General features: G+C 42.8%; 4 protein-coding genes across 6 annotated transcripts; 2 read left to right on the top strand and 2 right to left on the bottom strand.

Annotated features, from left to right (window-relative positions):
- Positions 1 to 13395: 13395 nt before the first annotated feature.
- ITM2C (integral membrane protein 2C) lies at positions 13396 to 48112 on the bottom strand. The gene is made up of 6 exons (XM_060242160.1): positions 47943 to 48112; positions 29770 to 29916; positions 28385 to 28573; positions 25137 to 25247; positions 19047 to 19197; positions 13396 to 16527 (listed from the first exon to the last, which is right to left on the bottom strand). The coding sequence occupies exons 1-6, from the start codon at positions 48045 to 48047 to the stop codon at positions 16436 to 16438; spliced, it is 795 nt and encodes a 264-aa protein (XP_060098143.1). The 5' UTR covers positions 48048 to 48112; the 3' UTR covers positions 13396 to 16435.
- Positions 48113 to 60280: 12168 nt separating this feature from the next.
- On the bottom strand, positions 60281 to 159553 carry CAB39 (calcium binding protein 39). 2 transcript variants are annotated; one of them, XM_060242158.1, is made up of 9 exons: positions 159320 to 159553; positions 108921 to 109073; positions 83576 to 83740; positions 74252 to 74370; positions 67820 to 67988; positions 65575 to 65634; positions 64924 to 64989; positions 63587 to 63730; positions 60281 to 62610 (listed from the first exon to the last, which is right to left on the bottom strand). In XM_060242158.1, the coding sequence occupies exons 2-9, from the start codon at positions 109032 to 109034 to the stop codon at positions 62422 to 62424; spliced, it is 1026 nt and encodes a 341-aa protein (XP_060098141.1). In that variant the 5' UTR covers positions 109035 to 109073; positions 159320 to 159553; the 3' UTR covers positions 60281 to 62421. The 2 variants fall into 2 exon arrangements, with proteins under 2 accessions (XP_060098141.1, XP_060098142.1); XM_060242159.1 differs by lacking the exon at positions 159320 to 159553 and adding an exon at positions 158885 to 159057.
- A 50209-nt stretch (positions 159554 to 209762) lies between these two features.
- Positions 209763 to 214942, top strand: HES6 (hes family bHLH transcription factor 6). Of its 2 annotated transcripts, none has more exons than XM_060240877.1 (4): positions 209763 to 209943; positions 211207 to 211302; positions 211445 to 211523; positions 214246 to 214942. In XM_060240877.1, the coding sequence occupies exons 1-4, from the start codon at positions 209866 to 209868 to the stop codon at positions 214638 to 214640; spliced, it is 648 nt and encodes a 215-aa protein (XP_060096860.1). In that variant the 5' UTR covers positions 209763 to 209865; the 3' UTR covers positions 214641 to 214942. The 2 variants fall into 2 exon arrangements, with proteins under 2 accessions (XP_060096860.1, XP_060096859.1); XM_060240876.1 differs by having other exon boundaries at positions 209764 to 209943; positions 214243 to 214942.
- Positions 214943 to 257735: 42793 nt separating this feature from the next.
- Positions 257736 to 261606, top strand: LOC132574053 (transcription cofactor HES-6-like). Its single transcript, XM_060242161.1, has 4 exons — positions 257736 to 258064; positions 258197 to 258283; positions 258409 to 258490; positions 259652 to 261606. The coding sequence occupies exons 1-4, from the start codon at positions 257984 to 257986 to the stop codon at positions 260095 to 260097; spliced, it is 696 nt and encodes a 231-aa protein (XP_060098144.1). The 5' UTR covers positions 257736 to 257983; the 3' UTR covers positions 260098 to 261606.
- Positions 261607 to 282790: the final 21184 nt, after the last annotated feature.

The raw sequence follows: 282790 nt of genomic DNA on the forward strand, positions 1-282790 counted from the left end.
AATCTCCAGTCAAGATTGCAGAAGATTGGGGGGGAAGGGGTTGCTGCAGATTAGTGCACTGCCCTCAGTGCCCTGCTGGCTATAGCCCTGAACAAGCATGTAGACAAAGGTGACCATGTAGACATTCTACACTTGGGTTTTCCAAAGGCTGCTGACAAGGTACCTTACCTGACTACTAGCCATGGTGACTGAGGGGAACCTCCACATTCAGAGGCAATCAACTTCTGAATTTCAGCATCAGTAGGCAACATCGGGAAGGTCTTGGCCTCTAAGCTCTGCTGTTGGCCTTAGAGGAACTGGTTGGCCACTGTGAGACAGGACACTGGACTACTGATCTGATCCAGCTGGGCTCTTATGTTCATTAGAATGCCAGACTAACCACATGGAGATGAAATATATGTACCACTAGTAAAAGGGATATTTTATATCGCTGGAAGAGGGTATTATGTAAGTAATGAGACCTATTGCCAATCTGAACCATACATTGCAACAAGGTTGGATTAATGTGCATATAAATTATTTTTTCAACACTTGTTTATTCAACAAATAATGACTCTGAGATGAATGTTTGAACTAACTGTACTAACATCCAAAATATAAATAATGCCAATTATGGTTGAATTGTCATGGCTCATTCACACATTTACCATCAAGTGGTAAAAATGCTTTTAAGTTAAAGTCACTAAAACAGCAAATTTTTAAAAAGAAAATGTTAAAATTAATGAAAAGATGCTGTGTATGTCAAACAGGATATTGAGAACACCTTGTAACATTGGTTTCATGTGCATAAGCATTTCCCCCTTTTTTTGTTGTTGCTATGCCACTAATGTTAATACTGGAAGGCTAAGTAGCACAGTATTTGGTATCAATAATTAAAACGACAATGGTGAGTAGAAAATCATTTCCACTGATTGGATAGGCTAGCTGTTTGCGTAGCCAAGTTAAGTTGTGTTACTGCATTGCTGTCTTTATGTTTATTAGTAAGCTGAGTAATATTTTAATCTTTGTAGATAAACAATGAATATCCCTTAGTGCTATTTCGTTACTACCTGTATCTTTTTGATCATGAGTATGAATCCTTAGGGCAGGCATCATTCATAAAGTAAAATTCACTGCACTGTGTATTTCCAAGTATTTTGGGGCCTCATGCTGCCTTTATTAACATTAATATTCCCTGCACATATTTATGTACTGGTTGATTGCATCATAGTCTGGCCTCCTGTGCTGTTCTGGGGAAAAACAGCAGATGACTCATGTTCCAGTTTCCTGAAACAGAAGTACGTTTTTCTTAAATGACTTTGAAAATATCTTATGGTAAATAAGCAACTTGATTTTCCCATTCAGATGTGGAGTTCAGAGCTACCTGTTGGCAGTATCTTTAACGGAACCTTCATAGAAAGGTGATCAACACAGTCTGTTATTTGTAAAATTGTCTTTTGGATCTTTAAATATATTCTGACAGCATATTCTACAAACCTCTATGTTTGGAAAGATGATGTTTCAATCATCTTTATATGACTGACATAGTTTGGGGGTGGGACTATGGCTCAGCTTGGAGAGTGCATCTAAAGTTGCTTTCTTTCCCCATCTATTTTCCTTCCTTCCTCTGACATTCATGCCTTGTGGCTCTCAAACATCTGATATTTATTCTATGTGGCTCTTAACATTAGGCAAGTTTGGCCACCCCTGATGTAGACTATACTGAATCTTGGTTCTGACTCACTATAAACTTTGTCATTCTACAACTTAAAAGCATTTCGAAAGAGGAAGAGAACATCTTTATCTTCCTTCTCTGACCTACAGCATCGGTCATCAAAGGGAGAAAGGAAGAATTTAAGTCAGAGTGGACAGGCTATAACATATTAGAGAGGCTATATTTCATAAGCTGCCTGAACTCTCCTGGCCTGAACAAGAAATTTAGCTTAAAAAGAACGTTTGCTGGCCTAGAATCCATTAAAAATTTAGTAACTTAAACTAGGGGAATCTCATTTTGCTGGCATAAAAGCAGCTTGATCTATTTCTCTCTACCCTTCCTATACTGGGGACATTCAAACAATGTGTTTCACAGTTTCTATAATTCCTAAACGAGAACACATTTAAGAGCATAAATAGAAGCCCAGTTTTAAAATAAGTCTACAACTCTGCTTAATTGGTAGTTTCCCTGTCCATGCCACAGATTAATTTAAAACAAAGCACGTACTGATGTGGAATGTCAGATGTGAATAAAATTTATCTCCTCCAGTAACAAATATTCTGCAAGAGTGTAATCGCATTCTACTCATTGTATGCCTGCTTCCTTTTCAATAGTTCATCAGCTATTTTTAAAAAATAAATCTTAATTAAAAACAAAGATCTTTGACTTACAAATGCATATGAAGAGCATAAAATTATATTCAATAGCATTGCAAAAATAGTCCAAAGAAATGCTGCATAAGATAGCTAATTTTTTATGATATAAGCAGTGGGATTGTTTCAGGCAAGTGCACTGTAAAAATGTGAATTACTTAGGTTACACAATAAAATATGCTTGATGGCTCTGCTTGGAATAGTTTCAAATAAGTGTGTTTTCCACTAATCAAGCTCCAACAGAACAGCTTTGTCTTTCATGTTATAAACAGAGTAAGTCTCCAACATTTTTTTTTTTTTTTGCCCATAGGGTTTTCAAGGCAACAGATGCCATTGCCTGCCTCCGAATGGTCACCCTGATATTCCTAGATGTTCTCTCATCCAAATACCATTCAGGGCTGCCTCTGCTTAGCTTCTGAGATCTGATGAGATTTGGCTAGCCTGGGCTATCCAGATCATCTGGATAAAACCTCCTAATACACATTACAAAGTGCCTGTATTTGTCGGGGCATTTAACAAGGACTTCGAATTACACGTGCAATTGTAATTTTGTACCTCCCAAAAGTGCATCAGTTTTTCTCCAGTGGAAGAAGGTATCCTTACAGTGGATAGTTCCTCTTTGTGGGCAGGACACATGCCATTTTTTGTAAAGTCTTCCATTACTGTTCAGTCCATGTCCTACCTGCTCTTTGGCTGAATGAGCTTCCATAATTCTCCCTTTCCATTCCAAGATATAAACTGGCAAAGAAATACTTTGTGGGAGTATTACATCTGGCTCCTGATCTTTATAGTCACACCAAAGGGAATGTGAGATGATATAATCATACTGAATACAACAGTTCCTTCACCCACAGTGAGCGTGTGTGCTGCAACGGAAAAAAACAATAGCATAGGTGTATGTGATTTTATGTTTCAGACCAGTTTCTGAGTTTTGCAGTTAGCTTTACATCAGGGTCAGAATCATGGAAGAGAAGACTACTTGGCATCTTGAGTCAATCCTGCACTAATACTCCTAGGGTGCGGTCACACTCACCATTAAATCCATCTGCAACGCGCCTCTATTATAATCCGCACAACCAATTTTCCGATCAGACAACAGCCAGGCTCTCGTTCTATCCCATGTGGGTCCCGTCGCTGGTCAATCAGAGTGCTCTACTGGACCTCATTTCATGAGATGTCAATCTGCATTAGCGCAGGCGCAGTGATGCCCGCTATCTGCAGCACGTCACTTTTAAATGGGTCGGATCACTAACAGTTTTGCTAGTCCGTTGGCACTACTTTTCAAGCACAAGCACTACGCGTGCAGAAAAAACCCCAGGAATTCAAGTCAGTTCACATCTAGTTCACATCTAGTTTCAAAAGTGAGTTTTGTTTCCGGACATAGGGGCAGGTAAACGATTTATCGAGCCAACATTTGCTCGCTCATTCACTGGCGCAGTGATATCACTTGCAGGGGGCTTTGGGAGGGAAGCAGTGATGCGCTTCCAACGAGTCGCCAACGATGGAGCGTTCAAACAGAGAAATTCTGCTCAGGAACCGTCAGAAGAATTTTGTTCCGGATTTAAAGCAGTATCAAATTAGTCCGCGCCCCAGTCGTGTCAACGCGGGACTCAAACGAGCTAACCACCATTCGCAGATGCTGACGTTTGGACAACCGCTTAAAATCCGACATGTTATTGGACTCCACTCATGCCCGTAGCGGGATTTTCTGAACGTCTGACCTCACCCCTGGATTCCAGTACTCCTGGGGAGGGGAAGATATGACGGTGGGAACAGACAGATATGTAATGAAAGGTGGCGGAGACATGTGGGTGCTCAGCCCCCTTCTAGTCTGTGTCCCATCCCAAGGGTGACGGGGTGGGGACAGGTTGAACTATCCATCTCCGTCACTGGTGTTATGCAATCCCAGGTCCGTGATCCTTCTGGACTTTCTGTGTGAACGGGATATGGACCTGGCATGCGTGACTGAGACCTGGGTATGCGAAGGGGAAGCAGTAGCCCTCTCCCAGGTAGCCCCCCCAGGATACTCAGTCTTTCACCAGTCACGGACTAGTGGGCTGGGAGAGGAGTGGCATTATTCATACGGGAGGCTTACTCCTTCAGGCCGCTACCGGCGCCAGAGATCGACGGCATTGAATGTGCAGGTCTGAAGTGGGATGTGGGAGAGGGGTTGGTGATCTGGCTGGTGTACCGGTCGCCTAGCACACCAGCCAGCGCCTTACTGTCCCTGATGGAGGCCGCGACAGGCTGGGCGTTGGAACACCCAAGGCTTTTAATCCTGGGTGATTTCAACGTCCATGCCGATGATGTGGACTCCAATCGGGCGACGGACCTAGTGTCATCCATGGCTATGCTAGGACTCTCTCAATTTGTAGCCACACCCACTCACCAGGCCAGGCACATGCTGGATTTGATCTTTGCGTTGGGGGTTACAGTGACCCGAATTACTGCTGATGCGATGCCATGGTCGGACCACTATGCCCTGAAGGCCACATGGATGTGCCACCCCAAACCTGTCTAGGCGATGAGCATATTTTAGCTCGCCCAAGGAACCTAATAGACCCACTACGGTTCCAGAGGGAACTGAGGGATCCCTGGTAGGGATGTGCAAAAAAAAAAAATTCGGAATTACACGGATTCGGAAGTGCACAGGGAAAAAAATTTCGGATTCCCCATGCACTACTGAATACCGTATTCGGAATAGCCGCATATACGGTAGATGCACGGCTATTACCGAATATACGGCCCTATTATACCCTATGGGCCATTGAAATCAATGGCAAATAGGGTATATTTGAAGCCGCCTGGAGGGGGGGGTTGAGGGAGAGCCCCCAAATTTGCAGGGGACCTGAAGGGGACTCTCCCCTCCAACCCCCCCAAGTCCCAAAAAGATTGGGCCAGGGGATCCCATTCCAGGGGCACCCAAAGAGGGTGCCCCTATTCCATCATTATACCCTATGGGCCATTAAAATCAATGGCAAATAGGATATAATTGAAGCCGCCTGGAGGGGAGGGGGTTTGAGGGAGAGCCCCCAAATTTGCAGGAGACCTGAAGGGGACTCTCCCCTCCAACCCCCCCAAGTCCCAAAAAAATTGGACCATGGGGTCCAATTCCTGGGGCACCCAAAGCCAAACCTAACTTCACACCAGAGAATCTCTATAGGCCCCAAATGCACTACATCCCTCTATCTAATCTATGAACCCTGGGCCTGCAGGCCTGGCACCAACATAAACCCAGTTGCCAACCTCACTGCCACACAAAACACAATCTGCTCAAGGTCTGCTCTGCAGACCTGCTTGCAGCAAACCCAGATGCCAGCTCTCCAGCCCTGCCCCAAACAACACGGGGAGAGCTTGTCAACCACAAAAAGCCTGCTGGTTCTGGGTCTCTCACCCAGGTGCCAGCTTCCCTGCCACAGAACACACAATCTACAGATGCCAGCTCTCCAGCCCTGCCCCAAATAACATGGGGAGAGCTTGTCAACCACAAAAAGCCTGCTGGTTCTGGGTCTCTCACCCAGGTGCCAGCTTCCCTGCCACAGAACACACAATCTACAGATGCCAGCTCTCCAGCCCTGCCCCAAATAACAAGGGGAGAGCTGGCAAACCACAAAAAGCCCGCTGGTTCTGGGTCTCTCACCCAGGTGCCAGCTTCCCTGCCACAGAACACACAACCTACTCTATAAAAACAAGAAAGTGACCCAGCCCACACACACCCTCACCAACCCCCACACCAACCAGAGGCAATTTAAAAAACCAAAACAAAACCAGCAGAATCACAAAAGGCCAAGTGTTAAAAAAAAAGTGGCCTTTTCACCAACAAGAAAAGGGGGACAAAAGTGGCCTTTTAAACAATGGAAATTAGGCCAAACAGCACCCGCCCCAAGAACCCAAAGAAAAGAGTAATAGCAGCAGCACAACACAGCACAGCAGCAACAAATCAAACACTGAATACTTTTAAAACAGTAAAAAATTAACTTTTAACAATACAGGAACTTTGCCACCCCCTCCCCCCCAAAAAACCCTTCACCCTAACCCCAAGAAATTAAAGCCACCCAAATCAGGAGAAGTAAAAGGACACTGCACTTTTAAAAGTCCTCTCACTAAATTAAGATATGGGCAGATTGGCAAACCCCCCCACCCCAGGCCCCCTCCCCAAGCAGAAACCCCAAATAAGCTACCCCACCACCACCCAAATCTGGATAAGTAAAGGGACTCTAAGTCTTTTAAAAAAGTCCTTTTACCAACAATAAATAAAAACAAGAACCCAAAAAGTGTTTTACCTTGTCTTCCAGGGAAGTCTGAGTGAGAGAGCTGCAGCAGCTTAAGCAATCTCTTACACACAGCATGGAGGAGTCAGCCAGGAAGTGAAGACTCCTTAGAAAGCCCTTCAAAGCATGCATTTCCAATGTATTTTACAAATGCATGCTTTGGATTGGCTGTTGGGGGCTCCTCTTCCCCCTCCCCCCTCCCTGATCCCAGGGATGTTAAGGCAGAGGCGGGAAGGTGCCAAAGGAGCTCCTTTGAAGCTCCAGAAGCTAATTGCCGCCTTTTGTTTTGAATTGACAGCTGTTTGCTTATGAATAGCTATTCGTAACTACACAACGAGCCTATTCGGCTGCCGTGTAATGGGCGCTTATGGAAGTCGGCTGCAGGCTATTCCGTATGCGGCCGAATCAACACTGGTTCGGCTGTAAATATGGCTCGGCCGAGCCGAATGCACATCCCTAATCCCTGGCCCCCTGGCGACTCACTCGATGACATGGTTGAGCTATGGCAAAATCGGCTCACCATGGCCATTGATGAGATCGCTCCTTGGCGTCATCTGCTCCCCCATGAAAAGATGGCACCGTGGTATAATATGGATTTGCGATCGATGAAACGGGGGCTCAGACGACTAGAAACGAAGAAACCAGAGCATCTTATAGAGAGTATATGAGATCCTATGAGATGGCGGTCAAGGCCACAAAGAAAACTTACTTTGTGGCCAAAACTGCATCCGTGAATTCATGCCCAGCACAATTATTTAGTTTCATTCGGACTCTTACAACTCTGCCACAAGGCAGACCAAACTATAGGGAATTGGAAATAGGCTGTGAGGCTTTTGCAACATTTTTCATGGATAAAGTCTCGTTGCTCCGCCGTGGCCTCCCTGCTACAATTGAAACAGTAAGTGAACTTGAGGCTCCGTGCCTGTTTTCAGGGTCGGTTTTAGACAGTTTTGCAACACTCAGCTTGGAGGAAGTTGACAGAATCCTCGCAACTGTACGCCCAACAACATGCAATTTGGACCCTTGCCCATCCTGGCTGATTAAAGCTTGCTGGATGGAGCTTCAATATCCTGTATGGGATATCGTAAATAGGTCCCTCTTGGATGGGCTTTTTCCAACACCTCTTAAAGAGGCGATAGTCCATCCCCTCTTGAAAAAATCAACATTAGACCCGGCCGAATTGGCACATTATCAGCTGGTCTCAAATTTATCCTTTTGGGGTAAAATTATCGAGAGGGCAGTAGTGTTACAGTTGCAGAGCTTCCTGGAGGATGCTTCCATCCTAGACCCACACCAGTCCAGCTTTCGCCCAGCTTATGGGATGGAGACTGTGCTGGTCGCCTTAGTAGATGCTCTCCAGCGACAACTGAATCAAGGTGGGTCAGCAGTGCTGCTGTTGTTGGACCTGTCGGCAGCGTTCGACATGGTCAACCATCAGTTGCTGGTTCACCGCCTCGCCGATGTGGGGATTTAGGGGTTAGCCTTACAATGGCTTTCCCCCTTTCTCTGTGATTGGGGACAAAGGGTGGCGATCGGGGGGCAATCGTCCCAGAGGCATCCGCTTAATTGTGGGGTGCTTCAGGGGGCGGTGCTTTCCCTGATGTTGTTTAATATCTACATGAGCCCCCTTGCCCAGATTGTCAGGAGATTCGGGCTGTGTTGCCATCAGTATGCAGATGACATTCAGCTTTATCTGCTGATGGCTGGCTGGCCTGCCTCCGCCCCAGAAAAACTGGCTCCGTCGCTACAAGCTGTGGCGGGGTGGCTCAGGCTGAGTCATCTGAAGCTGAACCCAACGAAAACAGAAGTCCTTTGTCTGAGTTGTGGTTGCGTGGGAAGGGAAATCTCTTTACCAGCCTTTGATGGGGCGCCACTGATATTGGCGCCTAAAGTCAAGAGCTCGTGGGTGCTACTGGAGCCCACATTGGCTATGGAGGCCCAGACAGCAGCCAGTGCGAGAGTCGCCTTTTTCCATCTTAGACGGGCATGATAGCTGACACCCTTCCTAGAGCACAGCGACTTAGCAACAGTGATTCATGCTACGGTCACCTCGAGACTAGACTACTGTAATGCCCTCTACATGGGGCTGCCCATGTCTCGAATCCAGAAGCTGCAGCTGGTGCAGAATGCTGCAGCCAGGCTGTTACTGGGTCTATTCGGGATCATGTGCAGCCGGGGCTGCGGAGACTGCACTGGCTGCCAATAGTATTCTGGATTCGCTACAAGGTGCTGGTTATTACCTTTAAAGCCCTATATGGCCGAAGTCCTGTCTACCTTAGGGACCGTCCCTTCCCACATATTCCCCAGCGGGTACTGAGATCTGGATCACAAAATCTATTAGAAATCCCCGGGCCGAGGGAGGCGAGATTGAAGGCTACCAGAGAACGAGCCTTCTCTGTTGCTGCCCCCCCCCCCTGGTGGAACCAACTCCCTGATGATGTTAGAACCTTGCAGGACCTTGCCCAATTCCGCAAGTCTTATAAAACAACACTTTTTCGAATGGCCTTCAACTAAAGTACAGAGCTGCTTAACATCATGGTATGGAACTTAGCACCAAAACTGTTTCTAAAATCTGTTCAATATTTAAAGTGTAATTGTTAATTTTAATTGATCTTACTGTAATTGTTTTTATTGCTTTATGGTTTTATTGCGGATATTTAATGATGTTGTTAGCCGCCCTGAGCCTGCTTCAGTAGGGAGGGTGGGATATAAATGCGAAAAATAAATAAATAATAACAAGTGGTGATTCACAAGAAACTCATGGGGCTTCCCCCCCCCCTTTGTTTCCTCCCCTCTTCTACTTTCTGTCTCTCACTCTCCATTCTGTCACCCTCATCTCTTACTCTCTCCCCAATGCCTGCCACACTCTCTGCACCTACACCATAATTCTTTCTGCCACTTACTTCATCACTTTCTGCCCCCTACTTTCTCTGGCCGCCCCCCCCCCGGCTCTTTTTCACAAAGCCACTCTCAGGGGCTTGCCCAAGTGACCGAGCAGAATCTCCCCTCCTCCAGATGCTCTGCACCTTGCCTGGAGCAACTCCAGGCTCCCCTCTCTCTGCAGCTCACCCAAAGCAGCTCTAGGTGAGCCAGCACTCTTCCCTTCTCCCCACACTGTTCTCTGCGGCTTGCCTGGAGCAGCTCCAGATAAGCCAGCAAACTCTCCCCACCCCCCGCAGCCAGCAGTCTCCCTTCTCCTTTTGGTAGTTCACCTGGTGCAGCTACAGACAGGGGTCACTAGGACTGTTAAAGGTAAGTGCCTTCTGTGTGTGCACAGACACTTTTTTATTAAAGGGAGAGTTTAAACCCCTCCCCAATGTGTTTTTTTTCTTTTTGGTCAGGTTTTTGTGCAAACCTAGGGGTTCCCCCAAATTTGCTGAAACATCTGTTTAGGGCAACTGTGTTCCTATCTGTGGATTTAGATATTTGCAGATGGAGGGTCACGTGGAAATTAGAAGACTGCAGATTTATACCCCTCCCTTCTCTCTGAATCAGAGACTCAGAGCGGCTCACAATCTCCTGTATCTTCTCTCTTCACAACAGACACCCTGTGAGGTGGGTGGGGCTGAGAGGGCTCTCACAGCAGCTGCTCTTTCAAGGACAACCTCTCCCAGAGCTATGGCTGACCCAAGGCCATTCCAGCAGCTGCAAGTGGAGAAGCGGGGAATCAAACCCAGTTCTCCCAGATAGGAGTCCGTGCACAACCACTACACCAAACTGGCTCCCATATAGATATGAAGACTTTGTGCAGTCCTTTCATCTTTATCCCCTAAGGAAACTAGGCCTGTCTGATGAAACGAATACACATTTTCCCTCTTTAGGCTCATGTCCATCTTCTTTTCCTGGCTGTAGTGCTTTCCCCTTTTCAAATATTAGATTGAAAGATCCTCAGGACAGGAACCTGCCTTTTTGTTCTATAAAGGGCTCTGTGCATTGTGCCAACAAATGTCATGTTACACTTTCTATATGCTATTACATAATAACTGATGTTATATAGAAAGCAGTCTATTGCAGCCATTGACTGTCCAGTTCCACTTCAGGGCATGTATTGCTGTAATGTTGAACATGGCTAAGCACCCTGTAGCAGCTAACAAATGGGCCAACCTTGTATGCTTGATGAAGAGTCCATAGTCCAGACCAGCTTCAAGAATAATTCTGTGCACAGCAGCTTACAGTGATTGAGCTGTGATGTTACATGTGGAGTAAACAGCCTAAAGGTGGGGCCTAGAATTTTCCTGGAATTGTAACTGATATCTAGACAACCGCTTTTTAGGACAGAACTTTCCGAGCCTGCAGGCACTGCTGGAATTCTGATACAAGGTACTAAGTGCTACTATAAAATGGCTGCCACAGGAGGCAGAGCTAATGACCAAATGTCAGGGAGTGATATTATGTACAAACCTAGCAACAACTCCTCAACGTTTAATGCAGAAGCACTGTTTAACATGATTCCTTTTAAAATGCATACACACAGCTTACCTTCAGTCTTGCAGTGAAGATCCCCGTGTACTATGGTGGATGCTGAAGCAATGTTTTTAAAAATCTGCACAGGCAAGTAGATCTCCAATGACCAATCAGAAGCCCTGATGGGCAAAGGCCCTACCCACTTCCTAAAAACATTTGGTAGACACCAGGAAAGATGTCATAGGCTCTATAGTACCCAAGGCATGATGCTTGGGACTCTCGCTCTAGTCTGTGGCATCATATTCCCCCAGAATTTCCTCCCCAAACTCCATCCTCCCCAGGCACTACCCCCAAATCTCCAAGAACCTCCCAAGCCAGAGTTGCCAGTACTTGTTTCAAAGACATGCTCTCAACAGCCAAATCCATTTTTCCAATAAAGACGGCAGATGACGGGTCAGACAACTGGTTCTCTACATGAATTCAGATGCTATATACTAAGATTATGAATGACCAGCATGTAATTTTGGCTTGTCTGAAACAACTCTGTTTAATTTCAATAACTTTGTCCCTTTGGAGCAGTATATTGGATTAGGCAGCAAGACTGGTTCAATACGACTCCATTGCACTGTGGTGAATTACCACTACTAAGAAATCTACTTTTAATTGGGCAGCTTTACATTAAGATATTCACTGACGATACTGTGTTCTGAATACTAAGTCGGTGTCTGGCAGTGATGAAATTATATAAAAATAAGCACCTGTGCTTTCCTTCATTTCCTCCTTGCATAAACATCCATTGTCAACAACCCCAGAAGAGGTTGCCTGGCAACTGAATCAAATGAGAGCCCAGAGCTTCTTGTTTTCTTACTTTTACCAACAGTTTTTTCTAGCACACAATCAAACTCAACTATACAAAAATAGAAACCAGTCTCAAAGATGCCCACAAAGTAAAACATGATAAAACATAAAACAGCATTCTATTGCTAAACCACCATTTCTGACTACTACTGAACAATGATGACAGTTTTGGGGGGGCAATCATCAATTACCCTCTAGTCACATTTATTTTCTAGTGTCCAGTGCCATATACTAGGATACTGATGAGAACTGGAGGGGGAAAATTAAAAATGTTGTCTTACATCATCTGACATTGTTCCCCTCATGCTTCTCTTTGGTCACTGACCTCCACCACAGGTGTTTACTTCCTCTGCTCCTAGTACTTCCCACATATGCCAGGGCTTATTTTGTAGCAGGAACTCCTTTGCATGTTAGGCCACACAATCCTGATGTAGCCAATCCTCCAAGAGCTTACAGGACTCTTCTCACAGGGCCTACTGTAAGCTCCAGAAGGATTGGCTACATCAGGGGTGTGTGGCCTAATATACAAAGGAGTTTCTGCTACAAAAAAAGCCCTAACAAAGATAAAACTCTCCGTGTTAAAATACAATTCTGACTGTGTAATTAGTAATAGTATCAAAATACAAAAAGAGTATCATCAATACAAAACATATCAGTCCTTATATGGCACAAAGCCACTATATTATATTCCAGTGCTATATTGGAGAAAAGGTCCAATGGAGAACCGGTCCGCTTAACAAGCCGTTTCGGATCTCAAATCCTTCTGGAGGCCAATCTTGTATATTATGTGCAATTTTCTAGGTCCAGTAGTGCCAAAAATTATACAATCATCATCATCCATGTCAATCTAGAATTCCTAGCTTTCTCTAATTTTCATGCATAATAGTGGGAACACCATAGTGGGAATAGTGTGAACTTCTTCACCCAAAGGGTGATTAACATGTGGAATTCACTGCCACAGGAGGTGGTGGCGGCCACAAGTATAGCCACCTTCAAGAGGGGTTTAGATAAAAATATGGAGCACAGGTCCATCAGTGGCTATTAGCCACAGTGTGTGTGTATATATAAATTTTTTTGCCACTGTGTGACACAGAGTGTTGGACTGGATGGGCCATTGGCCTGATCCAACTTGGCTTCTCTTATGTTCTTATGTTCATAGTTAACACATTCCTTGTCAGCAAAACAGGCATCCTACTTCCAGAAGGATTGGCTACATTAGGGGTGTGTGGCCTAATATGCAAAGGGGTGTGTGGCCTAATATGCAAAAAAGCCTTGGCAAGACCCATCTTTTCAAGGATACCTTGATATAGAAGTGCTAGAAGCAGAGGAAGTGAGCACCTGCTGCCCAGTAAAGTATCCAAGTCATCAGAATTAACATTCACTTATAACTACTATAACTCAGAGAAAAAATGATAGCTATTTAAAAGACTGTTGCCCCAGCTACTGAATTAGAATTTCTTAGAAACAATATCTTTACAGATTATCTATAGGAAAACACAAATGAAGAGACAGACACTTTAAACCAGAAGTAAAATATTTAATTTTCATTTTTTCCCTAAAGTAATTTTTTTTAAAAACCGACAAAATGTATAAAGCAGTTAAGGGTCTTCCTCCTACCCTCCAGAGTACTGATGTTCTGACTCACTGAATCAACTTTAGTTGTATTTGTGTTTCAGGTTTTGCAGAAACTTAAGATTCATGACCAATTTCAAAACATGCAGAACCAATGCAAAAAAGGTTGGATTCCATGCTGAAGGCATGAATTGGTGCAGAAGAAAATGCAAAAAGCAAACCTATCAGTTTGAAGCAATTATTGCTAAGCATATGGTGTGCTATTTCTTTCACTACTGTAATCTGTCTCTGCCATTCAGACTATTCTCTGAAGAAGGCTCCATACCAAGATGTGAACTAGGAGCACCCGAGAGCCTAACCCAACAACAACAGAACAATGAGACTCTGCCCAAGGAGGGTGTTTAGGACAAGTTCTTTTCCACTCCCATATTACAGTTCCAAGGCAATCTGCCACTCAGTGCAGGGATTCATTTGAATTAAAGTACCTCTGAGTTGCTATATCTTTACTTCACATAGCAAACCAGTATATATACTTTCTCATCTATCCCACCCCCAAAAAATACTCAGTTATGTTCAAAGTTTAGTTCTGTTGCATTAATGATTATACATGCACGCATTTCTTTTTTCCTTTTCCTTTCTAAAGTGCTACTCTTTTCTGAATGAGTAGGGATCAACTAGATATGCTGTCAATAAAAAAAAATTTCACCTCACTTTTTACCCCACCTTTCTCTCCAAGTGCTGGCAGCTTTCTCCTTTCCTTCATTTTATCCCCATAACAACCCTGTGCTGTAGGCTAAGCTCAGAGTTTGTGACTTGGCCAAGGTCACCCAATGGAGATCTCTCACAACTCAGTGGGACCAACCTGGACTTCATATCCTCAACTGCTAAGACAAAAGGAAAAGACACATCACCTGTTTTTGAAGGACCCATTTATCTGCAAGTGCCCTTAAGGAATGCCTATTTGATGCATCTCATGTCCCCTGCACTCAACTCAGCCGGAGGCCTTCATGTTACATGCATCTCAGCTGCCATTCCTTGCCTTCTGCCAAAATTAATCTGGAACCAAAACCATCTAGGTTCTGTTATGGCAATTGTTGCTGATTTCTTGTTAAAAGCACAGGGTTCTAGGTATCTTGATCATGGTCTGTTGTTCAAATTCTCATGTTTAAAGATTTAACTGGAGTAAAGGGAGAAGAAAAACAGAGAACTATTCTTTCTTCTTGTCTGCACAGCTTATTTTTTTAAAAAAACTCTCGGATATGCCCTTCAGGCCTGCGCAGAGGAATTTTTTAGGTGAAGCGCAGTGTGCGCGGTACTGGCTCCACCCTTTCACCTGGGGGTCATCTGCCATGGCCCAGTAAGCCGGGACGCCGGCAGCGAGTCCTCCAGGTGGTTTATTTTTATGCGTAGGGAAAACAATCTAGGCCAAACATGGAAGTCTGATGATGCAGCATGAAGACTCTAGCCAAGTAGTGATGGCCATCACTCATGTTTATCAGATTTCACAGGGGGGCCTCCTCATCACTTCCCCTGACTATCCCAAGCTGCCCTTGGGCAGGGAAAATGTGAGAGACACGTGTTAAGCTGACTATTGTCATGGCAGCCTCCCATAATATCCAGCCACTAAACAGCTAAATGCTAAAAAGCTTTCTGAAATCCTGCCCCCAAACAAGTCAAACAGTTGGTCCAAGCTTTTGGCTGATAAAACAACTGCTTAGTACTTCTCTCTCCAAAAGTAAAATGAGAAAGAATCCATGTTTCACCTGCAAATAAAGGGAAACAGAATTGAGTATGTTTCCACAGCAGTGAGAAAGGCTGTGCTTGATCCACTTAAAAACTACTAAAAAAGAGAATACCAGATAGTGCAAAAGAAAGCTCCTCATATTATGATGTGTGCTACAAACAGAGGCACAGTGGCTAGGTAAGAAACCTAGAAGAGTCAGAATATCAACAACTAGTCCATTTTGGCCCATTAATCTGAACTGGAAGTGCGGTAAAAGAGCAAAAAAGGTGCCTCATTCAGCACAGTGACATCATAAACCATTGGCTAGTTAAGTGTCCTCCGCTGGTTTGCCACCTTTCCTTAATTTGTATTAGGCGCCAGGTCTTTTTCTCTAATAGACTCTTACTTAACCCATTACACACCCCAGGGCATTTAATTCATAGAACCAACAGGAATGATATTGAGATTCAAGACTCACACACTCAAGATCAGGACTGTCTTCACAGACTGCTAGGAGCGAGGGAGCCAGCTTTAAGATCTCTTTGCCAGCAATAGCTTCCAGAACAAACCTGGATTATCACTTAAGCATGCACACCTTGTATCTTGGGGCTGTGGCTAGTGCAGAGAAATGACACCCTTACATGCAAGCTAGTACAACAAAAGCCACATATTCTGCTTTGCAGAGCAGTACACCTAGAATAAACCAGGCTCACAGGTCTATGAACTTCAATACTGGGCTGTAAAAAGTCTTTCTAAATGTATCTTTCTAACCCTTTCAGGGCAGCAATCTTATGGTGAATTTTATTGTTAACAACACGCTGGGACTGAGGAAAGGGATTTCTACACTGAGGAACTCTGTAACAAAATAATGGCCCTGGAAAGCTAAATGCATCCACAAGTTTCCACTGTTGCTTCACTTCTTCCTCCCCAAGTTAACAAATGGCCAGCCATTTGCATTAAGAGTCTTCTGTGGTTTCTTAGAGTACACTGCACACTCCCAGAAGAGACTATTAGACCAATTTTCACAACAAACTTTCCCCTCCCCTCCCCAGTCACATTTTGGGGTAACAGTGAAAGTTAAGCAAAATCTAAGAAGCAGTACAGAGACACCAAAGGTCAGTGTTCAATCACATATGACCTGAGAAGTTAGTAATGCACAAGCAATGGGAGCAAGAAGAAAAATAAGCCAAATTCTCTCTCCAGAAGCCTGCATGGATGAGCACAAGCAAAGCCCAGTAAGGTTACATCTGGTGAGTGATTCTCACAATTTTTGACAAATTGCAGTGTCAACCACAAAGGTGTTTTCAAAATGGCGAATGTGATGACAGCTCTCTGCTGCACGTCGATGGATATCTGGAAAATGGGACAAGAAAGAAAAGCGCAGTTAACTTTGTTGTCACATGAAATGTTTTGAAAGAAGAAATATGGCCAATTCAGACATCTGGAAACAAAAGTATGAAAATGTCCCAGATGCATCAAACAATACAATACAAACAGCTTATTGTCTATTGCATTTTATAAAAACACAAATCTCAAAACCTGTTCTCCAACCAAAACAATCTACATTAGCAAAAGGAGGTTACAGCACATGGAAGTACTGTCCTAATCAGGGATGAGCACAAACCTCATCATGAACCTAAATTCATCATGAAACCCCCCCAGTTAATGAGCCGAGTGTTATGCGATTGTGTCTACAATGAACTTCCCATGAACTTCCATGTTTTTCAAGGAGGTGTGTGTTGGCAATCTCTGCAGCAGACACAGTGGTGCCAATCCATTACTTGTCAGATGGGGGTGGTGGTGGTATGGGTTTCTGCAGCCCTGGAAAGACCAGCAATGGCTTCTGAAGCTTAACAGGCAATGCTGGCTCCCAACAACAGTGCTCCTGTTCTGCTCCATGGGAACAGAATGGATATATGCCCCCAGTTCACATGCAGCTGCTTTTACTTTGCAGTTAGGCAGAAAGGAAAGAGGTTGGGGTGTTTAGTGCTTATTCAGAGCCCCAAGGCACCTGTTCGTCTGCTCAAGCTGAGCAGAAGGGCTCAGCCATTGGTTTCCTTGGCTGAGGATCCACACTCCCCCTCAGTGGTATTTTTGAATCATCAACTTCCTCTCCCCCTTTGCCCTTTGGACCCCTGGATCCTTGACTCCCGTGTCTCTAGGCTCCCCCTCTGGCTTAGCATCATCAGCTGTCCTTGCTGTGCCTGCCCCTCATCTTGGTTTTGGCAGTTTGAAACAGTCCCTCATGTTTTGCTCCATTGTTTGTTATATTCACAGCTTTGTAACTCACTTCTGCGTCCTGTTTTGGAGAAATTAGGAGGCTGTTCGGATGCCTTGAAAGTCTGTAGGCTCCTGAGCACTTTCTCCCCGAAAGACACTGAAATAGTAGCTAAGTTCATTTTTCTGGCCACCATGGTATGCCAAAGTTTTTTGTAGCCATAGTTTTAATTGGTAACCATGTTTCTAAATTTTAACTGTACCTTTTGTATTTTATGGCTAATTTTTATTCTGTATAATTTGGTAATCCTTTTACTCTGTATAATTGATTTCTTTTATGGCAATAAAGGCGGCTGCTGCTGCTGATGGTTTTGGCAGGTAGAGGAGAGTCACCTGTGACTCACTGCAAGTTTGGCATCTCTAGCCTGTTCAACTGCATCATGAACCTCACAAAATGAATTGGTTTGGGAAATGGGAAGGTTTGTGGTTCATGAGACCCCACGAACTGGGATGAACCTCCATTTTCCCAGTTCTGCCCATCCCAGTCCTAATAACAATAAATGATGTTAATCATGCAATCTAAAAAAGCCTTTAAAACATTAAGCAATTTAATAATAAAAAGTTAAATGAATTTTAACACTGATTGTGGAAGTTGATGATGATGTGTCAGACCTGCATTGGTACTGATTTGCAATGGGCAATTATTCTTGTCTCCTACTGTGGAAGGTTCTCATCCCTCACCCACCATTTCCTATCACTGGCTCAGAAGATTTTTTATTCATCTAAAAGTGCAGATGAAAATGTCTGGCAAATTATTGCCTTCAGTTAGCACTGATGGCTGTTTGCCAACTATTTCTGTCCTTAATTTTCAGTGAACAAGGATCCTTTTGAGCCATCCAGTGGGAAATAATGGGCATCGGATGGGAGCTGCAGGGGGGGGGGGAATTGCTCTCTAAAAATCTGCATGAGTCAAAAACTGCAGTGCACTAAAGCTTAAAAGTGATGATAGAGACTACATCAAACTGCAGTCAGCTTTTTATTCTTCCTTACTTGATCTTCTCAAACTTTTTTGCTGATTCAGCATTAATTGTTTTGCTGTCTGTGTAATAAACAGCTGCAGAGTTTTGACAATACATACCAATTCTTTCATTTGCTAGCAAAATCTTTATATAATGCCAGGGTTCCAAGCGCAGTACAGAGGTTAACAGCAGATGAAATATTCAACCTGGTCAGAACCGAGTAAGCAAATTTTCTGAACTTTTTTTAAAAATCTCAGCATTAGTTAAAAGGACTTGATGACAACTCACTATCTTACAAAAAAACCCCAGTAAAAAAACAGAACAAAACTTTGCAGTGGTGACTCAAGAATGAAATTTCTACAAGCCTACTGTCAAGTCCAGAAAGCATATTTACTGCAACATCTGCCATTGATCATCCATGTCAGAAACATGCAGGGCAACTATTACAGCAGTAAAGTGCAATTCACTGGGAGTTCCTCATATACAAAGCCTACCACATTGAATGGGAACTATGCAAAAGCAAAGAATTCCCATTCAATTTAAAGAGTTAAAAAAAAAAACTTCCTGATGGACTATGCTCAGTTGGCAGGGTTCTACTCTGTGACAAACATCATGCTTGGCAAAATGTGTCCTTACGTCGCCTTGAAGTTCGACGCTTCAGTCTATATGTCTCTTTGCCACGGCACAGATGATAAATAAAGGAGCCAAGCTGGTCGATGTCAGTGACGTGCTCCGTGACTATCATCTCCTCTTGGATTATGTAGGTTTGCGGCAAATACACCCCTTTCTGAAATCACAGAATTAAACACACAGAATCCTGAAAATTTCCAGTTCAGCAAAATAAATTGATGCCACTGCAACGTCAGAAAAACAAAACATTTCCCCTTCCTTAGAGTGCCATATGGCCAGGGATTTCACTCTTCTGAAATAATTTACTAGAGTCCCAAAATGTGAACCAAAGAACAGCCAGTTACCCAATTACTTTGCAAAACCAGGATACCTGAATTTAGAGGTAATGATTGTTGGGCAATTTTTTCAATGCAAGCTAACAGGGGGAAACTCCTCTCAAATGGGCATACCTGATCTTTTTAAATGAAAAGGACAAAAATGGTTAGACCCAGTGTGGCCCTCCCTTCTACTGTTCTTTCCTGACCCATCACAGCCAGTGCGGCTGCCATTCTGTCTACTCAGCCCAAATTTAGCTTGTAAGTTTTTTGAGGCAAGGGCCCATCTTCTATTTTTGTTACTCTATGCAGGCTGCATGGCTTATGAGATACCAGCTGAGATCAAGGGGGCTTTGAGAAACTCCCAGATACAATCCCATATTGAAGACAGTTGAAGACAGATATAGTAGGGGTGGGAATCAATGCCTCTGAGTTAGCAGTGAATGGATACCTCCTCTCCTAAGAGCTTCAGAGCCTTGGTTTAGGTTTGCTCTCTTACTGTAGGAGTAACAGCTTTTCTCATCTCAAGTGCTTCTTACTAACATCATTTGGGTTGCACAGGTAGCTTGCTTCAAGCCTCTTAAACTCAAGGGATTTAATGACAGCTTTTATGCAGAGCTGTATTTTACATTCAGCTCACAATACACAATAACCTTATGCACATTATCCTCTGTCATGATGAAAAATTAGAGTGAATAGGCTGGAAAGGTTCACTGATAGTGCTATGTCAGATCTTCACTCCACAGACTCAAGCTAACAGGCCACATAAGCAACCACCAGCTCTGCCACATGGTCACTTGATTACTAGACATTCTCCTCCCTCTCCCTGTACCAACTTGACCTATCTAATGAAGGCCATAAGCAGCAAGATCCAACTGGGATCCCAGCAGAACAATACAAACTGAACACATCCTCCTCACCTGGCTCAACAGTTACCTTCTGAGATATTAGAAAACTCAAAGGGAACAAGGTATTAACACATTTGCTATGCTGTTGGGTCAGCAAGGCAGGCTGAATCAATATACTCTTGCAGAATATTGCTGTCTCAGTCTATTAGCTGGCTTTGCATATATTAACACGGCAGTTCTATAAAAGTTAAGCTATTGATCCATTTGTGCTGAAGAAGCAGAGAAAGAGAATGACTGTACAATCACAAGCAACATGCATTATGTTAACAGACAGTGGCTGAGGATCTGCATGTATTTTGTCTCTGGTGTACAGGAAAGAGACCAGCACCTTCTTGTTTATTAGTAATTTAAGTACAATTATCTACAGAAGCAACAGAGATTAAAAATCCTTGACTCAGGAGTTTTCGGGAAGGCAGGAATGCTGTATCAGAAGGGAAGGGTATAAATGGTGCCCCCTCCATCCCCTCCCCTGCATTTTAGATCATACATGATTATTCTTCAGGAGCATCTACATTAAAAAATATAAGCGGAAATAAGCACACCAAAAGTTTTTAAAATGCGAGGCTTTTTTTTTGGCAACAAGCACAGATCTCATTCAAGATTTAACTGTAATCACATTTTTGAGCCTTGATGGGAACTTTGCCCCATGCTGTGCTGAAATATCCTCTCCACTCCAAGTAAGACTTAATATGACATCCCCAGAAGGCAAATTACCACTGTTCTCCAGAAAGGTTATTTGTAAGAAATCAAACACTACAGCATTAAAGGCTCTGCAACAAGAAAGGGCAAACATCTCAAGATAGTTAGCATTGAATGATATTCACTGAAAAGCCTTAACAACTAACTGGACACATCCATTACCAGCAACTGAATACTTCAAGAAGGAATTTGCCAGTGGAATGTAACTGATAAGGTTTGTCATGTTAGGGCAACATACAGCTGAGAGTCAGAATACCAGCATAAATATTATCAGTACATGGGATCCTTTTATGCATCAAGGTTGTTTTGTAGCACATAAATACATTAATGGGAAGGAAGAGGAGCAAAATTGGGCACAATTATCAACTAAAAATAGTTTAGTTATTACAGAGACATTTATTCTGTTGCGCATCAATTCACTCAACATGTGATAGCCCGTGTTGCATCAAGTTCAGGCACTATTATAAAAAGACTTGTGACTAGGACTAATCCTAAAGGGTGACAGGCTGGATCAATTCACAAAATGGTGATTCAGCAGAGATGAACCCTGTTGAGGGAGGCGGAGCCAGTTGCAATTATCTGCAGCACATGAGGATACTGGATATATCTGTCTATATAAATCCCTATCTAAATTTCTACAGATCAGGAATGCCAGGATCAAAAACTACAGAAAGAATTGGTTACAATAATTTTTACCAGTGTTGTCCCATTCATCCCACCTTCCGCAGTACCACAACAAGCTAAATCAGTGTGATGAGCTTAGGTCAGAGTGACCCAACTTCAAATCCTCAGTCAGACATTAAATTCACTGCATGGCCTTGAGCAGATCACCGTCCCCCTCAATATAACCTACCCCTGCTATGTGGGTTATTACAAAAATGAAACAGGGAACACAAGAATAACCTCACTAGATCATACCAGTGGTCCATGTAGTCCAGCATACTGTTTCACACAGTGGCCAATCAGTTGCCCTGCAGGGCCACCAAGCAGGGTACAGAGGATAAAACCTTCTCCTCAGGCTTCCTCCTAGTTTATTGCCTTTGAATGCAGAGGTTTTCTTTAGCCACTATGGCTAGTAGCTGCTGACAGACGTATCCTCCATGAATATGTATAACCCCCCTTTAAAGCCTTCTATGTCTGTGGTCCTCATGATATCCACTAGCAGCCAATTCAACAATTTAATTAATCACTGAGTAAAGAAATATTTCCTTTTGTCTGTCATGTCCCAAATCCTGGGGTCTTTCTCCACAGGAAAGGTAATCCAGCCCCTTGATCAGCTTGCTTGCTGCCTTTTTCTGCACTTTTTCCAATTCTGCAATATGAAATATGGCAACCACAACTGCACACAGTATTCCAAATGAAGCTGCACCATACAGGAGTATTATAATATTGGCAGTTTTATTTTCAGTTCCTTTTCTACTTCCCTTTTTTATGGTTGATTCAAAGTCAACATTTTCATCAAGTTTCCGCTGTGATGATAAGTTTTGGTCTCACCCACTTTAGCCCCTATTAGCATTTATTTACAGGGTTTTCCTTTTGTTCCAATGTGTATCCACATACCTAACAGACTGAACTTCATTTGCCACATCGTTGCCCATCCGGTTCAGAGGGATCCTCCTGCAGCTCTTTACAATCTGCCTTCATTTTCACCATCCTGAATAATTTGGTACTGTCTGCAAATTTGGCCACCACACTGCTCACTCCCAGTTCCGGACCATTTATGAATAAATTAAATAGCACTGCCCCCAATATCAATCCTTATGGGACCCTTTCATTTAGCCAACTTTCAACTCTTAAAAGAACCCATCCTCTTACTTCATGACAGCTAAGCTAACTCAGGAGTCTTCAGTGAGGTACCTTGCCAAAAGCCTTTTGGAAGTCCAAGTATATGTCTACCAGATTACCCGCATCCACGTATAAGACACCAACTTCAAAATTTTGGTAAGGCAGGACTTCTCTTGGCAGGAACTATGCTGATTTTTCCTCAGCAGGCCAGGCAGGGAAAGGGGCAAAGTCGTGTTTGCTTTTTCTGGGCTCCATGGATGAAAGTAGAACAAATATGTAACATATCCATAACATTTTTTTTTTAAAAAAAACCCTTAATGAAGGAAAAGAAAAACGGCTGGAAAGACAAAAAAGGATTTTCTACAAAAAGCGTTAAGCAGAAAAAGATGTAAACAAACAGGGAGGCGGAATAAAGAAAAAAAACCCTCTATGAAACAGAAATAAAAGCAGTAAGTAAAACAATAAAGACCTCTTCACATCTACAGTATGTTGTGGTTTTTTGGCCTCTAAGGTAGAGGGTTAAAAAAAATCCCAGAAGGACAATGTCCTTAGAAAATTGGAAACTAGCTTATTCACACAGCAGAATTTCACAGTGATTAAAACATCACTGTGATAAAATTAACTACAACAGTAGCATGGCGCAGCAATCAATAACTTTCTATCAAAACTGAAAGAGATGTTGTATTAACAGGAATCACAGTAATGGCATAGGGCAAACACAGTGTTAGTTTGATAAAAGATTACACAGGAATTAAAAATGACCCCAGTGCTCAGCTTCAATACTGGCACATCTTTATGGAATTGAGGCCAATTATCTTCTGCAAAACATTCCACCAGCATTCAACACCAACAGCTTCGAATTGTGTTAATCATCAGCACTGTCTGTTTCACAGAGCAAATAGCATGTTTCACTTTATCTGCACTTCTGGTTCACTTATTTAGACAAAAGAAATCAACATGAAATCAGATGAAAACACAATCAAAGAATGAAATGTAATGTGCAGCATATCGAAATAGCTTGGTATTGCTGGATTCCAGCTAGAAGAGAGTGGCTAGCATCAAACAAAAAGCAGCAAAAGAAATTAATGAACTTTACCATAATGGGATATTGCAATGTCTAAGGGTTGTCAGAAAGATGGGGCAGTTTTAGGGTGGTTAGGAAATAAGCAGTGGGCACCTGTACAAAGCTGATGAAGAGAGACAGCCATGTACTTGCTACATAACTCCAGAAGCACAGAATAAACTAAACAGGAACTGGGCAACAGATCTGCAGCAGATTCCCACTCCCCATCTTTCTTTGCCATGCATGTACATTTGCGCCCCTCACCCTTTGGGGAAAGGGATCCTTCCTCTGATGGTTAGTCCATACAGAGCCAGTATGACTATTGTACACTGGTTTTTGCCTGATGCATTTTGAAAGCAGAATTTGGGTTCCAAAGCTGGGATCTTAGGTACAAAACTGACAGGCTCCTAGTCTATTGGATGATGTCAAAAGAAGCCTGGTGTATTCCACATTCAGGCCTGCATAGTTTCAGTAAGGTTTCTACATTGTGCACCTTTCAACCATTGGGTTGGACCCAACTATCTTTTCTACAGGTGAAAAGGGAAGGAGTCCTCCTCTTTGGTCAACAAAAAGGGCTAAGCTAAGAATTTGGGGAATGCATGCAAATAAGCTATGTGAGACAAAGGCTATATAGCAGGGGTGGCCAAGCTGTGGCTTGGAAGCCACATGTGGCTCTTCCACACATTTTGTGTGGTTCTCGAAGTCCCCACCACTCTGTCAGCTGGCTTGAAGAAGGCATTTCTCTCTTTAAATCACTTCTCCAAGCCAAGCTAGTTGGTGGTTTGGAAATGCATTTAAAGTTGCTTTCTTTCCACTTCCCTCCCCCATCTATTTGCCTTCCTTCCTTCCATCCATCCCAAGGCTCTCAAACATCTCATGTTTATTCTATGTGGCTCTTACATTAAGCAGGTTTGGCCATCCAGAGCTATATTGTGGAGGGAAACTGGCTGTGACTGAGTAAAAAGGCTGGCTAGATCTAACCCATATATTGGGACCCATGACTTTTTGTTAAGAGAATGAGCCAGGGAAGTCTTTGGACTTGCACTTCCCAACCTTTGTGCATGGCTTGGATGTTACTAAGGACAACTAACCACAATTTAAATGATGCGCAGTTTGGCCACTATAACCATCTATTGTTTGCTACCTTGACTATGAAACAGGATTCCAAAGTTTGTGAGTAATAAAACAAGACCACAGTTTGTCCATCGGGATGTCAACGCAAACTGTGGGTTGTTAGGAATGCCATTTCTGCTCCAGGAAAGGGCACAAGAGCTGACATGCTGTTTAAAAATATTTGAACAGATATAAGAAGCATTTGACCATCTACCTTCACATTAATGAGAAGCTCCCAGAAGCTCTGTGGTGGCATGACGATAGTGGTGTTCAACTCAATGACATAGCATTTATCAAGGGCTATGTCATGATACGCTGTCAGCCCCTGAAACCAAAGCACATAGATTGGACTCAAAACAGACTCATGGACTCAAAGCAGAAAAATGCAGCAAGGGTATATTCAATTTTAGAAAGAAAAAAAAAGGAGAATTTGATTTTGTCATGCCTGGACACTTCAGACATATATTGAGGAGTTACCACTAAGTTACACATTACATTTAAAAAAACATTTTATCTAAAACTGGGTATTAGCGTTTGATTTGTCTGGAAGGCATCTTTCCACTACAATCATCCATGGCACAGAACCAGGAATAGACTGCATGGGAGATTCATTCTCCTGAATCTCTAATACAGGGGTGTCAAACATGTGGTCCGAGGGCTGGATCAGGCCCCCGGAGGGCTCCTATCAGGCCCACAAGGAACTCATTGTTTGCTTCCTTCTCTCTGTCTTGCTTCCTTCTGCATCACAGTTTGCTTTGCCAAGCTTACTCAGTCACACAGGAGCTACAGACCAAAGCCTCTATTTTCTCCATGGCTGACTAGCACATGAAGCAGCTTATGTACAAAAGTTCACAATGTCCAGCCATTTCATGTTTTCTCCTGGGTCTTAGGCTCAAAGCATTGTCCATGAGAGTTCCGCAATGAATGTCAATAAATCAAAAGTAGGTTGGCAACTTACAGGCACACACCTGAACAGCATACTCAAGATTGCTACAGCACAGATATTGTCTCCATATTTTGATGCAATAATTCAAAGCAAGAGGTGTCAGGTATCAGAAACTGTTAAACAAACAAAATATTGCAAGAGCACTAATGTTTTAAGCATATCTAAGCAATGCCTGAAAGAGGCATTGGTCCGCCCTCTCTTGAAAAAACCGTCATCAGACCCGGCCGAATTGGCACACTACCAGCCGGTCTCAAATTTGCCCTTTTTGGGCAAAATTATCGAGAGGGCTGTGGCGGTGCAGTTACAGGAATTTCTGGAGGACGCTTCCATCTTAGACCCATGCCAGTCCGGCTTCCGCCCGGGCCATGGGACGGAAACAGTCCTGGTCGCCCTCATGGATGACCTCCGACGACAACTGGATCGAGGCGGCTCGGCGGTACTGCTGTTGCTAGACCTATCGGCTGCGTTCGATATGGTCGACCATCGGCTGCTGACCCGCCGCCTCACCGACGCAGGAATTTGGGGGCTAGCCTTACAGTGGCTCTCCTCCTTTCTTGACGGTCGGGGACAAAGGGTGGCAATTGGGGGGGAGCTGTCTAAGAGGCACCCACTTCATTGTGGTGTGCCCCAGGGAGCAGTTCTCTCCCCGATGTTGTTTAACATCTTTATGCGCCCCCTTGCCCAGATTGCACGGAGGTATGGGCTGGGTTGTCATCAATACGCAGATGACACCCAGCTCTATCTATTGATGGACGGCCGGGCTGGTGATGTCCCTATAAATTTGGACCGGGCATTACAAGCCGTGGCTGACTGGCTCAGGCTGAGCGGGCTGAAGTTGAATCCGGCGAAGACTGAGGTCCTTTGCGTGGGCCGCGGCGGACCGGGAGGGGAGATTACCCTACCGGCTTTTGACGGTGCGCCACTGGTACCAGTGCACAAAGTCAAGAGCCTGAGAGTGCTACTGGAATCCTCTCTATCAATGGAGGCCCAGATAGCCGCCACTGCTAGATCCGCCTTCTTCCATCTTAAGAGGGCGAGACAGCTGGCTCCCTTCTTGGAGCGCAGCGACCTAGCAACTGTGATCCACGCAACGGTCACTTCGAGACTAGACTACTGCAATGCCCTCTACATGGGGCTGCCCTTATACCGAACACGGAGACTTCAGGTAGTCCAGAACGCGGCGGCCAGGCTGCTGGAGGGACTACCACGGTGGGAACCTGCGCGGCCTGGGCTGCGGGATCTGCATTGGCTGCCGGTTGTGTACCGTGTTCGCTATAAAGTGCTGGTTATTACCTTTAAAGCCCTATATGGCCGAGGACCTGCCTACCTAAGGGACCGCCTCTCCCCATATGTGCCCCAGAGAGCACTGAGATCTAGCTCTCAGAACTTACTAACAATCCCTGGGCCAAGAGATGCTAGGTTGAAGGCTACTAGGGAGCAGGCCTTCTCAGTGATGGCCCCTCGTTGGTGGAACCACCTTCCAGAGATGGTGCGAGCCCTGCGGGACCTGAACCAATTCCGCAGGGCTTGCAAAACATTTCTTTTCCAGCTTGCTTTCGAGATAGAACCCGATTAATCTGACGTGTGGACATCTAGCCATCTTGTGGATATTATGATTACAGTTTTTAGCACCCATTTTATACATTTTATCTATTCTAAATAATTTATTATGCAATTTATATATTTAAAATTGTTTACATTGTTTTACATGAATCATGGGATCTCCATGTCTGTTAGCCGCCCTGAGCCCGCCTCGGCGGGGGAGGGCGGGATATAAAAATAAAGTTATTATTATTATTACTATTATTATTATTATTTCAAGTTTTAAAACAGTCTTTAATTGTGTTTGCCTGTGTCCTTTATAAAGTTTATATTTTTGCTACCTGGCATTACATTTTATGACACACCTGGCCTGGCTCAACAAGGTCTAATTTATGTCAGATCCGACTCTCATAACAAATGAGTTTGACACCCCTGCTCTAACAGAATCCTCAGGAGGGGCACAGCTGCTGGAGAAGCAAGTTAGTCCTGCTGCAAAAATGCTTTCTTCCATCTTCACTTAGGCTGGAGGATATCTTTTAACTTTGACCTGTATATAGTTGGCCCTCAGAAATTGTAAAACCCAATGTATTTGATCTTGGTTCTCTAATTCTGAAATCCAATTTATGCATGCAAACACGTCAACAACTGGAGTTTAACTGCTGCTCACGAGGACACCTGAACCAAGATTCCAAAGATGGCTTTGGATGTTTTTAGGAAGGAGACAAAGCACTATAAACTATCCCACTCCACCCCTATCTTGAGTGTAACATTAAAAAAGAAACTTCCACAAGCCCAGCATGCATGTTTTTTTTAGAACACTGCTTGGCAGCAGGGAAAGAGGAAGTACATTTGTGGCCCCCACCACCACCACCCCAGTCCCTTCTCCAAGCCTGTCTGCTTCTGTTACCCTCTTCACATTCCAACCCTTCGCCTGCAGCAACCACAAAATCTGTGCCCCATTTCTAATTTCTTACCCGCTGGAAATCATGAATAATATCTGCAGGATTGCTTTCACCAAAGTGGGGCATTGGAATGTTGATCTGTTCATAGTCCTCTTCCAGGTAAATCCTCACATCCTCATGCAGTTCCAGCTGTTCCCTTAGTTCCGAGTAGTAAGAGTCTTGATAGATAACTCCACAGTGGAAGAGGTTTTCTGAATTGGTCTGCAAAAAATAATACGTCATCCAAAACGTGCATCACTTCAGCCTTTCTTTTAAGGGTTTGAGAAAAAGCTCTCTAGCAGCCTAAGAGCACATCAAGATGGCAGCAATTGCAGCCTACTAAAATGCAGGAGATGGAATCTACAAGGAACACTTCTTGGGAGAAGTTTCTTTCTCCTGCTCTCTGTACTGAAAAGTCACCCTCATTACCAGCTATGGCACTGACTGGTGGAACCAGCACAAGGTGATGTTGCAAGAGCACTACAGGCCCATTCTCTTCTTAACTGCAGTGCATTCATGCAGGTGGACAATGAAGGCTGCTCAAAACATTGCAAACAATGCTATAGTTTGTCCTATTGAGAACCACTATCTACTGGCCTTCTAGACTTGCTCTTGACTCAGATGCAGGCAGTCAGTGGTGGGCAGTTCCCATTGGAGCTGGTGGGACAAAGGAAAGGGGGGGCAATTCAGTCTTGTTTTGTCCCCATTGTCCTCTCTTGCAGCACTGCAGGAGACGGCAACTGCATTTAAAAGTCATTCCCAATGCAGGTGCTCCAGCCTCTTCCCTTATTCTGATCAGCGATGGATTATCACCCTCCTTCTACTATTTCTCAAGAGAAAGGGAAAAGGGTGAACAACAATTTCCCCCTTCACTCTATGAGAGAAAAACTTCTCTACATTTTGCAGCAGTGAGATTACTGTGAAATACATGTCTGTGAGAATTGTCTTCACCTGCCTTGCCCTTCTGCTTCCTTCTGGTTCAAAGGGACATGGTTAAATGTCATCAGTGAAATGGGCATGCACCCACCCCACCCCCAATAGTCTGGACTTATTTTAAATGGGTGGAAATGGAGGCTTGAATTATAGTAGTTTATGTGGACTTTGATAACTATTAGTAGGGATGGGCATGAATCACATTTTTGCACTTTGGTTAATGGCTGAACTATGAACTGAACCATGAACCCATATGAATTGGAAGATTGGTTCATGAACCAAACCAGTTCAGGATCCCTGTTTTCTGCAGCTTTACATGGGGAGCAGAAAGCAGTGGTTTCAATGGCTCCCAGCTCTACCGTTCAGCTGTTTGGTTTAAAGGACTCAGAGTCATTTAATGTAGTTGATGGGCAGTGGCTGAAATTGCAAGGTGATATGTGAAGCTAGATAATACAAGAAAAATGTTTGTGCTGTTCTATACATACCGGAGATGAGCCAGCAATGGAGAAATATCTGTAAACATACATGGACGTCAAAATCAAGCCAAGGAGCAACAGCATCATGCTCATTGTCAAGTAGCACATGCGGCTGAGAGAAGACCTTCTGCTTTGCACTGGCAAAGGCTGTTCCTCCTGTTTACAGTAGACAAGATGAGCAGTCAAAACTGTTTAATGACCAATACAAATGATGAATTGTGAAACCTTTTCAAAACATTGCCTGCCATGAGGAACAGGCCACAGTTTCAGGGTTGGTTTTTGTGCTAAGCAAACATTGGAAAGCTTGCAAACGCGATCATCTGAACCAACCACAGACCAAGCCACACCACTGGTCTAATTAGCTCAGTATTGTGTACTCCAATTGGCAGTAGCTCTAGAAACTCTGGTCTTTCCCATGCCTTCTACGGGAGATCCTTTAACACAAGGTGTAAACCTGGGACATGCAAACCAAACTGTCTACCACTGAACCATGGCATCTTCAGAAGCCATGCTGAAAGCAAATATCACCTCGCAGGCATAAGGAGTATGCAACTTTTTGAACCCAGCAAATTAAGCTGTGTCTCATAAAATTCGACAACAGTGGCACTGTCCTCTGCACTACTCACTCTAAGGAAGATCTGTTATTTTCCATCTTTTTATATGTTTTATATGTTTACTGATTATGTCTCGTCATAAATGTACTTGACAGAAAAATACATAAGGAAACACAAACATACAGACATGCTCCATGGAACTTACGATATAGATTTTTTAAAAACTGTAAAACCAAAAGCAGTGACACATATCACACTATAACAAAGAGAATGAAAGGTTTGTTCATATCAACACTTAGTGTGGTTAATAAATAATTGCAAGTCTTTCCAAAGGCTTCTATACGGATCATTTTGTCTTTAAGATATTATTAACACTTAGCATATGGGTAATGATTTCAAGCATTCAACTTACTTCATATGCACTATCTTTCTGTAAAAGTTACATCAATAATAAATCGGATTTATAATCCTCATTTTGCAGATGAAAGATTGTGGCTGTGAAAGATTGCCCAGGGACACCTAAGGAATTTATGGCAGAGGTGAAATTTAAAGGAAGGAGTTGCTGAGTGGAAGCTCAGTCTCTTAGCTACTATACACTGCATGCACACAGGCAATCAAATCAGGCTGCTTTGAAAATCTTGCAGCTTTACATTCTTAATTTCACCTTAGTCTGTCAATGTTGCAAGATTAGGGTAATGCAACCTATTATAGCTGTCAAGATTTCATAAAGAATTACAAGATTTCAAACACTGACAAAATGGATTTTGTCAGGGAGGAAACTCATCAACAACTGTTCCTGACCCATGGCTGATCCAAACATTATTGATATCCCAGTTTTATTTTATTTTTATTTTTTTTAAAAAACTTCCTTGTAGAAGATAGCAAGAACACTATGAGAAGTAAAGACCCAAGTGGACTTCTCAGCACACATACATCACATATCATGCTTTATTCTACTCTGAAGAATGTTTGGAAATTCCATAATGTTGAAAACACCCAACACATTAAAAAGCTGCATTATGCATCCTTTAGAGAAGTATCTTGAGTTCTTTTTCTTGAATTCTGCACTTTCTTAGAATGTAGACCATGAAAACTGGCCATTAAGTTCTCTAAATACATCACAGTTGATTCATGGTAACAATGGTTCCCAGGCTTTGGCAACATGCAAAATGTTTTATCAGCAACATAGAAACAGCTTTCTACTTAATTACTTTTGCAAAATGACCACAACAATAGTTAAAATCATTTTCAGTTTGAAAATAACATAAAGAGAACGTTAGTCAAAGCTATGGCAGCAATTTTTTCATTACATAATGAATATAAAAATTTATGCAATTTAAATGAAGATGTTAAAAAATACACAAAAATGTTTTGATTAAACATAAAGAGTATAAGCCAGGAGTCTCAAGGACTTGTTGGGGGCATCTCATTTCCCCCCACCCACTATTTCTTCTTTTGTATTCTCTGAAAGTCCCAATAGCTTCTCCCCGTTTCCTGCATCCTTCTTTCATTCCCACCGTCCACCGGTCTCCTGCTTTCAGCTTTCCCTCCTCCCTCACCCCTAGCAGCAGCTATTCTGGAAACTATAACCCCTGACAGCCTGGATTCAGTTGTATGGCAAGGGATCCTCAGGGACTTGCAGGAGGCACCGCATTCCCCACACTACTGCCTATTTTGCTTCCACAGGGCCTGCTTCAACTATTTTGGAATGTTTTCCCTCCCTATGTTTGTTTGTTTTCTAGATTTACAATTTTCCGTGCACCTGGGGCTTTTCTCAGGTTTGTAGAACAATCTATTTGGTCTGTTTGTGGCTCCAGTGTATGGATATAGATATCCATAGATTTGTCTCTGTTGAGAATTAGATATATTGATTTGCTACTTGTAATTCACACAACCACAATTTATTTACACTGCAGCATAAATGCAAGAATTGCATAACTATTCATTAATTTTAGTACCTTACTTTGTTTCCAGTATTTAGCATATACTATTTAATATGCTACGAGGGGTGTGTATTCGGGTCTACTTGAACTGAAAATATATCCTAAAACTATTGGTATTTTGGGGGGTATATTATGGCATCCCAAACATATCCAAGATTTTTGGGAGACCAAAAATATATCTGGGGGAAAAAACCAAACCCAGAAATATTCAGAAACTGCCAACAAACCTAGAACACCTGAGGGGCTCAAGCAGCTTGATCCTGCCACTCAGCTGTTTTTGGGCTTTCTTCTGCAGTCCCTTTAAACAGGGGGTATTTAAAGGGACTGTAGAAGACAGCCCACAAAACAGCTAGGGGACACACTCCCCTCAGGCTCAGCTGGGGCTCTTTTGAGCTATTCAACTGAACTGCTGAAGAGAGCCCTCCCCACAGGATCCACAGTTTTGCAGGCTCTATTGGGCAGTCTGGTTTAAATCAGCCAGCCCAGAAAATAATAATTATCATACGGCATTATGTGTAGTACAACCTGGAGATCCCAAGACTGTCCGGCAGCCTGAAGTTATAGCTCTTTAGGTGGAAAGCTAGAATTATTAAGTGGAGACTTATTTTGGGGGCTGAGAGAGCTCTGAAAGAGCTGTTATTGACCTGAAGGTCAACCAGCTGGCATCATGCACAGAACTGAACCCAGTTCTCCAGATTAGAGTCCATCGCTCGTAACCACTTCACTACTCTGGTTCTCTCCCCGCAGGATCTGCTGCTTTGTGGGCTCTCTTGGGCAGTCCAGTGGAGGTTTTACCAACAATATAGAATTCTTGAAGATTAGATCCAGATAGAATATGTTGATTGGTGCCTGTCTGCTTCAGTTTTGAATATTTTGATCAAATTCCTTCAATACTAAAGGCTCTTTCAGTGTTGGAAAAAACTGCTCAATGTTTGCCTTTTGGAAACTGTGGAATTTACCATAAGGGATACAATTCTCAGTGCCTATCTGAAGATGATCTCAATCTTGAAACAAGCAACCTATCTGGAAACCTTGTCTCATTCTTCAAAACCTGTTCTCATTCGTCAAAAGATATGGACTATTCTAATTATATGAATGTTTTAATGCACTTTTATAAATAAGATTTGTACTATAGCATATGGCTTTGAGAAAACTGAAGTGATGTTTATCTTGTGGCAATTGTATATAAATTTATATTAGTTTACATCAATTTGATATACATTTGTATATAAAAACATTTATAAAATGCACACAAAATTGAATTTATTTTGTTACATACTTTATTTAAAAATTCATTATATTTGGCATTCTTGTTCGCAGTGGTTTCTTTTTTCAGATAGATACTTTTAAAATTGTGATTCCTCTTGCTGTGATACCAAGTTCCAACAGCAGTCATTTTCCCCATCCCAATCATCTGAGCGTTTAATATTGTTATAACATTATAATGTTGAACAGTCTATCTGATTCTCTAAATTTCCAACTTCATTTTTTAAAAAGTCTTTATTTCCTTTCATTGTGGGGATGTACCCTTCCCCCTTAGATCTCTGCAATGAAAGAAGCTAGAGGCTTATTTTTTAATGAAAGCTGGGAATTCAGATAACCTGATAAAACATAATGTTACAGCAATATTCAAATGATGGTTTAAAAAGAAAACTGAAGCTGTCACTGAGCAGGGAGTTGGAAGGGCTGTTGCTGGGAGACTGGGGCACAGAACATGTGAGGAGACTCACAATGTGGAAGTTCCCACTGCAGTATTGCCAACAATTGGAAATGAGATAGGCCTATGTGAAAAAGACCTAGGCTTTATATCCTAATGGTTCTACTACATGGAAGAGGGCTCCTTAGACTTTTCTGTCCTGCCATGGCCTCCTGTACTCCACCAAAGCCACTCTTGGAGATTGGAAATCTTCTACAATGGGGTTTGATGCTGCACTGGAGGGTGGGCTGCAGCTTGGGGGGTGGAGTAAGAGAAATCAGAGACCACCCCCTTGAAAAAGTTGATCTGCTTTCTGTTCATGTGAGGCACTCTTTGGATTCAAGCCACTGTATTTTCAATTGTTCAAAACAATGCAACCTGCATTCCTCAGTACTTCTCCACTTTGGCTTGTCATGTACTGGGGGAAATGATGACTTGCTTGGACTTTCAGGCTGTAAGAACCCCACAGCCTCAAGGTTCTGGGAGACAAGGAGCTGCCCTTTACTTCATTTGGATAGTCGCCTTTCCATATTCCCAACATGGAACTCAGTGCACTACTCTCTTGTCCCAAAAAAGCACATTCGGGCCTAAGGCCACAATGAAGCATATTCTAAGCAGTGGGCATGGCAATATAAATTCAAATTAGATACATCCAGGCCTCCTTTTTTCCTGTCATCATTTAAAACAGTATGTTTAGACTTCTTCTTGTTCCCTTTGCTAAAGTCAGTCTAGAACCAAGGCAATTTAGAAGTAACAGTAATGAGTAGTTCATATGACTTGGAGATGCTGGGAGATGCTAGATGACCTCTCCTTAAAGAATGAAAGTTGCTGTTCCTGAACACTGCTTTCCTCTAAGTGGACAGACTGCAGTGGTTGCAGAAGCGCCTTTCCAGCAGCTTCGTATGACGCACTGCCCTATGAATAGAAAAGCCTGGCCTATGTTTCTGGGGGGAAAGGGTACTAGAGCAGGACCTTTTCAGTAGTGGTACCACTGCTACAGACTACCTTCCCAGTGGAGCTCAGTATGCTGACATTGTTTGCTCTCTGCTGCAAATGAAAACATTCCTGTTGTTCAAAGGTATATCACTACAAGACTGCTATCTTATAGTAAGCCTACCACTCATTGGTCCATCAAGGTCATCAATGTCTGCTCTGACTGGCAATGGCTCCCCAGAGTCTCAGGTTGTTCTTCATATTACCTACTGCCTCAACCTCTTAACAGGAGATACTGGGGATTGAACCTGGAACCTCCAGCATGCAAGCCAGATGCTCTACCAATGAGCCATGGCCTCTCATTTTTTGTTTTGCTTCTGAAGCACAAAGCATATCACTGTTTATTCTCAGATTGTTCAGTAATTTTTTAAAGATCACTAAATTATGAATTATTGTGGTTTTAATTAGTTTCAGTTTGTACATGGCCTTGGATTTCCTTGTAGAGGAAAAAGGCCACATTTCAAAAAGCAACTGATATTTAGTGTGCAAACTGAATTGTTCTTCCAGTGCCTGCAAGCATTGCCAATATAATGCTAAACTGACATCATAACACAGGGCATATATTCTGATAATAGGATAGAAAGTCAGTGCTGATGGCTCACCTCTGAATTACCCTCCTGTCTTCATAAGGTCTTGCTCAGTTTGGAGAGCCAGTTTGGTGTAGTGGTTAAGTGCGCGGACTCTGGGAGAACCAGGTTTGATTCCCCACTCCTCCAACTGCATCTGCTGGAATGGTCTTGGGTCAGCCATAGCTCTGGCAGAGGTCGTCCTTGAAAGGGCAGCTGCTGTGAGAGCCCTCTCCAGCCCCACCCACCTCACAGGGTGTCTGTTGTGGGGGAGGAAGGTAAAGGAGATTGTGAGCCGCTCTGAGACTCTTCGGAGTGGAGGGCAGGATATAAATCCAATATCTTCTTCTTCAGGATACACTTGATCAAAAAACAATAAAGCTAATGTATGCACTGCATGCATTTATTTACCTTAAACATTAATACCCTGCCTCTCAACATACTGAAAAAATGTAGGACTGAAGAATGGCATAAGATGCTTTAGGCCCCTGTTGGGGACAAAAGTGAGGTTTAAATGATGTATATAATAAATGCTAAAAAAAAAAATACAAATTGCAATGAAATCAAACACAGATGATCGACTAAAAGACAACCAAAAACCACTAGGAAAAAATGCCTCACTAGATCAGAAATAATATAAAAGAAGAATAATCAGGCATCCACCAAGAAGGGAAAAGAAATAACAATTCACCAAAGAAGCAGACTTGGCTTCTGGCCAAGTGTTTTACAACTAATACTTCATACTCTTGTCCCTGTTTTCACTCAACTAATACTTCATAGATGAGTGAAAACAGGGACAAGAGTCTAAGCCAAAGTGCCTGGGGACAGGAAAGGAGAAAAGGCTCACTGATCCCTAGATTAGCATGGGCAGAGGCCACTTCAGTTCCGCCCCAGCTGGCAGACAGGATACTGGAATACACAACAGTCCATAAAAGAGGGGCTGCGCTAACCAGTCTGTGCCAGAAGATGGAGGAGAGGAAAGAATGGCTATGTAGCAGGAAAGCCACTCAAGAAGCAAGGCCTTTCTGAGCTAGTTTCAAAAGAAGAGGACAGAGGGGAACATCTGGCCCATATTAGCGGAAGTTTAAACCAACCAACCAGGCAGCATTTTTGTAGGGTTTCCTCCACCCCTAGGAATGATGCCCGACTTTAAAGTTTGGAAGAAAATACAGACTGAATTGGCTTCCCTGGTCCTAAGAAATTTTTCTACAGTGTTCCTGCCTCCTGCCCTTGCTCCCTTTATGCCTAGCCTTCTCACAGTGGTTTGGACAGTGGTTAAGTGTGCGGACTCTTATCTGGGAGAACAGGGCTTGATTCCCCACTCCTCCACTTGCACCTGCTGGAATGGCCTTGAGTCAGCCATAGCTCTGGCAGAGGTTGTCCTTGAAAGGGTCTGTTGTGGGGGAGGAAGATAAAGGAGATTGTGAATCACTCTGAGATTCTGAAATTCGAAGTGGAGGGTGGGATATAAATCCAATATTTTCTTCTTTACAGTACCAGTAGTTGATTGTGATGCAAGGGGCACAGGAGAGAACCAGGGAAAAAGCGTTAAAAGGGTGCTCAAGATTGTTGTGGCCAAACAACAATCTACAGATGAGTACGGGTATGGTCATATGCCTGTAGGAAATTATTCCCAGCAACACAGGGATTTGAACTCAGTTCCAACATACTAACCATTACCCCAAATTAGATTTCCAAAAGGGAGGCCTGTATGTGGAAACAAACAACAGTTCTCACTTTTAAGAATAGTCCAACAGGAAAGAAACTTAACCTCAATTTTATTTGCTTCTTTGATTTGGACAGAATCAACAACAGGAAGAAAATTCAAACTATTTTATCACACCAAAATTCTTGCACTCCAGTCAGAGAAAATCTCTCTCCCTCCCCTTCTGCTTAGCTTTCCAGCAGCTGCCACCCAAAGATCAATCCCTCCCACAAAGGACATTCAGCCTTTCAAAGTCTATCACATTTTTGTCCTCTTTCAGCAAAATGACATTCTATTACAGAGAGAAGCATCATAATTTATGACATTCCCCCGAAGCCTCCCCAATTGCTATTCTGCTGGGACCTCAAAACCCTTATTTGTTTCTTTCTTCTACAACAGTAGGTGATTCCCAAAGCATACATGTATTGTACTGAGACTGCAATATTAAAAATTGCCTAAAGGAAATTGTACTTACTTGCAGTTGTTGGAAGGACTTGGATTATTTCTATGTTTCCCCATTGGGAACTGAAATTTGCATATGTGGTATTTATTACAGGAAGGGCATAGGACACAAAAACTTTAGAGTGGGTGCAGAGGGAAGCAAGGATTAGGGGCCCAAAGACTATGCCTTATGAATTTTCTACAAGACTTGACCAATTAACTGAGTGCTTTCAATTTTTTTTAAAAAAGAATACACATTAGGTTGATTTCTAAATGTGAACACATCTCATACAGTCAGACCTCTTTGTCTTGCAAGGTTAGTATTGTCTACTCAGCTCTCCAGGAGTTCAGGCAGATGTCTTTCACATCACTTCAACTACCTGAAGCTTTTAAAGTGGAGACATCAGAGATTGATCCTGGGGCCATCTGTATGCAAATAAGATGCTCTACTAAAGCTCCAAATGGGGAGAGGCATAAAAAATAGAATGTGCTAATGTCCATCTTTCTCCCACCTGTACACATTTCTTGAAGGTCCTCTGCACCCCTCTCTGACACCCAAGAATTCTTGCTGACATGTGGGAACTGGACTGTGAGTTGGACCCCTTGAACACAGGATCCTCCCCATGCTTACCACAGGCACTCAGAGACAAGTGAAAACAGGTCTCTGCTACATTTTCCACTAATCATTTCCTCTTTCTCCTGCAGACTTCCAATTTGCCTTTCATGCTCTATCCTGAGGGTCCTGTCACCAGCAGCAACATTTCAGGGAAAGCAGGGTGCATATGGACAGAGAGATAGGACCATTCTGTTCCAATGAACAAAGTGCCCTGTGTGAGATCCAACACACTGATTTATAGCATCAACAGAAAATGGGCGTCTTTCAATGGTTGCAGTTTTAAAACCTTTGATACAGAATGGAAAAAAATACCACATGTAATCATCATGGCAACCGATCTTTCAGTGCCATGGGATAAACGGGCACTGATGCAATGCCGCGTGAGCAGCATTCCAGGGAAAACACAAAGGCAATGACTTTCTCTGTTTTGTTTTGCTTGCAGTTAGACATCTGGGACCAGGCACACAGCTCTAATTAAGAGAACAGTCACATGATGCATTTGATTGCCTCTGAAAATGACACAGAAGGCACACGCTTTCAAAATAAAGCTCAACCACCTGTTGAAGCAGCACATGGCAGCACAGCCTGCAAAAACATATCGTAGAGCTCTTTTTAAAATTCAGGTGCAGCTTTGCTGCTGCACCACAGAGGTGGCAGGATGCTCAGAGTGCTGCTGATTCCATTGTGGATGTGCAATTAGAACAAGAGGATTCAATATACGACTACTTAATTCTCTCCCTCTGGCTTGAGATTTGCATAATTGTCCACATTACTTCAAGGGAGAAGATGAAGGAAACATAGCTAAGGAGAAAGATGGCACAGACTAAACCCTAGCAACAGATATTTCCCAGTCCATCCCATGGTAAGCCCAGAAAGCAAGTCATTTTCAGCAAGGCAAAATGGGAGAGCAGAGGGAAGAAATGCTGTTGGCAGGTACAAATTTCTCAGCATTATTTTCACCTCTTGATGAAGTTACTACATCTTAATACACTAATAATAAACCCCAGTCAAGTGTGATTTTCAACAACTGTGGGACAGTGTGTTAAAGTCCAGGAATGGGAGACCTAGGTTCAAATTCCTGTTCAGCCATGATGCTCACTGGGGAGAACTTAAACTGGTCAGACTTGCTCAGCCTAACCTAGCTCACAAGATTGTTACTGGGAATGGAGGAGAAGACAAAGAGTGGGGTAAAAATAGTTATAGACAAGGGACAAATTAGCTACAGGCATGCGGAAGACAGCTCATGATCTGCATATGGTAGCAGTACTGCTAGTTGTAAACGTCTGCGCAGCCAGGGCTGGCTCACCCACTAGGCAAACTAGGCGGCTGCCTAAGACGCTGGCAGGGTGGGAGCACCAAATTTGGCCTTCCCCCCTCCCCCCATGGCAAACACCTAGTTTCCACACACACACACACCCGCGCCTCCTCCTCCCTCCCTTCCCCACCCCAGGTCTATTTCAATGCCCAGAGGGGCGATTGAGAGCCTCCCAGGCTGTCTAAAGGTGGCTCCCCACCCCCTGTGATCAGCTGATTGGCAGGTAAAACGGCACTGTGCGCTCACTCAGCACCTGGGCAGGTGAGTGGCAGCACCGCTACTGCTCCCTCCTCCCCACTTCCTGGATGGGATGTGGGGGGGAGCCACCTTTAGACAGCCCGGGGGAGGTGCTCAATCGCCCTTCTGGGCATTGAAACAGACCTGGGGTGGGAAGGAAGGGAGGAGGAAGTACAGTGTGTGGGGGGGGGGTGCGGCGCTGTGCAGGAGAGGCATGGCGGGCACTGTGAAGGGGGTTGGCAGGCCATCAGTCTGCCTGAGGCACCAAGCACCCTTGAGCCAGTGCTTTGTGCAGCAAGACATTGTAGCCCAATTAAGGGATGGTCTGGTGGGAGACACAGTAGCAGAAGTAGTCAAAGGGCCCATGAAGCTGCCTTACACTAAGTCAAGCCACTGGTTCATCTAATTTGAGTGGCAGTGAACAGTGGCAGAGGGAGGAAAAGGTCAGAAGGCAGAATGGGTGTTTTAAATTGTTATTTTATTATGTTGTTATCCACTCTGAGCCCATTCCTGAGAAAGGGCAGAATATAAATTTAGATTGATAGACAATAGATAGATTGATGATGGATTGATGGATGATAGATGATTGAGGATGGATGGATGCCATATTATATGATATTATATGCCATATGATAGATGAATATTAGCTGTCTGCTAATATTAAATGCAAACACGAACCCAGGCAAATGACTCCTCTAAGGGATTGCTCCACCACACTTTTTTCATTTGGTCTCATTTTAAGCACAGACTGTTCTTCTGGCAAACCACACCCTCTCCAGGCTCCGCCTCAAATCTGTTTGCATTTCCCCTTTCTCTTTGCTTGTCAGCCCACTTCCTCCCCCTCCCGCAGGAGGAGGCAATGGCAGAGGGGGAGGAAGTGTAGGGCGCACAACAGGAGAGTGCAGGTGGTACAAACTCCAGGTACTTCCCAATCCAGAGCTGGCAATCTTAACTATACACCTAAAGCTTCAGCAGAACTGTTGCAGAAAGACTTCAGGTGAGGAGTTGGAATCCATAAGCAAAGGTGACATAATCAGACCTGGACTCAACAAGAGCTTGAAATGGTTTGTTCACTACAGATATTAACTGTCCCTCTTTGCATGTTCGTTTTACTGTGCTGATTCCTCAACAGCTCGGAAAAAGCCACACACATTCTGATGGCATCATTTAGACTTTTGCCTGGATTTTCCATCTGTGCTCTAATCTAACTATGGGACACACTTATGTGATAGATACTGGGCCTTCTGGCCTCTTTGTAATGACTCCCTCTTCCTCTTCTGTTTCCATTTTCAAATACATATCTGCAACTAAACATAACATGTATCTAATGAATTGGGTTCTGGCTCACAAAAGTTTGTCACAATAAATTCATTCCCCTTTAAGATTCTCTTGTATTAGTTGGCTTCTTTCAGAATCTGTTTGCAATGTTACTTTAAATCATAGAGTTGAAAGAGATCGCCATGCTCATCTAGTCCAAATCCCTGCACAATGCAGGAACTTCACAAATAGCTCCCCTCCACCTACATACATACATCCCCATTGACCCTTACTTCATGCCCATAAGATAGCATAAACCTCCAGGATCCCTTGCCAAACTAGCATGAAGACAAACTGCTTCCTGACTCCAAAGTGGCAATCAGCATTTCCCTGGGAGTTTAAGAAAGGGCCACAAGAACTAAACACTGATGCAATCCTTCCTGCCTTCCTTCTCATGATCTGCCTAATTCACAGGATCAGCATTGCTGTCAGATGGTCATCAATAACAATGTAGCCTCTGCTTGAAAACCTCCCAAGAAAGGAGGGCCTACCACCTCCTGAGGAAGCCTGTTCCACTTTGTCAGGAAGTTCTTCTTAATGTTTAGCCAGAAACTCTTGATTTAATTTCAATCTACTGGTTCTGGTCCAAACTTCTGGGGCAACAGAAAACAACTCTGCACCATCCTCTATATGACAGCCCTTCAAGAACTTGAAGATGGTGATCATATCATCTCTCAGTCATCTCCTTTCCAGTTAAACATACCCAGCTCTTTCAGCCTTTCCTTGTAGGACTTGGTCTCCAAACCCCTCACCATCTTTGTTGCCATACTCTGGACACGTTCCAGCTTGCCTATATCCTTCTTAAACTGGGGTGCCCAAAACTAAACACAATACTCTAGGTGAGGTCTAATCAGAGCAGAGTAAAGTGATAACATCACTTCATGTGACACTTTCTGTATGGCAAAGTTTTTTGCAATCCTATATTGCAGGGGTGGCCAACGGCAGCTCTCCAGATGTTTTTTGCCTACAACTCCCATCAGCCCCAGCCATTGGCCATGCTGGCTGGGGCTGATGGGAGCTGTAGGCAAAAAACATCTGGAGAGCTACTGTTGGCCACCCCTGCTATATTGAGTGTATCTTTGTTCTGTTGTAGTCAATGTGGCTTTTAACAGTATAATTAAAGATTCTCTTGTTATTGTGGGTGCAGCAGACTAACACAATTGCCCTTCTGGAATTTTCTACAATGTTTCTGCCCTGGACTTAACTATTGACTGTTGATCTACTGCTCTGTGTTGCTGATAAAACATAAACCACTTAGAAGTCAATCCTACCGTCACAACCACTAGCTGACCATTCCTTTGTAAAATTGACTGCTGATGAATAGCTAATGCTTCACAAACAGAAACTAGGCAGGAGGTGGTCTCTAGTCCAGCTAGCTTGGAATCTCTTTCCAGCTCTCAAGATGTAATGTCCACAGATTCTGGAGAGAGTGACAGCCTTTCAGAGGTCGGCAAGGGGAAACAAGACATCAAAAAATCAGTTTGAACCAATCCAGCCAAAAAATGTCTAGTTGGAGGTAGTCAAGATGAAGGTGAAGGCCTCTGCGATGTTTTGCTTGTATGCATGTAAACAAAGCAAATGTTATAAAGACAGAAACAAGTGCTCTCTTACCTAAAAGATATTAATTTTATCACTGCTTAGAAACAGAACACCAAGTTCAATGGGTCACATTCAAATTCCATAATACACAGTAGACAGGAGACATTAAGGACTGCCCAGGAGCCTTAATCGGTTTATTGACATCTTGTTTTCATTGTCTTTCCATTTATTGTTTGATTGCTGATTGTTTTAACTTTATTTATGGTATTGTTGCTTGCTTATCCACCTGTTGTAAGCCACCCTGAGCCCCCTCTCAGGACACAGTGGGATATAAACCCAATAAAATAAAAAAATAATAATGTCCTTGCAACATCCTTGTAAGGTAGGTCAGTCTTTCCTTTATACTTTATTCCCTTTATACTTCCCTTTGCCACTATACCTGATCCCCTCGTGTGATGAAGTGTGCTTAGAGAGCACACGAAAGCTTACGTTCTGAATAAAACTTGGTTGGTCTTAAAGATGCACTTGACTCCTGCTTTGTTTCCCTTTATACTGCAGATGATCCAGTCAGAGTAGCTAACCTAATGCCACCTAGTGAATTCATGGTAGAAGTTAGACATAGCCTGCATCTAAGCTGCATTTCTTAGCCCTTTACCACATTTGCACTATTTCCCCCTGCTGAAAAGACAACAAAATAAAGCTATAATGCACCTAAACAGACCAGCCAGCCAGGTGGTGCCTATACCAATAGACTTCAAACTTCTGAGATCCTGGACTCATACTTAACTCCAGATAACAGCATAGAACCCCCACTTAGCTGCAAGCACATCCTGGAAGTCATGCCATTTTAGGGTCACATGACACTGTCACCCTTAAAACACTGTTGAGACTACAAAATGGAGAGGCAGGGACCATATATGATGGTGTAATCTTTATGGAAGAAAGGTGGGCTAACAACCAAATAATTAATTCCATGGAGGCTAACATAGCGATTTGTAATGATATACACACTTAATTGGTAGCAAGATCACTGAATTCAGCAGGGCTTACTTCTAAGTAAGTATCCATTTGATCAAGTTACAGAAGCGTTAGCTGCAAAATCCCTAGTTTAACTCTTAGTCTAGTCTAGCTAATACTCTCTAATGGCACAGTCCTAAAACCAGTAGATAAACTGCGCCTTGAAGTATCAACAACCTTCTGACAAATCTGTAGACCACACAGGTGCACACCAATGCTGCACCAATTCTTCTGGAGGAGCTCCAACAGCCACTGCAGAGTTCCAACGCAAGTCCCTCTAAGGGATGGGTTCAATGACTACACTCTCACCCCCAACAAGAGAATCCCACACAATCCCACAGAGGGAGGGGGGAACCATGAAAAAGCATCACATGCCAGGTGCTCACTTCCACTGGCTTGCGGATGATGACCATTGCTCATCACTACTCTTGTATCTCTTTGGACTCTTTGCAGGTAGCCCTCCAACAAAGGGAGAGACCAGGATGGACCTCATTCATGTTACAGTGTCAGCCCCCTGCTGAGGGCACAACATAACCAACAGCTGCAGGGATCAGAGAGCCTCTAACTGGTCTGCTGTGAAGTTGCCAACTCTCTTGTTTTAGCCTGGTTCTTGTCCAGGGGTGGAATTCTAGCAATTAGCAATCTAGCAATTCTAGCAATCTTGCATATTAGGCCAACACCCCTGATACAGCTAATCCTCCAAGAGCTTGCAAAAAAGAACCTTGTAAACTCTTGGAAGATTGGCTACATCAGGGTGTGTGGCCTAATATGCAAAGGAGCTCCTGCTGGAATTCCACCCCTGCCTGTACCACTGAAACTTCTTAACAGACAGGCATTTGAACAGTATAGTTATCTCTCTCCTGAGCATGCAGTGATGTGATCAACTGCCCCTATGCTTCTGTGGTCCCTGTCTATGCAGCTTGGAAAGGTCTAGGGGCCTTGCTACACAAAGAGAGCTGGCAACCCCATGAATATTCTGGAAAAGCACTGAGTACAGACTAGCAGCCCTGCTGATGCACAGACATCTGGGGCTTAGGATTGTGCTGCCCATGACTTTAGGCAAGCTGTGGGATCTCAGTCACAGCATACACCCTTGCAGACTGGGACACAGGGAAAATAATGAAAGAGCACTGTAAAATAGGTCTGTAACAGTGCAATCTTTAGCAGAATTACTCCCCTTTTAACTCCACTGAAGTCAATGGACTTAAAAGTGTGTAACTCTGCTTAAGATTCTACTAAGTGTCACTGACAGGCATGCTTTTAACACTCTAAAGTTCCTCCACAGGGGGAAGATCTTACTTGCTCTGATTCGATGTTTGTGTGATAAATTCATTCTTACATTAATTTAATTTTGTAAGGATGCCTATATACAAAAACATTGCTCACCATGGGTAGGGGTGGAGGGAGATAGCAGATGAAAGGAATTTCTGATGCCAGGGTAGTTTTATCTATTCCCTCATTAACACTGGAAATATGTCAGCAATCCTTCCCAGTACCTCCCCAGTACAGTCAGCAATGTTATAATCATATGCCTCAGTCATCACACTCTGTTGCCATGGCAAACGAGTTCAGCACCATGAATTCATAAAAGATAGCTCAGTGCTCTGAAGTTTATGTCTGCCCTGATTTTTGTACTAGTGCAGCAGGGAGCGGGGAAACACCATGAAAGATCTCTGGCTGCATGTTTGTTTTTTAAAAAAGTTTCTACCCCTTATGGATATTACTCAGTAAAGGCTCTATACAGCTCCTTCCCATGGGCACTGAAACTCTGCAAGTAAAGCAGCAAACGTAGCTGCTTACCAAACATCTACACTACTCTTATACAATGCCTGCTGGGTGAGCACAGCTGAAGAAGCCCATACAGCCTATGTGAAGCTAAGGACAGGTAGAAGTGCACTCCACAGCTTATATCCTGCAAGTATTCCAGTTCACTTATCCATTAGGAATAAGCAAAGCAATAATTAAGTGACAAATTTGCATACCGTAGATAGTGTGTACAGGCCACAACTTTGGCCTTTTTACTGGTCCCTAAAAAGCACATTGGTAGCCCCGTGGCACAGAGTGGTAAAGCTGCAGCACTGCAGTCCAAACTCTCTGCTCACAACCTGCGTTCAATCCCGGCAGACTCTGGGTTCAGGTAGCCAGCTCAAGGTTAACTCAGCCTCCCATCCTTCCAAGGTCGGTAAAATAAGTACCAAGCTTGCTGGGAGGGAAGTGTAGATGACTGAGGAAGGCAGTCCCCTGTGCAAGCACCCAGTAAACCACCCAGTAAACCACCAAGTAAAAAGTCTGCCATGAAAACATCGTGATGCAATGTCACTCCATAGTCAGAAACGACTGGTGCTTGCACAGGGGACTACCTTTACCTTTTTAAAGCCTTTAGAGTACTTGCTATAATGAGAGGGTCTTGCTTGTGTGGACTATCCACTTTGCTCCTTCCAGGAGCAGTTGCATGCTGAACTGACACAATGGGGCACCTTGCAGCACAATGGGAAATCTTAAGAGAAAAATGACATCTGATGTCTCCCCAACTCCTCAACCAGGACTTGAGGATCAATGCATGCTTGAGTACAAGCTTCAATTCAAAAGTCAATGCAGTAGAATCCTGGTAGTTCCAATTTCCACTATACAAGATCTCCTTGTCATTTCAATCTGCCAGGTTTTTCCAAGTGCCTAAGCAAATCAGACAAACTTGGCTGACTTTAATTATTATCTTTTTGGATTCCAGGGAATGGGGAGGAAAAATAAGACACTACACAAAGAAGAGGAGTAATGCAATTTACAGGAGTCAAGTGGGGACTCCTGCAAAGATGAAAACAGAATGTTACATTTATTGTGGTTACAAAGAATTACGGTAATTCAAATTCCCATTATTTTAGAAGAAATGGTGGAGGCAGAATGACACCTCCTTGATATGAGCTGATTCATAAAGAAACATTAGAAAAATCCCTGTGGAAAGTAAGGGAGCTGCTTGCCCAGAAATCTTTGGCTTATTTCCCTCAGTTTTGTAACTAGAGATACTGAAATCTCTATGAAGAATGCCAGCCATTGATTCTGTTTAGGCGTGGGGAAACGGCAGGGAACACGAAGCACAGTGGAGCTACAGCTCCCATAGTAAAGGCCAGGCTGAGGAAAATTCAGACAAAGGTGCATGGCACTGCCCAATGTAATGACACTGGCTTGACCAGTGAGACCCTGTGCATAAAAAGTGCAAAGAGACAGTGCCACAAAAATAAAACTGCAACTGAGCCTAACAAATCTCATCAGCACTTAGCTTGGAAAATGAAAAGTAATGTAAGGTTAACATTGCTGACATTATATCCCTCATCTTAATATTGTGGAAATTGTATAGATTACTTGGAAAGAATAACACTCTGCACATGTTCAGAAGTAGTCTCTTACATTTATCGCCAAGTCTTAAATGCACACTTGTTGTGTTAAAGCAACCCAAACACTCCTTGATTTGAGCCTTGGTCCCAAAAATAATTGGAGGGGGGGGGGTAATGGAAACAGCATCGTCAAACTACCTGCCTTGCCAGGCAACCTCCGGCATTGGGCCGGAGGCTGCAGGGCAAGGGAAGAGCTGCCCTTAAACTGTGGAGCCCCAACTTCGGCCAACTGTAGTCCACGTTCCTGGGATCGGATCGGTGGGTTGTCTTGCAGTTTAGTCTATGCAGTTTTACAGAATAAGCTCCGTTTTAGGCCGCCCCCCCCCCACACACACACCGAATGCAGGCACCCAAGTTCCAGTTCGTGCAATGCACGGCCCCCACTAAAACATCCGAGGAGATCCAGTAAGGGGGGGGGGGGGGGGGATGCTTGCAAGGAGGCGTGCACGCGAATGCCTGAGGGGAAAGGAAATCGGCTCGGTGCGTCGAGGTAAAACAACCCCTACTTTTAGAAAAGGCACGTCCTTTATTCCAGAAAGACCACCCCGCCCCCTCCAGAATCGGGGCTTGGCATGGTTGACAGGAAAGCACTTTCCCTTCATTTCCACTACTTATGAGGCTCGATCCATGCGCATTTAACACAAGTCAGTCCTGCCAGCGGCATGCTGTAGCTTCAACGGGCTGAAGCTCGCCCAACTCTGCACAGACATAAAATGTCAATTCGGTGGGACTTGCAGCCAAGCATAGGGCGCGGCCAGGGCGCCGACCCTCCCCCCAACCCTTCACAGGTCTGTATTGTGGAGAGAGAAGCCGGCTCCTGCCCCCAGATCTTCCCTCCAAGAACCCTTACTCACCACATCCTGAGGCAGGAAGATTTCTGCCTTGGCCCCACAGGCTGCGGCGCCATCCTTCTCCGACTTAAGCCCCGCCGCCGGTTGCTGGAAGCTGATTTTCACCATGGCTCAGCAGCAGCTTCCAACCCGAGCCCGATGTCGCTGCCGCCTCCTCTCTCTGCGGTCGATGCCTCTGGCGTCTCTCCCAACCTTGCACCGGCGCGGAGGAAGTGCCGGAAGTTCAGCTTTTTTTGCTTTCTCTTTTTTTCTCCACTCCCTCGAAGTGAATGCAAAACAGGGGCGCGCTCTGCTCTTGAGTAAGCCCTCTTGACGCTTCGGCAGTTCTATTTCCGGGTTCTAAATTAACCAGACTCCAGGCTTCGGTTCCAACATGAAAAAGCTGCTTGGGGCGCTTTGCATCCCTTTCTGTACAATTTTTCCAACAACATTGACTGGCTGTGGGCGTTTGCCTTACCACCAGTCAGGAGGGATGGGAGAGCATTTTGCACGTGCTGAGAGAGAATGTCCCCAAATCCTGCATGGTATAATCAGGACCATCCAATTTCTTGATTGACAGTTACTCTGGATTCTAAAGGTGTTTTACACCAATGTTTGAGATGCTAAGGGTCCTCAGTGCTTAGGACTTGACAAAGTGCCCGAATGCATTCCTAAATAGATAAATGTGCATTTATAAATATTGATTTATCTTTTTCCCTTCTGTAAAATGAATACTGAAATGACTTCTTGCTTGAAAAATACGTGCAGTATAGTTTTCTTTCAATAAATGGAACTTTGGAAACCATTTCTCTCTCTCTCTCTCTCAAATTATGGGGTTCTTCTTGCCAGTCATCCCCCACCCCTTTACAGAACCCGGTGGGAATGAGAGTCCTAGGAAAGGTTTCTGTGCTTCAGAATTCCCTAACACTCAGAATTGGAGCCTTGAAAGCAGAATATTTTGTGCAAAGCAAGTCATTACATGCAGATGTGTATTTGCATAACATAAATGTAAGCTGTATTGAACCACAAGGAATGGTGGAATATAAACATTAACATTGCTAATCTGTATGCCTATCAGAATTGGTGGTCCTGTGATGTGTGTACAATGTCTCGTAAAAACTAAGAAATCAGCCTGGTATATATTGCACAAGATTCTGGACTTTCCTTCACTGACAGAAGCTTTAAGGCCCTGAGAAATCAGGGACCAACGTATTTGTGGGACTGCCTCTTCCAGTATGTTCTGAAGAGAGCATTCTGCTCTCTGGACAACAAACTGTTGGTGATCCCCAGCCCCAAACATATCTGGCTGTCCTCGACCTGGCCAGGGCCTTTTCAGTCCTGGCCCCAACCTGGTGGAACTCTCTGCCAAACACCCCTGTGGGACCTTATGAAATTTGCATGGCCTGCAAGGCATTTGGTTAAGGTAAGCGATGGTTTCCATTCTGGCTGGTTCCCTCCCATATTCTCCATTCCCCTTAGACTTGTTTCCCCCTCTCTACACCCATGAGGCGGTCAAAGTCTGAAATTAGGGGATAATTTGTAGTGGTTGCCTTTGCAACTTGATTGTTTAGATTGCTGTAGTAATATTTTAAGTACTTGTTTTGAAAAAAAATTGATTTTTTATTATGTTGTATATCGCAATTCATAAGCCTAATATAATTAATACATAACACTTTCACTTATCCTCTTCCATTGGCTACTACCCTGCACAGAGCATCCAATGTCCCTACACTGTCTGGGGACTTTGCAGCTTCATCCTACACATGTTTATGCAATATGTGAGTCCCTAAAATTTAACTAAACTATTGAGAAAAAGGTTTTGGATTGCACCCTTGGGTATGGTATGCTCCAAGTATCCCTGTTACTCAGTGGGAAGGAATCCCTTTTCCTTAGGTAATTCTCTGCTCCTGTTTTGCCTCTTATTTTTTTCCAAGTGGGAGGGATTTTTTTTTAAAGAATGTGTTCAGTAAGATACAAGTATAGGGTGTCTGGAAGTTAGACCTTTTGAATGGAGTGCGGGTAGATGCATCTTGTCTCTAGCATGCATGCATTTGTGTCAATGGGTGAACATGAAGGCACAACAGAATGCCATTTGAGTACACTGTCACTGAAGAGCAAGATAGGCCCCAGAGTATGATGGCAGATGTCACTCCTAAGCAGGACTACACAGAACTTCCTCAAATCTATTCAGTGGCAAAGGGAACTGGTAGTTATGTTGCTGAAACTAGGCAGATAAGGATAGGACCAACCAAGTTTTAGTCAGAATGTAAGCTTTTGTGTGCTCTCTAAGCACACTTCATCACACGAGGGGATCAGGTTATGTATCAATACCTGATCCCCTTGTCTGATGAAGTGTGCTTAGAGAGCACACAAAAGCTTACGTTCTGAATAAAACTTGGTTGGTCTTAAAGGTGCACTTGACTCCTGTTTAGTTCAACTGCTTCAGACCAACACGGCTGCCCACTTAGATCTAGGTAAGGATAGGGTTAATGTCTGGAGGAAAGACAGCCTGCAGCAAGGTGAAGCATTTGAAATATAGTAGGACAAAAATGTTATTTTAGCATCACTTTATCCAAAAGAACAATAATCCCCTTGATTTTTGAACCAATGGAAGAGCATTCATTCAGCAGCCTAGATCCTTCAGCAATAGCAGGGACATATGGACTCTGGGAGTGAAAGATGGGCTGTTAGCAGGTCCTTATTTTCATCTATCCAGTGTTGGGAGAATTCAGAATATGTTATGCAGAGCAAGCCAAAAATGGGCAGATATTTATGCCCATAACAGGTAAAGGTTTCCTTGGAATAGATTTTAGCTTTTAATCTAAACACAGACTTGACTGTACACATTATGTTTCTTACACCAAAAGGCCTAAATAGGATGTGTATATGAGTGTGCTTTAGTGCATTCCTCATGAATGTCTGAGGTGTGACATAAAAATGTAACAAGTTCCTCAATATTGGCTCTGATAGAAAAAAATAAAGAGATTCTTGCTAAGGAAAACATTTGATTCCTTAAGCTAATGTAACACAGAGACAGAAAAAAACAAACTTTTATCAGATGACCTGCTTTTGATGAATTTAGCTTATCTGCCTCAAGCAGGTTTACTGAAATGTTCTAAATAATTAATCTTTAATTCAGTCACTGAAAAAAAAAGATGTTAATTAGGAAAATCAATGGCTCCCACAAGTTCCAAATTCCTGCTCTGTAGCCTTCTTTTCCCACTTCATAGCTATATATATTTATAATTAGCAAAGACTTTCAGTCCTTTAGCTCAGGCTTCAGGGCCAATAGCATTCTGTGCCACTGTGCAGCTATTACCAGTTGATGTGTTTCATTTATTTAGAGACGTATACCCTAATTTATCACCCAAGGTAGACCCCAAGCAGCTTTCAGTATTATTCGTCCATCTTCATTTTGTCCCCACAATAACCTTGTTAGGCTGAGAGTGTGTGATTGGCCAAAATCACCCAGGAGGTATCCATAGCAGAGTGGTGGTTTTAACCTGGGTCTGAGAGCCTTGTTCAGCACTCTAACCACTACGTCTTGCTGGCTCTGGTAGCAAAAAAAATAGCTGAACAAGGGTACTCCTGTTTCCCCTTTGTGCTGAGTATTGTTGTTACAAGCATAAAGGGATCTTGCACAGGGACACTTGACTGTCTGTTAATATTGCTGCTATGCTTCAACCCAGATACCTGCCCAGTTCTTTGAAATGGCTACCTTTGATTATAAGCCAAAGTTTCTTTTTATTCTGTTCATGAAGTGATTACATTGTTGAGGACTTTCTGGCCATGGCTTTTCATCTCAGCAGTTTTTATCTATTAAACTTCTGGTGAGTAATTTATAAATTCAACAAAATGTTAAGCTTTTAATTCAAAGAGATTTTCACATAGAGATCCCATAATATTTCAACCATTCTGAAATCAGAGTAAATCAGGGTGGAGTGGGCAGTCAATGGATTGTAGAATACAAATGTTCATTTTTATGATTTCTCACTGCTCTCCTTAGGAGTGTTTCAGCAGTGCAGAAGATGGTGGTTTTGTAGTCCCCTTAAAAGACTTTGAATACCTTCTGGGAAACTGCAGCTGTCTGTTTGCTAAAAATCCAGGTGCTGAATAATGCAACCTTCAGGTTACTATGGCAGCAAGTGCCATTGCTTAGGCAATGGAGCCATTGTGTCACTAACCCGCCAGACTACAAATACAATATCGTCACACTGCATTTTTTGTTGTTTTTGAAAAAGAGGGTTTTTCAGGATTTCATAGACAGAATATTAGCACTTATGCAGTGCATTCTATGCATGCTTACTTGGAAGGAAGGAGGAGGCTTACTCCCAGCTGCATAGTGTTGCAGTCTGAAACCAGCAGGCAGAACACGTGCAGTATAACCTGGTTCTGAGTTCATTAAAGTCAATGCTCAGGACTATTCTTAGGACTGTGGAAAAGTTAACTGTTTGGGGTTTACGAAATGTGAATCTTGTATGTCACAAATTTTCTTCTTTGTGCAAAAGCAATACCCTTGTTGAAATATTATGGGATCTCTATGTGAAAATCTATTTGAATCGAAAGCTTAATATTTTATTGAGAGCCAGTTTGGTGTAGTGGTTAAGTGTGTGGACTTTTATCTGGGAGAACTGGGTTTGATTCCCCACTCCTCTACTTGTAGCTGCTGGAATGGCCTTTGGTTAGTCATGGCTCTTGCAAGAGTTGTCCTTGAAAGGGCAGCTGCTGTGAGAGCTCTCTCAGCCCCACCCACCTCACAGGGTGTCTGTTGTGGGGGAAGAAGATATAGGAGATTGTAAGCCTCTCTGAGTCTCTGATTCAGAGAGAAGGGCGAGGTATAAATCTGCAGTCTTCTTTTTGCATTTTGTTCATTGTGCTGTCAGGGAGAACAGAAGAGATGTGGGACAAAGTTGCTTTAAAACCCACGCTTCATGACACAGCAAAACAATGAATGTCAAATAAATGCCACATCGTTTGCTTTTTGGACTTGCAACTTTGAGACACTTAAGCTGGAGCCTTGCAGTGGATGAGACAGTGACTGCATCACATTTCGCTTACTATTACCTCTCCTTAGGTTACCTAAAGGCTGACTGTAGACAGCCAGAGTGATACAAAGCTATCATCTGAGCGATAGCATCAACTGCAGGAGCTTAGCATATCACAGATGGCTGAGCCCATTGCCAGTGCTCCCAAAACTCACTAATAGGCTGAGCTGATTGGCACACTGGTGGTGCTTTATCCATATATCTTGCAGGCTTATTGCTTGCATAAACACATATGGATGCAAGCCCCAAAGAATTTATACTTTTCTGCACAAAAAGGTCTCTAGAAAAACGGCTGATGTCATTTGAATCTATATTTGATATTTTAATTATTTTGCTTGCTCTGAAAATCCAACAGATCAGTGGACTGGGAGGACGACCGAAATGTCCCACGGTCCTTGGAACAACAAAATGTGTACCGTGGGGGCGTAACAATGGCAGTAGTTCCGTGATATGAAGCAGTACTCCAGCACCTAGCCCAGAGGTAAAATTCCCACAGCACTCAAGGATTTGTGGGTGGTCGTGCTTTGTGAGGCTGATAATGGAACACATACCTCCTCCTCCCCTGCCAAGGTTTTGAGAAATAGGCAACTAGGGCTGACATGTTATCTGGCGTCTCTTAAGAAAGGCATCTTCATTCCACTGTAAAATAATTCACAATATTTCCCTTGGTCTCCACAGGTGCTTATCTGCTTTCACTTATAATTGTAATGGATGTTATTTCCTACCAACCAAAATGGAGGTTTGTAGGTAGAATATTTGGTTCTTTTCAGGCCTCCTACATTCTCCAAAAACTGTTTCTGTGAACTGATGCACCTTTGGCACAGATGTGGCATAGAGGACTGCACTGACATGGGGGAATTGGCAGGAATTCTTCTTTACCCAAGAAAAATTTTACTCATGGTGTGTGTGTGTTGGGTGGGGCATTCTGCCAGTTGCCCTTTCTATATGAGTCTTCAATGCCCCATCCTGTGTCATTCTCAAAGGTCCTCTGGCCCTTAGGAATGGCTGTGGGCTGAGGCAGCCAGCTGCAGGGGAAGGGACAAAGACCTCTTCTGAAAACTCACTCCATTCACCCACAAAGCTAATTCTCTACTTTCTTACGTGCAACAATAGGCTGGTGTGACATAGTTGAGAGATTGTCTTGAAGAATATGGGTCAAATCCCTCCACTGCCGTGGAAGCATGCTGGGTGACCTTCAACCAGTCACTGACTCTCAGCCTAGCCAACTTCACAGGCTGAAAAGGAACCCTGAGCTCTTTGAAAGAACCATAGGATAAAAATGTAGTAAATTAATATAAACAAATGTTTTGGTAAACATAATAATTTGCATTGAAAATCAGGCCTTGGTTTTATCATCACCGCCAAAGTCACTTAAAAAATAGCCAGCCATCATTTGAATTTATCAGATGACCTAAATTCAGGCACATGTGCCAGTGACAAGCAAACCAGGTGCCCGCAGCTCTTACTGCCACAGCGTCATTCTGATTCATAATTTCATCAAGATTCTTAAACAGCAGGGTTTTCATATCCAAGGTCACCGCGTTCTCCTCCGCTTGTCTGGCTTTAATGAATATAACTGAATTTTAAATAGCAAAATGCAATTAAAATGTGTCACTTTGGTAGGTAAAATGTTCAATAATGGAGGCAACCGAGAACCTCTCACTTGGTGAAAGGACATAACAGAATTGTGTTCTTTTGTGGAACGAGCAGACACATTAATGCTTTGGCCTCTGGTTACCCTTAGCAGATATCTGAAGTCAAATCAGGAACACTCATGCTATTTTCATTTCACGGTCATAATTTAAAATATTTATTCAGAAGTCAATTGCAAGCTGACCTTGAAAGAAATGTGTGCCTGGTTTCATAGCAGTTGTTCTCAAAAACAGAACCAATTTGGTCCAGTCGATCTGAATTTTTTTTTTATGGACTACAGTAAGAATTATTCAACTGGACACAGTTTATTCACATGAAACGTGTCCATACTAGTCTTCCATTTACTATGATCATAGTAACATTAGACTGATCAATGCTCAAGTATCTAGGCCTTGCAGTATGCGTGTTGCATGTACAGGTGGGGGGAGGGAGTTGCTGTTCACAATCTCCCTGTTTAAAGGGGCTGCAGTGCTAAGGAAGAAAGATGCATTATCTATCTGTGAAATAAAAATGTTTCAAGAAATGGGTAAGACCTCCAGGAGATGAGGTAGCCTTACTGGTGTTGACCAGTCCCTTGACAAAGGCACTTAAGAGTGGAAAAAGTGCAGGTGAATTGCCTCCTTTGGCAGTGCTGACAGAACTATGCTAAATCCTTCCACTCTTCTTCTGTCTATCCACGTGCAATGTCCCGGGAAGAAAGCATTGTGCAATTTGTGTGTAAGCTATTATAGACTGGTCATCTGGCCTTGCATGCAAGTGAGTAGCCAGATCTGGTCTGTGAACCTGGGGATTATGTGTTTCACATATTGAAAGTGCTGCAAAATTCAAGTAACACTTGACAGAGAATGCAAAAACAGGATGTGTTCCAATATTCTTTAGCTAAAGTTTGAGTCCAGAGCCATCTTTAAGATCAACAAAGTTTTATTCACGGTATAAGCTGTGGTGTGTGAGCACACTTTGTCAGCTGCTCCACCTGAATCTATTCTTTAGCTAAGTTACCCTTAGAATGACAGCAAAAGAGCACAGTATGGAAAACCGTTGATGTTAGTAAGAGAAAATGATACCGTTTTAAAATATCATACTTTGGGATGGCACACTGCTGAAAGCAGCCATTAATGGAATGGGTGTATTTATCAGGGCTTGTTCCTTATGAAATATTCATAAGAGAAGCCATGTTGGATCAGGCCAATGGCCCATCTGGTCCAACAGTCTGTGTCACACAGTGGCCAAAACCCCCCAGACCTCTTCTCCATATGTTTATCCAATCCCCTCAGAAGCAGCCAGCAGGAATACACATTTATTTGGAGGTTGTTTTTTAAGTGTTAAAAAAAAAATCATACCTGCATTTTCCACCTCTGTTACAACATGTAGCACAGAATACAAAAAATTCTGGTGGGGAGAAAGCCCAACCCAAAGCTATCCCATAGCATGTTCAGGATACACTGTATAATTGCACATCCCTCCCCTCTCCAGTGCGTACATTCATTTTGATCAAATACAAATGAATTTGCTCCCATCTACCACATTTGTTGTGGAAAAAAAATATAACACTACTGTCTCAAGGGCAATTTGAAATGTGATATTCAGTATTCAAGGCCAGCTAATTGTAGACTCAACAGCTTCTGGGGACTTGTACATCCCCTTCCCCCATCAGTGCCATTTTGATAACTTTTTAATAAGAATGTTAATGTCTTATTTCCAACTGCTTAAGAGGCTCAGCCGTTCCATTAAAAAGGGCACTGCTTTGAGCAGTGTACCAACCCAAAGTGTGATATTTTATAACAGTATCATATTTGCTCTTACTAACATCAGGACAGTTTCCCATACGCTGATTCAGCCTTAAAGGAGGGGAGGGTATGAACCACTATAGGCTCTGGACACTATCCCAGTACATGGTAAGACACATTTAGCGAACTCCCATTTGGAATATGACTTTCCTACATACAAACATGCACAACATGCCGGGCCAGCACCACTTCAGAGGATTGGGAGGGGGGGGGAGGGGAGAATGTGTGTACCTTGCACTCATTTTTGATACCACAGAGAGCTGTGAGCTTGTCTGAAAATCCAAATCCAAAAGGTAATTGAAATGTCCAAAATGTGTGAAAGGAAAAGGAAGATAATTCTCAGCAATGGCACTGAGAAAATCCATCTTTGCCCTCCTCTTAGAAGTGATAACAGACTCTTAAGTCTAGGAGGTGTTCCAATAACTCCCCACCAAGCTCCAATGAACATGAGGCAGGTGCTGCTGCATTATTTCACATACTAACACACTTTTTCCTATACAAACCCTATTCTACTAAATTGCATGCTCATATCTGTGCTATTACAAACCTTCCATTCATGTTAATGGGGCTTGTGGATTGCTAGAGCACTGTATTCTACATTTAATCACTACTTAACAAAGAAGATACATAAGCAGCAGCACCACTAAAAGTTACCTTAATTTGCCTTTAGAATAGAACAGACATCTAAACAGGCAGGGCAATGTCATAAGTCATATTTCAAACTCACTCCTCACTTTATCACTACACAAGGTAATGCAGTCATCATTTTAAAGGGATGCCAGCCTGGCCTGGGGAACCCATTACAGAGGAGCCTCCTTCCAGCAAAAAGAAGTTATTTTGCTATAGCAGAAATGATTCCTTCACACCATCCCATGGTGACGGGAACACCATATGTACTAAGCCAGTCGGCTACACAGGAATATTGTTTTGGTTTTAGGAAATGAAAAAGAAGTCCAAGAGATTTTTCTGCCACAGCATATATGGGGTGGTAAAAAGCATCGTTCTAGAAATCCTCCTCCACCTTAAAGCTTTTCCCAGGTTTTTTGGTTTCTTAAAAAATGTTAAGGTTATATATAATGGAAGATTAAGAATTCCTACCATTAAAAAAAAAACTATAGAGAAAATTAATTGAAGAAATGAATTAAAGGTCACAGTTCTTTTAACCTCTACACTGTATAAAACGATCTCATTTTCAAGCTGTTTTCTTATCTTAAAGGTGCAAAAGGAGAAACAATTGAAGACTGGGAATGCGCACTTTGGAGCAAACACATTCAGTTTTTCAGCAGTATTCAGCCATCAGCCATTAAGATGCACACCAACCTGCTTGTTCATGGGTATACCTCAGTCCTTCTGCCTTATCTTCTCCCTTGGAGAATACCAGTTAGAAACCCATCATATCAGCTTGGTTATGTATATTATATGCTTCCTGTGTGCAATTCTACTATGCGATAAACAATAGCACAATTTTAAGCTTGGATTAAAATGTGGTTTACAATCCTGGGAGGTAACCTGCCTCATGTTCATTGGAGCTTGGTGGGGAGTTATTGGAACACCTCCTAGACTTAAGAGTCTGTTATCACATTTTTTTTAATGTCACATGTCACAGGTATCTGGATTTAGTTTTTTCAAGGACCTTTCACATAGAGGAGTGCAGTATGTGACTGCAGCAAGCCATTTGTGCACACTGCAGTTGAAATGTCAACTAAGAGACACAACTGAATGCAGCGTTCATGCAAGATGCCAAGTAGCGGACCTGCACAGCACAAATCCACAATTACAGAAACCTCTTTCCTTTCAAAATTGTTCATAGCAGGATCTTAAGACTTCTGCTAGAAGGACTGGGAAGGCTAACACAATTCACATACCTTTCCATTGCATCAGCTACCTAGACAGAGGATAGTTTTTTTTAAATGTTAACATAATATGAGGAAGTTTTATAGAATTTCTACTCTGATCAAGCACGGCCTCTGCCAGCCAGTGAGGTCTGATTTCTTATGGACAGTTAGCCCAAAAAATCAGGCATAAGCCACATAAGCCCAGCTGATGAGGGCTGGGAGACTACAGCTGGTTTAACACTGTGAAATTAACATGATTTTATCCTGTTCAGAACAAATCTGCTGAAGTTTGAACTGTTTCTGGGCAATTAGACAGCTGCTGCTGAAGCGGCAGGATCCCGGCAATGGTCAATGGTTGCCCATTCACACTGCTAGCCCGGTGAGCTCAACTGGAGAAGCGGAGAAATGCACCTCGGAGAGGAGTGAGGGGGAAAAAAGCCTTGACCTTGTTGGAAATGGCTTGGTGCGATCACACAGCTTTTCCGCTTATGAGTCACCCCACATCATTCAGACAGCAGCTGATTATGCAACCTACATACGATTCAAGGGGGTGCTACCGGGAAAATCCAGGTAGCTTTTTGATGCAGTAGGAGGCATCTGGAGATGGGGTGAGAATGGGTGCAACTTGGAAGGCAGATGTACTTGTGTGATCATGCACTTTTAATCCAAATGGGAGGCAGGGCTAGGTTGGGGCAAATCTGTGAAACCACCCTAGTACACTCAGTTTGTAGATGACAGTTATGTGCAGATGACAATTTGAGAGAATTAGACTCAAGCTTCTTTGCCAAGCACCTCTTTAACGTAACAATAGACATGGTAATGTGTACGTACATTGGGAATGAAAGCTTCTCCAGTCCATTTGGCTGATGAGCTAGGATGTGTTCCATGTAATCTGGCCATGATTTCAGGTTTCCTTTTGACCAAATGAGCAACCTTGTCACTAGAGGCATCACCCATCCTCCAGATTCCACATTTGCATTATGACTTTGATAGTATGGATTTTTAGGCTCTTCAGGGTACTTTACAGATATATAGCCAACTCTTCAGCATTTAGTGGGTGTTAGATACACTAATCTTAGACATCCTCCCTCATAATATTGGCGTAGTTTTATAGCTAATGGAATTTAAGTGTAAATTGCAAGTCGGCAAGGAACTCAACTTCTTCAGTGGATCTGTCTAGATTTGTAGTGGCCATCAAAGGACACTCAATAGTTTTGACAGCTTGAAGTCACCATGCAATTTTCTTCAAGTTTGTTAGAAGAATTACCAGTGGCAAAAGATTTTCACAGCTCTGATGACTGTGATGAATAGGGAACTACCTAAGAGGAATTCTGTTTATGCAAATATGGAAATTTGACAGACTAATACCAGTTTGGATACAGCAAAACATCTAGATACTTCATGGACAGCTTTACACTACAGACTGAAACTGATTTAACAGTCATTCGTTTTCAACACAGAAGCCTGGAAACTTTTTTAGGTGGTGGGGGGGGGGATTTTTGGAAGAGGTCCTGGGATGAATAAGATTCTCAAGACTCTCATCAAAGTGCAGTTCACTGGAGGAAGTAATTACAATCAAATTGGTATAAAACTGATGGAAATCTAGTCAGATACTTTTTACCTTTTCCGCTTCCAAACATATCTGACAGTTTCTATTAGAATCAATATTCAAGCTTAAGATTGTGGTAAAAACAAAGAGCATTTCAGAGAAATTTGCTTCTTAGGAGAAATTATGAGTTAGTTCTCACCTTTTTAGTTCCAAGCTTTTAAAATGCAGGGCTAATGTTTTATGGTTCACAAGAAATGCAAGACGTATACCTCTCACGAGAGAAATACTCAAGGTGAACCTTATTTTCAATATATAGTATAGAATACACAATCGTGTTACTTCAAAATTTTATTTCAATTATGGGGCCAGCCAGATCTTCTAATAAGAAATGAAATGCTTTCATGGAAGTAGAATTACAATTCTTTACATCTTTTTTAAAAAACGGTCACACTTTTAGTTATTATTTTAAGCCTTCACGCAGATAAGAAACCACTTCCAGTACAATAGTTTTTAATATGAATAGCACATCAAATGGTCTTAAATACAACTCTTTTGAATACCAACACTCCAAGGTTTAATGTTTTAAAAAAGTTAGTCACTGTTTCCCATGCCAAATAGTAGAGAAGCAAAACCAATATCCAATCATCTTTTAACTTTATATATACACATACATACTTTTAACATTTCTACATTTCACCCCTAATGTGGAAGCCTTATGCATAATGGAGAATAACTTGCCAAGTTATATTTTCTTCCTCTTAAACTACAATAACCAAAATATAAAAAGGACAGTTAGTACAGAACTATAATACCATCTCACGGTCAGTTTTGCTTGCCTATATAAATGATTTAATAGAGGCGTATTAATTTTCTTTCTCTTTCAGTGGACATTATGATTCACCTTGCAAAGGACAGGTTATGACCTCTAAAGGAAGTCTGACCATGGTGAGACATTCAGAATCACCAGAATCCTATCTTCTGGAGCTATTTTCCTATTTCCTTCGTGAAGGCTTTAAAATGAGTTAAAATGTCAATCAGGAGATCAATCAACTGGGAAATAATTTAATTAGAAAGAGGCTAGAAAGCAATAAATAATTTTATAGCACTCTCAGTCAGATTCAATCATGCAGAATTTGAACTTTCACACTCCTAATCCATAAAGTTGGCTGGTTGTGATCTTAGCACTAATATTAAGATGAATAGATAACATTTTGATAACATAGTTTAGATATATTTAGCAGGTTTTTTATGATCACAGTAACAAAAACATGGTGCAAAATCAGTCTTTTAAAAAAATAAATACTGATAGTTTGCAGCATTAAGGAACAAGACATTGACACTAGGACAGTTATGAAGTTATGGTTGTTTGAAGGGGAGTTATAAGTTATTTACTCACAACTATCATATCGAGTATTTAACTACATGAAAAGGAATATTTTCTGTAGATACCCACAAGAAAAACAAATTAGCATCAATTTAGTATAATCTGCATAATTTGCAATTGGCTGAACATAGCACTAAAGATAAGTGAGTAAGGCCAATATTGAAGAACACAGTTTAGTGGGTTCCAGGACTATGTTTTAATCTACCCTAACAGATGGCACCCATTAGATCTATGAATACAGAAAAAATGGGGTTTCTTCCTTTTAATGCTGCAGTTTAAGAAATGTGAAATCAGCATTTCCATGTGATCCAAAGTATTCATTACATATGAGCTTTCAAAACTTTGTATCAGGTAAAAGTTACAGACTAATACATTAACATTCCTCTGCTGTACAAATTAAATCATTTTTAAAAGAAATGAGCAGCCTAAGGAGTTATATACAAAAGAATCCAGCAAGCATTGTTGAAATGAAATGCAAAGTGTCACTGCTAAGTTCTACTGTCTGAAACGGCTTCAAAGTAAAATTGACAAAAAAAGAGACCCTTTAGAACATATTTCCAAGTCTACAACTCAATCAGAAAAAAATCCAAATGTCAAAACAACAACAAAAATCTATAAAGCAGTGAAAGGCATATATACATTTTCCTTATGAACTCTGAGATTTCACTCTTTAGAAGTTGCTATGTTTCACTATCAGTTTTATTTGCAAGACAACTCTTCATCCCAGTAAGCTCACATCTTAGATACATTTCCCCTTTGATTACAAATAAAGCACTGCACATTTTTGTTTTTTGTTTTAAATCAAGGCATACAATCTTATACTATGGTGCCAAATATGCACAGATCACATTGTGCTCGCATCTCATACAAAGTTAAGTGCAAACATACGGATTGAACCAGATTTGCAAGCATGCATCCCGTCGCTTACATCTAATCTAATACCTTCTTCTATCCCAAACTATCTTCTATATGTTTGTTTTCATGAACCAATAATCTTTCCCTCCCAAGATTCTTAAAAACAAGCAGTGTGCTTGAATTCAGACACAAATACCAAAAAGTCCACATTGTGCAAGAAAGCAGCAGCTAGGTTTGTCAACTTGGACTAAAAAAAAAGGAAAAGAAAAACAAACACTGTTCACTGAACAGCAGATTAGCAGTAATGTTCCTCATGAATTGATAAGAGTGCCTGATGCTGAATATCTAACAGCAAATGCTGAATTTGGATTTAATATTTTAGGGGTTATTGGGTATTAAGCTTCTTGCTGTGCTGGTCTTTTCAAATCCCTGATCTGTTTAACTAAATAGGTCTTCTCATCATTAAATTGTTCATCCTCGGTCCTGTCATTCTGAAACTTGCTGAGGAACTCAATAAGTTTGGTCTGGTTCTTTAAGAGAATATCTAATATAGGCTGTGTCTTGTTAGGATTGGCTACAAACACCTGCAATGAAAAAAAAGGTTCAGTTAATATAAACACAAAACATGAATGATAATATAGATTTTTCACTTAATGTAGAATTCCAAGGAGCCAACTTTCATGGAGGCTAAAAGCACATAAGGAATATATATACATTATTTGTCTAAACTAATGAATGGGGAAAAACTCAGATAACATCAGTGTGATTTAGTTCATCAGAATATGTTCACAGCAAAAAGCAAGCTTATTTGTGCATCTAAACAGTGGTTTACTGCACTCAATCTGCACAAAAAATCAGGACTATTACAAGATGGTGAACAAATTCAGAACCTGCAAGGACTCATGGGGGAGTGAAAATCTACTGCGCCCCCACAATCTCCCTAATGATGTTTGTTCATCTTCTTGCTATTTTTGCCTCTGCTCCCCTACTCCCCTTTCTCTTCTGCTGCCATATAATATTTCTCTGATCCTATGATGTTTCTGCCTCTTTTCCTCCTCCGCACTTTACCTGCAGCTCCTCCTTATATTTTGTATTTTGGGCTCATGAAGCCATCCAAATTGACAACATAATGCAAGAAGGAACTCTGTTCCTTACTGAAACATCTGTGCATGCAGAAATTGTTTTGCTTGTACATTTTGGTCCCTCCCCTTTGAAGGGTTTTTTTTAAAAAAAAAAAAAATACTTTGGCTATTAGATGTCCGACTGGTCCCTTTTCAGTAAAATTTCGTGGCTCAGATTATTTTAAGGGAAGATAAATAAAAGGGTTTAACTTGCTTGTTTTAATGATTTGGGGCAAAAATGAAAGTGCAGACTCATTAAAGATCGGTTATTAAAAAGCTATTTGGATTTTAAAATGGAAACTGCTTTGTGCAATGAAACTGGCAATACTTCCTATATATCAAAACTTCTCATCCAGCTTTATTACACCATTCCATGTAAAATTTACTATAAATATAAGATTCTTTACCATCTGTCCATTTTTTAAAAAGTTGTTTTTACCTTAAAGACATGAAAGGCTTCAAACTGAATGTTGCGACTCTTGTCTCGTAGAAGGTTCATCATTAGTTTGAGATTTTCAGGTTTACTGATGTACTTTGTCATAATTGTGAAGTTGTGCCTATCCAATAGCAACTCACCAAGCAGCTGAAGAATGATAAAAAAAGTGAATTGGATATGTTTTTCACAATGAATACATAATTAGTACCAATGGAAAGGTAAGGGTACCATATCAGAGGTTCTTAATTCATAATAACTGAAAGCTTCAGATTACTTTTGAAGCTGTGGCCTCTCTGAGTATTCATTCAAACCCTATTCTATCGAAACCTCCATTTGTACAATGATTGGAAAGAATCTGAGCATGGGTTCCAGGAGAGCCAGCACAAGTGCACGGTCTACACATCATCTCTCTTCTCTCACACACACAATCAGCTTGTTGTGCTATGACGGAAGATTCAGTTTGACTCACATGCTTGGGCTGTTCTGGGGCCAACTACTACAGGATTTGGAAACCATTGTTCTTGCCTGGCGTGGGATAATGTGCAGAGCATGGACTTGGGGATGGGGGGAAAGACTGGGAGAATATTGCCTGTCAAGTCAGTTGCATGCACTCCCATGTGTGCAAATAGTGTTGAATCTTGCCTTTTGTTATTATAATTACACAACTACACCAAACTGAATTTATAGTCAATTCTGATATTTTGGCAGGTTTTGACTGATGTATGTGCATACAATTTTTTTTTCTTGAAGACCCCAATATTAATAAAGCATTTAATAAACATTTCACAGGTATGTTTACAATATTCAGTGAGCTGGATCAACTGCAAATGAGATGAGTTTATGCAAAGTATCTCTCCTATCTCTCTTTTCCTCCTTCCTCCTTTGAAAAGCTGTACCTGAGGATGGAGTGGACTCTTGAGAACATAATGGGATGTAGTCTGTGAATGGTGGGAGAAAGCAGAAATCAGCCCTCACCCACTACAAAACAGCAAGAATTTGCATTGGTGAGATTTCTGCAGATTCAACTTTCTCACACATCCCAGTCTGTTCCTGAGGACCGCTAGACCTCAAGAGCAGCTTTGGAGGAGGAGGGAGTAGGTAGGAAGAGATTTATTCCATGAATTAATTCTGTTCACGGTTCACTGTCTCAAACTATTTATTGGTAGAAAAACCCATAGAAGACTGCTGTTATGGAGTTTGCGTTATCCTTGCCAGTAGTCTTCACATTTTTTAGGAGTCTAGAAAGACTCAAAAGTAAATAGCTTAATCCTACCATTAGCCAATGGTATCCAACTACACCAAAATAGTGGTGTTATACACAAGTGCATAATAACTCTTACCTTAAGAGACTGTCGTTTAGTCACATAGTTTTCTGAATGGAGTAACTTCTCATATTCACTAAAGAACTAAATAGAGAAAGGAACAAAAATCAGGACGTTACTTATCACAAGAATTCTGACCCAAGGGACTACACTGAACTGTAAACACACGTATAAAAATACAGAAACGAACAAGTTACAACTCAAAACATTTCTGATGTGTTACTCTCTAAAGTGCTTTAACTAGTCCTGTTAACATGAACGAAATGTTCAGGTAATTATTCATGTAAATAAAGTTCAGCAAGTAAGATTTTACTTTCTTATCATAAGTGGCCAGTAGATGGAGTGTAACTATCACGTATGCCCTTATAGATAAGTCCCAGATGCATCAAGAAGGGTAAAACAACTGAGGTAGTGCGCCCTCTAGATGAAAAAACTTCTACTCTACAATTAAGAAACTGTTGTCAAACACTAAAACACTGCACAGCCAACCTAGAATTTAACAAAATAATTTTTAAAAATTCACAATAATAAAAATAAATTATATACACACACATGTATTTATTTGAAAAAATAAGCCATTGGAGAAGAAAATATTTTCATTAGTCATCTCACTAGAGAAGCAAATCTTAGCAAATAGTGCAGTCATCATGAGGAACTGAAACTACATACCCTGTCGTAATGCTGTTCCAAGAACTCTGCGCTCAGCAACTTGTGCCTTGTAAGCAAATCCTGAAAAGACATCAATTTGATAAATTAAAAGGTATTTCCCTTCTAAGTGTCTAGTTTAAGACAAAATTATTTCTTTTCTCTTGGTTGCCACAGTGAGTCCCTCTACCAGAAATACAGCATAGGTCAGATGCCTGTAGCCAAGCAACACAGTCTTATGGCATTTTAAGAACTAAAACATTTATTATGGCATAAGCAGTCTGAAGTTTATACCACTGTGCACTTTTACTTATTTCTTCAGTTCTCCTAGCCTATACTTTTAAACTCATGCCATTCCAAAGTTAACCCATTATTGTCTTCTAGCCCAAAGCACCAACCCTTTTCTGATGGCTATGTACTGGATGATCAAATAGTATTAATTTTTAAAATAAGCACTTATTCTGGATGTGTTTCAAAGAACTTTGTTTTTAACAATTCAATGTTTATTAAAGTTATGCATATTATAATACAGTTATAACCTCACAAAATAAATCAAGGTAAGGCTTACAAGTCTTTCCAAAGGGAGGGAGGGAGAGACAAAGAAAGACTCTTTTTGGTATAGTTTTTTTTAACTATCTTCAAGGCAAATGGAGGATTACAGGATGTGCAGACATATTCTGTGACATTTTATCAGCTTTGGTTGTTCCTCAAAAAGCATGATCTGGCCATGGTGATCCAAGCTCTGATCACATATAGGCTAGATTAGTGTAAAGTGCTCTATGTGAGGATGGTCTATGAAAATTGTCCAGAAGGTCCATTTGGTCCAAAATGCAGCAGCCAGGCTGTAGTTGGGGGCAGGGGGTACAGGGATCATATTGCCTCTGTGCTGAAATATCTACACTAGCTGCCTGTTTCTAAGAGCTGGTTCTTAACTTTAAGGCCCTAAACGTTTTGGGGTTGGGATACCTGAAAGACTGTTTCCTCTCCAGTATTGACCAAGCCAGTCAGTGAAGTGCTGCTTCTCAAGCCTTGCTCTCTGTGCTCTCACCTGGAGAGATGAGGTAGATGCCGACTAGAGAAAGGCCATTTTCTGTCAAGGCACCTCACCTTTGGAATGGAAACACCTTGCCTGCTGCCTGTCATCTTGTCTTTTAGGCACTCTACCAAATCACTTCTTTTTTACCCAGGCTTCTAACTATGGGTTTTTGTCTTTTTAGCTGATTGGTGGTCTGTGCCCTGTTTTATGGATTCTTATACTGCTCAACTTTTTTATATACTCATGGCTTATTTTAATAGCGATACCTTTATGGCTGTTTCTGTGGTTTTATGTATTTTTTTAACCTTAAGTCATTTATAGAGAGGTTGGATCAACAAAAGCAACACGGAGTATTTAGTAATAATACATATTAGTTGCCATGCCAGTTATAATGCTATGACATAGCTTAGGCAGATTTCAAGGCTACTGAGGAACATCACAACTGAACCTGGCCCTTCCACTTTTAAACTAGGGTTTTCAAATGAGGAGAATACTAAACAAATGTTATTGGCAGCAATGAAATGTGTGCTCTTTTGGTGTTGGATGACTTTTTGGATGTTTCAAAAGGCATCAAAAGTGTTTGCCAAATAGCTTCATTTTCCCTTAAGTGATATAAAGTCCAACCTGATTGACTCTGAAGGGTTACCATATTTATTACACAATGCCCAACTGGCTAGAAGTGCATATAAGAAAAATATGTGACAGCTGTGCGGGGTGGGGGGGAGAGCACTGACAAGGTAAATGCATACAGAAAATAGTTAGAGGAAATGGGCTTTTAAGAACACTTACAATTTAGTGTGTTTCAGAAGTGAAACACTTCCACCCAAACTTGAAAGTCAGACTTTTGGCATGAAACTTAAAATGAGACATTTGGCGCAACCATAAATCAAACCAGACACACTCCAAATTACACCTTTCTGAACAAAGTAGCTTGAAACTCCTCCAGTCAGTGAAAATCTAAACACTGCTCAGTGGGAGACAGAGGCTTCTCTGCAGATATTCCTGAAGCCAAGTGAAATTTGTGTTTGTCTTCTGCAAAAGTGAAGTTACAAAAGGCTCACCTGCTTCAGCATTCTTTTTTGGAACTTAAAAATACTGGTAGATTTGCTGCAATGCTGCTACATTTGCTAATACTAGTGGTTTATTTGTACACGTTTTTCAATAATTTTTAATTGTCCTAAACTTGACGGAGAAGGCATTTTTAAAAGAGTTATCAAATACAGAAAATGTTACCTTAAAAGTGGCAAATGCATCTGAAGCTATATCAAATGTTGACATTTCCACATATCTGAAAAAGTCATAAAATTGCTCTGACCACAAGATTATTTTTGCCAGTGGTTCGTGTCTGATGCACTCTCTTAACATAATTCCACAATTCAATGCGATTTCTGGAGATTCATACCTGCAGAGTGAGAAATCAACACCTCAGATGTAGAAATACAGTCATTACAAGAGGAAAGGAAAGGAAAGGTCCCCTGTGTAAGCACCAGTCATTTCCGACTCTGAGGTGACATCACTCTCACAACATTTTCACGGCAGATTGTTTATGGGGTGGTTTGCCATTGCCTTCCCCAATCTTTTACACTTTCCCTCCAGCAAGCTGGGTACTCATTTTACCGACCTCGGAAGGATGGAAGGCTGAGTCAACCTTGGGCTGGCTACCTGAATCCAGCTTCCACCGGAATCGAACTCAGGTCGTGAGCAGAGAGTTCAGACCACAGTACTGCAGTACTGCTGCTTTACCTCTCTGTGCCACAAGGTCACAAGAAGGCATACATAAACTGGTATATTCCCCTAAAAATGGTTCTGGCAATTAAGGAATATTTATTAGTACAATGAACTCTGCTTTGTCAGTGAAATTGCTTATCTGGAGGACTATTAATTATTAAATCTTCAATCCAGATATATTTACTGACCCCTGTTCAACATTTAAATTCCTGTTTTTCATGTATGAACAAAGCATTGGAAAAACTGCAGAAAAGGGAAACTAGAATGATTAAAGGGTGGAACACTTTCCCTATGAAGAAAGGTTAAAACGCTTGGGGCTCTTTAGCTTAGAGAAATGTTGACTGAGGGGTGACATGACATTACAAGATTTTGCACGGGATAGAGAAGGTAAAGAAATAAGTACTTTCCCCCTTTCTCACAATACAAGAACTCATGGACACTCAATGAAATTGCTGAGCAGTCAGGTTAGAATGGATAAAAGGAAGTACTTCTTCACCCAAAGGGTGATTAACATGTGGAATTCACTGCTACAAGAGGTGGTGGCGGCTACAGGCATAGCCAGCTTCAATAAAGGATTGGATAAACATATGGAGCAGAGGTCCATCAGTAGCTATTAGCCACAGCATATTGTTGGAACACTCTGTGTGGGGCAAGTGATGCTCTGTATTCTTGGTGCTTGGGAGGAGCAACAGTGTGAGGACTTCCAGTGTCCTCGCCACACTGATGGACCTCCTGATGGCACCTGGGATTTTTGGCCATTGTGTGACACAGAGTGTTGAACTGGAGGGGCCATTGGCCTGATCCAACATGGCTTTATGTTCTTATGAATGCATTTCATAGAAAATGATAGAATAAATGGATTCCAGTCTGAAAAGGTTATTTAGGAACTATTATGCATTGCAAGCAGTTACAGTTTTTGTATCCACAATTCCAACTTGCTGACAGTTGCAAAATAGTGTGTTTTCTAGCTCCCACTTCCCCTGCAGCACCCAAAAAGCTGCTTCTGAAGATGGAATGACCCTTTGGAGAATCCTCACAACATGTGTGCATGGAAGTACTTTCTGCTTGTACATGGAAGGGGAAAAGGGAAGTGGATCAAGTCCTAGGAAACTGTGCAAATTCCACAAAGAAACAATGTGCTCTCACCAATGACTTACAGATTCATTCTAACAGCTTTGGAGTGGATGACCTTACAAACTCAAGGCCCATTTATTTTGGTTTGTTTTTCATATTTAATTTGTGTGCCTGAGCACCAATATGTAAACTGGAAAAGTCTTTATCTTCTCTATATTCAGTCATAGATGACAGTGATGAACATTTTAAAGATACTATGTTATGGCAGCCATGACACTTTTCTTCCATCCTTTCACTGCATCTGCAAGTGTCACCTATCTGGGATGGCAAATAAGCCTGGAGAATTGAGGCTCTCCTCACCCAAAAGTTGCAGATTCACTATACCTTGGCAGACAAAATTTATTTATTTTATTGGCTTTATATCCCACCCTCCCTGCCGAAGCAGGCTCATTCATTCAGTTTGGGGCTGTTACTTTAAGTCACTGTTTAAAACTTAAACTAGAAGTTATTCTCCTCTGTTTATGTGTCTTGAGACAAAAGAGATGGGGACACCCAGAACAGACCCATTTGTTTATGTAAAATAGTTCTATATTGCTGATCTGTCTACACATCTGGATTTAATAACCCGATTTAAAGTGCAATCTAAACTTAATGCAAAACTGCTTGGAATTTAACTTAAAAGCTTGCCAAAGCCAGTTAATAAATGTGCTTTTCTTTGTTAAAAAATGGAAAGCAAACAACATTACCATTTAGCATGCAGCACAACAGTTCAGGGAGCTTATTATGGCTTGATACTGGGGATCAGGGACAGTCATCACAGGTGTCCTTCATTGATCCATTAGGGCGATCATTTTGTCCTATTCTATGTCTAACTACTACCTGATCTCTGCACTCTAATTATATGTCCAAACAACATGGATGTTTATCTTCCACAGAAAATATTTACCAGCCCACTAAGCACTACCAGCTAACACTGGTGGAGATTATGTACTGTTGTGGGTAGAACATAATAAAGGGGTAAGGCAGAGCAGTTATATTATATTACTTATAAAGGCAGAGGAACACTGGAAACTTTTAGTATTACAACTGACACGAGACTTTAAGAAACCTGTCATGGCTGCAGGTTGACTCTATCTGGAATCAACATCATCAAGTTATCTAAAAATAAACTATTTATTGGACATTATTTTCTATAACAGTAACAAAAATAGGGTATATTGGAAGGACCTGCAGGACAGGGGAAACCCCATTCCCTTCCCCAGTGGTTCCCACTACTCTTGCTGTGCTCTCTGCCTCCACTGTGGCATCAATCCAAAATGCCATCCAAATTTCCCTCGTTCATGTCTTGTAGCTACTTTGTGTGGATTTTTTGAGCTGTACAGGCTAGGAAGGCACACATGGCTATCAAATACATAACTATGAACTTATACATGTAAGAAACCTAGAGTACTCCCTGAAGTTGTATGAAAGCTCTGTTCAGTTTTAGGTAAACATGTATTTAAGGTTATAGCAACCAATTGGTACACACTTTTTATTTAGGAAGTCTGTGGTCATCTTCTGAGGTCCAACTTTGGCTGCCCCTGCCTTTGGGATTAGGTGGAGGGCAACTTGGGAGAGGACCCTCTTACCATGGCACCAAAACCCTGGAACTCTCTCCCCAGAGAGACTTGCCATCTTCTGTCAGTTTTGTCATCTCTCAGTCAGAGAGACTCTTCTGTTGCCATCTTCTGTCAGTTTTGTTTTGACTGGTGTTCCCTCAGTGATCCCTCCTTCCTGTCATATGTTTTAGTTGCAGTTTTTATGTTTTTGTTTGTGTATTTAGCTTGGTTTTAATGATGTGCTTTTGTTTCATTTTAATGGTTTTCAATACATGCTTTTATTATATAAGTTCTTAATCTGTTATCTAGCTAAGTGGCACTTGGTGGACTGCATAAATACATTTTTATTTAAATAAATCATTTCAATTTGGTTCTTTTTTACTTCATGACTTAATTCCCTTGATTTTAATTATTCCTCCCTGAAGTCTGCCAACAATGGTTGCATGCTGGTAGGTCAGTATGGAAAAAGGCAGTCCCTTCATTTATCCAGGACAAAGACAGTGATTTCCCTCCCTATGTCAACACGGCTCATAATTCCATTAATATGTCTAAGACTCTGGCTGCACGAGTGGCCATACTTTCCAAAAATGTAATCTGATCAGATGTTTAGGTTCATTCTGTCATTCATATCAAGTGACTTTTATTTATGCTTTTAGAATAAACAAGTGGGCACCCACATCAAAATGTCATGTATTGTGTTTTAGTTTAAGTTGTAATAAGAGACCCCCTTCTCCAGTTTGAGCAGTTCTACGAGAGACCACTAGCACTCTTTCTTCCTTTGAGATGTGCTAATGAACTTTATCACTTCATTAGCTCAAGAATCAAGATTTTGTGGGGATGGTATCTAAGGGAGCTGGTATCTAAGGAGAGGAGCCATGACTTCCCAAAGTTTATTCCCTGAAAACTGCTTTGTCCTCTAAGGTCCTACTGAATCTGCTTATAGAATAAAGTTCAGGCGTGGAGGTGTTTAACTTGATTTCCCCATCAGGGATGGATCTTGTTGACTGTGATGCCCCCCGCCCTCCCCCCCAGGTTAAGAGGGCATCCCAGGAAACTTGTTTCTGAAGCCCCACTGACCCCCCCCCTCCAATTCTGGGCTCCCCTTGCACAAATGAGCCCCAACCAGTCAGCCACTTGGTCTGGCTCTCCAGCTAAGGGGCTTTGTTCTTGGTGCCTGGGCCAGTGGCCACAGGCCAGCAGAGATGGAGGGCTTGCAGACACCAAGGCTGTGGGGCACAAAGGGTTGCCTGCTGCAGAGTCTGTGCAGGGCTGGAGCCACCTTCGTTCACCCAGTGGTGTTAGCAAGCAGCTGACCCCCTCCCCGGTACTGAGGTTGAGTGCAACGGAACCTCTTTCCCTGGAAGGAACGCCCCCATGCCCTTGGAAGTTGCTGCATGAGAGTCACCCGAACCCAAACCTTCCCTCCCCTTCCTCACCCAGAACAGCTCCATGCAAGCCATCTTACTTCCCTCCCCCCCTTGCTGCTTTTAGTGGTTCATCCTAGAACTGTGCCAGCTGCCCTGCTAAGGCTTCCCCCTGCCCTGTTCTCAACAGCTCAGCAGGAGGTGCTCCAGGTGAGCCATCTGACTTCCCTCCCTGCCCTTGCTGGCTTGCCTGGAGTTGCTTCAGGCAAGCCTGCCAAGGCTTTCAGCAGCTTGGACACTACGTGAGAGACAGAGAGGAAAAGAAGGCTCCTTGTCCTCTGGTTTGGTAAGAAGTTTTACTTTTGGGAGATTTAAGTATCCCCCTGTATATTTTAAAAAGGTTTTTAGATTTTCCTACACACCATGGGAGTGCCGCAAGTGTGCAGAAAAATCTCTGACCCCTCAATGTGCCCCCAATGTGCAAAAATAAGTATCCACAAAGAGGGGCCACACTGGAAATTAGATATATCTATTCTAAACAGAAACTCCAACTGAACTTTAATAAACGAAAAAAATGTTCTTACTAGGATGTAATGCTGGATTGTTTTACAGTAGTAACTCAGTAGCTGCAAAGGCTTCCTGCCATCTTGGGAGCACAGTCCACACTACTGGTTTTGACTGATGCTTTAAATAACTTGAACCTTAAGCACCACACATCTTCATAGATCTGGCAATCCTAGTATAGTAACATCCCACTAAATTGTTACGGAGTGTGTGTCAAATAATAAGTTTGAATAAACAACCATAAATGCTGGAGTTCAGTATGCTTCGCTCACATTGTTCTCATTACCAAATTCTAGCATATAAAGACCAGACTAGTTAAGAAACGAGGCATCAGCTATGTCCTGCCTAATAATTTGTCAGTCTCTCCCTTTCACTTTAAGAAACACTGACATTCTCAGACATGAGATGCAATTTAGATAAAGAAGAAAGAAGAGAAGTACTTTTCACTATTTTTCTTGAGAACAGGGGGAAGAAAATGTTTGTACTTTCAAAGATTCTGTTACATAAGTGAAAAATGTTCCAAATCCAACTGGAAACATACCTCAGAATTATACTACAAATTAGCTAAGGAGAATAACCTTTTTATTATGTAAAAAGCTCTCAAAAGTGTTATAAGCATGGTCCCAGCTCTTGAGTTTTGTGACTATTCATGACATTTAAATCCCTTTGCAGATTTTTTTTTAACAAAAGGAAGGGAATCTCATTTCCTCTTAACTATTGAGCAAAACAGACTCAAATATCCTTTTGTTCCAAACAGCACCAACACACCACTACTTGTTAATCTGATGTAAGGCTTCACATTTGTTTCACAGGAACTGGGTGTCGAAAGAATTTGAGTATGGTGTCTGATGTAACAATGTGGACAATGTAAGACGAGAAAGCAGCAATCTGGCAGTGAGTGCACCCAATGAATTAATTCTTTGTTTCAGGAAGCCTCAGCCAATGGTGTACCATGGCTACAAGGATCGCATATCAAAAGTCGTCAAATGGGGGAGAAGGACTTCAGTATGACCAAGGAGGCTTTTGGAACAAACAGCAATTAGACTAATACTTGGTAAATGACAAAAGGACCAGCTCACACCAGTTCATCCTCAATATGCAACACAAGATAGCATCATGATTCTGTCTGCAAACTGGATATATAGCCCCAATCACATCAGCCATAATCAGCCACCAGTCATTCTCACAACTATGGCTGGATGTTTTCAGGCTGACACAAACATTTCCAATTAAATGCAATATGTAGGGACTGAAGGGCAACAGCTCTTACTAAGTGAAACAGACTTAAAATGTGTGTGTGTCAGTTTAAGTTTACTTATCCAACGTATTAAACATACCCTTTTAGCAGCATGAATAGTATATTTTGCTGAGTGCAGATATATTCAACTGTGGGAGTTCTTGTACCAATCTGTCTTCTCAGAATGTTGTTGAATATCTGAGCCACATCCTTTTTACCCTGCCAAAAAAATAAGCCATAGAACACATTAGCAGTATAAATAACAAGGCATAACATTAAAGCAGCAAACTGAGTCGCCCAATTTAGAATTACTTGGACATTATTATTATTCAAGAACTCCTCAGGTATTTGTAGCCATGATTCATGTTTGAAGATAATAATACATCCAATGATAAATTTAAAAATACATATATAATAATAATAATAATAATAATAATAATAAATTTTATTTGTATCCCGCCCTCCCCGCCTCGGCAGGCTCAGGGCGGCTAACAACATTTCTCAATAACATACAGTATAATAAAACCTTTAAATTTAACAATATAAAACATTATTTAGCAACATTAAAAAACCAGTCTATACAATTAAATAGTTTAATCTGACAGTGCTGATGATGTTTGACACTAGTTCTGCCAGTTTATATACAGTGGTCTAGATCTTTAAGCCGCATTGGCGGATCCTTATTAACAGCCTTCTTCAGCAGTCTGGGTAAGCAAGTTTAAAAAGGGTGGTCTTGCAGGCCCTGCGGAACTGGTCAAGGTTCCGCAGGGCCCGCACCTCCTCAGGGAGTTGGTTCCATAGGGCAGGGGCCGCGGTTGAAAAGGACGTGCTCTGATATTTTGATGTTTAATCTCTTTCGGCCCGGGGATAGCCATTAGGTTTTTCCCGGCTAACCTCAGTGCTCTCTGGGGTTCGTATGGGGAAAGACGGTCCCTCAGGTAGGCAGGTCCTCGGCCATATAAGGCTTTAAAGGTAATGACCAACACTTTGTACTGGACCCGTATATAATCGGCAGCCAGTGCAGTCCACGTAGCCCTGGCCGTATATGTTCCCCTTTCGGGAGTCCCAATAACAGCCTGGCCGCCGCGTTCTGCACTAGCTGCAGCTTCCGGATCTGGCACAAAGGTAGCCCCAAGTAGAGGGCATTACAGTAGTCCAATCTTGAGGTGACCGTTGCATGGATCACTGTTGCGAGGTCCCGGCGCTCAAGGAAAGGGGCCAACTGCCTTGCCCGCTTCAGATGGAAGAATGCTGACTTGGCAGTGGCTGCTATCTGGGCCTCCATGGATAATGAAGGCTCCAGTAGAACACCCAGGCTCTTTACCTGGTGCGCTGCTTTCAATGGCGCACCGTCAAAGGCCGGGAGAGCTATTCCCCCTCCCAGTGCGCCGCGACCCACACAAAGGACCTCTGTCTTCGCTGGGTTCAACTTCAGCCCACTCAGTCTAAGCCACGTTGCAACAGCCTGTAAAGCCCGGTCGAGGTTCCCTGGGGCGGAGTCGGGACGGCCGTCCATTAACAGATAGAGCTGGGTGTCATCTGCATATTGATGGCAACCCAGCCCAAACCGCCGGGCAATCTGGGCAAGGGGGCGCATATAGATGTTGAACAACATCGGGGAGAGAACTGCTCCCTGAGGCACCCCACAGTCCAGTGTGCGTCTCCGGGACCGTTCACCCCCGATGGCCACCCTCTGTCCCCGACCCAGGAGAAAGGAGGAAAGCCATTGTAAGGCCGACCCCCCAACCCCAATGTCGGCGAGGCGGCGCGTCAGTAGCTGATGGTCGACTGTGTCAAATGCCGCCAACAGGTCTAACAGCATCAGCACCGCGACGCCGCCTCGATCCAGTTGCCGCTGGAGGTCATCCATCAAGGCGACCAACACCGTCTCCGTCCCATGGCCCGGCCGGAAGCCAGACTGGCAAGGGTCTAGGACAGAAGCGTCATCCAGAAATCTCTGTAGCTGCAACGCCACAGCCCTCTCAATAATTTTACCTAAAAACGGTAAATTAGACACCGGACGATAGTTCGCCAATTCGGCCGGGTCTGCTGTAGCTTTTTTCAAGAGAGGGTGGACCAAGGCCTCTTTCAGAGGTGTTGGAAAATGCCCCTCTAAGAGGGATCTATTTATGATGTCCCGTAAAGGACATCTAAGCTCCCTCTGGCAAGATTTAATCAGCCAAGAGGGGCAAGCGTCCAGATCACATGTTGTCGGGTGAGCAGCGGAGAGAATTCTGTCGACTTCCTCCAGGCTGAGTGGGTCGAAGTGATCCAGCACTGAACCCGAAGACAGGCACGGAGCCTCAATTTCACTCACTGTATCCAATGTGGTAGGCAGGTCTTGGCGGAGTAACGAGATTTTATCTGCAAAGTATTTCGCAAATGCCTCACAGCCAATTTCTAATTCTCTAACGTTTGGTTTGCCTTGTGGCAATGTTATAAGATCCCCAATTATTCTAAATAATTGTGCTGGGCGCGAATTTGCAGATGCAATCTTGGTTGCAAAGTAATCTTTCTTTGCAGCCTTGACTGCCATCTCATAAGACTTCATAAACGTTCTATAGGATGTTCTCGTCGCTTTGTCCCGAGTATGCCTCCACTGCCTCTCTAGTCGTCTGAGCCCTTGTTTCAGCTGGTGCAGCTCCAAGGTATACCATGGAGCCAGCTTCATACGAGGGCGCAGAGGACGCCGGGGTGCAATTTCGTCGATAGCCCTGGATAGCTGGCCCTGCCAGATTTCCACCAGGTCATCGAGGGAATTGCCAGTGGGCCAGGGATCCCTCAGGGCCGTTTGGAACCGTTCCGGGTCCATCTGGCCCCGAGGGCGAGCCAAAATAGGCTCTCCGCCCATACAGGGTTGGGGCGGCGCCCCCATACGGGCCTTAAGGGCTAGGTGATCCGACCATGGAACCGCTTCTACGGCGATATCGTTCACCACAATCCCGGACGCAAAGATCAGGTCTAATGTGTGCCCGGCCTGATGCGTGGGAGTCGTGACAAATTGAGAGAGTCCCAGTGTCGCCATGGACGACACTAGATCCATCGCCTGAGTGGAGGCCGTGTCGTCAGCATGGACGTTGAAGTCACCCAGGACCATTAGCCTCGGGTACTCCAACGCCCAGCCCGCCACTTTCTCATCCTCCCATCAACTTCTGTTTGAGATGCCACCCCCAGAAGATGTAATCCTCCTTGGCCCAGACCCTCTTGATTATGGCTCCAAATATATGGAATAGCCTGTTCACTGAGTTCCAAAGAGCATAGTCTCCATTAGTCTTCAGGAACAATAAAGCAACTCTGCCCTGGAACACATTTCACTGATGTTTCCTGGCATGTGTAATACTGGGGAGAGTTTTCTGTGCTGAGTTTTGTGACATGGTCATGCAGAGAATTGGTTTAGGGGCTACTTTTCATGCTGGCAACTTTAATTATTATGGACTAGGAATAAGGCCTGTTGTGAAGAAAAATACAACACACTCTATTGAGTGGTTCAGGTTGAGTGCCCCTCCCCACCCTTGCTGTCTTCCCACCCACCCAAGTGAAGGCATTCACTCCCCCCCACCACCTCAAGTGGAGCTGATCTCTGCCATCTGGAGAGCAGCTATAAGTCAGAGTGATCTCCAGCCTTCACCTGGAGATTGGCAATGAAGGAAACAACTGGTTTTGAGGGTGGAGTCTATGGCACTGTACCTGTCTAAGGTCCCACCCCTCCTCAAATCCACCCTTTCCAGGCTCCACCCCTCAAATCTTCAGGTATTTTAAGAACATAAGAGAAGCCATGTTGGATCAGGCCAATAGCCCATCCAGTCCAACACTCTGTATCACACAGTGGCCAAAAAAACCCCAAGTGCCATCAGGAGGTTCACAAGTGGGGCTAGAAGTCCTTCCACTTTGCCCCCCCCCCCCAAGCACCAAGGATACAGAGCATTCACTGCCCCAGACCTGGAGTTGGCAACAGCTAAGTCCCACTGGCTGTCATAGGGGGAATGCTGTTGACTAGGAGGCAAGCAGCCAGACCTAGTTAAGTCATGCCAGTCAGGAAGCATCAAGTCACCCAGAGTGTATTGTCAGGCCTAGTGTAGCCAACCTCCAGGTGGAGCCTGAGGATCTCCTGGGATCACAACTGAGCTCTAGACAACAGATCTCTCTCTCCCTGGAGAAAATAACTGCTTGGAGGGTAGACTCTATGGCAAAGGAGGGTAACACTGGTTGCTTAACAACAGCCTCTGGCTAACGGCTTTCCCAATGGGGAAGAGGAAGGGAGGGATCACCATAAACCAGCTGTGACTAAATGGCACCAAGTACTGTCATAATACAGTTATGCATAAATCTGAACTGGTTTTCACTTTATTTTCCAGTATAAAATATTTCATCACAGGCACAGAGGCACTCTGCATCCACAGAGAACAGCAGCTGATGGAAGTTTTTAAATAAATGCTGTACATTCGTCCTTTTTTATTTCTCCAAGCAGCTTTAAAGTCTTACAAGGCCTCTTTTCACCTCTGGCTAGAAGTTAATGAATAAGGAAGTTTCTTTGCTGCCTCCAACACAATGTCCCTTCCAATCAAAAGGCAAGACTGATAGGATTTGGGTCAGAGTCTTTTCTGGTCCTATAGAATCAGTATCCTCTGAGAGCTGACCTTGCAGACCTATCAACTGACACACCAGCAATGAACTCCACTAGATTTTTTCACAGCTCTTTATTGAACCAACTAAAGAAATTCTTCCAGTAAAAATTCTGATATTCAGGGACTGAAAAGCTTTTGTGCAAGAAGACAGCCTTCTTTATATATAATTACATTTATTTGCTTGAAATCTGTCATCAAAACATAATGGACTAATTTAAGCTGAACAAAATGCATAAAGGAACAACAATGTAAGAATGTAATACGAACAGTTGTTAAGACCTCTTTGATAATCCATAGGCCTTTTAAACTTGGCCAAATAGTTCCCATTTTTCTGTTAATGGCCCCCGTGTGGCTTTGATCACATTCTAGTGACCCAGCTACATAAAAAAGGACTGATTATGTGTGCTCCAACCACAAAATCAGCACCTCCCCAGAAGAGAGAGAGAGAGAATGTGTGTGTGTGTGTGTGTGCAAAGTGCCATCACATCACAGATAATTTATGTGACTCCCATAAGGTTTTCAAGGCAATAAACATTCAGAGATGGTTTGCCATTGCCTGCCTCTGCATAGAAGACTTTCTTGCTGGTCTCCCATCCAAGTACTAAGGAGGGCCAACACTGTTCAGCTTCTGAGTTCTGACAAGGTAAGGTAGCCTGGGTTAGCCAGGTCAAGCTATCCAGGAAAGGGGGTGCCAATTCTATGACCATTGCCACCGGTCCCCTACCAGCCCACCAAAGTTGTATTGTTTAAGTGTTATTACAGCTTCATGTGAACCAGTCACAGAAAACTGGGCCTTCTGGCTCATACAACTAATGTTGAGCTGTGATCAGAACACAAACCTCTTGTAAATAGTGGGTTTTCAGATTTTAACTATTGTAGGAAGAAGAAGATGAAGATATTGGATTTGTATCCCGCCTTCCACTCCGAAGAGTCTCAGAGCGGCTCACAATCTCCTTTACCTTCCTCCCCCACAACAGACACCCTGTGAGGTGGGTGGGGCTGGAGAGGGCTCTCACAGCAGCTGCCCTTTCAAGGACAACCTCTGCCAGAGCTATGGCTGACCCAAGGCCATGCTAGCAGGTGCAAGTGGAGGAGCGGGGAATCGAACCCAGTTCTCCCAGATAAGAGTCCGCATACTTAACCACTATACCAAACTGGCTCTCCCAAAGCTCTTTATAAGCTATCCCAAAGCTCTTTGTTCTGACAATGAGTACTGCAGTGTTTATGTAAACTGCCTCGCCCAAATCCCATGTGGCACAACAGTCAAGTGTCATTCACCAGCTCAGCCAACTTTGCCCAGGGTCCCATGATTCTTTCTGTATTTGCTGTTAGTAACAGCATTTCCTTGTTAGCCACATAATGAACTTGGTAATGGTACACAGCAATACACAATTAAGTTATTGTTTGAAGCATTTACCCCTTCCAAGTGATGTAACTTTGTCACTGATGATGATAAAGACACAATAACTTGGTGCAAGCAGAGAACAAAATCACCAGGACTGACCTATGTAGAAAATACACTGGGGAAGGGGGGAGCACTTTTGATAGAAATAAAAACATTTTGTGTTCCATGTACTACATCCCAAGGCAACAGTGTCATTGTATTAATGAGAAGGGGCAGGGAATCTTTGTGTATATACCAGTAGACATCCCTTGTTTGGAGGTTCTAGCAAGGGAGCACAGCTATTGTATAACCTTGATAAAAGAATGGAACCACTCCTATCTAAGATGGTTGTCCTCTTCCACCAAGTATGCAGCTTCAGAAGAAATGCACATGGAGCAATGGGGGAGGGGGGGTCAAAGACATCTGCCTAGCCAGCCAGATCAGCCAAATCAACTCTGGAGACCAGTAAGGTGGCAGATGTCACAGCCAGATTATCCTCACATGTCTATACCAGCAGACATTCCCTGAGGAATGGATATCTCTCTCAAGAATAAAGCAGCCCACAGCTTTACACAACGAGAAAACCAGGATATAAAATCTATCACTGGGGGAAAGGGGAGAATCACATTTAACATCAGAGCCCTACAGGACCTCCCACAGTTCCTCAGGGATTGCAAGATGGAACTTTTTTGCCTTGCATTGAACGAATAGGAGACAGCTGCCACACTACAGAACTGACAGTCTTGGCTGATACCACTGCACTAGCATCATGAGCACCATAACCATTAAAATCTTGGATAGTTGCTGGTTATTGATTTCGTAATTTTACTTACTAATTTATTGTATAGTATTGTTCTGATATTTTGACATTGTTTTATTGGTTGTTAGCAGCCCAGAGCCCATTAAGGGGAGGGCAGTATATAAATCTAATAAAAAATAAAAAACAAACATTGGTTATTTTTTTTTCTCAAAAGAAAGAGATTATGAACCAAGAGTAGCTCTAGACTAGAGCATGGGAACTATCCTTGCAGTCATATAGGGAACAAGCCCTCCCCTTTCTTTGTAAACTGAAACCAAACACCATCACCAAAGCTAAGAGCCGAGCACCACTGCATCTACTTGGAAGCATCTCCTTCTGTCATGGAACAACACTTGCTTTGGATCTTACCAGTATTTTATGATTGGCACAGTCCATTGCACCCATTTTGTGCCCTGGACAGTCCATTAAACTTTGTGTGGGTGGTTCTATATGAAAAAGTGCACAATGATAAAGAAGCCATGTTAACATTTTTAGAATGTTATAGGTTCAGGTGGGAGGGAAACTATGCCAGACTTCATTTAGCCAGTAACCTCTTTGTGCATTATGTGCTTAGAAAATTTATATTTCACTTGTCGAATTGAACTACCTAACAAACCACTGATACATTACAGTAAAATACTAAATTGTACAGTGATCTGCAAGCAAAGTAAGTAGCAACAGCTATCATCAATGACACTTCTGGATTTTTTTAAAAAACACTGTTCCATCAGCAATTTGTTCAAGAAAATTCAACTAAAACAGGACTCAAACAACCATCTCCCATGCACGCTTTTGAAATGCAGTAGTGTTTTTTCTTTTATTTTTTAAAAAAAACCCAGTATTGCAACATTTAGCAAGGACAACCTTCCATTTCTGATAAAAGTCACACCTAGGACACTAGAGGTAGAAGCAGGAGACTTAATCATACCCTTCCCCCCAACTCCAGTTATGTACCCACTGAGGACCCTGGCAAATGCCCAGCCATGCAAACCACTGTTGTCAGGTCTGAATGTATTTTAGGATACACAATCAGTTTATGTATGATCACAATAAAGTCCAGTATGCCTGGCCAGTGCACCATGTTAAGTTGTGTGTAGACATTGAGATTTTCTTGACAGACTGCCATGCAAAAGAAGCCCTTGGATAATGAGATTTCTGAATACATGTGCTGGGGAAAACAAAGGGCTTTAAGCAGGTTAAATTTTCTAAAACTTTATATAATAAAAGTTTGTATGTCTCCCAATATATAACTAATCTAGCTTTAGAAGTAATGCTCATCACAGCTATGGTTTTGTTGACTTCCTGGTTAATCTTATTCTGGAATGTTTCTGCAAGGGAAATACATATTTCGTAACAACCCATTTCAAAAATGAATCCAAGAGAGATTTGACATTCCTATTAAACCTTCCATACCAAGATTTTTTTAAGGACAAACTGCCCTCTGGTTCAGATTTTAAGGTTAAAGGGAGAGATGTGATTTCCTGGAATTTCAAATCAAATTTATATCACATTACAGCGAGTCAAAACCATGGCAGCATTGCTAGCTAATCACATCAATCTCCTAGTCAACACAGTAAGAATAGCTAGTGTATCAATTCAGCGATACCATGAAGGTGACAACACACACGTGAAACTGCTCCACCTGCAAAGAGTTACCAGTGGCTTTCAGCAGAAGGAACCAGAAATGTGCATGCTCATCCCAGCTCTCCTCAAAATCAAGTTTGGACAACCAAAACTATTTGCAGTTAAATCTGCAGATATTTTTGCTTGGAAATCAGCTCAACCTGCACACAACACACTTGGAACACTAAACCAGGTATGCCATAACATTCTAGATCTCCTTCCATACACACATGCACAAATTCCTCATTTCTTCTTGCACTCCATGCTACCTTTTCCCTATGGATAAGGAGCAAGAGTAGACAATAGGATGCAACTAAGGAAACATTCTTGCTGACGTCCTCTCCATTCTTCTTCTGTCTCCTCTTCTCTGCCCTCCCTTGGATGTATACTATCCTTTGTGCCTGATACGTACTGGGTACATAATGGGACTACAGTTTACACAATGCCTTATATCTCTCGATGCCTTATATCTCTCGATGAGGATCTTCATCTTTGCAGGGAGCTTATATTCATTCCTGGCTACTTTTCTTAGTATCTTTCCTTGTCCCTAACCAGGGTAATGGAGACCAATAGCAAGGGTGCAGAAACCTCATTACATGATAGGCAGGATACTTGGGACAAATTGTTGGAAAGGCTTTGACAGATGCAACTCAATATCTGCTTTTCTATCCCTGTGTACACTGTTAATATGTTGCTAGGTTCTGCCTCCCATAAGTCTCCCTGAAACTGTACTTTATTCCTTGTGCACAAGATGCAAACCTACAAGAGGACTCTACACTGTTTAACATACACTGTAGTATGTTAAACCAATATATAGCACACAAAGCATATTTATATACATAAAAGATGTCTACATTTTGCTAATATTCTCAAATGTTATGCCTCAACTCAACCCCCACCCCAAGACTGAGAAGGATCTTTAAACTGATGATAGAGAATATCTCACACACTTACTTTCAATGTAGTCTTTTCCATGAGCTATAATATTCTTACCTCAAAATCAATTAGCTGCAAGTCAGCTACTAGGGTGCTAAGAAGACCACTGTTGTACAGTTCTTGAGCTAGCTGGGCCACAGCTTCTGTCTGGGGCTCCTTTTCATTTGTGCCATATAAGATTTCTTTCATGGCAACTAGATTTTTTGAAACTTCTTCGGTAGCCTGAATGGGGAAAGACAAAGTATTCATAATTATTTCCAAGAAATAAAATCACTATAATGACCATTATATTTTATTCCTAACCAAAACACTCCATAAATATCAGCCTAAGCAATTTCTGAATTAACACAATAAAAGGTAACAGTAGGGAGATAGCAGGAAGATAAAAATGGCAGACCTGGTCTCACTGCCTATCTTCAGCTGGCTTTGGTTTGTGCAAGTAAAACATAAATATTTTAAATGCATACATTATTTTCATTGGTATGTATGAGCCAGCCTTTAGAATTCTGGACAGGATTTCAGTGTACCAAATTATAACAAATAACTCACAAAACAGCTGGTGTTCCTGTTATAAACCTATGGGAAAACACAAGGTTTAAAAAAACCATGGCTAATTATTAGATCAGCAAAGGGAAGAATAGAATCAAAGCCCAATGCCTCCCCCAACCGATCATAATTCAGAGGCAGCCTGCCTCATTAGAAAATAGAGCCTCACCCACCTCAAACCTGTCCAACCCTGATTTCAATCTCTGCTTATCCATGAAGTTTACTGGATGACCTTGGGTCAGTGAGTCATCCCTCAGCCTAATTTATTTTACTGGATTGTGCAGATAAAAATGGGGGGAGTTAATCTAGAATCTCTGTACCCCACTCTTCTTCTTCTGAGATTAGGTGGTATACATGGGTCTCTTACTTTATCCTAAACAATGCTATGGATGGGATACAAAGTTAATTTTTCTGCTAATAGAAGGGGAAGCATAATTTTGGTCAATTCTCCATTTCTTCTGCAGACCATCAATTTCCCCTTATGCCATTCTTGAGCGTCCCCTGTCCCCCAGAGCAGCGCTTAGGGAACATCTATTGGCTGCTGTAGAAGGGGAGAGATAAGAATGTTTTGCTGTGCTGGCAGAAGTGCCTTTGGTTGGCAGAAACCTTATCCTGGATACAACCCTATGAGATACAGTACAGCAAGACTGTGCAACCAATCAACAAGATTAATGGATGAAGATAGATTTGAACTTGGACTACCTGGTTCAACACTTTAAATCCAGGGGTTCCCAACGTCATTCTTGTAGATGCCACGGCGCCTGCAGACACCTTTCCTGGTGCCTCCAAGTATTTTTAGAATGTGGACAGGGACAATCTGATTGGCTCTGCAGATTTTTAAAAACGTTGCCTCAGTAGCAGATGCCAACACAGTACAAGGACTGTCACTGAAGGTAAGCTATAGCAGCCATTGTATAGCTGGCTCTGCCTCCTGTGGCAGCACCCATCACGCTGTGTCAGAATTCCAAAGGTATCTGCAGGCTCAAAACAGATGGGACCTCTGCTCTGTTCACTGTACCGTTTCTCTGCACTCTATGTATGTGCAGTTGTAAGAAGAAGAGGGAGATACAAGTGCAACGGGTGATACCGTTTTGTCCACCTGAAGCCAAGACATCATTTCGGAGTGGGAGGAGTAAAGTGCATTATTTCCCCCTGGAACTGCTACTGATCGCAAGTCAGTCTGAAAGAGCAAATGTACCCCCTTGCAAGGCTCTTGCAGTAGTCCAATAGTGGTACTTTAATTAGGCATTCGATACTTATAACTTCAAACTATTTATATCTTTTGGGTAATTCAGATGGAGTGGATTACTTCCTAGGGGGACAGTGAATTGAAAAGGCACCGAAGAGTTGGGGTTTCACAGAATCGTAGAGTTGGAAGGGACCTCCAGGGTCATCTAGTCCAACCCCCTGCACAACGCAGGAAACTCACAAACACCTCCTCCTAAATTCACAGGATCTTCATTGCTGTCAGATGGCCATGTAGCCTCTGTTTAAAAATCTCCAAGGAAGGAGAGCCCACCACCTCCTCAGGAAGCCTGTTCCACTGAGGAATAGCTCTAACGGTCAGGAAGTTCTTCCTAATGTTGAGCCGGAAACTCTTTTGATTTAATTTCAACCCATTGGTTCTGGCCCTACCTTCCGGGGCCACAGAAAACAATTCCACACCATCCTCTATGTGTTAGTCCTTCAAGTACTTGAAGATGGTGATCATATCACCTCTCAGCCGCCTCCTCTCCAGGCTAAACATCCCCAGCTCCTTCAACCATTCCTCATAGGACTTGGTCTCCAGACCCCTCACCATCTTCGTTGCCCTCCTCTGGACCTGTTCCAGTTTGTTATATCCTTCTTAAAACGTGGTGCCCAAAACTGAACACAATATTCCAGGTGAGGTCTTACCAGAGCAGAGTAAAGCAATACCATCACATCACGTGATCTGGACACTATACTTCTGTTGATAAAGCCCAAAATTGCCCTGATACAGGGTTTGCCCTGGGCAAGTGAGCCAACCAAGTGTTTATTATCAAGGTTCAGATGAATGAATTCCAGTGCTGTCCACTTGAAATTTCAGTTCAACAGCAACTAAGGTGAGATAGGTGAGGAAGCAGAGGCAGGCATGAGAAAGGAGGACAGGAAGGGTTGCATCAGTGCTTAGTTTTCATGGCCCTTTCTTACACGGCCAGGAAAATACTGTTTACCACTCTGGGGTCAGGCAAAAATTTTTTTCCAGGTCAGTTTCCAGGGATCCTGGAGGGTGTTTTTGTTTTGTTTTCCATCTTCTGGTCATGGAGCAGGTGTCACAAGAGAACCAGTTTGGTGTAGTGGTTAAGTGCACAGACTCTTATCTGGGAGAACCGGGTTTGATTCCCACTCCTCCACTTGCAGCTGCTGGAATGGTCTTGGGTCAGCCATAGCTATCACAGAGCTGTCCTTGAAAGGGCAGCTTTTGGGAGAGATCTCTCAGTCTCACATACCTCACAGGGTGTCTGTTGTGGGGGGGGGGGAGGAGATTGTAAGCCACTCTGAGACTCTGAGATTCAGAGTTCAGGGCAGGGGATAAATCCAATATCATCATCTTCTTGTGTGTGGGGAGAGGTATTTGTAAATTTCCTGCATTGTGCAGGGGGTTGGATTACATGGCCCTGGAAGTACCTTCTAATTCTATGATTCTAACAATGGAATGTGCCCAACACATACAGTAATAAACCCTAGCTTTTAAATTATTCAGTTTTGTTGTCTCTTCTGGACAAGAAACTCATTATCTGGAACTGGCAGAACTGACAATAATTCCAACGTCATGGCCAGATCACTATTTGATTCAGCCAATGACCAATCACCCAATTAGTGACTACCTAATTTGTTACACAATATCAACTTATTCAACATAATTATGAGCCCCAGAGAGCACTGAGGTCAGTAGGTAAAAACAGATTGACCACCCCTGGGCCAAAAGAAGTTAAACTTCGGACTACCTATGCACGGGCCTTCTCTACCGCGGCCCCTTCCTTGTGGAATCAACTCCCAGAGGAAGTGCGGGCCCTGCGGAACCTTGATCAGTTCCGCAGGGCCTGCAAGACCACCCTTTTCAAACAGGCATTCATGAACGGCTGACCAAGTCCACAAAGAAACATCAAAATGGTCCAGTCTGGAGATCCGCCATCATTCACAAACTGACAGGCATAGCGTCGATTAATAACGGTACTGTCAGATCTAACTTAATGTTTTTAGATTTAGTAACTGTTTTAACTAATGTATTAATCGGTTTGGGGTTAATTTAATGTTTTGTTAAATGTATTGTTGTTTTGCTGTTGTTAGCCGCCCTGAGCCTGCTTGGCGGGGGAGGGCGGGATATAAATAAAATTTTACTTACTTACTTACATAATTATATAGTCAAAGGAATCTGAAGATGCGATACTGTCCTGACATGGACCTGGAGGGACTCGCAACCCTGAAAGTCCTGCTGCCATCCGCACCAAAGGTCTTGTACTGACCCATCAGCAGTGGGTTCCCTACTGTTCACAGTAAACCCCACAACCAAGACAGGCGACCTGGAATGGGACAACCTAGACCCCATGGGCCCAGGAGGAGCCTGTAGGACACCACTTGGCTAAGCGAAGCCTCAGATCCATGGCAAACAAGGCAGCCTTGGACCAGAGCACTTCAGCAAGGCTAGCAAGTGCAGGGAAAGATGCAGTAAAGCCCGAAGAACAGGACGATGCTCACCTGTGCCTTCCCTTCAGTGAAAGGCATTAGTGGAGGGGAATGTTCTCAGGAAGAAACCAGGAGGCACCCTGAGTTTTGGCTAAATAGGGGGGCAGGGCTGAACACAAGGAAGGTGGTGGGGTAACAAAGGGTGGAGTTTCAAGAATAAAACACAAGGACAAATATCAGGGAGGAAGCAGAGCTGGAGGAGAACAGAAAGAAGGTAATCCAAGAGAAGGCAGCAGCCAGCAGAGGATGGGGCAAAGTAACCCCACCTGGTAGCTAATTCTGAGACCCTGCATTCTTCTAGGAATAGGAAGAAGCCCAGACATCAGGAGAGTGGGGTTTCAGTGGAGTGAAACCCACAGAGCGACAAGTCCAAGATGGCCACAGGAGACGGATTGACCGATACCAATAAATAACATGTGTCACCTTTGATAATCCTAGCTTTTACATTATTTTTAAAGTATTTCTTTGAGTGTGTGCACACATGCTTGCTTGCCTAGAAGTTAAGGTGACTTCCGGAAAGCCCTAGTGGGGCCTGGAAGCTTTTCAAAGAGATGGCTTGTATTGCTTGCCTCTGCATTCTGGCCCTGATATTCCTTGGAAGTCCCCCTTCCAAGTACTCGTCAGGATTAGTCCTGCTTAACTTCTCAGATCTGATGATTAGGCTTGCCTGGGCTATCCAGGTCAGGGCAGATCATCCTTGTTTGAGAGCAGCTTAAAGGAAAGGGAGAATGTGCTGAAGCAGAAGATTACCCATCAAGAGAGGAATCAGTTTTCATGGTGCCAAAGGAAACCACAGAGCGATCTTTATGGAAAAAAATCACCCCCAGATGTCCCCACTTTAAACAAATTTACGTCACTGAGTCTTCAACATACCACTGCAGGGCAGAGTGAATCAGCAGCAACAACAACAACAACAACAACTTTTATTTGTATCCCACCCTCCCCGCCGAAGCAGGCTCAGGGCGGCTGCAGGCAGTAACTTTTAAATTCCAGGTTTTCTTAGATTATGTGGTTTAACTGGAATCCTTAGTTGACTATCTGTGCCAGGAGATGGAGAAGGACAGCACATTTCTGTTAATTCTCCTGGACCACTCAACAGTTTTCAATACCATGATAATCTGATGGGCTCTTTGTGGGATCAGGAGGTACTGTTTTCTGATCCTCCTTGTGAGTCATAGTCTACAATATGGTAGCAGAGTATGGCCGGTTTTCTACCTTGTCTTTGGCTTATGATGAAACTACTGAGGGATTTAAGATGTAGCATAATCAACACACAGTGACACCCATTTCTACCTTCAATTTGCTCTAAGTTTAAGGATGCTGGGGGCCCTTTAAACCAATGAATAAGACAGTGGTGGGTTGGATGAGGACAACAAAACTGATGCTTAATCCAGGCAAGACCTTTACAGTCCTAAATGGTGTAGGACTGGGATTCTTGAAGACTAACTGTTCTTATCTGTATTTTAGGTCATTTAAAGAGGCCCTGATCAGTATGTCCTGGCTAGCTATATACAACGGCAACTTCTAGATGACAGCATTTACAGATCTCCCCTCAATCCATCCTTTAAGAAAGGCTGGTAGTTGGATTGCTTGGCAATGACAGGCTGGGGGGGGGGGGGGGGGGTTGGTTCTAGGATGTCTGAGTTTTGCCAAAGGTTTTTAGTTTATTTTAAGTTCTATTTTGCAACAGGACTGTGGGTTTTCATTGTATACAGATTGTATTCTGAAGCTGCCAGTGGAATAAATTATGTTTTATTAGATACCCAATAAAGCTAGTTGCCATCTAAGTATATTCTAGTAGAACGACCAGGACCAGAATTCCAGACCTCAGCTGAAATGTCAAAAGGACATTTCACATTGCTACAAGGTCAGTGGAGGAAGGAATAGAATGTTAGCAAAGCCTGTTCTGTGACTAAGTAAATATTTACAGCACCAAGGGCTATTAGATGTGCCACAAACCAAAAACATTGGTTGAATAAAAATAAATGCTGAGGTAAACCAAAAGATGGGAATAGATCAACGCAATGACAATCAAGCCCAGACCTAATCTAACCTTAACATAAATGGTCACTTTAAGAAGAAATACAGTCTATAACTTCTAAAGCACTTGAAGTAGAATTTTACTTCACTGCTTTGACCGTACAGGCCACTAAACAAAAACTGAGGTGGAGGGCATGTAGTTGGAACCTGGAAAACTGAAATCCTTCTGCCATCCTAAGAAGAAGAAGAAGATGATGATGATATTGGATTTATAGTCTGCCCTCCACTCCGAAGAGTCTCAGAGCGGCTCACAATCTCCTTTACCTTCCTCCCCCACAACAGACACCCTGTGAGGTGGGTGGGGCTGGAGAGGGCTCTCCCAGCAGCTGCCCTTTCAAGGACAACCTCAGCCAGAGCTATGGCTGACCCACGGTCATGCTAGCAGGTGCAAGTGGAGGAGTGGGGAATCAAACCCGGTTCTCCCAGATAAGAGTCTGCACACTTAACCACTACAGCAAACTGGCTCTCCTACACACACACAATACCAGCACACAAGTCTGTGAGTTATTTTCTAAATTCCAGTAAAGAGTGAGCAACTGTTCTCTACATCTTCAGAAAGTTGTCACCTTCATTCTTTCTATATGACCAATTTCAGGTAGATTTACTCTGAACCTTTTCACTGATGGAAGCCTCTTCACTTGGCATTTAGACCATGACTGTGCTTTTGCAAACATATTGCTTCCCTGCTCAGATGCAGCTGACAGAGCCAACAGAAATTCTGTGATCACAGCAGAGGAAAGACTCTAAGCAGCTGCGTTTTACACAGGTTTAGTGCTCAATTAATCTAGTTAATGATGACAGCATATTTAAAAGGATGAAGAATTAGTGACCTGATATTTCCTATTGTTTCAACACATTCTTTGACATAACATGAAGAATTGTTGCATAAGGTTAAACTATGGTTAGTAAAAGTTTAAATCAGGAAAAAACAGAAATGTACACTCAGCAGAAGTTCAAAAGTTAGACCATTCTAAGATGGGCACACACAAACTACTGCAACTTCAGAACACTCTTATACCAGTCAACTACTTTTATCTTCCAATGAAAATCAGTACCACAGACTGCATGCCCCGGTACCACTGCATGTCCCTGTACCACTCCATGTCCAAGGGACTTCCAAAGCTGTGTGTTTGGTGGAAGAAGATGACCACTCTAGACAGAAGGAGCTTACAGAGCACTGTGGTGTAGAGTGGTAAGCTGCAGTACTGCAGTCCTAAGCTCTGTTCATGACCTGTGTTTGATCCCGGAGGAAGCTGGGTTCAGGTAGCCGGCTCAAGGTTGACTCAGCCTTCCATCCTTCTGAGGTTGGTAAAAGCTTGCTAGGGGTAAAATGCAGATGACTGGGGAAGGCAATGGCAAATCACCCTGTAACAAGTTTCAATGTCACCCCAGAGTCGGAAACGACTGGTGCTTGCACAGGGGACTACCTTTACCTTTTTTACCATTACAGTTCTTCAATTGAGAGCAGGCCTCAGATTCAGTGGGAGCTCGCAGGAGCACAGCTCCTGAACCTTTCTGAGAGTTCCACCTCCTCCTTCTGAGGTTCTACCTCTTTGTCCACTGAATAGTATGTGCAGCTGCATAACAAGCCCTGGATGAGCTCCACCACCTATTTTTCTACAAAATTACCCCTGATCAAGAGTATATGAAAGCAGTAGCCCTTCACTAGAACCTCTAAACAAGCTTGGCAAATAAGTCACATCAAGTACCTTAGTGATATCTAATAAGATGAATACAACAAATGTAGCATCGATTAGCCAAATGATGTACCCTCTATTCTGATATTTCTGTATAACACTAAACAAAGGTTTGTAGCTTTCTGGCAAATGCCAGACAGGGCTTAGAATCTATAAGGAAGAATGTGTCTTTCTCATCCACCCCCTTCTCCAAGCAGCGCCCTGAAACATCTAATACACTGGAAAGCTACAAGGAGTAAGCGCCACACAAATTGCCCTCCCCTTCATCTTTCCATAGCTGTAGGTGGTGCTGTTTGGTTCCCATCATCAGTGCAGTTCTTATATGGCATTTTGTCCATGTCAGTCCTGCAACCTCCAACAATATTTTGTATTTATTGAGGGGTGGGGACGGGAGAAGACATGCAACTATGGCACATACATTCTTACATGCCGCTCTATACAATTCAACCAGTATCTCTGTGCTCAGGTTAAACAGGGCTGTAGCTTGCATGGGTCATAAGATCCTTCCCAATGTTAATGTAAATGACATACCATATGTGAGAGAGATGTGCACTAATCAAGCAAAGAAGACAGTGGACCTTTTTTGAACCAGGATATGTATAATGGGATTATATTATGCTCAAAACTTACTAAAAAAAAGGTTAGTCTGACAGGACTTGTTCTTGAGACATCCATGCTGGCTCTTAGTAATCACAGTCAACTTTTTGGACTGACTGATGATTTGCTCTAAAACTTTTCCAGGTATAGATGTCAAGCTGATGGAGTCCTCCTTTTCCCCCTTCTTGAAGATGGGGACAACATTTGCTCACCTCCAATCTTCTGGCACCCCACCTATTCTCCTAATATTCTCAAAAATAATGGACAGAGGGTCAGAAATTATGTCTGCAAGTTCTTTTAGTACCCTTGGATGCAGTTCATCTGGCCCTGTGCTTCATTTGAAGAAACTAGCTGTTTTTGTAATATGCCTGTCAATGTGCCAATCCTAGGCTGCAACTACCTTCCCCTGTAATGTGTTCTGGTTTTGACATGTTAAGCACCCTTTCCCTCACAGGAGAAGACTGAGGAAACATAGGAACTGAGCGGTTCTGCCCTCTCTTCATCACCTGTTAAAATTTCACTTCCTTGTCCCTGCAAGGGGCTTACCATGTTCTTGCTCTTTTTCTTACTCTGAACTTAAGAAAATAACCCTTTTTTGTTTTAACACCTCACACCAGCCTCAGTTCATTCTGATATTTAGCTTTCCTAACCTTCTCTCTACAAGCACTGATTATTTGTTTATATTCATCCTTGGTTATAAGATCCTCCTTCCATTTCTTAAACGAGTCTTTTTTTATTTCTCAAGTCCTTAGAAAGCTCTTTATGGAGCCACCTTGGCTTCTTTAGGTTCCCCTCATTTTTACTTCTCATAGAAATCATTTGTGATTTGTGCCTTCAATATTTCACTTTTAATAAACTACCATCCCTCTTCAACTCCCTTTGCCTTAAGTATTTCTGGCCATGGAATTCTACCCAGCATAACTTTATTTTTGTCAAAATTTTCTTTCCTCAAGTCCAACCCATATGTCTGACTATGTATAGCTTTTCCCTTCCCCAAGACTCTAAATTCCAAAATTATATGGTCACTACTAACCAGGGTGCCCACTACTTTCACCTTGTCAACCAGTCTGTTCCCTGTTGGGGGTAAAGCGTAGATGACTGGGGAAGGCAGTCCAAGATAATAGATCCTCTGGTTTCCCTCTACACTTTATGAAAAATTAAGCTGTCAGGACAAGTCAGGAATTTACTTCACCTTTTGCTTCAGCAGAGCTGGACTTCCAACAGATATCTGGGTAACAGAAATCTTCCATGACCACTGTGCCCTGGCTCTTTGAGAACTTTGTAATCTTTTCTAGGAGTGTCTCATCCAAGTCCTCTGCCTGGCTTAGTGGTCTATAGCAGACCCCCTCCCCATAATATAACTATTATTTCTTGCTCCTTTTATTTTTACCCAGAGACTCTCAACTGAACTTCCATGCTCAGATTCACATATTTCCTCACACGTATATTCCTCCTTGCTGGGTAACCTTGGGCCAATCGGACTAATCTATCTTGCAAGGTTATTCTGAGGACTAAAATGGAGAGGGGAACTATGAAAACCACTATTGGACCCCATTGGGAAGAACGGCCAATTGGACTTACCGTGAGGGGTCCTTCTCCTCAGAGGTTCGGAGGACATCTCTGTGGGTTATTCCTACTGTTCCTTCAGGGAGGCAGGAAACACTTTTTTCACCTTCCTATTGGCGCTTTTGGAATAACCCCGCCCTCAGTTGTGGGACTTCGAAAACAGTGTTGTCTTCCCTCTAACTAGAAGGACTATAAACACAAACTTAACAACTTACAAACTACAACATAAACTGTAATAGTGAACTCCAATAGTACTGAAAGTAGAACAGTACAAGGGAGAAAAGCTGTAGTAGATAGATAGAGCATAATAAGATATAAGCGATGAAGATAAATCTGGGAGTGGCGAGATGTCTTCCGAACCTCTGAGGGGAAGGACCCCTCACGGTAAGTCCAATGGGCCGTTCTCCCTCAGAGGTTGTCAGACATCTCTGTGGGACCTACCAGAGCAGTCCCCCCTAGTTGCGTGGGTCTTCATCGCTGGCCTCCCCCAGAACATGCTGTAATACCTTTCTCCCAAATGCTGCGTCTGCTGAGGCCATGGAATGAATCTTATAGTGCTTTACAAATGTAGATGGAGAGGACCAGGTAGCAGCTCTACACACCTCTTCCACTGAAGCGCGATTCAGCAGTGCCGCATTTGGGGAGGCACTCCTAAGGGAATGGGCCATAATTCCTCTAGGAATTTGCAACCCTGAAGCCCTATATGCTTCACTGATACAGGCCTTCAGAACTGCACTAATTGACGAAGTGGACATCTTATCTCCAACTCTGGGAGGAGAGATGTTAATGAACATATAGTCTGTTTTCCTAATCGATTCAGATCTCAGGATGAAAATTTTTAAGGCTCTGCACATGTCTAAGGTATGCCAAACGACTTCCTTTGGATGTTTGGGTTGCGGACAAAATGTGGGTAGGTAGATTTCTTGTGTACGATAGAACTTAGAAACAGCCTTGGGCAGGAAGGAAGGATCTGTGCACAGAACCACCTTTTCTTTATGGAACACGCAAAACCCAGCTTTCACTGATAGAGCCCCCAGTTCCGAAACTCAACGTGCAGACGTTATGGCTACCAAGAAGAGAGTTTTCATTCGAACCCATTTTAAGTCCACCTCTCGAAGAGGTTCAAATGGCTTCTTTGTAAGAGCTGACAAAATGGTATGGAGTCGCCAAGATGGAAAACGATGGACTGTCGGAGGTGACTTTAAATTAGCCCCCTGCAAAAATAACTGGATGTGTGGATGTTGAGATAGCCTGTACCCTCCAATGACAGGTAAGACCGTGGACAGGGCAGCTATCTGCCTTCGTAAGGTAGCTGGTTTTAACCTGGACTCTAGGCCCTCCTGTAAAAACGCTAGTACCTCCGCAATGGAAGGGGCAAGCGAGGAGACCTTTTTTCTACAACACCAGCGGACAAAGGCCTTCCAAGTTGTATTGTATATACGAACAGTGGAAGGTCTTCTTGACGCTAGCATAGTGTCCGTCACCTCAGGTGAGTAGCCTAAACTTTTGAAGGTTTCCCGCTCAATCTCCACGCGGTCAAGTGAAGCCACTCTGGGTCGGGGTGCCACACCGGACCCTGATGGAGCATGTCGGGAAACACTGGCAGCGACAGCGGAAGGTCTACTGATAGCTCTGTCAACATTGAGAACCATGGTCACCGTGGCCAATAGGGCGCTACCATGATGATTTCCGCCTGTAGAGCTCTCACCCTCCGCAGAACTCGAGAAACCAGAGGGACTGGAGGAAATGCGTATAGGAGACCTGAAGGCCATGGAGCTTTCAAAGCGTCTGTCTGTTCGGCTTTCAGATGGAAGAACCTTGTGAAACACCTTGGTAGCTTTGTGTTTGCGTCAGAAGCTAATAGATCCACGTTTGGTTGACCCCAACATTGACAGATGAAATCGAATAGACTTGGGCTGAGAGCCCACTCGCCTTCGCAGATTGCCTGTCTGCTTAACCAGTCTGCTTGTATGTTGTCCCAGCCTCTGATGTGTTCCGCCCTTAGAGAGGCCAGATTCTTTTCTGCCCATGCTAGAATCTTTGATGCTTCCCTGTGTACTGAGAGGATCTAGAACCCCCTTGGTTGTTCAGGTATGCCTTGGCTGTTATGTTGTCCGTTCTGACAAGAATGTGTTTCTGACGCAATTGTGTCCTGAAGGCAACCAGAGCCAGACGTATGGCTCTGACTTCCAGGAGATTGATGGGAAGCAGACCTTCGGGTTGTGACCACCTGCCCTGGACTGGTTTGTCCTGAAGAGTGGCCCCCCACCCCCCTAGGCTGGCATCTGTGAACAGCTCTAGGGATGAGGGAGGATGGAACAATTTCCCCTGGCAAATATGTGTCAAGTCTGTCCACCATTGTAAGCTCCTCTTGACTGATAACGGAATTATCAAATGTATGTCCTTTCTCTCCATGATCTGAATCTGAAATGGCTGTAGGAACATTTGAAGAGGTCTGGAGTGGAATCTGGCCCATTGGATCATGTCTGTGGTCGAAATCAATAATCCCATTAGTTTGGCAAGCAACATCAGTCGTGATGATTGGCTCTGGATGACCCAGATAGCCAGGTCCCTGATGGTCCTGGCCTTGGACAGAGGCAGAAATAGCAAGTTGCACGTGGAGTCGATCATTGCTCCTAGATGCTCCAACCTCTGGCTCGGCTGCAGCAAACTCTTTGCTATGTTCACAATGAACCCGTGCGACTGAAGGCACTGAATGGCCAGAACTGTGTCCCGAAGAGATTTCTCTTTGCTGTTGGATCCGACTAAGAGGTCGTCCAGGTAGGGATGAACGTGGACCCCCTGCTTTCTCAGCTATACTACTGGATTTATTAAGATCTTGAAGAAAACTCTGGGAGCTGTTGATAGACCAAAGGGTAATGCCCTGTACTGGTAATGTTGATTCAGTACCACAAACCTTAGAAAACGACGATGAGAAGAATGGATAGGTATGTGAAGATAAGCTTCGGTCAGGTCTATAGAGGTGAGATACTCCCCTGTCAAAAGTGAGTCTATAATGAATCTCAAGGTTTCCATTTTGAAATGACGTACCTTGATGTAGCGGTTCAGAAACTTGAGATCCAAGATGGCCCTCCAGTCGCCATTCTTGTTGGGGATGGTGAAAAGAATGGAGTACACACCTTTTCCCCTCTCTGACCCCGGGACCGGTTCGACTGCTCGAATGTCGAGAAGATGCTGGATTGCTCTTGCGGTAATGAGACATTTGTGACCCTGCTTGGGGGTAGGTGATCTGACAAATCTGTCTGGTGGAATACAGTGGAACTTTATTGAATACCCATCTTGTACAATTTCTAAAGACCATTGATCTGCCTGAGAGGCTTCCCAGGTTGCTGCAAAATGGAGTAGTCGAACTCCCACCAGTATGTGGTTGTAGTCGTGCCTGCTTGGACTTGGCCTCTCAGTCGGACTTGTCCATTTTGGAGAAGTTATTTTGATTGAATTTGGAGCCGAATGAACCTCTCTTAAAAGGAGTTCTTTGGTGTTTCCCAATTGAACTTTTTTGAATCGGTGCGATATCTGGCCAAGGAATGCTAAGTCCGAAAGGACTGAGGGCCCCTTTTATCATTTCTCCGAATGGATTTGGGCATGGCCTTCTTTTTATCCCTAGTCTCTACTAGGATCTTATCCAAAGCGTCCCCGAAGAGACGATCCCCCTGAAAAGGGTATGCTGCCACTGTAGACTTAGAGAGAAAGTCAGCTTGCCAAGCCCGAAGCCATAGAAGGCGTCTAGCCACCGTAGTGGACGCCATTGCCTTAGAAGCAAATGTCAAGATGGCTAAGGTCGCGTCAGCAATAAATGACACTGCCTTAAGAATGTGTGAGGCGCCCTCTGTTGTCCTCTGGTAACATCTGGAGTAACTTACGTACCCAAACAATGGACGCCCTGGAAACCAGGGAGGCCGCAGAGGATGCCTTCACCATCATGGCCACAGATTCGTATAATCTTTTCAATGTCACCTCAGCTTTTTTGTCCAGAGGATCTCTAAGAGAACCCTGGCCATCCTCCAAAACCAGGCCCGAGGACTGAAGAGCTGCTACTGGACCATCCACTGTTGGAGCCTGTAATAACTCATTAGTGTAAGCAGGAAGTGCGTACAACTTTTTGACTAAGTGAAGGAACTGCTTAAGAGAAGCTGGCTTTTCCCATTCCACTCTAACCTGCTTTTCAAAGTATTCTGTAAATGGGAATACTTGTTCAGAAGTTTCCCCCGGGGCAAGAACTCAGTATTTCCACTGGTTCTGGACTTAAACTTCTTTGATTTAGCTACCTTGGCTTCCTCATCAATGGGCCCCTCCTCAATTTCTAAAGCTGAAAGAGTTTTGGCTAGCAAAAACTGGTAATCTTCCTGTCAGAAGAAACGACTAGCCTGCTCAGGTATTTTAACCTCCTCCTGTTCCTCCTCTGAGAAACATTCCCCCTCTCCCCTATCCTCCTGATCAGAGCCAGACACTATAGTTTCAGGCTCAACAGGTAGAGACTGGGAAGACTGTAACGGTGCCTTTCGAGATGCCTTGGTAGGGCAGTAGAAAGAGCGGGGAGGATCTAAGGGAAAGGTCGGTCCCTGTGGGAGAAGCCCCATTCGGGCGCAAAAGGATTCCATTTCCTCCTGCATCGCTCGCCTAATAAAGAGCATAGCCTCTGGGTTCAGAGGGTTGCTCATTGGTACATTACCCCCATCCTGGAAGCCTTCCACTTGCGGCTGCAGGTAGTTCCGAGCCTCCGGAGTGCCTGCTCTTAGGGGTTGGAAGGTCAGAGAGCTGAGCCCTGCACTTCCAAAATGGCCATCGCTGTTCACTGCCGCCTTGAGGCACATAGCAGGGGCTTCCATTACGCGCCGTTTCTTGGCGCCGGCAGTCGATTCATCTGCGGCCGCATTGGGAAGGGCGTGAACAAGCCGTGAAGGCAAGTCAGCACCTTCGACGAAATTCACCGCCGCGAGAGGCGCGGCGTGCGACTCTCCCTCCTCATCAGAAGGAAACCGCCTTTGCTGCAAGCCATTTAGAACGGCCCAAGCTAATCCTCTCTGCTGCCTTTGCCCAGTGAAGGGGAAAAGAAAAGGAGGAAGAGAACTAGGAATAGCTATAGAAGGGAAAATAAAGAAGAGAAAAAGAGAAAAAAGGCTTAGCCTAGCCTTGTGCTTCTGCTCCCTGTAGAGGCAGGAACAAAACTGAGGGCGGGGTTATTCCAAAGGCGCCAATAGGAAGGTGAAAAAAGTGTTTCCTGCCTCCCTGAAGGAACAGTAGGAATAACCCACAGAGATGTCCAACAACCTCTGAGGGAGAAAAGCAGAGTATAAATAATGTAAGTAAATAAATAATACAATAAACAAGGATTGCTATAAGTTGTGCATTTGCAACCTTAACCCTAAGGACAGGAAAGAGATATTGCCATTAGAAGTTGATTCTATTGTAATTTAAAACTCTAAATAGTATTGAACCATCATACCAAAGGACTGCCTCTCCCATCATGACCCTCCAAGTTGTCATTATTCAGCTTTTGGCAATGCCTGGCCTTCAATTTGCCCATTTTAATGTGATAAGGGTGAAAGTCTTTTCCATTTTGGCTCTGACCTGGTGGAATGCTTTGTCTTAGGAGACTTGTGCCCCATGGATTGTCTGTGTTCCCCAAGGCATGTAAAACAAGAGTGATTCCACCTTGATTTTTAATGCCAAGAACTGTGTATTAAGTTATAATTGGGTTTTACTGAAAGAATGGTTTTATTATTACTGTACTGTTATGTTGTTAGTAATCCTGAGCCCATTTTGAGGAAGCGGAAGGACAAAAATCTAAAAACTAGTCAGTAATTTCTCCCTTATGGCACATCTCAGGGCTTCCTATGGACCTCATTACACCTGAATTAGAAAACATTCCCCACTGGATCATATAATAAAGTTTCTGAGTGCATTTATGTTTCACTGTCACAAGTAGCTATAGGGGGTCATGCAGGATTTTGTTATGGATAGGAAATCCTTTTTAAAAGAGACCTCCTGCCCACTTTCCAGTTCCCTTCTACCTGGAGCAGGCAAGTGAAGAGGGCTCAACTGCTCAACTGAAGAGGGCCCAGATCACCCTCCCTGTCTCACCCCTCTATCACCTTATTCAGTTTCCTCCCTGTGATGTGGTCAAATATGAGACATGAAAGACCCAGACAGAATGAACAAAACTACTAGTTTATCAAACAAATAATTTAACAACAGATGAAGTAAGAAAAAAGTTATGAAAACAGGGCAGAATAACACAGGCTGCACTTAGGATTGCCAAGTCCAATTCAAGAAATATCTGGGGACTTTGGGGGTGGAGCCAGGAGACATTAGGGGTGGAGCCAAGATCAAGGCTGTGACAAGCACCATTGAACTCCAAAGGGAGTTCTGGCCATCACATTTCAAGGGACTGCACACCTTTTCAACGCCTTCCTTCCACAGGAAATAATGAAGGATAGGGGCACCTTCTTTTGGGGCTCATAAAATTGGACCCCCTGGTCCAATCCTTTTGAAACTTGGGGGGTACTTTGGGGAGAGGCACTAGATACTATACTGAAAATTTGGTGCCTCTACCCCAAAAAACAGCCACCCCAGAGCCCCAGATACCGGCAGATCAATTCTCCATGATTTTCGATGGGAATAAATCTCCATAGGAAATAATACAATTTCCAGCAGACATATACCTCCCCTCCCCCCGCTCTCTGACAACCCCGAAGCGGGGGGGAGGGCCTCCAAACCGGGGATCCCCTGCCCCCACCTGGGGGTTGGCAACCCTAGCTGCATTACAAAAACATAAGAGGGCAAAAGGCACACAGAGAAAGCCAACAAAAAACCATGACATTCCCTAACATGATTAACTTACTGGACTTCTACCACTAATTCAATACTTGAACGCTTCAAGTAGATTCACTCCCGCTTTGGAATGAGGAAATCAGCTCCCTCCAAAAGCAGCCTTACTGATGCCCTACATCAGGGAATGAACACTCTCCCTATGCAGACACATATATGCTTAGATGCTTCCCCCTCCCCTTGGCTCTGCCTCACCAGCAACAAGCTCTCGCTTTTCCTTCCATCCTTCCTGAGAGTTGGAGGGTTTCAGGGAAATGTAGGCCTGTATGAAAATTTGCAACAAGGTCTGAGAGTGAGGGAAAGGCAATCCAGAGGCTCAAAGGTCACTCCATTCCTCAGTCTCTGATCATGACACTTCACATATACAAAGTATGAAATAGAATGCTCTTTATAAATAATATAAAAGCTTAAGACTAAAAGAAGCATTCAGGTGGCACAACAGCAGGTGCTATTTATAAGGTTGGATGTTCCTCTTGTTGACAACATAGCCAACTAAGGATTACGATGTCAGCTTGTGCTACCCAGAATTGTTTTCTGCCTGAAAAGGGGGTGTGCAGCTGGACTGTGCTACCTGATCACTTCTTGAAAAAGGAAGCTCAGGTTTCATCAGCTGAGCATAGAATTTTAAAAAATCATGTTCGTTTTCCAGCTGTAAGCTTTCCTAGATCTGATCATTTTTTGATCACATTCAGATAGGATTGTTACAATATGTTTTTCAAACATTTCCTTTGCAGAATGATCTGCTTCTGTTGGATAATACTGGCAACACTACTAAAACCTGGGGATGAGGTGCAGATCTATTCTAAAACAATTTTATGTACTTTATCAGCATAATTTTTTTCAATTGGATGACAACACCTCCAATAACCTTCTAATATCTTAAAAATCATCCTATGGTTAAACAGAAGTCCTTATGAGCTATTTACATTTTTCAACTCTTAGACCATTTTATTAATTTATTAAACACTGCACTGAAATCATTTCCTGCTAACAACTTTCCTTTAGCAATTTAAATAATATCTGGCTTCCAATTCTGGGTACAACTCAAAAATGGACACAACTTAAAGCTATAAAGATAACCTGGGAATTTGTTCCTTTATGAATCTGCCCAACTGAAGACTTTCGGTAAAGGCCCTATTTTTTTGTTCCTCCACTGTTAAAGTAGTAGATCAGCCAAAGAATTTTCTTCTGTTATGATACCATGTCAGTGAAATTGCTCCCTTGTGTTTGTTTTGGCACTGACAGCTTCTAGTGCTAACCCCTAGTGCAGACATCATCACCTCCTCAGGGCACTGGCAACAAAAGGTGATGCTTTTTTCACTTCATTCCTTTGACCGTTTTAGTGTTATTTTTGAATGTTATGGTATTTGAATGTTTTCAAATATTTTATTGATTTTCAGTATTTTATTGATTTTCATTATTGCCTTTGTGGGTTTGGTATTACAAACTGCCTCAGAACCTTAATTGATTTGTAATAAGGAAATGTCAGAACAAAAGTAACAGCATAACATTATGTAGTCCCCCTCAACACACTAGATGCACTTACTTACCCTTGCTTAAAAATCGTTAAACATAAACACAGAACTGGTCATCAATAGTAATGAACATTATAGTAACTGGAAAAGTACACAGGATAAAGAGTCAACTGTACCAACAACAGCACTATCCTCGAAGGAAAAAAAATGTGACTGTACATTTTGCAACTGTTTCCAGCTGGGATTCCTATCAGGTAAGTAAAACCAGTTAGATAGTCTTAAGAATCCAAAGACTAGCATCTAGCAAGGAAAAACAAAAGGTCCAGCACTTCCTCCTCTATGATTAGTTAAAAGTCCAGGTGCAATGGTAACATTATCCTATTGTGAATGGTATAAACAATCAAAACACGAATCCCTTGACTAAATACAAGTTCATTATTCCCTAAGCAATTCTAATTCTGGTTCCAGAAGCAGGTGACTTCAGCTTCAAGGTAAATTAATTTAATTTGTCCCCCCTCCTTTCCAAGAACTAAATAATTACAAATCACTAGGGTGATACGCTCAGCCCAGTGCTTCACAACAATTCTCCCTCTCTTCTTTCACAAGAAGTAGTTTTCAAAGTTTGGCACTACGAGAAATCAGAACACCAGATAGTGCCACGTTGTCGGCAAGACCATTCACATTTATTCTTGTTTGGAAACAAAAAGTCAGGCTTTAATTACTTGAAATAATTCCTGGTTACCATCAATTTACTTTTGCTAAGAATTTAAGGTTCAGCAGGAATTACTTCTGTAGGCCATCACAATTTCTTTTAGAGGCACAATCAGTAGAGTACACAGGCAATGTAGTTTCAATCATTCTGCATTGAACACCCAAGCCACATTTCCTTGTACTTTTGATAGTGCACAGAAAACCCCAAGGAGGTGCAAAAGTTTTGTTTTCTTTTTCAGCTGTGCTCATTGGCAGATTGAAAGCTTAGCTGCATGTAGTGTAAATATTTTTCTGCAACGTTCTAAAAAACAACTATTTAACTTACCAAGCCATATTTAAAACCCTTCACAAGCAAACAATTTAAATTAAAGCTAACAACTGAGCCTATAATTAAGGGAAAAGACTGGACTGTGAATGCTGAAAAATCTGGCTTCTGGTGTGCCACTTTCAATTTGGCTTTTTAAAAGATATTTTTGGTCAATCTTCCATGTTCAACTATAAGCTCTATTAAATTTGCTTTAAATTAAGAATATGTAAATTGGAGAGTGACTTTCTATTTTCAGCTCTGAAGAGCGTACATGCCAAAAGTCAAAGAATTTTGAAAATGTGATGGTATAACCAATAAAGGTCTAGAAATAAGAAAAACCTTTGTTATTACTTTCAAGTCACTTCTTGGCTTATATATGCAAGTTTATCAGGTTTAACATCAGTGGGTAAGTATTTCAGAATAAGGTATAACTTTTCATGATCTTGTATTGGAAGCCTGTCACAGTCTCTAAAAGTATGCACAGACTAAGCATCAGACTTTGAAAAACAAGGAGACCACAAAAGAAACAAGAAACACCAAATGGCCTACAGTCATACTTACCACACAACTGAAAAAGGAATTTTAACAAAAAATTGTTGTATATTTTTTGTATATCAAAGTGACTCTCAAAAACACTACTCAAAATATAATAATAAACATCTTGACCTAAAAACCGCTATGTAGAAGGGATGAACATCTCACAAAGACCACTAAGACAACCAAACGTTCAGGAAAAAAGTCTCTTCACAGGTGTCCAAAAACACAAATTCATGATGTGTCTCATGTGATCCAGCCACATCACTCTGGCTACAGTGCCACTAGCTTGATCAGCTGTTTCTAGCTTCCTCAGGCTCCAGAACATGGACCACACATGTAGTTTCACAGTCTTTCTGAACAACCACATACAGATCAATGCTGGCTTCTTGTGAAAGCTACATTGCCAGAGTGGTGTGACCGAGCACGTGGGACATGTCATGAATTTGCATTTTTGGACACTTGTGAAGAGAATTTGAATGTTCGACTGGTTCCTATTTGAATGTCTAAGTGGTCTTTGTGAGATGTTCATCCCCTCTACATCACGGCTTGTTTTGGATAAAGATGTTTATTCTTATGTCATATTGTAGGTAGTGTGTTTATAAGAGCAACTTTGATATTATACAAAAAATACACAACAATTTTTTGCTAAAATTCCTTTTTCCAGTTGTGTAGTAATTGTGGGCCATTTGGCATTTCTTGTTGGTTTACACTTTGAGCAACTTCTACCTTTTTTCTTCCTCCAGTTCCTGCACAGTCACAGTACTCTCTTATTGGTTCCAATTTGCGCCTTCTATACACAGTACTTTTACAATATTTATCACCAACTACCACCATACAAGCCCCCTGAAGTAACTATCAATTTTATCAAAATAATAAAAACAAAGTATCAATAATCAGGAAATCCAGCAATATAATAAAAAAACTCAAATCTTTAAAATCAATTTATAAGAATGCAAACTTTAAAAACAACAACAACAAACCAGTGCTAAGTAGACAATAACTGGACTTCACCCCCCCAAATATCAACCAAAAGCATGGCGGGGGGGAAGCTTTCACTTGGCAACTACAGTTTTGGTCAACCTACACTGGCTCCCAATTTGTTTCTATAACCAATTGAAGGTCTTGGTTTGGGATAAGCATATTTTAAGGATCACCTACTTCCACATCCTTAACAGCGAGTGCCTCCCACCTTGTAAGGCAGGGGTGGCCAAACTTGCTTAACATAACAGCCACAAAGAATAAATGTCAGATGTCTGAAAGTTGGAGGGAGGGAGGGAAGGAAAGAAAGGAAGGAAACTTTAAATGCATTTTCCAAGCTGCTGGCAGGCTTGGCTAGGAGAAGTGATTTAAAGAGAGAAACGCCTTCTCCACGTCGGCCAACGGAGTGATGGGAGCTTCGAGAGCCACACAATATGTGAGAGAAAGCCACATGTGGCAACCAAGCCACAGTGTGGCCACCCCTGTTTTAAGACTACAGGTGGCAACCCAAGAGAATACATCAAAACTGTGGAACCTGCTGACCAATGATATTCAATTGTCCCCTTCTGCCAGTGGATAACAACTCTTGTTTCATGTGGTGTTTTTCCTATTCTATGTCTTAATTCAAGCTCTGTGTGTTTTATGCACATATTTTCCTCTTGGCTTTCTATTGGTTTTATAAGTTCTGTTTTTAATTGTTAACCACTTAGGTAGCCCTGATTGGGCAGAAATGTGGGACATAAATTCTGTAAATCCATCAATAAATCAGTAGCCCAGCTGGAATGATCAGAACATGGCTACCTGTGGCCAAATCATGCCTCTCAAAAAAAAGTCATCAGCCAGTGCATCACCCAGAGTTACTGCAGTTGAGATCCGAAGTTTCAAATGAAAGTGAGGGACATAAATCTGTTCTTTCAGTAGCAGCACAAACACACTGAGAACAGATTGACTCCTAAGTCAAAGAACGGAAAACTTATTAAATTAAAGCACAAAATTCTTAACAGTTCAGTCTAATGGGACTTAGATCAGACTAATACTACCTCCATATATTTGTCAACAGTGTCCACTACTGCTGACTCAGCTGAAAAGGAGAAAAGTTATTAGAACACTGTTGGCACTTCATTCCAAGTATCTGGATCACATTTCACAGCAGTTTCACACAGATATGAAACAGTATGGAGGACTAAGTGGAACTCAAGGGACTCCGTAGCATAAACACCAAGAGCTGTTTCTCATCATCATCTCTTGATAGCAACAAATCAAATAAGGCAAGAACCAGACTGTGACACCCCCCCCCCAAAAAAAAACAACCCCACTTCATCCAGCTGATTCATGAAGGTACCATGGTTGATGGCACTGAGAACTGCCAAACAGTCCAAGAAAACCAACAAGGTCACTCCCCAACATACATACCAGTGAAGACTGTCAAGACAGAGAAGCCAAATCCATTTCAATTTTAAATTCAGGCAACATGGCAGGAGCTTACCACATGGGTTACTTGTTATGGGCAGTTGAGTATCATTATAATGTTAACTGCATTTCTGGATCTGTGGATTCTGTTAACTGCATTTCTGGATCTATCTGTTAACTGCATTTCTGGATCTATACTGTTTCATATCTGTTAGGAGGAAGGTATGTGTTCCACTTCTCCATAGCTTTGTGGTACAGTCATTCACTTCCCAGGGTTTCCTCAGCTTTTCTCAAACTTGCTTTGTTGCAAAGTTTTAGGAAAGATCACAGCAAATCCTGGGTGGCTGCCATGTAGGAAGGGAAGTTTGGATTTTTCCAACCACCTCCACAGCAGCTATTTGCTCTGACTCTGTCTCTGCTGTGGCCACACACACACCTGTTTTCTTATTTTTTTTAATTGGCAACTGAATATTGTTACAACATTATAACAATTTGTATCAGTCTCTCTGAATTACCAGTTTTCATTTTTTAAAAAGCGCCTATCCCCTTTCACTGCAGAGATACAAGAGGAAGCATATGTCCTCAACAGGAAAAGTTAGAGACATACATTTTTAAAAATAAAGCTGGGAATCCACAGATCCAGAAATGCAGTTAACATTATAATGATACTCAACTGCCCATTACAAAAAAAAAAAAACCCTGCAAAAATCCCAGTGGTGTGCGCGTGGCTGCAGCCAGGGGACTGGGACAGGGAACTGAGGGGAAGGAAAAGCCCGCTGCATAGACACACATAAGTGTGGAAAACACAGTTACACAGCTCAAGATCTTGCCCAAGAAGGGGACATTTGCTATTGTCCAATTCTAGCTCTAATTATTTGGGTCCAAGGAAGACTTCCTCAGGGGTGCTCTCACAATCATCTTCAAGGCAGTTAGCAACAACCTTGGCTTTCACATAAACATTCATTAGCTACTGTACCAAAATATGCAGTCCTCTTCAGTTATACATAAAGACCTAAGATGGACAAGAATGAAGCACCAATATAGTAATCTATGCCTCTCTAAGGCAAAATCATGCACAGCCAGTCTCTTCCTTTCTTCTACCATAACTGGACCAAAGCAATCTAGGAAGAAAGCTTAATTCCATCATTTCAAAGAGCCTTAGCTTTACACAGGATTAATAATAGGACATACAACTCTGTGGGCACCCCACCACGCCTCTTGCTGGTATCCTACACTCCCACAGTTCGAGAACAAACTGGTGTATTTTGGGTTTTGCAACTTAACTTCAAAGCAATTCAGCTTCCCAACATGGAGCATTTCAGGAATGTACACCTGCTTCAAAACTATTTGCAATCTCCCTTTGGGGCACACAATGGCAGGGCCGCGGTGGGGAGAGAGGACAAGAATTAAGATGCTATCTGCATTTGATGTTGACCAACAATTTAGGGATCTTCTTGAAGTACAAAAAAAAAATCTACAGATGTGAAGATTCTGGTCATTTCTAGTCTGCTTAAAAATAGCTTTCTTAAAAGAAAGTGCTGGAGTTATAATAACCATGATCTTGCATTCTTAAGCCACTATGGTAACTAAAAGTATTTCAGAGTACTAAGGGTGCAGGAACCAGGGAATAAATTTCAGAAGACCAAAGGCAGTGATTTATTCCCAGAATAATTTTTCTTTTTTTACAAAGTGAATTCCCCTTTAAACACACACACACTATAAATGCTGTTTGGAATTCACATTAATATCACTGGGAGAATGCTTTGCTTCCTGGGAAGCAGCAATCTAGAGTTTGGGGGGGGGGGGCTGAGAGGAAGCCTAACCAAAAGCTAGATAAGATTTCTCTTCCTCCCCTTCCTTCATATGAACTTCAATTGCTAAAGAGAGAGAGCAAGTTCTCACCCTCAACTATGCTTTAGCTAGTTTCTACTCTACATCAGAAAGATTGTGGGGACTCTTCAGCAGCAGAATTTACACAGAGCAAACTACTGCTTTAAAGTTATTTGCATAGTCTGAGTAGTCAATGACTTTTTAATATTCAAATAGGTTATAAAATATGCCATTTGAATTCAAAGGGGTAACTTCATATCATGACAATAGCATTAAATGACCACTGAAAGAATTAACTGCAGAAAATTCTGAGAGAAGCTGCAATCAGGTGGCTATATTCCATCTGATTAGTGCACTTAATTAAATGCTCAAAAGCAGCTGTCATTCTACACCCATGTAAATAGATATCTAAACTCAGGTACAAATAATAAGGGAGTTACCAGAACCCTGTAAAGTATACAATTGTTTACAACAGGATTTCTGCTGTGCACTGCTATTATTGTACTATCAAAAAGCACGAAGCTTACAATTTACATCAGATTAACCAGCAAGAGCTGGTGAAAGACTCAGAAACAAGTAGCTTGTCCAGAGTAAAGAAGAATCAGGTGGCAACAGAGGTGCGAACAGGAAACACCTGGGTGCATCTAAGTAGAAGCTAAGCAGAGAAAGTAGGTTTTGGTGGAGGACTTGAAGGTAAGGTAGGTACACATCATTTCTACCATGGTTTAAAGCTGCCAGGATGGTGGTGGTATTTGCCAATCAGGAAAATGGTGTGGTGGGAAATCAGCCCCCCCTTCTCTAGTTGCACTGCCTCAATCTATATCTGGGGGATGTGATTATTTTTTACAGTCAGACACAAAGTCTCAGTCATTTCAGGATTATGACTTGGCCCTAAGTTACTGTGGTTGGAAGCGACAAGGTATAAGTCCATGTCTAAATAGACCTTTGGGGGGGGGGGGAATTAATGAATCTGTTGTCAAAATATAGATGGTTAGACGTTTAACTTCTGGGAGGGAACATGTGTTTCCAGTAATCTATGCACAACAATTCAAGAATTTCTGCACACTGCTCTTCCTGCTCACGTCTACAGTGTCTAGCTTTCAACAAAATATTCATATACATTCTTCAAAAACAAATGTGATATATACCTTTTCTACCTTCTTGTCAGAAATATCTTGTTTTTCTAGAACTGCCATACTCTCTTTCAGATTCTTCACTATGTCTGCAGGAGACTTGTGCGATTTGCCGAAGGGGAATGGCATGATGGCAAATGTGTCCTTCTTCTAAAATTCCTTCTTTACCTGCAAGTCAAAATACAACAGATGCAGTAAAACAATGCTTATAGCAGTGAACAAAAACATGAGAACACCAAAACAACTGTTTTTCAGAGCTGAATCTGAAGATTTCTGAACTACAAAAAAAGTGCCTACCAACGTATACCAAGAAACTCTATTTTTTCAACAAATAAGTATTGCTACTTCTACCTAGAATCAAACCTTTTATAAAACCTTTATTGAATAAACATTGCTATTTGGCAAGATAAATGAAGCATTATGCTTCCGAATAAGTTGATTACATAAAATTCAGCATTTTGCTTTGGGATAACAGATAGAAATAAACAAGTTACTTAATGAACAAAACTGAAAAGCGGCTGCATTTTAGAAGATCTTATGTAGAAAAAAATATTCACTTTATGTTGGTCTTAAACTTTAAGTGAACAATGCAGTTTCTGCTCAGTTGGAACTTTTAGCACATACTATAGCAGCACAGAAATTTGGATCACATTCTTTTATACAGCAGATACCCTAGCAATGTTATGCTTCAGAGTTTTCCAAAGGGAATCCAACTTTAATTATTTTGGAGAGAAAAACTCAGTATGGGTAACAAAATCCACCTGCATATTAAGTAAAGAAGATCAGAAGGTATTCCAAGCATGAGAAGTATTCTGTATCCTAGCAAACCTTTCTCAGCAATATTTACAGTTATCCTGAGTCAAGTATATAATGAAGAATGATGAATGCTTCAGCAGCCCAAATATGAAAAGTGTGTGCACTAATTAATATTTCCTTATATTACCTCATGGCTGAATTTCTAGAGCTCTCGATCATAAGAGAACACAAAACCCTGTATTTCAAAAATGCTGATGGACTACTACTTCTCCAGCAAACAAAAGATACGGTAGCTGAAGCTGACAGAGCAGAAGTCACAATGCCATTAAAACGAAGAGCAGTCCCCACCTGACACAAATGTAAACATCCCACAGTCTGGCTTTGGAAGCAGTCAGGTACTACCCAGTTTATAATACATGTAAACAAAAAAGCCTCATTTAAAACCATATAAAGGATGGAAGTGAAATCTGGCCCAATTATGGCATGTTGTGGGTTCACGATTCTAAGTACAAACATTTATCAATACAGTTCAGATCTCAACATTTCTAAAGCCACTGCTTGCAAATCAGAAGCCACAAAACAATATTTCCCTCTAACAGACTGAAAGTGACAACACTTCTATGTAAAATAAAGATATGGTTTTCTACCAAATCTTTCCAAATGTTGGTCAAAGGGCATGTTACATTTTCTAATGAATCTGAACCCAGACCAAATCCCACATCTATGAAAATAACAGCATTGTAAAAGCTTTCATAGGGGCCTGATTTAGCTTGGGCTTACAGTTTGGGAGGGAGGAGGGACTCCCCCTGCAAGGTTTTCTGAACCAAGATGGCCTGGTGGTGGCCAGGGTGGTGAGAACCAGAGAGGATTGTGAGGCACTCCAAAGGGATCCCAGCTACAAATACAAGTTGATGGGGTGTGAACTGGCAGAGACTGACCAAGAGAGAGATCTTGGGGTCGTGGTAGATAACTCACTGAAAATGTCAAGACAGTATGCAATTGCAATAAAAAAGGCCAACGTCAAGCTGGGAATTATTAGGAAGGGAATTGAAAACAAATCAGCCAGTATCATAATGCCCCTGTATAAATCGATGGTGCGGACTCATTTGGAATACTGCGTGTAATTCTGGTCACCGCAACTCATTGGAAAAAGTCCAGAAAAGGGCAACTAGAATGATTAAAGGGTTGGAACACTTTCCCTATGAAGAAAGGTTAAAACGTTTGAGGCTCTTTAGCTTGGAGAAACGTCAACTGCGGGATGACATGATAGAGGTTTACAAGATAATGCATGGGATGGAAAAAATAGAGACAGTAGTACTTTTCTCCCTTTCTCACAATACAAGAACTCGTGGGCATTTGATGAAATTGCTGAGCAGTCAGGTTAAAATGGATAAAAGGAAGTACTTCTTCACCCAAAGGGTGATTAACATGCGGAATTCACTGCCACAGGAGGTGGTGGTGGCTACAAGCATAGCCAGCTTCAAGAGGGGGTTAGATAAAAATATGGAGCAGAGGTCCATCAGTGGCTATTAGCCACAGTGTGTATGTGTGTGTGTGTGCGCGTGTATATATATATATATATAAAAATTTTGGCCACTGTGTGACAGAGTGTTGGAATGGATGGGCCACTGGCCTGATCCAACATGGCTTCTCTTATGTTCTTATGGTGAAATGGCACAAAAAATGCCAGGCTTCTCTTATGTTCTTATGGTGAAATGGCACAATACAGAAGGCTGAAGGCATAAGCCAAATTGGGCTCCCATATACCTTCAAAACACTATTCATTGGTATGGCTGTATGGCTGCAGGGAAACTGAGTTGTATTTCAATTTTCAGCATCACAACTAATTGTAAAGGTAGATGTCACTTGTTCCTTCAATTCAAGTTTACACATACAGCACATTCTCAGTGAGAAGCTAAAGATGTTCCACACCCTTTAAAACTTGCATGTCCTGCTGCAGAGGAGATCAGAGGGAACAACTTTCAGCTTTACTCTACAAAACAGTGGCTTGAAGAAGGATTACAATGATCACATTGTAAAACAAAATGCAAAAAACTCTGAAAATTGTATTTATTCAATAAATAAAAGCTAGCATTCAAAGAGCTACACAATCAAAATGCAAGAGGCTTATGCTACCTCTGCAGAGTCTTTAAAATTTTAATGGCAGACCTCTAAAGCATTGTCATGAACCAATTCTAAATTTCAAAAGCAGTCTGCCATAGTAAAAAAGGGTTTTGCTATTCAAACAAAACAAGTCTAAAAAATTCTTAGCTGCAAGGAATTATCTTTATGATTCTCTGGATTCTAGCCAGAACTCACAGTAAACGTATTTTTAGGTGTGTATCCTGAATTAATATCCTTACTAGACAGGCTTCAAAGAGTCCCTGAAGGCTATTTTATGCTTGGATGCCAAACCTTGTTCCATCTGCAGCCCTCTTCATTCACAGTACAGGTAACCTTAAACTGTTTCAGTGTTTTCTTCTGGTGGCATGATCTTTTTGGCTCTTTGAAAGACACTGATCTTGAGTGGAAGTTCCTAGCCCTGGAGGAACAAACTCCACAGAAGAGAAGCCCCCCCCCACTCCCCCCCCCCCCAACAGCAAAGGCTGCAGTACAAGAGGAAGCAAGACTCAGGATTCAAGTTCAAGTAGACATTTGCAGAGCAAAATCTACAACTATTTCATCATTATATATAAAGGTAAAAAGATAAAGGTAGTCCCCTGTGCAAACATCAAGTCATTATCGACCCATGGGGTGATGTCACATCATGACTTTTTTGGGGTGGTTTGCCACTGCCTTCCCCAGTCATCTACACTTTACACCCAGCAGGGTGAGTACTTATTTTACTGACCTCGGAAGGGTGGAAGGCTGAGTCAACCTTGAGCTGCCTACCTGAACCCAGCTTCCTCTGGAATTGAACTCAGGTTGTGAGCAGAACTCGGACTGCAGTACTGCAGCTTACCACTCTGCACCACGAAGCTCTCTATTTAGTAACAGTCAACCGTACCCAGATCTAGAAATATGCAAATCAGGGCCAGATGGAGGGGGCGGAGGTTTTTTTGCAAACCTGGGGGAATGCTCGTAAACAATCTGTAGCATGCACCCGGTAGAGAGAGTCGAGACGTTTGGAAATAGCCGGGATGGAGACAGGCTTTTCCCAAGATTCACGGAGGGCCTCCAGATGGACAGGGAGCATAGGTAGCATTGAGCTGTCAGGGAAGTCGGTTTGAACAAGGTCATGCACCACATCGGAGACCCTAGGAGAGTCAGATGGCATAGGTATGTTAAAGGCTGAGGCCATTGTAGTAATGAGGTTGAGATATGCCTTAGAACTGTCCGATGGGGAGAGCCGAGTGGGCACGTCAGATGCAGGCAAGGCGGGAGGTCCCTCGGAGTCAGAATGGTCTGATGTATCCATCTCTGAATGTGAGTCCGGTCGTTGAGGTGACATGGACTTGGGCGGTGATCGGTCCCGAGACAGCTTCGCGCGAGGAGACCCTGATGGAGGTGATTTAGACACCGTCGCGGAAGGTGGCCTGGGAAGATCTCGGGTCCGAGGATGGGTAGGAGACTCGATGACCTCACGTGACCGATGGGCACGGTAATGCTGCTCTCTGGTGGAGTCGACAGCCTCTCGGGTCCGATGAGCATCTCGGGTCCGATGAGCCAAGTACAATTGGTCTCTAGTGTAGTAGGGAGTCTGGTGTCCATAGTGGTGAGATTCCCGATCCCCAGAACGGTATCGAGAATAGGCATCCCGAATTTGAGGAGTTGAAACGTCACGGACGTACGGTTCGGGTTCGAAGTCCGAGTATTGCCTGTAATAGCTTTGTTCAGATGGAGATCGAAAGTCTCTTCGGTACGCTGTACGGGGTCTAGGAGATGGAGACCTAGACGGGGAGCGGTCGTAGCGGTGACCCCGATAGTAATCCCGGTATGGAGACGGTGAGCGAACTCGCTGGTCACGAACGGGAGACCGTGAGCGGAAGCGCTGAGTAGAGACCTGAGTAGAAGTGTCCTTGAGTTGCGAGGAAACTGGAATGTCCCGGAAGTATTCGGGATGGACACTAGGCGGGTCCGGTTCAAGAATGTCCGATGGTACCTCGCTGTGGATCGAAGGTGACCTGGAGCCAATCGGTATAACCTCAATCCTTGGGGAGTGAGGAGTTAGCTGTGGCATGTCTGAAATAACATCAGACGGTGCCGAGAGTTCCGGTGGTAAAATCGGATTCGAGTGCCCCGTCCCTGCCGAAGCGGACTGCGCAGCCGCCATAGCGGGAGCGGAAGTCGAAGCGGGAGGGTCGCGAGGTCTTTTCGGAGCCGAGGTCTTCGGGCTGGAGGCCATCGGGCTGGAGTGGTGAGACTTCGACACCGAGGACGATCCCGAATGATGCAGTTTTTTCGGGGTCTTGCCTTCGGACACGGAGGACGATTCCGAATGACGCAGTTTTTTCGGGGCCTTGCCCTCGGAGTGCTTAACTGTTTTCTTGTCAGACTTATGCTTCTTAGGGATATTCAGAAGGGCCGACACAGCCGAATCTCCCGCTCCTTGTGGGGGAGGCGGCGAATCCGAAGTGGGCATCGCCCGAAGGGACTTCTCAATAAGGAAACTGCGAAGGCGGGCTGCTCTGTTCTTTCGCGCCTGTTTGCCAAAACTGGCACAGTGAGGGCAGGAGTCAACTCTGTGGGATTCCCCCAAGCAGAATAGGCAGTGGGAATGGCCGTCAGAAGTAGGGAACTTGGCCCCGCACTTCCGACACCTTTTAAACGTAATTTTCCCTTCCATACGCTCCAGACGGGGAGGGGAAGATGGAAGGGAAGGGATGGGGGGGGGAGAAGAAACAGCGCAGAAGAGGTTCATTTTTTATATATATATATATAGATAGATATTTTGTAGGACAAAGAAAGTAGAAAAGGAATGGAAATAAGAAAGAGTAGTACGATACCAAAGTAGAGGCGAAGCAGAAGGAGGAACGCAGCAAGGTAGGTGTTGTCCGGGCGGCGGAAGGGAAGAAACTGAGTGGGATGGCCGCTCCCCCCCCCCCCCGCTCCAGGCATGTGCGGTCGGTGCCTGCTCCCCAGAGCGGGAGGGAAGCGCGCCAAAAAGCGCTATAGGCGAGCTATTGGAGCTCCGAGGTATGGATCCGTTGCCTGTGGCAAGACCCATGTGTGGGACTGCACAGAGACCACGAAGAAGATCTTAGTCCTACACTCCCTTCTATACACTTTCCCCTTCTTCAATTCTTTTTATGAGAATGAGTTTTTTATTTAATACTGTGGAGAGGAAATATGAATAATTATTACTTCTGGATTTTTAAAAATTGTTTTGTGAAGGTTTTTTGTCTGTTCCACATAAACTAGTAAACAGTTCTGGAGATTGTTGCTCCACTTGTTACAATTACAAATAAATATTTAAAAAGTAAATTCTGTTTGTAATAATTGTTTGGATACACTATTTTTTTAATATACTATTTGTGATAATTTCATGCCAAGTAAAATTGTCTATAGTCATATTTATGTTCCTAAAGTAACAGAATGACTTTCAATCTGGAAAAGAAAAAAGAAGTTCTAATGTAGCAATTTTTTTTTCAATTTTTCTGAAAATTTCCATTTTTTTTCCTGGGGGGAAAAACTGTTTTTTTTTCTGAGCTTCAAAATTTCAGGAAATTTTACATCTCTACTCCAGATTAGAGTCTGCCACTCTTCACCACCACACCAAGCTGGCTCTCCCTGGGAGTTGAGTAGATGGGATTGTTGCACAGGGTCTGGAAGCAACCTGGTCAGAAAGCTGGGACTGGGGTGGTGAGTCAGCAGGCTGGGGAATGCACCCCCACCCCTGCAGCTGTAGACAGGCCATGTGAACCAGGGGCAGTCCAGCAATGGAAGGGAGGGAGGGGGGAGGGAAGAGAAAGAAAGTAATAGCGGGTTTGGGGGGAGGGGGCAACAGAGAAACACAGAGGGAATTACAAAGTAAGAGAAAGTGTGGGAAGGGAGAAACTGAGACAGAGAAGGGGCTTTGAAAGAAAGAAATAGGCAAAGTTGGGAGAATGGGATGGCCACAAATTCCTTGCAAGTCCTCACTTGTATATTCTAATAGCCAAGCCAGCCGTATCTGAGCATACTTAAATCTGGTGACTGGAGATATATACAGTTAAGATAGATCTCTCTATAAATCATATACAGTTAAGACAGATCTCTCTATAAATCTATAAATGTCCCAAGTTTGCGGAAAAATCTGAAATCTAACTAAAAGCATGCAGATGACTAGACAATGAAAGTTTTTTTACACCATCAAAGTTTAAAAATCAGCCTAAAATGCAATCATATTGAAGACAATAAAATACTCTGGAGGCTTTTTAGCTCTCCTGTTACAAAAGGTGGTGGTGGTAGTGGAGGAAAGTGCTGTCAAGTTGCAGCCGACTTATGGTGACTCTATGTTTTCATTTTTGCCATTGTCTGCCTCTGCATAGTGACCCTGGACTACCTTGCCTGTCTCCCATTGAAGGTCTAACAAAGTTTGACCCTATTTAACTTCTGTCTAGCCTGGGCCATTCAGTTCAGGGCAAAGAGATGGAAGAAAGTTATAAATTCTAATCACAGTGGGAAGTGAAGAGAAGAGACAATACACATAACCCTTCATGCTGCAGTTCTTAAGCACATTTATTCAAAGAGAGGTGCAGTAAAGTACCTTCTGAATCTTCCTAAGTGACGCATGACCATGCTTTCACTGAAGCAAAGTTCCTTCAGCAAAGCGATGGCCCTTTAAACCCCAATAGGATTCATTCTCCAATTGCAAAATTTGGAACCTAGAACAAAAAAGGTATACTGTTACTTGTAAGTATCAATGTCCTTTCCAAACTTTGGCTCAATATCCATCCATTTGTCATCTCCTATGAGCAAAGACAGAGTCCATGCAGAGGAGCAATACCAGATGGGTAGATTTAGCTATTACCTTTGGCTTCCCCTGGGTCACACTAGGTTTTCACATGGAATTGCCACTGGTATGAACCAACACTTTTGTATGGAAGATGTCCACAATTTGAGACTGTATGACCCTTTTCTGGAGCACCATAGTTACAATTACATGCTCAAATTCAATTCAGAAGTTCTCCAAGTTATTTACTTTTTAAACAGCAAAGCAATTAAACATGGTAAAAACCAGAGAGAGGGGTCCTCAGCTGGAGCTGGGTTAAGCAAAATAACAGAGTGGCTGCACAGTAATAGACCAAAACAAAAGCAACTGTGCCAAAACAATTACAAACAGTCTCTATTTCATTAGAAAAATATCTATACTGGGTTAAAGCACGATATCTATACTGGAGCTGGGTTAAAGCATGATGGAAGAGTGCCAAGACCTTGCCTCTACTCTTGACAAAAGTTTCAATGGCAAGGGGGGGATTGAGCTAGTGCTATTCAAACGCATGCCAAGTAACAACAGCAGCAATGTAACAAACATTACTTGTCTCTTAAAATCTTCTATGATGAATCTTCCAATTTTATAAAATCATATAAAGACAAGAATTCCTAAACCTTACAGCAAAGGAATATAGCACACCCTGGAACAAAACTTTGTTTATCCTCTTAATCCCTGGTTTAGAAAACTACACTTCCTACCACTTCCTGTCTCTCTTTCTTATGCCACCATTCCTTGAAACATCTTACCTCTGCCTCAGGGCTTGCTGACATAAAACCAAGGCTCCTGCACTGGAGAACAACATACTTTCAAAATAATTTAGCATAAACTGACAGAGGTCACAAACCCACTAAAGAAAAGAGATTCAAAACTTCATATGATCATCAAATTGCTATCCCATGGATTAAATTTCCCTGTATAAAGCCATGATGGGAAATAGGCCTGCTCCTCAGACACATTCCACTGCTGAACTGGCATCTTGTTTATACAAAACTATGTTTTGGGCTTCAGTTAATAAAGAAAAAGACGCAGGAGTGACTGACCATTCTCTATCTCAGAAAGAATATACTGATTTTTCAAACTTACAATTCCTTTCCCATGCTCTAAAGCAGATTTACAGTCCTGCAAGAGTTTACATTGATCTCTGTGCACTGGTGTACAGCACACTAATGATACCTTCAATACTGAATACTCTTATTTTGCCATTCTTAAATTCTGACTTTACAATGAATTAGAACACTAGTTTAAAATTGCCAACAACTCCCGCCGCATTCAACATACATTAATTCTGGCAAAGGGTTTAACAATATTTCTAATAGACCAAAGATACACACACATGTGTATCTCATGTATTATCTATCTATCTGAAAAACAACCAAATTGATTCTAGAAGACGAAACTGAAGGAAACTGATACAAAATATATTTTACCTCTTACAAAAACAAACATCAGACAATATTGTTAAAAAACACTTCAACTACAAATACTATCAGAAAATGGTTGGACTATACTGACTGATAGATATTAATTTCTTTCTACAAACAGTTCATCTCATCTGTGCAAAACTTCCCTTACGTGATCAAATCTTTGTACTCTGTATCCAGTACAACACCTATCAAACTCAGACTGTCCCAACCCAAATTTACTTCACTTTTCCTTTTTCAGCACTAAGTCCTGCCCCCATAGCTTGCCTGAGTTTAATGGCACAGCTGGGTGAAATTACAGCACACTTCATTAATATCAGATTGATGTCTCTGGGAAAAATAACTATATAAATGGAGTTAGCACAAAAACATTGCAGAAGAAATTCCTCAAACCCTATTTGGGCACAGTGCACACACAATGTTCATCAAATGGAAAATTTTCATACTCTTTCTGACTGCTGAAATGGTTTTTCAAGGGCTGTGGCAAGTTTCCAATTCAAATACAGTAAGAGATTAAAGAAGGTAGCACATTCCAAGTTATCAGTGTACTCTGTACACTTTTAAAAATAGTGCAATAAGCCAAATGCAAACAACCAACACTCTTTTTGTTAGTGTAGGGTGTATTAACATAAAGAACAAATCTGGGGTAAAGAACTTCAGGTGAATTCACCACAGACCTTTTGCAGAACTCTGGATTGCTACAGAATAGTTACTTTAAGGCAGTGGCCCCAAATTGCACAACTCAAAAGAGATTTAAAATACCAATACATTCCCAGCCGCCTTAATAGGTTCACAACAAACTTCTGGGTTATTACATTCTTAGGTAAGGCCATCAATTTTAGAGCTAGAAAAAGGCTCAGTTAAGACATAAACAAAAACATGACTTACTTTAATTATGGCTAGCTGATCATCCAAACACATGACACTCCACTAGCAATGTTTAGTTGGGGTATGCCAATCCAGGATCTCAGATCTAGATGCAGCTAAGACTTCGATTTTGTGTAACATATGAATGCGGAATCCTGGCTTAAACCTAGATTACTTTCCTATTGCCACTCTGTGCCATTCCCAACTGCAGAGATGCCTGGCAAGAGCAGCCTAAAAACAAATATTCTCTTGCTTTTCACCACCTCTAGTTAGTACTTTCCCAACTATTTTGTCAGCTCTTAGTCTGCCAGGCAAAAGTTGTGCCAAACATGGCTGAAGATTCCCAAGTAGATACTAGACAGATGTACTAGATGGAATTCCCTTTCCTTGCAGAGCTGCAAGACAGTGGTAAAAGAGTTGGGAATGCTGCAAGGCCTTTTCCCTTATTTGCATGATACAATGCAGTCTCCGTAAGAAAAATGGTGGGGAGGATGTGAATGAGCGGAGGTAAATCTTGTTTCTCTTCCAGAAAAACTACACTGATACAACTGCAGCCTTTTAAGGAATAAATAGAAGGTACTTTTCAATATGCAGATGCAAATATCCAACCTACCAGAGACAATGAAAATCACAGAGACTTTGAATTTGCTAACTCAATATGATTAAACAATGTTAATTTTTCTAAGAGTTGACAATATTTTGGCTCTTGTACATAATTAACGTAAGCCAATATATACTTATTTTACATCACTAATACTGCAAAGCATTCTGAACAAAACATTTGTCAATGTGAAAGCTCATGTCTATTAATTATTTCTGCATCCACAAATAATCAAAGAATATATTTAGACTCCCTTTGTTTATGCACTTAATGTTTACCCTTAAACAGTGAAGCCAGTTTTGTTTTGTTTTTAAAAACTACTACTTTTCATCTGAACAATTACCAAGTTAACGCAGAAGGAAAGAAAGAAACAAAATGACACAGATTTTTAAATAATATGACCCTGACTGCACAACCTTTCAGATTTACTCTGTCACTGATAGGGCTCTCTCTTATTCGCTCTTCCCTTTGACTTGATCCCCTTTTCAGAAAGCAAGTTTTACACATGTCAGCAAACAAAAATGCAAAGGTAAACAAGTGCTGAGACACTGAAAACTCAAAGTGTTCAACAGCTAACTTTAATGTTTAGCACAGATTAGCCAGGGCTTGCGTGGCTGTTTCTCTTGTTCTGCTGGAATTTTACACACTGGTGTATTTTTATCTATTGACCCATTTTCAGCGTCCTGTAACTGTCAGACAATATTTTCCTATTACTTATATAGCTTACTTATTATATACCTGACAGGCACTCTTGACTTCACAAAAACTGCAAACTCTACAAAACCATCTAATGTGTAGTAATAACATTCAAAACACACCTTGTGACTGTCACTTTACAGATCACTTGGGAAATGATTAAGAACTACCAAGGAAAAAGCCCAGCTAAATAAACTTAATTTTCCAAAATTAAAAGGCTTATATTTGCCCAGGTCAGAGTATCTACACATTAGCAGCAGGCAGCAACTGGTTTCACCTAACAGAAGAAAATATGCGCCTTCTAATACACTCAGATGTCAGAGATTAGGAATGAGGAGCAGCAGCACATTATCCTCAGCAGCCACAACATGGTAACAGTGATAGTTCTGAAATAGAGACCTGTGAATGCCAATGAAGGATGTACATTAAATCTTGCACTTATAGTCCCAAAGAGCTTCTGCAAATCAAAAAGAGAGAGAGAAATGGGAATGCATAAAAATATACAGGATGTATAGTCCTTACAGAGGATGTGTGTGTGGGGGGGGGGAGTGGGGAAATGCATAAAAATACAAAGGGAGTGGGGAAATGCATAAAAATACAAAAATGCATGTTCTTACAGACATATATCTGACTTCAGGAATCATAAGACTGAGAAGCCAGTAGGAGAACACTTTAACCTCCCAGAACATACACAGTGGGTGACCTCAAAGTAGCTGCTTTATTGCAAAGGAACTTCAAGAAAAGAATAGAAAGGGAAATTGCTGAATTACAAGTTATTACAAAACTTGGAACAAACAGTCATCCAGGACTTAACAAAGATATTGGTTCCTTATCTCATTACATATTCTGAACTCATTCTCAACAGGAAGGACTATACATCCTCTGTAAGAACATGCATCCTATGTATTTTTATGCATTCCCATGTCTCGAGAATGGAATACTGTTTGTAGCTGAATGCAGTATATAGGAATAGATGTTTTTCAGACACAATACCTCTAAGAATAACATATTAGTATGGTATTTAGAAATATAGTGATTGTCACCTTCATGCTTAAGGGGAGGCAGATGGGCATCATAAAGTTAACTTTCCCACAATTAGAAAAGATTCTTTTACACACTAATATCCTATGTTGACATATTTATTGGGTCAACTGTTGTTTCCCCTTAATTGAATCCATACAGCTGGTGACCTTGTGCACTTCGCTTGTTGTCCCTGCTTTGTCTCAAAATGTTTACATCATCGTATATGCTAATTCATTTTTTCAACTCTGTCAATAAATATTTGTCCACATTATAAATATCTGTCTATATTATATTTTGAACGCAATGAAATGCTGAGAGATGGAGAAAGAACAGTAGCGTTTTAATAATGAAATAAACTAGAGAAAGACTGGAAAACAGTGAATAGCAAAAAAATAAGGCACCATCAGACTACTGCATTCAAAACCAATAAGACAGTCCCAGAGAAGGGATCATAAGGATCCGAAACGAGAACAGATCGGTTTTGCATCATCGTCGAACTGTATTGCATTGAAAGAATTTGATATCATCTTATGGCAGCAGTGGAGTTGTGTGCTTTGGATGGTATTTGTCACTGGAATTTATACTGTAACAATGTTGTAATGAGAAGTATTGCAACTATATTTAGATATTGTTTAGTAACATGGAGAGTATTTTTTCCTATCATTTCCTGATTGTTGAACCTCCATGGTCCCGGCATTGTTCTTACTTTCAACAGCAGGCCCAAAATACATATTATAAACTGCTTTCCAAACTCACCATTAGTTTCAAAGGCATTTTGTCATGTGACCTCAGAGAGGTCACTTTTTTTCTCATGCACTTTTCTCAATGCATGAGAAAAGAGGCCCAGAATTCCGTTCAGTGCACTCTGGATCCTGGCTGCATTTTTGAGGCAATGTTACTGAGAGGTCTTAAGTCATCTTTTGCTTTAAAACAACAAAAAAATTACATCACTGCAATATACTCAGGTTTTCCAGCCATTCTAGTAGGCACAGTGGGGATTCAAATCCCTCCTCCCCCCCCCCCCCCGCCCACAAATGACTCATCCAGGAACTGAAGCCAGAAAAGCTAGTGTGATTACAGCTGAGCATGTGATTAAGCCTTTACACTAAAGGATCATGGCTTTGCTGTAGTACATGATAAACTGACTCTTTTTTTAGTAAAAGTTCATCTGACAGATATTTTTAAATTCCCAAGGGAGAAAAAACCCAAGCAGCCCTTAGTGAAAATCTATGAAGGCTAAAAAAAACAACAAAAGGCTACATAGATTTTGGGAATTGGGGCTGATAGGCTTGTGGTTCCTACTGCATGCACAAATATGCTGTATGAGCTAACCAACTGTGCAATTGGTATGATTTAGCACCTTTTAACATTTCAACGGGTGCCATGGCACAAAGTGGTAAAGCTGAAGTACTGAAGGGAATTCTGGGCCTCTTTTCTCATGAGCTCCCTGCTCACGATTCCAGTGGAAGTTGGGTTCAGGTAGCCGGCTCCAGGTTGACTCAGCCTTCCATCCTTCCAAGGTTGTTGTTATTGTTATTATTATTATTATTATTATTATTATTATTTATTAATTTATATCCCGCCCTTCCCAACAATTGGCTCAGGGCGGCTCACAGCATAAAATTCCACTCTTGCCACTATTTAAATATGTAACAGCGCCCGGAACACCTCTGCTGCTGTTAAACTATAGAATAGATATATTATAGATGATAGATGCTGGATTAGTGTTGTTTTAAAAATTTTATGCTGTTTTATAATTTTAATGTGTCTATATGTTTAATGCACTTAATGTATTTTAATTACTGTATTTATAACATGTTTTATTGAATGTTTGTTAGCCGCCCTGAGCCTGCCTAGGCGGGGAGGGCGGGATATAAATAAAATTAATAATAAAAATTAATAATAATAATAATAATAATAATAATAATAATAATAATAATAATAATAATAATAATAACATTTAAACATAAAACAGTTAAAATTAATTAATACATTTAAATTATAAAATATTTAAAATTATAAGACATTTAAACCATTTAAAACATTAGGGACAGCAACCTCTAATATAACTACACCTGGATTTCTTGTACCAGCTAGTCATAGGCCAGCCGGAAGAGGGTTGTCTTACAGGCCCTGCGGAACTGGGCAAGGACCCGCAGGGCCCTCACCTCCTGGTGAGGTTGGTAAAAAGAGTACCCAGCTTGCTGGGGGGGAAAGTGTAAAAGACTGGGGAAGGAAGTGACAAACCACCCCGTAAAAAGTCTGCCGTGAAAATGTTGTGAAAGCAGCGTCACCCCAGAGTCGGAAACGACTGGTGCTCGCACAGGGTACTACCTTTACCTTTAACATTTCTTATTTTTAAAACACCTTTATTTCTGAACAGTAAACAAAAACAATAGAAAATTCCTACTGATAAACAGGTCATACAACACAATTTATCTAATTAGGACTAAGATAGCTACTTTAATTTCTTGGCAAAATGTAACACTGCTTTAGGTTACCTTGCTTTATTTAAGAGAATGACATTTACATTGTATTTAATCCAAAAGCATAACCTTAAATATTTTAAACCTGAATGTGGGATGTTTCTTTTAATACAGTGGAACAGAATAAGTGAAAAACAAAGTTTGAATCTTAAAGGTGCCACAAAACTCAAACTTTGTTCTACTTCAGACCAATATTAATATCCAACAAATTAAGAGAAGGTACAAATAACTGCTATAAAAATGAAACTTGACAGGATGAGTAAAGAACAACCATTGGTACTTACCGTGAGGGGTCATTCTCCTCTGAGTACAGGAGGACATCTTTGGTGCTTTCCACCATCTTGTCAGGGAGGCAGGAAATAGAATAATTCTTCCTCTCCTTTGACCCTGGAGCACCCAGATCTCCTCAGCTGGGATACTCCGAGAAGCAGTTTCTAAACCTTACTCAAAAGAATTAAACAGTAATGACAGTAATAACAGTCAGATAATATGCAACAAGCATAACAGAGAGAACTGTGAAGCAGCAAGAAAAAATGAAATAGATATAGATAAGGCAGAACAGACCCTAGTATGAGCGATACAGTGTGGTGGGCAAGATGTCCTCCTGTACTCAGAGGAGAATGACCCCTCATGGTAAGTACCAATGGTCGTTCTCCCTCTGAGTTGGAGGCCATCTTGGGTTCTCCTATAGCAGTAGATTAATGATTGGGTGGGGTATCGCTCTCCTCTAGGAACACATGTTGTAGTACTTTTCTGCCAAATGCTGCTTCTGCTGAACTGTAAGCATTTAATTTGTAGTGATGAACAAAAGTTGAAATAGAAGACCATGTTGCAGCCCTGCACACCTCGTCTACCGAAGCGTATTTGTTAAAGGCCGCATTAGTTGCCGCGCTTCTGGCTGAATGTGCTGTAATCCCTCTGGGTACTTCTAATTTCACTGCCCTATATGCTTCAGTGATGCATTGCTTAATAGCATAGCTGATGGCTGATGTTGACATCTTCTGTCCCAACCTAGGTTGTGTAACGTTGATAAACATGGCATCTGTCTTCCTAATTGGCTCAGTTCTGACTAGATACGCCTTCAGACAACGTCTAACATCTAAGTTGTGCCACATTCGCTCCCTTGGATGTTTAGGATCTGGGCAGAATGATGGTAAATGCAGTTCCTGCGAATTGTGAAACTTAAGATACAACCTTGGGCTGAAAAGTAGGATCTGTACGGAGAACCACCTTGTCCTTGTGAAAAATACAGAGTTCTTTCTTGACGGATAAGGCATTAATTTCCGAGACCCTTCTTGCCGATGTGATCGCTATCAGAAATATGGTCTTTAGAGAAATGTCCTGTAATGGTTCAAAAGGTGATTTTGTGAGTGCACACAGGACAGTAACCGCCACGCTGGAAATCTGTGAGTCTGTGGGGGGCATTTGAGTGTGGCCCCCTTCAAGAACCTCTGTACATGTGCGTGTCTGGAAACATCTTTTCCCTGTATCAGTCCCAATACCGATGACAAAGCTGCTACTTGTCTACGTAAAGTGGCTGGTTTCAATCCAGAATGAAGTCCATCTTGTAAGAATTCCAAAATGTATTGAATTGATGGATTTAGTGGATCCCTTGTCTTTCTGCGGCACCCCTATGAAAGGCCTTCCGGTAGTATTGTAAATTCTGGTGGTGGACTCCTTCCTCGAGGCCAGTAGTAACCTCTGATGAGTATCCTAATTTTTGGAATGTAGACCGTTCAATTTCCACACAGTCAATTGCAGCCATTCTGGGTGTGGATGCCAAATTGGACCCTGTGTCAGCATGTCTGGAGATATCTCCAACCGTAGTGGCTGGAGATAGTTTTTGAATAGACGAGAACCATGGGCGTCGTGGCCACCACAGAGCTACTAGGATAACCCGTGCCTTCTGGTGTTGCACCTGACGAAGAAATCTTGATAACACCGGAATCGGAGGGAAGGCATATAATAGACCCTGGGGCCAAGTCACTGTCAGAGCATCCACAGCTGCTGCGGTGGGGTGAAAGAACCTGGTGTAAAATCTTGGTACTTGATAATTGTTGTGAGAAGCAAACAAGTCCACCGCAGTTGGACTGTTGGAACTGTTGGAACTATCTGCTGGAATACCAACGACTTCAGTCTCCATTCTCCTGGTTGTATGGTCGTTCGGCTGAGCCAATCTGCTTGGATGTTGACAATGCCCTTGATGTGTTCTGCTCTGATGGACAGGAGATGATATGGCTTTGTTCGTTATTGATCTCCTTGTAGAATCCTTTCAAATTGGGGATATCAGAAAGCGCTCCGGCAGGGTGCTTTTGAATTCTATTGCATAACCACACAATGCAATTTCTAATGTCCAACAGTCCGTCTGGGAAGCCTCCCAGGCATCTCGAAAATGATGTAGTCTTCCCCCTACTGGAATTGAAGTCCAGTCACGCCTTGTTGAACTTCGGTTCCCGATCCTGCTTGTCTCTGCGGTCTGCATTCTGTTTGGAGAATCTAGGATTATTGAATCCTTTTCTGAAGGTCTGTCTTGGCTGATTCCAGGATGATCTTTTATTATCTGCGTAGGGTCTAGATCTGGCCAATGAGTGTGAAGAACGAAAGGGTTGGGTATAAAAACCTCTTCTATCAGTTCTCCTAATGTTCTTTGGCATTGCCTTCTTTTTGTCATTAGTTTCCACTAAAATTTTGTCTAAAGCACTGCCGAAGAGCTTTTCTCCTTGAAACGGGTAAGAGATCACAATTTGTTTGGAGTGACTGTCAGCCGGCCATGCTCTCAGCCATATACCTCTTCTGGCTACTGCCCCTGAAGCTAAACCTCTGGAGCAAAAGGTGAGCACGTCTAAAGATGCATCAGCTGTGAACTCTGCTGCTTTAAGAAGCCTAGTGGTTCCCTCAATTAATTTCTTGTTGTTTTCCGGCAGTAGTTGTGCGAGACTCCTAGCCCAGACTATAGCTGCTTTAGAAACAATAGAGGATGCTGTACTTGCCTTTATTGCCATTGTCACCGCTTCGTGTGACCTCTTTAATGCCAGATCTATTTTCTTGTCCCAGTTGTTCCTGATAGCACCATGACTGTCGTCTGAAACTAACCCTGAGTTTTGAAGTGTAGTCACTGGGGCATCCACTACTGGAACCTGTAACATTTCATTTGCATTTACAGGGAAATCATAAAACTTTTTCACCAACCCAGGAAATTGGCAATTGGAATTAGGTTTTTCCCATTCAGCTTTGAGCTGCCTCTCAAAGAATTGTGGAAATGGGAAAACCTTAGCAGTTGTGTGAGAGCCTGGAAAAAACTCCCTATTCCCAGTAGTTTTGTTCCTAGGATTAGTGTCAGTGCTGGTATTCTCCTCCTCAGAGGATGGATCCTGGAGTGCCAGGGCTGCCATAACTCTGGTTAACAAATACTGATAATCATCCGCTTTAAAACAACGAACCGACTGAGGTGGAACACAGATATCCTCCACCTCCTCATCTGAAATAAAATTTTCTTGATCTTTGGATTGTGACTCCGCCTCTGACTGTGTCTCCTCTGAATTGTCCTCTAGTAATCTAGAGTCAGACATCTGCTTTCTGGCTGCCTTAGTTGGCCAACTGTCCTGTCTGGGCAAACTCTGACCTGTGTGATGTGAACGAGGAGGAGGAGTGGAGGGAGATCTGGATCCCACTGACCCCATGCTAATAGCCCCCGATTGACAGGCATTGAATAATTTGGCCCTAATGGTCTGCTGAATCATGGTCATAAAATCATTAGAAAAAAGCCCCTTGGGGTTGGGTACATTACCACTCTGGCACATCAGGTCTGGATCCATCACAGAGGCTTGATCTGATAGGGGCTGGCCTCCTGGGTAGTCTCCTGGCTGGAGATTGGCAACCATGCCCTGTAGCGCAGTAGATGGCTCATGGTGCCAATCGAGTGAAATGCGCGCTAAAACCGCGTCTTCAAAATGGCTGCCGTCAGTCGCTCGCTTCTGAGAAGCAGGAGCCTCAAGTGCGCCCGATGATGAGCCTGCGGGCTTCTGCCCGCGGTGACCAGAGTCACTAGAGCGGGACACGTTGCCAGGAACCGCAGCAAACTGCAAAGACATGCCTGTCCCGGAGTCCCTTCCCGAGGCATCAGAATGAGGGCTGAGGGAAGGTGCGTCCTCCAAGAATTCGTCCCTGAAGCTTTCCATTGCTGCGGCTTCCGCCGCTCCTCGGAGAAGAAGAAAAATCAACCACTTTGAAAATTAACTGTGGTATTGCTGCCTCCTCACAGATTGTGAGTAAAAGAGTTGGAATATAGGTGAGAAGGAGGACAGGGCTAGAGGACTAAAGTTCAGGAAATAGTTAAAAGAAGTAAGGTTAAAGGAAGAAGAGTTAGGTAATAGAAAAAAAAGGTAAGTTGCTTCCTATCTTTTTGGAGCTAAACTAGCAGTTGCTCTCTCTTTAGAGGCAGGAAAGAAACTGAGGAGATCTGGGTGCTCCAGGGTCAAAGGAGAGGAAGAAGAATTATTCTATTTCCTGCCTCCCTGACAAGATGGTGGAAAGCATTCAAGATGGCCTCCAACTCAGAGGGAGAACCAACATTATACTAAAAAGCCTTATAGGGAGCTGTAGACCCTCAATCAGTATGGGTGTTGTGCCTTTCATTTGATAGCCTATATGTTTTACAGTATTCTTGCAATGTATCTCAATAGTTACAATGGCTTTTTTTATTTTGCCTGTTTGAGTACACTGCAAGGCATGTGAATTATGTTCATGCAGACTGCCAAATATGAGAAATAAATTTCTTCTCATATATCCCATTGTGGGCCACCATGTTTGTTGGGCAATCAATTTCTAAAGTATTAGAAGAGTAAATTTGAGTTTAATAAACAGTTTAAAGCCGTGCAGCAAGTTAAGCTTTTAAATGATAGGTTGTAACATCAACTGGAAGGTGTCAGCAGCAGCCTCATTTTTTATACTGAATATAGAAAGTAATGCATGCCAAGAATGATATAGCTGCTGCTGGGGCTCCATATATATCTGCACATGCAAATACGAAAGCAAAAGTGCAACGGTGTGAAGGAAATGTTTGACTAAGAATTAATCCTTGCAGCCCCAAATGCATATTATGGACTGAGGACAGCGACAACATAGTCTGCCACTCTCCCTTTCCCATCTCCTTCAGCCTCCCTCTCCTAGGAGGTGGTGGCATCTCCTGCAAACTTTTTGCCAGGACTGCAATGGGTTGGACTGCATTAAATGTTTTAGATATATTTTATATTTTAATTTTTGAATTTTAACTGTAATTTATAAATTGTATTGGATTTTATTATGCTGTATGCCACCCTGAGCCCTGTTTTTCAGGGGAGGGTGGCCTGAAAGTCTAAACAAACAAACAAACAGTTTGGTGAAGACAAAGCTACATGCTGACAACTTAAAGAAAATTACACAAAGCTCTAACTGTGCAGATGAGAAATTCAATAAAGACCAATGTTAGGTTATGTGGGCTATGAAATGTGGGTTATTAGCATTTTTGAAGTGTAACAGGAGAAGCAAAACATCATTGGGCTGCACAGTTAAAACAGTCTTGAGCTCAACTCTACTCCTCACTGGCCAGTTGGAAGATCCTGACAGATAAGATGCTACTGCCCAGCTGTGTGGCTTCATCAAACAGTGACAATGTTTTGCTGTTTTCTGCTATCCAACTTAGCTGATGAAATAAACCAATTTCTCATAGGTCAACATTCCACCTGAATGTCATTTTGGTTGAGATAAACTTCACAAGCACCATCAGGGTGGATAAAAATCAATTTAAAAAAAAAAAAAAACCAAACAAATCGGATTTCTTAAAAATTTAAATTGGATTTTTTAAAATAAAATGTTTTTTGAGGAAAATATATTATCATCCAAAGGTTATTCCATCATGAAATTAGGATTATTTTTTTCCTGAAGCATAAGGCTGTAATCATGCAATATTTAAATTTCTTGGTAATAAATTCTATTAATCCATTCACAATGTCATGCTCTTCCAAAGGTTTCCGTAAGATTACTGGTCAGTTTCTCTGTCTAGAAGATATTATCACAGAACACAGATGCTTGGTTTTGCAGTTTTCAAAACTGTAATTTGTGTCTGCAGAGATCACATGCCTCTTCTTCACAGCAAAAATGTTATAAAATGAACAGAGAAAAAGACATTAATCTCATTGTTCTATAAGATATAAGAATAAATTTATTATTATTATTATTATAATTAAACCTATGTACACAGAATCAACCCCTTAAATGCTAAGTTTCAAAAAGTTCCATGAATAGAAAAAAGATGGCTTGGAGTGGAATAGATCTGCACAAGAAAAAACTTAAGTGTGAGGAGGGAGGGGCAAGCAGTAAAAATGAAAGTGAAACTTTTTGAGCAGAATACTCCACAAGACTTTGGATCTTTTGTGTGTATAACCTGAGGTTTATCACTTTATTCTTTCCCTGGAAAAGAAAACCTATAATGGCAGCAGGTCGTAAAAGAGACCCAGTTTGGTAATATTTTAATGAAGTTCTTCTACACTGCAACAAAGAAATGCAAGGTCTGGTGGCCTGAATGAGGCAACATCATGAGAAGTGCTATGATGAAGATGACAACAGAAACATGTTGAACAGGCAGGATCTTCAGGTTGATAAACATTTTTATTTAATCATATTTCTTAAAGAGTGCCTTGAATTGTCATGTTTGAGCAAAATTATATTTCTTATTATTACTGCATATTACTATCATTTTGATACAGTTATGAAAAAATCAAATATTCCTTTTTGGGCAGTGTTGCATGGCAATGAATACAATAAGCAGACATTGTATAAATAATAAAATAACAGCATTGATTTTTTTTGTTTTTGTTTAGGGGAATTCATCCTCAACACTAAGGATTCTGGAAACTATCCATCTTCAAGATCACCATCCTCCTGTTCTACAGTTTCAGAGTTATCTATCCGGGATAGTGTTTCAGTTGCACCATATACATCATCATCAGACACCCGCACTATATCACCTAAAAGAAAGAAAAAAGCCTTCCCTCCTGGAACTACCATAGATAAGTTTTTGATCAAGATTAGAAAAAAGAGTTAATTGATAAAAAAAATTGCCCAGTTTGTTTATGCAACAAACTTCTTTCCGTCTGACTGAGAACCTACACTTCATTAATATGGTTCAATCACTGAGACCAGGATACAGTCCACCAAGCAGAACAGATCTTACCGGGAAATTGCTGGATAAAGTGTATGATAGAGAAACGGAGCAATGTGCAACATTTCTGGAGCATAACATTGTTAACCTAAGTCTTGATGGGTGGAGTAATGTCCACAATGATCCAGTTGAATGTCAATCAATCACCTTTTATTTATATCCCGCCCTCCCTGCCGAAGCGGGCTCAGGGCGGCTAACAACAAAATTCAATAAACATTGTACAACAACATTTTAAACTACAATTAATTAAAATCTATTAAAATTTTAAAACAGTAAAATTAATATTTTGTGCTATTACCTAGATGGCGAATTTACATTAGCAGTTCTAATCAGTGAAGGCCATTTGGAACAAGATGGTCTTGGAGGCCCTGCGGAATTGTTCAAAGTCCCGCAGGGCCTGCATTTCTTCTGGAAGTTGGTTCCATAACTTTGGGGCCATAACATAGAAAGCCCGGGTACGGGTACTTTGAAGCTTTACCTCTTTTGGCCCGGGGATAGTCAGCAGGTTCTTCCCTGCTGACCTCAGTGCTCTCTGGGGTTTATGTGGGGAGAGACGGTCCCTAAGGTAGGCAGGTCCTCGGCCATATAGGGCTTTAAAAGTGATGACCAGCACTTTGTAACAAATCCGGTAAGTAACTGGTAGCCAGTGCAGTTCACGCAGCCCCGGCTGGATGTGCTCCCACTTTGGGAGCCCCAGCAGTAATCTAGCAGCCGCATTCTGCACTAGCTGCAGCTTCCGGGTTCGGCACAGAGGCAGCCCCATGTAGAGGGCATTACAGTAATCTAATCTCGAGGTGACCGTTGCATGGATCACTGTTGCCAGGTCCCGACGCTCTAGGAAGGGGGCCAGCTGCCTCGCCCGCCTCAGGTGAAAAAAGGCTGACTTGGCAGTGGCTGCTATGTGCTTGTATAACAACAGAAGAAGGGAAAGTTTTCCTTGCACAAACAATTGATATGTAAGAAATGCACACACAGCAGAATACTGAAGTGGCAGCAAAAGCTATAACAACATGTGAACAAAAATTCAAATGTCTAGTACGCAGTTTGGTCACAGATAATGCTGCGAATGTATCCAAGATGAGAAGAAATTTAGAAGAACAGGAAGGGAATCCAAAGCTAATAACATATGGTTGCAGTGCTCATTTGCTGCACCTCCTAGCCAAAGACTTCAGTGTTCCAGAAATAAAGACTAATGTTGTTGATATTGCTAAATACTTCTGTAACAATCATTTTGCTGCAGCAGCTCTGAAAAGAATGGGTGGAACCAAGCTAACGCTCCCACAAGATGTTAGACGGAACTCTGTGGTGGACTGTTTTGAGCAGTATATCAAGAACTGGCCTATTCTGATGACAATTTGTGAACAAAATTGAGAAAAAATAGATGGCACTGTCACGGCCAAAATCCTCAACATTGGGCTTAAGAGAAATGTTGAACATAGGCTGAGCATCCTGAAACCCATTTCTGAAGCTTTATACAAAATACAGAAAAATAGCTGTTTTATTTGTGATGCTGTTGAAATTTGGAAGGAACTGAGTATTTAAAAACAGAACTACACATTGACGGAATTAAATTACAAGCATTAAAAAAACGAATGGGACAAGCACTGTCTCCAGCTCATTTTCTGGCAAATATTGTCAATATCCGGTACCAGGGTCAAAACTTAAGTGTTGAGGAAGAGGAGTTAGCTATGACATGGGTATCCAGGATTCATTCATCTGTAATGCCAACTTCAATAATCTTCAGAGCTAAGGGGAAACCATTCAAGAAATATATGTTTGCTGAAGATGTTTTAAAGAAAGTCACACCAGTGAACTAGTGGAGGTCACTTAAGCACTTGGATTTAGAGACTATTCAAATAATGATTTCACTTTTAACAGCAGTAGCTTCTTCTGCAGGCGTAGAAAGAATATTCTCTTCCTTTGGACTCATTCATTCTAAACTGAGAAATCGTTTGGGACCCAACAAAGCAGGAAAGCTTGTTTTTCTTTTCCAGATTATGAACAGAGAAGAAGATGAAATAGAGACTATTCAAATAATGATTTCACTTTTAACAGCAGTAGCTTCTTCTGCAGGCGTAGAAAGAATATTCTCTTCCTTTGGACTCATTCATTCTAAACTGAGAAATCGTTTGGGACCCAACAAAGTAGGAAAGCTTGTTTTTCTTTTCCAGATTATGAACAGAGAAGAAGATGAAAATGACGAGTAAATTAAAGAGGACAGTATTTAAGTTTTTCATGTGTAGGCTGGGCTAACAGTTTAAGTTTTTAAATATTTATATATATTGTTTAACCACATCAGTTAACAAACATAGATGTTTAAGCAAGCATATGCTATAATGTTATTGTTTTAGTTGAATAAAATTATTTAATTTATTATTATTAAAGTAATGATTATTTTTCTCCTTCCAATAAAGTACAGCAGAAAAGTTGTCCAAATATGAATGATTAATCTATTAAACTGGAGATAATTCACCTCACAATTTCATAATTACCTATCTATAATATGTTTCTAATAGTATTAAAAATCAATATTTTTATATAACTGTAAAACTAATCTGAACAGTTGTTATTCTAAAAATGAAATCTTCATCTAATTGTAAATATTAAGGCTATACCAGCAAAAGTGAGTCTTTATGTAGAGAACTGATTTAAATCGAGTCTTACTGACTAGTGATTTAGATCAATTTGATTTAAATCAAATCCACCCTGAGCACCATGATTCTCACCATGATATCACGATTCTCCCAACCTTACCGAACAAGAGAAGTATTCAGTCATTTCATAATTAAATAGTAAAATCCTTACAAATAAATACAGAGACAAAAAGCAACCACTGAAGGATTATAACGTAATTAGATTACAAAAGCTATCATCCTTAGAGATATTCCGTCAGCAGTATGTTTTTCTCTTAAATGTCATACAAAAAAATGTGAATTGGTGGCAATGACACAGTCCTGACACACTAGGTAGGTTAGCTGAAGGAGTGGTAGTAAACAGTAGTGGCCACAGAGTCCACAGCAACATCAGCAACTCATCCAGCCTTTATGTTAGGCAGGCAGATGGTGATATGAATACAATGTTAGCATTCAGTGCTCTGGAGAGATTGCTGGTCATGGTCATCATGTGACCATTGTTGGCAAGGACACAGACTTCCTTGCATTGTTAGAAATACATCAGATCCAAAACAAACATCATGACAGGCTGCATCTACTGCTCACGAACACTGCAAAACAGAATAGGTTCAATGTGCTCCTACATTCTTTCTGTTTATAGCACTATTATGTATGATACAACATTTAGACAACACTCAACCACAGCAAGAAGAAAGCATTAAAGCTTTTTCAGATAACCAACAGCTACAGTCAACAAAATACCATGTTAACTGCTGGGGAATCCCTTATGGTTACTATGTTTTATGCAGCTATACACTGAGATTCGAATGTCTGTAAGAAGGCAATTAGGCATCACACTAAAAGCTACATTTGACATAAGAATCCTACTAACACTGGCTGTTACATAAAACCTGTTCAAGATTTATCTTCAAATTCAGTTGCGGTGTGGGTTGCATCTGCAACTCACCAAGTGGGAATGATCACCGATAGAGAATCCACACCAATGGAAACAGCCAGCAAACAAGAAGTTCCTAACCTAATTAGTTGTGGCTGTACCTGTCCATGAGGGACTGAAGTAGTTAGAAATGGGTGTTAGCTGCAGCACTGTCATGTAGGAACGCAAGTAATGCAGAAACTGATGAGTAACAACATGACTGTGTTGAGTCAATTAATGACTTTACTCTCCAGTCTTGACTATGACAACATTGATTTTACATTACTGGAAGCTACACAGTCTGACATTTTACATCAAATGATAATTAAATTCACAAGTGCTGGCAAGAATTCAGTGTCTGCAGATCTGAAGCCAAATGATTTGTCTTTAATAGAGGAGGAATCTGGGAATACACCTTTCTCATCTACCCAAGTTGTGTTGGTTTTTTTCCTGCATTTTTTTCCAGAGGAAAAATCTGAAGTTACTGATATTTCAAAACATGATTCCAAATGATGAGAATAATAAACATGAGAATAATATTTTCAAGGATATTTCATTAGGTTTCTTCAACTTAATAGTTGCCAGACACTGTGTGCAATGACAGACTCCTAAAGAATTTCACACTATCGAATTTAAATAACTACCGTATTTTTCGGTCCATAAGGCGCTCCGGACCATAGGACACACCTTCCTCCTGGGGGGCGATCCGTTGCCTCTGCCTCCGATCCCGGCGCTTCTCCCGCGCCTGCCTGCCTGGCTCCAGCTTCTTCCAGCAAGCACTGGGATCGCTCCACGCTGCCCCCACCGCAAACCCAGTGCTTCGTGAGCGCCAGCTGCGGAGGGGGCAGCGTGCTTCCTCCGTGCCTGCCTGGCTCCAGCTCTGACGTTTACAGCAAGCGCCAGGATCGCTCCCTCTGCCCTCCGATCCCGGCGCTTGCTTTAAGCATCAGCACTGAAGCCAGGCAGGCAAGCAGGGAGAAAGCACGGCGCCCCCTCCACAGCCACCGCTTGCGAAGCGCTGGGTTTGCGGAGGGGGCGGGTGCTTCCTCTGTCCCTGTCTGCCTGGCTTCAGCTTTTGCTGATAGCAGCCAAGCCTCCGATCCCAGCCCTTGCTATCAGCAGAAGCTGAAGCCAGGCACAGAGGAATCACCCCCCCCCTCTGCAAACGCAGCGCTTCACCAAGCGCTGTCCATCAGTTTTTTCCATAATTTAACTGGTTTTTCTTCCACTTGACATCAGAACATATTTTAGCTCATCAATTTAATAGGAAATTCTGGAACAGAAACACATTTAATACATATGAATAATAATAATAATGCATTAATGAATAATAATCTCAGTAGCTGAAGCTTCCTTGAGAGTCTGTAGGAATTTTGGTGTAAGATACTTTGAGATGCATGTATTCTTTCAGCTTTGTAATAACTTACTAGTACCTTTTGCCCCAAAACATGAAGTTGCCTTAACTTTTAAAGTTAAGGCTGAAAAATCATTTTTATTCTATTAATATTTACTCCTCCAAAATTCACCCCAACTTTCATAGAATGACACACACATTATAAGGATCTGTCAAATTCCTCACACAACTAGTGGAAAGAAAGCTCCCAACCAAAGTTACTCATCTAATTTACAACTGTAAACATAGAAATTTAAAGTATTTTAAAAATCTGAACTAAAGCACTCAATCTATTGCAAACGGTGATTGAGGTGTTCTGGGGTAGGGAATTTGCACTTGATTGCCTTCCTGCATCTCAGCATCTTCCAGCACTGTTCCATCTCAGACTAAAGTGGTACAAGGGGTAGGAAGGTATAGAGGTGGGAAGAGTGTTGGTGACTGAAGACATGCAGGGTACTCACCGCATGTCTAATCTTCATCCCACAGATTTCAACAACTGGTTGACCTGGCTTACTTGACTGAAACCTGGCCAGATGAGTCTGATGTGGTCACTCTGTCACAGCCCACACCAGCTGGGTGTAAAAAGCTAGTATACATGAGAGCCAGTGTGGTGCAGTAGTTAAGAGTGATGGACTAGTATTTGGGAGATCCAGGTTCAAATCTCCACTCATGCCATGGGAACACACTGGGTAATTCTGGGACAGTCACCCTGTGAGGAACCGGTCAGGGTCAGCTTCGGAGGGTGACCACTAAGAACTTTTCCTGTCACCTTCCCACCAGTACCTCAGGCACATTCATAGAAATCCTGTCAGAAATATATAAAGACTAGGCACCAGATATTTTAAAGTTCAAAACCACAAAAGAATATTTATTGGTTTACAAAAAGTAAGGAAGAGGGATAAAATAATATTAATTAGTTGTAGTGAAAACAAATCAGTTGGTAGGTAGGTGGTTGGTAAAATAATCAATCTCTAAACTCCAGAGATTTGTCAAATTGAACAAATATAACCAGGCAGAAGATTCTTAAAATTACCAAACAGGCAGGCTTTAGAATTATTCAAAACTTTGGAGAGGCAGGCAGTGCCTACTGGGCACTAGGAACACTTTGCAGTCACTATGGTATAGCTTCTCAAATCATAAAAATAATAAACTGTCATTCACTCTTTGCCACTCAAACTGAGGACTCCTGACTTGTGCCAGATCAATTCTCCCTCACACACTAGCATACAGGATCCACACCTTCTGAGTGCTATTTCCAGTCCCTCACTCCTGTGTGACCCACCCAGCTAGATTTCTAGTCTGAATCTTGGGATTCTGTTCCAGCACCAAAATCCAGCCCTTCTCTCAGAGTATTTGAGTGTTCTCAGTTTACTAGGAGTCTGCCCTATTGTGCTGACAGATCCTCTGAGAGAGTTTTTCCTCACAGAAGGTGCCTGGTTCTGACCCCCTTCTGACTACAAACTCTCTCACAGAAGCTTATTTCAGTTCTGTCTCCTAAGGAACTCAGCCCCACTGGCTGTTCTCAGCTCCTTCCAGTTACTTCACAACAACTGTTCAGCTTAAGTACTCAAGCCCCGACTAAACTCAATCTAAAACCCTGAGGAGTTTTACTTCCCTCCAAGCATCTCTCAATTCGCCACATTTTCATTTCCATAACTGTGTCCAACCAATCATTGCAAGGCTGTTCCCCAGCTTCCAGGCTAACTTGCCTGAGCCTGTCACACACCCAAACGTTCCTCACAGAGTTGTTGTAAAAATAAAATGGAGAAGAGGAGAATGATGTAAGCCGCTTTGGATCCCCATTAGGGAGAAGGCAGGGCATAAATGAATAAAATAAAAAAGTCCTTCACCAACCTCAAATAGGAGTGTGTGTGTGTTCATTTCTCCATCACTAGGTACCCAGTGCAGATAGAGAGGGCAGTTTTAATTGTATGTATCTTGTGTTGGGCATCAGGAACAGATTAGTAATCATGATGGTGTAGTGTCCACCGAGCTTACCAGAGGGATCTTTACCTGAGCTGATGGTGGTTGTGTCAGATTTGGTGCTGAGAAGCCTGATGACTGTCCTTGGGGATTTCACCATACATGCAGAGGTTAACTTGTTGGGTCAGTCTCAGGACTTCAAGGCTGCCATGACAAACCAAGGGTCTGTCTAAGATTGTAATGGGACCAACACACGAAAAAAGGTCATACACTAGAGCGGCGTTTCCCAATGGCAGGGTTGGAACTCGGCACTGGGGCAACTGGGCCTTGATCCCAGGTCACAAGGCCTCCCGCTGACGTCCCCCCGTGCCTCCCCCCCGTGGCATCGCTCTGGCCCCCATGCCTCCTCCTCCCTCCCTTCCCCACCCCAGGTCAATTTCAGGCTGTGTAAAGTCCTCTGTCCCCCGCCGACCACCTCATCAGAAGGGGAAAACAGTGTACTCCCAGCACTGACTCATCACTCAGGTAGGCCAGTGACAGATGGAAGGGACGACATCCGAAAAGGGCGTCTGCCCCCACACTTCCTGGATGGGAAGGAAGTACGGGGGCGGGAACAGTCACGGCACCCTTTTCGGACGCCGTCCCTTCCATCTACCACTGGCCTGCCTAAATGATGAGTCAGTGCTGGGAGCATGCCACTTTCCCCCACTGATGAGGTGGTCGGCGGGGGACGGATGGCTTTACACAGCCCAAAATTGACCTTGGGGGGGAGGGTGGGAGGAGATGCATGGGCCGGCACGATGCTGAAGGGGGGGGGGGGCAAACTTGGCCTGACTTTCCCTGGCCAGAGTCAGCTGTTTAAAAGGTAAGTTGCTCTCATCCCATTTCTTTCCGTTTTTCTTTTCTTTTTCTTTCTTCCTTTTGTCCCTCCTTTCTTTTACTCCTTCCCTCCCTTTTCCTTCCTTCCTATTTCCTTTCTCTTTCTTTTTCTCTTTATTTGTTTCCAACTCTCCCCCCTCCTTCCTTCCCTTTCTTTCATTCATTCATTCTATCAGTCTTTTTTTCCCGATTTGCCTAATTTCCCACTCCTCTTCCTCTCTTTCTCTCTGTCAGCCTTTCCCCCTGTTTCCTTCCTTCCTTGCCATGCTAATCTGAATAGAGCAGGGTGGGAGGGTGGGGGGAAAAGCTTGAAATGCCCTGCTATTTCATGTTTCCCCAGCACTGCCATTTCATTTTTCTTTCTTTCTCTTTCTCTCTCACTTTGTCAGTCTTTTCCCTTCTTTCTTTCTTTCTTTCTTTCTTTCTTTCTTTCTTTCTTTCTTTCTTTCTTTCTTTCTTTCTTTCTTTCTTTCTCTCTCTCTCTGTCAGTCATTCTTTTCCCCTGTCTTCCTTCCCCTCTCTCTCTTTTTGTCAGTCTTTCCCCCTGTTCCCTTCCTTCTTTCCTTGCCACTGCTAATCTGAGTAGAGTGGGGGGGGGGGGGGAGAAGCTTGAAATGCCCTGCTATTTCATGTTTCCCCAGCGCTGCCATTTTTCTTTCTTGTTTCCCCAGCGCTGCCTGCCTTCTTTCTTTCTTCCTTCCTTCTGAGGTGGAGACAGAAGTTTGAAATGCCCTGCCATTTCATGTTTTCCCAGGCTGAGATCATTTTATATTTTTAGTTTTCTGCTGTGTGATTCTTGTGCTTTTTCTTGATGTTTTATTTTTAAAATTGCATTGCAAAATCCCACTATTCTCTCACCTTTCCTAAACAAAATATTGCAAGTTTTAGGCTTGTTTGTACATCATTTCCTGTCTCCAGACTCCACCCCCAAATTTTAGTGGGCCACAAAGGAGAAGTATAAAAATAACCGGGCCACGAGGGGGGAAAGTTTGGGAAACCCTGCATTAGAACTTTTTTTTTTCTACTCTGAGAAGCTCGCCAATGATCTGATTAGTGGGCTGGAGATTTGGCCCTGAAAATGGTCAGATCACAGAACAGAAAATTCCAGACATATTTATAATACGAATGAGCATTATGAACAACATTAATATGATAAACTCTATACCCCCTTGGGTTTATGTGATGTGATTTACTTTGCACCTGTTGTAAACTGAGTTTCAGAATAAAAACTATGGGATTTTTTAAATTTTTTTTAAAAAACATTCATGTGACAAACTAACAGAAGCAAAAAAATTACCTTAAACAACATGTGTGAAAGAACAAAGTACACTTTTCAAAAAGTAATCTAAAGTCACAATAGCCACAGGTAAAGGATTTTCAGTTCCAAAACAGAAAAGGGGGAAAGTGTACATTTCCTGATTCCTAAAATGTCTTTTAGAAGATTTTACAAAATCTCCACACAGCTAAAGCTATACTATCTCAGGGTTGGGGAAAAAACTAATGATACCTAGAAATATTTTTCCAACTTGGTACAGGACTTTATTCACAACAGAGAAAGAGAGGCAAGTTCCCCAAAGACATGCCCAATGCCAAAAAGAAAGAAGCATAGTTTCACAATAATTTGAATTCTCCAAAGTGGTTATTATGTAACCACTACTCCCCCACATACACACAGAGCGGGAGGGGGGGACCCCTCAAAACTGTTGTGCTGTGAACGTGCAAGAGAAGTTCACTGGGTTTACAGAGCACAAAGATTCCTTTTGGGTGCTGAAGGGATGCCACAAAGTCCACATTGTTTCCAATATTTGTTATATTTAAACATATGAGCCAAAATTAGACAGATTGCTTCAAAGCACTCTAGGGATGAATTACATATAGTATCTTTCTAGTTTGGGACATGAGGGCAGAATTCCTCAGCTTCCCTAGACGTCCTGGAGCCACATGCCAAAATAGCGCTACTTTCAAAGCAAAGAAGTGCACACTACCTTGCAACAATTCATCACTTTAATAACAGTGCCTTGTAATATAGAACTTTCCTGGCTGACAAATAACTGCATTTAGGCAAAAAGGTGTCTTTTTATTGACAGGACAACTGCTAGCACTAGATAGAGCCAGCATCATATGTGGAGTCCTATGGTAAATGAAGCACTGCTACAACGGCTACACAGACAGGTCAATTACCACTGCAGCCCTGCTGCCAGTCAACACCGGACAGGTACCTCAAATAATCTTTCCAGAGGAAAAAGTAGACAGCAGTGAGCAGAGAAGAACTGTTACATGAAAAGCAGAAGATGTGCAATAGGCAATCTTCAACCAAGTGATTTACAAAGCACTACTAATATGATGAAGCCACTTACTTTCAGTATTGGGGAAAAAACACTGTCATGCTATTTCACCAAATACAAGGGGAACACACCTAGATAACAACTGATCTTTTCACATTACATAACTGAACAGTCTGGCTCTCAAAAGAATCATAAGGCACAAATCATCCATTAGCTAATTCAGAATCAGTTCAAATAAGAGGCAGCACTCCCCATAACCAGCTTCAGGACTTGTCCCAAATAAATAAGTTCTCCCACTTACTTATGTTCACTATACTGACAGATGACTGAATCAGTCACTGTGCACAGGAACACCACTGCAAATAAGATCAAGAATTGCATTACACATACAGACCCAAGGGAGCTTGAAAAGTGTTGACTGAATTCTGAATTTGTAAAATTTCAACATCTGATCCTGCATTTAGCACTTGCCTCCCTTCTATGCAGGGCTCCTCACAGTGACTCTTTTACCAGATTCTGCATTGCCATCTCTGGAGCAGGGCTGCGTGTTCCCTGCTTGCTCCCTGCCCTGCATAAACTTGATAGCCGAATGAGACTGGGACAAAGGCTAATGTGGAATCTGTCCTCTCCCACCTTATTCAAATTTCACTAGTTTATCTTTTTACTCCCTTGACTGGCACAAGATTCTGTCACTACTGGCAAACTGGAAGTTGCTTGGATTACATTTGCCATCAGTTGCTAAAAAATAATCATTTTCTATTAACTGTTATTGGTATGATAAGCTAAACAGAACAATATCATTCAAATACAGATGGCACTGTGTAAAATATAGATGACCAACCTACAGAACAAGTGCCACAAGAGGTACAGGCAGCAATGGAACCTATGGAACCAACTTCCAGAGGAAATGCGGGCCCTGCGGGACCTTGAACAATTCCGCAGGGATTGATTGATTGATTAATTGATTATTTATTCATGTTAGCACTTTAAATTTTAAGAATTAGGTTTAGTATTGTGCTAAGTAAGAATTATTTATTTACTAATCAATTAGGAAAGATTTTGGTGATCTAGATAATTGGGAACCGAGGACGGGGGTGGGCCGGGGATCTGTGCTGTGTATGTAAATTAGTCAGTTGAACTTAACATAACCATCAAAGAATAGGCTTGGGATGACCGGTCAGGGGATTCCAGTGCTCCTGGGGAGGGGAAGATATGACGGTGGGAATGGACGGAGATATGAGAGGAGACAGAGACAAAATAGTGCTCGGCCCCCTTCTAGTCTACTTCCCATCCCAACGGTGACAAGTAGGGGGACCAAGAGAATTTGCCCGCGTCCGACACTGGTGTTATGCAACGCCAGGTCTATAAATAATAAGATCGAGACCATTAAGGACTTCCTGCTTCGGCAGGATGCAGACCTGGCTTGCGTGACCGAGACCTGGGTTCAAGAGGGAGAGACAACGGCACTCTCCCAGATGACTCGGTCTTCCACCAGTCGCGGATTAGCGGGCAGGGGGGCGGGGGGGCAGTATTCATATGGGAGGCTTACTCCTTCCGGGCCCTCCCGGCCCCAAAGATCGACGGTGTTGAATGTGTCGGCCTTGTGTTGGATGTCGGGGAGAGGTTGGCGATCTGGCTGGTGTACCGTCCGCCTAACGCACCGGCCAGCGCCTTACCATCCCTGATGGAGGCGGTGTCCGGCTGGGCGTTGGAGTACCCAGGGCTTCTGGTCCTGGGTGACTTCAATGTCCATGCCGATGACGCGGCTTCCACTCAGGCGATGGACCTAGTGTCTTCCATGGCGACACTGGGACTCTCCCAATTTGTTATGACTCCCACACATCAGGCTGGGCACACATTAGATCTGATCTTTGCGGCCGGGATTAAAGTGAACTAAATCGCAACGGAGGCGATACCATGGTCGGATCACTTAGCCCTCAAGGCTCGTATGGAGACGCTACCACAACCCTGTAAGGGCGGAGAGCCTATTTTGGCTCGCCCGCAGAGCCTGATGGACCCGGAACGGTTCCAAACGGCTCTTCGGGATCCTTGGCCCCCTTGCGATTCCCTTGATGCCCTGGTTGATGCCTGGCAAGACCGGCTATCTGGGGCAATCAACGAGATCACACCCCGACGTCCTCTGCGCCCTCGTTCAAGGCTGGCTCCCTGGTATACCCTGGAGCTACGCCGGTTGAAACAAGGACTCCGACGACTAGAGAGGCAGTGGTGGCGCACTCGTGGCGAAGCGGCAAGAACATCCTACAGAACGTTTATGAGGTCGTATGAGATGGCAGTCAAGGCCGCGAAGAAGAAGTACTTCGCGGCCAAGATTGCGTCTGCAAATTCGCGCCCGGCACAATTGTTTAAAATAATTGGACATTTAACTACACTGCCCCAGGGCAGACCAAACCTTAAAGAATTAGAAATAGGCTGTGAGGCTTTTGCGAAATTTTTTGCAGACAAAATCACGTCGCTCCGCCAGGACCTGCCCATCACCTTAGATACAGTACATGAGCCCGAGGCCCCATGCCTGTCTTCTGATTTAACTCTGGATCATTTTGACCCGCTCAGCCTGGAGGAAGTTGATGGAATTCTCTCCTCTGCGCGCCCTACAACTTGCGATTTGGACCCATGCCCCTCCTGGCTAATTAAATCCTGCCTGAGGGAGCTTGAATGTCCTCTACGGGACATCATAAATAGATCCCTCTCGGAGGGGCGCTTTCCATCATCCCTGAAAGAGGCTTTGGTCCGACCCCTCCTGAAAAAAAGTACAGCAGACCCGGGCGAATTGGCAAACTACCGACCGGTCTCTAATTTACCGTTTTTAGGTAAAATAATAGAGAGGGCAGTGGCGTCGCAGTTGCAGAGCTTTCTGGATGACGCTTCCATCCTAGACCCTTGCAAGTCCGGCTTTCGCCCGGGTTATGGGACGGAGATAGTACTGGTCGCCCTGGTAGATGATCTCCAACGGCACTTGGATCGGGGTGGTGTGGGATATATGGGGGCTGATGTTGTTAGATCTGTCGGCCGCGTTCGACACGGTCGACCATCGGCTACTGACCCGCCGCCTCGCCGATATAGGGGTGAGGGGGTCTGCCTTACAATGGCTCTCCTCCTTCCTCGAGGATCGGGGACAAAGGGAGTCTGGGAGTTTTACTGGAGCCTTCATTATCAATGGAGGCCCAGATTGCAGCCACTGCCAAGTCAGCCTTTTTCCATCTGAGGCGGGCAAGGCAGTTGGCTCCCTTCCTAGAGCGCCAAGATCTGGCAACGGTACTTCACGCAACGGTCACCTCGAGACTGGATTACTGTAATGCCCTCTACATGGGGCTGCCTCTGTACCGAACCCAGAAGCTGCAGCTGGTGCAGAACGCAGCGGCCAGACTGTTGCTGGGGCTCCCTAAATGGGAGCACATACAGCCTGGACTGCGCGAGCTGCACTGGCTGCCAGTTATATACCGGGTTCATTACAAAGTGCTGGTCATTACCTTTAAAGCCCTATATGGTCGAGGACCTGTCTACCTTAGGGACCGTCTCTCCCCACATGAACCCCAGAGAGCACTGAGGTCAGCTGGAAAAAACTTGTTGCCACCCCTGGACCAAGAGAGGTGAAGCTGCAATGCACCCGTAACCGGGCCTTCTCCTCTGTAGCCCCGAACCTATGGAACCAACTTCCAGAGGAAATGCGGGCCCTGCGGGACCTTGAACAATTCCGCAGGGCCTGCAAGACCTTCCTCTTCCGACTGGCTTTCGCTGACGTAGAAAGAAATAGCTAATGATTACCGCCATCATAAAGAACAAATAGCATTAGCACTTTTATCAATTTAATTAATTAATTTTAAACTTATCAGAATTTTAATGTTAATGTTTAATGTTAAATGTAACTTTGTCTTTTGTATAATGGAAATTTGAATGATGTTGTTAGCCGCCCTGAGCCTGCTCCGGCAAGGAGGGCGGGATATAAATAAAATTATCTATCTATCTATCTATCTAGCAATGGTTGTGAAACTCAAGAAAAATAGCTGCATGGCCAATGGGGACTTTGCCACAGTCAGGAACACATTCCACCCTTTTCTCTCCAATACTGCACTACCACCTGTTCTACAGCTCAGAAGATCAGAAACAATACCACCACCAGGGGTCCCCAACCCCCAGGCCGTGGCCCACTACTGGGCTGTGGCCTGTTGGCAACTGAGCTGCCATTCCCTGTCCTCCGCCCCCCCACCACCGCCACCACCCCCACTTGCCCTTCGCAGCGCCACAAAGCAGCACCACACTCCGTCCTCTGTGCACAAGGCACCATGGCCCGCCACCTCCCCTCCCTAGTGCCATGTGCCGCCCCCCTCCCCTGTGAGCAGAGGAGCCAGAAGGCTTGGAAACAGCCTTCAGAGGGATCAGAGGGGCAATGAGGCTCGGCTCTACCCGAATTGGAGGCCCTCCCCCTGCTTCAGGATCATCAGAAAGTGGGGGGAGGGGAGGGAAATGTCTGCAGGGAACTCTATTATTCCTTATGGAGACATTTCCTTAGGAAATAATGGAGAATTGATCTGCGGGTATCTGGGGCTCTGGGGGGGGCTGTTTTTGAGGTAAAGGCACCAAATATTCAGCATAGTATCCAGTGGTTCTCCCCAAAATACCCAAGTTTCAAAAAAATTGAACCAGGGGGTCCAATTCTATGATCCCCAAAAGAAGGTGCCCCTATCCTTCATTATTTCCTATGGAAGGACGGCATTTAAAAGGTGTGCAGTCCCTTTTATGTGTGATGGTCAGAACTCCCTTTGGAGTTCAATTATGCTTGTCACAAGCGGCCCCGTGTCACAAAGTAGTAAAGCAGCAGTACTGCAGTACTGTGGTCTGAACTCTCTGCTCATGACCTGAGTTTGATTCTGGCGGAAGCTGGATTCAGGTAGCCGGCCCAAGGTTGACTCAGCCTTCCATCCTTCCGAGGTCAGTAAAATGAGTACCCAGCTTGCTGGGGGGAAAGTATAAAAGACTGGGGAAGACAATGCCAAACCACCCCATAAAAAAGTCTGCCGTGAAAACGTTGTGAAAGCAACATCACCCCTGAGTTGGAAAAGACAGGTTGCTTACCTGTAACTGTAGATCTTCGAGTGGTCATCTGTGCATTCACACTCATGGGATAGTGCGCCTGCGCCGATCCCCGAATCGGTATCTGAAAAAGCCCGGGATTTTTCCGCGCTCGGCGCCAACGAGCATGCGCAGGCGACCCACTGCGCATGCCCACCAGCGCCCGCGCGGCAATCCCGCCAGTTCCTCCCTGACCGCTGAAAGCCCCTTACTGAAGAGAGACCGTCAGCAGCGGGGAAGGAGGGCGGGTAGTGTGAATGCACAGATGACCACTCGAAGATCTACAGTTACAGGTAAGCAACCTGTCTATCTTCTTCGTGGTCTCTGTGCTTCACACTCATGGGAGATTAGCAAGCAAAGCATACCTGGAGGCGGGAAGACGGTCAGCCTGAAGAAACAGCTTGCAACACCGCAGCTCCCAACCGAGTCCTCTGCTGAGCATGCACGTCCAGCGCGTAGTGCTTCATGAAGGCATGCGGAGAAGACCAGGTAGCCGCCTTGCAGACATCGGAAAGGGACACCCCCTTCAGGAATGCCACCGACGTGGCCATCGCCCTTGTGGAGTGTCCACGAACAGGTCCAGGCAAAGGCTTCTTAGCCAACAAATAACAAAGTTTGATCGTCTCAGTAAGCCATTTGGACAGTCTCTGAGAGGAAATTTTGGACCCTAACTTTGGGGCAGAGTAGGAAACAAAAAGTTGATTGTCCTTACGAAAACCCCGTGAACGATTCAAATAAAACAGGAGGGCACGCTTAACATCTAACGCGTGCAGTCTGCGTTCCTCATCCGAGGAAGGACTAGGGTAAAAGGTGGGCAACCAAACTTCTAAGTTAAGGTGAAACTGGGAAACCACCTTCGGGAGAAAAGTAATGTCTGGAGCCAGAGAGACCCCAGCCTCCCTAAAGGCAAGGTATGGGTAGTCACAACGCATCGCTGTGAGCTCCCCCGCACGACGTGCCGAAGTTATGGCAACTAAAAATGCAGTCTTCCAAGACAAAAGTTGCAGGGAACATGTCGCCATAGGCTCAAAGGGACGACGAGTCAACTTGTCCAGAACCAAAGTCAAGTCCCACAGCTGTGGAGGGGATCTAGACGGGGGATGAAGGCGGAACAACCCCTTCATAAATCTCTTGGACTGCGGGTGAGCAAAGACGGAGTAACCCTCAACTGAACCATGAAAAGCAGAAATAGCTGCTAAATAGACCTTAATGGATGAGAATACCAGCCCCTCATCCACCAAGGACAAAAGAAACTCAAAAACTGTGGGCAGCCCCACAGTGTCAGGTGACATTGGAGAGTCAGCCACAAAGTCACTAAACCTTTTCCACTTCCTCTCGTAAGAGGCACGGGTGGAAGGTTTCCTGCTACTCTGGAGCACTTGCTGAACCCTGGTGGAAAAGTCTAGTGGCCGATGAACCACGCTGTCAGCTTCAGGTGCGGCACGTTGTGATGGAACACGTGCCCTCCCTGGGCCGACAACAGGTCCGGTTCTGCCGGGAACTGGTAAAAGGTCCCCTTCGACTGCTGGAGCAGGATCGAAAACCAGCTCTGACGGGGCCACCACGGGGTCACCAGGATGCAACGTGGCTTCTCCTGCACTAATTTGTGGACCACCCTCGTTAGCAGAGGTAAGGGCGGGAACATGTACAGGAACCAGCCCTCCCACTGAAGTAGAAGTCCGTCTCCCAAGGAAGCCGGATCCGCACCTCCCCTGGCACAGAACAATGGGCACTTCTTGTTCTGCGCTGTGGCGAAAGCGTCCAACTGTGGGTAGCCCCAAAGTTGGAACACCGGCTCTAGGAACCTCCAATGCAGTTCCCATTCGTGAGGGGAGGCTCCACCCCTGCTGAGCGAGTCCGCCTGTATGTTGAGGACCCCCGGCAGATGTGTAGCTTTTACAAAAATGTCCCACTGGAGGCAATCCTCCCAGAGGTCCATCGCCAGCGAGCATAGCCTGCGAGACACTGTCCCCCCCTGTCGGTTTATATAACACAGGGCAGTGGTGTTGTCCGTAAGCAATGCCACAGTCTGTCCCACCAGCAGCGGGCGGAACGATCGAAGGGCAAAGTGAACTGCTAGCAGTTCCAGATAGTTTATGTGGCACCGGCTCAGTTTCGGTGGCCACTTGCCCCCCACACATAGCTCTTCCAGGTGGGCTCCCCACCCCCACATGGAGGCATCGGTAGCGATGGTTACTGTAGGGGTCGGTAGATGAAAAGGGGCCCCTTGACGGATATTGCTCTCTGTTCCCCACCATTGCAGGGAGCGGAGAGTCCCGGGTGGAATGGTGAACCTCTTCCGAGGTGAGTCCCTGAGAGGTCGAAAATGGCGCAAGAACCATATCTGTAGGCCTCTCATGTGCAGTCTTGCGAAACGTAGCACGCTTGTCGTCGCGGCCATCAGCCCCAGCATCCGCTGAAGCTGCTGAGCCGTGCCCCACTGCCGCCTTTGAAGTAGCTGTACCAGAGTGATAATGTCCTTCGCTCTCTGCGAAGGGAGGAATGCTCGATGTTGTTGAGTGTCCAACAGAGCCCCTATGAATTGAACTGTCTTTGAAGGAGTGAGATGGGACTTTTCCAGGTTGACTTGCAGGCCCAGGGTGCCAAGAAGACGCAGAGTGATAGCGATGTGGGTTGCTAGACTCTCCCTCGACTTCGCCACAAGAAGCCAATCGTCGATGTATGGAAAGACAACTACTCCCTGCAGACGAAGATGGGCAGCCACCACACTCATCAGCTTCGTGAACACCCGAGGAGCAGTAAACAGTCCAAACGGCAGGGCCCTGAATTGGAAGTGACGAGCACCTACTGCAAACCGTAGAAAACGCCTGAACGCTGGATGGATGCTGACATGAAAATAAGCATCCTTGAGGTCCAGAGTCGCCATCCAGTCTCCCTGATTGATGAGGGGCAGGATTGTTTGCAGCGTAGCCATTCTGAACTTCTGGTACAGAATAAATTTGTTCAGACTCCGAAGGTCCATGATAGGCCTTAGGCCTCCGTCCCTTTTGGGGACCAGAAAATACCGGGAGTAGAAGCCTCCCGTCCTGGCCTCCGGTGGAACTACCTCTATGGCTTGTTTCTGTAGGAGGTTGTTCACCTCCGCCAGCAGAGGTGGGGAAGGGGGAGTGGTGACTACCACGGACTGGTTCGGGATCTGAACAAACTCTATTTTGTAGTCCTCTTCTATGATGGACAAAGCCCACCTGTCTGTGGAGATCAACTCCCAGGCCGGTAGGAAAGGGCGTAGGCGGATGGATGAATTCCCAATGGGGGCGATGACGCGTGCTTGGAAGAAGTCAAACCCCCTGCTTCTGGGAGCGAGCCCCCTTCGACTTGCTGGGCGGTTGTGACCCGTAACGGTTCCTGCCGTTGCCTGAGTAGGGTGATCGTTCGGATTGGGCAGGGCGAGGACGCCACTGCTCTGGGGAGAACTTCTGGTAAGGCTTTTTGGTCCAGGGTTTGGACCATTGCTTGGATTTGGAAGCCTTAGCAGCAGATTGGACACCCAAGTTCTTAGATGTCTTAACGCTCTTGTCGAACTCCTGGAGGGCCGAGTCAGTCGTTGTACTGAAGAGCCCGTCACCCTCGAATGGCAGATCCTCAATGAAGGTCTTAGTGTCCTGGTGGAGCGTGGTAGACCTGAGCCAGGAGTGCCGTCGGATACAGACTGCAGACGTGATCTGTTTGGCTGAAGCTTCCACCATATGTTTTGCTGCGGCCAGTTGTTGTCTGGCCACAGCGAGACCTTCTTTCTGTAGCCTGGTTGCAGCAGCTCTCTTGTCCTCGGTTAACGAGGAAAGGAAGGGGGAAAGTTGTTCCCACATGGCATACTGATATCTAGCCATGCAGGCGGCATAGTTAGACACCTTTATGCCGAGTGCCCCCGCGGAGTAGACCTTGCGGCCCATTCCATCGATCTTCCGCCCTTCTTTGTCCGGTGGGGAGGAGTGGACCTTCCTTGCCTTCGAAGAGGAGGAAACTACCACCGAGTTCGGGCGCGGATGGGTGAACAAAAATTCAGCCCCGGGCTCCTGGACCCTATACATATGGTCCAGTCGTTTGGATGAGACTGGCGTCGAGGAGGGTCGTGCCCAAGGCTCCTTGACCACTTGAAGGATCACCTTGGTCACTGGCAGAGCCACCGCAGTGGATGTGTTCCGTTGCATTATATCGAACACGTTGTCGTCCACTACAGGCTCCGGTTGCGTTACAGGCAGCTTGAGGGTGGCAGCAATCCGCTTCACAAGGTCCCCATAGGACTTCAGATCCTCCGACGGTGAGATCGGAAGATCCTCGGCCGTCTGGGAACCCGGTGAAGGCTCCAGTCCCTGGACTTCACTCTCCGATTCCGACGACGAGGAGTCTCTGTGTGTAGAGTGCTCCGAGAGCATCGGGGTCGACTCTCGCGGTGGAAGGGTTGGTGTTCTTCGATCCGCATCTACCGGAACCAGCTGTCGATCCGGGGGAACCGATGCCGACGCAGAAGCCTTTCGGGACCGATGGGAAACCCTCGAGACCGATGAAAGTTGGGATGCCTGCTCCCAATCGGGGTAGTCGTCCGGGTACCAACGACAGGTCTCGAACCGGGAGTAGGGAGGCTGCCACCTGCGTTGCTCCCACGATGGTATCGGGAAGCGTTGAGGAGGGTAGAAAGTTTCTCGCCTGACTCGGGGCTTGAATGGTGGATCGATCACCGGTGCCGACGCGTCAACCTCCGAGGTCGATCCGCTTTCGGAGCGACGACGGGAGCCCGAAGACGAAGACCGCTGGGTCAAGTCGATTTCCGGCTCTTGTTCCGACGCCGACAGGCGCTGCTGGCCAGCTGGGCTACGGCGCGGAGGCGTCCGAGGTTTTTTCGGGGGTTTTGTCGACGTCGATGCCGACGTACCGCCCGATGGGGAAGGAGTGCGGGGTCGCTTTCGCTTCTCCTTCGACTTCGCCTTTTTCGGAGGTCGGGTCCCCGAATCCTCCTGGCGCTTTTTAGCAGGCATATCCACCGTGCCCTCGAGGGGACGTTTAGTGGAGCCCCGCTCTTCCGGCAAGTCCAGAGTCAGTATCGGAGCCGCATCGGCCGATGCGAGCTCCAGTGCCGGGGTTTCGGACGACTTCGGCGCCGATGCCTCCATCGGTCGATGGGGTCTAAGCGCCGATTCGATCAGTGCCGCCGATAAACGAGCCGCCCGGTTCTTTCTCGTCTGCTTCGAAAAGCGGAGACAATGCGGGCACGCGTCTACTCGGTGGGCCTCTCCCAGGCACAGTAGGCAGAGGGAATGACCGTCTGGAGGGGCGATCTTCTTCCCACACGCACGGCAGCGTTTGAAAAACCCCCAGCGACTTTCCATAGAAAGTAGCCGCAAAAAAACTCCCCAGAACAATCTGAGCGAGAAAAAGAAGAGCGGGGGAAAAGCGCGGGCGAAGCGCCCCGAAGGGCCGTAGCCTGACGAACACAAAACGCTTTTTTTTTTTTTTTTTTTAACTAACTAACTAACAACTATAAACTACAACTAACTACTAAACAACAATATTAAACGGGCTAACAAGAAGAAAAGGCGAAGCCAAAAACTTCTCACCGACCGGGGAAAACGGAAAGGTAAACCTCTCAGCGCAGCGGTCAGAAAGGAACTGGCGGGATTGCCGCGCGGGCGCTGGTGGGCATGCGCAGTGGGTCGCCTGCGCATGCTCGTTGGCGCCGAGCGCGGAAAAATCCCGGGCTTTTTCAGATACCGATTCGGGGATCGGCGCAGGCGCACTATCCCATGAGTGTGAAGCACAGAGACCACGAAGAAGATCGACTGGTGCTTGCACAGGGGACCTTTCCTTTCCTTTTCCTATGCTTGTCACACCCTTGCTCCTGGCTCCACCCCCAAAGTCCCCAGATATTTCTTGAATTGGACTTGGCAACCCTAGGGCAGGCTGTGGCAACAGCAGTGGCAGCAAAACTGGTCCCTGGTGCCAAAAAGGTTGGGGACCACTGACTGATGTGCTAAGAAGATTGACCACCACTGATACAAGTCTACAATAAAACATTAAGCAGCATGACACATGTGCAAAATGAATGAAAAATGCATTTTGTATCATATTCAACGAACTGCAGGAGATGATACAAGCCTGTGGTGGTAATCCTGTTTTTGCCATCAAGTCACAACTGACTTATGGCAACCCTGCAGGGTTTTCAAGGCAAGAAAATTCAGAGGTATTTGCCATTGCCTGCTCCCATGTCATAACCCTGTTATCCCTTGGAAGTCTCCCATCCAAATACTAGCTAAGGCTGATACTGCTTAGCTTCCAAAATCTGACAAAATTGAGCTAGCCTGGACTATCCAAGTCAGGATTGGTCACAACCTAACCTCTACTACCTAACCTCTACTAATTTTCTTTATGCTGTTAAGAATGTGTTGGTCTAATTATCATTAACTAAAGAACAAAATTTATCTCTAGGAGAGGAAGTCTTAGTCACTTGTTACCTTTTCTTAGAAAAGATAAATTACAAACAAGGATACTCTGTAAATTGTGGCTAAGAACAGCTATAATGGCAATTTTTTGTTTAAATCACATTTCTTTTTATTCTAAGGAATTAAAATCCTTCAAGTAAAAAAAATCGCAAACACTATTTCCCCCAAAATGTGTACAGAGATATAAATGTAACAATTTCTGAGTTCTACAAACAAGAGTACATTCACATATGTACTTTTTAATTCAAGATTAACTTCCAATGAAAACAACCTTGTTTAGAAACAGAAAATTAAGTGACAGTATGTGCCTCCTTTACATACTAAAATATATATTCTGTCTACTACAGCTTGTAACCAAGTCTCAAAATTGAGAAATACCACAGAAATATTCTCTTATTTTAGCCTTCTTATAGTATTATATATTTATAGCTAAAACCATGCAGTATATCAGAAAAGTACATTCAGCTGTTTCAGTTTTTAAGCTGAAATATGGTGGGTAAAACTGGACATGAGAGAAAGTTACATCTTGGTATCCCCAAAATAGATTACACATGTTTCTGAGGAACTTCTATAATTATTTCTGCATGAACTTTGCGGCTGTTTCCCTTTTGGCTCAATTCTGAACCTGTTCATTTAGACATTAGTGGATAGATTTAGACTAACAACATAAATCAAGATTTAAATCACCAAGTGGGAAACCTCAATTTAAAAATACAAACCTTGATCCAGTTTTATATTTTAGTTATAACAGACAACACTGACTGTACAATAGGATAAACAGGCTCTCTGCATTTTATTTACTACAAAAAGTTCTGCATGCTACTTCATTAACCAAACATTTTAGCATACTAATAAATACTAAATACTATAATATCAGGGCTCCAATACTGCATCTGAATACTGTGTACACTTCTGCATGCTCCCTATTAAAGAGACTAGAAACAAGATACTTCTTCAAGCCTACGTCTGAACGAATTCCCCTATCCTTGAGTTAAGATTCCCCCTTAACCAAAGTTAGCTGACCTTAGCACTGGCCACAAGCAAGAAAATTTACTGTGGAGAATACAGGCCCTATTCTCAAAAGCTGTAGTTCAGAGGTCCAGAACAATGCAGCAACCTATTGTAACAGACAGCATCACATGTGACTCAACTCATAAGCCCCTATGAGCACTACTGATTACTGAAATATGAATGAATCTAAAACCTACAGCATAGAGTAAAAGCAATGTTATTCAGCACCTGGTCACCTGGCAGACTTGGTTAACTGGCATGCCAGCTGCCACTGCCTACTCTCAAAAAGTCCCAGGCAGTGCTATGGACAAGAGCATTCCAGGACTGGCTTCCTGCTCCTCAGTTTTGGAAGAGCTGGCAGTGGTCCCAGGCACAGAACATAAAAGAAGCCGTGTTGTATCAGGCCAATGGCGCATCCAGTCCAACACTGTGTGTCACACAGTGGCCAAAACCCAGGTGCCATCAGGAGATCCACCAGCGGGGCCAGAACTCCAGAAGCCCTCCTGCAGTTGCCCCCCAAGCACCAAGAATACAGAGCATCACTGCCCCAGACACAAGTGTTCAATCTATACTGATGGACCTCTACTCTAATCCAGCTGCAGTAAAAGCTCATAACAGCAGCCTATCTAAGTCAAGCAGGAACCCATCCTACTATACCACTTTACTATCTCATTTTAACAAGTTCCATCAGAGGAATGGGTTCAATCAGGATGAAATGAGTTGCCCTGAATCTCAGCCATACATACGCTGAAGGCAGATGACTGATTTGTAGTATGTGTTTTGCAATAGCGCAATCTTATGCCAACATGACAGAAGACCACTAGATTAGCATAGCAAAACTATTCGAAGTTTTCTGGTAATACAAAGACTCAATCAGAGACTGGTACAGTTTGCTTCTGAATAAACATGCTCAGGATTAGAATTCTAGAGGGAAAACTGTCCATTACCCCTCAAGTTCATATTTTCCCTCCCACATTGCACTGTGGTTCAGATGCCAACCTCTTTTCTACTCTAAGAAATGAATTTCTATTAATCCCATTACATATGCTGCCCATATACTACATGAATTTACCTACATCCATTTCCATTCTGGTGCAAAAATGGGATTATATGAAGTAAAACACACCAAGTTACAAATATAATTAGAGAGGAACTTTTCAAAACAGTTTTGTTCAAGGAGTATATGCCCCAAGGAATTTGGAGATAATTTTAAACTTTGCATGCACATCTGTGCTTTACAGTTATAAACGAGAGAGAAATAATGGTATGCCACACCTTGCAGCTTCATGCAATCAAATATGAGTCCAAAAGCTAAAATTATAATGGTTATGTTCCTCCCCTGTAAAAAAACACACAAAAACCCCAACTCTACCCCCCCCCCCAAAAAAAAACTTGATTAAGGCTGCTTTAAGAAATTCTGCTTCATTAGGAAACAAGGAACCTAAGCATTTCCACTGGTACAATTCTCTGCATATGCATACTCAGTTTGTAGCTCTGAAACAGTGCAATTATTGCCACATTCTACTGAAAGAATTTATTTCTAAGTGCAACACATGATGTTTATTTAAGAACAAAAGAGAAGCCATGTTAGATCAGGCCCATAGCCCATCCAGTGAAATACTCTGTATCACACAGTGGCCAAAAAAACAAGTGCTATCAGGAGGTCCATCAGGTTTTTGGCCACTGTGTGACAGAGTGTTGGACTGGATGGGCCATGGGCCTGATCCAACATGACCTCTCTTCTAAGAAGCAACAACTTACTATTCCAACTAAAGTGAAATATAATAGGCAAATTCATTGTAACTCCTAATGTGTTATCTTCATTTATTCTGCAGTAGTTTCCTGAGCAAAAAGAAAGTTTGTCGCTGTCAAAATAACCAAGTTCTATATGCTACTATATTATTATTATTATTGAATTCAGTAATTCTTTTTGAATTATTGAAGAGCAATAGATTATTGCTGGCTCTTTTGCTGCTAGTCTTCTTATGACACATTGTAAACGGATACACAGACAATGCACAAAAACCCCCAATACACATGTTATGAACACTTCAGAACAGCTATTTGCTAGAAAAAAATACAGAGCGATAACAATGGATTTTTGCAGAATAAACTTTGGTAGATTACTGCTGACAAAGTAAGCACTTGTCCATAAATGCTTATGCCATAATAAATCTTGGCTTCAAGGATAGGGTTTTTTTTTGGGGGGGGGGGGGGTTGAATAAAGTCAGCTTTAGTTCTACTTGCGTGTCATCATTAGACGATTTGTGATGGAAAATGTCATTTACCATCCCATTTTACAAAATCCAAATGTAATTAACAATCTTTCTAAGGTCTTCACTATAGCATGCACATTCACATAGCCTCAGAGAAACCAATGAGTTCTAGTTTCATTGTGACTTGAAATCAGAGCCTGATTAGTCAGGGGTCCTCTGCCTTCTGGCAAGTTTATAGAGCTCTGAATTATACAGAACTGAATCTATGTGTAAGCAATGACAACTGAATGTCACTTATTTTTTTTCTGAAGACAGCTTATTCATGATCCAAACAGTTTTAAAAACTATGAGGACAACAACATAAGGAGCAGCATTACACAGTATATTGAAAGGATAAACAATAGTCTGATTAGCTCAAGCTTAAGGAGGCTACAATAAAAATGTCAACCATTTCAAATGATAAAAAGCCCTTCCCTAACAAAACAAGCATGTTATATTAGGAATTTAGACATTTCAGGGAGGTGAAGCATTCTTGACATAACTTCACAGAAACAGGCGTAGCCCTGCATTTGTAAGTGATAGTAATAAAATTCAGTAAGGAAACCACACAACACTTAAAACTGCCAACATACTCAGGTTAAACTTCAGCACAGATTTACACTGATGTTGATTTTCATACTCTTTGTAGCAGCACAATGAATGTTTACAGAAACAGCCACCACCAAACGTCAAGGGACCTGTGTAGCAGCATTCTATGAGGTGCTAGAAGGTAAGCACATCAGCTTTCCTATACATCAACCAGTGTTGTTAACACTCTAGCACAGGGATGGCCAAACAGTCGCTCTCCAGATGTTTTTTGCCTACAACTCCCGTCAGCCCCAGCCAGCATGGCCAATGGCTGGGGCTGATGGGAGTTGTAGGCAAAAAAACATCTGGAGAGCTACCATTGGCCACCCCTGCTCTAGCATATTGACAAGCAAGGAAAGAATTTAGTACAGTTTTAAACAAAACACAGTTTTTCTAACAAATGTACTCAGCCAATAAGTTTTAAAAAACTTTCTCATGCTTATCAATGATACAAGTCCTTTTTGGACATTACAAAACACAAGTACCAGAACTCCATCAACATGAGTACAACATGCTCCCAACTGCCATTTTGTATGAATAGGGAAGCATGTGGATTTTCCATACACATACAGTTTTGGTATACACACACAAAAAACTCCACAAGCATGGAAAATTTGTGTGTATGAAGCAGCAACTGCAAGTTGATAAGAAACATTTCAGGTAGAGCACACTTGTATTCATGGGTAACCGGGAATTCAGGTAACATGGTTTGCAAAATCTGGTAAGTATTAGTCTTTCAAGACAGTCCAATTCGAACCATGGTCAAATACAAAGATACTTGCATTACTATTGAACAAATGTTCCAAAAATTGCCATCTGAGTAACAAATGGATCAGTCACTTTCTGGCCACTCTCAGATAAACAAACAGAACCTATAATTCATTTAACTGAAAACAAGAGAGAGTATTTTATATTGCAGTAGCACAATGTGATCTTGTCAGCCATTTCAGGTGAAAGAATTGCTAATATAGTATACAAGATAAGCATGTAAGTACTCTGTGTGCAGGACTACACCACAAAGTCTCTCTGCATTTTTATGTACTCCCAAGGTCTCAGTGATGTGTATTTTTTCCATAACATCATCCTTAACCAACTATGCAAAATGTAATTTAAAAAAATGTTCACCCAATGTCTTGTTATGTTCATGCTAATTTCAAATATTTTTTCAAATAATTGTATATGCTGACAACTCATCTTCTTCCATTAAAAATGTCTATATCATTTAATCTTAAAGAATGAGTAAAACTAATGTTCAACTCATCATACTGAGAGAGTTTACACCAGGATGATTCCATCATCAAATGGAATCATGCTACAGATGTAAAACAGTCTGACTGTTTATGTAAGAAATCAAAGTAGGAACTGAATCTATTACACCCACAGTACTTATGCTATATACTACAGGAAAAAGTTACTTGCAACCCTTCCTTCAACTCCAGAGACCCTTGTTATCACCCTATCCCATCACAAGATGCAGTGATTTGCCTGAGGAAGATTTCACCAAGGCCATCAGCTAATATCAACCTAATTCTTGGATCTAAATTCCATATGTATCTTCTTCTCATAGTCTAGACATTTAAACACATAAATACTCTTGCAGAGTCATCGTAAATAGAAAAATGTAAGAGTCCAGTAGTCCCTTAAATACTAACAAAATTTATGGTACGGTATGAGTGTTTGTCAGTCACTGCTCACTTCTTCAGCCACATGTGATCCAACTGGTAAGGATAAAAGAATCAACTGATGTTGTTTTGCACAGTCTAAAACATTTATGCCCTTGCTAAATTCAACATACATAACCAATTCCAGTACATGCTTATAGAGACCTAAATCAATTTAATTTAAGTACCTAAGCCCATATTATAAACCTATTATAGCAAATATAAGTGTTTTCTTCTTTAAAATGTCTGTCACATTTGTATTAAACAGCTACATTTCATTCTAGAAGTAAATCATATGTGTTCAGTAACACATGTGCAGAAATTCTACATGAGAAAAAACTTAAGTTATGCATAAAACAAACAGAACTCTCTATCATTCTCATAAGTGCAATTTCCATGCATTCAAAAATAGCCCAATGTATACATATCACTAAGAACATACTATTTTTAGAAAGTTACAAGTGTCAATTTGATCAAGTTCCATAGAGGGATGTCCTAGAAGAGGAACAAACACTTTATACAAGGGGCCCTGCAAATCATTCCCAACATCACTATTTACTATTCAACACTCAATCCTTAACAAATATACGCATGCATTTATACGTCAGTTACGAAGCCCAAGATTCAGTCATGCGGTATGTTAACCTAAACTGGGCTCCCTTCGGTACAGTGCAGCTTTACAAGACAAAAGCAAATACGCTTTTATTTCAGTAGCGGCTTCATTCCCTCGGCGAACCTCATGATATTTGTGAGCGATTTAAAAGGCCACTATTAAAAACAAGAAGCATTTCCTGATTTTAAAAGGTCCTTCACCTTCAATCCTAAATACTGATAGGCAGCTTTATGATCAATTCGGTCTTTAAACAAGAAAGTTTATTGGAGCCCATACTGGAAGACAAAGGAGTCGTTGACGCTGCGCACACGAACTCACCCCCCTCGGGCTCCGCATTAGTTAATCCAGAATTAACTGCCAGCTCCTCGTTCCGTGGCCACTGTCATTACTGGATTAGAAGTCCCCGTTTCACCCCTAAGCTTGGATGGTACAGGAGAGGTGTGGAAGAAAGGAGACAAGCACCCTCTCTCGTCACCCAGATCCCTCTACCAAGCCGGAGGGGTGACTAATCCGTTTTAAAGCCTCCTGAGGACACCACACCCTGAGGGTCAAGCGCCCTTCCCTTCCCCAGCCACGCTTACCCACCCCTCTGCGGAACGGCGGCTGCTGCTGCTGCTGCCGCCCAGAGCTCCTCCCGCCAGGCTTCGGCAAAACCAGAGCCGGAGGAGTGAGTGCTTTCAAGAGGCCTCCCCACGCCAGGCCTGGTAGTGAGCTCCAGCCCGCAAGGCCCGGGCCCGCCTCAGGTGTTGGTACCTTCGCTCCGTTGGGGGGAGACGGCAAGGCTGGCCGGGCGGGCAGAGGCGTCTGGCTCTCCGTCGGGGCCTTGCCCGGCGCTGCTCTCCCCTGGCTCCGTTCGGCGCTGCCTGCGGCTCGCTGTCGGCCTGGCTGGCCCCTCCCCCGCCCCGCGGTCCTGGCTGCGCAGCGGCCCCTTCGCTTCCTTTCCTTTCCCTTCACTTCTCTTCCCTTCCCAGCCCGGCGGCGGATACTAGCGACCGACGAGCGGCGACAGCGGCGGAGGAGGAGGAAGAGGAGGGAACTCGCGCCCGACGGGCTTGCGGGCGCTCTGCTGCCCCCTGCGGCATGGCGGGATCTACACGATCGCAGCGTCTCTGGCCTTGGACACCGCCCTTCACAGCCTGCTGCGCCTGGCTCTCTTGGGGCCAAAGGGCAGCTCGCTCTGGTAACGGTCACGGAAGGCAAGGGCAGAGCCTGTTGCCGAGTTCTTTTAGTGATCGTGGAGCAAAACGGGATGGACTAAGATCGGGCAATTCACCCCTTATGAGCCTACTATTTCACACAGAACTGTTGTGAAAAGCAAATGTACTGTGGCCAAACTTCCTTCCTTGTACAAAGTGTCAGCGGCCTAACCAGCCCGCAATTAGTACTCTAAAGCCCTGCTCACACAGTGTTGAGTCAGTGTTAAACTGACCCAGTTCTGTTCCGAATATCTTTGTTACAGATATTATCGATCAGACTGCCATGCTGCAATTCGAATCACTCCGTGGTGAAACCGTCTTCTGCCGTCCAAACGATGGCACCATGCAGTTATTTTTTTCTCTTTTCATGCACATGATGTGCACATGTGCATAGGTTAAAACATTATGTGGTTATGCGGTTATGTGCATATCGCTAAAAAAATGGTGACCGTAAACTGGATGTCTGAAGATCCTTTTGCTCCAGGACAGCCTTCAGACATCCAGAAGTTGGTCGAGAACTATCCAGACGGGGAAACTACGAGGTAAAACCAGAGAACTCAAAAAACACCGCAAAGAAGCAGGTAACAAAGCAATCTGGTTCCGAGAAGGATTTTTTTTTGGGGGGGGGGGGGGCTACTACGAGTTAATACCGAGAGGCAGATATTGCTGTCTGATCAGCCACTTTTAATCCGGTATGAAACAGCAGCGACAACTGATTATACTGTGCATCTGAACAGCCCCTAAGTCTTGTAACACAGAAAGCCCTAATACAGCATACATGTTGGAGAAGGGCAGGATAAAAACAAAATAGCATAGCTTTTGCTGGGTGTAGGAATTATAGGGAGCTGAGACGTAGACATCTCATCTGGGTTCCAAGAAGTTTGATCCTCTGCAGATAAGGTTGCCAGCCTCTAGGTGGGTCCTGGAGATCTGCTTTTACAACCTCTCCAACCAGCAGAGATCAGCCCCCCAGGAGAAAAATGGCTGCTTTGAAAGGTGGACTCTATATACCATGCTGAGGCCCCTTCCTTCCCCAAACCCCACCCTCTGCCAAATCCACCCCCAAAGTCTCTAGGTATTTTCCAACTATGACCTGGCAACCCCATCTGCAGATGATAAACAATGCTGTTACTCTCAGGTAAGTAGGGATACAATTCCAGAACAGAGATCTAATCTTGTTGAGAGGAAGGTGTATAGTTCAGTGTCAAAGCATCTCTGCCTTACATGCAGGAGATTCCTGGTTCAATATCCTGTTAACAGGATCAGGTACTAGGTGATACAAAAGACAGCACCCTCAGACCACAGATTGCTAATCAGAGTAGAAAATACTGATCTTGATAGACCAATAGTCTGCTCCAATGAAGGGCAGTGGTTTGACCACTGGTTGGCTGTATAAATTATAATTTTTCAGCAATATTTCTGTTTATTTTGCAAAATTTATATGCCACCTTCCCTCATAAGGCCACCAAAGTGGCTAACAATTAAAAACACCCAATAATAAAATCACATCTTAGATTATTAAAACTGATTTTAAAAACATTAAAACAAAACCAGAGCTAAAATACATACAAAAACAGAAAGAAGAGATAGTTGAGGGAATGCCAAATGAAACCAAATCTTCATTTGCTGGTAGAAGATGGCAGCAGAAGGGGACTGATGAGTCTGCCTGAAGACAGTTCTAGAGGTTTGGTGCCACAACTGAGAAGAGTCTCTCCCAGGTTGCCAGTGGCCTAATTTCAGAAGGCACGTCCTGTCCCTAAAGAAAGTCTTGGAAAATGACAACAGTGGTTGGGTAGGTTTATAAGGGAGTAGGCAGTCTTTCAGGTATGTTGATCCCAAACCATACAGGGCTTTAAAGGTCAGCACCTTGAATTGTGCTCAGTAATAGATTGGGAGCCTGTGTAGATGGTCCAAGACTGGAGTGATGTGGTCCCTACAACCCACTCCAGTCAACATCCGGGCTGCATCACAATAAAGCTAATCTAGATGTAATGTGTGCATGCACCACAATAACAAGATTTTTTTTCTGGTCAGGAGAGGGTCCAAGAAAACTTCCAGACTGTGAAGCTGTTTCTTCAAGGGGAGTGCAATTCCATCCAGAATGGGTGACATTTTAAATCTGAGATCAGGCCTTCTGTACCAGTAGCACTTCTGTCTTGCCAGGATTAAGATTCAGTTTATTAGCCTGCACCAACTCCAAAACTGCTTCTAGGCACCAGTTCAGACTTTCTATAGCCTCCAGTTGAAAGCCTGAACCATGAGTTAGAGTTGATGAGCATCTACATACTGGTGACAGCCCAGCCCAAACCTCCAGATGACCTCACCCAGCAGTTTCTGATGGGTGTTAAAGAGCACAGGAGACAAGATGAAACCTTGTGGGACCTAGGGTTTTGAGGTTCCCCCTGGCCACCAGTGGAGGATTGGGGGCGTAGGGTTGCCAGGTTGAGGTTGGGAAACACCTGGAGATTTGGGGATGAAGCCTGGAGAGGATAGGGACCCCAGTGGGGTACAGTGCCATAGAGCCACCCTTCAAAGCAGCCATTCTCCAGGGGAAATGATCTCTGTAGTCTAGGGATGAGTTGTAATTCTGGGGGCTCCCCAGATCCCACCTGGAGGTTGGCATCCCTAGCTGGGGCTCCACAGGTTGGAGGCAAAGAGATTGAGCAGCAGCCCCCAGGACTACCTTATGAAATTTACTCTCCAGGTAGGACTGTAACTACTGTAAAATGGTACCTTGCAAACTGGGGTTGCAAGGGAAATACCTGGAGATTTGGGGGGAGGAGCCTGGAGAGGGTGGGATTTAGGGATGGGTAGGGTTGCCAAGTCCAATTCAAGAAATATCAGGGGATTTTGGGGGTGGAGCCAGGAAACTGGGGTGGAGCCAGGAGAAAGGTTGTGACAAGCATAACTGAACCCCAAAGGGAGTTCTGGCCATCACATTTAAAGGGACTGCACACCTTTTAAATGCCTTCACTCCCCTGGAAATAATGAAGGATAGGGGCACCTAATTCTGGCGCTCATAGAACCGGACCCTTCAGTCCAATCTTTTTGAAACATTGAAAGTCTTTTGAGGAGAGGTGTTGAATCCTGTGCTGCAAATTTGGTGCCTTTACCTAAAAAACCAGGCCCCCCAGAGCCCCAGATACCTACGGATCAATTCTCCATTATTCTCTATGGGAATCAGTCTCCATAGGGAATAATGGAGTGCCCAGCAGACCTTTTCCTCCCCCCCCCCTGCTTTCTGATGACCCGGAAGCAAAAGGAGGACCTTCAAACCAGGGATCCCCTGCCCCCACCTGGGGATTGGCAACTGTAGGGAGGGGAGAGACCTCAACAGGTACAATGCTATAGAGTTCACTCTCCAAAGCAGCCATTTTCTCTAGGGCAGTAGTGGCCATGCTGGCTGGGGCTGATGGGAGTTGTAGGCAAAAAACATCTGGAGAGCTACCCCTACTCTAGGGAAACTGATCTCTGCAGTCTGGTGATCAATTGGAATAGCAGGAGATCTCCAGGCCCCACCTGGAGGTTGTAACCCTAATTCTAACTGGTTGTAAAAAGTCACTGAGATGTCCAAAAGAATCAACTGAGTAGCATTCCCTCTGTTGATCTTCCAGTATAGGTTATCCACAATGCAGGTGACCAGTGCTATTCAATCTCATAACTTAGGCCTAGAAAGGAGTTTATTGCACCTTTAAGACCAACTTAGTTTTATTCAGAACATAAGCTTTCGTGTGCTAAGCACACTTCATCAGACGAGGAATCTGGCACACTCGTCTGATGAAGTGTGCTTAGCACACGAAAGCTTACGTTCTGAATAAAACTAAGTTGGCCTTAAGGGTGCAATCGACTCCTATTTTGTTCTACTTCAGACCAACGCGGCTGCTTACTTGGATCTTTTGACCTAGAAACAGATTGGAAAGGATCTCCTTCATCCAGGAAAGCTTGATTTATCCAGCCACTATCCATTTAATCACTTTTCTTAAGAATGGAACATCTGAAACTGGTCAGTAGTTATTGAGATCTCCTGAGTGCAGGGTAGGCTTCTTTAAAAGTGGACATACCACAGCCTGTTTCAAGGCTTGGGTAACCAGCCCCTCTGTCAAGGAGGCATCTACTACTTCTTGGACCCAATCAGCTGTGTCCGCCCTATATGTAAGTAGTCAGAAAGGGTAAGGGCCATAGAAGCAAGTGGTAGGCTTCAAACTTCTGCTCATGGGCAACGCGTCACAGTCCGTAGTCCCTGGCAGAATAATTTACAAGTTGTATGATACCTCAATAGCAGTCTTGGAAAAATATATATATTTGACTTAAACAATTATGTTTTTTTCTTTCATATATTTACATGTTTATATTTATGTCCCACTTTTCCTAATATGCACTCAAGTAGTTTCCAGACATGCACAAAATGATGCAATAAATAATGAAAAACTAACATCCTACCATTACCATTACCACATCCAGTCAAAGCCTCTCTAAGGCAACTCTAGTTCTCATCATACTGCCTTCAGCTTCTGAAAAACTACTCTGTGTACATAGATGAAAGGCTAGGATAGTACTGTGGAATGAGTACTGGATTATATAAAGCTCAAGCACAAGGCTACTCTGGTGGGATATATGACTTCTATTTTCCCCTTGAACAGCTGAACCTGATGCCTCATCTAAAAGCAGTTTCCATGGAGATGAAAGGTAAACAGTTCTTTTTTAAACCCCTTCCAGTCTAGAAGAAATTCCTTGCAAGACATACACATTGTGTAGCTCCTTATAAAAAGTGCTATGAAAGATGATTTCAAAATTAGTAGGGCATAAATGAAAAGCTGACAGAACTCAAAATGTGTTAGGAATCGCTAGGTAGAGGTTTCTTGCATCTGTTCTAATTGCTTTGCATGAAATTTGGATGTGTATTCTGCCATCTTCATTGGTGACTTCTGCATAAGAAGGAGCACCTCATAGGTTTAAAATATTTAAGTCTCATTTATTTCAACAATATATATATTTGTTTTATTCTTTCAATGACCAGAAAAATCCTTGGCCAGAAAAAAAGAAGGCTGCTGGATAGCTCGTACTCTATGCTCCCACCCAGAATAATGTAATTAATGTTGTAGCATTCTAGGAAGATATTACTATTTCATCCTTCTGAGAATCCATTTGTCGTTTTTAACCACTCATTCTTAGATCAATTGTTAGATTTAACAGTTTTTTCACTGTATCTGTGAAATAGTGGTAAATACTTTCAAAACCAACATTGTAGAAAAGTTTGTCTTGGTATGACTTAAAACACTAGTAGCTTGTAATTATATTAAAACTTTCAAACTTAAACAAATGCATCACTTGAAACTTAATGATAAGAAGAAAATTTGTTTTTAAAGGACATCTCTTCTCCCCCACCCCTCTTAAAATGCTAACAGCAGAGGCAGGCACTTGGTCTTGATTAGCCATCCTGAGCTGAGGATGAAGTAATACATTTTCTCTATGCAAACAGAGACTATTCAAGACTTCAGTTTGCAATTTATATATTAATAGAAATGCAAGATTTTGCCATGTCTGTTTGTGTCCTAATTGTTAGATGTCTAGCCATTGTGCACCAGGATCCACTTTGACAGAACACCCTCCCTGGGCCTCAGATGGAGTGGTGAGGGCTGAGTACCATCCTGTTCCACTTCCTTTCCTCTGCTCTCTTTTGAGCTGAAAGCCAGAGCAGTACTCAGCTCTCTCATTAGGTCTTTTAATGGAGCATGCCCAGTGGCCTCCCCCTACTCAGAAGTCCCATGGGGGTGTGATCAAGGCCGCAAGGAACCAATAGTATTCTCAGAATAACCTCTCCTGTACAACTCTGCTTTGCAACCTAAGGATGGAACAGCCAGAAAGCTGGCTGTTAAAATGGGATTCTATTTTGTACAGTTATAATGAACAAAGAGTGAAGAAAATGCATTATGTTCTCTTTAGGAATGGGCACGAACCAAATGAAATGGTGGTTCATTTTGTTTCATGATTCGTTTGATTTCTCACCCAGTTTGTGTTGCATTGGAGTTTTTTTGTTCAGGAGATGTAAAACTCACTGGGAGTCTTCAGCAGGCTCTCCTCCACCTGTCCTCGAAGTTTGGCAAAGATTGGATTTGGAATAGCCCCTCAAAGCATGTGCCCCCAGGCAGGCTCAGCTTCAGTTTTTACGACAACTCTTCATGCTGCAGAATGGGAGTTCTGTGATTGGCTCTCAGAGCTGCCCATCAAGCTATGGACAACTGCTATGGGCGTTTCTAGGGCTTCCAGAAGTCCACCCCCCTCCTTGCCTGGGAATTGATTGCACTGGCACAAGGCTGTCTGTAAAAATGAACTGCAAAAATGAACCAAACGAAGCACCAAGGTCTGGATGGGTTCAGAACAAATAACGAATCGGCCTAATTCATGCACAAATTGCAATTTGTGGTTTGGTTCATGCCCATCCTCAGTCTTCCTCATAACCAAAGGAAGGGCAACTCTGTAGTCTAGGAAGTATGGTCATGATTCTGTGGTAAACAGCATGGTAGCAACAAATGCTAATGTTACATTTATTTGAAATGCTAATGTCAACAGCCACGGAATTCCTTTGCTGCCCATCAATCTCAATGTTGCATACTGATGACAACTCACATTAGCCATGTTTTGAGTGTGCCCATTAATGCATGCCACTAGCCAAATGATCCCATAACATCATTGAATTCAGTACACATTCAACCTTCACATACAGCGCACAACTAGGCAGCTAGGAAGACTCCACAGCTCCTTGCCTTGCACTTAAGGGTATGAGCAGGAGACCTTCAAGGAGACTATAGTGCCGCGGCATCACTGGAAGACACTGTGAGTCTTGCTGTAGGGACAATACACCCCACCAATACTGTTGAATTCCAGAACACTGCAACAACATGTTTAAACACCATTTTGCAAGAGAGAGCAGTGGAGCCCCCAGGCACAAGAAAGAACAGCAGCTAAACAGGCAAGCTCATCATAGCAGACATGGTGAATTACACATTAGTTCAGTGGGGGGGAGGGCAACGTAAAAGGGATAAAGGAGGTGGTGTTGAGTCACATCTTGGGAAGATAAAAATGGGGCTTCCATAAGACTCAGTACATATTTTGTGGGCTTTGCTACCAACAATAATTTCTGATGGGACAAAGAGAAAGACAGCAGGTATGGGACTCAGGCTAAAGCACTTTGTGAGTAGTACAGGATCTGTACAGGATTCTCTGGGATCTGAAATGAGGTTGTGAATCTGCTGCCCTGTAGGAGTGCCTCTTTGCCTCCACCTGTACTGTGCTACAAAATCAACATAAATCTCCAGTGCTCTCCTTCAAAGAAAACTTGTAAGTGCTGCTCTTGTATCTTCACACTGCTTGTATAAGTGGGATGTTTATAATAATAATATATTTAGGGTTCAAATAGTTTGTACTAAATGTTTCATCATCAAAGTTCCCATTACCCAGATCCGCTTTTGTGGCTGTTGTTCTATGCCTCTCATCTTGTAGCTAAGATCTATGTTTTTTGTGACTTTTATACTCTGGGTGATTGCTATGATTGGTCACCTGAATTCTTTCTCTTTTGCATCTATGGGAATGAAGTAGGGTTGCCAAACAACCAGCAGGTGACTGGGGAGACGGGTTTGATTCCTAGAGAGGATGATGTCACTTCTGGGTTTTACCAGCAAGTGATGGCATGCCATTGACTTGATTCCATTTTTTAAATTTTACTCCTGATGCAGCTCTGAGCAGAAAATGGAAGCTACTGCTGGCAGGGATATGGCAAGCCTAGAATAGTGGATGTGGTAGAGCAGCAGTCTGGGGGTCTTCACTGATTTCATAAGTAGAGTCTGCTGGATCACACCGGTGGTCCATCTAGTCCAGCATACTGTTTCATGCAGTAGCTAACTGGTTGTCCTGGAGGGCCAAACAAATGGGGCATATAAGCCTTCCTCTGGTGCTGCCTATTCAGACATTTACTGCCTCTGTATACAGAGGACCTTAGTAACTACTGATTCATCCAACCCATTTTAAAGCTATCTATGCTTGTGGCCATCGGTACCTACACTGACAGTGAATTCAGTTTAACTACTAATTGATTAAAGAAGTAATTCCTTTTGTCTGTCCTTAACCTGTTTCCCAACAATTTCATAATTTTTCTCTCTCTTCCCCTCTATGTGCATCATTTTATAAACCTTTAATCATGTCTCCACATGTGATTTTTTTCTTCAGCCTTTTCTCACAGGTGCTTTAAACCTTAAGTGCTTCAAACCTTTAATCATTTTGGTTACCCTCCTTTCTAATTTTTCCAGCTCTGCAATATCCTTTTTGCACACAGTATTCCAGGTAAGGCTGCATCATAGTTCTGTATAAGAGCAACACAATATTATTTGCTTTATTTTAAATCTCTTTCCTTATAAATTCCTAGTATGGTGTTTGCCTTTTTCACCACTGCTGCACACTGGGTCAACATTTTCACCAACCTTTCCACTACAACTCCAAGATCTCTTTCTGCTTCAATCTCAGCAAGTTCAGACACCATCAGCATATATCTAAAGATGGGAATTTTTTTTCCATTATGCATCATCTTACACTTACTCATTTTGAACTTCATTTGTACAATGTTGCCCACTCATCTAATTCAGGGAACCCTCAAAGCTCTTCACAATCTGCCTTGGTTTTCACCGTCCTAAGTAATTTTAGTATCATCCGTAAACTTGGCTACTGTACTGCTCATGTCCAGTTCCAAATCATTTATGAACAAATTAAAAAGCATTGTTTAAAATACCAGTCCTTCTGGTTTTTTACCCCACTACTCACTTTCCTCTATTTCAAGAATAGCCCATTTATTCCTAATCTCTGCTTCCTGCTGTTTAACCAGTTTTAATGCATAAGAGGATCTGTACTTTTATCCTGGTGGGAACCCATATGCTAGCAGTGCTCCACCAGCATAAGGGTTTCACTGGTGGCAACGTCCTGCCACACAGGAATTATAACTGGCATCAGCATGTATTGCTCCACTGTAGCGTTGTGTGCTCTTCTTGTGTATGGGAACTTTAGGAGCAATCTGTCCTGTTGATATAATCTGTATATAGGATTGCAGAGCTAGTTTTGCATATATAAAGATTCTTAATATCTTTTAGTAATAAAATTACAACCCTGCCTCAAGTTTTTTATGCTTAAAAGCTACATCAATATAGGAAAGTGAAAATGTGGGACACACAAGAAAAAAGAGGGATCCAGCAGGATGAGCAAGCAATTTCTGAAACAGAAGGGTGGGACAGCCCTCCAGATGTTGAGAGGAATGAATGGACTTTTTGCATTTCAAGTGAGCTTCAGAAATATGATGCCACCAAGGAAAAGAGGTTATAGAGAACCATTTTTCCCTTTAATGTACAAGGTGACTGTGCATGTGGCCCACAAGTGGTACAGCAAGTGTAAAATTTGAATAGATATGTGGATGTTGAACTAATTGCAGGACAGCTGGTATTCTAATATACTGAAAATTGCTGTTACTTTCCAGAACATTCTTGTAAATAGACAAGATGTGTTGTTTCCCATAGATTTCAATGATGAGTTGTTTAAGTCCAAGATGAAATGACTAACCTACGGAAGTACTGAATCAGAATGAATATGACTTTTTATTCTCCAGTTCTGTGCCAAGATGGAATCTTTGCTTCTTTGTCATACATGGATGGATCAACACAACATTATCTAGGGAGCTAGTTCTTAAAGCCACTCCCATCATCACACATTGTTTTCAATTAACCAGTATTCCCAGCATAATAAAATATGTAAATTACATTGATTATGTTCAGTTGAAGTGATATGAATTATGTGCTGTCTATGATTATGGAGGAAGAGGAAGAAAAAGAAGAGGAGGAGGAGGATACTACTGGATTTATATCCCACCCTTTGCTTGGAGTCTCAGAGCAACTTACAATCTCCTTTCCCTTCCTCTCCCCACAACAGACACCCTGTGAAGTAGGTGAAGCTGAGAGAGCTCCTTCAAGAACTGCTCTTGAGAGAACAGCTCTGAAACAACTTGTGACTGACTCAAGGTCAAACCAGCATGGAGGGACGGTGGATCAGTAGTAGAGCATCTGTTTGGTAAGCAGAAGATCCAAGGTTCAATCCCTGGCATCTCCAACTGAAAAGGGTCCAGGCAAATAGTCGTGAAAAACCTCAGTTTGAGACCCTGGAGAGCCACTGCCAGTCTGAGTAGACAATACTGACTTTGATAGACTGAGGGTCTGATTTAGTATAAGGCAGCTTTATATGTTCTATGTTCAGCAGGTGCATATGGAAGAGTGGGGGAATCAAACCCTGTTCCCCCAGATTTGAGTCTGTGCTCCTAACCACTACACCAATCTGGCTCTAACACTGAGTCACACTGAGATATGACTGATAACATGTGATAATTGTTATCGGAAAGGGAAAATGAAAAGTCATCCAAATGTTAAATCTCACTGTAGTTTAATGTACTGTGTAGCAGCAACACAGTCCCCCCCCCCCCCATTTTATGTGGGGGTGGTTTTTTTGTTAACAAGCACATTATGAAAATGATGATTAAAGTCCTTATTTTTAATTTTCAAAAGTTTTTTTACAGCAGTTCTCAAAATGTGAAATAATTTATTAAATGTATTTATTAAGCCATTTATATCCCATCTTTCCTCACAGCTCAGGGCAGCTTAAAATAATAGCTGAAGACATTTCCAATTAAAACCAGAATAACAAGCCCTTCAAATCTCTCCCTCCTGCCCCCCTTAAAAGATGGTTATCACTCAAACCCCCTCAAAAGCCCTGGCAAACTAGCAGGCCTTACAGTGCCTCCTGAAGATCTCCAGGGAGCAGGCTCCCCTCACGGCTTCAGGGAGCCCATACTGCAGAGGAGGAACCATGGTGGAAAAGACCAGAATCCTGGTCAATGCCAGACAGGGCACTCTGTGTGGTGGGATAGCCTACAAATGGTTGCCTGATGACTTTAGTTAGTTCACAGGGACATATGGAAGAAGACAGTCCTTCAGATATGTGGGTTCCAGACCATGAAGGGCCCTAAAGGTCATAACCTGTTCAACCGAGTTGAACTGAACTTTTAAACAAACTGGCAACCACTGTAGTGGTTTCAAAATTGAAAATGTGTGGTGTGGTGTGGTATGCCATGGCATGGTATGGTAAAGATCAGCAGCATTTTTAAAAGCAGGCCTCATTTTGGGCAGGAAGCCCCATAGCGGAGCTGCAGAACCTCTACATTTTATTGTGCTCTTAACCCTTCCCCCCTTCCACCAAATACTTGCTCCTGGGCTCCATTGTTCAAACCCCCTGTGAGAATTTTGCTGAACTCTTAAGATTTGACAAACTTTCTAATATCCCCCCCACACACACACAAAAAGGGAATATAACCAAAACGTATAAAGCGGACAGACGGAAATCTTCATCATGCCACTGCGGCCACATAGGAGAAAGTAATTTTAAAAGTATGATGGGAGTAAGGTTTTATTATGACAATTATAATTCAAGAAGCATTTAAAGGTAGATGCTGATTTAGTACACTTTCCAAGGGGTGTGGCATATGCAAATAAGTTGTGCTAATAAGCTCTGGCACCTCTTTTTCTACTAAATGACTAGGGTTGCCAAGTCCAATTCAAGAACTACCTGGGAACTTTGGGGGTGGATCCAGGAGCAAGGGTGTGACAAGCATAATTGAACTCCAAAGGGAGTTCTGGCTATCACATTTAAAGGGACTGCACACCTTTTCAATGCCTTCCCTCCACTGGACATAATGAATTATATGGGCACCTTCTTTTGGGGCTCAATCTTTTTGAAACTTGGATGATGTTTTGAGGAGAGGCACTGGATGCTATGCTGTAAATTTGGTGCCTCTATCTCAAAAAAACAGCTTCCCCAGAGCCCCAGAACAATTCATCATTATACCCAGGGCTTTTTTTTTTTTAGAAAAAGCCCAGTGGGAACTCATTTGCATATAAGGCCACACACCCTGACACCACCATTGTTTCACACTGAGTTTTTTGTACAAAAAGCACAGCATGCATTTATTTGCATATTAGGCCACACCTCCTGATACCAGGCCAGCTGGAACTGCGTTCCTGCTCCAAAAAAGCCCTGATTATACCCTATATCCTATTAGCTTCCTGCCCAAAATGAGGCCTGCTTTTAAAAATGCTGCTGATCTTCACTATACCATGCCAAAGCCCTGATTATGCCCTATCGGCCTCCATAGGGAATAATGGAGTGCCCAGCAGACATTTCCCTTCCTGCCCCCACTTTCTGATGACCCTGAAATGGGGGGGAGGGTCTCCAAACCTGGAGATCCCCTGCCCCCACCTGGGGTTTGGCAACCCTAGAAATGACCCCTGCTTAAAAGTATACATTTTAGCATATTCAGCAATGTAATACTTGAACTAGTTGATTCATTATGCTTTTGCAAACATGAACATCTCTTCCATGAAAACACTGATGAAATAACTCAGAAAATGTCTAATATGTATTCTATTATTTTTACTGTAATTTAAAACACCTGCACAAAGCTCCAGTGTTTTGGGAAGATGGGATGTAAGGGATTGTTTAAATCAGTCCCCTGAGTAGAATACATACTCATGACATGGATTGATTGACTAAGGCTATTCAGCTTAACTAATGTCTTGTTCAGGCATAGTCTAGATGAAGCAGAATGAAAGTCAGACTTCTTTCCCTTGAACTATGTGATTGATTTCCCATACAGGATGGAGCAAGAAGCATTTCCATACAGTTCATTGTGTGAATGAACCTTTGCAGTAACATTCATGCTGCACTGAGATTTCATTAATTTTTTTTAAAAAAGTATTTACATATAAATGTGAAACAGCCAGGGTTTTTTTGGTAGAAAAAGCCCAGCATGAACTCATTTGCATATTAGGCCACACACCCTGATGCCAAGCATTCCTGTGCGTTCCTGCTTTTAAAACAGCAAATATGTAAGTTATATGATAACAATCAGTTACAGAATTGTACAAATTAGAATGAAACAAATAAAGGTTAACTTATATGTTGGGGGTTTTCTGGGGTTCTAGTTAATCAACAGCTCAGGGTGCTTTCACATATATTTACAACGGACTGCTTAATTTGAAAGGGCAGATACTGTCTGGATCTCAATTTTTAATGGGCCGAGAAACCTTGCCTCTTCATGCTAATATAACAGTCAGGTTTTACTGCTTACTGAACTGGAAGAACATTCTGCAAATGCTCAGAGGCTCTCAATTCTCAAACCATCAAGGGTAGAGAAGCATAATACCATTGCCAGAGTTTTCGTTGGTGTTGTATAAATGACTAGTAAAGTGCATTCTTTAAAAGGTTTCACTTCAGGCATTTTTATGTGACAGAGCCCACTGCATCAGCTTCATATTGTGTTACATTCAACAAAAGGATTTATACCCAGAACTGTAAACAGCAGAAGGGGGTGGGGTTGGATAGTTCTTGAGATCGGTCAAAAGGCTCAGTTTCCCAGGACAAAATGTTACTACATTGCAGAACACAAATTTAAAAAACAAGCAGTCAGAAAAGTAAACGATCCCCTCTGGGTATCGACCACTCCAAAAGACTGATTAATTGGCAAAGTAGGGAGGAATCTGAATAGTGAACATAAATGTGTAAGGAGAAAGAATCATGGTCTCTTGGAAGCAGTGAACAACAATCACGAGATACTTACAGCATGTCTAAACATCCAGTCTCATGAAGAAATGATGGGTGATGTTCATTAATGTCCTGAGATAATATATATATCCAATGTACCATTCAAACCTCATATGTAGATGAAGTACATGATTTTCTGCAGGCCTCCGATTCATTGTTCTTGGTGTTGTTTATGGGTGAGTTTACTGCAGCAGTGCTTAGCAACCAGCTGAAGTACTGAAGTACTATTGTACTCATCACTCTAGGGACATGTGGGATAAACTAATCCTAGCCCCATTCGACATGGAAAAGAGAGGCACACAGGACAAATCAACAAGGGTAATGCAATTCAAATGTATTCTAATTCCTTGAGGCTTTTGCATCAGAAAGAAAAGGGGAACTTTTGTGGGACAACTTCTTTCATGGGTTTTATAGGTATTAGTTAGCCAGAAAGAAAGAAAAAAACTTGGGAAGAAGAAGAATATGTAAAAGAAAGAATGAAAGGGAATGGAGAAGATTCACATTTTGCAAAAAAATCACAAAGAATCTGATTTATATTTTTAAGTTTATCACCATTATGTATTAGATGTAATATATTTCAAAGAATAAGACCGAATCATTAACAATCCATATGAAATCAAAGGACGTATTGAAGAGAATAGCTTGCTACATAGCTGCAGTATTACTGCACATGAAAACTACTCTTGGTCTCATTTTACATTTTCTTTTGTTCACCTCTGGAGTAACCCAAAATCCAGACCTTTCTCATATCTTATATGCCACTATTGTTTTTCATAGAGTTATGCACAAGGCTGAGCTGGTGGCACAAGATGCATCAGTTACTCACACAAGGAATAACCCCCCCCCCCTTTAGCCATGGATAAGGCTGCAAAAAAAAAGAATTTCTCCTTCTAGTCTTCCAGCTGTCCTTTAAATTAATGAGGCAGAATGTGCAGCGCAAACAATGCTCAGAGGATACTTGGGGTAAAGGCAAAACATTGTTTCTGGTTGGATGGTTGTGGGGAACTAGGATTGTTGCCAAGGCTTGGGAAACAATAGATGGAATATGTGAAGAAAGCTTCAGGCTAGGCTGAAGTCTTCTCCCAGTGTTTTAAAAATATAAATTGAATCCATCCTGCTTAAGAAAAAGAAGGTTTGGCCCTTCTCCCTCTATGTAGTTTCAATGATTTATCTGCTGCCACACAGGCATTATTAACATGCAAAGGGGAAAAAAAAGAATGAACCATTCTCTCCCTTAAGACTGATAGCAGTGCAAGGAGACCATTTTTAATAGATCAAACTGGGTGACGCTGGAAGGATTAGTTCCCTCTCTGTGTAGCCTTGATCTTGACTGGAAGTCTGTGATTCCCACTTCATCTAATATGACCTTATCTGCTTGACAAGCCACTATTCTGTAACAAGTACAACCAGAAATCCATTGGCAGATTTGCCCTTCTGATATACAGTCATAGGGTGTGGTCACACTCACCATTAAATCCATCTGCAACGCGCCTGTATTATAATCCGCACAACCAATTTTCCGATCAGACAACAGCCAGGCTCCCATTCTATCCCATGTGGGTCCCATCGCTTGTCGATCAGATTGCTCTACCAGACCTCATTTCATGAGACGTCAATCTGCATTAGCGCAGGCGCAGTGATGCCCGCTATCTGCAGCGCATCACTTTTAAATGGGTCAGATCACTAAAGTTTTGCTAGTCCGTTGGCACTACTTTTCCAGCACGAGCACTACACGTGCAGAAAAGAACCCAGGAATTCAAATCAGTTCACATCTACTTTCAAAAGTGATTTTTGTTTCCGGACACAAGGGCGGGTAAACGATTTATCGAGCCAACATTCGCTCACTCATTCACTAGCGCAGTGATATCACTTGCAGGGGCTTTGGGAGGGAAGCGGTGGTGTGCTTCCAACGAGTCGCCAACGATGGAGCGTTCAAATAGAGAAACTCCGCTCAGGAACCGTCAGAAAGATTTTGTTCCTGATTTATAGTATCAAATTAGTCCGCGCCCCAGTCGTCTCAATGCAGGACTCGAACAAGCTAACCACCATTTGCAAATGCTGATGTTTGGACAACCGCTTAAAATCCGACATGCTTCCGGACTCCACTCATGCTCGTAGCGGGATTTTATGAACGTCTGACCTCACCCATAGATTTGTTTACTAGCACACCCATGTTGGAAGCTACCGAGGAGAAAGTTATTGTAGAATAAATTGAGTGCAGCCCTAAGTAGCTGAAGCTAATGATTACAGAAACTGGGGAGGCATCAGAAGCCTGGCAATGAAATTAAGGGTGAGAAATGGGGTATTACAGGTCTTCAAGAGGATCTTTGTTTTTACCTATGAAATCAGGGCTGGTCTGTCTGCATCTGGCACAGCATTTAGGAAGTGCCCTGGGCCCCAGTGGCCAGCTGACCAAAGGAAGCCTGCTTCTATCCTCCATGGAGGGGCCAGATTGGGGGGGGGATAAAGAGTGTTATGCTGGTTGAGAAAATGATGGGTGGTATGCAGTGTTCCCTCTAAGCGGAATTAGTGTAGCTCACAAATTTTTGGCTTCTGGCTCACATTTTGTCTTAGCTTAGGAAAAAAATAACCCCAGAGGAAACTAATTTATGCAGTAGCTCACAACTTGAATGTCAGTAACTCACAAAGTAACATTTTTGCCCACAAGACTCCATGGCTTAGAGGGAACATTGGTGGTATGTCACACCTCCATGCAGTGTGGAGAGGACAGGCAGCATTTTCTTGCCACCTCCCCCCCCCCCCCCTCCAGCATTCCTTACTGCTGGGCCTTTTTCTGCTTGCCACTATTTTCTTTCTCATGGCATGGGGGAAGGTGAAGAGGGCAGGCACTGCCTCCCCATGGGGAGTGGCTTAGCTGCCATGGGCACCCTTGCCAAGGGTACCCAAAGTCTTTGGGCTGGCCCTGTGTGAAATATTGGTGGGAATGTTCTTGCAGTGACGACCTTGCAATGCCTGCAGACTTAAGTTGCAGATGAACTCCTGGTGAAGTTCTGCCACTCTGCCCTCATTTAAGCATGATGGTGGTGGGTAAGATCTTAATTATGCAGACTTGCGCTTATCTGATGTCTTTTTAAAATGAGGCTGGCTGCTACACATGCAAAATTAATGCACCGGCCTAAAGTCCAACCCAGCTGTGGATCTCTAGCATGAAGCTGCTCAAAATCCTGTTTTAATGAGACGACAGTGGGTGCATGCAAGATAAGTTTTTCTTATCCACTAATGTCAGTCTGAATCAGGCCTCAAGAGGGACAACAGGAGGATTGTCAAGCTAGTCTGGTTTTCTCTCCTTTTCTTCAAAGGACAAGAGTCACTCATGCTTTATGAGATTCTGACCTGTCAGAACTGAGTAATCATACCTTCCTAGGCTGGGAATGCTCTCTTGTAAGCCACCTCGAATTCCACACTGAAAGAAAGATGGGACATTAGTACAAGCAATACTTCTAAGAGCTTGAATATTTAAATATGCATAATACATAGGATATGATGTCATCATACAAATGCAAGATATACAAAAATAATGTGTCCCATTTCTGTGCCAGATTAGTTCAAACTCTTATAGACAGATGGTCAATCACAATTTTCTTGGCATGTTGCCTTAATGAGCACCAAAGTCAATTTGGAGAAAGAGAAACAGTTTACATATTGACTTGAGCACATATGAAGAGGAAGAGAGAAGGGAGTTGGATATTAAAATCCCTACATTAAGTTTCCATTATCATCAATGATTAAAATACAGATTAAAAATACTGGTTGACGACAATATAAAGCAATAATGTGCATGTCCTACATACAACCCACTTGCTAAACTGCAAAAGTCAAGAGAAATCTAGTTCCTTGCTTTCCTGGAAAGAGACTGGCTTCAATTTATCCCTAGCATAGTTCCACTGAGACTGTTGCCACAAGAAGCAATGTGATCTGTTCTGAGAAAGAGTCAAACAAGTTGTTTATTTGCTTCAGGGACTTTTAACACCATTTTAGCATTATGAAAACAAACTAATACTGTTCCCATTCATAAACACCTTGCTTCACTGATCCTTTTCTAGATGCAGCTGACGCTTGCATGGGGAAGTCAAAAGTCAAGTTGTTTGCACATATACAGCTGGAGAAACCACACCTTGTCCTTTGCGAGGCAGAAATTTGATGATGACCAATGGAGAGGAGCCTGCCAAGTGATACATGTCATTCAGCTTTAGAGATCAGGATGTGGTATTGGCACACAGAAACAGGAATTAAACAACAAAGCCACATTACTGGCCTGCGCTCAAACCAGAATGTTGAAGGAAGTTGCACCATGTCACAGAAGAGATATATTTGTCTCAGGCCATGTGGAATTTACACAGTGACTTGCTCAGCCAACAAAAAAACTCATACTCTTGTTATCAAAACTGGTTTTCCAGGAACCTGGGAAACCATGAGTTAGTGGGAAATACCATCCTCTGGAATTAAGAGTTATTTACACTCTGAGAATGTCTACATGACATTAGTCTGCCCTCCTGTCCAGCCGCTATAGGAGCATGGGAAACATTCCTGGAAAGAGCAGCAACCTTCCCCCAAGACACCAACAGTGCTCAAGTGGGAAGCCAGCCATGTGCTATAGTTTATGTCAGTCCTGCATTGGCCCAGCTGCTTGAATGGGTTGGGAACATTACAAACCAGATCCAAATGGAACTATTTCATCCTTCCCACTGTGATTGTGTTCAGTTATCTCAAGGTAACGTCCAAGCAGACTTTGAACTTGTGAGTGGTTACTGCAGGCAAAACATTGTTTGCAAGTCTTTAAAAAATAGTCTTTGAAAGTCTTTAAAAGCATATGTGGAACCCTTCCCAAGATGGGGATACAGTGTTGGTTGGAAACAGAAATCATTTTGCACTAGAAAAAATAGTGGCAATTTTTTTCAGGCTGTGAGGCTTTCTTCCCAGTTAAGTAATCCTAGGGCAGAGGTGTAAAAATAGTACTTGAGTGCTAAGATCCAAAACATGTTTATTCAACAAAATTTGTTTAGTTCAATGGGACATTTTCTAGTATAGGGATGTCCCAGGACACCCACCTCAATATTTATATGTTCAAGAGCTGAATGGCTTGCTCAGCATGTAAACAAAGAAGAAACCAGAAGGATTTCAGTCTTTTCTGAAAAGCTTCTGGGAAGCTTTCTGTGGTCTCCTCTACACAGGGATTCCATCCACAGGGTGAGGACTGAAGGGTATCACTTCCTCTGGGGTACAGGTTCCTCAACTCCACTTCTATGCTCCTGTTATTTAGTACCAGACTCTTGGTTCCCAAATACCTCCCCTGATTAGGTGATGCAACACTGTCTCACTGTCTGCCTAGCCCTAGTGTGGGAGGACAAAACTAGCATTTGAAGAGGTTCCTGGACTCTGCTTCTTCCGGCCCTAGGTCACCACTCTGCTACCCCCTACTGTCAGGCCTAGGAATCAACTTCTGCAGAAGTCAGCAGTGAACCTTTGTACCCGATGGCCACTTTCTTTGCCTATTGCTGGTGCAGATGCAACTATATTAAAATATTTATTTGAGCTTAAAAGTATGGTAGGCTGCAATAGCTGCATTTTAATTGCAAACAAGTAATATGCAGTTCAGAAGCTGCAGTTTAGCTACAGAAAATCAGTTGCTCTACTACCCCCACCCACTAACTTTTGTCACATTACTACAGATGACCCAAAGCATGGCTCAGTTTAAACATAACGGAGGGTCTGGGCTGCTTTATTTTCCTTTCTCACAACAGCCACATTGTTCTGCAGGCTCGCCCCACCCCCATTCAGCCTGGCTTCAGAGATTTAAAGGCACACACACCTTTCAAAAAGCAAGCTGTTCCCAAGCATCTTTTAAGCCTTCTGAGGTGGAAAGACACATGGTGGCTATTGGAGTGGGGCTTGCCTCCACTGACCAGCTGGCTGGGGATCCCCTGTTGGGACCTGGGGACTGGGAAGCCTAGTTTTGGCCCAACCTAGCCATGCCTCCCCTTCAGAGCCAGCCCTGTCATTAGGTAAACTAGGGAACTGCCTAGGGAGCTGGTCTTCTGGGGACACCAAATTGGGCACCCCATGTGACTTGGTGATGTTATCAGTGTGGGAAGGGGCACCAGAAGTTAGCCTTGCCTAGGGTGCCAGATTTAATGTGCATGATTACACGCACACATCTCCCCCCCCCCCCAAGTCTTGCCTGTATTTACTGGGCTGTGACCAGATTAATAGCTACTTCCTGATAGCAAATCTCTAAAGTGCATGCAGGGCGCATTTCCTGGCTGTCTGAACACCCTTATCAAACTACAGTTCCTATGATTCTTTGGGGAAAGCCATGACAGAATCACTGGTGTAAATTTGTAGTGTAAAAATGCCCTGACTAAATTGCCTTCTACTCTTCGTCTGTAAGTTGCATCTTCAACCCCTTGTGCTGTATTATCTCTCAATACACTCTGCTGTTGCCTGGCAACTTACTCAGAAGACTTCCAAGGAAACAGATTGCCAAAACATGTGTAATTTTCTTCCTGGTAAAGTGTTTGTTATGAATTAAGAAATTCTGCCTCTGTGCACTGTTGGCCCTCCTGCCCTGATAAAGCCCCACTACAGAAACAGTACCACCGCAGATGCCAGAGAGAAATCAGCTCCTTAGAATGGGAGCACAGCTTGCTCAGTGCTTTATTTTTATGTGGAGGAAAAAATATTTTCTCTAATTGTTTCAACATATTAAGGAATAGATGCCACTGGCAGCAAAATGTTAGGCAACTTTCAGAGTTGCAATTATTTTTTTCAGGAGATTGTTCTGAAGAAATGTGTAATTGACATGTAAATGTGGAAAGGGGGAATCAAACCATAAATACCTATAATAGTCCAAATAAAATTTATTTGGATTTTATAGTATGTGCAAATTAGAGTAAACCAAATTAAGCCAAATAAAACAAAATTAAAATCAAAACTAAAATCTTTATTTAGATATCTCCTGTCCCACTTATTTTTTCTTTTGTTAGGTTTGCCAGTCCCCAGGGGATCCTCTGCAGGCTCATCCCCACCGCCAGTCAGCTGGCCGGTGGGGGGAAGCCCTTCCCCAATAGCCACCATTTGTCTTTAAATCTCCACAGGCTTAGAAGAAGCTTGCAAATAACAGCTTGTGTTTTGGAAGGTTGTGTGCCTTTAAATCTCAGCAGGACAAAGCTGCAGGGGGACGGAGTGAGTGTGTGAGAGAGGAAGCCAGCACACATGGCTCTTCCTGGTGAATGTGTGAGAGAGGGAACCAGTACACTCTGTTTGGCATTTGTTTCAGAAGTCATTTGTTTGGATAATGAAGAGTTAACTAGAACCTGATTATTTGTATGGATAGTAAAAAAATTAACCAGAACCTAGACAGTAGTTTCATTTTCCTGTATTAGTCTGAAGAAGCTGGTTGAAATACAGCAGACTGCTACATCCATCAGCTCCCATGACTACATTGCCACAGTGAGATCATAAAAGTGTGAGGTTGCAAATTGTTCATTTTGGCTGCTTTGTGTGCATATTCACTTTCATTTAGTGGAAGTGCAACCCTTTGAAGGCAGAAAAGAGGAGGAGAAAATAAAGACTGTATTCAAGGGAACTGTACTGCTGTATTTTTATTTATTTTAGAGAATAGGAAAGTCTCCAGGCTTCACCTGCAAAGTCCATAGGTATTTCCTGAGTTGGACCTGGCAATCCTAAGGTCCATTCTTTGTATGGTCAGTTTTCTTTATGTTATTGTTTAATTAATGAAGTGCTCAGTTTGACAGATTCTTTCCAAGAATAATATTTTAAAGAAGAACCTATGGTTTTAGAAAATGAAGTGAAAGTTGCACTGAGAACAATTGGGAGAAACAAATCACTGGGGGTAGATGGGATATCAGTAGAGCTATTCCAAGCCACAGAAACCATTAAAATTTTAACACAATTGTGGCAACAAATATTGACAAGAAAACAGTGGGCCACAGACTGGAAATGGTCAATTTACATTTCAATTCCAAAAGAAGGAGACATCAAATTCTGCAGCAACTAATGGACCATCGGATATTTCTCACATGAGTAAAATGATGCCCAAAATCTTGCAACAAAGTCTATTACCATGTATGTAATGAAAAATAACAGATGTTCAAGGATTCAGACAAGAAAGAGGCACTAGAGATCATATTGCAGATTTAGAGAATAGAAGAAAATCAGCTTGTGTATCATATAGATTAAGCAAAGCTTAATCTATATGATACACATATGGTTGGTTTTAAAAGAAATGAATGTACCACAACAACATCTAGTTGTTTTGCTGTGCAATGTATACTCTAGACAAGAGGCTAATATCAGGACAGAATGGTTTCCAACTGGCAAAGTTGTCAGACAAGGATGTATTTTCTCATCCATCTTTCCTTATTATATGTTCTGCATACAGACTGAAGAGACAGAGGCCGTTTTCCCACTGAGCTTACCTCGGAGCGACGTCCCTCTTCACCGCGCAGCATCTGCGCAGATTTTCCACCAACTGCTCCGAGGCTGCTCCGAGGAACCAGGAAGTTCCCGACCTTTTGCGTCGCAAATGGAAACCGCTAAAAACCAGTTTACGTTAGCGACGCAAAAGCTGCGACTCTACTTGGTTACTCGGAGCAGCCTCGGAGCAGTTGGTGGGAAATCCGCGCAGACGCTGCGCGGTGAAGAGGGACGTCGCTCCAAGGTAAGCTCAGTGGGAAAACGGCCTCTGTCTCTTCAGTCTGTATGCAGAACATATAATAAGGAAAGATGGATGAGATAATAATAATAATAATAATAATAAAATTTTATTTATATCCCGCCCTCCCCGCCGGGGCAGGCTCAGGGCGGCTTACAGGGTGTGGCAAAAGCCATGTTAAACAATAAAACAATTATACATTTCTATACCATTTAAAATTTACCATTAAGTTTACATAATATAAAAGTCTAAAATCAGTCTAAAATAGACTGATATAGATGAAGGCAGAGTGAAAATTGGTGGAAGGAACATTAACAACATTAACAATATGAATATGCAGATGCCACCACATTACTGGCAGAAAATAATAAAGACTTGCAATAATTACTGCTGAAAGTGCAAAAGCAGGATAAGAGCTGAACATCAAGACAAAAATAATGACTAATGGGGGATTACACGACTTCAAGGCTGACAGTGAATAAATTGTTCAAGATTTTTTATTCCTTGGCTCCATCATCAACCAAAAGGTTGATTGCAGCCCAGGGATTGCTTTGTAGAAAAATAGGTGGTGGAGTTCATCCAGGGATTGTTATGCAGCAGCACCTATTATTCAATGGACAGGGTGGGGAGGAGGAGGGGGAACCCTCAGAAAGGTTCAGGAGCTGTGCTCCTGTGAGCTTCTGCTGAATCCGAGGCCTGCTGCAGCCAAAAAACCCAGAAAGCAATTGGGACTGGGAAGGATAGCTATGAATGAGCTAGGGAAGATTCTTAACTGTAGGGATGTGCTACTGGTGACCAAAATCAGGTTAATTCATGCCGTGGTATTCCCTATTGCTATGTATGGGTCTGAAAGCTGGACAATGAAGAAAGCTGACAGGAAGAAAGTTTATTCAATTGAAATGTGGTGCTGGAGGAGAGTTTTATGGACACTGTGGACTGCCAAAAAGACAAATAAGTGGGACAAATTCTGGACCAAATAAAGCCTGAACTCTCCCTAGAAGCTAAAATGACCAAGCTGAGGCTATCATACTTTGGTCACATTATGACACGACAAGAGTCACTGGAAAAGATAATAATGGTAGGAAAAGTTGAAGGCAGCAGGAAAAGAGGAACATGAGATGGATTGACTCAATAAGGAAGCCACAGCAAGACCTGAGCAAGCCTGTTAACAACAGGAAGTTTTTGAGAATGTTAATTCATAGGGTTGCCATAAGTTGGAAGTGACTTGATGGCACTTAACACACACCCACACATGATTATGATAACCATCCATCTGACAGTGATAGACGAATGTGCTGTGCAGATCAAAGAACTCTGCCCAGATGAGTCATCTAGGGCTGGAGTGTATGTTTCTGAATATGAAAAGTAAAAAAAGAAATGGAGGGACTAAATCCCCCCTGGTAATCAGTGTAGTTTGCACATGCTCAGAGACCATGAAAAGGCTGCACTTCCTGTGCAAGATATGAAAAGTGTATGCATTTGTGTTTGTGTGTGTGTGTAGGTCATTAACTGAAGGGATTGGCTGGGTGAGGGAGGAAGCAAGGTGGGAGGGGATAACAGGGCAACTGGGCAGATGGATAAGTGCAGAAAGGACCGTTTGATGGGTGGCTGCGGGTGTGTGTGTGAAAAAGACAATTGGGCAGGAGGACAAGGGTTGGGGGACTAGAGCCACTACAAGAATTTATTTATTTATTTATTTATTTAATTCGATTTATATCCCGCCCTACCCCACCGAGGTGGGCTCAGGGCGGCTTACAAGAAGGGAGGAAGCAGGGCCTGGTGAAAAGGAGATGGATTTCCTCTCTCCCATGAGTCCTAGCAGGTCTCCCCTTTGTACTATTCTATCAGTCTTCAGCCTACCACTGGGTTCTGGTCAATATTTTGAAAAAGACATTAACACACACACACAATAAACTCAAAACAGAGTTATACCGTGACTCTTCTAAATCCACCAAAGTCAATGGGCATAGAAGGGTGTAACCCTGTTTAGGATTTCACTGTCCTGCTCTATAATTCATTTCACATATACTTCATCCAGTTTTCCCCACTGCCTGGTAGATGGAAAGATAAACCACTCACAAGCACTTTGAGCTCCCTGATGCCAAGGAGAAGTTTTTCATTCAAGGTAAGGATGGCCAAGCCCAGTTCCTCCACTGAGAAGCTCATGACTTTCTTTCCAGTTTAAGTAGCCCTTGAGGCTGTGATGTTGCAACCCTCCTGACAAAGAAGGAGGAGGGAATCGGACGCTGCCATGCAGCTTGTGAGGCAGGTTGTCATTGAGCAAGAGCTGCAAACATCATGCTATTTACCTTGGAAAGCAGAGAGTGGAAGGAAGTGATTCACAAGCCCATATGCAACAAGATATGCTTTTTGATTGTGAAAGAAGAAGTTTATGGTGCAATTATATTGACATCAATTTGTTGGAATGATGGCTGATCAAAAATGTTGTCTGCACAGGAGGGTGATCCTGTCTCCCTGCTATACAAAACTGTTGTAAACCCTGAGCAATATTTATAAAACTATTATGTAAAGTGCTGGGGAAATCCCCTTAGCTTCATACAGATGCAGCTTAGTCATTACAAACTTAATAATTACAAACCCATCATCTTCCAAGAACTGTCATGCGGATTGAGATATTGATACATGCATGCTGGTTGTTTCACATTTATTTATTTACTTTATTATGCCCTAGGGCCAGGTCTGTATTGGAAAATACCTGGAGATCTAGGAGAGGGTGGGGTTTGGGGAGGTGAGGGGCCTCAGCATGGCACAATGGCATAGAGTTCATCTTTCAACACAGCTATTTTTCTTCAGGGGAGCTGATCTCTGCCAGCTGAAGATCTGTTGTAAAAGTGGGAGATCTCTAGACCCAACCTGAAGGCTGGCAATCCTACCTCTCTTTCTCCCCAATAGTAACCCAAAGTGGCTTACACTGTTTTTCTCTTCTCCATTTTATCCTCACAACAACTTTCTGAGGTGGTTTTTGCTGAGGGAATGTGACTGGCCCAAAATCACCCAGCAAGCTTGCATGGCAGAGTGTGGATTCGAACCTGGCTCTCCCATACCCTAGTCCAACACACTCATCACTGCACCACAAATGCATGTGTTACCTGATGGGAACTGTAGTTCTTAGCTCTAGATACAGCAGAACAATACCTGGAAATTCTACTATGCTTGTGTCCCAAAGCAAACATATGCAATCAAAATCTTGAATGCCTGCTTTTCAAAAGAGGTAATTCACAGTGTTCCCTGCTTTAACACTTTAAAAGACATTTCCTGATTTTCCAAAACAGCTAGCCTTGGAAGCCTTGGCACAGAAACATGCAAAAATCTCCCCCAACAGCAGGGCTCTGGAAAGGCAGCAGGTACATTTGCAAAATAATCTTTACATTTTGAACTGGAGACGGCCTTTGGAAAGAAATGACACTAGATATGTAGTGCAGCTAATCACTAAGAGTTGGACTAATTGGCATTCCAAGCCAGAAAATTATGAACTTCCATAAAGTGGCAACCCTAAGGACACTCTGCTCAGTGAATAAAGCACCTGGACCCAGCTCCAAGCAGCAGCTCCCCTCCTTCCAGCTGCAACTGGCCACCGCTGAGGCCAGAAGAGGCAACAGTCAGCCCCATTATGCCTGGGCCTGGACCTCACTATTTCATTTGCATAGTTTTTTCATTGCTGTGAAAAGAACCAATTTTGATGGTTAGGGAAGTTAGAGAAAAATCAAAGATACAAGACCTACTAATATGAACAGATAACATGGCAAGAATGGGAAATTTCAGATTCATGAAGCACTGTACTACTTCCTGAGTAACACGGCAAACTGTCTTGGCAAAATTAGAGGAGAGAATCTAAAGTAAGCAAATATGCCCAATCACAGCATTCCCCCCCCCCCCAAAAAAAAGTTTTGAAAATTGTTTCTTGAATTGTTGCTTCCCCCCCCCTCTCTTGAGAGCAATACAAGACAACTATGATTGTAAAGCAAATCATTAAAATTTTGTGTGGTTCGAAACAAATTATTGAAGACTAAGGCATATTTGTCAATTATACATTACAGGGCAGGGCAGCTGATTCCCTGAAATGTAGGACATGAATGTATTCCCATACTGGATAAACCCAGCTCAACATCCTGTCTATCACACATAAACAGATAGCACATTTCCCGAGAGGTGCAACATCCTGCACCATTGCTGCTAAAACATAGGAGACACAGCAGCTCCAAGACAACCTTTCCCTTGCTTATCAGCTGACTGTGTACATGGCTGCTCCAAGTACATGGTGATGATGACCTACTGAGGGGGTTATTCAACAGCAGCCAAAGCTCTCCTGCTTCTTACCACCAGCACTCCAGGGGCGTCAGGCTACCTCCAACACAGAAGCAGAGATTCACAAGCTCCTTAAGGACACAGCACATAAATGCATTCAAAAATTATATGCTTATATTGAACTCAGGCATACTAAGAACAGAGCAAACAACACATGCAGCTGGGCATGAGATGAGTTCGTAGTACAGTAGCATCAAATGGAGGAGGAGGTCAAATAGAAACGTGCTTTATGCAATGTAACACAAAACCAGGACAGGATGAAGATAAGTAAACATGAGCAACTCAAGACAGAGAAAGTTCTGTTTAACATATGAAGCCAAGACATTTTCCCACTAGGGGGCGAGCTTTACACAGCCTGTATTAGGGAGGAAAGTTTGAGGATCCCTGGAAGGAGCGATCTTCTGCGTTAAAAACTCTACCTTAAAACATGCAGTTTTGTATTTTTACGTATCATTGCTGGGAAGTTTGTGTTATTTTAAATAGTACTGTAGGCTGCATTCAGATATTACTAAATAAATAACATTAAAACAGGATGTGCAGGAGCCTGGGTTGTTGCTGCTGGACTTTGCTCCTCCCTCTCTCACTTCCTATTTACAAATTAAGCATGTTATTCAAAGGCACCCACGTGAGTTAGCCAGACTCCCCCCCCCCCAAAAAAAAAGAACCCCTCTAGAGTTGCCAGGTCCCCCTTGGCCAGCAATGGGGGGATAGGGAGGGTTGCCAGATCTGGGTTGGGAAATTCTTGGAGATTTGGGGTGGAGTCTGAGGGTGGTGTGTGTTGGGGAGGAACTGCCATAGAGTATACTAAGAGCAGTTGTTTTCTCCAAAGAATTAATCCCTGTAGTCTGAAGATTGGCTGTAAATCAGGGAGTTCTCCAGGTCACATATGGAGGCTGGCACCTCTACCCCAAAATGAACTGGCAACCATAGCAGCTAAGCCTCAGTTGTGGCCAGGGTTTAGTGGGGCAAGGATGCAGCTTCTAGTCTCCATGATAGCAACAGATTGGTAGACTAACACCCAGACATAGGTGAGCCCTAATTGACCACAAAAGAACTGCCTGTAAGGAGCTCAGCTGGGCTTCAGAGAGGAGGTGGGAATAATAGAGGAGAAGGAGAGAAGGCAAGGCAAGGGGAGGCAGAGAGGAAGAAGGTAGACAGGCGCAGATAGCTCACAAGATGGGGCCCAGGAAGGCAAAAGAGATAGAAAGGAGACTAGGAAGCAGTGAGAGGACAAGGAGGACAGTAGTGGGATGGAGGACATTAGAAGAGGAGAGAAGAGACTGACAAGAAAAGGCGGGCCAGTGCCTCCAAGGACAGGAAGAGTCTGAGCACCATACAGGGTGCCTGGGTAAAGTGCAGTCAACCAATGTGCTACCAATAAAAGGCAGCTAAGCAAAGATTCCAGGCTGGTGAGTGATCTGTGACGCAATGAAAGAGCACTTAATGTACCCGCACTACCTGGCTACCTGAGGGGGAAGCAAGTTTGAACTGAAACTTAGGACTGCCATCACTGATTGGTCAAGAAGAGAGAAGGCTGAAATAAGGATAAATCAAGTCAGAGCACCGAAGAAGAGGGCTGAGAGTATTTAGCTGCTATGAAGATGGCAGGAACTTACCTTACAAGGCATCAAGCCTGAGCTGAAGGAAATGGCCTAGTTTTAGAATCTGACAGGATATGGAACAATTTAGTTACTTTAATATTTTCCTTACTTTATTAACTTAAATGTTACTCTCTCTTTTGAATTTTGTAAAACAATTTGTTACTATTTTTAAACTTAAGTAAAATGTTGCTTAAGTAAAATGTTGCTATGTTGGAGCATAGGATTAAGACCAGGAAGAGCTGCATTCAGATCCTATTGCCATGCCACTTACTGGGTGACCTTGGACCAGTGATTCTCTCTTGCCCTAACATGCACTGTAAAAGCCATGATCCAGTGGATGAGGACAAACAAGCTGAAACTGAATCCAGAAAAGATGGAGCTAACGATGGTTGAGGAAGATCAACTTGCCAGTTTAACTTTTAGATAGAATGCAGCTGTTATTAGCTTGGGGATGCTCCTGGACCCTTGATGCTGGGGACACCATGTTGGAACAGTTGCTAGTATCACCTTCTTTGACTTGGAGACTGTCTTCGCTGCTAAACTCAATGGTGCCAACCACACTGATCCATGCTTCTGTAACCTTTAGAACAGATTATGATAACTCACCCTGCTTGGGGCTATGCTTGAGGCTGACCCAGAAGCTTCAACTGATACAAAATGAGATGCCCAGTTGCTGATATTATTTATTTTATTTACATTATATATAGTCCACCTTTCTCACACAGACTCAAGGCAGACTTCCATAGTGAGCCAATACAATCAACAAAATGGAACATTCAATAGCCAATGTATCAGGATATTAGAAGTCTAGAACCACCAGAAATATATTGGCTGATCTCCCCTAAAATATAATTCTCCAGACAGACTGGTCACAGTTCACTTATTTTTCCATTGGCTGAGCTGCCTGTCACTTAGTCTCAATGGAGACTAAGGGGAGGGACGGTGGCTCAGTGGTAGAGCATCTGCTTGGGAAGCAGAAGGTCCCAGGTTCAATCCCTGGCATCTCCAAAAGAGGGTCCAGGCAAATAGGTGTGAAAAACCTCAGCTTGAGACCCTGGAGAGCCACTGCCAGTCTGAGAAGACAATACTGACTTTGATGGACCAAGGGTCTGAGTCAGTATAAGGCAGCTTCATATGTTCATATGTTCAATGGAGAGCAACTCCCATTCTCCAGTCATTGGCTGAGCTGCTGTCACTCAGTCTCAATGGAGAGCAACCCCCCAAGACAGACGAGGATTGAACCACAGCTTCAGTGAGGAAAGAGAGAAAGCCCTCTCTCAATTGACTGATGGAAGGAGGAGGAGGAGGGAAACAGCCAGAGAAAGCCTTCCCTTGACTGGTTGAGGGAGAAGGAGGGAAAGAGCCAATGAAAACCTTTTTTGATTGGCTAAGGGCTCCTGGTGCTCCTCCTCTGGAAGGGAAACAGCCAGAGATGGTGGGGGGAATGGTGTCCCATGGCAGCAGGCTGGACACAGAGAGTGAGGGAGGAAAAGCAAGAGAGAGAGAGAGAGAATAAAGACCTGTGCTTAAGACCAACAACATTATCAGAGAGACGATGTTGGTCTGAAAGATATCACTAAAGGCCTTTGAGGGAGAAGTCATTGAGGCCAGTCCAGGTTGGTGGGAAATTCCTGGAGATTTTTTAGTGGAATTTGAGGACAGGGTTTGGGGAGGGGAGAGCCCTCAGCTGAATATAATGCCATAGAGTTCACCATCCAAAGCAGTTATTTCTTCCAGGGGGAGTCAGTTTTGTTTTCTGCAGTTCAGTTGTGATACCAGAAGATCTTCAGGCTCCACCTGGAGGCTGGCTACCCTAGGCCTGGTAGCACCCAACTGGGTGACTTGATGTCACATGACTGGCATAACTTTACTAGGCCTGACTGCTTGCTACTGTTCTGGAGCAGCTCTGCTATGACAGCCAGTGTGACATAGGAGTTAGGACTTCAGAGTGGGGACTGCCAGACCCAGGTTCTTGCTTTGGAAGCTGACTGGATGATTTTGGACCAGTAAGAGTCTTTTAGTCTAACTCGTCTCACAGATCAAATGGGGGGAGAGGAGAATGATGTAAGCTGCTTTGGTCCCCCTCCATTGTGGAGAAAGACTGTGTTTTTCCTAGGTAGAGGCTACAGAGAGGGAGAGGAGATAGAAAGCAGAAGTCAGAAGAGCAAATAAAGGGAAGGAAATAACTCTAGGTTAAGACATTTCTGGAGATTTAACGGGTGGAACCTGGAGAGGATGGAATTTGAGGAAGGTTGGGACCTCAGACAGGTACAATGCAATACACCAAACCAGCCATTTCTTCCTGTGGAACCACTGTTGTCAATCTCCAGGTGAGGGCTGGAGAGCACTCAGAAGTACAGCTGCTCTCCAGATGCCAGAGATCACTTCCTCTGGAGAAACTGGCTGCTTTGCTGAGTGGACTCTGTATCATTATACCCTTCTGAGGCCACTTCCCTCCTGCTTTGGTCCACACTGTTATTCCGGACCAGTCAATGACCTTCAGCTTAACCTACCTCAGAAGGTTATTGTGCAGATCGAAAGGAGGAGAGGAGAATGATCTGAGCTGTTTTGGTTCATACTGTGGAGAAAGACTGTGCTTTTCCTAGGTAGTGGCTGCAGAGAGGGGTGAAGAGGTGGAAAGTTGAAGTCAGAGCAATTCCTCTACAGAAAACAGTCACCTTGGGTGGGTGAGAAGGCAACAAGGGTGAGGAGGCACTCGCCCAGAGCCTCTTTCTAAAGCCTGTTGTATTCTTTCTCACAGCAGGCCTTATTCCTAGTATGTTCATATTTTGTCAATACAAAAACCACTGCACTAGCTTCCAATTTGCCTTTGAGCCCAATACAGATTTCTGGTGCTTAATAAGTTTTCATGGCCTGCAACTCGCATCTGAAGGACTATCTCTTCCTGTATGGCTACATGTGCCCACTCTAGTTGGTCCAACCATCATTTGGGCAGCACCGTCATTATAACTGGTTTATACTACTCTTTCTCAGTGGTGAACTTTCTTTAACATAGCCCCCACTCTGTGGAGCAAGCTTCCAGAAATGGTGACAAAAAGTCTTCATACTTCCTAGTCTTCATGAAGGAATGTGAGCCTCCATTGATTAAGATGGTTTTTTGCCTAGAATTTAGATATTAACACAGCCTGATTGTCTATTGATGGCTGAACAGTTTGCAGTGCAAACTTAGTTTTATTATAAGATGTCCTGAGCAATAGGATATTTTCAGATAAGTAAAACCAACCTCTTTTCTCTAGTGGCAATACTCAGAAACAGAGTTGGCGATGCTAGTCTCCAGGTGGGTCCTGGGGATCTCTTAAAATTACACATAATCTCCAGACTATAGAGATCAGTTCCCTTGGAGAAATGTTATGCTTTGGAAGGTGACCTCTATATCTTTGTATTCTACCACGGTCCCCTTCCTACCCAGGCTCCATCCCCAGATCTCCAGGAGTTTTGCAACCTGGATCTGGCAATCCTAACCCCAATCCCCTGCAAAGTAGCCAGGAGGGACCTGGCCAACCCTAAAGAGGGTTTGTATGTGGAAGATCCCATTTTTAACTCCTAGCCTCTCCCATTTAAAAGATCAAGGCAAGGAAACACTTTTTGATGGAGATTTACTGTTAGTTGGAGTAGACAGCTGTGTCTAAAGGACCAACACCCTAACTCAGCACTGTGCAGCTTCATGTGATCCTATGCTTCATCCAAACAAACAAAATGAACCAATGCTACTGGACACTTGTTTACATCAACAGTATTCTTCATTGTTCTCTGCCAAAACACACATTGCTTGGGAAAACACCCTTATTATGTGAGAGGTTTTCTGTAATTCTGGTTTTAGTCAGATGTTTCTGGAGCTTTTCAGCCTAACCCTCCTTGGCGCAAAGAACACGTTTTCCTTGTTTTCCTCTCAGCCCTCTTTACTGCTGCAAAGAACCCATTCTCTCTTTGTGTAAACATGCTATCCCACAGATCTGCCTAGACGGGTTCTGTGCTGGGCTCTATTTAAAACCCTGATTTACGGGTGTATTTGCTGCTCCAGCAGATTTTATGCATTCAGACAGAATGAGCCTTGTGCTGTGCAGATGCAGGCATACCACCTGCCTGCAGCTCAGCAAGCCAGCCTCCGTGGTTTAACTCTGTCACTGCCTGGCACAAAAGGAATGATGAGAAACCTGCCAAAAAAAAGCAAACATGATCTATACGTAAACACTAAATAAAATATATCTTAAATGACACATTAAAATGTCATGAATACTCTATAATAAGCACTCTGCAATTAGCACTGTTGGTATATTTGTGCATTTGTCCCTGTAACATTCCCTTTCAAAGACATCTGGCTGGAACTTTTCAGTACTGATTGCTCTGTTAGCCTTAGGCTGTGATAGTCAGGAATATGCAATCAAAGGCCTGCTATGGAAACACCACATTGCATTTTTCCCTCTGGTAATATTATGAAAACTTGTAAATAAGCCTGTTATTGCACACTCTGGCACTCAGGGAGTCACAAGACCAGGTGCTTGGGGGTCCCAATGCCATCACAAGGACATAATCTATGTTTCTAAGCCAGGGTTGGTACAGCTGTTAGCTGGGCTGTATTACTATTCCCCCTTTCCATTACTTGTGTAGAGGGCTTTTTTGTAGAAAAAGCCCAGCAGGAACTCATTTGCATGTTAGGCCACACCCCCTAATATCACCATTGCTTTGCACAGGGCTTTTTTGTAGAAAAAACCCAGCAGGAACTTATTTGCATATTAGACCACACTCCCTGATGCCAAGCTAGTCAGAACTGTGTTCCTGTGCGTTCCTGCTCAACAAAAGGGGGGGGGAGCTCTGGTTGTGTAGCACACTTGCATAATATTTTGCAGTGAAGAACCCTTGCAATGTTTCTAAAAAGTATCAAGCAGAGTGTTACAGTACAATCCTAAATACACTTTACTGGCAATAATCCCCACTGAATAGACCTCAGCAGGATTCCGAGTAGACCTGTTCAGGATTGTCCTAATAGTTTCTGATAAGGGCAGAGTTTATTTATGCTTTCATGGGCTTTTATTTCAAATGTCTCATCGCCACTTGGGAAGCATAAAACAAACCACTCTATAGTTGGCATTTGGTTGCATAAAATGATTTCTATCAATAGCTTAAATGGAAATGTTTTCGGTTAACACATTTTTCCCCAACCTGTAATTATGGTATAATCACATCCAAACTTTAGATCTCAGATATTAACATTTATGTCCAAAATAATTAGAGCTAATTACTAACCTGAGATCTGATCCATGGATCATTTTGCTGAATTATATGGATGATGTCTATCAGTGTGCTACTAGAGTGCAGTGTGCTAATTGACTTAATTAGCAAGTAAAATGGTACTTGTATGGCACTGGAAAACAGCAGGAATTACTACAGACAATGGCTAATCATAAGAGAAAAAGTAAAAAAATATGGCTATATGGGGTTGGAAAGGAATATCCTGTTTACAATGCCAGTAACAAAAAATAATGACAATAACAATTCTGTCCTTGTAATAGTGAAGCCTGAATTTAAGAAGAAGAATATATTGGATTTATATCCTGCCCTATACGCTGAATCTCAGAGCTGTCATAATCTCCTTTACCTTTCCCTCCCATCACAACAGACACCCTGTGAGGCAGGTGGGATTAAAAGAGCTCTTTCAGCAGCTATCCTTTCAAGGACAACTCCTATGAAAGGTATGGCTGACCGAAAGCCATTCCAGCAGGTGCAAATGAAGATGAAGATATTGGATTTACAGTGTATCCTGCCCTTCACTCTGAATCTCAGAGTGGCTCACAATCTCCTTTATCTTCCTCCCCCACAACAGACACCCTGTGAGGTAGGTGTGGCTGAGAGGACTCTCACAGCAGCTGCCCTTTCAAGGACAACCTTTGCCAGAGCTATGGCTGACCCAAGGCCATTCCAGCAGGTGCAAGTGGAGGAGTGGGGAATCAAACCCAGTTCTCCCAGATAAGAGTCTGTGCACTTAACCACTACACCAAACTGTCTTTAAGATTTGGAGTACCACAAGGTTTTCAGGTCTGTTCAGTGACATACTGGTCAGGATTTGCTATGCTTAAAACTTCAAACACTCTTCTCATATTCAATTTAATTTTAAATCTTTCACTATTCCAAAGAAGTTTTTATGTATGCACTTCCCTCTCCAAGAATTACAGGCTTGGATTAAAAAAAAATTCTCCTAAAATCTAGTTGGGTAATTTCACTTATAATTTCCATGGTTTTTATGTAGTATACTGAAAAAGAGAGGTAAGGAAGGAGGACAAGAAGCTGTCATATAGTAAGTCAGACTATTGACTCATCCCAGTCAACATTGTCTACTCTGATATGCAACATCTTTGGTCTCAGGAAAAGAAAACTATTTTCCAGCATCTGCTACCACTAAGCCACATCACATCCAACATAAGCAAGACTTCAGTATGGATTTTAACATAGCTGATTTCTAGATCATGGAGTAGTGAGATCTGAAGTCTAACCATGATTTCTGCTGGCAGAAGACAATTCTACCAGCAGAAAAGGAAGGTAGTTTTGGCTTACTTCTCTCTTCCACTGTATAACCCCACTTCACTGCCTATGGTGTTTGCAGAGTCCTCCAGGGGCATCATTTTGAGGGGCAGAGAAGGCTTCCATGGAAGATATAGGAGGAAGAGTTTACTTTCATGAGCATTATTCTGCTTGTGCTATACAGGATCCACTCCTAAGTGCTTTGCTTGTGCTACTGGGTAGAAGAAGAAGAATAATTGCAGATTTATATCCCGCCCTTCTCCCTGAATCAGAGACTCAGAGCGGCTTACAATCTCCTATGTCTTCTCCCCTCACAACAGACACCCTGTGAGGTGGGTGGGGCTGGAGAGGGCTCTCACAGCAGCTGCCCTTTCAAGGACAACCTCTGCCAGAGCTATGGCTGACCCAAGGCCATTCCAGCAGGTGCAAGTGGAGGAGTGGGGAATCAAACCTGGTTCTCCCAGATAAGAGTCCGCACACTTAACCACTACACCAAACTGGCTCTCCCCCAAACTGGCTCACAACAGGGGACGTGTCTTGAAGGCTAGGCATAGAAGTGCAATGTCTTCTGTTAAGAAAACATTGTGTGCATGAATTTATAATACTGAATTTATTATACTACTAGGAATAAGTCCCATTGTGAAGAAAAATACAATAGACTCTCGAAAGAGGCTCTCCCTTGCTATCTTCCCATCCACCCAAGGCAGCCATTTTCTGTAGGGGAATGAATCTGACCTCAACCTTCCATCTCCTCCCCCGCTCCCTGTAACCTTTACCTAGGAAAAGTACAGTCTTTCTCCACAATGTGAACCAAAGCAGCTTACATCGTTCTCCTCTCTCCCTTTTGATCTGCACAATAACCCTTTGAAGTAGGTTAGGCTGAAAGTCTGTGGCTGGTCTGAAATCACAGTGTGGACCAAAGCAGGAAGGAAGTAACCTCAGCAAGGTGTAATGACACAGAGTCCATCCTACAAAGCAGCCATTTTCTCCAGGGGAGCTGATCCCTACCATCTGGAGAGCAGTTGTAATTCTGAGTGATCTCCAGCCCTCTCCTGAAGACTGGAATAATGGTTACCCAGGAGGAAATGTCATAGAACAGGGTCAGGCAATTACTACGCCATAGCTCAACCATATCTTCAAGAACTTCCCACTCTTACTCCTGAGCAAAGCAAGACATCATTAAAACCTGTCCCCTCATCAGTGTGGGTGGTATTAGAAGCTGTGTCAGAGTTTTCCCCTGTTATGCTTGCTTTGCTGACCCTTCATTAACCCAAATCATAATGGAGAGAAATGGAATCCACCAGCTGAGATGCCTAAGAGAACAGTTCTAACAGTACTGCTGTTACTGTTATTTATGCAATTAATTAATGGAGTGGAGGAATTGAACATGAGCTTCAGGACCTGGATTACTGGATATTCCTACTTACTGCTGTGGTCTCTGTTTTGTCTCCTGCTTTTTCCCCATTCTTGGGAAAATAATAATAATAATATGCCAGACATTGTCCCCTTTCAGTTGAGGGTAAAGACAGTGCATTAGCAGCAAGATCAGGTCTCTGAGTTGTGAGCAATTGGTGAGCAAGCCTAACCCAGAATCTTTTACAGTGTCCCAGGATAAAGATTATGACTTACCCTCCTGTGCTAGACAAGGAAACTGCATTGGATGATGTGTTTAATCACTCTGCATTTTGATCATGGTTACTGATGGAACACATGCTGAATCCCACGTTACTAGTTCAAGGCCCATCATGGGCTTCTGCTAAAGTACAGCTGGATCCAACCAGCAAAAACATGGATGGATACTGCATTGCCTTCCACCCAGCAACTCCTTCTGACCACTAGACATAAATTTGCGTGGCACAGCAGTGGGACCTGTATAGATTAATAGCTATGTGGATTGGGGGATGTTGCATCAGGGAGGGAATGAAATCACCATCTCCTCTGTCACTGCAACTCTGCTGATAGAAGAGATAAGAAGCACATTGTTTGTTTGTTTGTTCACGTCTATTTATTCACATTCACATTTTTATTCATTTTTTTCTGACTCATTCAAAGGGTCTTGCAGCAACTTACAACATTAAAACCATATATTAAAGTAAAAAAAACCATAAGAACAAATAACAAATATTAAATATTAACATTAAAATATTAAACTATTAAAATATGTGGATAGCAGCAAACCACTAATAAAAACAACCCAAACATGTGGATTACCCTCCAAAGGTCAACCTAAACAGTTCAGCCTTGCATGCTCTATGAAAAGTCTGGCAGGGCATGGGTGTCATCTGAGATTGCATTCCACAGTATAGGGGCCACAACTGAGAAAGCCATTCACTTAGTGACAGCTAATCAAGCCATCCTGGGGCCGGGCACCTACAAAAGGGCCCTAGATGATGAATGAAGGGAGCATAAGTGGTTGTAACTGGGGAGGTGGACCTGTAGATATGAGGGTCCCAGACCATTAAGGGCTTCATTTTATTTATTTATTTATTTATTTATTTATTTATTTATTTTATTCGATTTATATCCCGCCCTACCCCACCAATACCTTGGATTGGATCTGAAGATTAAGTGATAGCCAGTGCAGTTTACACAGAACTGGAGTAATATGAGCTCACCATGATGTCAGCAACCTGGGAGCTGCATTCTGGACCACTTGCAGCCTCTGAAGCATTTTCAAGTGTAGCCCTACGTAGAGGAGGAGGATTGGATTTATACCCCACCCTTAACTTGGAGTCTCAGAGCAGCTTACGATTTCCTTCCTGTCCTCTCCCCACAACAGACCTCCTGTGAGGTAGGTGGGGCTGAGAGAGCTCTCAAATAACTGCTCTTGAGAGCACAGTTTTGAGAGAACCATGGCTTGCCCGAGGTCACCCAGCAGCTGCATGTGGAGGAGTGGGGAATCAAACCTGGTTCTCTGAGATCGCAGTTGCCACTCTTAACCACTACACCAAACCAGCTCTCCAGTATGTGCCAATGTGGCAACAGACTGTTGTATGGGGTAATGTTGCAAGATCATCCGACTCAGACAAATAAGGAGCCAGCTGGCAGGCCTGACATAGGAGAAAAAACACCAGCTGTGATGCCATGGACATTTATTTATCCAGTGATAGCACATTTTTACCCCCTTCCTCCTGGCAGCCCTCCAACCAGTATGGGAACCTACTTTCTGGGGCTCAGAAGGGACTGCAGGAACTCAGAGGAAAATGACAAAGATTCGTAGTTCTTATAGGAAGGATCCAACCCATAGTCACCACAAATAAAGTTTTAAAAATATATATGTAATGCAATCCTAGATGACTCTGGAGGTCCCTTCCAACTCTATGATTCGTATTTCAGGATATTACTCAGCAAGTTTGTGGAACAGAGAAGTATATACAAACCATTCTTCCAACACAATTATGCTTCAAATACACACACAGAATGTATGCAAATGTTATGTGGGAGATGTCTTTCCTATTCTTATTCTATGCGGGAAGTGCAGAAAGGGTTAATTTTCTCCTCTTGCCTAACTTGTGGGCTTGCTGTCCATTTTCCTGCTGGTTATTAGATTCTTCACGGCTATTAGGTTTGTTTGAATAAGCTCTTTGTGCAGTAGAGTTTTCCCACGTCCCTTCACTTGCTGGGCAGTCGCGTGTCCTAAGTCAGAGAGGATCCATAGACATGAATACTTAAAAGAACTTGTGTTTTTGAGAGGCAGACATCTGCCTTGGAGGGAATTTGCTAACATCTGCCATACTTTTTGCTGTATTCAAGATCTCTTTCTTTCCATCTTAAAAAGTGCAGGAACAGATGTTTAAAGTTGTTTTCTTTTTAAATAGTGTGAAATGTAGACAAATACTGCAAGTGGAGCTGGGGGGGAGCTACAGCAGTGACCCCCCCCCTCCCCATTGCATTGGGAAAACCAAAAAGAAAGGGATAGCTTTGTCTGTAAAGGGAATTTACCTTTTCACTGAAATCTGGCACCAGGCAATGTAAAAATAAGCAAGCAAATCACAAAGTACTTCCTTGAATGATGCACTGACCTATTTGCATTTGTGTGCTTATTTCCCATTCAGTCCCCAACACAGATGTCATACTTTGCCTGAATGACGAACTATTCTGCAGTCTTCCAAGTTTCTACAGTAGTTTGAAAGCAAACAGAACAAGGAATTGTCTCCAGATAAAGCCAGCCATTGCTCTGTGTTGTATGAGTGAACCTTTTCATGAATGACCACACAGGAAACGTATGTCATACCACCAAAAAGCTTTTGCTCATGTAATAGACACAAATATTATACTTGGATGTAAAAGGAAAAGGATATAGACATCAGGAAGGGTACAGGAAGTGCTGTAGTGGCTGACACTGTGGGACTGAAGTCCCCCCATCAGACAAACTCAGTAGCTCAGTCCCACCTATAGTTGCCATACCCCAGGTGGGCCCTGGAGATCTCCTGGAGTTACAATTGATCTCTAGACTACACAGAACAGTTCCTCTGGAGAAAGTGGTGACTTTGGAGGGTGGACTCCATGGCACTACACCCTGCTGAGGTCTGTCCCCTCCTCTAGCTCTTTGGGTCCCACTAGGGAGAAAAGCGAGATGCAGATAAATAAAATAATTTTAAAATTAAAAAAAACTCCATCCTTCCCTGGCTCAACTACCAAATCTCTAGGAATTTCCCAACCCAGAGAAGGGAACACTTGGCCCGCCATCATACTCAGATTTAAATGTGGTTGGTCTTAAAGGGGCCACTGGACTCAAACGTAGTTCTACAGCTTCATACCAACACAGCTATCCCCCTGAATTTATCTTTTATTATCTGTATGCTAACATGCTATTCACAGGTCTTACCAACTGCTTTAATCAGTGCTGGGCCAAGGGTGTGTGGTGCCCAAGGCAGACACCCCCTCCGCCACACGCCGCGCAGTGCTGCAATGCAGCACCATGCTCTGTTGCACCCCCCATGCGCTGCGCACCTGCCACCCACGCCTCCTTTCCCTTCCCTTCCTTTCCATCACCCCCCCGCCCAATCACGCCGCAAGCCACGCTGCAGCCAGCAGGGCCCAGGCAGCACGCTGTGATCACGGGGTGGGGGGAGGCAACAGGAAGGAAGGGAAGGGAAAGGAGAGGCAGACAGTGGCAGTAGCGGCTGCAGCAGGCTGGTGGAGGAGGCACGGACAGGCGGCATGCTGGGGAGGGTGAAGGGAAGGGAAAGGAGGAGTGGCTGGCTGTAGCAGGCTGGTGGAGGAGGCACGGGCAGCGGGTGGCGCGCTAGAGGGGGTGCAAAGGGAAGGAGTGGGCGGGCACTGCGCCTGGGGGGTGACAGGAAGGGAAAGGAGGGTTCCACGGTGACTGCAGTGGCGGCAGAGGGAAGAGGCAGGCAAACTAGGCGCTTGCCTGGGGTACCGGGGGGGGGAGCCCAATTTGGCACCCCCACCCTCCCGGTGCCCTAGGCAACCGCTTAGTTTGCCTAGTGGGTGAGCCGGCCCTGATTTTATTCCAAACTTAGCTATACTTATCACTCAGTTACTTACGTATCTTGACTCTAATTAGCCCTTCCTGGCAATTAACCCCTCCTGCCTCTACTGATATGTAATGGTTGAGGAAATCTTGTTTCAATGTATCTGAAGAAGTGTGCATGTACATGAAAATGTATACCCAGAATTAAACTTTGTTGGTCTTAAAGGTGCCATTGAACTCAATACAGATGATAATATCTTACAGGTTTACAAGCTTACTAAGATTATGTGTGTGAAGTGGTTATATTAACGTTATTCAAAAAATTATTTAGCATCTTCAGGAAGCCAAAGAGAGCCAGTGTTGTGTAGTGGACAGAATGTCAAACAAAGATCAGCCATGAAAGTTCACTGGGTGACCTGGGACCAGTCATACACTCTACCTCACAGAGTTTGGTGTATAAAATGGAGGACAGGGGTTGATGTAAGCTACTTTGGGTCCTCATTGGGGGAAAAGGCAGGATATAACTGAACTACATACAGGCACTCACACATACATGCATGCCTAAATAAGAAGCACTTCTGTTCCTTCCCAAAGAGGTCTGTGCGGGTGTTGCTTTTAATATTTATTAGTTATTTGGGTAGTACACTATGTAGCAGGTGAACACAGGTGACTAGCTTACCATGTGTTAGGGCTTTTGCCCATATGGATTCAGGGTTGGTATGTCCCAGTAGGCCAGGTAGGGGCCCATCTAGGATGCTACCTGGCCTCAGGGGTGGGCCGTGGGTGCCCATCCCTTTGCACAGCTGTTAGCCCTAGTGCCTCTTCCCTGCTGCCGTGGTGCTCACCCTTGCCACCTGCCTCTCCACTGTCGTCTGCCTTGCCACCTACCTGCAGGCAGCAGGGTTGGGGGGAAGGGGCACAGGCAGTGTGGTGGTGGGTGCACTCAGAGGTGCTTAGAGCCAGGCTCTGAGTGCCTCCAAGCACATGCATTGCCCCGCCGACCCCACTCAGCCTTCCCAGAAGCACAGACCTGAGAAGGCTTAGTGGGGGTGGCATGGCAGTGGGTGTGCTTAAAGGCACTTGGTGCCACACCACCTGCTGCCACAGCACTCACCCTCACTGCCACAGGTGCAGAGGCAGGAGTGGGGTGAGGGTTGGGGGCCTAGGGTGTAGGGTTGCCACGTCCAATTCCGGGGACTTCAGACTATAGAGGTCAATTCCCCTGGAGGAACCATACACTTGTCCTAGAGTGGTTACAGAGAGTGGATCTTCCATTTCTTCTGTGGTATACTACAAAACTAGGAAAAACCCATAAAGATATTAAAGGCTAGAGGCTGGGTGGGGAATTGAGAGAAGGATGGGATACTGTTAGTTGTTATCCACCCATAGGTCTGCAGATTAGATTTTTCTGGTTAACAGTGAGAATACCCAGATAATATTTAGAGGAAAATTTTTAAGGGAATATTAATTAACAGTTTTAATTTTGGTGAGAGGAAGTGACTTCCCATGAAGGTGAAGACTTTGAGGAGCTCATTTTTGATCTGGATGTGACATTACAGGATGGGACTTCATATCCCCTCCCCAAACTCTGCCCTCTCCAAGCACTCTGCCCCTCCTCCAAGCTCCCAGAGTTCTTCAAGCTGGAGTTGGTAACCTTAGGGATGGACAAACAAAGTCATCTTGTTCGGATGTTACCTTGTTATCATTTTATGGTTTTAAGAATTTTTTTTGTTTTGTTTTAGTTGACTTATTATAAGATGTTTCTATGTAGTAACCTACCCTGAGCCTGCTTGCAGGAAGGGCAGGATAGAAATAAATAAAATTAACTCTAGCTATAACTAGACATTCTTAAAATAGGAGCATGAGGTATGCATTAGATTGATAATCCTTTCTATGCTGTATTTTCCTGACACGTGTTACCCTCACAGGGCTTCATTTTGACTTAATAGGGAAAGAATACTAAGTACCAAGCCATTGGAGGGGAGTTCAGTGTATGTCAGGGAAATTTTGAGGGAAGAAAGAAGTAGTCATCCCCCCTGTGCTGCTTTCCTGAAACATCTGCCCCCTCTTACTATGCCTATTAACATAATTGGAAGAGACAAAAAATGGAGTCAACAGATTTCTAATTTCTCCTTTAGTTGCACCTTGATGGAAGCTTGTCAGTTTGGAAGTCGGTCATATTAGCTGAAATATATATATAAAGAGAAAGAGAGAATGCACAGCTGACACTCTCTCTAGCTTTCATGTTCTCATCTCAACAGTACACTATAGGCCTGTAGCCAGGAATTTAATGGTGAGGGAGCAATTATGCACCTGGGGGGGCAGGTACTACTGGCAGTTCCCCATCATCCTAAACCTTGAGACTCATTGAGTTGGGCCTCATGATGTCATAAATGAGACTCTAGCAATGTCACAGGATGGGACCTAGTGATATCACGCTGAATAGCTATTAATAGTTGTACGTCCACATACCCCTAGGTTGGCAAACACATTCTATTTGTGTGTAATACCAATTACATAGCTGTGAAGATATGGACTATTTACCACACTAAAAATAAAAAAACATGGGAAATGGAAATTCATTATGTGCTAAATGTAAAATTAAGTTAAACTGTTGGTGCCAGTTATTGTCTTTCATCTCCAGTTTATATATTCAGTACCTATTACTAGCAGGCATGAAAAACCAATATATGTGCAATATGGCACAGCATCTGTTACCCAGTTAATTAGGATACCCATGTTCGTCTCTTAGGAAATGGTTCACCACATAAGACTATGGGGCAGGAGTCAAACCTGTACTGGGAGAGGGGGGGGGAAGGAGGTAGCAATTAATCAGTGCCTTCATTACTAAAATTTGACATCCTTAAGTTACACTTTCCTGCAAATCATTTCCTTCAACCAAGAAATCCATCCTCACATACTAGATAGGTATGGTTCCTGTGTAGCGAGAGGCAAGCACTCTGCACATATGCAGAGTATATTCAGTGTTGACATTCAATGGATGAATTATTCTTCTGCAGATTTATATAGATCTTCCCCAAAACCTTGTTTTTCTATTGTGAGAGTGATATGTCTTAAGATTCCATGGATATATGTCTCCTGAGCTCTTTAGTCTTATGTAATGAAGAACTTTTTCTGTTATGGAAGATTTTGGAGTTTAAACCTCCTTTATTCCTAATATTGGATGCCTCAAGGTGTAGGTGTGGACAGGACCTTATTCATTGGTGAATAAAGGGCATTCTGTCCATGCTCAGAGGCCTGGATTCCTACAAGCAAGTTAAAGTAAATTATAGCAAGGTCATTTGCAATTAATAGTTATAAATAGATAGCAGGTTAAGTGAAATGAGGCATTTATTTTTCTGCTCCCACTTCCAAGCTATGATCTTGGCCACTGTTGGGGTAAAAATACAAAGAAGGCCATCCCCCTCCCCCCCCAAAAAAATCTGCCCCAAATGTTCTACCCAGTATTCTCAGTTATCATTGTGGATGTTAAAGAAGAAAGAAACAGACAAGAAATAAACACAGGGAAAAAAGGTAATAGGACACAGCTGAAGAAAATGAATTAGCTAAGGAATGGGTTAACTTGCTAAGGCCCAGCTGTTTTTTTTTTTTGGGCTGCCCAACCCCCATTATTTCCAGGCAATCTACTTACATGTTTCTTACATTGAGACGTATGAAGCTTTCTTATACTGCATCAGACCATGGGTTCATCACAGTCTGTATCGTCTACTCTGGCTGATAGAGGTTCTCTGGGATTTCAAGCAGAGGTCTTTCACATCACCTACTATATATAATTGGCGATACCAGGGATTGTAAGCTACTTTGGGTCCCCACTGGGGAAAAAGGCAGGATATAACTGAACTTCATACACGCACTCATACATACATACATGCATTCATAAATAAGAAACACTTCTACTCCTTCCCAAAGAGGTCTGTGCAGGTGTAGCTTTTAATATTAATTGGGAATTTGGTGAAGTAAGGTATCAGGTGAACTATGTATCAGGTGAATAATGACCAGCTTACCGTGTACTAGGGCTTTTGCCCATATGGATTCAGGGCCAGTGCATCCCAGTAGGCTAGGTAGGGGCCCGCCTAGGGTGCTACTTGGCCTCAGGAGCAGCCAGAGGTGCCCCTTCCCGTGTGTGCCCTGCCACCTCTGGTGCTCCTTTCCCATCGCTATGGTGCTTGCCCTTGCCACCCACTTCACCACCCTTCTCCGCCTCACCTCCTACCTGTGGGCAGGTAGTGGGGGCAGCAGGAAAGGGGCATCAGGGGGGGCGGGGCAGGGCAACCCAGTGGTGGGTGTGCTTGGAGACAAGGAGATGCTCTGTCACTGAGCCGCAGTCCCTTCGCATAGTCTTGTATCTTCTCCCCAAAGAGGGCCAGAGACCTTTTAAAATTAATTTGGGACTTCAGAGGTAGGATGTGACATACTGGGAGGCATATTGTTCCCAAGTGTCCCCTGGTTATGGCCCTGGTAACTGAACTGTTTTTTCCAAAGTTGTTACAGTCTGAAACCGTGCATATCATACATATTTAAGCCAGTATGAAATCAATTCAACTGCCATGCAATCCTAGAAAGGACTCTGGGAAACCTTTAATGAAGATTGCTGCTAGAGATCTGCAGTCATAGACTTAAAATTACCAAGTTTTCTTCATTGAGATTTGCAACAGTCAAGTTAGGTTTTAAACATTCAGTAGATGTACCAAAAAGAATTAATGTTGTCAGTCAGTCAGTATGGCATACACTCAACAGCTCTCCCCCCTCCCAGCATTAAATAAAACAAAAAGGTCCTGAGAAGTTCCAGCTCACACATGGAAACCCACAGACCACATGCCTTTAAAACTTATCTCATGGTGGCTAGAAAGCCATCATGTGCAGCCTCTGTAGACTGTTCATAGTAGGAATGTGTTGCATAACTGCTGGGCCCACTCTGGACTAAGGCTCAATTTATGACAGACACTTATTATATCTGCAAAGTAAACTTTATCCCAAGTACACTGCCATTTGAATGTGTCAAGAAGCCAGCCTTTTCTGTAATGGCACCCACCCTATGAAACTTCCTTTCTGGTAGGGTTGCCAGGTCTGTGTTGGAAAATACCTGGAGACTTTGGGAGTGGAGCTGGGAGATGGTGGGGTTTGGGGAGGGGAGGGGCCTCATCATGGTACAATGCCCAGGGCTGATGTGTGGGAGTAGGCCAAGTAGTCTTCAGACTAACACAGGCAAATTAAAAGAGAAAAAGGTGGAGTTTTCCTCTATCCCATAAACAGGTCCCTATCAAAAAACAACTGAAACTATTCCAAAACAAGCACAGAGACTGTTCTCTCTCTCTCACACACACACACACACATACACGTGGCTCTGCTGCTGGCCCCTCCCAATGCAACTTTCACTCCTTGTTCAAATTTAAAGGCACACATGCACATTTTAAAACACAAGGTGTTTGCAGGCTTCTAAACCTGCAGTGATCTAAAAACACAAGGTGGCTGTGGGTAGCTGGAGCCTGGAAAACTGGGAGTTTCCCCCCTGGGGAACAGGGGATTGGAAAGCCTATGAAGATCAGTTGTAGAAGTGGGGGATTCCCTAGGCCTCACCTGGAGCCTAGCAACCCTATTGGCTATGCCTATCCAATTAGCACTGAGAGGCTCTCTGGAAGGCCAGCATAAACAACAGGGAAATATACGGATGTGTTTTTACAAGGAATTGTTTATCTGTTTAATCAAGGAAGTTACAGACTAGCTTTGTGTATGGTTTTGTAGGGTCTTTTGTACTTTTTAAATTAAAGGATGTCAGTTATCTTTTATGATTAGCCATCATTTAAGGACCGCTCTTGGCTAACTGGCAGGATAGAACTTTTAAAATGAATGTATGTATAAACAAAACAACATGCAATACAAGCAAGAGGAAAGCACAGGGCGAGGACATGATAACTGTATATTATATAGATATTCTCAAAAAAAAAAAAAAAAGCCAAACCCACTGGGAAGGGCATGTTCTTGGCCACCTGGGAGTAAAAGATTGCATAGGGAAGGAGAATAAAAGGCCACCACAGAGTCAGTCACTCTCCTGCAAGCATTTCTATTCCCCACACCAGAAAGATCCTGTGTGTATGATGTGGTAAGGTTTAAGAACAGGGCATGAGGTGTTTACAGAGAGGTCAGCAAAGTATGTCCAACAGTATGGCAATCAAGAAGTGTGTCTGCTGGGGAGGAAAGTTTGAAAGGATCCTCTCTCTGGCTGTATCCATCCTTTGTTGTTCCATGGACCTGACCCCCACACCCTCCAAATGCCACAGGATCTGTGGGAATTCCCTGCCTATTGTGTACAAGAGTTCTTGGCCTCTGCCCTGCCTCTGACCTTTGATTTGTCAGTTTCATAATGTGGAGAAAGAGGATAAGAGATCAGATTAAGTACAGAAGCAGGAGTGAGAAGGCCTTGGCAGCAATCTTGGGAACTGACACAATGTCAGCAATTAAAAACCCACTCATGAAGATGAGAAATAATAACTCTGTTTGGGAACAGTATGGGAGTGAGGGTCAGTTGACAAGATAGTGTGCTGGTTAGGGTCGGTCATGGAACATGGATTTTGGAAGAGTCATGGAATGTGTTCATCACAGACTGATGTTCTCTGGTGACATAATTTAAAGAAACCATGTGGAGAATCCAATGTGGTGAAAATGGATAATATGTATGGAATGGAGAAAATTCTCATGAAGAGGATCCCTTTGAATTTTTAGAAAATCCCTGTTCTCTGATGCAGGCAAGTCAAGAGGTTGTTCTTTGGGCATTTACAGAAATGCTCTGGGATTTCTTTGTATAGCCTCCTCTTATGGTGCCACCGCCATAACAAAAATAAGCCTTTTCATAGCCTTCTCTCTGGTGCTGACCATATTTATTTATTCACATAATTATAAAGTAAACAAATTCTTTTCAGAAAGTGGGAAGACATAATTTTCACACTGGAAGGGGCATGTGGGTGATGCCCTCAACCAAATCCTGACTGATCTCCTTATCACTTCTGCCTCCAAACTGCTTCCAAAGTGAGCTAGTCTGGGAGATGAGTGACAGAGAATAGGGAGGGAAGGTGGCATGGTATGGCTTGATCTCATCAGATGTTGGAAGCTAAGCAGGGTTGGTACTTGGAAGGGAGGCCACTGAGGAAGGCAATGGCAAACCACCTCTGCTTCTCATATGCCTTGATAGCCCCTTGCTGGGGTTGCCATCTGCTGACTGCAACATGACAGCACTTTACACATATAAGGAAGTAAGGTATATGTGAGCCCAGTGGGTCTCGCACAGTAGCCTAGCACTCCAGTCAGCCAGCCAGGGTGTCCTGCAATTCTATCAACAGGTTGACAGGGTTGCATTGCAGCTCATCACCCCCCAAAGAGGAAATGAGCCAATGAGAGGAGAACTCAGGGGCCTGGATGAAGAGGGTACAAGACCTCCAGTAGAAAGACAGGCCTTGTCACTGCCCAGGAGAGGGGGAAAGAGGCCTTCAAATGTAAGGTTTGGGGAACCTACTGCAAGAGAATCGTTGTAGGACACTGTACTGAAAGATCTGCCCTGGCTGCCTGCCTATCTGAACAGAATGCAAGTGCTGGTTCTTACTATTAAGGCCCTAAATGGCCTGAAGCTGAGGTTCTTAAAGGACTGCCTCCTTCTGCACTGTCCAGTCAGACATTAAGATTCTCTTCTGAGCTTTGCTCTTGGTGCTCAGCCTGCAGAGCTGAGAAAAGTGGAGATCAGAGACAGGGCTTTTTCAGTAGTTGCACCTTGCCTATGGCATGCTCTCCTCCATGAGGCTTGCCTGGCACATACCTTACTCCCTTTTGTACCTGGTAGAATGTCTTGTCTGACAAGGTCAGGAAGATTCCCTTACTTGTCATTTAACAGAATGTGTAAACCAGAATGGTTCAGGAGGGTTTTGTTTACAGCAACAAAGGTGCAGTTAAAGTAGTTAGCATTTGTGGAATGTAAGGTAGTCTGGATTGTGATGTATTATGCTGTTTTTAGCCTTGTCCTCACATTTTGTGATCCAGCTTTAACCCAGCTTCATTACTGCTGACTGTAATATGTCGTCTTACTGCATTATTTATAATAATAATAATAAATTTTATTTGTATCCCGCCCTCCCCGCCTCGGCAGGCTCAGGGCGGCTAACAACATTTCTTAATAACATACAGTAATAATAAAACCTTTAAATTTAACAATATAAAACAATATAAAACATTATTTAACAACATTAAAAACCAGTCAATACAATTAGATAGTTTAGTCTGACAGTGCTGGTGATGTTTGACGCTGGTTCTGCCAGTTTATACACAGCGGTCTAGGTTTTTAAGCTGCATTGGCGGATCCTTATTAACAGCCTTCTTTAGCAGTCTGAGTAAGCAAGTTTAAAAAGGGTGGTCTTGCAGGCCCTGCGGAACTGGTCAAGGTTCCGCAGGGCCCGCACCTCCTCAGGGAGTTGGTTCCATAGGGCAGGGGCTGTGGTTGAAAAGGCCCGTGCTCTGATATTTTGATGTTTAATCTCTTTCGGCCCAGGGATAGCCATTAGATTTATCCAGTATTGTTGCTTTATTAGTGCATTCCCTAATTTTGGTGGATCAGTGTATTGTAGTGTTCTTACAGCATTGGATTTAGTTGTAATCTGCCATGAGTTCAGAGAGAAAGTTGGACTATAAATGAACTTGTCTCCCATTGGGGAGAAGGACAGAGTATAAATGAAGTAAATAAACATCATTAATAAACTCAAAAGCAATAAATCTTGTATATAATTATACTTATTGGTAGATAAACCAAGCCCTGACCTGGATAGCCCAAGCTAGCCCAATCTCACTAGATCATGGAAGCTAAGCAGGGTCAGCCCTGGCTAGTATTTGGATGGGAGACCACCAAGGAATACCAGGGTTGTGACGATGTGGAGACAGGTAATGGCAAACTGCCTCTGAAAGTCTCTTGCCTTGAAAGCCCTCTGGGGTCACCATAAGACTGTCATACCCTGATGAAAATAGAAGGGGGGAAAAAGACCAAGAACAGCCATATAGGCTAGATGAAATTGAGACACTGTCTGTCCCCCAGACATCCAGCAAACAAAAAGGTGTTAAAGATGAGGTTCATCCAAGGTGCAAATTCTGCCAACTAAACCACTGAAAAAAAGGTTCACAAACAGGTGCAGCTGAGGTTCCACTGGGGGAACCAGTATTTGAATATTACTAAGGTCTGAGCACTATGAAAGGTATAATACTGGATATCTTTTACTTCTTAATGCATGACAGGGTGGAAGAAGAAGAAAAGTGGGAGAGATGAGTTGTGAAGATGAAAAGTATCATTTTGCACACGAAGAAAACAACACCACTAACCCCAACAGCCCAAGTCTGTGTCAATGGATTCCAGCCTATTGTTTCTCCCTGGGAATCCATGCCAATTGAGCAAGGAGCCATGTAACCTTTAGTGAGTGCTCTCATTTTATGCCTCCTCCTTAACAAAAGATTTCTGCCAAGCAAAGCTTTGTAGAGGCTGGACATCTGTCGCTCTTTGGGAGCTCTCTGTGTTTGTGTGTGCCCGATTTGGCCATTCAAAAGTAGTGACCTGTCAGCCTTGATTGATGGCCACAAGCCTCTGGTCTCAACCCCTCCTGTGGGAAAAGAGGGCCAGCCAAGGAGTGCTCTCATTCACATGCTAATATCAGGCTATAAATGCAAGCAGAGCACAGCACTCATGTAAGAGAAAGCCCCTAGCAGGCAAGGGGAGCGGCCAGCTGCCAAAGGCCTTCCCCCTCTTTCTCCCTTAAGCCTTGGGGCAGGCGAGGTGGATTGCAATGACTGCTACAACTGTGGCCAGCGGTGGCGGCAGCAGCAGTGTACAGAGACTTTCCAACACCAAAGAGGAAAGGAAGGTATGTTACATTTTGTACATGGCTTGTGTCAATGTGGTTACTTCTAATAAAAGATATTGCAAAGATTTCCTTGTTGTTTGGTATACAAGTGCCAAGCATTTGCTAGCTGACTATAATCTGAGGGAATAAAACTTTTAAGTTTTTAGGAGTTTTACATTCAGGCAGATTCCGTTTGGCCCTGACCTGGATAGAACAGACTAGCCTGATCTCGTCAGATCTTAGAAGCTAAGCAGGGTCAGTCTTGGTCAGTATTTGAATGGGAGACTACCAAGGAAGCCCAGGGGGCACTACACAGAGGCCGGCAATGGCAAACCACCTCTGTGTCTCTTTCTTTGAAAACCCTACAAGGCTGCCATAAGTCAGCTGCAACTTGACAGCAATAAAAAAAAAATTAGTCTGCTTCACTGAGAAGTAATCTGGCAAATGACCCTTGTGGAGTGACTCAACAGCAGGCATTGTTTAAACTGGCTGACATCTGGTTGCATATAGAGCAGCTGGAACAAAACCCAGAGTATAAAATTTAACTCATATACAAGATCTGATTGTTTGTATGTTCTGAATTCATTTGTCAAAACGTATCTAGATGTACTTCACATTTTCTAAAAAATGGATTGTGATTAAAATGAAATATATATATTTCGTCAGCAGTGAAAAGCCTTGTAACATTTGATTTGTGGAATTCATAAGTTACCTATCATAGTTTCCATCGCAATTGTGGAAAAAATACAGGTGCAAAAAGTTTCAAGAAGAATGGACTGAAATAAGCAGGTTGAGATCTTCTAAGTAATTATTAAACACAGAGCACAAGATACAGAAGGTGATGGGAAAGTGCATCACATAACAATCAATGTTGAGGGGAGTTTTTGGAAGATGGCTGTACAGATGAACTCTGGGTAGAATTGTCCTTGCATTTGTACTTCCGCCTTTGTGACTAGGCTGTTTGGACTATTCTTTGTTGCTAGATGAGGATGTGTATTTGGAGAGAGACACTCAGGTACCTGTATTTGAAATAGAAATGCTCTGTAAAGGCAGTGTTAATATGGTCACTGCACAGGTGAAAATTATAGAGCAGTGCTATCACATATTGGCACAGCATCAATGAACTACTTGCTATCACATGGGAAATAAATCTACTTTTCAGAAACAAGACCCATATTGTTTCCTAAAAAAGACCTACATATCCCCAAAATATGAGCACAACCACACACTTCTAACATACTTGAAGCAGAACAACATCTAACATTCTTCCATTAATCATTGCAGTTAAGAAAACCTTTGATTGAACGAAAACGAAGGGAAAGGATTAACAATTGTTTGGACCAGCTCAAAGAGACAGTTGTTGGAGCCTTTCGGCTGGATGTAAGTACAGAATTTTAACATACTTCTATTCTCAATCTTTACCCATGGACCAGCCTCATTTTATTTTTTCATTTTTTTCAGTCCAGCTTCTTTAAAAAAAAAAAAAATTCCTGATCCATTTTGTTGTTTCCTTTTTAACCAGCAATCTAAACTTGAAAAAGCTGATATCCTTGAAATGACAGTCAAGCATCTCCAGAATATCCAAAACAGCAAAATTATAGGTGAGTAGAACCATGGAGTAGAGCCCCGTGGCACAGAGTGCTAAAGCTGCAGTACTGCAGTCCTAAGCTCTGCTCATGACCTGAGTTCGATTGTGTAAGAAGCTGGGTTCAGGTAGCCGGCTCAAGATTGACTCAGCCTTCCACCCTTCTGAGGTCGGTAAAATGAGTACTCAGCTTGCTTGGGAGAAAGTGTAGATGACTGGGGAAGGCAATGGCAAAACCATCCTGTTAAAAAAAGTCTGCTGTGAAAACGTTGTGAAAGTAACGTCACCCCAAAGTCGGAAATGACTGATGCTTGCACAGGGGACTACTATGGTATATGCAGCTACCCCTTTTTTGTGCCTGGAATGTTTATACAAATCTGAAGAACTGTATTCAACAAAATGGGAAAAGCCATTCAAAGACTAGTACAAGAAAGAACCTCCCTTTCCTCTAACACGGTGTTTCACAGCCATGCTGGTGTAAAATGATAATGGCGAAAATTCAGTTAACCACAGATACAGAAGAGTGGGAAATTCCTGGAGATTTGGGAGATGTACCTGAGGAGGGTGGAGTGTTTCAGGAGAGAAGGCAACTTAGCAGGGTGTGATAGCACGCTAGGACTTCTGTTTCTTCTGGATGTTATGGTACACCATAGATTCTGCCCTATGAAGTTTGTACCTTTCAGAGAAACAAACTGATCTCTGTGCTCTAGGAGATCTCCAGGTTCCACCTAGAGGTTGGCAACCCTATATTGCATTTCATGCTCAATAAAAAGGTAATATAGGGATGGTCTGGAAAGCTGATCATTGAAGAATATTTAAATATCTTAACTGAAAATGGCAAGTGCATCACATTTTCCAAGTATTCCTGATGCAAAAAATACAGGGAAAAATAAAATATCCATTACCCTGTGCAGTTGTGTGTGGTAGTTGTGTGTCTCATAGTCATACTATTCTGTGACTATTTTTAGCTTTTTTCTTAAAATCTTTGAGAAGCTGACAGCTCACTTGTATCACTGGAACACACAATTACCCTAAATGTGCTTCATCATGGGGATTTGTGAATTTGTTAATGTTTTGTCGTTGTTTTGTGTAGTTATTTTAACATGATCCCTTAAGGGACAAGCCTTTGCTTTAGTTGCACTTCACTTATTTATTATGTTGATTGCTGTGGCTGGTTATGGCCTAGCAGGACCCAGAATATTCCTCACCTATTTTCTAATAAAGTTCTGTTCTGTTCTGGTACGTGGTGCTGTGGAGGTATTACATAGTGGAGTAGTTCGGCAGACCTCCCTTAGAAAGGTGTCCCTGTTCACCTGTCATGCGTGAACTGGTTTTCTATTGTAGTCTTTGAATGGAAGCTTCTCAGATTACAGAGTGAATGCTGAGAAACCTTTCCGACTGACATCAGAATAAGTCTGATGGTTGCGTTCACATATTTTTGAAAAGGGGAAGATATTCTTCCAGTTTACATCAAACTTCTGCAGTTCATACATACATACAGTGTCAGCCCACACCAGTCTCTCAGTTGTTTCTGCAAGTCTGTGCTGAAGATGGTATGGTCCTACTTGACAGCTCTTAATATGAGTTCATTTCTCTGCTTTGCAAAGTACTTGTCTTGTCCATATTCAGTTTCAGTTTTTGAGTACAATTGCAAAGCTCCAGAATGGATGTACCCCTGTTGATACATGATATTAACTTTTAAAGGATGAGTGATGTGGTCCACTTTTCATTGAAACCTCTGGGAGTGTTACTGTTGATTCCCAAGAAAGATTTACTATAGCCCTTATATTTTAAAGATTCATATTCTGTTACTGAGATGCAGCATGAATCAACATTTAATGAAACCAAACCATCCTTATCAAAAAGCATTTCCCCCCTGATATAAATCTCAGTGCTACATGGAAAGTAATTTTGGTGCTGAAAGAATGTAGTAGAGTAAAGGTTGAGCCTCATTGAACCTGTGGGCACAACAATCAGGTGGTCAGGCAATAGGCTGGCCCCACTGTCCAACTGATTGGCAGTAGGTTGAGGTGGGAGGAGCTTGTTCCACACAGAGCTGGCTAGGAAAAGGTCCTGCTCATTTTCCTCAAATGCACGTGTAGGTGCCAAAAACCTTTCCACTAGGTGTATGGGTGGCCCATGGGTGCCACAATGGAGAAAGTATAGCAGTCTCATTAGCCAGTAGTAGCCATGGGCATTTTCAGAGGTGATCTCTGTAGTTTACACTGCAGAGGGAAATCACATTTAAATTGGTTGGTTTGTTTTTTTAGCAGCCACAGCTAAAATGAACATAGCCCCAAAACTAAATATAGTGAGCCTAACTATTTTTAAAAGGTTGACTAAATATATGAGCTTAGGTAATGTTAACATTATAAAGCACTGTAAAAACAGGAAACCTTTCAATACCACAGTGCTGCTGGAACCCAGCGGTACTATCCCATCAGTATTGTTGGAACCCAGTGCGCAATTACCACCTTTATTGATCCCCCCCCCCCCGTATGGCCTCAATACAGTTCTGGCTGGCTTGGCATCAGGGGGTTTGGCCTAATATGCAAATGAGGTCTTGTTGGGCCCAGTGTGAAACAATGGTGATGTCAGGGGGAGTGGCCTAATATGCAAATGTGTTCCTGCTGGACTTTTTCTACAAAAAAAGCCCTGTGTTGATATATTACTGATTGTTGATATATTACTGATAATTCTTAAGTGACTGAAACCTGTCTCTTGTTCTCATCCAGCAGATTCCAAATTGGGCTTGGAAGCTCAGCAACGATACAGCACTGGATACATTCAATGTATGCATGAGGTCCACAATCTCCTCCTGACCTGTGAATGGATGGACAAGACCCTTGGAGCACGGTTGTTGAACCACCTGCTGAAATCTTTGCCCAGATCTAGTGAGGAAACTTGCAAGGCAGACTTGAGATCTGCCACCCCTGGGAGTAGCAAGGGGAATACAACAGGGTCCAGTCAGGCTCAAATTCAGTTCTGCCTTGTTGAAGAGAAACAGGGGATGAAAAAGCCATTTCAGCTACAACTGCCCTCACGTTGTAGTCAGCGCAAGTTGTCATCTCCAAGTCATTTTGCATATAATGGTGCTAGCATTGGGTCGCTTGACATGTGGAGACCATGGTAAAAATGTCTTGGAGAAACCTTGCCTCTAATCTTAGACCCTCTTATATGTATCTTATAGATATGCCTCTTTAAAACACTTTTTGGAGCAAATTTGCTCCTGTAGGTGTACTAAAGACCAGGGTACTTCAAGCCGGAGTAAACTTCTGTGTAGCCTGCATTGTAGAAGGCTGCTATTATTTTGTATTTATTGAATGCATCTAAATTATTTTATAGAATCTTCTCTTGAGCTCTTTAGATTACATGACTTAAATAATGTTCTTTTTTGTATGTTATTAAAAGAATTAACAACTGATTAATAAAAAACAGAAATAACATTTGGCTTGATTTATCCAGCTACATTTATAAAAATTCCTCTACAAATCAACTTTTTTTCAAACAGGAGACAGTACGGTCGTTTTCGCACTCACCTCCAGCCGGCGCGACCCCCCTCTTCACCGCGCAGAATCTGCGCGGATTTCGCACTAAATGCCGCGGAGCAGCCTTTTGCGCCGGAAACTCCCGTCGCAAAAGCCGCTCAAACAGGAACTGCTTTTTGGCGGTTTATGTTTGAGCGGCTTTTGTGACGGGAGTTTCCGGCGCAAAAGGCTGCTTCGCGGCATTTAGTGCGAAATCCGCGCAGATCCTGCGCGGTGAAGAGGGGGGTCGCGCCGGCTGGAGGTGAGTGCAAAAACGACCTATGAGATAATCACTGTTGCTCCAGTGCAAATGACTGGGGGTAGGGAAGCAAGCTTTATGTGCAGGATTGCATACACAAACACACATAGCGTGGGATCACGCTAGGAATTTGCAGTGGTGGTCTCTTGGCTTTAAAAAGCTGCCACAGAAAGGGACACACTGCTGCAATCAGACTGCACCTAACACAGGCACACACACTCAGAAGAGCACTCAGACTGCTTCTATGTGTGCAGGGCACATGCATGGTGCAGCCCTGCCATTCAGATGGCCCAGAAATACACCATGCAGGTGCTTCAATGATTTGCCACTGGGAAGTACTGGTGGCTATTTAATGCAGTGTTGAGCCATCAGAAGATGAGGTAGGGACGAGTGAGATTCAGGGGGCACATGTGCGCATGTGAACACACCTGTAAAATCCGGAGGTGAGGAGTGGCTATGGTGGGGGAAAACTCCCATCTGATCACAATCATAGACCAAGATGCCTCCAGGCAAAAAATCTACAGGGTCTGCCTTGGTTTTCTAACAATACGAAGTTATTGGGGACTGCTGTATTAATTAACAGTGGCAATCTTCTTAAATAATGCCCCTGAAAAAAAATTCAAGGTAAGAGACAGATATCCCAAGAATACCCCTACCTACAAGAATAGTGAAAATCCTCCAAACTTAGGTTGTTTTCCCACTGACCTCACTCCGGAGCGATGTCCCTCTTCACCGCGCAGCGTCTGCGCGGATTTCGCACCAACTGTTCCGCAGAACTTGGAAGAGCCACAAAGTCCCGTGGCTTTTGCGTCGCAAATGTAAACTGGTTTTTGGCAGTTTACATTTGCGACGCAAAAGCTGCGGGACTTTGCGGCTCTTCCGGGTTCTGCGGAGCAGTTGGTGCAAAATCCGCACAGATGCTGCGCGGTGAAGAGGGACGTCGCTCCGGAGTAAGGTCAGTGCGAAAACGACCTTAGTATCACACATTTGGTTGCTATGGTTTTCTAAGTGGAAAGCAATTAGAAGTTCTTTTTGGTTAAACTAAAGAGAAAAGAGAGAGAATTCCTTAAACACTCTACATAATTAATAAAGTGTGTATTTCCCACCCCTGCCAAATTGCTGTCTAATTATGCACATTGATTTGTTTGATGAAGGTTTGAAAAGACTGAATGTAACCATCTTTATTTTTAGCACTTCTGTGTGAAACCCTTCCCTTTTTATCCTCATCTCTTGAAAAGCCATCAGGAATTATACATACCACCAAGATGACAGCTGCAGGGGAGCTCCCTTCTAGAGAACAGTACACTTAAATGGTAACCACTATGGCTTATTTAGTGACTGAACAGGAGAACTGGTTGGTAAAAACTCACTAGCCATCTGAGTTGGTTGCTGGAAACCTGCTCATGACACTGAAATTGCTATCAGATATGGTGTTGCCATTGTTGTACATGGTGCCACAGATGTATGCAATGTTCTCTTGAGCATAGCTGTACAGTTCTAAAGAGAAATGTAATGAGACCACAGTGTGGGAAGGGTGTACAGGAAGTTTGGGGTAGGGCTTAAGGAAGGCAGGTATTGGTGGGTTTTCAGTTTTTTTTTTCAGAACAGATTTTTATTAACAGATTTTCAGTTTACAATAAATACAACACTGTAATCTATCACCTCAAATAATGCAGCCCTAGTGAAAATAGAATTAATTTTTAAAAAAAAAAACAAGAAAAAAGAAAAAGTAATTCATAAAATAGAGAACCAAGGAGCAGTCATACAATTATACTGAAGAGCATCTAGTGAAAATACATTCTTTTGACTGATTCTACTGTAGGAATGTACAAAGAACTGCCCCAATATTGTACTAAGAAATCCAGTTAATCAAACTTAACTATTTAGGGCTCACAGTTTTTTGTATTCAGACCAGAGGAGAGAAAATGAGCCCAGAACATATTAGAAATAGAGCATATCATGATAAAAACGGTTTTGAGGAGAATTTTATGTTTGGTGAGATATTCCACTATTTGGAACCAGAACACAGTAAATTTTTCTTCAGTACATTCTGTCATAGCATCAGCAATATAAATTGAGATTTTACTTAGTAGGAAATAATCCCACAGTTGGGTTCTCCAAGTATATATTGCAGGCAGAGCCTTCTTTCCAGTGTGCAACAATCTCCAATCATGCTACTGCCAGGAAGAGGACGACCCTGTCTACAGAAATTTTGTTTGATGGTGCATTGGGCCACCAGCCTAACAGAACAGTCTCTGGGTGAAAGGGAAGAGATTCTCCAGTGATTTCCTTTATTTCTTTTAATATAAGAACTCCAAAATTATGAATTTTAGGGCAGGGTGGGCTTTCAGGGAGAAACTTAGTTTGTTGCAGCAAAAAGAAAAAGAGGTCTCATAGCATTTTTAAAACTTGCTTGATTTAATGCTGCATTTATTGTCCACAAAAGCTTATGTTTCAGTATATCTGCTAGTCTTTAAGGTGCCACAATGCTCCATCTCAAAATACAGTTTGAATAAATAGACTTGCCCCCCCACCCCCCAAGAACTATATCTTGGGCTAGTTCTGGATTCATTGTACCAGCTCTCCCAAGATCAGAGGCTATAAGCCAGGGGTGGGGAACATCCGTCCTGAGGGCTGTTTAGGGCCCTCAAGACCACTTGGTATAGCCCTCAGGGATTGCTGGGCTGAGCCGAGCCACATGGTGGCCTCCCTGAGGCCCAGCTGGCCAGTGAGGATTGTGAGGTGCAGCTGCATTGTGCAGCAGCCTCCTTGGGGGCTGGCTGGCTGTCAGGGATCGTGGGGCCCAGCCACACAGTGGCCTCCCTGGGGCCTCACTGTCCAGCCAGGATCGCTGTGGGGCCTGGAAAAATCACTCTCACCATTCAGGTAAGTTTCCCGCTCATTTCTTTATTTCCCTTTCTTTCTATTTCTTCTCCCCATTTCTTTGTTTTCCTTAAGTCCCCTTTCTTTATTTCTCTTTATTCCCCTTTCTTCCCCCATTTCTTTATTTCCCTTTCTTCCCCTTTCTTCTCCCTGTATCTTCCTTTATTACCCTTTCTTCCCATTTCTTTATTTCCATTTCTTCCCCCCATTTATTTCCCTTTATTCTCCTTTCTTCCCCCTTCATTTTCCTTTATTACCCAGCTACCACCAGTTCAATTTGCACTTGATTATCCTAGATGGTGTGGCTTAATATGCTAATGAGTGTGTGACCTAATATGCTAACATTAGGAGATGTGGTCTAATATGCTAATGAGTTCCTGCTGGGCTTTTTCTACCAAAAAAGCCCTGGATCTAGGCATTTGCCTAGGGCAGAGGGTCGGGGGGGAGGTGCTCTCCCCACGTGACTTCTCTCCCCACATGACTTTAATTAGAAAACAATTATTTGCATTCATTTTGCCGGCCTGAATCATTCTCCCTCGATAAAGCACTGATAATTTTGTATGGCCCGCAAATGATGCTATAAATATCCAAATGGCCCTTGGCAGAAAAAAGGTTCCCCACCCCTGCTATAAGCCAAGAACTAAGAGACACACATCATGATCCTTTGGTTTCTTGTCATATGGCTCATGCTAGCCATACATCCTGGCTTAAATACCTGCAACAGGGAGGGAAACAAGAAGCTCAGCTCAGATCTTATGTAGTTAGCAGACATGTCCCTAAGATTCCCCCTCTTCTGTTTACAGTGCACAGATTGCTTGGTGGTGTGTGCCTGTTAGAAGGGGTGAAATGGTTGCCATCAGGGCTCCTCACCTTTGTTCTGGCAAGGCATCTACCAGGTCAGGAAACCACTGGGTGAACTTTTTTCCCATAACTGCATCTTCATGCTGCAAAACTGTTCATCTGCTAAATTTGTGCTACTCAAGTATCCAAAAACAGGCATAACCATCTTGCTGGAAAATAAAAAAGATATTGCAACTCTAATCAGGCTAATACTATTATTTTTATTCATATTTGTGTATAAACTAATTGCTTTATACAGTGTAAAAAACAAAGATGTGTTCCCATTGGAAAAATCTGACTGAACACGCAGAGAAGGGATCAGGGAGGACAAAAAGAAATGGCCAAATGAGATGTGGCAAAAGAGATCTGTGATTGGAGTTTCTTAGCTTTTTCGTTTACCTCACACCATTGCCCTCCTGAAACAAATAATATTTTTGGAAGGAGGGGAAGGAGAGTGCAGGTACCTGAATAGTGCTCCTAGATTTTCCACCGTTTGGCTAAGGGCAGCTTCAGGAGTGTGAGATTTAGATCAGATATGTGGCATACAGGGGGAGAGGCAGGATCATCTCACACTGTTGGTTCCCTGATCCAATCAGCAGCCCTGTTCAGCTGCTTGAAGGGGGGGGGGGAATACATCGAGAGAGTCAGTCATTTTCACTTACCTTTGCTTTAGCCCTTAGAGTAGGAGAGCTTATGTCCAGCTGGTGAAACACAGCACCTTCATCAGAGTACACAACTGCTACAAGTGAATGGAACTTTTCCTTCCTTTGATTTTTATAAAAATAAAACTGAAGGCAGTCTTTGAGGCTGGCTGATTCATAAAGATGTTCATAGGAGTGGCCATGTTGCTGATGTAGAGTTCAGTTGCTTTTACAGATGTCCCAAAGTGTGACCATTCATTTTAAAGAACACATTCCTGGTATGAATATGTGCAGGGAGATTTTCTAATTTTGAATCAGAAGGCTTGTATTCAAAAGTATCACATTCTGGGGGTTTGAGGCTAAGGTAAAAGCCTCTGCGCTGTGATAGTTAATGTGCTGGATTCAGACCAGAAGACCCATGTTCAGTTTTTACTCAGCCATGAAAAATCTCTGGATGACCTCGAACACTCTGTCTCCCTACCTAACTCACTTCAATGGGTTGTTGCCAGGATAAAATGGAGGAAGGGGAGAATCCAGTACACAGCCCCCAGTTCCTCAAAGGAATAGTGGCATAGAAATGTACTAAAATAATACTTACAAAATGTGTACTTTTGTGTGAGAGGGGAGGAAGGTTTAAATCCACTCCTATTTCTGTGGAATGGTTGCACAAAATGCTGTTAAGGAAGAACATTTTTAGTTCTCTCACTTTCTTTGTGAGAGTATGGGGGTTGCAAAAAACATTTATGGTTCTTATTTTTTACTTCCCTTTTCCAGAATACCGTAAGGTGTGTTTTTTCCCCTGAACCCTTCACAAATTAGGGGAGGGTATCAAAAGGGAAGATATAAGCTTTGATCAGAAGACACCCAAATGGACTAATTCCTGACTTGCTTTTCTTGTTTCTAAAAATAATCTCCCATATCTTCCTTGAATATTATGGGCCCCTGGCAGAGGTCAATGAGCATCTTCAGACATCATTCTTCTGATATTTTTTAAAAATTACAAATTAATGTGCTACTGAACACTGTATATTTCCCTCCCTTTGACTGTAGGTGGTCCCATTTGGATGTCTAGGGGTGATGGCACAATACCATCCAATTCACTGTTAGAGGGGCTCATTTGGTTTATCCTTCTCAGATCCCAAAATGGTTGCCCACACTACAGTGCTATGCAATTATGGCAGTAGGTTGCCTGTATGCAATTGTGTATTTACATCCGCAAGCATGGTGAGTACATTGCAACAGGAAGAAACCATCAGCTCTGACCAAGCCAGTCATCCAGTTCAGAAAGATGAAAAGCCTGAATCCAAGAAGAAGAAACTGTCATCAAGTCCGAGCCAACTCATGGCAACCCCATTCACAGGGCATCCCAGGCAAGTGATGGTCAGAGGTGGTTTGCCATTGCCTGCTTCTGCAAAGCAACCCCAGTCTTCCTTGGTGGTCTCCTATCCAAGTACTCAGTGACTTGCCTAGTGTTCAAGTTCTGGCTAGCTTAGCTGAGTCAGGGTTTAAGGCTGCTGTCTGAATCCAAGAACCTGAGAAATTTATTTATTTAGATACTTATGCCCTACTCCCCTCCATACCAATGGGGACCCAAAGTTGCATGCAACTTTGACCTCCCCTCCTCCATTTTATCCTTGCACAACTACCTCGTAAGGTATGTTAGGCTGAAAGAGTGAGTGACCCAAAGTCAACACGTGAGCTTCCATATGTGGATGCAACATTAGGTCTTCCAGATGCTATTCCTGCACTCTAACTACTACACAACACTGGCTGTTTTTCACAGTAAGAAGGATCGGAAATTGCCATCAATATTCTTGATGCAACCCTGTGGGATCTAGTCTTGGGGAAAGTATGTTCACAGCACCCTTTGGCATCTACAGATCTGATTCTAGTGTGGAAATATATTGGCTTAAACCTTTCTTCCACAACTGCATCAGTGAATCAGTGTAAATGTAGAAATAATAAATCTCAATTTTACCGGAAGTGGTTTCATTGTCATCTTGCTTATGACAGAATTTGGCACTATTAACATTTCAGTGGTGAAGAACACATGCTTTTTACATCCTCCGTTTTCATTGTGAGGAAAAAGCCCCCTACTTCTCATACATATGGACATCATGATCACCAGTATGGTTGCCAGAGGGCCTGGAGTCTGACTCTCACACATCTGCTCTAAGAAGTGGACTTTGCTTACAGTTTCTAAGGCTTATGTGGATACTATAAGCCTCAGCTTTGCAGCAGCATTCTACAAATGAGCTGCCAGCTACTCCTTGTGTGCCCAGTCTTAGCCACTGCAGTGGCAGAAGCCACACCACCATGAACTGTACAGGCAAGCAGTTTCTAGCCTGTTTTCCATGAACCAAGGGCTAACACCACTCGTAGCCATCTTCCTGCCAGACTGGACTTCATTCCTTCATAGTGGAAGGCTCACGTACACACCCTGTGTCACCCTTGGCTCGCAAGCAACCCATCTGCCCCATGAATGGATTAACAGCTCAACTAATGTTCCTGATTGCCGGGCAATACCCTAAACAATAACTCCTGCCCAGAAGATGATGAGAAAAGAGGAAGAACATCTCCTCCATCAACCAAGTCTTTTGTCTTACCCGGGTGATACCTAGGCCAGTATTTGATTCTCTATTATCACCTTTTCAGATAATCTCATTTAACCTTAAGTATCCAGCCATTCCCATTCTTACCCCAGTCTAACACCTTGGAGCCGCCTTAGACCATATTGCAACTTGGAAATTTCCAGGTTCACAGGAATAAGGTGAAGTTCATTGGTTAAAGCTGACACCCAATTGGATGTCACCAAAGGACTCACCATTGGCTCTGCTAATGTCCAGCCTTCATGGTCATCACAGAGCCTCCCATCTCTCCTCCCCGTCACCTCCCATCCCCTAAGGAGTCTAAGGGAGCCTATTTAACCTCTGACCCAACTCCACTCATGTGTGCTTCTATCAGCAACCCACATTCCGCTGCATAGATCCATCCCCAATTCTGGCCACAGTTTTGGGTCCATTTCCCCTGTCCTCTTATGTCGCCATTGGAACCTTCCTCGAAGACTACGATGGTAAATATTACCCTGTCTGTCTACCCTTATATGTTCCCCTATCAATCTATCTGTGTTTCTTAGACCTGTGTGAATGTGTGATTGTTTTGCATTTTTATCTTGTGTGAAAGAACTATTATTCTAAATAAATTACAATTGGTTTTTATTAAATTAGAGTCCTTTTTATTGAGCATTTACCCTCTGGATGGTTGAGCCTGGTATATATTGGTAAAAAGATTCCTAATGAGCCAGGTGCCCACCTAACTAATTCCCCAACCTCGTTTTGAGGGCATTTGGCTTAACATCATGCTAAGGATCACTGACTGACCTCCCCATGATTGCATTTTGCTGGTGAGCCCTGTTCTGCCTGCTATTTAGTCCATCTTCCACTTATTTAAACCAATAGATTGTTATTTTAAAAAAAAAATATCCAAGAGAACCATTTCCTACACTGTGTTTAAAATATGCTCCAACAGCTGTGGGGTGTGAAATCATAGGATGTGCACAGTCTGGTGCCTTAGAGTTCATGTCCAAGCATTAATGTACACATAGATAAAATGCATCCACATTCTAAACAATACTCTAAACTAGTGAGTAAAATCCCACTGAAATCAGTAATAATGCTTTAGAATTGTATATACTACTTGTAGAGACCATGCACAAGGAACTGAATAAATGCCTGATACAGGTTGTTTTTATTTGATTTTATTTGAAGAGTGATGATACTAGCAATTCACAGTAATAAAATCTGTAGAAAGGATTTTTTTAAAGAACAGAAACAATGTATGGACAGTGACTTAACTGGAACTTCAATCACATAGGGACTGTTCTTATTCAAAGGTCCTAAATAGGGACAGTTAGAAAGTATACCAATGATTTATGAATTGCTTCCAAGTAATATTGTGGATGGTTGCAGTGGAATTTTTTTTTTTAAACCTTGGTTGTATAAAATCTTGTAACCGTAGGTGGTAGGCAGGCTTTCTTGTTATTTTCTCATCCTGCCTAAACATCTCACATAGCAGGGTTGGGCAGCTATGTTGCTACTTGCAAAACATGATTATGGTAATGTGAATGTTATAAAAACATGGCTCTGGAATATAACACAACATTAATTTTCTTACAAAAAGGCCTAGCTGCTACTGCATACTCCAATAATGCAGCATTTTCTCAACGGAGTTCTTTAACTTCAAAAATTCCACATTCCTGAGTTCTGAACCAGCTTTGACAGGATGCTCTGACCTCTAAAAACTATAGAATGTGATGCTAGATATATATGACTTTTGGAAAAGTGTGAAGGTTTATGGAATCTGCATTCAGAAATTCTAAATGTTTGATTGTGCATGTGTGTGCACGCACATGCACACACAAAAGGATGTGGGAAGGATGTCTGCATGTTATATGAGTTAGGGTTGCCAGGTCTGGGTTGGGGAATACCTGGAGATTTTTGAGGTGAAGTCTGAGGAAGGCAGGGTTTGAGGGAGGAAAGGGACTTCAGTGCGGCATAATGCCACCTTCCAAAGCAGCCATTTTCTCCAGGTGAACTGATCTTTGTCACCTGGAGACCAGTTGTAATCCCAGGAGCTCCACAGCCACCACCTAGAGGCTGGCAACTCTAATGTGAGTCTCTGGATCCCACGATATCACATCACTTCCTCTGCCCTGTGGTAGAAGGAGCTATTGTTTCTAGATAAGAACTTCAGTAGACCATCTACAAATCCTCTCCCAATATCTGCAGTGACATTAGCTGTTCAGTACCAGGAGAGGGAGTTCTGGCGCAGTTCCTGAGGGAACTGGTTTTCTTTCAAGTTCCACACCCTGAAGTTGAAGCATATTTAAGCAACATGAATTTTCATTCAAGAACATGGGTGTTCTCACTTTGAAGCACGCACAGTACACATGGTGCAACTCCCTCAATAGGTATGCACCCATTAGCACAGTTGTTTGCCTTTCTCCCCTTTGGGTCTGAAGCATTTCTTTAGGCTTTTATCTTACCTCCTTTAATGAAGATGTTTTGATTTAATCACAGCCTACAAACCCTACCTCTTGACTGTATATTTCAAGGAAGTCTCCCATCAAAGTACTAACCACAGTCGACCCTGCTTAGCTTCTGAGATCTGATTAGATTGGGCTTGCCTGGGCTATCCAAGTCAGGGCGTTTTTACAGGTTTTTTTATGTACAAGGAGGGTCTTTCTGCAGGGGGGAGCATTCAGTCAAGTGAAATTCACCTTTAGTGCAAAATGGTACTGTTTACTACTTCTGCCTATACTGTTGATAACTTAGGCACTGGGTAGGGGTGCAAGCCTCCAGGTGGGACCTGGGAATCCCCCAAAATTATAGCTTATCTCAAGACTACAGAGATCAGTACCCCTAGAGAAAATGGATTTTTGGAGGGTGGGCCCTATGACACACCCCACTGAGATCCCTGTCCACCCCTGAATCTATCCCCGAAGCTCCAGGAATTTTGCTAGCCTGGATGTTGCAACCCTATCTCCCCATCCCCTACCATGGGAGACCTGGCAACCCTAACTGGACGCCATGATGGCGCTGCTTGGAGCTGATTCTGATGGAACAGTTAGCAAGTTGAGGTCAATTTGTCAACCAGATATTCACCAAGCACTGAGGCCCAGAAAGAAAAGTCCAAACTAAAAAGACCATATTGAAGTCACTCTACAAGAATAAAGACAAAAGGAATACGACTTTGGTCAGGTTGCACATATAATCTGCCGGGGCCCAGACCCACCTGGGTCCTGTTTGCAGCACCACAGTGAGGGGGGAGAGCAGGGCAGCCATGGTGGTCCTTGCTGGGCAGAGGGGGCAAATCAGGGACAAGCATGGGAAATTAAGAACCTAAAAGGTTAAATGAATCCAAATTAGTGGGCCTAGGGTTGCCAGGTCTGACTCAGGAAATATCTGGGGAATTTGGGGGTGGAGCCAGTGGGAAATGGAAAAAAAATTCTACTCCAGCTGAAATTTCTGACAAAAGAACTGTTTACTTCACTTTTTGCCAGATGTAATATTTGTTAGGCAGAATTGCGCCTCTTCTCTTACAGTCCATGGTTGAATGATTGTTTTCAATTATTTATACAGCTATTCTGTTCTAGAAATTTATACAGCTATTCTGTTCTAGAAATTTTCCTGAGAAACATTAGCAATTCCTCTATTTCTTTTGGCCCCTTATATGTGCACTGAATGCTATGCTGAAAATTTTGAGCCTTTGCCTCATAAAACAGCCCCTCCAGAACCCCAGATACCCACAGATCAATTTTCAATTATACTCGTTGGGAACCAGTCTCCATAGAGTACAATGGAGTACCCAGTAGACATGCCTTCGCACTTTCTGATAATGCTGAAGTGGGGGAAGAGCCTCCAAACCTCCCTGCGCACCACCCCACCCCCTGCTGCCCTCTCTCCCTCCACAATGCTACAACACAGCACCGTGCTCCGTTGCCCCCCCATCAGAGCGCATTGCGCCGAGATTGGGCCCTACTAGCTTCAATGTGGGTGGCACACCATCTAATCCTTTGAAGCACGCAAGAGAGAAGGCTTCTCCCCCCCTCCTTCCTGGAACTGCTTCAAAGGATTAGATGCTGCACTGGCCACATCAAAGCAGTAGGGCCCAGCCTCTGCACGCGCTCCTCTAATCACTCCAGAGGGAGTGGGGGGGGGGGATGAAGCACAAGGAAAGAGAGGGGGCAGCGGGGGGGAGACAGGCAGGCAAGCATACTAGATGGTTGTTGTGGGCACCCGGAGGGGGGGAGTCCACTTCTGTGCCCCTCTCCTCCCAGCGCCCTAAGCAACCGCCTAGTTTGCCTCTCCTCCCAACGCCCTAAGCAACCGCCTAGTTTGCCTGGGTGAGCCAGCCCTGTCCAGACATTTACAGTTTACCAGACGGGTTATAATAGTATGACACTCTCCTAGGAGAAGAACAGGGGAGGAAAAGGCAGGAGAAACTGTATAAGTAGGATTTCTCCTGACCTCTCTCATATCCTTGGTGGTACATTTCTGTTTTACAGGCCCTGTGGAACTGTATGGAGTCCCTCAGGGCCTGGATCTCATTTGGAAATGCAAATCTAGGTTAGCTCTTTCAGGGCAACTGTCTCACCCTCCCTTCCTCAGGTCTTGGTCATGCTTGCCAGGTCCACCGTGCGGTCTTATTGATGGACCTCTCAGTGCACAGCATCAGTGTTGGAGAAAGGTTTTCATTTCTAGCTCCACTATCAACATGTCTCAGGATGGGACAAAGGTTGGAAAGAGACTAAGCATAACCATATCTACACCTTCTTCCTAGTCCCACTTCCATACCTTCCATGTTCCTCAATCCCTGAGATCATGGACTCCATCATGGTCAGTCCAGATCTGCCACATCCAACTACATCCCTTTACAATTGCACAACCCACTTTAATAACTTACAGTATACAGTTTAGCACCCAGTGGTCCTAATTGATACAACCCCCTATTCTATTACATTTATTCCCTCCCTTCCCACCCCCACTAATTGCAGTTTAGATGTTTGCTGCCTTTGAAACAAGGCTACAAAGGATATAAAGACAGGATACAAAACTTGTAAACAAATACCTACATTTATTTATTATATTATATTTGTATCCCACCCTCTCCACCAAAGGAGGCCAATTACTTGATGTTTGGAATCCAGAAACAACAATATGTTGTGAAGAATAGCAGAGCTCTTAATTTTCTCTTCCCAACCAGCAGCCTCTTCAGTCTGAGTTTTTAACTTTCTGATTCCTGACTGAGGTTCAACAGGTGCCACTTCTCTCAGTATGGAAATCTGTTGATGAGAAAAACTGCAGCTGTTGAATACAGCTGTTCAAGGCACAGAGTCTTTGTTCCGGGAGAAAGGGCAATGTGCCTCATTCTGAATTGCCTGATCTGATTGGAAAGTTCAGGGCTTGCCTTTCACAGGGCATTTAAGCAACACCCAGCTTCACAGGAACTGTGAGGAATCAGAGCATATGGTCAAAGGACAAACTTGTTTGCAGGTCTGGAGTCTTAAATTAAGCCATGATTGAAAGATGCCATGGGAATGCATCACCACTTCAAGCAGTCCAGTTTAAAGAAGACTATTGTAGGAGTACCTGCCCTTGATGGGAAGGCCTGTTGTGCCTCAGCAGCACCACATTTAAATTATGTCTAAGCCTTTAAATGTGACAAGCAGAAATTCCATGGGTAAAGCTTTTCCCAGCATGCAGTTATAGAAAAAGCTTCACTTGTGGTTCTACTACACAACAAATGATCCAGGGTCAATGTAGTAGAGCTTCTGTGCAGTGAATGTCTGAATAGTCAGATTTAAAATGATCACCACATACACAATCTTGAAATATATACAGCTGGAACATGCTCTTCTGTGTTTCTGTGGTTTCTGGAAATCAGCTAAAATGGGCTTACTTGAAACAGGCAAAGAGTTTCCTCTCATTTAATGTCCCCTCTGATGTCCAAATAATGGGGGTTTAAAGTAGAATGCTTTTATTTTCTGTTGTTGTACTCAAAACCTGAGAGGACTACTAGAAGTCATGGCAAGGGAGCATGCAAAGGGAGAGAAAATACTGGGAAGGAATCCCCCCCACCAATTGCCCGAATATCAACCAAAAGAAAACCATAATATAGTTTATAATTCCACAGCAGATGCCTCTTTTGAACAGCCCAACTAGGAATTTTAAAAAGGCATGAACCACAAACACAGATGCTGATTAGCAGACCTCGGATTCAGCGGGAGCTCACAGGAGCACAGCTCCTGAGCCTTTCTGAGAGTTCCACCTCTTCCTTCCCACCTTGTCCATTGACTAGTAGTTGCAGCTGCATAACAATCCCTGGATGAGCTCCACCACCTATTTTTCTACAAAACAACCTTTGCTGATTAGTGACTCTTTTTGCTCAACAGGGTCTACACAGCTGCACAGGCTGGTTGCAATATCACTGCAGCATTTGTTCCACTCAAGCCTTCAGTAAGCTTGGTCTCAGGTTCCCAAGAAGTCCATGCTGGTTGCTAGTATCTTTGAGAGCACTGTGTGAAAGCTTGTGAACAGGAGCAGGAACCAGGCACTTGGGGAGCTCCCTGCCTACTTGAAGAACATTTAGTGAATAGGCTGGAGATAAAGGAGCTGATGAATAGAGGAGCCCAGGAGAGCTGTGGAGCCAAAAGAGCAAAATGTACTGGCCTCTGCTAAAGCCTTGTGCCAGGTTTTTTACTATGCAAAAACAAACAAACCTGCAATGCAACAGTGTTTGGGGCAAAATACACAGTCCATGCAAGTGCTGAAGGTGTTATCATATAAATTCCACCATTCCAGCCACAAAATTTATTCTGCCACCACCTTTCCTCATGATGTACATATATTGGTTTGAACTGGGATTTGAAATGCTTCACAGAAAAAGTTGACAAATTCTACAACCAATTACACATAAAACAAATATGCTCCTGCTTTTAAGTCAGGTGGATGGAAGGAAATAAGCTAAATGATTGGACTATGTTTTAAATGGTGTGATTTGACTACTTAGTTTCTTGTTTTGCAGACAACCCCTGCCTTAGATGAATCTTGTGGTATAAAGGATAGGTTTGTTTTTGGATCTCCAGTAGAAGAGTGTGTGTGTGGAAATACCAGAGTATTTGGAACCAACAAGTCCTAAAACATATTTGTATAACTTGGATTCATTGTGATTGGTTCTGCTATTGATGTTTTGAAGCAACTGGAAACAAACCCATTGTGTAGCCTAAAGTATTGTGGAGAATACATTTTCAGAGTGATTCTGTCTTTCACTAGCTGTGCAAGATGCTCACATTTATTTTCCTTTTTTCTTTTAGTATTGTATGTGTGTGTGCGCGTGTGTGTGTGTGCTTGTGTACCTGGAAGTCTGGCAACCCCTAGTGGGGCTAGAATGTTTCAGAGAGGTGGCCTGATATGCCTGCCTCTGTTTCCTGGCCCTGGTATTCCTTGGAAGTCTCCCATCCAAATACTTGCCAGGGTTGGCCCTGCTTTGCTTCCAAGATCTTACAAGATCAGGCTTGCCTGGGCTATCCAGGTCAGGGCTCCCTCACATTTATTTTTCCAGCTGCACACTACTATTACCAGCCAATCTCTATTCTGGATTTTTATAACTCCCTTTTAAAACACCAATCAAAAAAGCATCAGGAATAAGAATTGTGGAAATAAAGTATGTAGTAATTATATGAGTAGAGATTTTCTTCAGATGTGGGCTCAGCTAATTTTGTAGATTAAATTTAGGGGTATGTGTGTTATGTGTTGGGAGGTTATTGTTATATTTAGGCACTACTGGCATTGGTTTAAATGGGATATACAATCCATCTGTAGATCTTTTTGGGGGGGTGGGGCTCCCATCCCATCCCATCCCAGAGACTGTATCTCTCACTCAAGGGAGCCTCCCAGATTTCAGGCAAAGGAGAAAGTGTCCTTGTTCTAGATTCAGTGAAAGGCACAGCACTGGTTCTAGCTTTTTCCTCTGACTAATTTGGGATTAAATTTTCCAGCATTGTAAACTTCACCCATTTGATTATCCCTGTTCAACTGTAGACAGAGAAAGCAAGTCTGTTTTACAAGCCCCTAAAAATTATATTTCGCAAAGAGAGCACATGAAGGAATCAAAAACTATAGAACTACTCAGACCCCTTCACTGTGCTGTCATTTTATGATATTTTTAAAGGGGACTTTTCAAAAGACCTTTGAAGAGTTGGCATCACCCCTAAACCTTGCCCTGGACTGTATATTTCTGCATTCTAACATAAGGAGGCAAAGTAGTTTTTCTCTCTGCAGCATGCATTCTTCACCTTTCATAAACTTGTAAAGCAATCAAAATACTATTGGATATACAGAGCCAGTGCCCGTAAAACTCTAGGGAAAACTGTCTTGATTGCCAAGGGAATGGGAGAAAATATTGCCCTCTGGCTAACATCTGCAGAATTACCTTTGGATTTCCCCCAGTAATTAAACAATTGCCATTTATTTGAACTCTTTGACACATAACATATGCTAGATCACCTGTCTTATTCATTAGGGAGGAAAGAAAATAACAGCTGCAGCATAATCAGAGTTTGGGATAGCCTGAAGGTAAATGTTGCAATTTATAGCAAGTATACAGCCATTAAGCCTGCTAGAACAAATGTTTGAAGATCTCCTCCATGCTTTAAATTACATGAGCACATAGCCATTCATAGCAGTGAACAAGGTAGGTATGCTGACCTGATGAGCTAGCTCCATTTAGCATTCTGCTGGCTTGGAAACCCACCCAACATACACCACAATCAACTTCTCTTGCCAACTTTCCTCAATGTGTGTTCTTTACCCAGCTCAACATACTATCCCTTTTCAAGACTCTTGCACTCTCCTGTTGCCTCACCTCTCATTACCTTACTTTGCGACCACCATCATATCTTCCACTGGCATCCTTCAATAGATCTTCCTTGGGCACCAGCCTTTCACTGTTGACAGATGATGCTGTAGGTGATCTCTGTTGCAATCTCTTTAAACGTCCTTAAATAAATAAAGGCTTCAACCTATGCATGCTTACTAGGCAATAACCCTGAGTAAACATGCATAACACTGCATTGTAGATGGCCAGCAACTGATTCTGGAAAACAATACCATTTTCAAACAGTCAGTAGGGGCTGTACCTAAGTGGTGGAGCATCTGTTTGGCATGCAGGAGGTCACAGCTTCAGTTCCTGGCATCTCCATTTAAAAAGATCAGTTCATAAGTGATGTGAAAGACCTCTGCCTGAGACCCTGGACAACCATGACCAGTCTCTGAGTAGATAATAATGACCAATGGTTTAACGCAGTATACGGTAATTGTATGTCTTCTCTATGGGGAAATATGTGTGTACATTTGGAAACAAATATCTTTCCCACATTATACATCTGATGAAGTAGGCTGCTACCTATAAAAGCTCATACTATAATATGCAGTGTTTTAGGAGTCACAACACACTTCACTGGAAAAAAAACCTTATTGGCAATTTCAATATGAAGATAAGAAAATGGGAAGGGAAGGCTGCATTGGATAGACTGCTCCTGTCAGATCTCAGAAGCTATGAAGGGTCAGTACTTTGATGGGAGACCACCAAGGAAGATTCTGTGGATCAAGGCAGTGGTAAACTGTTGGCAGACTAATTAATACAACAATGGTGCACAACACAAACCACTTCTGCTTCTCACTTGCCTTGAATGCCCTGTGCTGGTGTTCCCATTAGGGGTGTGCAAAAAAATTCAGAATTAATCAGATTCGGAAATATACGGGACCAAAATATTCAGAATACTGTATATTTCCAAATACCGGTACTCGGAATAGCCGTATATATGGGAGATATACAGCTATTTCCGAATATAGGCCACCATTATACCTTATGGGACATTGAAATCAATGGCAAAATAGGGTATATTGGAAGGGGGTTTGAGGGAGAGCCCCCAAATATGCAGGGGACCTGCAGGGGACTCTTCCCTACACATCCCCCAAGATTGGGCTAGGGATTCCCATTCCAGGGGCACCCAAAGAGGGTGCCCCTATCCCACCATTATACCCTATGGGCCATTGAAATCAATGGCAACATAGGGCATAATCAGAGGCTACTGGTGGGCAGGGAGTTTGAGGGAGAGCCCACAAAACTGCATGGAACCCTCAGATTCCAAAAATAGCTCTATAAAAACATGAAAGTGACCCACCCCGCACAGCCCACACACCAACCAGAAGTAATTAAAAAACCCCAAAATGTGACAGAAAGAAACTTAACTTTTAATGCCCCCCCCCAAAAAAAAATAGAAAAACCAGAACCAGGAAAAGGGACAACAGGACAGGATGCAAAACCAACAGCAACAGATCCAAACAAATCCGAGAAAAGGCCAACAAACTTAACTGTTAAAAAAGCTTAACTTTTTAACAACAAAAAACCTCAGGCCAAATCAGTCAACACCCGCCCCCTCCAAAAAACCAACCGAACTAGGAAAAGGGACAAAAGGACAGGATGCAAAACCAACAACAACACAGATCCAACTGAGAAAAGGCCAACAAACTCAACTGTTAAAAACTGGACTTTTTAACAATAAAAATTAGACCAAACAGCCCCCACCCCTAGCCAAGAACCAGAACCAGAAGAGAAAAGGAACACCAGCACAACACAGCAGCAACAAATCAAACACAGAATCCTTTTTAAACAGTAAAAAAACCTTGACTTTTAACAATACAGGAACTTAACTAACCCCTCCCCCCAAAAAAACCTTCACCCTAACCCCAAGAAATCCAAGCCACCCAAATTAGGAAAAGTAAAAGGACACTGCCTTTTTAAAAGTCCTCTCACTAAAGTAAGATATAGGCAAATTGGCAACCCCCCCCCAGCCCCCCAGCCCCCAGCCCCAGCAGAACCCCCTAACCCTAACCCCAAATAAGCTACCCAGTACCCACCCAAATCTGGATAAGTAAAGGGACTCTGAGTCTTAAAAAGTCCTTTTACTTTTATCCTAACTAAAATAAAAACAAGAACCCCAAGACTGCCTTCTCCAGGCAGGTCAGGCAAGGCTGAGAGAGAGCAGCAGCAGCTGAGGCCAAGGGCCAGCGCAGCACAATCTCTCTCACACACCAACACAGCGGCAATGAAATGGATTCCAGCCAGGCAGACTCCTTGAAAAGGTTCTCTGGCTTTACACAGAGCGGTTTCAAAAAAATACCACTGCTCTGTGATTGGCCAGAGAACAGTGTTTACTTGGATACCCAAGTAAACAAAAGAACAACAATGTTGCTGATGGCTGGGGGATTAGCCCAGCCATCAGCTACACAACAGCCCAGCAAAGCATGCATTTGCAGTGCATTTTGCAAATGCATGCTTTGGATTGGCAGCTGGGGCTCCTCTCCCCCTCTCCCTCCCTCCCTGATCCCAGGGAGGCTATGGGAGAGGCAGGAAAAGGCTTCCAAAGGTGGGAAAGGAGGCAAGCAGCTTCCCTTAGGCTGCAGAAGCTCCTTTCCTGCCTTTTACATTGAGTTCTGTATACTTCCGAATATTGATTTGGAAGTATACGGGGAGCCGTATTCGGCTCCTGTATAATGCCTTCTAATTGGATTCGGAAGTATACAACGCCATATACTTCCGAATCAGGGGGTATTCGACAGTCTATTCGGTTCAGCCGAACCGAATGCACACCCCTAGTTCCCATATGTCAACTTGATGGCACTTATGTACATAGATAAGAAAGTATCATTTCTGACTATAAGGAGCATTACTTGCTGCTTTTTGAAAATAATACTTGAAAAATTCACATGCAAGGTTGAAGGATGTTATTCTGTGGAAAAATTAATGTTTTATTAACCTTAATTCTTACATCTTGCATTAGATTTGCAAGGCCTGGAAACCTACCAATCTTGTTAAAATAAAAATTACTGCGAAGCAAGAAAATGCAGAACAAAACCAAATTTCAGCCTACAAACATTTTTTCCCCAGCAAGCAGATAATTGCAAGGTGCAAAACGGTGTGCGGTATTCCCATAAGAAAAGGAATTTAATTATCAGAGTGAATATCTTGCCTGTAGATAACTTTTTGTAATTTAAGATTCATTTATTCATAAACTACAAGGAGAACAAAGCTATACTTAATTATCCATTTCAGTTAGAGCCCTCAAGGTAAAAGAGTTTAGTTAAGATGAAAATTAGTTAAGATGAAAATTCCTCTGAACATGTGCAGAATGCTTTTCTTCCTGCTACAACCTACTATTACATATCTGGATTGTTTGGGAAGGATGGAGATTTCCAGGTAATAGGATGATGTTTTAAGAACATTTTTACTGACCATCTCTCTTTTAAAGAGATTTTGGATCAAGACTCAGGACTCAAAAGGCAACATTTCAATACTGCATTTCCTATATAATCACTTCTAATGTATGGACCTACATGTTATTTTTTTTATACAGTCCAGCTGCCATGTGGAAGATTGGTGTACCTTTCCATGTTGCTTATTATTTAAAACTTTTGTGCATTCCCTTTCCAGATTTCTCCAGGCATTTGAAAACTCTCCTCCAAAACCAAAGCTAGTTGTACACAGGGTAAGGAAGCCTGCAGGGGAATGCCTTGGGTCTCTGGTTCGAACCTTGTAGTTGGCTAGCTACATTTCAACCCTAGAAGGAGTCCAAAACTGCTGAGATTTAGCATCATCACACCTGGTCACTGTAGATGAGAGGCTAAGGCTGACTGCTCCCCCACAGACTCCATTCATTGCACTAAGCATCTTTCCACTTTGATATCAGTCCCCTGATTTTATCACACAGAGAGTGACTGGGAGGGGGGTGGTCTGTAAACACTGAGGTGGCTGCCCCTCCTCATTGCTAGAATACAACTATCCAGGAGTGAAGGACACTTTCATCCATCTCCCAGTGAGACTCCATTTTCTGAAGACAGCTGAAGTTAATACCAAGGACAAAGTGGTGTTTTTTCACATGGGGACAGGCAACTCAAGAAAGGGCCTCCTCAGTCATGGTGGTAAAACTTCAGAAGCTCCCCCCCTCCAAAGGAAGATCTGTCTGTTTCCCTCTATCATTGTTTTCCACTAGCAGGTTAACACTTCTGTGTTTGGTTTGGTGTTCCCTCTTATTAGAATTTTTGTGTTTATGTTTTATTTAACTGTTTCAAATAATTTTCTTATATTTTCACTTTAAACACTTTTTTTCTGTTATTTCCCTGTTGCTGCTGCAGCTGCTAATATAGCACAGTGACAATGGGGCTTCCACACGGCAGGTTTCACCGTCATTTCCCTGCCCTAGTCCCCCAGCAGCAGCCCCTCCAACTGGGAATAGAGTGACCAACAAACCATCACTGCAGGTCCATCCAGCTCAGTGAGGCAAATATTGGGCATTAGCTTACCTACTGCATTCTCTGCCAGACTGTCAGCACTGCAAAAAGAGACAACTGCTGAGCTGATGCCAATTGCCATTGCTGATGAAGTGTTTGAGCCAAGTGGTCCCTGAGGCATCGACAGAGCTGCTGGGGTTTGGCTCTGACTTCTCCTGACCACCAGCAGCCCTCTAGAGTTGTGCTCCACCGGGAAGTTTCTTTGTCAGTTAAATAGCCAGCTTCACAACCAGGGCTTTCCCAGGTTGTTGTTTTTTAAATGTCAATTTAATGTCGTTACATCATTGTAATAATAGTATGGTTCTCTGATATCCCAACTTCATTTTTTCAAAGCCTCAATCCCCTTTTGTTGTGGAGATTATATCCCACTTTAGGGACCACTTCTATAGTTTATCCTCACAACAATCCTGTGAGGTAAGTTAGGTGGACAGTGTAATTGGCTGAAGGTCACCTGGCAAACTTTCATGGCAGAGTGGGAATTTGAACCTGGATCTCCTAGATCCATATCCGGCACTCTACCAACTAAAGGGACTAGAGACTTAAAAAGAAATAAATGCTGTAAAGGCAAAGAATCTGATACAGAGACTATTATGTTGTTATAATGGTATAGCATTATACAATTTCAGATCTGAAAAGCAAAACAGCCATCCCTCCTGAGGGGGAGAGAAAATGGCCACTGTGGGGAAAGAGGAGGGGAAACAGCTGCTCTATAGGCTTTGCTGCAATCTTTCCCAAACTTTTCAGCAAAGCAGGTTTGGGAAAGACTGGAGAAAAGCTGAGAAACCGTGGGAGGTGCACTAACATAATACAGGCTAGCCCAATCTCATTAGATCTTGGAAGCTAAGCAGGGCTGGCCCTAGTTAATAGCTGGATGGGAGGCCACCTAGGAAGTCCAGAGTCCCAACGCAGAGGTGGGCAGTGGTGAACCACTTCTGAACATCTCTTCCCTTGAAAGCCCTATGGGGTCACCATAAATCAGATGTGACTTGACACCACTTTCTATCACCACTACAAATTCTTAACATCCTGTAATCTTATAGGATATTCAGTCCTCATCAGGCCATTTTAAAATACCCCCTTTTTATTTTGGTCACTTACAAAGTCATACTTTCCAGCATCCTTTGGAAGCCCCCCCAAATGCATGGAGGTTCTGTCTTGTCTGTGGGTAGCCTGTGTCATCTGCATGGAGCCAACCACTGTACTCTAAGATGTAATGACTACACTTTGGGCGTTTTCGCACTCACCTTCAGCCGGCGCGATCCCCCTCTTCACCGTGCAGGATCTGCACAGATTTCACACTAAACACCGCGGAACAGCTGGAAGAGCCGGAAACTCCCGGCGCAAAAGCGGCGCAAACGGAAACTGCTTTTTGGCGGTTTCCGTTTGCGCCGCAAAAGCGCCGGGAGTTTCCGGCTCTTCTGGCTGCTCCACGGCGTTTAGTGCGAAATCCGCGCAGATCCTGCGCGGTGAAGAGGGGGGTCGCGCCGGCTGAAGGTGAGTGTGAAAACGCCCTTTGTCTACTTGCTTGATAACTGCTTGATCTATGTAGTTGTAATTAAAACTGATCCTCCATATCACCCATCTCTAGTATTGCCTTTCAAGGGAAACTGACCTTGGAATGCTGCCTTACAATTTCCCACTGCTTAGAAAGGCTGTAACATAAATGCGTGCACCATTCTGTGTTCAGATAAATAAACAAGAGATATTAGAGGCAAATTGTCCATTGTAGCTTTAAAAGCAAAAATACTGAGATCCTATGGTCTTCAAACAAAGTAGTTTTGAACACAGAACTACAATCCTAGAAAATACCAAAAAAGATGTGTTGCAGTTGCCAAGATGCTAAAAAGCAAAGCCGGTTCTGTTAGACAGAAGAAACCTGCTTGGAGGAATGGAATGTTTAACCAGCAAATTAGCAGCTACTTGCAAGATAATAATGGAATCACAGGCAGAGGCACTCCAGACAGTTCTGCCATCTGTTCCAAACATTCCAAGGACAACTCAGTGCATGGTGTCAAAAAGCAGCAGACAGATCAAGGAGCACCTAATCTTCAGGATACTCATGAATCAGTCAATTGCAAAAGCTGGACAGCTTCCAAAGGATTTCCTCAGTGCCAGCTTGAGATTTATCAATGGTATAAAAATGTGTTTGATTGACAGCTGTAATGCAATTAGCCTTTCTAGAACTGTTCAGAAAAAAAACAAACACAAACTTGACAGCAAACTGCCACTGGGAAGTAGTTTTTAGAAAGAAAGATAGAGACTGGGAAGAAGTGACACTCCTATGCATCCTTTTGAACTGCAGCAATACAGTTGGTGTTGGTATGCTGATGTCATGGGCCATCTACCTCCACCCATCACCCAAAGGAACTTCCCTCTGAAATTATCCATAATCTTCTACCTTACCATATAGAAATTATGTAACAAGCCAGTTTTATCTTCACCCACTTTGTTCTACCTTCCATACCCAGATATGAGCAAGTCTCTCCCTTTGCCAGGGAGCACAAGGCTATGAAGCAACATCTTTGCACATTATGTTGCTTTGACTATTTGCTGGCAGTACTTTGTGATAGCTTAAGTATTTCCACTAGGTAAATGCGATCACATCTGGGATGGGATGGAGTAGGATGGCATGGGATGGCATGTGTCTTGATGCAGGGTCTGAGCACAGAATTTCCTTGTCAGTGGAATTAGTCAAATAATGAATCAATCAAAATGTTTATTTTTCTAGTCGCTTAAGCTCTATTGATAATAAGGAAAGGGAGCAAGTATTCAAGAGACTATTGAATGTTACACGGAATGTTACATGGATTCATACCTCTCAGAGCTTTAGGGAGAGGTTTACTCAGTGCTTTACCCATTAAAAATTTGTCCAATAACAAGATGATGTTCATACTTCGAAGTTCATAAGTGAACAGTGTTATCACTTAATGCTCAAGAAAGGTATCAAGAAATCAACAGGATAGTAATTTAACTTGATTTCAACAGCAAACACATTTCCTCTCCCCAACTGAGATGGCTCCTTTCACTGAAAGGATCTCTTGCCAGATTTTAAGCAGATGGAACAAAGTATCCCTACTCTATAGGCAATTCAAATTCTCACTTGAACAGTAGACATTGAGGGGTGTGAACTGGCAGGTGAGCGTGTGGTGGAGCGTGCAGCAGCAGGCCCAGCTTCTCCCTGAAGGGGGCACTTGTGGGCCTCCCGCTCTCTTCACATGCCTGTTGGAGGCTGGAGGTGGCAGAGAGGACGGAGAGCACAGTCTGAGTGTGTGTGGCTGCCTAGTGCCTTCCCTCTGCCGGAGACCTTTTTTGAGCCTGAGCCCTGACCATGCCAGCCAGAATTGCATTCCTGTGTGATCCTGCTAAAAAAAAAGACCTGGAAGTTGCTTGCCTTTTCCCCTAACCAGGGCTAACAGAAGCTGGGAAGAGGAGGAAGATTTGTCTCAGGGGAAAGATATTAACTTCAGGAATTTTGTTGAGATTAAATAACAAGGATATTTCATAAATAACATAAATTAATATCCCTCTTTCTTTCTGCAGAGCAGATAATCACAGCCATGCCTGCCTGCCAGTTAGTACAAGCAAAGCATTTCCCACTGTAACCTGCAGGGTACATAGGACGGCTGGTGCTGCTTACCTATGGGAAGACAAGCCATAACCTCTGCTCCCCACCATCTACCCTGGTTATGTTCTCATGGATCCATGTGATGCTTTCCTGCTGACTCTTAGCATTAGTATGACCCACATTAATAGAGCAGCTCAGACAGGCAGGGCCTATAGTTATATATGGATTCAGAAAATATCTTCCCAAAACCAGTAAGCAGTGCAATAACTAGTGGAAATATGTATGCCAATAAAGGTACTCAGCAATTGAACAACAGCTGTTGGAAACTAGTGGAAACAGAAACACCTATCATGATGACCCCATTCTCAATATTCCTATCACACACAAATCACTGGTGCTCTGCCACCCTCTTAGCCTGGTTGCACCAGTTCCTGTCACTTGCCAATGCCTAGAAAAATGAAGTCAGACAGCAAGGCACTGGATTAAAGTCTGTGACCACTCCCAAATGCTGGAAATAATTGTGCCTGAATTTGGAGCACGTTTGATATTTATGCATGAGAGTTGTTCATGTTGCAGCTTGATTAACACATTCTCAGCTGCATGTCAATACAAGCTGGTAATCAAATCAGAAGCACGGTTCTCAAAAGTCAAGAGAGAGATTATGGTACAAATAAACAAATACCAACTCTTCCATTTGGCTGATAAAGAGATGAGCAACCCAAGGTCCAATCTATTGGACTGCTTGGAAATTCTAGCGTAAAAATGAAAATGGTGCTGGGTAGCTAAGAAGTTTTCTTCAGCTCCATTACAGAAGTGGTCGGCTGTTTGCTCTTCTCTGGTATCCAATGCAGAACAAAGCAGGAATTTTGCTCACCAGGAGAAGGTAGACCCTTGCAAGTCATAGCTGTATCTGTGGAGAACATCTCCATGCACTCTGGAAATCACCTCTAAGCTAACAAGTTTACTTTAAAAATTTCCAATATCTTCTAGTATGAGAGACTCTCAAAGCATTTTTATGGGGGTGGTGATCTGTTTAAAATTTAAGGTCCCAGCCTAGGCCACATGTCTTCAAAAGCAGGTGTGCATTGAGTTTCATGTGCAGCCCAAAACTCCACACCATAACTGTTTGGCAAATGTATCCTGATATCCAGGAACCAAAAATTGATGCATTAAACAGGACATTGCTTGAAAATTGCTTCTGTACATCATTCCTATTTGAAGACACAAGTGGTCTTTGTCTCCAAGGAACTTTGCCTCCAGGACAGGATGTTATCATCAGGTGCAACTATATTCTCCAAGATACTATTTGAAGCACATCTGGCACCCCTGCTCCTTTTCTAGAAGGATGCATTATATAGATGATGCATTAGTACCAAATACAAAAAGCCTGAAAATGCTGCTCAAATTTGGTGTGTGTGTACGTGCTTGAGAGGCCTGACCTGGATAGCCCAGGCTAGCTTGATCTCATCAGACCTCAGAAGCTAAGCAGAGATTGCCTTGGTCAGCATTTGGATGGCAGACCACCAAGGAATACCAGGATCACAGAGGCAGGCAATGGCAAACCACCTTTGAATATTTCTTGCCCTTTGGGTTCACCATAAATTTGCTGCAACTTGATGGCAAAAAAAAAAAGTATGCGTGTACACATACATGCATGCATGCTTGGCCACCTGGTGCAGTTGTTATGGTTGTTATTATTATTTCAGTTTCTGGCTTTGACCCAAGGCAGTTTACATACATAATGAAAAAAACACACCACTTTTCAGTCAGTCCGTAAGGGGATTACAAAATATTTTTATAATCACCTTTCTCCCATGCAACCTAGGACAGGCAACAACAATATAAAACAATACAAAAAGGCAATAAAGCAAACATGAGAAACAAGTTGGTGCTTCACAAAGAGATATAATAGCCAAGAATATAAAATTAAAATTATGCTAAGTAGGACCACAGATGCTGGCAAATATTTACCAAATGCACATATATTTTTCTATATCTTCTTATACAACTCGTTTGCTTCTGTCTGTGATGTATTCGCACACAATAGAAACATTTTATTTCCTTGTCTAGTAAAAATATGACATACATGGGGTGAGGGGAGAAGAAACAAAGAAGCCAGAATGAACACCTGTCGTTCTCCTTGGGGACAGGACCTTAATGCTTTTATTTGATTCAGTCTGTTGAGAGAACTGCAGCTGCCAACTGTCATCAGCATCAAGTTACATTCACAAAGCCAGAGTATTTCATTCTTTAGTTTAAGGGAAGTAGGTGGTCAAAAAATGAGTGAGGAAGGGAGAAAAAGCGTTCAATGTATCAAGATGAGCCATACAGTGCCTCTTTCTAGATGAGATTAGAAATATACATGTACACATTGCTTTGAAGAGCCTGTTAAGAAAATTTTGATTGCTTTTAAATAATACTTATTTGAATTAACTCAATATAGATGAGACTTTTTAAGCATTTATGTTTATGAATAGCTTGTTGGTAAACTGTGTAGTATGCTTTGTGGATAGATAAATAAATAGGTAAAACATTCAAAATTATACAACTGGCTCTGAAATAGTTGGCAAAGGATGATTCTATATATCTTTAGCAGACAGCACTAAAATATTGTTGGACACCTGCAATACACTTCTGACGCTGATGCAGTCCTCATTTGGATGTGTGCCCCCCCCTTACATTTATACTTAATTCTAAGAAGTAGAATGGAATAGATGCAGCAAATGAATATGGACACTAAACCCAATGAAGGACGAATCTGTAGCTGCTGCCCTCTGGCTTTCTGCCCTGAGCATAAGAACATATGAAGAGCCCTGCTGGATCAGAACAGTGGCCCATCTAATCCAGCATTCTGTCACACAGAGTGGCCAACCAGTTCCTCTGGAGGGCCAGGAACAGGACATAGATGCTGAGACCTCCCCCAATGTTGTCTCTTGGCTCTGGGATTCAGAGGTTTAGTGCCTCTGAATGTGGTTCCCCTCAGTCACCTTGGCTAGTAGCCCCTGATAGACCTACCCACCTTGAATCTCTCTAATCCAATTTTAAAGCTGTTTATTCTGTGACCATCACTACAACCTCTAGCAGTGAATTCCTGCTGCCATATTTAAGTACCATCATTGCCAAGCATTAATAAAATACATTTACAAAAAATTGTAATATCTAAAATTGGCATGCAGAATCACAGTGAGGGGGGAACCCAGATGATGTTTACTTATTATTTATGTATTTTATTCTATTTTTTTCCTGCCTCCCCTCACAAGTAGGGCTCAGGGCAGGTTGTTGTTGTTCAGTCGCACAGTTGAGTCCAACTCTTTGCGACCCCAAGGACCAAGTCACGCCAGGCCCTCCTGTCTTCCACCATCCTCCGAAGTCTGCTCAAATTTGTATTAGTTACATCAGTAACACTGTCCAGTCATCTCATCTTTTGCCTTCCCCTTCTTATCCATATCCATATGAAGCTGCCTTATACTGAATCAGACCCTTGGTCCATCAAAGTCAGTATTGTCTTCTCAGACTGGCAGCAGCTCTCCAGGGTCTCAAGCTGAGGTTTTTCACACCTATTTGCCTGGACCCTTTTTTGGAGATGCAAGGGATTGAACCTGGGACCTTCTGCTTCCCAAGCAGATGCTCACCACTGAGCCACCGTCCCTCTTCTTTTGCCTTCTGTCTTTCCCAGCATCAGGATCTTCTCCAGTGAGTGCTCCCTTCTCATTTGGTGGCCAAAGTACTTGAGTTTCAGCTTCAGCATCTGACCTTCCAGGGAACAGTCAGAGTTGATTTCCCTTAGAACTAATTGATTTGATCTCAGGGACTCTCAAGAGTCTTCTCCAGCAATATAGCTCAAAAGCATCTATTCTTCTGCGTGCGGCGTTCCTTATGGACCAGCTCTCACAGCCATACATTTCTACTGGGAATACCATAGCTTTGACTATACGGACTTTTGTTGGCAGGGTGATGTCTCTACTTTTTATTATACTGCCTAGGTTCTCCATAGCTGTCCTTTCAAGGAGCAAACATCTTTTAATTTCATGGCTACAGTCACCATCTGCAGTGATCTTGGATCCCAGGAATGTGAAGTCTGCCACGACTTCCATGTCTTCCCATTCTATTTGTCAAGGAGTGATGGGACCAGATGCCATGATCTTAGTTTTCTTGATGTTGAATTTCAAGCCTACTTTTGCGCTCTCCTCTTTCACCCTTTATGCTCTCCTCTTTCACCCTCCTCTGTCAACTCCTCTTTCACCCTCTTTAGGTCCTCTTCACTTTCTGCTATTAGAGTTGTATCATCTGCATATCTGAGGTTGTTGATGTTTTCCCCGGCAATCTTAATTTTGGCTTCATCCAGGCTGGCATTCCACATGATTTACTCTGCATATAAATTAAATAAGCAGGGTGACAATATACATCCTTGTCGAACTCCTTTTTCTATTCTAAACCAATCAGTTGTTCCATTTTCTGCTTCTTGATCCTTATACAGGTTTCTCAGGAGGCATGTGAGGTGGTCTGGTACTCCCATCTCTTTAAGGACTTGCCACAGTTTGTTGTGATCCACACAATCAAAGTCTTTAGTGTAGTCAATGAAAGAGAAATAGACATTTTTCTGATATGCCCATGTTTTCTCCATAATTCAGTGAATGTTGGCAATTTGATCTCTAGTTCCTTGACCTCTCTGAAACCCAGTGTGAACTTCTGGTAGTTCGCAGTCTACACACTGCTGAAGCCTAGCTTGTAGGATCTTTAACATGACCTTGCTGGCATGTGAAATGAGTATAATGGTGTGACAGTTTGAACATTCCTTGGCATTACCCTTCTTTGGGACTGGAATATAAACTGATCTTTTCCAATCCTGTGGCCACTGTTGCATTTTCCAAATTTGTTGACATAATGTGTGCATCACTTTAACAGCATTGTCTTTTAGGACTTTGAATAGGTCAACTGGGATAACATAATTTCCGCTCACTTTGTTGTTAATAATACTTTCTAAGGCCCATTTGACTTCACACTCTAGGATGTCTGGCTCAAGATCAGTGATATCACTGTCATGGTTGTCAAGGATATTGAGATCCTTGTATAATTCTTCTGTGTATTCTTACCACCTCTTCCTAATCTCTTCTGGTTTCTGTTAAGTCCCTAACGTTTTTGTCCTTTATCATGACTATCTTTGCACAAAACGTTCCCTTGATTTCTCCAATTTTCTTGAAGAAATCTCTTGTCCTTCCCATTCTATTATTTTCGTCTATTGCTTTGCATTGTTCCTTCAGGAAGACCTTTACCGTTTTTGCATACAGCTTACCTCACAGTCACAATCCTGTTCCCTCTGCAGCATCTGGTTGGATTTCCCACCATCTGCGCCGAAGTTACAGGAAGTGCCGCAGCTTTTGTGTAGCAAACGTAAACTGCTAAAACCCAGTTTACGTTTGCTACACAAAAGCCGCGGCACTTCCTGTAACTCTGGCACAGATGGTAGGAAATTGACAGACGCTGCGGAGGGAACAGGATTGTGACTGCAAGGTAAGCTGTGTGAGAAAACGGTACTTATCTTTCCTTGCTGTTCTCTGGAAATCTGCATTCAGTTGGGTGAATCTTTCCTTTTCACCTTTGCCTTTCACTTTCCTTCTTTCCTCAGCTATATATAAAGCCTCTTCAGACAGCCACTATACTTTCTTGCATTTCTTTTTCTTTGGGATGGTGCTGATTGCTGCTTTCTATACAATGTCACGAACCTCTGTCCATAGTTCTTCAGGCACTCTGTCTATCAACTCTAGTTCCTTAAACCTATTCTTCACCTCCACTGTATATTCGTAAGGGATATGATCAAGGTCAAACCTGAATGGTCTAATGGCTTCCCCAGTTTTCTTCAGTTTAAGCCTGAATTTTGCAATGAGTAGCTCACAATCTGAGCCACAGTCAGCTCCAAGTCTTGTTTTTGTTGACTGTAAGGAGCATCTTTAACTGCAGAGTATATAATCAATTTGATTTCTGTGCTGCCCATCAGGTGATGTCCATGTGTAGAGTCGCCTTTTAGGTTGTTGGAAGAGGGTGTTTGCTATGACAAGCTTGTTCTCTTGACAAAACTCTATTAGCCTTTACCTGGCTTCATTTTGTTCTCCAAGGCCAAACTTGTCAGTTGTTCCAGTTACCTTTTGACTTTCTACTTTGGCATTCCAGTCCTCTATGATGAGGAGGACATCTTTTTTGTGTGTTAGTTCTAGAAGGTGTTGTAGATCTTCATAGAACTGGTCCACTTCAGCCTCTTCTGTGTCAGTGGTTGGAGTATAGACTTGGATTACTGTGATATTAAATGGTTTGCCTTGGATATGGACTGAGATCATCCTGTCATTTTTGAGATTGTATCCCATTACTGCCTTCCTCACTCTCTTGTTAGCTATAAAGGCCACACAATTTCTTCTACGGGACTGTTGCCCGCAGTAATAGATGTAGTGATAGTGTAGTAATAGATATAGCAAAGAATTTAAATTGCATGTATACTCAGATGTTTCTGATTTTAACAAACGGAAAGTCTCTCACCAATAGCAGCATAAGAGTAATGTCTACATATAGCACCAGTGGATAGAACAAGTATTAAAAATTCAAATGAGTACTTGGCATAAAAGGGCAGCTATTTAACTTTTCAAGTGTTTTGGTAGAGCGAGGGTGAAGTCTAAGAGGTAGCTGGTTAGGCATTCGTGGGACATCTTGAGAGACCCCCAAATAAAAAAAGCATTTTTTACAGCATTGGCAGGTCCTTTGCTTAGGACAGATACCTTCTTTGATTGACAAGCCAGCACTTGGAAATGCCAGCATTTTAAGTCTGGAATTCTGACTATAGAAACTTTTAAGACAAGCTCTTTTCTCTTTCTCTGTTTTTTGGGAGGAGGGAATAACATTAAGTAGACAGTGCAACCCTTTGCAGAGTTGAGTTTAGCTTGGATTAACTCTGTATAGGGTTACACTGGAAATAGTCCAGCTACTTGGATGGGTTTTAGTATACACTTCAGGAAAGGAAACAATGACAAAGAAAGCAACACAATAATAATGCATCCTACAAAAGAGAAAGTTATTCACTACCAAGCACTATCTTTTCAACAGTTCCTCTTCACAACTGTTATGAGGCGTATGTGGTGGTGCACAATGAAGCAAAAAGAAAACTAATCACAGCTTGCATTAGAGCATGCATTTGCTGGCTACCCCAAAGTACCCCTGCAACTATCGTTCTTCTCAACTGTTTGCTGCCTCTGATGCTGAAGTGTCTCACACTGTTGCATCCAAGTATATTTAAAGTTCTTCACTTATTATTTCTTTATTTACAATAAAGGGCCACCAAGGCAGCTAACAATTAGAGCAAGCATAATAAAAATACATTGCAAAAACAGTTAAAATCAGAGCTAAAATACACATACAATCCTGAAAACAGTACCAGTGGGTCTTGACAAAAAAATGGGTTGCAAAACCTTTGAAGCTGGGTCCCAGTTTTTGCATTTTTATTGCATATGGGGTAGTGGTTAGAATTTGGAAACCTGGACTTGAATCCTTACTCTGCTATGGAATTTTGCTGGCTAACCTTCGGCCAGTCACACAGTCAGCCTAAAATACCTCACAGGGATGCTGTGAGGATAAAATGGAGAAGAGAGCTATGTCAGTTGCTTTGGGTCCCCAATGCAGAGACAGGCAGGATACAAATGCACATAAATGGGTCCTGGGCTTTTGTACTTTTATTGAGTGGTGCATGTTCTGTTTTTTCACATGGGTCATCACCATACCAAAAAAGGCTGTGTTTTAGAAAATAAGGTGTGTATTAGAAAATACGGTAGAAATCATTACTTAAAATCAGTAAGGAGAAATCATTGTTAGGAATTTCCAGCAGAACAAAAAGTCTTCACAGGCTGGTGGAAGACAGTGACAGAAGGGGACAGAAGTATTTCCAGAGGGAGGGTGTTCTATGATGCCATGTCCAAAAAGGCCCTCTCTCAGATTGCCATCCATTTTGCCTCAGAAAGTGGGGGCACTCAAAGCAGATGATCATAGCACAGAGATCCCAACCTTTTGCTTGCTACCACTCAGCAAGGCAAAATGGGAAAAATAGACCTAATAACAGAATAAATAATAACAGATTTACATATATTGAATTAACAAAACTTTAATACATAATAGATAGTAAAAAAATAAATCTATTTAAACCAAACATGCCTGGACTACAAGACCTTCCTCAGTGGTACAAATTATTAAAACATACACTATAAAGTAAAATTATTCAGTATATAAAATACAGCATTTCTGGTCTATGTTTTAAAATACACACAATAAGTACGGCCAATTCATTAATTAGATGTCCCACTTCATTTTTGGAATCAACAAGAATAATCAAAAATAATTATTTAGACTGAAGCTGTTCATGGTCCAAATATCTCTGTAAGCAAGGTCAGAGTGAATCATAGTTCTATGGTGTGTGTTGTTTATTCTGTTATTAAGTCTATTGTCTGCTGGATTCACTGTTTTGATATAGCCAGGAATCTTCACCTTAAGTAGCAGAGTGCTTAAAGCTAACACGGTAGTGAAGTGTTGGAGCTGAGTGTGCTAGCAAATTTACACAGTTACACAGAGCCTTTTGTCAATTTCAAGCTAATAAGAAATGTTTATTAAAGGAACAACATTCTAGATAGTGCAGGGGAGAGAAAGAAATAGATTACCTATTCCAGCTAACTGAATTGGATGCTGGACACATGTCCAGCCTCCATGGTGCAAGATGTGCGTATGTGAGAAGTGTGTGGTCAGGAGAGAAAAAATTGCTCCCTAAGAATGATCAGTCTACACATCAAAGGGGGGCAGAGACAGAAGAATAAGTAGGAAGAAAACCCATAGTGTGCCCAACTATCTAACTGACTCTCTTGTAAACCCTCCTCCTGCAGAGACTGATGCCAAAAGGACAGTGCCAAGTCCTTCTCTTCCAACATTGTCAACCTTCTTGGTTACCTGGTTTTTCTGGCTGGAAGCTTTTCTCTCCCTCTTTTTGCAGCATGGAGAAATGTTAGGGAAATTGGGGCTCAGAACCAGTGCCAAGCAGACAACAAAACCTGGAAGTGGCATCATTGCATCAACTGACACTCTAGCATTAACCTCTACTCTATGGTTGAACCATAGAGTTTGGGGCAAATGTTAGTGTGCCCCAGCACAATAACATTATACCAGAAGTGACATAATGGCATCAGCACAACACACAAAAAAGTAAGCCCCCATCCCTTCAATTTCTTGCTAATTGCCAGCTGGCAACCCTACCACAGCAGTTGGGGAGGTTTGTACAGAAATAATGGTCCTTCAGGAATGCTGGTCCCAAACCAGATGGGACTTTAAAGATCAATAACACCACCTTGAATTAGGTTCCCGAAACAAATTGGGAGCCAGTTTAGATGGATCAAGACTCAAAGGGCATGGTCCCTATGACCTACTTCAATCAACATCCTGGCTGCAGCGTTTGGTACAACTGGAGTTTCTGAAAACTTTTCAAAAGCATGTAGAGCTAGATGTTACCAGTGCATGCAGATCTTTTCTGCTCAGAAAGGGCCACAGGTACCTAACCAGAAAAAAGCACTCCTGGCCACATCTGCCACCTGCTTATCCAGCAGTAGGCCTGCTCCAAGAGCACCCCCAGACTACAGATCTGTTCCTTAAAGGTTCGCAAACCCATTCAGAACAGATGACATCTTAAATCCTGGATCAGATCTTCTGCTCATCAGTAGCACTTCCATCTGTTGGGATTAAGCTTCAGTTTATTAGCTTGCATCCACTCCAAAACTGCCTCCAGGCAGTGTTCAGGATTTTTGCAGCTTGCCTGGAATCATCTGGAAGCCCAAGATAAGAGTTTAGTGTCATCTGCATATTAATGAGAATCAAGCCTAGATCTCTGGATGGTACTGTAGATACAAAATAATCACCGGAGTAAGATAATATTTTAAAAAAGATAACAAGGTATCTATATTACAAGAAGTCAAAGTAAAACAAATAATATACATGCAGCTATAAAGAGTCTGTCCACAAACGATAGCTTCCGTCGTTCTGCAGGTTTCTGTCTCTTAAAAGGTCAACAGTTCCACTTTAAATTCAAAGCTGCAGCTTCTGTAGATAAGAAAGTTCGTCTTGTTTTGAGTCATAAAGACTTCAGTAGTGTTGAAAAGAGACAGAATGCTCATGGCAAAATAAATCCAAAAGAGGATAGATCTCACCACATCTAGAATTTGTTGGAGGTTTTGAAGCCTTCCTCTGTTCTCTCTCTTATGTATGCAATATTTCCATCGAGCCACAATGTAAACATCAGCTGAATGAACAAAGCATCATATCTTTTCCTTACTGCAACAGGCTCTTGATCTCTGGATGACCTCACCCAACATATTCAAGCAGATTTTAAAGAAAAAAAGGGACAAGATGGGACCTTGTGGGACCCCACAGACCAAAGGCAAAGGAGCTGAGCGGCATCCACTCAGCAGCACCATCTTTCTTAGAGCTACCTTTGAGGCAGGACCAAAACCATAACAAAACAGCTCCTCCCACTGCCCAATTCCCAAAGGCAACCATGTGTCCTGATCATCATTCTGTCATGATCTTTATTGCTCAGCACTTCTTTTTTTTAATATTTCATTCATTTATTTCCATCTCCAGAATGGTAGCTGCTGATTTCTAACTGGGCCAAGGGAACATCAGGGTAAGATTATGAAGTCACTGGTTTTCAAATTCTGTTTAAAATAACAATGTAATTTTAAAATTAACCAATAGCATAGATGAAAGTGTGTAATTGTGCAAATAAGTACATGCTCACATCATGCAAGGCAAGCATAGGTGCATGCTGCTGGCTGCAGCTGGAAATGCCCCCTTTCCTAAATTGAAGTCTGAAAAGGTGACAAAATGCTCACTCTACTGCATCACACTTTGTTTTATAGGCAGCTTTGCTTTACTAAGTGTTGGAATGACGGCTTGTATACTTCACACTGAAATTTTGACTGTTGGACATTTATTTTTAAAGTTCTACATTCAGACTCTTTTAGTAATAGGTCTGTCTTTGGCTACTAAATTTCAGCTTTCTAGGTGAATTGGAAATGTTTTATGATTTTTATTATCTATCCCATATATTACTTTCTACCCACCCCTCCCCCTGTTACTTGACCCCCGCTGGTGTTATATACTTAAAATCTTAATATTAAAGGTACTCTTAATTAATAAGAACCAAAATTAATATCCTCCTCCCTCTTGTGCTTAGTCATTATCAAAAATTGTCCAATGTCCTTTTATTTTCCACTCTTTTTCTACGTATCTTCTGAACTTTTTCCACTCCATCTTAAATACTTATAAATCATAGTCTCTTAAGGTTCTTGTTAACTTGTCCATTTCACTCCTGGAAATATTTTATGATTTTAACCATACTTCCCACTTTTTCTAAGGAAAAGGTCTGAGCCAAATAAGACATAATAAAAACAACTCTCCTGGATTAGACCAGTGGTCCATCCATCTTGTACAGCATCCTGTCTCACACAGTGGCCAACCAGTTCCACTGGAAGTCCAACAACAGAGCACAGAGGCTGAGGAGTCCCCCTGATGTGTCTCCTGGTGCTGATATTTAAAGATTTACTGCCTCTGAATGTGGAGAATCCTTTTACTTACCATGGCTAGTAGCCACTGATAAACCTATCCTCCACTAATCTATTGAAACCCTTTTTAATAGAATTTCACAATTCCAAGTACATTTATTTGTAGAAGTCATTTGTTTCTCCCAGCCTTGGTCCAGATCTAGAAATGACCCAGGCTGGATGTAAAATGCTACTGGTACAATCCTAAGGCCATTTCTGTCAGAAAACCTGGAAAATGAACACTAAACAGGAACAAAGGGTAGCAGGTGATGGCTAGGGATGGGCACAAACTGGCTCACAAATGAAAGTTTTGGCCAGTTCATAGTCCATGAACTGAAGTTTGTAATAGGTCAACCAGCACAAACTTACCATGAACTTCCAAGCAGTTTGTGGAGGTTCCTTGTGCACAATCTAAATGTTTACCAAACTTCAAACCAATTGGGGTGTATGTGTTTGTGTGTGTGTGTGTGTGTATAATTCTCTAGCCATGGAAACACCAATAGGGGCCTTCCAAAGCTTAACAGTTCCAAGAGGGCTGTCCCTCTTTGCAGGTCCTCTTCTGTGTCCCCTTCCCATTTTCTTGCACGGAGCTGGCAAAATCCCCCTTTGCTTGAATTTATTGTGACTCTGTGAACATAAGAGAAGCCATGTTGGATCAGGCCAATGGCCCATCCAGTCCAGCACTCTGTCACACAGTGGCCAAAAAACCCCAGGCACCATCAGGAGGTCCACCAGTGGGGCCAGGACACTCAAAGTCCTCCCACTGTGCCCCCCAAGCACCAATAATACAGAGCATCACTGTCCCAGACAGAGGATTCCAACAATAAGCTGTGGCTAATATCCACTGATGGACTTCTGCTCTATATGTTTATCCAATCCCCTCTTGAAGCTGTCTATGTTTGTAGCCACCACCACCTCCTGTGGCAGTGAATTTCATGTATTAATCACCCTTTGGGTGAAGAATTACTTCCTTCTATCAGTTTTATCAGTTCCATGCTTTTAAACATGCAATGGCAGCAGCACTGATTCTGCTAAACATTCTGCACATTGTTAACAGGTTGTACTGGGCTTGCAAAATCCCTCTCACTTGTGACACTGTGCTTTGAGATCAGTCCTTTTAAGCTTGCATTGCCACAGTGGCACTGGGTTTTGCTGACATTCTGTACACTGAACTGGTTGTGCTGGACTTGAAAAAACATCTCCCCCTTCAGTTTGCATTGCAGGGATTCTTTGGTTTAACAGTGCTCTTTTGCTTGCATTGTCACAGTGGCACTGGGTTCTGCTAAGCATTCTGTATACTGAAATGGTTGTGTTGGGTTTGCATCCCACTCCCCACTTGGATCGTGATTCTGTACTTTGCATTAGTCCTGTTAGCTGACATTGCCACAATGTCACTGGATTCTGCTGAGCACTTTTTGATCACACTGGTATTTATTTTGAAATCTCCCTTCCAAGTACTTGTCAAGGTTGGCCTTGCTTAGTTTCCAAGATCTGTTGAGAGTGGGTTTGCCTGGGCTATCCAGTTCAGGGCTTTTGTTAGGATTTTGATGGACTGTTTCTGTGACTTAGAATAACTCTATTGATATCTCATCTATTCCTGGTGATTGGTTTCTCTCAACTGCTCTCATTGCAGCTTCCACTGTAGATTCTCCTTGAAAAGATTATTCTTGGAAGTAATCTGTCATCTTTTCAGCTCTTTTGTATAGTTCTTCAGTGTATTGTTCCCATCTTTTCTTTGCTTTGTCCTGTCCAGTTGATATATATATCCGTGCTGATTTTTCAACATCCCCGTGTTTTAAATTTCCCTTTTATTTTCCTATAATTTCAAATGTGAAGCATATTTACAATTTAAAATAAACTGTATTGCAAGTATGCCATGACCTGGATTGTCCAGGCTAGCCTGATCTCCTCAGAAGCTAAGCTAAGTAGGGTCAGTCCTGGTTAGTACTTGGATGACAGACTACCAAGGAAATCTAGGGTAGCTATGTAGAAGAAGGCAATGGCAAACCATGATTTCTTGCCTTGAAAATCCTATGGCATCATCATGAGTTGGTTGTGACTTGACAGGACTTTCTACCACATTATGTTGGTCCTAAATGGTGTGGTGCCAAAATACCTACTGCCTCTCCTGATACGTTCCCTGAAGAGCTTTGCATTCACAAGATCAAAACCTGCTGGTGATCCTTGGCTCAAAAGATGCCTGGCTGTCTTCGACCCTAGCTCCTGCCTGATGGAACAACAACAACAACAACAACAAATTTTATTTGTATCCCGCCCTCCCCGCCGGAGCAGGCTCAGGGCGGCTAACAGCATGGTTCAGAGTTAAATTATACAAGTGAATAAAACTACATTAAACATTATCAGCATTTACTTAAAATCTGATTAAGCTTTAAAATTAAGTTAATTTTTAAAAGTGCTAGTGCTATGTTTACTTTTTCTGATGGCGGTTTCCTTTCTAACTGGAAACATCCTGGAAGATAAATAAATAAATAAACTTGTGCCCTGTGGGACCTTACACAGTACCAAAGGGTGTGCAAAACAGAGATGTTCCACCAGGCTTATGGTTGAGGACAGCAACAGTTTCCCATCTCATCTGGCCCATGGCCCCACCACCTTGGAAGAAGGCAACCACATACAGAACACCATCTAAGATTGAGGGTTACTGGTTTTAACTGGTTTTATTGGAAACTGTGATTGATTGTCTGGTTTTACATTAATTAACTTACTTACTATAATGTTTTAACTAAATTGTATGCTGAACATTATGTACACCATCCTGAGGCAGAACAGGGGAGACACAGCAAATGACAGGTGGGCAATAACCTATTCCAAGAAAAAACAAGTAATCATATGACTGGGCGAAAAAATAAGAAATCAACTGAGGAGAGCAAGAAGTCAGTCCTAGAGAATAAACAGGATCTAAGAGAGGAAACTAACAAGAAGGCAACACTGGCCAAGAGATGGAAAAGTAGTGAAAGTACTGGAACCGTCAATAGGCTGTGATAGAAGAAAAAGTTCAAAGGACACCATTCCACACTGATTTTGTGGATATGTGGGATTGCTGCTTAATATAACTTGAGGATAGCCAGACTATGGTTCGGAAGCCACATGTGGCTCTTTCACATATATTGTGTGGCTCTCAAAGCCTCCACCACCCCAGCCCTATATGGCCGAGGACCAGCCTACCTGAAGGACCGTCTCTCCCCGTATGAACCCCAGAGAGCACTGAGGTCAGTAGGAAAGAACAGACTGACTACCCCTGGGCCAAGACAAATTAAACTACAGAATACTCGCTCTCGGGCCTTTTCGGCCGCAGCCCCACATCTCTGGAACCAACTCCCAGAGGAGGTGCGGGCCCTGCGGAACCTTGATCAGTTCCGCAGGGCCTGCAAGACCACCCTTTTTAAATTAGCTTATGAATAACTGAAAATCCGCCATCAGCATCAACTAGAAGAGTGTCAAGGATAGCGTCATAAAATGTTTTAGTTAATTGTTTTAATTCAGGCTTTTAAGGTTAATGTTAATTTAATGTTTCTAATGTAACTGTTTTATTGTTGGTGCACCATTGGTCACCGTATTGTTAGCCGCCCTGAGCCTGCTTCGGCAGGGGAGGGCGGGGTACAAATAAAATTTATTATTATTATTATTATTATTATCAGCCAGCTTGGAGAAGGCATTTGTCTCTTTAAATCACTTTTCCAAGTCAAGCCAGCTGGCAGCTTGAAGAATGCATTTAAAGTTAAAGTTACTTTCTTTTCACTTCTTCCTCTCTCCTTCTATTTGCCTTCCTTCCTTACAGTTCTCAAACATCTAACGCTCATGTCTTGCAGCTTTCAGACATCTGACATTTATTCTATGTAGCTCTTATGTTAAGCAAGTTTGGCCACCCCTGTTATGACTATTTGTTTAATTTCTGAGAACTGCTCTGGAAGTCTATCCAGTCCCCTTCCTACCCCTTTTGGTTCACCTCTGACTATGTTATTAATCAATAAACATGTTTCTTCTTTTTTTCTGTGCAAAGACACTTCCTTCCAATCCTGAAGTGAGACTGATCAGAATTTAGCTCAGGGCCTTTTGAGTTGTGACCCTAAAACATCATCTACACTCCAAGATCTGACCTTGTGTTCAGGAAGCTTTCAAAGTGTAGTTGATAATGGTCTCATTGCATAACTTAAAAGACACAGGAGGATAGTAGCCTACATGAGACATAAGTGGTTTGTCATATATACTTTGAAGAAGGGCTGACAAGCATATGTCAGTGAGGGAGAAGAGGAGGTCTTGGTGTGTGTGTGTGTGGGGGGGAGTTATCTATAATTATGTTGTATTCAAAATCCTAAAGTCTGATAGCAGTTGCTTGGTATGTGCAGAGATAGAGTGTGGAGTGTGGATTTAAGTATGGAAGCATGGTTTCCATCTTCTCCTAGGACTTCTGCCCAGAGCACCATAATGGCATGGATGCCTTGTGCATGACACTGAGCCATGAGGAGAGGTGGGATATAAAAGCTCTAATAAATAAATAATAAATTGCACCATGTGTGGAGTGGTGCTTTCTATGAGCAATGAGCATACTTATGCTTAACAGAGCTGTCAGATGTATGGTGGACATTTTACTACTTTAGCAACTATAATGTTCTGGGAATTCCACTGCTGACCCACTTGCAACATTTTTTAGCCTCCCGCTCACACATTTTTATCTCAGCTCAGGAAAAATGGCCCTAGAGCAAACTAATTTTGCAGTAGCTCACAACTTTAATGCTAGTAGTTCACAAAGTAGAATTTTTGCTCACAGGACTCCACAGCTTAGACGGAACATTAGCAACCACTTGGTGTGCCTTGACCATTGTCTTATCCCAGTCCTTAAAGTCACTCCGTGAAACTATCCATTTTTATCCCACCAAGGAGCTCAGGGCAGCGAACCTGGCTTTCTCCTCTTTGACTCACATAACAACCAGTTGAAGTGGGTTAGTGTTTGGATTGCTCAAGTGATCACTATGTGAAGATCTGAACCTTCATCTCTTCAGTTCTAGTTGGGTAACAGTCTGATGATAACAGCACAGCAGCTTCTCTAGTTCTTTCCTTCCTTCATCTCTGCCCCAGCAGGAAACTTCATGTTTATATAAACAGTTAATTCAGAAGAGAAAAACTGAAATAGCAAATAGTTAGATCTTTGTCAGTTGCAGTGCTTTCTTTCTTTTTTTTTAGCAGAAACGCACAAAAAAAGCAGTTCTGGCTAGCTTGGTGTCAGGGGGTGTGGCCTAATGTGCAAATGAGTGCCTGCTGGGCTTTTTCTACAGAGAAGCCCTGTACAAAACAATGGTGATATCTGGGGGTGTGGCCTAATATACAAATGAGTTCCTGCTGGGCTTTTTCTACAACCCCCCCCCCCCCCCCGGTCAGTTGACAACAACTGTTAAAGACTGGATGAATGTGCTCCCGACTCAATTTCTATAAAGACTGTATACAAAACCAGAGTAATGTGGTGGTTAATGTTGGACTAGGATATGAGAGACTTTGGTCTTGAGTCTGTCCTGCAAGCTCATTTGGTGATTTGGGGACACTTATACTCAGCCTAACCTGTCTCACAGGGCTGTTATGAGGATAAAATGGAGCAGCACAGAATATTGTAAGCTGCTTTGGGTCTCCATTTTGCGGGGGGGGGGGAGGGAGATATAAATGAAGTAAGATTTAAAAAAACCCTAAAAACAAACACAGTCTAAAGATCCAAAGCTGTGGCCGTAGAAGACTTGAATGACTGCTTGCAAGGCTGTCCCTGGGCTAAAAGAGGCTAGGCTTAATTCCACCAGAGCAAGAGCCTTCTTGGTTGCAGCCTCAATACTCTGGAACACCCTCCCAGAACCCATCAGGGCCCTGCGGGAATTATCACAGTTCCACAGGGCCTGCAAGACTAAACTGTTTCGGTTGGCATATGGCATCTAATAGGAGAGGGCTGCATACACATCTGTATCTATCGCACTTAGTACTAACTGCCTAGGATCTGTTCACTTTGAGAAAGGAAATATTATATGCCTGAAGTAACACCATAGCAATTTATCTGATTGTTTTATTGTTTTAATATTGCCACTGATTATTTTTATGTTGTTAGCCGCCTTGAGTTTGCATAGAATAGGTGGGATGTAAATAAATAAATAAGGCTCCCAGTTGTTTGAAGGTACAGCCCCAGGGCTTTTTTTTTAGCAGGAACACAGCTCCGGCTGGCTTGGCATCAGGGGGTATGGCCTAATATGCAAATGAGTTCCTGCTGGGCTTTTTCTACCCCAAAAAACCCCTCTGTCAAAATATGGCTCTAACACTAGGGGAGTGATATATCACTGGAATGGATAAGCCATAGGACTCCCATACTAACTAATAAAACAAATCATTAGCCCAAGGTCAACTTAGAGATGAAAAGAATTTATTTCAGAATTTATTTTATGCCTCTGATGAAACATGATTCCATGCATTGGTGGTCAACTCTGATCACCTAGAATTTATGTTGAAATAAATTCTGTTCACCCTCTTCTGTTTTGTTTCTGCAGACTAACACGGCTACCAATTTGGAACTCTCTTTAGTATATAAACTAACTGCTGTTTGTCTTTAAGGTGCCACGACGGGATTTATGGTCGCAAGGCTAGCACAGCAGACGAACACGGCTACCCTTGTAGCACAACCTTCCTGTAACCTATTTGTGGAAGAACTAAACTGCAACAGTACAGCTGGAAGGGGAACAACGAGAGCGAGCGAGAGAGACTACAATCGCATAGAAGCGATCCGCAAATAAGAATAGAAAAAGATCCTGCAGAGGCTAACGGCAAGCAACATTATAATACGCATTGTACATCGCCGATGCCTGCCCCCCAGCCCGGTTCTCAGCGACAACCAGACGAGCAGCTTCGAAAGCCCCACGAGAGACAAAGCGCCCGCCTCTCATTGGTAGTTTCGTCCAACGTTCAGGCTTCCTTTCCCCGCGCCGCGGCCAATAGGCTCATTGAGATGCAAATCAGAAGCTATAAATAAGGCTGGGGCGGCTGCACTGCAAGGGGGCGGGGGAGTGGGGCTGAGGCTGAGGCTGGTCGAGCTGGAGGTAGTAAATTGATTTCTTTGCACTATTTCCCTGCTGCCGCCGCCTCCTCCTCCTCCTTCCTCTTCACCCACTCCCCGCCCCTCCCCCGGCAATACCGCCTGACTTGCCTATCCCCTGCTTAGTCCTGCCCTTGCTGCATTGCACCCCGATCCGACCATGGCGCCCTCTTTTCGGCCCAGCAAAAACCGCCCGAGCCGGGACGAGGAGGATTTCTATGAGGCCAGAGGAGACAGGAAGGTGAGCGGTGCCGAGGAGGCAGCGGGCGTGGGTCTGATGGGGAAGGAGGGCAGGAGAGCTGTGGGAGGCCTGCGCCTGCGGAATGCACGCGGTTGTGACGACCGGGATCCTTTTCCTCCTCTTTTTGGGCAGGCGAGGAAGCCGCTGGTGGAGAAGAAGCGGCGGGCGCGGATCAATGAGAGTCTGCAAGAGCTGCGGCTGATCTTGGCGGACGCGGAGGTAAGTCTTCGGCTTTGGGGCAGAGGTGGGGGTGGGGTGCGATGGGGGGGGTGGGTGGCGGAGGAGCAGTAGCAGCACTGGCGATTGTGCGTTTCGTCGGCTGTCTTCTTTTGGTTTGCTCCTAGTTCCAGACGAAGATGGAGAACGCCGAGGTGCTGGAGATGACGGTGAAGCGGGTGCAAGGGATTCTGCAGAGGAAGTCTCTGGGTGAGTGCCCACTGCCGTCCTTTGCAGAGCAGAAGAGCCTCAAGCACGCGGGGGTGGGAGATACTCGATTAAGTCAGGGGCAGCTGAGAGTAGGCGGGGTGCCTTAAGTGGTTTTCCAAAGTTGGAGGAAGCGAGCATCAGTCTGTACCTGCAGCCAGAACTATTAGCTGCTAGGAGCCTTCCTGGCTGTCCCCCCCTCCCCCCGCCCAGACTTTAACAGTGTTTCACTTCTGTATTGTTCTTCTCGCTGCCATTTTCACGGAGAACAAGCTGTGGCCCGGTTCATTTTCTCTTCATACTTGTTCTTCAGGTTTTGTTTTGTTTTCATTTTGATTCCTCTCTTTTGGAAGGCAGCCTGCATAATCCCTTCTTCAGATTAGTGCCATGTATGTAATCAGCCATTAGTAATTTGAACATATCCCACATGGTTTGGACAAAAGCTACCACCTAATTATGCTCAGGGACATTCCCTTGTGGCAGTTTCTTATGGCTGTGCTGGCGACTGTTTCTAGCGCTTTCCAAGGGAACCGGGCACTTTGCAGAATGTGGTCGATGGGATGATGTTTATAGTTAAGAGATCTGGGGGGGATGTGTGTATGTTAGAAGGCAGCTTTTATGATTAATCTGTCATTGCAGTATGTTTTATGCTGTGATTCAACAATTTCTGCAAATTGGCTGAGTCTTGCATGAGGTCTAGAATGGGGCATTTTACATAAGTAGAAAGCCCAGATCAAGGGTTCTTGGTTGCTTGAGAAAAAGAGGGTGTATAAATACTTTAAACAAAATTTGAAGTTGTTTCAATCCATATTCTCGCCTTTATCAAGTTTTTGGGGTTATTCTAGAGAGCATAGATCTCTAGGTTCATAAAGACTTATGCTGCAGGAATGCCACTTCTTCCAGTGGTAGCCCACTGAATGAAAGCTGGCCATTTCCCCATAAGATACTTTATTTTTGTCCCCCAGCATGATTGAGGAGGCTTTTTTAATGGCTGTTACCTTAGTTTAGAAGGTTCTTGAACTTTGAAAGTGCACTGTTGAAGAAATAGCTTCAGTTATGTTCCAAGGATAAGAAAACTGAATGGTACACATTGACAGGGACAACAGAAAAGACTGTTATTTGACTCCTGCTTTGTTTTGTTTCCTTGTTTGTTGGTGGTCTCAGATAGTGACAAACTGCAGCGCGAGGCCAGCGAGCGATTTGCAGCTGGGTACATTCAGTGCATGCACGAAGTTCATACATTTGTTTCCAACTGCCCGGGGATCGATTCCACCATTGCAGCAGAGCTGTTGAATCACCTTCTAGAGTCCATGCCTCTGAATGAAGGCAGTTTCCAGGACCTTATTGTGGACGTCTTGTCGGATCCTTCTATCAGCCAGTGGTCTAGTGGTGAAGGGTTCCCCCAGATACCTGGAGCATCTCCTGGAGCTCTAAGCCTGCCCAGTCCCACTTCACCTCTTCTTTCGCCTTCTTCCAGCGAAGAGGTTTGCTCTGATCTTGAAGACACAGAGGTGGACCAAAGCCACATCTCTTTGGATGGACTGGACAGGTCTAGGACGCACAATGTGCCTTCCTCCAGCCTTTCCAAATCTATGTGGAGACCTTGGTAGTAAAGGAACTGTGACAAAGGAACCAACGAAGATCTACCTAATAGGGAGAATACTTGAGCACTGTGTTCTTCTAGCCAATGGAATATAGACGGTGAGGATTTCAGATGGTGCATTTGTGTTGTGATATTGCTGTATTTCAAGACTGTATAGATGGCATTCTTACGCTGTCAAACCCTGACAGGCTAATAGCTGGATGTGTTAACATTTCATCTGAACGTGTGAGAGATGAGTTTTGTAAGTCCTGGCTTCTTTTATTAGGAGTGTGAGTTTTAAAAGGGTGGAAGTGTGCAAGCAGAGCTCTTTTGATGATGATATACAACAGTGTTTTGCAACTTATCTCTGTGTTTCTTTTGGGGTTTTCTGAGGTGTGGGGTTGGCCCTAATAAGTGGCCCAGATATCACTACCTTCTTTATTTGGTTAGGAAGAAGTTGTTGTGCATTTTAAAACTTTAATGCAACAAAAGGTATGAAATTTTAAGTATCTGTGCACAACTTCAAATTGTCTAGTGATAGCATAAAAAAGAAAATCCCTGAAAGGGATTGGTAAAGCTAGTCTAATGATTAGTGGTCTAGGATCTCACCTTCAATGAAGGGAGAGAAAACTAGAAGCTGGACTGGAATTAGGTGAGCAATTAAATATTGGTGGCAGGGTGCCTTCTAGAATTGTTTATTATGCACATCTTCCAGTGCATTTGGATTTATTGTGGTATGTATATTAGCTTGTCAAATGTTTTATTTTTAATCTTTTAATAAAAAAACTAAATTCACCAATGATTGCATGTATTTTGGGGTGTGGCGCTTGTGCTCTAGAAATTTCAGTTCATGTTAGCAATTAACCAGTAATATATCCTTGAGTGCAAATGTTGGTAATTAAGCACTTAATTCATGTACTGTACTTGTCTGTTCAAGTATGGGCAGTGGGGAACGTTCCATTGGTTCAGGATTCTTGGGATAATTCAGGAGTGATGGGGTTGGAGTTTTTGTTTTAATTTGGGGTGTTAAATTCCTGGCCTTGATTATGTACATTCCAAGTTTCAAGTTGTCACTTAATTGGTCTTTATGAGCCCTTTAAAAGAAAAGAAAATCTGCACTTGTGCTGGTCTGATCCTGTGCACATTTCCTTTGAAGTAAGCCCCACTGTTTTCAGTAGGGTCTTCTCCTAAGCTGGTGTGCATAGAATTGCAGCCTGGTGACACTTCTCTCTGATTGAATGAGAAAACCTTTAAATAACATGGAGTAGAAAGCTCAGTAGATCTGCTATGGTGCTAGCCCTCCTCCAGGTAAAACCAAATCTGTTTTTTTGTTTTGTTTTGGGAGATGTGTGAGCTGTTTGTGCTGTTACCTTTCCACAGAGCTGTCATTGTAACATAGACCAATGCTGTAAAGTCACTTAACACATGCAAGTGTCCCAGCATCGCAAAAGCGGGAGGATCAAAAGTAAGATAGGGAACTAGCTATGTCATCTTCCTTTCTGTTAATCATGTGGAATAATAAAAGTGGAAACTGTCATTATTAGTAGATGTGTGCTTTGTAACTGTCTTTAAGCCATCTGATGTGGATGCTCTAAATTCAGAGCCTGTCACAAGGGTTGTTTCTTTCTGTGCTAAATTCTCACCTACCTTTGAACTAGAAGAGAAGGCCCACACCCTTCCTCCCCCCCATCGCCCCTGTAAAGACTTTTCTACTTTTACAGTGGAATTGGGACTGTTTTGATGTGTAAACTAAGCAATAGTTTGGACAGTTCAAGTGGAAATAGCATCCTACGCATAATGACTTTGAGAAACAGCATGGAACTCTGGATATAACTGTAATTATTGTAGGCTGCTTAATTTATTTAATTTCAGTGAAACTTATCTTTTAAGTGGAAAAACGTTTCCTTTAAGGTCCACACAAGTGGAACTTTTGTGGATTTTGTGTGTGTTTAAAGTCAGCACTTCAGTGAGTATAAAAGAAATAAGATTTAATCCTCATTTGCTCTGGAAGAGAAGTATAAGAATGTCAAACCCATGGCAGAGTCATGTTCTCTACCCAACAGATAACTTTAGTTTTTATTCTTAATGAAGAGCAGCATCCCAGTTAAATTTAGTAAAGAGCTCAACTCAGCATCAGATAGCTCTTTGATTGTAGTAGATAGTACACATTCTGCTTCTGATTTGCAGAGTAAGGTATTTTCCTTCTTGAGGCATTAAATGTTATTTTGACTTGGTGTTTTTTCTACTGGAAAGGGTACATCTGAATTAGATGTCATATGTGAAAATAAAGCTGGTCTATAAATGACTTGTCTCCTGCTGTGTAACCAAGAATTATAGGGTTCTTTGAAGCATGGTCTTTCTTGATATCCAGATGTCCCCCCCCCCCCCCCAAGAAATTAGTGTATGGAAGTAAGTTAAGAGAGACTGTAATCTCAGACCATGGAGTGAAGAAAACACCATGTAACCAGTACAGTGTTGTACACAACTCCACAATTCACATTCCTTCAGAAATAGTGATGGGGGAGTTTTAGGGCGTTTATATTCTTTTAACATTTGGGTCAATTGGGGATCTGGTTTGCATGCTATTGGTTAGATTCCTAAAACTAGCATATCTATGTAATTGGTAGATTCCCCCTATAAATGTTCCAGACTCAAGAACAGCTGGGATACCACCTTCAGTGACCCAGTCTGGTTTGTTTCAGACTAGAGATGAGCCATCTGTTGTATGTGTGCTGGGGTGAAGGGTGAAAGTTACCTTTGTGCAATTGAATGCCACAAGCCTGAAACATGTAAAGCTTGGCATGCTATTAATGTATGATTTGTGGGCCCATCAAAAGGGTGGTGTGTCATATGTCAATATAAAGGCTAATTCAGGCTAAAAATGGAGTAGGGAGAGACTATGAACAAGGCCCAGGCTAGGAAGATGCATCTAATGATGCTTCTAGATTGGGAGTGGGGCAGAAGTTTTAATAATTGAGGTGGTGTGTGCATACATTTAGTAAAGTAGGCCACTAGTTGAGATTTTATATGCCTGTGTAGGTAGTTAGTGTCTAATTGGATATTTTTGAGAGTAGTACTTGACCCATATCTTTGTTCTTAACTCTGCCTCAGGGCTCTGTAAGAAACTTAATTTTAGCATATTCCCTTTGACTGCCTGGTTACTTCATCAACTAGCCACAGTCTCTTTTCTGTTTGTTTGAAGGTTTAATAGCTGTTCAAAACTGGCAGCTGTGGTGTGTTCTCTGCGGCTTTCTCAGTTGAGGGTGTTTGTGGCCCTCTAAACTCCAGACCACTTTGACAGGGTTCTGTCATGCATGCTGAAATCCACCATAGAAAACTATATATTTAAAAAAATTGCCATTTGTCCAAGGAATTCAGGGTAGTGTATGGGTCCCACTGCCCCTTATTTTTTTCTCAAAACAAGTGTTGAAACAAGGAGAAACTGTCCATAGCAGTGTGCGGATTTGAATCATGTCCCTTCAGTTGAATAACACTTAACTGGTACACCACAATTGGCCTTAAAGTTCAGCCACATGCATCTCTCTGAATCATGACTGAGTGGCAAGATGCAGCCACCTAGTGCCCCCACTACACACAAACAAACAAATGGAAAGGGTAGAAAAAAGTTTAAGTTTAGTGGCATATTTAAGATCAACAAAGTTTAATTCTGGGTATAAGGATAGCACTGCTTTGTCTTTGCAGGTCTTAACTGACAGATCTATAACTGAGCATGAGAAATCTTAAAATGAAGGGGGGAGGATTTGCCCCATACTAGGTTTTTTTTGTGTGTTTCCTTTTTGGGTAAGGCAGGGGCAGTCAGAAGTAAATTTAGTTCATAAAGCTCTGCTTTTCTGTACCTCTAGAGAATCTTCCGATGGTAAATCTTCATGTAATGATCCAGCCACTTCAGAGGCTGTTTGTATACATGGTGCCAACTGAGTTGATAGTCTTCTGGAATGTAGCATTTCAGATTGTGTGGGAAGAAGCAATTATGCATTGGTGAACATTTTTCTAATAAGCTTCCTCATTTAATTATGTTACCACCTTTGTTCAAATATGCCCTTTATCTTTTATCTAAAGTAGTACACTTCTGACACCTGCAAACACATATGGCTTAATGCTAACAATAGCTCAGAGGCATTGTAATAAGTTAAAATCTAGAGTATTTGCATGAAGGAAGATCTAATATCTATCCAGAACTAATGTCCGTCTTTTCTAAAGAGCTCAGAGGGTACACACATGGTTCTCTCCTTTCTCTGCACAACTTTATGAGGCAGTTTAGATGGAGGTTCATGGCAAAGTGGGGAACTGAATCAATGTCTTCCCAGTCTGACACTAAACACTACCCAGTACTGGCTCACAAAGCCAATTACTTCTGATAGGATAGTTATAGACAACTTTTCTGCAAATGTTTCCAGGTTCCCTCCCCCCACTTCCATTGATAATTTTTAGAGGAGGTTGATGGTCCAAGGGTACAATAGCAATTTATGGCACATAATGAGACTTTCCCCTGCATAAATGGTGGGGATAGTTTTTCCTGCTGGGAAGCTGTTAAAGGCTTGATATAGACCAGATGAAATTCCTAGTTATTACTAAAATATGGGAATTGGATCTCTGGTACCATTCTTTGACCCAAATTCTTTTTGGTCATGGAAACAATCTTCCTTCTCTATGGTGGGTATAACCTTCATGGGGTTTACTGCTTAAACACTATTGGCAGGTATGAGGAATGGGATGTAGTGTTGTACACATAGGAACAGGAATTAGAGAGAAAGAAGGCTAACCAATTGGAGGGAAGTTAAGAACTTCCACCAGACATATAGAAAGTTAACCTGAATATTTGTCATTGGAACAACATCTATTACCATATTGCTACTGATTTTAGTGCAAATGCTTAGTCTTTCATTTCCTCATTAAAAGTTAGAAGGAGGAATAGGAACATTACTGAAATTTACAGTTGTCCAATTAGCCCGCTCCACTGCATTGTTTGTGATGGGTACTACTACAAGTATCTTAGTATTTAATTTCTGTCAGGGTTGTCTAAAGAAAAAAGAAAAAGTACACATTGGCTTATAGCAAAATCCAAACACGAAAGTTGTGTGATACCTTTTATTAAGCCCCAACCAAAATGACAACACAATGTACAGGTTTTAGAATTCTCCAAAGCTATTTATTGGGCTGAGAAAAAAAAGGGTAGGGTGGGGAGATCACTGACCATGATTAGGATGCTGACATATCTTAAGATCATGGTCTAACAGTTCTCCCACCCCCTTTGAAAACACCCAGAGAGATCTGGTCAACTGTGCTGTGGCTAGACTGCTGGCCGGGGCCAGCTATCAGGAGTTTGTGACCCCAATATCACAGCACTGACACTGGCTAATGGAACAAACTCCCCAGGGAGGTGTACATGGCCTCCTCACTTCTTCAGGAGGCTGTTGAAGATGGTGTTATTTAGAACTGCATTTGATTATGTTAACTAGCAGTCCTGAGTTGTGTTTTATAATGTTTTTTATTTATGTTATAAGGTACCTTAAGCTCTGTTAGGAACAAAGGCAGCCAATAAGTATTTTTGAATAAATAACTTGAAAACTTGCACACTGTTATTTTGGATTGGTCTTCATAAAAGGTATTTTGTGGCGTTTGTCTTTGGATTTTCTCCCAGACTGTGTTGCTGGCCACCACCCCACCCCACCCCACACTGCTGTGAGGAAGGAAAGGTGTTCAGCAGCTGGGCAAGATCTTATTTTCATTTCCATAAGATGAAAGGGAACCATTGGTTTAGGAGTCAGGACTGTTGTGGAAGGAAAATCTTGACACTCTGGCTAAAGGACAAAGAAATCTTTGGTGCATGGAGTTGGAAGTTGGTTAGTTTAATTTCAATGACATCTACTTGCAGGTAAACTCATTTGTCAAGTGACTTTCATATCCTGTTTTCAGGCCATAATTTTTTCAAGTGTTTCCTTTATGGGGTTGCCATAAATCCATGGATATAAATGTTATATTTACAGTCTTCTACATGAAGTGGTTTATAACCGCTGTTAGACACGGTGCTGATGAATAGCCTCCCCCCCTGTGCTGCCACTAGTAGCAGATAATAAACAGGGGAGGGAGGAACTTGGTGAGCTTAATGAGAGCTTTTTTCCTGCTCAGTTTCATTTAGAGAAAAGTCCCCATGACTACCACTGGGAAGAAAGAGACAAAAATTGGATTAATAGTCTGCTTTACAATCAACCCTAAACAAAAGTAAAGCTTAATTAAAGTGTCTGCTGCTGGAAGAAACTGAGAGTGTCCACAGAAGTGATTGTGTATGATAGGTATGTAATTTCGGAATTCTACTTTGTATATTTTGCCTGCTTCTGTAAATGCATGGAGGAGGCTTATAACCAGGAAGCCAAACGGGTTATTCTATTTTTCAAACGAGCAGGCACAAGACTATATTGATGAGGTTTTTTCATTGTTAAAAATAACTATTCAATAGGTGATGTAGAATTAAACTTAACTATCAAAAGCATTTGAGAAATGTGTAAGAATGCTTTTTTTTTTTAAATCCACAAATTAGGTTCACAGAAAGTTTACATCCTCTGATTAGGTGTTACTGGGTTTCAAAAAAATTTGCATTTCTGTACCTTACTGCAAAGGTGTGAGATCTGACACTTTCCTGATAAAGGCAGGAAGAGATGAGCATTTCAAGGGAGGAAAAATGAGGTTTCCAGCAGTTACACTGAAAACAAGTAAAGTCCTTTTCATGCTTTTTCTCTTCATCCTGCCCTGTTCAGAAACTGTCTTTATTCTTTGCAATTTCAAAGTAATAGCAAGACTCTAGCTGGGCTGTTTCTGTGCCAGATTATAAAAGGAGAGATTCCCTCTCATGGCAGGACAAGGAAGATTTTTGTTTGATATGCAGTTAGGAATCCTGAAGTCATTAACACTGCCCCAGTGAAAGTGACCAGGGATGATCCATTGTAAATAACCTGCATCTGTTAAAGGGTGTGAGAGGAAAGTTTGTTGCTACTGAAGAAAACGAATGCCAAGGGAAGGGATGCTATTTGACCTCACAAATGAGCTTGTTAAATAGGCTCAACTTAATTTGCTAACTGACTAAAAGGGGAAAGTTTCTAAAAAAATAGAGATTATGGAATAAAGATTGCTGCTGGCCAAAAAGCCATCACCCAACCTTTCACCTGTGGAAAGCATTTTATCTATTCTTACAGTGTGCTACAGCAAGATGCTTACTGACGTAAGATGAATGCCTGTAATATCCAGGTTATCCAAGAGGCAGTGGTAAAGAATACACAGAGAACAGTGGTACATTGAAGTCAAAGAATTGTGTATGGTGGTGAAAGGTTTTGCAAGCCAGAGGCCCCCTGTTTTTAAAATGTACACAAGGGTCAGTTTAGGTATATGTATAAATATGCACAAAGAGAAGGAAAGGTGGGGAAGGAAGATTACTAGCTAAAACCAGAAGATTAAGCATGCAAGATAATGTTTTAGATGCCTCACATTATTATGCAGAGTTTAATAAACCCAATCCAGGCAAGGTCTACTGAAGTGTTATTAATGAGGACATGTGAATGATCACCAGTAGATTTTCAGCTCTTCAGTTTTAATGGACTTTTCAGTATGCATACAATTTGTCTGATTCATCCTTACTTTAATACATCTCCAGAAGTAATTCAGTTGAGAGACTTGACCATGGTAAAATCCAGTTTGAAGCGCTGTTTTCAGTTCTGGACAGTCAAGATATGTGTCTTCACAACAACACAAAACACCTGCCACAAGAATTATTAAAAGGATCTGGAAGGCAAGAAGCTTTAGTCAGTGATGGAAATTCAGGTGAAATAAGGGATGCCAGTCTCTAGGTGGGACCTTGGGACCCCTGGAAATACAGCTTATCTCCAGACTATGAAGATCAGTTCTCCTGGAGAAAATGGATGCTTTGTAAGATAGAGGTTATGGCACTATGCCCCACTGAGGTCCCTGCTCTCCCCAGGCTCCACCCCAGCATTCCAGGAGTTTTCCAAAGTGGATCAAACAACCCTACTCCCCCATTTCCCACTGGTAGCCAGGAATTACCTGGCAACCTTAGGTGAAATTATCTCTTTCATAAAATCATATGCATCTCAGCCTGTAGATCTGGAAAATTGGGTGCCTTTTAGATGCTCCCATTGAGGAGAAGCTTAAGTGACCTGACTTGGGTGATATGCATGTTTTTCCTTCAGACAAGGCAAGTTCTTCTCTACGTTGGATGGTGGTGTTGTGAGTGAAAGATTCATGCCTGTGTGCTCATCCCCTGTCACTGGATCATTTGAATATTTTCCTTGCCCTGTAGGAACTGCTCCTGGATAGCAGCTTGTATGCTGCTAGGGAAACTTCTAAAAGACTCATTTAATTTCAAAGGAAAAATGGCCATTGGTTAATCTGCATGTGCTTTTGTGCAGACTATCTGTTGCCCTGAGCACAAACTAATCTAGCTGGCAAAGAGTTTTCTGAGTCACTCTTGAGAGACTCTTTCAGACTGCATAAGATATTTTCCGCATGTGTATTTTTCTCCCTTTTCTTTCTTGCCATTTAGAATCCAGTCTCTGCTAGGCCCTTCCAGGCTGAATGCATCTTTCCAAATAAACAATTGGCTCAGGTTATTTCTTGGTGGTGCGAGAGTGAAGGATATGCTTCTTTATAAACTTAGGAAGCCGCCTTTAATAAACCCCCTTGCCTTTTAAGTTATTTGCTTGACCAATGTGGTACAAAGAACTGAATTTCATTGTTAAAGGGGTGCTGGTGTTTTTTCCCTTCCTCTCAGAATTCTTGCTGACTGTAGAACATAAAGTGATTATCAGTTTGTCTGGGCTCCTAAGGGAGGAGCAGTAGAGCAGCTAACCCAGTTAGTTTAACTCTTTCAGTTACTGAATGGTTTCATTAGGGAAATAATGTCGTGCCTGTCTTGGGATCCCTTGCTAATGCATCCTGACTAATGCCCACTGACCCAAAGTTTTCTGACTGCTATCTTTTTTTTGGCAGAGATCCTGTGTTTTTCCCTCAGCTAAAAATGCAGCATTCTACATGGAGATTGGGGAGGTTTTCTGTCAATGCTATAACTGTGAAAGGTTTAAAAAATTATTATCAAAGGTGATGGAGAAAGTGGATATAGAGAAGCTTTTGCTTCCTTTCCCTTAATATCACCCAATTAAGTTGATGGGTAGTAGATTCAGGACAGACAAAAGGAAGTAGTTCATCACTAGCAGACACAGTGATACCCACTAGGCCAGATGGCATTAAAAAAGGAATCAGATGCATAAAGGATCTTTTCATCAATGGCTCCTAGGCATAGTGATTAAAAGGAACTTCCACATCCACTTCTGAATGCCAGAGCTAGGCTGCAACATCAAGGGATGGCCTCTATGCCCTAATTCAAGGGTGTCAAACATGCAGCCTGGGGGCCAAATCAGGCCCCCCAGAGGGCTCCTATCAGGTCCCTGAGCAACTTCTGCTTCCTTCTTCCTTGCTCTTGCTTCCTTCTGCATAACAACTTGCTTTGAAAGCTTGCTCAATTGCACAGGAGCTACTGAGCAAAACTTCTGTTTTCTCCATTGACTGAGGTTTCTTCCTTGGGGAGGAAGGGGTGGAGGGAGACTTGCTTTGCCAGGCTCTCTCAATAGCATAGCAGAGCTACTGAGCCAAGTCTCTCTTCCATCTATTTGCTGAGGCTTCCCCCCGGCCTGGTCCTCTGGGGAGGGAAGGAAAGAGCCAGAGCTGACTTTGCCCAGTTCCCTGGATCCCGTGGGAGAGATAAAAAGAAAGCACCTTTTAGACCAATGAGTGCTAATGTTTTAAGTATGGGTTATTTTTAGGGTTTTTTTTGAAATCTTTGTGTTTGACTGTGTCCTTTATAAAGTTTATATCTCTGCTACCTGGTGTTACATTTTATGACACACATGGCCCAGCAAGGTCTCATTTATGTCAGATCTGGCCCTCATAACAAATGAATTCTACACCTCTGACCTAATTGTTAGCCCTCCAGGGCAGCAGGTGAAACAATATGCTGGACAAGATAAAACAACTGGTCTGATTCAGCAGGCTCCTCTTATGGTCAGGAGGCCTGATAGAAAAATGGTCAGCAATCTTTGAAGGGGGATCCCTTTGTTTTGCTTCATCCCACAATATTTTGTTAAAAAGTAGTTTAAGTATACGTAGAGCAGTCGTGTGAACATCTTGACAAAATATTCACATTTCCAAAGTTCTGCTTTGTTTTCAAGTGATCTCTTATTCTTATGTTTGCTAAAAAGGTATGGCACAATAGTTGGTCAATGAAAACACTGGATTAAAATTATTTTCTTGCATAATAGAACTATTAATACTGCCAACTGACCTGGAGGAAAATGTTCTGGCTCTTTAACAGAGGTTTGGGGTGTGGAAATGGGCAGTTGAAGCTTTTGATAGCATGGAGGTAAATAACATCCCATTAGGCTTTTAATAAAAAGACAGGATGGTTTCTCCAGAACAGTTGGCAACCCTGGTTTCTCAGTTTACTAAAATTTATGAAGTTAAATATAGTCAGGACTCATTTTTAAGTATGGTATAATGCCTGCTGTGTGCCTGAATCAATGTCTCAGTATATTTACACACTTCAGAGTCTGAAAAAAAGGCTATGTTGTCACATGAAAAAGGGATATGTTACTAGCTGGTAAAAGTGCACTTGATTGAAACACTTTGAGATCAATACATCAGATTGCATGGACTGTCTCTGTGGTTCAGGAAGGTTGCAATAATATGGACACTTCTTTGGGAGTAAAATCTATTGTGCTCAGTAGGACATGTGCCTGAGTAAACATCCATAGGATTGGGCTGGATGTTCAGACACACAGCTGGTTTTATATTGCATTTTGAAGAACAACTCTGTCTGGGTTTGGTTGCTCCATCTCTTTAGGTCTAGAACCCTTCAAAGGCTACTGATAGCATGATTGTTCAATGACTTCCTGAGCATTTGGACCCTTTGATCATGTCAGATGCATTCAACAAAGGCTCTTACCTGTAAATATGCTGCTGGCAGCCTAATGGAGTAAAAGTTAACACCATAAAGTTCACAAGCTCTGACTGCACAGTCTAAATGAGGTGACAAAAGCATCAGATCCTGCAGGGCTCACAACAGTGGATTTCAACCAAAATACACTTGCTCATGAGTAAGTCCTAGCCATGTTTCAAAAATGGCTGATTCTGCCCAGAAAACATCTCTGAGGGGGAAAAAAAAATAAAAACATTTGATCTGCCTTTCATGCTGGATTTGTCTTGTTCAATGCATACTTAACATTCTGTATATTCTTGTGTTTATTGCCACATCATCTGGGTTATTTAAATCAAGAAGGAAGACTGGACTACAGGCATTAATTCATGTCCATGCTTAAAATTATGCATATATATTTAAAATCTAGCAAGGAAGTATCTTTGCAACTGGGGAAAAAACCTTATGGTAACAGGCCTTTGCATGCAATAAATGCAAGAGACCTTTTATTTGTAATTGTTTTGAGAAGTATACTTAAAAGTGACAAAATCTGTAACTGATGCTGGCTTGGATCCTTACCTGCACATACAAGTTGATCTTACACCAACTGCATGCATCAGAACTTATTCCAATAGAATGTGCATAAAACAGCAGCTTTGCTCAGAAATAAGCTCCATTGAAGGCAAGTGGTATCATATAGCCCAGGAGTGTCAAACTCATTTGTTAGGAGGGCCAGATGACACAAATGGGACTTTGTGGGGTCAGGCCATGAGTGTCATAAAATATGCCAGGTAGTGGAGGTATAAACTTTATAATGGACACAGACAAACTCAATTAAAGATAATTTTTAATTTAAAATACAAACATGCTTAAAACTCTTTCAGTGGTTTAAGGTGGAAAGGTGGGGGACTAGTTAAATTTGGCAATGCAATTTTAAAAATAAAACAAAGAAAAAGCACAAGGCTCTGTGGAAACAATGAAATGGGATTGTAAACTTCTCCCCACCAGTCTGCTCAGATTGGCAAGGCCTTTCTAGTATAATATCCCCTTTGGCTGTGGGTTCCCACATTAGAGTACTCACTAGGTTAGGTCCATTCAGGAGATAGAAGCTGGCTGAAAGCATCAACCCTTGTTTGCACGGACACAACTCCAGGAAGCATGAGTTTCAGCAAGCTACAGGAAAGCTGAAAATGTAACCATCTCCACTCCATTTGAAACCATTGCAGAGTACAGACAAAGCTGCAAGGAAAATGTGGAATGGATCTTGAAATCCACCCCACGCTTTCCTTGCAGCAGCCAGCAAAGAAAGGCAGGAAGAACCTGGGATTCAGCCTGCAAGCTTCAAATGCCTTTGAAGCTTCTAGGCTGAAACCGAAAGAGACTCAGCCCGGAAGCTTCAAAGAGCCTGGGAACTGTAAGAGCCTGGGAGCTTCAAAGGGTAAGAACAGAAGGGGAGAGAAAAGAGCCCCACGGGCCTGATCAAAGCCTTGGGCAGGCTGGATCTGGCCCGCGGGCCGGGTGTTTGACATCAATGACTGTGTTAGTCTGGGCAATGAGTGTCACTCACTGCTTTACTGGTGACCCTCACCTAGTAGTTGATTCCCACTGTTTAGAAAAAAAATCCCAAAGTCTAGATGAAGGCTGCAAAAAAACAACACTTTAATTAGCCTTTTGCACAGACTTGTTAGGGCAGATTTTAGCAGAAATCCTTCTCTCTTGGCTAAAATAAAAGTGTAACGTAACAAAGTGATTATTGTCACATTAAATTTTCAGAACTGTCTGTTTTGTGTAGCACTTGAGTATCAGTCAGCAGACCTCTTCATACGTTATACGCATCTAAAATAATTTAAATGTGCTCATTATGAGCATGGACTGTGAGTATTGGGAAATGCATGCATTCATCAGGGAGCCAGGATCGACTCATTAAGTGGCAAACCTTTGTCCTCTAGTGTATATTAAAAATGAGTAGTGGCTAGAGTGTTGAACTTGGATCTGGAAGACCCAGGTTTGAATAATCACTTTACCAAGGAAGTTTACTGGGTGAGCTTAGGACACCCACATACTCTCAGCCTACTCTATCTCACAGGGTTGTTGCGAGAAGAAGAGAGTCATGTAAACCACTTTGGGTTCCCAATGGAGAGAAAGGTGGGGTGTAAATGAAGCAGATAAAACAGCTGTTAAGTGTATACTTACCTGTGTATTAGCATTCCTGTTGACAAAGTCATCAGTATAGACATATAGAATGAAGGTAGCAATGTTGAACCACAGAACAATTCTAAAAACAGTAAAGTAATACAATTCCTTTTTCCTTAGGAACGACTGAAACATCATGAAACAGTGAATTATTAAGTTTTCCAGATCTCTCAGTCTAAATGATCACTTCAAAAAGAATGGGGTTGGGTGAGCAGAAAAGGCTGTTCCAAAATATATTACAGGAGCTCCTAGTTTGCAGTTCACAGAGTCTTAGAAAGGGAACATGGGATGTGCACCAGTGTCAGTGTATGCCTAGCAGTCTTTTAGAACTGATTTTGGATTTGACCCCATCCTTGCTGCAAGGGGCTTGATGCATATCTGAAACCTAAAGACTGTAATCCTAGGCTTGAAATGAATTTGCTCTCTTACATGTGGCTTTATTTCTAATACTAAGTATTGCTACACAGTGACCTCTAAAAATGTAGACTATTGGAGAGGATTTGCACTTTTAAAGTGGCAGCTTAGTACATACTTAAATCTTGCAGATTCCCCCTCCCCAAATCTAATCAAATGGAGTTATTGTTTCTGCAAAGTGGGAGGGGGGTTTCAGGAAGGTTTGGATTTTTGCCTTGGCTGGGAACCCAGTGCAAGTGCTGGGAGCCACCCTTCTCTTTGCCAACAGACTGTCTGTGCAGAGCAGATGGGCCATATGGCCCTCGGCACACACAATACCAGCAAGCAGGACTGAGTGAGATAATAGAAGCTGAACAAAACCGTCTCAGAAAGCAACTGCCACCTCTGTGGCTCCAGCTGCTGCTTTTGGGAAAGTCTCAGTATTCTCTTTATATTCTGTCTCTCCCCCCAGTTTTTAATGTTACAGAATGTGCATTAAGGAAAAAACAACAACCTGAAATGGGATTTTGGTTCCTACTTCTCGGAAGGCTTTGCCAAAAGCAGAAAATCCAATGAACATGATCCCCAATGAGCACAAGTGTGTATTAATGCTAATTTAATTTCCTTTGACCTCCCCCCCTACTAAAACCAATGAGAACAGGAGCATAACCTCAGCAACCTTAAAGAAATGAATGGGACTTGAACAGCATCATGAACAGAAGATTATTTGATCCCAGAGGTCTAAGGAGTATCTCTCCTCCCCCCTTCAGGCAATTTTCCAAGGTTCCATGCACAAAAAGGTTTCATAGGGCTCTACCCCACCCAGCCCCATCTTTGAGACTCAGTACAAGTTAAACAGTAGAAGCAATTAATTTTGCAGCCCAGCTTCCTGAAGTCAATTTCAGAATGAAAAATCTGGATGTTGCCAAAAGATGCCATCTGCTCCTTATTCACATCACTTGCAGTCTGACCTTTATTATTCTTCCCACTCAGTCTATTGCAAGCAGCACCACTGAAATACTTGATAGCTTAAGGAAAGGAATCAGGGACACAAAACACACAACTTGGAATAAAATATATTTGAGAGGAAATTGCCAAGGCCATGTGCCTTCATAAAAATTCTGGGAGACAGGATATGCGATCAACCATTTTGACAAACAATCTTGCAATGATTATGAAGCCTGCCCTTTGGAACAGGTTTTTTTTTTTGTATAAACAAATTTATTAAAGGTATGGCAAATGTACAAATAACAAATATATGCAAGCAATATAAATGTTCATTTTAAACTTCAACCTCCCCTTTATAAAACCCCACCAATAACTAATAATTATAACAACAACAACAACAATATCACCAAGAACAAAGTGCATAGTCAAAAGGCTAAAAGGAAGACTGGTTCTATTTGAACAACTCCATTTGAACAATATCCATGGTAAGACTTCATGAAATCTATGTAAAAAAATAACATCTCTCCCCCCCCCCACCTCTGCTTCAGTTATAAGAACTGACATCTTCTTACAAATATTAAACTTACATCCCACTCACTTCTGTTTCATGTCTTTCACATTATGGATCCTCTTCCTCCTCAGTGGTACAGCACATGTATTATTTAAAATACTTATAACAGTGCCTCTTTAGGCAGCTTAATAAAACAAATGATCAACGAGGTAAGAACAGCTGATGAAACGGATAAAATTTGCAAACAATTCAAAACTGAATCAGATTTTTTTTTAAATAAAAAAACACAAGTTGACAGAACTCTAGAAGAGAGGGGATCTTAAAGGCTTGGCAGAATCAAACAACTTGACATGGTACCTGGGATTGTGAATATGGTGCCAGGGGAGCATCAGTGAGGAGTTTTATTACATGGGGGCCAATACAGGGAAGGCCACATTTCAGACACTCACCCACTACTTCTGAAAATGAGTGAACCTAGCAGGCCTTCTAATGGGAATCTTATCCAATGGACAGACTAATAAAGGGTGAAGTGTTTCTTTGAATTTATTGGAGCCAATCTATAAAGAGTCTCATAACTAATAAACAGGGCTTTGAATAAATTAGCAGCCAGAGTAGACCTTTAAGAATTTTAAAAATATGATGTCTGTAACTAATACTTACTAGCATTTACCTGCTGCATTTTAAGTGAGGTGAAACTTTCAGAAAGTTTCAAAGGTGAACTTCCCAAGAGCACATTGTAATAGTCCAACCTGGAGGTAATCAGAATAGTGAATTTGCCACTGGCTGCTAATTACTTGAATTTTCTGGGTCCAAGGATGATTTTTAAAGGAGGGATCTCATGATCCCTTCCTTTAAGACAGTTGAAATGACTGCCTCCCTCAGTATGAATCTGTTATCATTCCAGAGGCTCAAGCCAAATATTACATCTAGTTGCACAGTGTAAGTCATGGTAGGCCACACTCCTCCAAGCAACTTGTCTACATCAGACCCAGCAACCAAAATTAATTCCTAAAGCTTGGCATGATTGTGCTCCAATGACTTTCCAAGATGATCAGCCAGCAAAGTCCAAGCCATCTTGAACATGATTTTATTTGTAACAGGCTTAGTAACAGGTCACAGTGGGCTGTTGTACAAGCATGATGAGGAGTTATATTTCAAAGAAACCTTGCTACTTGGATCCATGGTGGCAGAGAAGCAGGTATGCTTTATTATGGCCGCTACTGTAGAAGAGATACAATTAAGTGTCCTGGATTGTGATTGATTATATTCACTGCCAGGTTTCCTGTTTGCATTCCACATGTTTGCTGCTCCACTTCACTGCTTTAAATTCACCATAAATTCAAGGGTCACATGGGCTCAGTAGAAGGTAGTGGACATTGGGAGCAATTGTGAAGAACAGTGGTGTCATCTCATTTGTTACGAGGGATGGATCTGACATAAATGCCACTTTGTTGGGCTGGGCCATGCATGCCATAAAATGTAATATGAGATAAAAAGGTAAAGGTAGTCCCCTGTGCAGGCACCAGTCGTTTTCAACTCTGATGTTGTTTTCACGGCAGACTTTTTATGGGGTGGTTTGCCATTGCCTTCCCCAGTCATCTACAATTTCCTCCCAGCAAGCTGGGTACTCATTTTACCGAAGGATGGAAGGTTGAGTCAACCTGGAGCCGGCTACCTGAACCAGCTTCCACTGGGATCGAACTCAGGTTGTGAGCAGAGGGCTCTGACTGCAGTATGAGGTACCAGAGATATAAACTTTATAAAGGTGATTTCAGATGGCAAATGGCAATAGTGGGTGAATGCCAATAGTAGGCTTGATTGGAGTAGGTGTGATAGAAAGATGGGTAGTAGGCGTGGAGATACCAGCATTGGTAATGAAACAGGAAACTTAGGTCTCAATTCCATCCAGGAGGATTCAGTCCAGGAGGATGCAAAGAATAAACTGTCATGAGTCTGACATTAGAAACCACAGCATTCAGTTGCTGACCTAAGAGCAGCAGTGCTCTTGCAAGGGAATTTCAAAGGGAGATTAGAAAGAGAAATTGCTGAATCGCAACTGATAATGAAGCTTAAGACAATGCATCCTCCTAGACTGATTTTCCACTCATCTTACGCCGCTCTCACATTCCTCTTTTCAGCGGGGCTTTGTTCCGATTTCACACTATCTGCTCCGGGGCTGCAAGTAGCATCAGGCATTTTCATGCAGCAAGCAGAGACCTCTAAAAACCAGTTTCTGTTTGCTGTGTGAAAACACTGACACTACTTGCAGCCCCGGGGGGCAGATAGTGTGAAATCGGAAGGAAGCCCTGCTGAGAAGAGGAACGTGAGAGCGACATAAAGTGAGTGAGAAATTGGTCCTAGTTTTTCTGTCTCATTACCAATGTGTGCTATTATCAGTTGACATCTGAAATTACTTCACTCTCCAAGATATAAGGACCAAACCAAGTTTCCTATTGCAGTCTTTTTGAAAAAAAAAATAAATTCAGAAAAGAACAGAGAAATTTTTTTTATTAAAAACCCCCAACTTTTCAGAATAAGCCAAAATAATTTTCTCAAAGTACATTGTAGTTGTCAGAAGAATCCATCCTCTCACCCTCTCCCCTCCCTCCAAAGAAGTGTGCTTGTACACAAAAACTTACACCTGGAAAAATGTTGTTGGTGTTAAATCTGCCGCAAGAGTCCAACATGGTTCTCTCACTTTCTTTTTTCTCCCCCTTTAACCCCAAAAGAGGAGAAGCAGTCCTGGAGAAGCAAGCAGGAGGAGGAGATAGCTGGGGGGGGGTGTGTGAGAGAGAAGTGGAAAGGCAAAAAGGCAGTGAGAAAGAGAAAGGGGGGCAGAGAGGCACAGACAGAGAGAGAGGCAGGGAGAAAGAAACAGGCAGGCAAAAAAATCTCTCCCACATGAAGCAGCCACAGAGCTCTCTGTGTGCCTGTGTGTTAGAGGGAGAGAGGCGAGAGGCAGGAAACCGGAAGTGAAGAGTCACTGAGGGGTGGGGGGAGTAAAGTAAGGCACGGCTACAGCAGCAGCCCTGGAAAAGCAAGCAGGAGAAGGAGGTTGTTTGGGGACCAGGTTTGAGCCCTGCTCAATTCTGAATGATCTCCATCCCTCACCTGGACATTGGCAAGAATGGTTCCCCAGGAAGAAGTGGCTGGTTTGGAGAGTGGAGTCTATGGCATTGTACCTGTCTGAGGTCCCACCCCTCCTCAAACCCACTATCTCCAGGTTCCACTCCTCAAATCTCCAGGGATTTCCCAACCTGGAGTTTGCAACAGCTAAGTCACACAGGCTGTCACAGGATGGCTGTTGATAAACAGGAGCAAGCAGCCAGGCCTAGTTATGTCATGCCAGCCAGGTGGCATCAAGTCACCCAGAGGGTGCTGCCAGAAATAGGGTAACCAGCCTCCAGGTGGAGCCTGAAGATCTCCTGGGATCACAACTGAATTCCAGACAACAGATCTCTGGAGAAAAGAATTGCTTTGGAGGGTGGACTCTATGGCATTATATTCTGCTGAGGGCCGTCCTTTTACTGTCCAGCAACAGCCTCTGGCTAGCAGCTTTCCCAAGGGCCCAATTCTTATCTGTTCTCAGGTGAGGCTGAGGGGAGGAGGGAGTGACAGGAAAGAGAAAGCTGCCATGGTCTCCGAGGAAATGCTTTGTGAGGATGCAGTAGAGTGGTAGCCCTTTCTGAGGCCAGTTGATGGAGAAGACACAGAAAAGTGTCAGAGATGTGTCTGTCTGAGGAAAGACTGTTTTGGTGGTTTGTTCAGTGTTCCCAGGCCTGCAGTAGGTGGGAGACAGGGGAGCCAGGCCAATGGGAACCCAGAGGTGGTGACTGATGCATGATGGGCCAATAGTTTATGGAGCGTGGGCATCAACCAATGGGAGAGCTCTATTTGGCCAATACCACTATGGTTTTATTACTATATAAAGGATTCCATAAATTGACGAGGACATGGACAAATGCCTTCACCAGAAGCTCAGTTATATCATGGGTGGATCTGGATAAACAAAGCAATGCAGTTTTGGAGACCAGGCACACTTCCACAAAGACAAAGTAAAAAGATTTGGGTGTGTGGTTAAATATAGGTAAGAAAGCCAAATCATGCCTCTCCCCACAGTAGGTAAGTGGCTTGCTACAAGAACTGAGAAGGATGCAATGCAAGCACTAAATCCTGTATTCATTCTTACAAAGATATTAATTTTACATATTATGGTTTTAATAATTATCAAAGATTATCAAACTCAATGCACAGCAGCCAAGAAGGTCTGAGCGCCTGCTCCGGCTGCAACGCCACTGAGGATGTTCTCCGCAGCTGAGAACGAAACGTCTGGAAGGAAAACTTTCTCCAGTACAACATGGCACTTGATCCCGAAAGATTCTACAAACCCTAATGTTTTAATAATTGTTTAATGTTGTATTTTAATACTGTTTTATAATAGATTATTGCATTTTGTGAAGTTAATTTGCTGTTAGCCTCCCTGAGCCTGTTCACAGGGAAGGCAGGATACAAATAGAAATAAATAAATACAAATGTGTATATGAAAATAATACTATATATCAGAATAATATTAGGGAAGTCATGTTATTTGGATGGAAGGCTAGAAGCTGAACACTGGATCTAAAGGAATGCTAGAGGAAGGGAACAGGAGATATATGATCTCCAAGGGATATCAGAAGCAGAATGGGGGACAGAGCAGGTACTGGGCTGAGAAAGAACTGAGAGAAGGAAAGCTAGGAAGCCTAATGAAAAAGGTGTCTAGTTGAGGGATAGACATGTAAGTAGAAGGCCTTATATAGAGATATGACAGCTTAGCCCTGTTCCCTAACTTAGACACAGGATTTTCCCTCTGTTTTTCTCTTCCTTTCTGACTGAACAGCCTCCTTATCCATCCTCTTCCCATCTGAAGATATATGGTCCCAACCCTGTCACTTTATTGCATTTTGATACTGGTTCAGTCCAGGAACCTGAGGGAAGAGGCAAGATTACCCTTAAACTTCTGAAAAAGGCACATGCAAGGCTTTAGAATGTTAAAAAATAAACAAGATATTGTATTCAACATAGAGGGGGGAAAGGTCAGGTGAAATCAGGAGTAAAATACCTGAGGTAAATCAAATATAACTCTGAGGTAATTTATTATAATCACAGACTCCAGTTCCTACACTTCCAGCACATGAGAGTTTAAAATTTTACACAAATTTTGGTCTTCAAATCTTTGAGATGAAAGGCTTTGGTTTCAGTGTTTCCAAACACTTCAGTATATTTTCTTGAGTTTATCTGACTTTATGTTTCAGAAAGCAGGATACACCACCAAGCACCCAAATGCCTTCTTTAAGCACACAGGGATCACTCCACTCTTTCACTTCTTTAATCAGAAGATCAATCTCTTTTTCTGGCCTGAATGGGGGTCTTCACTGATCCACCCACTCCTCCGTCAGGGCTAAACTCAAACTGAGTTGTCTTCAGCAGTCAATTCCCAAGTCTTTCTGCTCAACTGATGCTAACCTGTCACTCAAGTTGTTTTGAGGCATTAACTCTTCACAGTCCTTCACATGTTTACACAGCAGTTATGAGCTTTTAAAGTGCAGTCCATCACAAGAACCTAGGGAGGTGGTGCAATGGACTGGACAAAGATGACAGCACGGAAAACTGCTCACATTTGTTTTCACATTCAAACTGGGATTTATGGACAATAAAGAAAATTAAGAAACTGAAGGAATAAATTGATCAGCACCCTACTCTCCTAGGATAGTCATTTCTTAATTATTGAGGTGTAAATGAATACATAGATAATTCAGTGTATTGCTAAGCACAGAAAAAGAAAGGCTCGCAGAGACTGGGCTATACAAGTATGGTTCAGAGACAGGAAAAAAGATTTTAAAACTTTAAAACAAAATAAACTTTTGTCTCAACTATTTTTCTGAATTCGCTAGAAAAGTTTAGTATGATATAACAAGTATAAATAGAACACAGATAAAAAATAAATTTGCTTTATTTACCAAATTTCTAAAAAGCAAGTAATAAAAATTAGTCACAAGTGGCAAAATACAAGATATTGCACAGGGTACAGAAAACACTGTTTGAGATGGGAAACACAATGTCAACAGTCTTCTCAGTTTTGACAAAAGCTAACACATAGTACCACAACCTTGAAGATAGTTTCCGAATTTTGTCTATAACAAATGGAACCTTGCAATTAAAAAATTACAGGACAGTATTTCAGTATCACCCTGAAAACAGAAATATATATTTTTACACCAGGGGAAGGCAACCTTTTTGGGCCTCTATCAATCATACACATCTACCTATAAAGATGTTGGGTGTGGTGGCAAATAAACATGTGCATGTTGGGAAGGCAGACACAGGCGAGGGCTGTACTTGACCAGAGACACTAGGAACAAGCCAAGCCCCATTGGTACTGCCAGTGCCTCAGGTTATTTGGGTGGAGAACCAGCCCTACATGGTGTGCAAAATGATTTGGGTGTGCCACTGTTCAGCATGCACACTGGAGGTTGCTTACTGCTGCTTTAAACAGACATTTTTATTAAGACATTTAGGTTCTTAATACCATTCCCCTCCCTAGCTAAATCAAGTTGTCATTAAAGTGAGCACACACAAACACACAAAACATACCAAAGAGATCTACAATAATAGTATATACCTGCAAGTCAAAAAACTCTAGACAGCACTGGTCATAGTCCTGTGAACCAGAGATGATTTTGCACTGGCCTGATGAGACTTCCGACTTTTTCAATGTAAAATCTTGGTATACCATTTCACAAAAAACTGCTTTCAAAACTCTTCAGACTAGTATTCAAAGTGGCTGGCCGTGCAGCATAGTAGGCTGTTTTGAAAAAGCATCCACCCAGAGCCTGGATGGCTGCTGAGCTATTTGCACTGTTCTCTGGATTGTGACCTTTGTTTTTAGCACAGCAGATTTCCAAGTGATTGAAGTAGAAGACATAAAGCCAGTACATACATGATTGTAGAATCAAGGCCAAAATGTATGTTGATAAAATTTCTCAAGTGACCCTGCTAAAATAACTTTAACAAATTTGTTTACATTTTAAAATAGGCATAGTATGCCAACATACCTGCAGTATATACAAATAGTTAACTGTGAAGATTCAAAAGACACCTAATAAACTTGAAATTAGAGTTCATACTTACATACAAGCAAGTTTGTTTGTTTTTACATTCAATGATGATCCAAAAGAAGGGTATATAAGTATACACAGCAGGTGAGGAAATAATGCTTCAATGGAGCAAAAGTTAGGACACCCAAAAACAAATTCACAAGAGAAGCTGAAAAACAGGAAATACTTGTTCTATAAACCCACAATTAATATGTGCAGATTTATTGGCTTAGATGAATGTATGATTAGCCAACTGTTTATGGGTTACAGACTCACATTAGGATGTCTGTATACAAGGGTTGCCAACAGGCCTGTAGAAAAATGTCACATTCCTCTATGCTATGGAATGCTTCTGTGATGGACGGCACTTTTAAAAGCTTCTGTGATGGAATGCACTTTTAAAAATGCTGTGTAAACAGATAAAGGACTGTGAAAGACTAACTCTTCACCAAGCCAGAGAGCCTTGAGAGACAGGTTGTTCCAAGATATCTGATTGGTTAGCATCAGCTGAGCAGAGAAAGACTTCTGAACTGGATGCGGAGAA

This window comes from Heteronotia binoei, chromosome 6 (assembly GCF_032191835.1).
Source record: "Heteronotia binoei isolate CCM8104 ecotype False Entrance Well chromosome 6, APGP_CSIRO_Hbin_v1, whole genome shotgun sequence".
NCBI lineage: Eukaryota > Metazoa > Chordata > Lepidosauria > Squamata > Gekkonidae > Heteronotia > Heteronotia binoei.

Excerpts from the sequence above, each read along its gene's own strand:
- ITM2C (XM_060242160.1), bottom strand. The coding sequence starts at position 48,047 with ATGGTGAAAATCAGCTTCCAGCAACCGGCGGCGGGGCTTAAGTCGGAG. Across the intron at positions 25,248-28,384 it reads TTATTCATGATTTCCAGCGG|GGGCTGACAGCGTATCATGA; the intron begins GTAAGAAATTAG and ends CTTTGGTTTCAG. Across the intron at positions 16,528-19,046 it reads GCGTCGAACTTCAAGGCGAC|ATATCCATCGACGTGCAGCA; the intron begins GTAAGGACACAT and ends CCCATTTTCCAG.
- LOC132574053 (XM_060242161.1), top strand. The coding sequence starts at position 257,984 with ATGGCGCCCTCTTTTCGGCCCAGCAAAAACCGCCCGAGCCGGGACGAG. Across the intron at positions 258,284-258,408 it reads TGATCTTGGCGGACGCGGAG|TTCCAGACGAAGATGGAGAA; the intron begins GTAAGTCTTCGG and ends GTTTGCTCCTAG. Across the intron at positions 258,491-259,651 it reads TCTGCAGAGGAAGTCTCTGG|ATAGTGACAAACTGCAGCGC; the intron begins GTGAGTGCCCAC and ends TGGTGGTCTCAG.
- CAB39 (XM_060242158.1), bottom strand. The coding sequence starts at position 109,034 with ATGCCATTCCCCTTCGGCAAATCGCACAAGTCTCCTGCAGACATAGTG. Across the intron at positions 64,990-65,574 it reads TGGAACAGCATTACGACAGG|TTCTTTAGTGAATATGAGAA; the intron begins GTATGTAGTTTC and ends TTCTCTATTTAG. Across the intron at positions 62,611-63,586 it reads AAGCCTTTCATGTCTTTAAG|GTGTTTGTAGCCAATCCTAA; the intron begins GTAAAAACAACT and ends TTTTCATTGCAG.
- HES6 (XM_060240876.1), top strand. The coding sequence starts at position 209,866 with ATGACTGCTACAACTGTGGCCAGCGGTGGCGGCAGCAGCAGTGTACAG. Across the intron at positions 211,303-211,444 it reads TTGGAGCCTTTCGGCTGGAT|CAATCTAAACTTGAAAAAGC; the intron begins GTAAGTACAGAA and ends CTTTTTAACCAG. Across the intron at positions 211,524-214,242 it reads CCAAAACAGCAAAATTATAG|CAGATTCCAAATTGGGCTTG; the intron begins GTGAGTAGAACC and ends GTTCTCATCCAG.